Here is a 236489-nt window from a genome sequence, read left to right on the forward strand (position 1 = left end):
CCTTTTGCGTCCGATTCCCTTTTGCGTGCGATTCCCACTTGAGTGCGATTCCCATATGCGTGCGATCTCCCTTTGCGTCCGATTCTTTGTTGCGTGCGATTCCCACTTGCGTGCGATTCCTTTTTGCGTGCGATTCCCACTTGCGTGCGATTCCTATTTGCGAGCGATTCCCCGAGGTTTTTTAGTGGGTTCGAGTCCCACACTACCCTGATCCTTTCTCTGGGATATGGAAATCCCTCAGAAGGGATCAGGGTGTGCGCGGGCATTTTTCCTCGTAAAAAAAAAAAAAAAAAAAATTGCGCGTGTGTTAGTTTCTTGTAAAGGCTGTATAAGTATTTGTGTTGCATAAGCATATGTGCAATACTTGCAAGCATTTTTATGCACGATTGTGTTGGATGCAGTAGGTTTCATTTGGTCGTGCATTATTCGCTTGCGTGCATAAGTAGTACATATATGTACGCTCATGTTTATTTGCGCATTCGTTTTATTGTGTGCGTGAAAGAAGTATCTATTGTAAATGCAGTTTACTTAGGTTGTATAGGTCGGATATGTTACGTGACATATCAGTCACATATTTATGATGAGAAGTTTTGTCTGTTTGCTTTTTTCGTAGCGGTCGAGTTTTCAAATTTTGAAATATCGAGCATACAAAGTTAATAAAGTTCGTGGTTTAAAAGATAGTGATATATGTAATAAAGATACACACATTGGAAATGCAAGGTGAAGTAATATAAATGTTTTTGTACAATAAGACTTGATAACAGTTAGTCTCAAATTTTTTATTGAAAAGTTAAAAAGAAATAGGTAAGGTATTATGTTTGGTGTTTATAAAAATAAAATTTTTGAACATTATGGTATATCGATAAAAAATGATTTTACCTAACACATTAGTTAGTTTGTAAAAGTTACTTGTTCTCGATGTTTTAAATTCTATCAAGCGACAGGTTTGTTTATCCTGTGTGCGTCAAAATTGACGCTTGAATTGCGCCTGAGTTATATAAGAAACTATAATAGTTGTTCCACTTTGTAAGCCAGCGCTATATTCATGGGTGGTGCACAGTGGCAACCACGTAGCCATGTCACGAACGGTTTGTCGATGCGTACATTGTGTGCACGCACGTTTATAGTTCTATTCCGTGCTATGTCCACAGCGTGTGATTCTATTCCATGCTATGTGCACAAATCTCCAAGCAGAGAGAAGACTGAGAGCAGCCAGGCCCACAAGAGAATGTATACTCGTTTTTCCGCCCTTTAATCTCGTGTTGGTTTTCCTCTTCTCTTTGTCACGTGGTGTTTTACTTTAATCACGGTTTTAAAGACACGTGACTGAAAGTACATTTAGTCACATGTTGTTTTTCTACTATCTTAGATAAGAGTGACAACAATCAATATTGGAAGGATCGATTGTGATTATTTACTCACGGTTTTTCGGATAAGATATATAAATTTTAATAAAACAGAAAGTGCAGTTTTCAAAGAACGAAATTCTAAAAGTATGTGAAATATATATGTAAAATTATTATTAAGAAGACGCTTTAGAGGTAGTATTGTCAGAAAAACGATCAGATATATATATAAAAATGGAAAAAAGAAAATATTTTTCTATAGTGATAAAACAAATAAAATTAATCCTACTACACATTGTTTGCGTTATTCAAATCTGATTTTATTTTGTCGTATTATATATATTTGTGTCATACGTACATGAATTAAATATCCGATTAAATTTGTGTGTTTTATGTGCATGTGTGTTGTTTTGTGTAAAATTTAGTGTGTGTTGTATTATATTAAATTCTACTAACAATTTAAAAACGATTTCAAACCTTTATCACATTATCTGTTACATACATGGTGGTAAAGTTTTAACAATTTTAATTGTTTACTTACAATGAGAATACAGCTTTCTGAAAAATTCAGGCTAAGAAAAAATAGGATTTACACTTTTTCGAGAGAGAGAGAGAGAGAGAGAGAAAGAGAGAGAGAGAGAGAGAGAGAGAGAGAGAGAGAGAGAGAGAGCAGAGTGTATATGCAAGTAAACTCTGACAATAGGAAATCAAAAGTAATCATTAGTGAATATTTGTGATACACATGTTTCTTTCACATTGTTATTACAATACTCGTGTTTAAGTACAGTTTGTACTAATGTACCCGCGCGAGATATAAAGGAATATAGATTGTTAGATAAAACATTGAGAGAATCGCGTTTAACGCGCGCCATCTCTTCGAGACAATACAATCCTTGGTCGATTGGGAACAGGCGTTAAATTGCACGGAAAGATTGCACGCAAGAGATTACGATTACATACAGCAAACGACTGTACGTGTATATTAACACACATATAGATGTATTATATATTAAATCACACTAAAACGCTACTGATCATGTTTTGTTTTACTTAAACTTGTTTTACTCGCACTGTTGAGGATCTCTCTTAAACATAAGTAATAGTTGTTTTTTTAATAGCTCTTGTTAGGCACTATGTTTAACTACAAATGTTAAAAATAATTAAAAATAAAAACATCAATAACTATTTATGTTTTATTCTATGTTTTGAGAAAATGCTTGGAAAAAAATCTACAAGCAACAGACGAAGTCATGGATGGTCAAAAAGAGAAAAGGATAGGCGAAAAATTTTATTTACGTCTTAAAGTGAACTTTTGATGCTCTGCACGAAGTTAGAGCTAGCATTTGCGTACACTGAATTTGAAAAACGATTCGAGCTACAGATTTTTTTATCTTCCTGTCATTCTCACAAACCACGTGCGAGATTCAAAACAAACGATAGTTTGTACGTTATTGTGATAATATTTTTCACCAGCAAATTACTGTTTCATGCTTTAAAATTTCAAGATAAAATGTTTTTCTCAAGTTTGTTAGAATCGTGTATGTACGTCGTTACCAAATTTTGATATGCTATTTGGTGATCTGCGTTTACTCTAAAGAGTTGTCCTTTGGTAAAATATACATATTCGCCAGTTCATTTATAACAGCAACGTGAGCATTAATTGCCGGCCTTTAAAAATGTCCTCTCAGTCCTTTCTTTTTTTGATGAGGTATTATTGATGTATCACGTGTCTTCGTGTTAATAATAAGATCACGTAATAGTCGCGAGATCACAACTGTTCGGATTCGAAGGCCACGTTATCGATGCCGTTCATCATCGCGGCCTTCTGCGTGCCCTTCTGCGTGTCCACAATTCGTGTGCTCGACGTCTTGAAACCACCGTGATCTGTCGCGTCCTCGCTCTTGTGATTGATCATAGCTTCGGGTTCCTTTTGTTCCTTCATCATACGATCCTTACGGTGCTCCGTGTACAACCAGCTGAGCAAAAATGTAATTTTTAACATTATATATTCGCACAGTTTTAAGTCGATACCGTAGTATAGGTAAACTTCTCCGTAAACATGTTTGTCTGTTGTTACGAAGATCGACATGAGTTTGTTACGGATAATACTCACAGAAATGCAAATACTGCAGGCATCGTCATGCATCCCCCGGCGATGAAGAATGTTCCCGGGAACGTGTCCATAGTCGCCGCGTAAATGGCGCTGTACATCGGTCCATAAACAAGTGGCATCAGCGACTCGCACACGCCGAACAGCGAGTTGACTTTACCTGCGGAATTGCGTAACGCGTCTTAGTTTTCGGGAAGAGGCAATAAAAATTGCGTTCAAAATTTTCTCGGATCATATTAGTCCGGACAGGAAAGATCTTGTTAAACCTCGCTTGTGCTGAGGGAAAAATTAGCCACGTCGTCATTGCCACGTAAATGTAATTTGGTGTCTAAATTATGTGATTTGCACGAATCGCGAGATTAAATCGAAAACACTACTAAGTGGTACTGAAATATTAGTACAATAGTCGTAATTTTTTTTTTTTTTTTTTTGTTAAGCTCATTCTCTTTAAATAGACTGACTACGTCAGTCAATTTTACTTCTATTTATTCGTTTAGTTTTTAAACTGTTTAATATGTTTTTTATTTTGTATCTTGTTATATAATTATAATAGCAATATGTTCGACATTATAATATTTACATAATATTTTGAAATAGCGTTTTTTTACCGAGTTCTTCCGTAGGCACGAGCTTGGAAGCTATCGAACGCATGGCGATGAAAGAAGTACCGTTCACGATCTCCACAATGGCGGCTGAAACGCGCGTTAAAACGTTAGAGACACTCGGAATTGTGATTGTACGCGATTGTACATTTTAATATATGTAGTTGTTAGCCGTTTTTTTTAAAAAAGACTGACCTACGTAGACCATCCAGGCGGATGTGGCGAACGCGTAGACGAAACCTGCTAAAATTTTGCTTATGCAGCTCATGATACCCACGATGGCGTCGTCTATCTTGAGTATGTGGCTGAAGATACCGACGGAGATCGCGGTTCCTGCGCATTTGAAAGAAACACCTCCGAGTTGTGTTTTTTTTTTTTTTTTTTTTTGCAAAACAATCGTTAGAAATAACGATTTTAGTGAAAGGAAAGCGAACAAAAAAATGGCAATGTGAATTACAGTAATCCGCTAAGTTGAAAACAAACGTGAATAAATGGAAGAGAAACTGGATCTGTGCGCTGAATTTGCGAGTGAAACTGGATTTGCGATAAAAGTCGCGATTCATCGACAAGTAGAAAGTTTTTGGCAAATTGAAAGTTCATGGCAATCGTGCTGAACATCATAAATATTATCAAATCATTTCCATTCGATTATTGCAAAACAACTGCGCCGCGACAGATTTTTAATTCTTACGCGAGACAAAGTCTTATTTACTTTTATTTAGCTTCTCTTTTCTTTTATTTTATTTTTATGAAAATGTTTTTCTTATATTTTATAAATGTTTTTTTTTCTTATTTACTTAAGTGTTGTAAGCGATTGTAAAAGATTATTTCTCAAGGCAAATTCTTCCCTTCACAATCCGTCGAGATAAAGTCGATGATTCCGCGCTTAGCAACGATCGTTATTTATTTTCTTACGTAAGACGCATCATTCGTTTGCTTTCATCGATCCATGAACACAAAAAAGGCTTGAGGTAATAATAAACGTGATTATAAGAATAGATCTAACAGTTATCTACGGCAACTCGGTTGCAAGACGTGTAATCTTCTTCGAACGATTATTTACATATCTTCGCGCAAAGCTTGTGGCTTGTGTGACACGTATTCAAAATATCGGTAAACTTGATGAAAGGTAAACTTAATGAAAAATCAAAGGAGGTGATTTTTTCTTTAATGCTCTGACTTGCACAACCTACGTTTTTTTATTTGAGACAATCGTCTTACCGATCAGATTAGTTACCATGCCAAACGTGGAGAACATGCTGAACGTCACTTCGTTCCAGTTGTATCGGTACCTCATGTAAAGATAGAGAACCGCCATTTCGCCTGCAAAAAAAAAGACATATTACCTTGATATAACAACGTTTTTATTAAATGCATAATAATTCCTACATTTCTTGGTTGAGAATTATCACGTAATGGCCATATCATTTGATGCGTATTAATAAAAATCTATAATCGACTTACGTAAATTTCGCGCGATTAAGCAATTTAAATTCTAATGACGTTTATATTTAAGTATTCGTTATTGTGAATTAATTTTCTACTGACATACTTATCTAAAATTACTTCTTGGAATTCGGATTTTTCCCGGGTATGTAATCGCGCGCGCCCGTCATCTATCGCACACGTGTTTAATTCGTTTGATGCGAGTTGTGTTCATTTGTCAATTGAGTAACTGCGCACAATATTCTTCAAAAAGAAATTTAAGAGCTTGACATTAGAACTGATTATTTGAGAGCTAAAACATTAAATTTCCGTCTCTTGAAAATCTTAAAAATTAAATACAACACAAACAGTTTGACCTTTAAAAATTAAATTTAATTTGACATTTGCAATATAGATTTTATCGTTTAACGATAATATTTAAATAGTTGTCGGCAATAAAATATCGTAGAAGCCTGACTGTAGCAATATTTTACGAATTCACCCGAGCGCAACGGTTTTCTTTTCAATTACAAACGATTTTCAAACGATTACATCGGCAGCAATTAGACCAACAATTGCTTCCTGCAGTAATACCAAGTTAACTACGAAGGTCAAATGCAACGTGAGTATTATGTAAAACGATGATCTTTTGCAAAACTAAAAACATATTCGATCGAGATATGCACCTCGAGATATAGCGGTGATTATCTAAAATTTATACGTTTGAATGTCATTTCAAGAAACTCTTTTCGAGAAATAATTAAAAATTTATGTGTACACGGAAAAAACAGTTTTGCTATTAATATAAGCAAGAAAAATCTTTGAATCTACGGAAGTTTTTTGTTTCGTCAACAAAATATTTTGTTGGAAAAACAAAAATCTTATATAATAAACTTAGCAAATGGTTTTTGCTGACCATATGGCAACTAATTTTTTTGCTATTCTAGCAAATCTGTTTTTCTTCGTGTATGCATTCTTTTTTTTTTTCTTAAAGATTTCACTGAAACAGTGTTTGCACAATTTTAACGTAATTAGCGGGATTAGATTAACATCGCATGAATCCGCAGACTTTGTAATTCATCCCGTTAATATTCGTTGCGTGTTTCTCGCAATATGACGCGATATTGTCGACGCGGTGCCGCGTATACAAGATTTATAATGAAAACATACAACACACAGTCGTACTTTCACCGCGTGATTTTCAGACGAGTAGAGATCTGAAATTACATCGGCGGTATATAATCCGCCTAGCGTATAGTCCGCCGTTACAGAATCACATTAGCATATTATACTGGATGGATATTGTGTGCAACTTGACAATAAGTGCGCGATTTTGCGAGCGCGCTTGTTGTTGCGTTTGTGTTCGCGGATTTATATCTAACATGTAATCTCTCGGAAAATATTTCGCGAACATTGATGCTACATGAAGTAGCACGTCGTTAAACAATGTTACATGGACAAAATGATGAAGAATAAAAATAATTTATTTAACAAAATTTTTATACAGCCATTTAGCGCGCGATTATTTCAAAAAGTTTGTATTGAAACTAACGCTGAGACAAATGCACATTATGTACATTTACGTGCAATTTTTATCCCTTTGTTCTTCTGATAAGTCGCAAGTTTATTGCACTCGCGATCTATCTCATGTAGACGCTATCCGTTGTTTCTTCATTAATATATGTCGATAGTTTTATCGATTTCTATCTTGTCAATTTAGTATTTTATCCATGGTGTCGATATTTTTAGATATCTTTAGATATATATTTTTAGAAAGGAAAATTTTTAAGAGAATAACAATATCTTTCTCTCTTAGTTACATTAAAGAAAAACATAGTACACTAATTAAAACTTTTCTCATTTGACGTGTCTTTGAGTCTATCGTTGTGTTTGTTTCGAAACATTGAATCCTCTCAAGAGTGTTGTACCAATGACCGACAGTGATCTTATCTCCGATCTCAAAAATAGCTCACCCGGATAAGAGCGTTAATTACATTATTCTTTTGAGACATGGTCTCGGCGACGACGACGACGACGACGACAATGAGAGAGAAAAGCAACATCTTTTACAGTGTTGTACAGGTATATCCGCGTTAAGGCATTCGAAATCAGGAAGACGTCCATTACACGGAATTGTTATAAACGTGACGAGAGCCGCGTCACTTAGCAGCTGGGATATAATACGTACTAATACGAGTACCGAGACATTGTAACGACGGGGCTACCTATATAATTAAATTGTGACAAGGGCATTCGCGAAATGTGCTGAAATTGTGCTTCGTCGCCGTACGAACGCGCACGATCGCATTAAAGTCGCGAGATAGCCGAGCTGTAACAAATGCACGCTAATTGAAAAATTGAATGATTCGAGTGGTCGCGTGCTTCGACAAGAGCCTACCAGCTGTGGTACATCGAGATCGACTGTGCATTGTTGCCGGTACCGTTCGCATGTACTACAGTACGACAGTACTTGAATGCTTACGGATATTCTATCTTGTCAATACATTGATTTACAACTTTTTTATCTCTATCTCAGATTTTTGCCTCGGCATGTCCTTTCTAATGTACGTAAAAAGCCGTAAAACCAGCTTTTGCACGATTGCCCGGAGATCGGAAGCTAAAGACTTTACGAGAACCTTTATGTAAGGGGGCACAACGAATGTAATTATTTGTCACTTTTTTCTTTTCTCATTATTCTTGCGAGATTTGTGACAATTGTGCGCGGTATTGTTTATTTTTCTTTTCGAAATAATTTTATATTTTATATTTTTTTTTTGCGAAAATAATATTTGTGCGTATTCAGCGGCGTTTAAAAATACGCGAAGCATTTGCGAAGGAAGGTGCGCAAGGCAGCGCGCCGCTCGTACGTATAACGTATGTATCTCTAGCTTTGCATACACGTCTTCTCTTACTTTCCCCTCGCGTACGATATATTCACAGTGTCGGACGTAAGTAATTACCTATGGGAATGCGCACAGTTACTGCAACGCGAGTGGCGAGATTAACGAGAGTTGCGACGAGTTTTTACCGCGTCGCGGATGCACGCGGAAAATGATAGACGTGGGTATTTTATTTTCAACAAACGGCAACACATACCGTTTAATCGGTCTCTTTTTAACTCAATTGAAGAGAAGATATTTTTATTGCATCGTTTGCATTTTAGAATCTGAAATCGCTTTACATGTTTTTTTTTTGCGGACTTTAAACTGTGTAAAATGTTAAATAATTGCGGTATTAATTCAAAGCATTGATCACTCGATAAGCATCTCGCGAGAAGATTAGAATTCAAAATGACTCATTGGCATTTGTTTTTATTACGCTACGATGTTCTACAATGTTGTCGTTTACCTATGATTTAAGTGTTCCAATAACTTATAGATTCTTCGAAATAATTAAAGGAAGATAAAAAACAATTAATCCGAATGAAAATTATTCCAAATAAATATTAATGACAAAATGACGCAACTGAATTGGTTATTGTTAAGATACAACATATGGTAAAAAGTAGCACAAATTATTCATGGAAATAATCATAGATAAAAACGAACATTTGTAATGAAATATAGAGTATTCACATTTACTTTAAAGTTTTTGTGTATATAATACTTTTATTTTAAAATATCGTACATATAAATTGCTTTCTTTTTTTTTTTGCTTAAATAATTTTACATTTTCACGTTAAATGCAACAGACACAAAACATCGAAAATAACGAAAACGGTCTAAAAGAATTTATTCGTTCAAAAACAACTCACCGTAAAGAGGCCCGATGACCACCATGACAACGACCATGAGCACGATAACTCTTTTCCGACGATTGTTCGCCCCTTTCTTGAAAGCCACGCGAAACGTCTCTTCGATGTGCCTCAACGAGAAGAAGTCCAGAATGAAGGCGCACACCGACATTCGCTTGTCCTCGCTCGGGAGGGATTTTTTTCGCGCGCGTTCCGCGAACACCCTCGGCGGTTCCTTAATCACCACTAAGCCGTACACGAAGCTCATTACATAGCACACCATCGAGATACTGAAAACACCGTAAAAACCTAGTTTGGTGTACAATATCCCGGAGAGGGCCATGCCGATCGGCACGCCAAGAGATAGAAAGACATTGGCCGCGCCGATCCTGAGCGTCCTCGACTCCACGGACGTGATATCCGCGATGTAGCTAAAGATTCCCATAAACATCGTGAACCAACCGCCTGTCAACGCCGGCCACAACGCCTCCAGCACGACCGCTTCCATCGGCAGTTCGTAGAACCAGTAGGTACACGCGATCAGGGTGACGCTGCTGAAGAACTCGCCGATGATCGGCAGCAGCATGCACGGTTTCCTCAAGCCGGTGCGGTCGCTCCACGCGCCCATGAAAAGAATCAGGATGGTCGGCAGGGCGCTCTGCAGCGGCGTCTTCCAAGTTTGCATCCGCGCCACCAGTTGCTGCACCGCTGTCTCCTCGGCTTCCAATCCTGTTGTGTTTCTGGCGGACAGGGACGAGCACACGTCGTCCGAATATGCCAGGTTCACCCGGCACGCCTTCTCCAGAATGAGATTCTGCACGGCCAGCGACGAGAGCACGCTGGGGATCACGTAGCACGCGACCATCGGCTCAACGGTGATGTTGCTCGTGAGGAAGGACCATTTCTGCCGAATGCTCATGGACTTCCAGGTGACCGCACTGTCAGACTTGTCGCTCATGGAGTTCGGTTGCTTCTTCTCGGGATTCTCCTTGGCAAGCCCCGATCCGGGCGCGCCGATCGTCGTTGTGATCTCGGACATGTCTCTCGTGAAGAAAAGGGATCACAATAAGCACAAAACAGAGACTGGAGTCATGTGAAGTTTTCGGACTGTCCAAGCGTACGATCGACTCGGGATCATTAAGCAATCGTCGAAGAAGACCTCCACATAGGTGACTTCTGGCTTTTTGGTTTTCCGTTGGGCGCGCGCGAAAGAAATCGCACGGTGATCCCGCGGCTCCCGGCTAATGCACCATCGTGCATCACGACGCTGTCTGTCTCCTTCGTCCACCGGTCACCGGCCAGCAGCAGCGTGTACCACCTCTTCTCTCCCCGATCAAAAACTGCAGCTCGCTCTCGTACACGGTCCAGCCTTCGGCGCCGCTTCTGTGGCGCGCGCTAGCCGATCCGTCTTCGTGCACATCTACTTAGGCACTAAGCACCAGGCACGCGGTGCTCCGTGTCGGGCCAACTTTGTTCGTTAATCCACGACGATCTGTCGCGGCACACACGCGGCTGATGCCACCACCGCCGCCTGCGGAGTCACTTCCGATTCCGCCCCACAGCAGTTTTCGGGTCAAGGTCAGTCAGTCCGCGACGACGTCGGTGCTCGCGCTACTGTCCGAGGCTATCAGAAATCGGTCTGCCCGCCGCACCTTTTATTCCTCCTCAACGTTCGCCTGACGATTCGTCGTCATCCTCGTTGTTTTCTTTTTTTTCTGACGCGTGAGGAGCATTACGATTACAGTTGTGATTGCAATTATGATCTCGACATGCAGATGTCTTCCGCGATGACCAATCATCATCACGATCGTTCTTCGTGGCGTATCTTCACGGAAGTTTGCCTCCGATAAACGTCGCGCATTACATAAGGCCCAGCATCGGTGACATGTTGACAAACGGACGGCGAGTGATGATTATCATGTTCATCTTTCTGTCGAGAGAATACTTGTTCTTGCGTCGGCGAATGATGATCTTCTTCGGCTTCATGTTCACGATTCGACGGTACATTTTCGCCAACTTCACGCGCGCGTTAGGTCAAGGACTAGAAAGCGCGTTGTTGATCACAACACGATCTTCGAAGTTCAAAGGTATTTCTCGCGAACGAGGTGGGAATGTTTAGGATGCAATCAGCGCTGGCTCTCGCTAGGACCACTCGCTACGCAAACCGTACGATTACCTTGTGAAATCTGTTGCATAAGATTTCTTTCACTGAAAGATCCATCCAAGTTGATTGATCGCGCAGCCTTCGAATCGTCCTCGACACGTTCCGCTTGTTGCGAAGATTCTTCCTCTCACATCAGATAGCGCACGCAGGCTTGCTAATCCTCTGTTATCCGACCGTTTCCTCGGATAACTTCGGACAGTCGCGCGAAAATGATCATTTTTTTTCTTAAAGGCCACGTGCTTTTTTTTCAATGAGAGAGAGAGATAGATAGATAGATAAATAGATAGATAGATAGATAGATAGAAAGAGAGAGAGAGAGAGAGAGAGATTTGTTTCGAGAAAGCGCGAATCCGGTTGCAGCGACGAGACCGCTATGGTGTCCGATGTCGAACGGATGGCAACTGAGCGTAAACAGGGAGCGTCGTTGAATCGCTGCCGCGCGTAACTCGACGAGGCGCTGTTAAATGTGACAATTCGTTGATAAAGTAATCACTACGACGCACGGTCCCAACAGTCAGAGCCTATTTTAGACAGGGCCGTCCACCCAAGTGCCATATTATATCTACGGTGAATTCGAAGCTGTTCGCGCATCATCTCTCGTGACGCTCCCGGTTGCGACATGTAGCATATTTCTCGCTCGCGTCGAGACTCGCGCGTGACGTTGCTTCGCGATTTTTCTCGTCTCTTCGGCGTCCCGTTAAATCGTCGTCTCTCCCGTCGAGTCGTTTCTCGCGAAATTGTTTCTCCGCCTCAATTTGTCGGATCTGCCTGTTTTTCGCGATCGCGTTTTCCGTGATTGGAAAAATCGAACCGACGAGTTCTCGAGAGGACGCGAGGAAAACGGCGATATCGGCGAAAATCCGCAAGGTCGCGGTTTAGGGACGAAAGGCAGCCTAGAGGCGGCCCTGGCTCTTAAGTCTGACGTATAACGCTGTCAAGTGAGTAATGCTCGCAATTCCACAACGATACTTATAAAATATTCGATGCAGAGCTGTCACCGGCACTTCTGTCTTGATGTTCGAGCGGCGAGGGTGCGTCGCCGCTGATCGTCATTGTTGAAGAGCCATTCTCTTTCGCCTAGTCATGGTGGCCGCGGCGGCCCGCGAGAGATGTACGATTTTTTTTTTTTTCTGAGAATCATCCGCGTTATTCGCGTTTCGACGATCGACAGGCATCTACGGTAATGCATCGCGTAATAACCTGTCACTACTATACCACCAAAAGTATTTTATTCTCGCTCCGTTGAACCGGTACACGTGGATTTCCAACAATAACCATGAGGCTAGCTTACGATTCCGGATTCCGCGTTCGGCGCATAAGATAACTTTCGATTTTTTTTCCCGACTATCGAATTAAGTGGGCAGAAACGATTTCTCCTGTGCGCGCTTTTTTTTCGGCGCATTATTGATGCGTGATGTGGCTTTTAGGTCATTATGCTCGTTTTGTTTATTTCGCGCTCGCCTTGCGGACGAACTTTCACTAATCACTTATCAATGACAGTTGGACTGAGGTATATCTAGTCTAGTAATAATGTATGTTCTATATAGATAAGAATTCAAAACAAAATATTTATCTTACATGGTTCAATTACAATATATTTTTTGCTTCTTATATATCTATACGTATCTATATGTAGTATCTAAGAGAAATATTTTGTTTTATTTCGATTGAGAAAGAAGTAAAAGAGAAAGGAATATCAGAGTAATTTATGTATGCAACGATTGTAGCATATATAATAATTGTTTTATTTTGTTTTCGTTTCTTATATAATATTTTGAAAGATAAAAATTACTCGTATTCGCAGAAAAATTAATGTCACAGAATCGATTATAATAATTTATTTATGTGTACTGTTAAATATGATGATATTTATACGAATTTATTGAACATGGACTTGACGCAAATTGAGGTTTTGCTCAATCGACACAGTGATTATTCGTGTTTTCTCGATTTATTTCTCTGACTTCTTAAAAAAATAGAGCATAATTTTCCAGTTTTGCAGTTCTTTATGCTTCAGCAGCTTGTTTGGAGGTTGTTGTATGCTATTCAATTAGATTTGACCGTGAAATGCGTATGAAATTGCGTGTTACATCGTGCATCTTCAATCGAGTTAATGTATGACGAGCACTTCGTAATCCTTGAACGATAACTCTTCGCCATCAAACGGAATGTACAGACATCCGTGGCTTTGTTGTACCTAAAATTATTTTAAATATTCTATGTAGAGCTACAGCTTACTCTGTAAAGTTGCTTCCTGTACAAAAAAGAACGACGAGAAAATAGCGCGAAAATCAATTCCACGCACGCAAGATGCAGAAAAATACAAAAGAATTGTTAAAATCCAAAATTTAAAAGATGCGTGTTTTGTCGATAGCATTTTACACTTCAACGAGTTATTTGTACACCTGAACTATCCCTAAAACTAAGTAATTACCAAAAAGACCGACCTTGCCAATTGTTTGAGCTCCACTATGGAGGACACGGCCGACGTACAGAGGTTCTCCGTCTGTGGTTTGACCGCCGATTACCGCATCCGCTGGCACCTCACCGTTGCTGCAGAACTGCCATGCAACTTCGCTTTGACAGAGGATCTGCAATTATTGCAATATTAAAATTAGCAGGGCTTACTTACAAGAATAATTTCCGTATAATTTTCATAATTATACAGCTTAATTGCTTAAATGTATACACAAATGAATAATTGCTTATTCGTTATTTCTGATAAGACAAAAATTAATGTTAAATCAATTTAATGTTTGTTATCTTTCGGAAGTCTTTGAAGAATCGAAACCAATTTAAAGACCACCTTTGAAGAAAAAACTCATACCTCGAGATCTTTACTTCGATCTATTGATATGATTAATCTTAACAAAAGTTTTGCACTTTGAACATCTTCAACTTTTGGTGCGCATTATGTAACTTGAAATTTTTTTTGATCACTTGAAAAGATTAGAGAAAATTACTGATAACGCTTGAGCAGGTTCGAGTAAATTAGTCGGTAAAAACTTTACGTCGACGAATTGTCATGTAAAGTAACATATAACATTCCCAAGCGGGATAAATTAACGTTATTGTTATTTTTTGTAATGTCACGAAGAGTGACATAACGTTTCTGAGCGAGATAAATTGTTGTTACTTGTGTAACTCTGCACATTTTTATTACTTATTTTTGTATTCACCTCAAATTCGTCTTTCGGATGTTCCTCGCCGTTATGACAAACATAAGCGACGTTCTTGTCGGGAATCACTTTTGCCGGCAACATATCACCTTCGTGGTAAGCTCGGCCGACGTAAATTGTGCTTCCATCAGAATCGCGGCCGCCGACAACCGCATTTTGTGGCAGCGACTGACTACCGGTACGATTTACCCACCTATAACCTGTAACAATGAAAAACTCGTAGTGTAACAGTTAAAAACATTGACGTTAAGTAAATAAAGAAAAAATAATTAAACATCTATATCCAAATGTTTTATTAAATCAGATCGACTAACTGTACGTGTAAGAAGTTTAGAAGAAGTACGTGTTGAGAAGAAGTTAAGATAAGAAAACAAAAATGTGTCATTTTTATTTACATTATATAAATTAATATCGACAGAGCTTTTATATATATTTTTCTTTTACATTAAAGACTATTAAAATGTTAGCTTAGAATTAAAACTGACGCACGACTCTTATTTCACATAATATTATACATACTAAGAACATTTGGCGCACGAACAAGTGATGTATATTTAACAAACGTGCATTACGTAACGTTCAAAGATAACAAAACTGAGGTATGTTTCGTAGCAATCAATATGATAAGACTCTTCAGGTCTTCGTAATCGATGATTTCATCTTTTATACACGTCTATATTTGTCTTTATAGCTCGTACGACACGTATGCTCCAACCAAAGCAATTAGCATGATACATCGTTTAAACTAGAGCAAATGAAAATTGTTGAATTGAAATTGATGAAGAAAACAAGAATGAAAAACATTATTAGGTAATTATTTGATGTACGACACACCCACGCACGTCAGTCTGTACAGTACATAATGAAATTAGTGTAAGTATATCTTATGTAAGTATGTCACATAATTGTGTGCACAAAAGAGAACTTAAATATATAATAATAGCGTGTTAGAGAGAGAGAGAAACAGAGACGTGAAGAATTAAGAAAAAAACTTGAATTCTATAAACACATTTGTTTATTTATACTATTTATTAATTAAAAAGACATACACTTAAAATGTTTTAAGACTAAATGTATTAAATATGTTAAATACGCGATGTGACAGTTCAAAATCGTATTGTAACTGTAGATATTCGTATAATAGCAAATATCGACAGCATATTGTTTACCAAACAAATAAGAGAATAGAATATAAATTTTGCGAGAGTTCAATGTTCCTTATATCTAATCCTATATCCTATATCCTTATTCTAACACGCGCGCATATGCACTTTATAGAGAGAGGTAGAGATTTTCACTCACCTGGCATTATGGAGATCGATCCGACACGGCTGAAGCCTCAATACGAGATGATGCTTATCATATCTGAACGCTGAGTTAAAAACCTCGTGTAATCTTATCGCTCTAACGCAATCTTATTTGCCAAAAGTCTTGTTCCTCTTCTTTTTCTTTTTGTCTCTCTTTTTCCGCCAATGCGATGACATACTGTTTGCTTGAAACGTAGTTAATAATATGATTTATATACTGTATTTTTTCCATCGCTCCAGATATTAGATATCGATTTATAGAACTTATCTGTTTACGAATACAGTCACCACTTTATCGATTTCTACACATTTAATACAAAATTCTATGTAATTTTATTTTATATGTTAAAAAAATGAATAAAAAATAGATGAAATATGTACAAGTGATAAAAAATGTTTACAATAGAGATTTCCGGTTTTTTTTTATAACAAATCTAATATATTTCATCGTGTACTAGCTATTGACATGTAAGTTTATGGAGCAAGAAGAGGTAAGAAGAGGTAAGAGATTGAATTCTATTAAATTAGAATTAAATTTCATTAAATTAATTAAGAAAAGTGAAAGTGGATTAGTTGAATTAATTTTATAAATGTATATTCTCTGGTAATCTAGCACAAGCAGCTCAGCTACGTAAGACTATTCCGTCTTTTTCCTCATCTTGTCAATATCGCTTTTTCACTTTTTTTTTTTGCCACTTAGACGACGGAAATATTGTTAATCTTCATTACATCATAAAATACGGACTTGCGGTTCATTGGTTCATATAGTCAAAGGTTTTAGATAAGTGAAGAGTGGTGACATTGCCGATGTGCACGTTAACTTGAGGTTTCTCATGAATATCTTTCAGAGGTCGCAGATAGTAGACGCAAATAGTCTCACGTGGAGTGTAGTAGAGTATGGTGAAGGAAATAAACAGTTTATACGATCATATTTTGCGTATTTTATTAAAAAGACACACGTAATTTTAAAATGAAAGTTAAAATCTTAAGTAGAAATCCGGACACATATTTACGAGAAACTAAACGGGATATTCACAAACGTAAGTTAGATCACGAGGCTGTCCTTAGGTAACCTATGTGTGTGCGATAAATAATTGAAAAGCTTGGAAGAAGTGGACCTTGTGCTCGCAAAAATCGGTTTGACGGTTGATACGTTAAAAACAATTACATAAAAAAAAATTAAGTAATTAAAAACTTTTGTTATTTGCAGTTCCTAGAAATTATGATCCCATTCTACATCCCTTCCAAGCTGCGCGAGAGTACACGCAGGCATTGAACGCCGTTAAATTGGAGAGAGTCTTTGCAAAACCGTTTGTTAAAAGTTTAGATGGTCACAAGGATTCAATAAACTGCATGTGTAAACATCCTTCTGAGTTGTCTGCTCTTGTAAGTGGTTCCTATGATGGTGAAGTAAGAATATGGAATCTTACTACGGGAGCGTGCGAACGTACAATTCTAGCTCACGATGGCATTACTCGTGGCATTATTTATGTGCCAAATGGAGAACAGTTAATTACTATTGGAGATGACAAAACAATTAAGACATGGAATGCTGTTACTGCTAGTGAAAATGAAGAACCCATAAATACCATTGTCAGCAAAGTAAGCAATGTTTTGTTTTTGTTTTCTTTTTTTCTATAAGGTGTGATTTTGAGAATATTTACATACATATACAAAATCAATTTCTTTAAAACTAATTATTACTACATTGATTTACAGACCATGTTGACTGGTATAACACATCATCAGTTTAATCCAATATTTGTTACCTGTGGGGAAGTGTGTCATATGTGGGAAGAGACTCGTAATGAGCCAGTTCGTACATTTAAATGGGGTGTAGATAGTTTGTACGATGTAAAGTTCAATCCTGTACAATCAAATCTTCTAGGTATTATGTAATACGGATTACAATTTTGCTTTACGTTATTTAGGTATAAGAGTCTAGAGCAAGGTCTTATTAAAAACATTGATTTTTATTTTTAGCTTCTTGTGCGAGCGATCGCAGCATAATTTTGTACGATACCAGAGACACAGGTCCCTTGAAAAGAATAATTATGAAATTAAGGAGCAACAAACTCTCTTGGAACCCGATGGAAGCTGTGACTTTCACATGCGCTAATGAAGATTACAAGTGAGAGAAGATAAATTATAGTGATAATTGTTCATAGAAGTTTCGCAGAAATTTCACGAATTTCTGTGTTACGAATTTCAGTTTGTACACCTACGACATTCGAAAGTTGAAAACTCCAGTGAATGTACATGTGGATCATGTAGGGGCTGTAATAGATGTGGATTACGCTCCGACAGGAAAGGAATTTGTCTCGGGCAGTTATGACAAATCGATTCGTATCTTCGAGGTCAATAAAGGCCATTCGCGAGAAGTGTACCACACAAAACGCATGCAGAGACTCACCTGCATAGCCTGGTCGTTCGATAACAAATACATAATTAGCGGTAGTGACGAAATGAATCTTCGCGTGTGGAAGGCCAAAGCATCGGAAAAGCTGGGTATTGTAAGTAAAACATCACGGAACATACAAGAATATTAACTTTGTGTAAATAAAATAATAATATTTTTGTTTTGTTTTGTTTTTTTTTTTACAGTTGAGACCTAGGGAACGAAACGCTCGTCTTTACAATGAAGCGCTGAAACAAAAGTTTGCGGCCAATAAGGAAATTCGTCGAATTGCGCGCCACCGACAAGTGCCGAAACATATCTACAACGCGCGAAATGAATTACGATCGATCCGAGAGAAAGCGTTACGCAAGTACGTACCGAATTCACAAATATTCACGAATTTTATCAATCCTGTGAACAGGACTGCAATCTTAACAACAATATTGTTTTGTCTTTTCCAGGGAAGCCAATAGGCGTTATCATTCCAAGAAGGGGGCCGTGCCGTACGTGGCGGAAAGACAAAAGCACGTTGTGTCTCAGGAGTAAAAGAAGAAATTTCATATTATATATATATACATGTATATATATATATATTTATTGTAATAAATAATTTCTCTTGTGACATTATACAACGCATCACGAATAAATTCATAAAACATTACAAACCTCAAGCAGTGAATAATGTCATGCGTAAGCGTACCTTACAACAGTTAATATGCTGCGTTTCTCGCGCGATTACTTCAGCACGCATTAGTCGGTTTCGTAATACAAATATGTTTCTTCACTTTTTTCTCTGTCTTTGTCTCGGTAATATTTTAACTTCGTGTAAATCCGAAAGATCTATTAAAATTCTTGTGTACGATCTGATTGGTCGCAGGATTATTTAAGAAATATAAAACATTTCTTAAATTTTTAATATTTTCATACGGTGAAATTTTTTTCTCTTCGTGTAAGTTTTTGAAAATAATTCATACGTGTCATAGATTCAAAAAGCTTCAACAAAAAAATATTCTTTTATTATTATTATTATTATTATTATAATGACTTAGCAATTCGCGTTATTAAAGCGTTCGATGGAGACACATTGCAGAAAGTAGCAGAAAGTCGCAGAAGAAGAGATTCATATTCGCACAAATCTATTATACATATCATACATACGATTTTGATGCGCCATATGCATCTTTCTGAGCTTTCTCCCGATCCCAATGTGTCATTAGATATATTATAAATCTGAATACAAATCTCATCGTTCTTGATGGAGTTACATTTATCTGTCTCTCGTCTAGAGGGGATTGAAACTGTTATCACTTCAGAGAATGTAAAATCCGATGCTACGAATACGGAAAAAAAATATATCTCGCTGCCGCATTTATCTTTTTTTCGCATCTATAGCATTAAAATATACGATCGCTGTAGTTTTAATCTCTTTTCTTTTCTGTATATGAATCTTGAGCGGTTTTGAGCTTAATATACAATTAAAAATATTACATTGGCAGTTTTATTTATTTATTTATTTATTTATTTTTTCGAGTTCGATGTATTCAATAAACGCTTGTGCGTAACAAAGAAACCGATTATTCACTCGAAAAAGTATCTTCTCAGACGTATATAAAAAGTGCCGCGCGATTCTTTTGGTCGCCATAAATGGTATAAACAGTGATAAGTAGATGTTTGTTTGTTTGTTTGTTTTTTTAGTTTTTTTTTGTTTTTTTTTACGCGAAATCGTATGATCTGCATCATCGCACATAACTATATGCGCGAAATTTCTGTACAAGACTAGGTAGTTGAGAAACTAAATTATTTTTTCGCTTACATTATTCCGCATTTCGCCGAATCTAAGTTTCGAAGAAGTTGTATTTTCCTCTTGTTATATTTTTTCATGGATTTCATGCCCTTTACGAATCTTCTTTGACGCGTTTACTAATTAAATATATATATATATATATGTAGAAATATGGAGTACAAATAATTAATATATATATATTTATATATATATATACATATAAACACATGTGTATGTGTGTACATTAATACAATGATCTTCTTCAGGGACTAAAAATGAAAAACAATTTGCTCTCTTTACTGCCTGCTTACAAAACTTGCATATTTTTTATTTACGTTTATTTGTTTAAGAACAAGAGAGAATTTGATTTTAAATATCATAAAATTTTCTTAGAGATTATACAATTTTCTAACAATAAATTATATTTTATAATTTTTCTCGAATTTTGTTGAAATAATTGTGTATATAAATAATCTATTTCACTTTTAGTCCCGATTACGATGATACATCATCTGGATTGCAACTAAATGATGACAACGGAAGAAATCGGATACACAGTCTCGATAATGAATCAGTTGTCCTGATTTTGTTCCCAAGCTCGAACAGTTTTGTATGTACGGTTCGATTCTCGCGGTCAGGTTTTCGAGATACAGAAAATATGTAACGACCACGTAATACGTAACTCTAAACCTCGTTTGATTTCGCAGTCCAGAATTCAAATATGTAGGAAAGGCGATTAATTTTAGACGGTTTATCTTTCATGGTATTAAAATAATTCAGTTTTTCCGATTCAATAAAAAGATCGATATAAATTATCAAACAATTTCCAACGTTTTGTTTTTTACAAATGATTAAATTATCGCTTCAGTCGAATAAGAGAGTCAGAAGTTATTTATAAAATCGCTTTTGAATCGCAAACCTAAATAGTTGAAAAGATGGATGAAGAAACATATTTTTAAATGCGGTTTTCCAGTCTGAAAATAAAGTATCGATTGTTCTATTTGCAGGACACTTCCACATATAACATCTTTCCACCAAATTACGTGTTACAAGTTTCAAACGTTCTTGAACATCTTTCGAGATTATACGCGCGCGTGTTATATTATATTATATATATATATATATAATTTACTTATTTACGTGAAATTAGATCTTCAAGTTAAGAAGAAAATTATTTTCGCAATTAATTCTTTCATCCATCTTCTCAATTTTTCCAATTACTCAACACTCTTTTATTCATAACAAGAATATATATATATATATTATACGAATCGTTTGGTATCATTCAACTATCGAGAACGAGATCCAAACGATAACAAAAAAAAAACGTGGTTTTTACCTTTTAACACAGAGAAACTTGCAAAAAGATACACGATAAAAGTTCGACATTTACTCCGATCAAAAGTTCGACAAACTTTTTTATTTTTGTTTTTTTTTTTTTTTATTTTTTTAACACACGTTCTACTTAATTTGCTATAACAAGTTTACAACTAATTTCTCGTCAAGAAGCGTGCTGCAATATAAAAGATCCATCCGTCTTCCGCGCGCGACGTTCCTAATCCCATTCACGTTCATAACGCTATCAATTATTAAATTATCTCTCTACGCTACGTATCTTATCGTTATTAATGACTTACGAGTATATATCACTGGTGGCTGTGCGAGTCTTTCCGGAACATAGACTTGAATAACTAAGCGTCGCCCGAGTGTTGTGTACCTTTGTGCTGTGTGTGCCGATCATTTTGCTTCAGAGATATCTTTGCGCAAACGTTAAGGTTGTCTCTTCTCGCGATCAATGGCACAAAATCAACCCAGGTACAAATATACCGAACGAAATTGCTTCCTCTCGATCCATGCCACGTAAATCGACGAATTTCACGTTCTCGCGATGAGAAAAACAAAATGCACAAATCCTTCGAATTGTTACTATGTGTATCAGCGCGAGTTTATATTGTTCTAGACGTTCAGATCGGCCATCATTTTGCGAAAGTCCGCCAGAGTGTTGTAATCCGGATCCGAGTCGATGTCCGCGAAATCCTTGCTGGAGTCGGTCTTGACGAAGCTCGGATTATATCGGCTTAACGACAACGGGCACGGTAATAATTCCGGCATGACCGAGTGGTGTGTGATTAGCGCGGTGAGCGTCGTGAATTCTTTCGTGAAGCCCTGGAACACACAATGTTATCGATTTTTACGAAGCTTCGTGCCGCGGCTAATTTTAGTGCTTTCCGAAATCTACTTTGTCTCTTCTTCGCAGTAATTGTTGCGAGTACTCATAAAATCTTTTTATATTCTAGGTTTCATTTAATACGAAAAAATTAACCGTACAAAAACAAATTTTATATCATATAATTCTTGTGCTCTGTCGCGCACACAAATTTTTAATAACAAAAAGTGTATATTAATCGTTTATTTAAATATCATATTTTAAATAGACGGTGTTAAATATTTATTACGTTTGAAAATTTGCGTTCAACGCAAACATTACATTAAAACAAAATTTTCAAAAAAACATCTTCTAAAATTCTGTTTAATTTATGAGAGTTCAATTACAACGAGAGTTCATTGTTTTCATTGTTATGCGCCTACGTGGTATTATTACACATGTTACAAGCACGCATTGTATAATGGTGAAACCGCATTACCGCGCTAACTAATATTGTGAAATACAATATTAGTTAGCGCGAAGGTCTTTCCCCGCGTATATTTTCAAGCACCACGCGTGGCGAAACGGACCCGATAACGAGGCGGGTATTATAAACGTATCGCGCGCCCGTGTCCTGAGACTGAGGGTTCCGTGTATGTAGGTATCAGAATTATCACACACGGCATTCATTCGAATCTGGGCGCTCTGTGCTGGTTACACGGGGCGCACATATGCAATTCCGCGCGGCCCGGCACGCAGGGACGAGAGAGAAAGCGGAGTTTTGATTTCCCTACGGTATTCGCGGCACATCCAACAAAACTCATTTATACTGGTTTCGGAGATTATCAAAGTACGCGGGACTCATTTAATCTATCCTACACATGGGGAAGTTCGACCATTTAAATACGCGTATCCGAACTGCGCGTACGGCAGCTTTGCAGCGGGCTACTAAAAGCTCCGACCCTCCGCGCGCGCGCTTTTCCCTTACGTACATGTATTTCAACATTAACTCGCACGACAGGTGTTCGCGCTCTCTTTTGCGCGCGCGGATGTCTGTAAAAATATTTCCGAAAAATATCCGCAACACGTTTGATTCCGCGCGAAGACAACGTGTACGCGTGCACAAACAAAAACGCAATTAACTCACATCGCGTTTGTTAAGATAATCGACTTTTTGTCGGAAAAAAAAAAGAAGATAATTAACTTTGCGGTTAAAAGTTGCGGTTTACGTAAATTTCAGATCTCTCTTTATACACTTCACGGCCGATGATGTTTTCGCTGGCCGAAAAGAAATTCCCCCTCGTTGTGAGATGATTTCTTTGTTCTCCGAGTTCCGCGTCTGCAGCTGTGTATACTTTGACGATTTGATGCAATACAAAGAATGCCAAGTGAAGACTTACTTTAATTTTGTAACCTTTGTTTGTACGCATTATGAGATAATGAGCTATTCCGCTCGGCTGAAATTCACGGGGCACACGAAGGGAGAGGGCGTAGCATCCGGGTTTGCTGGTGCTCTCTCGCACCATGAACGCTCCTTCCGGCTCCTGGCTTAACACTTCGAGCGTTATCTCCCTGGAATCACAGTCGTATCGTTAATCACAAATGAGCGGAGTGTCGTTCTTCTGTTTTGTTTTTTTTCGGACAAAAACGGAGAATCGACAAAAATCAGGTTTATACTTCTTCGATATATAGATTATGCTATCGGAAACGCTGAGCTGTGTGTGAACCGGATCGCGCTTGACGAATATTTAAAATTAGCCAGAGGCGACGCGCGGCTAATTTTGGCGCACTTACACACGCGCGCATGAGATCGCGCGCGCACACGTTTCTCAGTCTGGTTCACAACTCCGACATGTGGTAATATGCCGTGTGGTACCAACCTGGGTATTCCAGCTTGAAACCAGGGCGCTTTGCGCAGTTCGGCCTCCTCGCTTCGATTATTCAGGCTGTCTGTCCTCTCGGGTAAAGGCGGCGGGGTTGGCGTGGAGCCATGAGTGCTACCGTCAGCGGGTACCGAGCTGCTCGACGTGCTAATTTGCGATCTTCTTTTCGACTTGAATTCCGCCTCCGTGCCCGAGCCCGGACAATTGTGTCCTATCCTGAAAATGAAAGAGCTGTCGTTTCACTATTCATACGATTCTTTCGCTGATGTTAGAGAAGTAAGAGAAGAATGAGAAGAAATAGGAAGGAGAAAGAGAGAGAGAGAGAGAGCGAGAGTGAAAGGGTGAGAGAGAGATAGGGTGGGATGATTGTAATCCGGCTGGCTCACCTGTTGTTCTCGATGTTGAAGTTCTTCGCGGTTATGGACGCGTTGATGGTGTTGTCGAGGCTCTCGGACGGCGGAATCTTGTTGTATGACGGCCTGGTACCCTCCGAGTCTATGATCGCCTCGTTTATGTAACCCCCGGAATGAGGTCTATTCGATGGACTGGTCGGTGTGCTGCTGCCGCTCACAAGCGGGCAGCTGTCATCCTCACCGTTCAATCCAAGAACGTCGCGTCCACCTGTCAAACCCATCGCCAGTCGCTTTATCAGCGGCGGCTTGTCCGTTAGCCTCTTGTACGAGTTCAACTCCGTCGGTGAGTTGCTCTCATCGCTGCTCGGCGTGCTCTGCTGCGATATGCTCTTCGGTTCGTCCTCGTTCGTTATAGGACCGAGAACGTTCGTGAACGACGGTCGCAAGCCGGGGATCGTGTTCGGCGCCTGAAAAATCCAAACTCGATTTTGTCAAATCCGAAACGACAAACGATCCGCAATAGAAAAAACTTGTTTTAGTTTCGTTTTAATCGGAACGTGTTTCAGAATTTAATTTGTGGTGCACGATTTTCGTGTGTTACGCGAAAGTGAATCAACTCTTTGCAATTCAACGTCGGCGTGTTCTAAAAAACGCGGAATTTTCGAAGAGTCGCGCGCGATATAACAATTTATATATTTTTGAGATTTTACGCAAAATTACAAGAAATATGAGAGAAAAAAATTAGAATAAGGTAAGTAATTCGTTGAAAGTAGTTTGAATCGTAAAAGAGATTAAGTAAGGCGTTACATAAAACTTGCAAGATAATTTTCTCTCTAAACTACTGTCCAGCGGAGTTGATTGATTTTCGCGCAACACCGTTCAGACGTGAGTCGCGCACTCGATATATGAATTCACCTTTACGCTTGCGAGTCGCAGCGTAGGCGAGCCGGCGCTGCCAAGCTGCACGTTCATGTCCGAACCCCTTCCAGTCCTGAAGGTGGGCGATGTTCGACTTTTCAGCCAAGAGTTCGACGACGGGCTCCTGCAAGCGCCCGCGGCGATCGTGTCGTCTCCGGATAACGATTTGTTCTGCAAAGCGAAACGTCGGTCATTGCTGATGTTACATCATCTATTTGACGACTATTTTCTTTCGATTACATCCTGTCGGACGCAACATTCTTTTCTGCGTATCAACGCGTCTTTAAACGGATCCGAAGACGTTCCATTCCAATGGGATCGTTAATTTACCGAGAGACCGTTAAACCGCGCGCGTACCGTACGAGTATACGTCCCTTTCTCTCTCTCTCTCTTTCTCTTTCTCGCTTGTAGGTTTCTCTCGAATAAATATTTGATCGACGGAGAATCTCACGGTTCCCAAAACGATTTTGCGGCAAAGAGACTACCGGGCGGATCGTGGCGCACTGACCGTTTTACTTGGATACGCGACGACGACGAGACGCGAGGCGGCAAGCGAGAGAGACTCGGGTCGAATTTATAATTAACACGGCCCGTAAACGGGACACCTACTGGAGTCGGTGGCCCTCGTGAGACCACGTCGAGAGGACATGCTCGTAGTCGTTGTCCCTTTCGTCTTGCGCGTTTGGATATTTAAGAAGCTCTTCCGCGCGTCGTTCCAGCCGCTTCTTCCTTCACGTTACATGGAAGTGTACGGTGTACAGAGGCTACTCTGATAGTCCGTGAAACACATCGTGTTGCAACCGAAGGAAAAATTCAGCAACTCGACTTGAATAAACAGTTCTAGTGATTTCGATGTATCGAGCAATGCCGTGTCGTCGGGAGAAAAATTTACGAAAATTGACGTCATCGCGTTTATAATACAACAAACAATGCGACCGTATTGTGACTTCTAAAAAAGATTGAAATGCGCGCGTCTTTTTCGAAATCTCTCAAATTCAATGTGTCTTTATTTCCTCGCTGCGAAATATATATACATATATATAATTCAACCGACGTAATACTTTGAGAAGGTCTGAGATCTTCGTCCCGCTAATTGTTGAAACTACTTAATTGCAATCTACGACGCAATCTATGCTTTTGTGAGATAACTACCAGATGGCAACAATATTTCCGGCTTGCGAAGTTGAGTCTCTAAAGTTTGACTTCGCTAACTTGTAACAGTACGAACGGTGACAAAAACAGATTGCTTCATTAGCACTTTGAACTGCAATGTTTTTTTTAGTAGTCACCTTTTTTTAGTGATATTACTTGCGCGCCATGATAAAAAAACTACTTTCTTGCGCTTTAAAATGTGGATTTTGTTTTTCAATTAGTTGCGGCGGTTGATTGACTATTACTTCGATCGTTTGTTTTAACGGGAACGTACCCACGACGTTCGATGCTCCTGCTTGTCTTTGCGATAAGATGGCGTCGTTCGCGGCGAGATTACATCCTGAAGGATTGGCTGGCGCTGAAGCTGCGCCACGTACGCCATGCGGAAAGCATTGCCAACGATGGTATTCAGCTCCTCCGCCTGCAATAGACGAAGAAATCTAAATTTTTTAATTGTATTTAATCCAAGAAAAAGAATTTCTTTCTCATTACTGTAATTTAACCCGTGACTGTGATTTTCTACCATAATTATTAATTTCAGTCGAGATCTCCTGAAATTCACGTTCCGCGCGGTAAGTCTACATAATTGATAAGTTTCGGAAAACTGTCTTGGGAGTGTTTCAAGATGTTTTAATTACTTAAGGTGCCTTATTTTAGTCCCTGTTTAAAATTAAAATATGTATTTTATGTATTTTATATTACAATTAAATTCACATCTAATTTAATATATTTGACAATTTTCACTCTAATCCTGTAAACGCGTTTTTTTTTTATTCAACATTCTATTAAAGAAATAACATTAGTTTTGATGTATTTTTTATTTGTTAGAAATTTTCTCTTAAATAGTTAATAAGATTTTCGAGAGAATCGCTCGGACATTAAATTTACAGAATTAAGCTTTACAGAATTAGGGTGAAAATTATAATTATGTTTTCAACTTCCGCAAAGAACATTTCTGCAGAAACGTAGATATACAATTACAATCTGTTAATTAACATAGCACAAAATGATGAAAAAACGCATACACGTTATTTAAGTGCGCAACATCGCCAGATGCGAAAAGATAAATAAATATTTTAAAACGCGCTGCATAAAAACAGTGTTTTTTCCATCGTGCCAATTAGATTTTTTCAGATTCTCCAGTGGCAAAGGAAAAAACCGACTGGTCCAACTGATGAGCAGACGGCGCTATGCAGCAGCAACGCAAACGCGGTGTCTGAATGTGTAATAAGCACTCGCGGGAAGCCGCAAGCCTTGGCTCGGCCTCGCTCATATGTGCGTTTCAGAAAGCTCCCGCCTGCTGCATACGTTTTCGCATTTGCGCTCGATCCAAATACACAGATGGATCGTGCGGACGCACGTGTGTGGTCCGCGCGCGGGCGCGCGCGCGCGCACACACACGTGACGAGCGGGATATACGGCCGGGAAATGGGAAAAAGGCCGGCGGTGCGGGGGGTGGTGCGGAAAGGCTCTTCCTCTTTCCCCAAAAGCTCCTGTGAAAGCCGCGACGCGGTGCGTATTAATGCACGCCGGTCGAGCGAGCGACGCCGAGGGGGGGCCAAAGGTCTAAGAGGAGAGCATTGTGCGGACGCAGAAACGGACGAGAGCAGCGATTAACGTCTCTCGTCCGCGTCTCTAACTTTTCCTTTCACGGCGCGTACATACGTGCATACATACATACGTACGTACATACGTACGTACGTTCGTACGTACTACAGCGCGTACTACGCGGCGCGCGGAGCTAGATGGATCCGTCAGGGGAGATATTCAATCGTCTCGCGTCGTCGAGTAGGTACGTGCGTCTCGAATTCTAGCTCGTATTCTTCGTCCGTATGGCACCGTACTCGTTCTGTATATCCAGCCCCGTGACATTGTTAGCGCATTGTTGCAAGCGGCGCGGAAATCTTTCTGGATCTCGCCTCGCGAGAGTCTTGAAGGAAATATACCTCGCAGAATCCGCTCGAGGTGAAAACGCAAACGAGAGATAGGATTGTGAAACCGATCCTCATAGCGATGTGTTTTCCAATAATGCCGCGCGTATCGGGAACTCGCCTCGCGAGTTTCTCTTGCGTGAAGAGATTCCTTCGTCGCGACGTCGCCCGTGCGACGAAGACATTGACATTTAAGCTGCTCGTCGTTTAACTGCGTTTCGAAAGAGGCGAAAGGTTCGCGCACGATCTAAAGGGATGTAATGCATTTTTAATGACGCGCGTTCGTGCAAGACAACGATCCCGGTTCCGAGCCTCTTATATTAAAACGCGCGGCCGCGCGCTTGCACGAATAATTTCATGGTTTGCGGTTTGAGGTCAGGTCGAATAATTCCACTAGGAACAAGATATTTCAATTACGTTTGCACGCGCAGCAAGGCAATGACTTGAGCTATAATTGCGGACGAGCCGCTCCGCGCAACTTGCTAAGTCCTATTCGAACAACCCTCCGCGCGTACAAATCGCCATTTACCCGCACCCGTGAGTTCTTTCTTCCCCGCTGCCGCTCACTCGGGTTTATAGTTTCAACGAGATTACAGCTGTGGGGTTGGATTTTAGTTTGGGAGCGAACAGAATAGAATATGTCAGAGCTTCAAAATATATTGGAGGACACTTTTAACTTTATTTATTTTTTTTGGGGGGGGGAATAGAGAGTTAAATTCTTTTTCGAGGAAGCAAATTGCAGTTTCTCTTGATACCATGTTTCTGCTTCCGCAAACTCGCTGTCTAAAGATTTAAATAGAATTTTTGTGTAATTATATAAAATTGTGCTACGTTTAAAAAATACACAGTAGGATTTATACGCTTTTTTTATTTTTTTCATTAACTTCTATTATATGTCACGAAACAACAGATATCGTCAATGAGGGCTACAGCGCAGTTCGAGAGAGCATTCTTTGGCGTGGGAAAATCAGGGAGACTAATTTATTGCAGGAGGGAGAACCATCGCGCGTTTCTCCCATCAACGCTATGTTTCACGAAAACGTGAAAGAGAACGTTCCGGGCGCGGAGGTAACTCGTTCACGGCGGGCAAAGGATCGTGTCATAGGGGAAAATTTATCGTCACTGTGGGCGGAACCCATGCGGGGTCGTGACTGGGTCCCTTAACTTCGACCCTCCTGGCCGACAATCGAAAATACGGCCCTGAGATTCCCGCCCCGAGGTGGAATTTAAGCGCGATGAAATCATCACCGGCGACTCTCTCTCTCTCTCTCTCTCTTTCTCTCTTCCTCTTCTTCTCTCTTCTGTCTCTTCCTCTCCCTCTTTGTGTCCTGTCCTGGACGTTGACTCGAGCAGGCACTGACCCTCTTCACTGCGTTTCGATTCAGGTCCGTGTGATCGATCGATCACTCCGCTGTGTTGCGTAAATCAAAGTGGCGCTAAATTTTCAAGTCTCGGGAATCGAAGTTTCTTGGTTCGACGCGAATCGAATTATTCACCACCGAGTCGATTTCGCATAAAAAATTCTTACAATGTATTCTGAGAACCTTCTTTTAAGTTCTTATTTTAAATCGTTGATACTTTTGGACAAAAATTCAATTAGAGGATACCAAAAAAAAAAATTTATCGAGTCAAAGAATCAAAATCTCGCGTAACGGAATGTTGGACGGACTTTGAAAAGGAATTGCGATGTCGGAAGAGCTATTTAGTTCGCCTTTAGTTCATCCCGATTCGTCATTCGGTGGCTTTGGCAAAAAGAGCAGGAGACACGAGAATCGAATGGGTAGAGGACCGAAAGGACGATGGATCGCGCCGTGGCTTTGCGCGCCGGTGCAGCGTGACGGGCTACATTCCAGACATTCCGCGCGGTCACGGCCATATCTCCAGCTCCTCTAGATTTCCCGTCCCCGTGCATCCGGGCTCCACCAACACCATCATCGCGTGGTAGTCGTGGTACTCGCAATGATGGCCTCTCCGATGAGAGTGGGGATGGCTCCTGTCACACTTCTGAATTTCCCGTCGCTTCGGTTTCTGGTTTACCTCGACGAGACTGGCTCGACGGCCCCGAATAAACGGCCGGAGGGGATAGGGAGGGAGGAAAAGTTCTCGAGGACATATTCTCGACGACCGTCATTATTGCAACGCGAATATATATATATAGTCGCCAATAATTACGATATCGTCGTCCTATTATATGCGACAAGAATTTTTCTGAAAGGTGCGCGCGAAGTAGACCGAGAAAGTATTGAATAGCAGTTCGCGGTCCGGCTGAGATAATCCAGACCGAGAGGAAGTGATTCGAAAAAAAGTCAAATCCAGTTACGTCGTTCACAAATGTTAACAGAAGCTTAACTGATTCTCCTGTCGGCTCGGAGCTCCGGGTGTGTGCGGAGAGAAAATGAAATCACGTATACTCAAGACCGTCAAGTCGGAACGATTGACGAATCGAGGCTAAAACGCACGAACAGGATCCGCCCTCGGCGTCACGGGCTTCTGCTCTTGACGGGCACGGGTAGTTCGAATGTCAAATATCCCCGATATCTCAAGCTGTACCGTTACGCGCCGTCATCATATCGGTACGATCTGATTCGTGCGTATGTCACCGCAGCAAAATAATTGTTACAACTTGTTCGCGACTACGTTATTCAATGTATGACGGAATTCATTCTTCCAAAGATTGAAGATCGATTCGCCGGAAAAAAAGAACGTCGTTTTCATTCCGAAAAGAATAAAATTCAAAGTTGCACAAACGGATATGCTATACTGTATCTTCTTTTAAAATTGCGTTCGTGAACGGTTAGAAGTGTGCGATCGCATAAAAAGGAAATTATCATTCGAATGGCGGGTTGTGAGAAGAGCGGAAAGCGATAATTAGCGTGGATAACGTCGGTCGTAAATAGCGCTCCGCGCTTTTTGGACACTCGGCGAGAAAGCCGGAAATGAGGAGGCCGCGCTGGCGAGTCCGGTTGGCGTGTAACGCCGGAATATCGTTTGACCGTGTAGCGAGTACTTTGTTCGGCGTAACGTGAAATCGGTCGAAGATTGGATCGACCATAGTTAGAGGGATGCATCGGTCAGAGAGCGCAGATGAAGCACAGCCGTTGCGCAATCTAGCTCTTTGATCAGCAATTAACGCCACGACTGGAACACGCCTTGCCGCTCCATATGTTTCATATCTATAACCGCTGCGACGCCAGAGTATATATATTATTACTAACATGGCTGCCCCTTTGGTCTTCGTTGTGCGAGGACCGAAAATACACTCGGTTATCTTTAGAAGCATTTAAGTTTGAAGGGCACGCAACTTGCTCTTTAAAAAATTAATCATGAGTTTTAATTCAGCGCTCAAGTAGAGTTTTGCGTTTTCTCTCGCGGTTTCTAAAAAGTGTCGTCAATTTTAGATCTAAAATTGCGCGAATTTTATTATTACGCGAATATTTCTCAATGATGAAAGATCAGATCGAGGATTAAAAAAATCTCACGAGCAATGCATTCACGTATCGCCGTCGCGGACAACTTGGCCTTATTAAATGATTATTAGCGTGGAACCTAACGTATCGAGCCGGCAGAAGCGGCTTGAATGAGCGACGCAGCTTTGATTGGCTTCACTCTCTCGCGGTCGGCTGGCGCGGCTTATCGCATGGGAGCCCCCGACAATGAGCGTCGGGCCTAAAGACGTAGTGGTGCGTGAATCGTGCATCACCGTAGGACAATACGCCCACTTTGTGGCCCGCACAGCTACTGTACCCTTGAGCCCCGTCATTAAACCTATTTCGGTGCCTCGAAAATGCACCCTCGAGAATGCGCGCGAAGAGACCACTTCGTTTCAAATTTCTCGCCGCTCGAATTTCCCCGTCTTATCAAGTCGCATGTGAGGCGTTCGCGATTCATCCGGATGTAAATGGTACGTGTTCTTAGAAGCATCGCCGCTTCTCAGTATCGAGAGTCATTAAATCATCAAATTGTTAAGCCTCAATCGAACGATTCATAAAATCGAATAGAACAGACAATAAAGTTTTATTCAAATAAAGAGAATAAAATAAATAAAATCCTGTTTTTAAATTGAGGATTTAAAAACTGAAGAACTTTTATTTAAAAATGTGCACACAGAGAATATAAAGAATAACATTGTCTATCTACATTTTTTTTCTCTCTCTCTCTCAAGTTTAATAATGAACGCGAAAAATATTTAATAAAGATGAAAAATATTTCGCGTTTACAAAAACGCGCTTTCTCTCTCCAAGTTTTTAAATTCTCGCAACCTTTACACGGATTTTCTGTCTGGTAATTATATCGGAGATTGTTGGTTGCACACAGCAGATAATATACTACTAATTTCATAACGGATTTGGTTCGAATCGATCGAGTCATTACATATCGCACTAATCTGCAATACGCAGACTACGGAGGTAATCTGTGTGTTCTTCGTTGCGTAAGTCGATCGGCTTCCATTATCCATTGAGAATGCTACACCGATGTAATATTGGCGTTCTATTGAACGCAGAGGCAACTTCAAGACGCGCTCGTTGATTTCGAGCCACTTATTGCACGCGAACAAAAGAAAAAATAGAACAATTTCTTATCGAGAAGAAGTGGATTCTCAATTGCGTTAATATTCTCTACAAGTTTTCATTCGTGTTCTTTTTGTTAACCTTTTGATTAGTGAAAATATTGTTTGCAACAACATAAATAAAATGTGAAATTGTCGGAATAATAATATTAAAATATACATCTGCACAAAAAAAAACATGATATATGATAGTGATATTAATAAAGAGATAAAAAAAAAACGCGAATAAAAATCCGAATATAAATGTGTGTGTGTGAATATCGTTCTCTATTGCGTTATAAATCAAACAAAAGATGCAAAGATAAACCAAGCGTTAAAGTCAGTTTTTTTATTCAACATATGTGTTGCAAAAAGAAACCCATACGGTTCTGAATTTCCGCGTGAATAACCACAACCGCTCTTGGCCGGCAGTAAAATAAAAGAAACCGGAAGTACAATCGAATAAAGGCGAGCGTACGGTACTAGTGGTAGTAATAGCAGTGGGTATATTCTACATATAGAGAAGAGAAGGAAAGAAGGAGAGATTATATCGACGTTCAAAGGTAGTTGACTTGCCTCCAACGCGAGGGGTTGACGCATTCGATGCGTTCGATTCGAAACACAGCGCATGGACGTTGTTGTCGCGCAACGTCATTCTTTGACGCAAGAAACGCGTTTGCGCGCGAACTTGGGTGCCTGCGGAATATTTCTCCTTGAAATTACCGCATAGAAAAAATTCAAATTGGCAATTCGTGCATGTCGAGGCGCGAAACAATCGATCACCATCATAGATTTTCCACGAGCGTTTCGCGCGCTGCAGCGATAATAATAAGCACGTTAACACAGAAGTGCGCATTCACACGAGAGATGTGGAACTCGAAAATATTTGTCACGCCAATCTGTCCGCGCGGGTTGTTCAAAGTCACGGCGTCAGTTGTTCAATTGAATTGACAGATCTCGTGAAAAAAAAAAAACAAACAAATCATCGTTTCTTTTATGTAAGAAAATGTCAATGACGCGAGCATCTGCTCGCGGGCTTGAGTGATGACAAATCCGGAAGAAGTTGAAGTCCTTCGAACGGTATAAAGAATCAATGACGAGACCATTACCGGAGTTTCTCGAGAGGGGAACCGACGTGTTATTGAGAAGCCAGGTATAACTTATGCTCGACGTCTCGCTTGAGAGTTCTGTCTAAGGTACAACCGGGTGCGTGTGGTGACAACAGGAGAACAATACTCACTTTTTCCGACAGAACCGGCACAACGGAACATAATGAGTAACGGGACACTTAATAATCACACGCTGATCACGCTTGTGTTTTTTAATTGTGAATAAAGTAACACTTTTTTATTACTACAAACTAAATATAGACCGAACATGTGTAACAAACATACAAATGAGTGATATACACGGCGGCCGGGGAGAGTCTCCGTTCCGGAACGCTGCCGAAGCGAGCACGAAATCTTCGTGCCAGCCGTTTTTTGCCTGTTTACAACAAATTTTTGTCAACCGATTGGCTGCCGTCAAAGCCAAATCGCAAATAATATCAGATAAACAAGAAAATAAATTTACTTTTTTTATCTCACAGTTCATACAGTATCAGGAGCCTGTACCGTCGAGATGCCTCGTAATGGACCACCTTTTGTACGTGATTCTCTATTGACGTCGGCCACAGCAGAGAAATTCCGTAACGTTTGCGCAATGTGGCGGAGAGCTCGTTTCCACTCTCTCTCCTCGGAATTTTTTCTCCGTTTGAAATGTCTTCGTCTCTCGGCCTCGCGCGTGTTCTTCTCTCGGCCGCGCCAGAGAGACGGAGATTCAGTGGAAATAATGAGTCTCGCATCTCGGATACATCTGGCTTCGCACGGTGAATAGTGAACTCGGCCGGGAGATCATTGGAAACTCATGAAATTCGGACGGCGCTTTGTCGATCTCACTGTGAAGGACTTCGGTCTTTGTCCGCGGGTCACGGCAGGTCGACACGAATTATGGTTTCCCATTGTGAAGTCAAGAGGAACTAACGTGGGGACGCGCGGCTGTGTGTCGTAAGCGAGTTTTTTTTTTTTTTTTTTTTGAAGCTTTTCGCTCACGTCGTCGGGTTTGGCGACAATGCGAGATAATCCCAGAAGCAGATGAATCAGACAGCTTGTCAGACGGTGTGTAGGCGCAGATGTGCGCAAGTCTCAATAATTGTCAAATTTGAATTCGTTTAATATTTTGACAACTTAGAGATGTTTAACGTGTGCAATTAAGAAATTTAATTCGAATCTATAAAAAAAATCTACAAATTTCTATCGAACCGCTTGAGTTTTATCATATTCTTATGATAAAACTCCCAAAAGTCGGCACTGTAGAACCAAGAGAAATCATTGCAACGAAATATCACCTTGGCCAGGAGTCAAATCTGTTCGCTTCCTAGTCGAAGCACTTTACTAATTCGGCTATAAAGAATCTAATTAAAAACGTAACTTCGGATCCCAAAAAAAAAAAAAAAGAGTATTAAGACTCTTACATCGGTCGGCGCGCCATTAATGCAAATTGCACCACGTTAGTTAACATATCGCTTTTCTTTTTCCTAATGTAACTTTTTATCGAGAGTGGTCTCTCGATTCTAAACGTTATGCGCTCGCGGTGCAGTTAAATACCGGGATAATGTGACGGGCTCGTATCTCGTTGCTAAAATGCCGTGTAGACACTCCATCGGTAAGGAGGCAACGAGCGAGAAGGAGGCAGCGAGGCATCTTGCGCGCTACAAGCAGCTATATGAAGCCGAGGAATGCGTTCGTCCGATCCCACGGCTTATCCCCCTTCACTCTCCCTTCCCTCGTTAGCTCTTTTTCTTTCTGGTACGATAGTAGTATTACCGGGCTTAGGCTCTCTCTTTCTCTCTTTCTCTCTCTCCCGTTTCTACAGACTCCAGTGTGCAATCTACCGACGCGATGGCTCGCTTTTAACAGATCGTGGAATGCGACTATCAAACGTAGACCTATTCATCCGATTTTCCTCAAACGCGCTGAAGAAACAAGATCGAATAACTTATGCATCGAAGAAATTAGACTTTGACAGACGCGACAATTAAAAGTAGCATCAAGAGTTGGACGACCGAGTGTTTTCAAAAACAAAATTCAAATTTAATTCCTACATATATTTGTTGAACGCACAAATGGATTACTGTGCGGAATTCAGCGTTGAAGAAATATCGAGTGATTTTTTAAATTACTAAGTAAAGGTGTCCAGTGTTAATGATCATATTTCATGCCGATGAAACAATAGAAGACCGTGTCCTTTTTTTTTAATCGCTGCACCGACCACGTCTCCCGGGGTCATGTTGCGGTATTCCGACCTAATCGCGATCCGTTAATATGTTGCGAGAACGAGTTGTTGAAGCCAATGCCGCGACACGAAGACGCGATATTTACCTCGCGTTTTATTTCCACGCGTATAATATCAAATCGCCTCGAACTGGTACCTGATATCTGATTCTCCATACGGAAGTAATGATTCACTTTGTACGTGCTGGTAACTCGTTTGAAAGAAATCAAGTGTCTCGAACGAGTTGAAATAATGTAAAAAAAAAATCAAAAAAAAAACAAGAAGAAGGTGGCTGAGAGAACTCGCGGTTCGCGAGACTTACTTTGAACTTCTGAGTGTGACCGCATCGGCAACAGCAGTACGACATGTAATCAGGTAGCGCGGGCATAAATTTCAACTGTTCCTGCTGCGAGGCGTACTCGTCCACGAGTTTGCGATAATGCACCCTGAAAATGGGCCTTGTTGCGCTCTGCGAGCCTTTACCAAGGCGTCCCATAATCGCAGAGAATGCGGCCAGGATGTTGCGCCTGCGTGCGAGCCTCCTCATGCCACAGCGACCGTTGTATTTGCTCGTCCTTCTGAATCGCGCCTTCTCTTCGCGCCGTATATACACGATATATCTCCGACTCTCTCACAAAAGAGAATACTTTCTCCCTGAACGCATAATGTTTGAGCACATATACACACGAGCACAACTTGGACCACAATACTGTGTATGTTGTGTGTGTGACCTTACAGTTGAATTCAATAAAACCAAACAAAACTCCGTTTATATACACATCACGCGCGCAATTAACAGGCCTTCGTAGCCTCACACGAGTTTTTTACGTCATATTCGCACCTCTAACATCTGATATTCCATACATTTCTGGAGTTACACCATGGCAGCGCACTTTCTAATGTATCGGACACCGGGGTGTCGGACGTGTCGGCACGCCAAAGTATTTTCTCGAAAAGAATCTCTCTCCGTCAGAATTTCCGTGACGACACCGGCGCTTGCTGCAGGCAGGGGGCCGCCTTTTGAAATTATCAAATTCCAGCCTACACCTCATAGCAGAACGCGTACCACCCTTTGTGTAGATACAGAATACGTTTCGGACACGTTTCAATGTCTAACGGAAACGCAGTGGGACATCCGGTCAACGGTAGGTACATTCATGACGAAAAGTTTCGCCGAGAGAAGTCTGTCAGCAGGCGAACGCGCTTCTCTCGCGGCGGTTTCTTGCAGCGGTCGTATTCGCCGCGACGCAAGAGTATATTATTAGCAGGTGATGATCGCGATGTCATGGATCCGGGACCAGTCCTACCGGGCAATGTGCGGCAGACACGCATGAGCGATCGAGAGTTCCACTTGATGGCGTGCGTAGTCCTCGCTACGTGTCGCTCTGCATGCCGATCCGCGGAAACCGGTTAACGAGTTGCTTCTCATTTCTTGCTCGTCGTCTGTCAACTGCGCGCGTGGTCGTTGTATTCTCCTCTACGCCGCATTTTCTCCTGAATCTTGCAGGACGGTCTCGATTATCGACATCAGGATCGTATCTCCAGGAATGTTACTCCGGAGTTGCGTTACCAAGAATTTTATTTGACCGTAAATGCCTTTTGAATTTATAAATATCCTTTTTTTTTTTTTTTAGGCAAGTCTTCTCTGATAATTTTATTTTTCCCCACGAGATACTTAACTATGCAAAAAACAACCGTATAATATTTTACATTCTAATAACACAGCCTCTCACCGTTTCGCTGACCGAGCAAGTCGCGTCTGTGCCGTCGCGGAAGCGGAAACTCCGAAGGCGGCGTGCCATTCGTTTAAGTTGGTTCAAAGAGCGCGAACTACTCGATTCGCGCGTGTCCTTTCTGCTGTCAACCGCCGAAGAAGAATCCACCAGATGTGAGCCGGAGTCGAGCCGCTCCGTCCGGTCCCTCTTGTTCCTGTCCGTTCCAACGTTGGCGGTCCAGGTACCGCCACCGCTGTCACCGCCGATTCTTTTCCGAGCGAGCGGTGGGAGCGAGCCGCGAGTCTCCGGGTACCAACCTCCGTGCTTAACCGGGCCGACGATGGCAATACCTCCCGGTACGTATAGAGAGAGACTGAGAGTCCATGAGGAACACGAAGCGAGAGCACCGCCGCTCTGGCCGGCCCACACGGTTTCCATCCCCACCGCGAGGTCTGCGAGGAGCCGAGAGCGGTGCGACCGACCGACCGACCGCTTTCTTGCTTCAACTGCGGCATTGAACACGTTCAACGGCAGCTGTTGAATACCACGTGTCCCCGTTCTCCCTCTCGTCCGTCGCTTGTCCCTCGTGTTCTCCTTCTCTTTCCTTCTGCTCGCCGGTCGGTCTCTCTCTTCGTCCCACTCGCTTTTCGCTCTCTCGCTCGATCCCGCGCGCGGTCTTTTACACGGCTTCGTGCTCTTTTTACATTGCCACGACCGGGAACGCCAGCTACGAGAGAGAGTCCAGCGCCGCGTGGAGCTCGTGAGTTTGCGATTCGCGTTCTTTGACCCGCCGTCAGCGCGACGCCGCCGCGCGATCGCGGACTCCGAGACTTCGCGGGCCCCCGTGCCGTAACTCTCGGTGACGTGAAGTCATCAAGGTGTAAATTTCTCTTTTGTTTATAGATCCGTTCTCCGGATAAGTTTCGGAACGTCTTATTGACTGCTTACCTGAGTTATGTTTCTCGCAGACGAGTAAATACAAATGTACCTGCAGCTCTGTTTGCAGGATACCTGTATGTACCCGCTACAGGTACATTTGTATCTACTCAAGGTACAAGACGCACTTCGAGGTGCGAACAAATAAATGGGAATTGTTAAATCGTCGCAAAAACATCACATTTGTTTCCACCGCGAGATGCACGGCAAAGTTTCGAAAGAGATTTTCGGCTTTGGAGATGAAGTGTTTTGAACACTTTTATCGAAGTGCAATCTTCAACGGAAAGTTTTCGTGACCGCGATCCGGTAAAACATGATGTCAATGGGTGCAGTTAAAGTATCGAGTTTGCATAATGTATAACGCACAGGTTTCATTGTGTCTGCGTTACATCCGCTGTCATTTCTATTTTTCATACCCATAGTGGTTCACAAATACGCGGTGCGTTTGTATTTGGAAAAAAAAAGTTTTACAGGTTTTTAGAATATTTAGTTTTATAGAATATTTATAGGTGGTTTTTATAAAATATCATGGGTGTGTGTTGCGCGCGCACACCGAGTTTATATTCGTGTTGCAATTTTAATAAAGATTAATGTATTTCGAATTTTTATATCCGATCGCGCTTTCTAGTTCGAATATTTTTTGACAAAAATCGTTTGAGGTCGAAAATTGCGTGGAAACGCAAATGTCCCATTTCGACTGTTCGATAAATATACAGAAATCTTTGAATATGTAACCAACTCCATGGGACTCTATAGGATCCTTCATTTTCTTGTCTTATCTCTCCGTTCTCTTCCGCGTTATCGGCATAGGCTTAGACGTGATCCGAGGCTTTCTCAAGAAAGATAACGTTCTTAATTCTCGACGGAGGATATTTAAAGTTTAATTCGAAGAGTGCGCGCCATTAGGGCTGACTAAATGTCAAGGCATTGGCAGAGAGTGCAAAGTTCCGAGTGCAAAGTCTACTATTCTCAACCCACCCGGAGCTTCGCCAACTTACGGTTCTATCCTTTCTGATATCGCCGACGGACCTCCGAAGCCTCGAGCGATGTTATCTTCCAGACAACAGGAAGAGGCTTTTAGATCCTGGGACTCGGTAGCCGTCAGCGTATCGGCGTACAACGAACGTTTTTCCGTCGCAACATAGAGAGACGCGTTTTGTGCCCTCGTACACTTTACGCCCGACTGTTACGATTTTCTCGATAAAAAAAAAAGAAGCATCGCGACGCGGTACTCACATGTGACAGCAAAGCTTTGTGACGTAGAGATGGCACGACGTTAAAGCGAAAGAAAATCAACAGCACGATTCAATGCAAATTCATAAATAATCTTGTTAAAATAAAGGAACGCGCGTAAATTGGTTTTTTATAAATGTGCATATTTTTCCGAATTTCATTGTTTGTCTGAGTTTGTCCAAGACTCGGCAAATGTGAAATGCTGCAGTTGTCAGTTGCGGTTGACATAGACTCTTGTAAGCTTGTAATTGTAGTGTTTCCTTGTTAACATGACCTAAACCCGGAGAAGATGTCGAGAGCAAAGGAAACGATCCATCGGCTTTAAACGTCGAGACAGAGTTTCCACTTGAGACACACGCGGTTGTCCACCGGCGAGGGACAAGCTGTCACGTACAGTGTCTTGGACTTAATCCCGGCTTACTTTTACGATTTATAGAAGCTAGAATACTTTTTTCAAACGTTAGTGAGAGAAGATTAAAAAAGTAAGAGATTTATATATTTTTATTTGTATTTTACATACACAATATTGATATATGTGTATATTTTGCCATCCCTGGAAATCTATTCTGATCGCTCGCTGTGCATGCTTCATTTCCTTCGTTGAGCTGAGAATCGATTTTACGTTTACGGGATCGCTTTATTGCGATATCTCCCGACGATATCATCCTTCGGATATCGCAATCTCCGCCGGAATCGCATTTCGCGTTACAAGACGCGAAATAAAGAAATCTCAAAGTCGCTTTTTTTTACTTACCTGGTCTGCAGACTCGGTGATGAAGGAGTGACAATACTGTAAACTGAAGTGGGCCCTGGGCTCCCGCGCTAGAAAGCTGAATTGGGCGTGCTGCGGCTCACAAGTCGCGTAAGAGATGCGTCTTAACGCGTGCGCCATTTGCACGCACTGCAACAAAAAAAGTAAAAATCTTTTTTTTTTTTTCAAGAATTTCTCTAGACGTATCTCGATAAGAGAACAATCTACTATTAACTGTTACATTGTAGGAAAATACTGACTTTGCAAGAAACATCTTCACTTAATTCGCAACGTTATATATATATTATACTTATTCTCTATTTTGGTGTTAGATTGCAATATTTGGTGCTTGGAGTTTGTAATTTCGCGCAACGGGAGAACGAAAGATTAATTTCAATAACTGTAACTGACAATTTCCGACGTACATACATTTTCAAACACGAGCTCTTGCTGTACGCACGCGAACAAATATGATTTACGAGTATTTTATTATTGCTCTCATCCTGCCGAGCGATTTAATCACTTGAATCAATTCCACCGCGAATGTGTTGCAAGTACGATCTGTGTCAAGACTTCTGTGCAAGAAAACTAGCATCCTCTCATTAAACAGAGTGTATCACCATAAATATCACTTGCGTGTATCACGTCTCGTTAGCAACATCAAATATCAACGTGAGCCGAAATTAAGGGTTGTAGGACGGGATAATTAAATGGTACGAATGAAGGTTGTAATATCAGTGCGAGAATTATTTGGCTTAAAATTACATCCATTAAGCGCGGATGCTGCCACTGTAACGTGATAATATAAAATAAAACACACACGAAATTTAATACTTCCTTCACCTGATTGATCGCTAATTGGTCGCTTCATTTTGTCCCGTTGAAAATATATGACCGTGTGTCAACTTGAATTTGACAGATTACAGTGAGAGTGTATTTGATGTGTACAATATTTATTCAATTTTCGAAAAGTCATAAATCGAAAAGCGTTGCAGTCATTATAATCACACGAGACACATCAATTCGAGAGTCTCGTGATACTGTTGCGTTCGCTGGAACGATGATTCGATCAATGCCAAAAGGAACAAATAAATAACCAATTATTGGCTGCTCGAAAAACTTGTGACATCTTTGGCTGTGAAGTTTCGTTCGGAAACTTTTAATGATTTACCGACGCAACAGGCTTCACTCGGGAAATCGTAATATAACTTGGCGAATGTGCTCTCTGTTCCAACTGCAATTATAATTTCAGAGAAACACTAAATTTAGAAAAGAACTTTTATATTTCACGTTTTACTTCTTTTTGGTTATAGAGTTTTGTGCGATAGAGTTTAATATAACTTTTTTTGTTCTTTTTTTTTTTTTAATATAAAGATACACATAAATTTTCCACGATGGAAAAATTAAAAGTTTCGCGTATATAAAACATCATATATTATCGTCACCGCAAAAAGTAGCCGACTTCGAGAGACGTTGCTCTCATTTCGGAACGTAAATTTTTAATACTGCCTATAAATTCGGTAGCGAGAACAAATAAAACGCGCGCTCAAAAGAAGCGAAATCTTTCCGTTCTCTCCCGTCTCCAAGAGAGATTTTCAAGAGATTTTTACCAATATTTCAGCCGAGAGTTTTATATCTACGAGAAGCGACACTTTGTTTGCCCTCAATATTTTATTACTCAGTCTCGTGAAATTACATCGGGCATGTTTACTGTTCTTCGCTCGCACGTTCTATTAATATTTATATGCGCATTGTTTCACGGCGCCATCGCGCTTATAAATGCATAATAGTAACAAATGCAAACGTTGTGATGTTTTCTTTAACTGATTACGATTTAAATGACTAGTACGGGCAAGCTCTTCTTGCTCCGGTTCGATTATTGATAACGTAAGAAAGACAATCGAGAGTAATAAATATGATAATACCTGTCACAAAAAAAATAAAGTTTCTTTTAAAAGTGTGTTTGAAAAATTCTTTATTCTTATGTAAAGTTTCTTATTTTTTAAAAAGCAACATTTTCAAGCTTACGATGTTAATGCGCGCAAATCTCCAATCTCAAAGAAAAACACGATTTCGTTCTCATGGCTTTCGAGATGATACTCGCTTAAATTCGTTTCTCGCGAAAAAAGTAATATGACAGAGCATGCGAGCGAGTTGAATGATGATTGAAAAGATGATCGTCCGTGGGAGCAAATTTTGTCGGCGAGGATATTCCGCGATTCTATCAAGCTTCGCGCTGAATTTTTCATGTCTGCATTTACCGAAGCAGAAAAGTTCTACGTGAGAAAGATATAAATGACCCGGCGTGATAAAAGGGCTACTTGCGCCTCTCCGGATGGACACACGGCTTAAACCTGCCATCCTATTGTTGGAATATATTAAAATCGCAGGAAAATTTTTAACATTATTTTACTCCCTTGTTTTTTTTCATCACATAACAATCGCGTCTGCGAGACTATTATCATGTGGAGGACAACTATTGTTGAGATAATGAGATTATTTTTATGCGAAGGATTTATGGAGAATAACTATTTTTTGTCATAAAAAATAACATTGTAGAGAGATTTTTACAATATGTTGAAAATTATTACAATCTGGCAGTACTATCTAGTAGTACTATAACAAAAATCTGAAATGCTGCGTTTACACACGCTTGATCTTCATCAGCTAATCAATTTATCGGGCGCGATTCAATGATTGTTGTATGACATTGTACTATATGTTATACCATTAATACATGTTATATTATTACATGTTACGTTATTATATGTTGTACTATTGTTCAAGTACACAAACCGCGCGCAGTTACTTAGTCGAGACTTAAGTTTGGGAAAGGTAAAACTCGATTCGTTAAAAATTCAATTGTAGTGCGTTACGTGAAGTTACTTTAACTGAGTACCGAGGTCCACTCGAGGCATAGTTGCGTAGCGAAGTTGTTACGGACGAGAGAGAGTCGCCCTGTACAATGCGGAAGTGGACCAACTATTTTGCGGCTAGTATGCGCGATACCAATCGCTCTTGGAGCAGCAAACGACATTCTCAGGAGAATTTCATCAAGTTTGTCATATTCCGCGAAGAGGATAAACGTCGTTATTCCCAATGTCGTCGTCGTCGTCGTCGTCGTCTTTCTTTCTGTTTCTTCCCTCTTGCTTCGTTTTCACCCGTCTTTGCGCGTCTTTGCAACAGGATACGTCGTCGCTCTGAAGCGTTCGCACTCGTCGGGTTATTTGAGCCTGCTGCACCCTGCGATCTATTGTCCCGCTTCGAGTATACTTGGAATCGGAGATTTTCAGCGAGTCGCGAAATCCGATTGCGAGCGTAAAAGTATCTTGTCGCATGGAGAGAATTATCCGTTGTAAGCTAAGATTTGTTCGTGAACAATATGAAAGCGCGTCGAGAAATTTTCTGTCTCCCTATCCGCGGCGATAGTAAAATTGTACGAAAATTGGTTCTTTGTTACTTTGCACGAGCAAACGAGTTTTGTTGAAATTACAACTTCGTCATGTATAAGTGACGAGGAACACGTGTCAAATTGTAAGAACATTCACCTGCGCGCCGAAGACTTCACATGCACACACTTGTAAATAATAACAGAGAGCACAGACGGCGTTAAATGTATTTTTCAAGTCGTGTATCTGTACCACCAGATGGGAAACTCTTTAATGTTTAAACAGCTCGATTTTGAGAAGAGTTCAGGCGGCAGTAAAAATTTTAAAACCCGGATTGAGTTAAAGTCTTCGGTTGCAGTAAAAAATTTTATGACCCGCAGTTCGCGCGGGTGTGTTCTCACTCTTCGACCCCTCTTCGCGTCTCTTCTCGATAGAAAATTTAAGATCGTTTAAGTAAACGCGCGATGTTAAAGATGGATTTTGATTTTTTTTTATACACAATCGTGTCTCTCTTTATCGGTCATTTTGCCGCGATCAAACGGAATATTTGCTCCCAACCAAATAGTAGCGAGCGATGCGTTGTCGGTTTTATGACGAATATCGAAGGGAAAGGTATTCTCTGAATACGCGATCGTTGATGGCGAGAGAGCGGGGGGGATGCAAACATGCAAAAGAGATACGCGCTCTGCAGCGTGAGTGCTGTTTCGTGTATTGCACGAGAAAATCCGCGGGTAAAGGATAAACATATTCCGCGATCGCATCGCGACTACAAAAATTACACGCATAGCGCGTCGTTGATCTTCCATAGCCACACGCGTGTGTTTCCGCAACCGATTCGATATTCTCTAGTTTACGTTAGTATTATAACAACAACAGCACAACGTCGAAGCGAACGGGACGAGGAGCAGAAGTTTACGTCGAGAGACAAATATGTGTAATATCGTGTGTAAAACGAATTTACTTGAAAGCTCTTGCACTCTTGAAAAACACTCACGCGCAAAAATTGTTCGATAACAACCGATACCGTTCAACTAAAATAAAACTACCTGTTTCATCGAAACCAGTTTTGTATTAAAACTTGCGTCGTGCAATCTGAGCGAGACAACGTTTACAACGCGAAGGCGCGGAGAAAAACAGGCAGCTCGCCCTGATGTACAAAGCGCGCGCGCGCGCGCGCGGAAAGGTTTTGTTACAGCGAAGAAAAGAACTTGCCGGGTCCGTTGAATTTTTTATTACACCGACAAAGCGTTTTGTTAGTGAGACCAAAAAATTCAGTAGTAGTCCCAGCAAGTTCTTTCTCCGCGTATAGTAGTTAATCTCCTTGCTATTTCAAGCAAAGCTTGTTTTTTTTTTTCCGTGCGCGATTGGAATGTTCAAAGCTGCCGGAACGTCGCGAAATCACGAAAGCGTGCAGCGTGTCGCGCGCGCGCGCGCAGCGAGTACGTTTGAGGGGATCATAGAAATTGCGTAACGCTCGGCGAGGCAAAGGGTTTAATGGGGCTAAAGGAACTGAGGATCGTTCGAGTTACAGAACCATCAGTCGAAATTTCTTGCTGGCGGAGAACGCACCGTGAACGCGCGGCCAGTCAGTATGTGTGTATATAAGTGTATGTATGTATGAGTGGGTGCGATATGCGGGAGAAATGCGTATCATCGCGGAGTGCTGTTCCATGTATGCACGAGTAAATCCACGGAATGGAGGGTAAACACACCCCTCGCGCGCTAAAGAGTGGCGTTCGCTCTCTTTCTCTTGCGCTCGCCAAGATGCGCGCCGGTTGTCATTGTGTGTTTATTCGGCAACTATGCTGAATCTCATTGACATCTCGTACCTTGTTTGTAATTCAATGATCAGCGAGATGTGTAACGTCTCTTCGCCACGGTGTTCCGTCAAAGGAAGACCTATATAGGATTTTCTCTCTCTTGGTTGGTTGCTTTTTTTTTTCTTTTTTTTTTCAGCGAATCATACGCACGATCGCGCGTCCGTCAACGAACTTTTAGCAGTAGTGCATGAGCGGTTTAGGATAATCGCGAGTTTGCGCAACGAGAGCTCGAGCGTAAAGAGATACGCGCACATGACGGAAAATAATAGAAAACACCGTTGACAATAACAGACATCTGTCATTTAACTACGTTAAATTAATTACACCGAAAATAACACAGCAGAGAGAGATTCAGAAGCGAATTTAAAACAGTTTAGATAAAACTTATCTTTCTTAACAATATTTATGAAAATCAGCATTATATTTCCCAGAAACAAAGTTTTAACGCGACTTATCTTTACACGAACTATTCGACGTCGTGCCTTAATTGAAACTCCTGATTTCTATTCTTAATCATCTCGCTCAGTCACGTGCATTTCGGCATGACCGCGGCCAAGTTTTCTCATATGTTACAAAGTCGGTAATAATTCGTCCGCCAAATGTGAAAGCCATTTCGAAGGCATACAAATGTCGTTTCATCATTATTATCCACGTGTTACGACGAAATTTATGTGAGGCGCGCGAACGTCGTTACGTATTTGAAATCGCATCTGACGATCTGCGTGACACATTTGTATCTTTCCAATATACGATCTCGTGATTTATTGCTCGATCGTGTTTTCGGCTTTTCGCGATTAATAATCCAATAAGATGACGATTTGAGATAAATTGTACAAGTGAAAATTTGTGAAAAAGAAAAAAGAAAAAAAATATTTCAACCGTAATGACAGCAAAAGCCGGAAATTCACTGCATAATGAGACGAACGTTCTGTTTCTCATCTGCCACCGTTCCGTGAGAGGTTTTTCAAGAGGCGCTTACCGAAGATCGGGCGTAGAAGGTAAGGATTTTTTCAGGTAGAAAATTAAAGCGAGAGCTTAGGAGCAGCTCTCGAAATAAAACACTAATTCGAAGGATCGATATGTTCTGTGCAGTTGGTGAACACGGGTCGGAGAGGCACACTGGGGAGAACTGGCTGGTGCACGGTCGAGCCAACTTCGAAATATTACTGGCAGGGATGCGATAAGGATTACGAGGCCCCCCAATTAAAGTACGGAAAATAATAAAAGACGAGCGGCGGCGAAATTACTCTCGTTCCGCGCCGCTCTCGCGACGCGACGTTTTACATCGTTGAAGTTGGACTTTCCCGAGAAGAATTCCAGATGTTTTCAAGTTAATCCTCGGATTATACGGCGAGTCGCCGATAAAATTGCGCTTTATAATAGTCCGACTCTATTTCTTATATATCTCATACGCCACGCGGATTAAAATTGATTAAAACGAATGATTCAGCCACGTGCCTCGTCTGTTCCAATTTAATTATTTAATTACCTTTCCCGATCGGTTTGCACAAGTCCGTATGAAAATTTTAAAAAGAGAGAGAGAGGGTGATTCACTCGAAAGGACATACGAGTTCGCTGACTCTAGCATTAAAAGATTGGCGCCCCAAGGTCGGAGCTTACTGAAAGGGAGGTCTTACAAAGTATCATGAGGATTATTAAACTCGGCGCTCAAGAACGCGGAAAATTAGGCTTCTCGCATTGCGGTTCAACTTCCGTTCCGTCGTTCCGTACATATAAGCCCGCTTCTCTCCCTATGCGTTACCTTTTCCTCGCTCGCTCTTTCAAGTCCTTTAACGAGGGACCCTCCTTCGGGGGGTCTTTCTTATGTTTCCAAACCGTTGTGACACGCGGCGCAAGCACATGCACGAGCAATTTTCCTTTCATCCTCCCAATTGTGAAATTATCTCGGCAACGGGTATTGTTGTTGTCGGTTTTAAAAAATTCTCCAAGTCATTAAAAAAAAAAAATTATTTGAAATTCACAAAGACAATAAAGACAATAAACCGAGCTTAAAAATCCGTTTTCAGTCTGGTGCCTCGAGAGATAACGCGACGCAATAGGATGCGGTCGTGCCTAGTGAAAAAAAAAAAAAAAAAAGAAAGAGGCAAAGTTTTCCGCACAGAGCTTCGGGGGATAAAGCTCCGTCTTGGAAGAGCACGCCGTAGGCGGCACCAAGCTGGTTTTCTAACAACGAGCCGCATACAAACGCCGAGACGTCCTTTTTCCGCGGGAGTAAACTATATGTGCATCTTCTAGTACTCACTTTTCCATCTGGACTGCATACTTTAATCCCCGCGAGCGAGACTATCAGGAGAACGGGTGTGAATCGATCGCTGTACTGAAACAAACAGATCAGAAAGGCGTGCGTGTAGCAGCTGAATCGAAAATTCGCATGCGAATACTGATATTCTATGTATAATATATGTATATATCGTACATACATGTATATAATGTTTTTTTCATTAAAATATCACTGCAATAGAATTACAAATATTCATATTTGTAATTCTGGCAAATTTGAAAACAAAAAATAAAAGTTGTAGTATGTATTCAAGCAAAACGTAGTTTTTTTTTCAAAATTTTAATGAATACATATATACAATTAAATATCGAATATTTTGGTCTCCTCTGTATATTTTTAACTTTAAATTTGCACAAACATTCTTTTAATTTTGATAAAATCAATTACACAAATCTCTCTTGTTTACGCGTTTAAAATATTTTTCATTTCCATTCTTCGGATTTTTCTCACGTGCGGCGTCTCACGGCGCTGAGTGCATCCTTCGGACCGAACGCTCCGTTTGAGCGGAAGTGCGCGACGGAGCGAACGTGCGATAATACGTTTGCAATTTAGTCCACGTACTTAGGAAAAGCTAGGGCCGACATCTCCTTCTATCGGAAAGATCGAGCCTACTGCAACTTTGAAGCGGTCGTCCAATTTCGAAATTGAAAAGTTGGCAAGCTGTGTGCGGTGTGAGTCGAAGAGACTACAACGCCCAAGAATGTTCCCTGTTTCTGGTCGGAGACACGGTTCATTGTCTTGAAAAGCCAAGGTTGACGTCGCTGTGCGGCCACCACAAAAGGGGATCCCCGGTATAATTACGGTAACGCACAGGGCGGTGTTCGATGAAGGGGATGCCGGCACAATCTCTTCCTCTCTTTCTCTCTTTGTACACGACGATCCGCAAATCGCGGTGGTCTTTTGCGAGATTTTTATAATTATACCGGTCTTTTTTATTTCACAAAAGCTATACATTCAGAAAAACGAGTTTGAAACTCGACTACGTTCAAACTCGCGCAGTTACAACAACAATTATAAATTGACAACGTGGACGCAATGTATCTCCTACAAAGACGTACAGAAATATACAAATGTTTATGACAATTTGATGAATGTAAAAAAGCATCCCAATGCGATTTCTTTAAGGATGCGAACGACGATAAGAGCATAATTTAATTTACTTTGCGTAGCTTCAAGCAGTTTCTGAGAGTCCTCGTTTCTCGAGGAGAACGACAAGTATGCCTTCTTATTATAAGGATGTTACAATAAGGAAAGCTCTTTCTCGTCGACTGTTTTCTTTTTTTTTTTTTTGGTGTAATTCTGATTACAGCTTCATTTTAATTGAGCTGCAGATATTCCGGATTTAATTCATCATTTCGTGCTATCGTCTTTTTTACGTACTTATTTAAACGCTGCGTATTTTACTGATATTTTAATATTTCTGGTTTCATAAAAAAGTTCTCCTTTTTGATATTCCCGTACAATTGACTAGAAAAAGATAGCTCTTACAATTTCAGTGTAACTTTGCAAAATTTATTTGACTTTTGTGTGTTTCATTTTTTTTTAATAGCTCTATAAATTTGTTGTATTTAAAAAAAAAAAACATCAGTCTGAATGGAGAGAACTTATCTAATATCGAAACTTGACAAATGGCGCGGTCTTCTGCGTCTTCGCGCGCAAAAAGCAGTCGATTCGTTCGAACGGCTGCTCGAACAACTTGCTTATGCGTTCGCCTTTCCATTCGATACCCATCAGGAGACTACAGATGTAGCATTCATGGTGCGAAAGTTTTTCTCTTTATTACACTTTTTCTTCTTTTTCTCTTGTCATCATCAAGGAATAACCGAAGCGGCATTACGCGACGAAGCGAATACGAAACGTCACAGTTTTCCGCATCGCCAAGGACATATCTCATTATTTTTTTTCTGCGTGACAAGAGATGTGCATTCTTTTAAAATGCCAAAGAATGAGAAAAGCACATATTTATATGAAAAATATACAATATAGTTATATAGTTTTGTACATAATATTTTGTGTTGAATTTAATTTTTCGCTAAATTAAATGTACAATATTTACTGTAAGTAAATTGCAACAAATATAAATAGCATAATTTATTGCAAAAAACGCCAACGACAAAAATCATAAAAATGTATTATCCTCCTGTATATAAATTTTATATTTGCATGTAACTCTTCTCTTGGATAGTTTATTTGATGTTTCTCATATCTATGCACATATGATCAACATTCGCGAAAGTTGACGTTGCCTCATTACTGCTGTTGCTCAGTCGGAAACGATACTCGCTGAAGTTTGAGTTCGCGCGCGCGAACTTACGGTTTGTTTAAGGAAACTGCTAGACGCGGTTACAAATACGCGGAAAAGGCGTGGTGGAGGAAGGCTTGCCGACCGACCTCCGTTAGTTCGCCAAGGTCCTCCCCGAATGCAACCCCCCGTCATGGGATCCGCCGTTACGTGCCGACACGGGGGGTGGTCGCGCTGAACGGCTCGTTTGAATGAACGACGACCGAGACACGTCGCTCGGTTCGCATGCGAAATTTATTCGCCGGAGAACAGCGCGCACAGTGAGGGTTGTACAAAGCTTGTAGAGAGACATGTTCTTTTTCAGACATTCTCGAAAATTGTAGCCATCCGGCAAGTATCCCTCGGACAAAGTCCTTTTAGACGTCTCTTCCGTGTTGCATTGTTCAAGCTCCCTTCGCTTTTAATTTGTTGGCAGATGATTAAAGACAACGATAATTGACGTGAACGAGCTTTTCCTAATTATGATATCCCCCAACAATCTCTCCGAGTTACTTTATTATCCATTAGAATTGCTTTCACTTCGCCTTTCGTGTCGCTTTTCTTTTTCTTTCCAAGTCCCCATCCGTTACACCCGTTTATCCCGAAAGCAATTGAATTACGGTCCGACGTAAGGATGTTATTCGATTACCGAGGTTTGCTTCCGGACGTGGAAAGTAATTTGCAGCCCGCTATTCGATTATCACGGCCCGGGCTATCGGCGTGATCTTTGCGATACTAATTACACTCTGTCGACGCATATAATAATAATAACGACAAGGAACAATGAAACAGTATCTGATCTCGCGGTTAGCGCCTTGTAGAGAAATACGAGGCGAGTAATAATAATATTAAAACTTGTAGAGAGAGAGAGAGAGAGAGAGAGAGAGAGAGAGAGAGAGAGAGAGAGAGAGAGAGAGAGAGAGAGAGAACGTGTTTGTGGAAAGACGAGAATTCCAAGGCCATTAAGGCCGGTAACGTTAGCAGACATTTATACTTTCAAGAGAGAAAGACAGAAAGAGAGAGTGGCTGCAACAAGATTGTAAACAGAATCCACCTAAACAAAGTAGATTGAGGCAAGAAATAACGAGGAAAAAGACACCGAGTGCGCGCGCGCCACGTCTTTCCGGCGTATTATTAAAGGAATCGTCTGAGTATTTCCGCGACACAAGACCCCTCTTCTTTTTCCTGCCGTCGCGTGCTTATCTCTCCGTCTCGTTCCGCGCGTTCCTGATTGTCCAGGAAAGACACGCTTCCCTCTACCTCCCCGCAATCTTCGATCTCGTCTGTGTGACGTATCCCTAAGGCAGTCCCGATGTACCGACTCACGGAAATAGCAGCCCTATTTTCTTCATTTGCTATGCTTGTCGTTGCAACGCAGCGACCACGTTTAGAAAAAATAAAAATAAATAAATAAATGAACAAAATCCAATCGTTACAGATAATTCTCTTTTATGATTTTAAAATAGTTTCTTTTTCTCTTAATCATATTAATAAAAACTGTGTTCTCAGCGCGCAGATGTTATTATAGTGATTTGAATATTTGTTGCACAACATGATTTTTTCTATATCTTTCTGATGTATTAAGTCGAATCCGAATCAAAAGAGCGCGGTTACGTTGAGTACCTGTTTGTCAGTGAATTTATGAGAAGCGTCTTGGCAAGAATTCTGAGTCATCAAAAGCCAATCGATCGTCCAAGCCAACCAAGTCGGGAGGAGATTCCGATATGACTTCAAAGTAATCGAGACGGACGCGATATGGAAGGGTGAGAGTGGCTCTTTACATAAGGTAGACGAGAGCTGTTTTTAGCGGATCATCCAAGTCCCAATCGGTCGTCACCGCAATCTGTCTGGGAGATGCTCCCCGGAACGCGGCTACTTCACTTTGTTTCTAAAAAAAACAAACGTGCATTCGCGAAGGTGGAATTTTGCGTCGGAGAATTGTGTTCGATCTATCCCGACAAAAAAAAAAAACGTCTCTCGGATCACTTTGGCGTCAGACATCAATCATCCGAGCTTGTCATTGAATATTGAATTTAGAGCGCCCGGTAATCCACCAAATTGGATGTGTTCTGTCAAATAAAATTTGCAAAAATATCTTGTGTCGGTCTTGATGAAATTTCATATATTGTTGCAGTCAACAACACAGGGTGAATTTATAATACATAGAAAGTCTAAGGGACAATTTTTTGAGTTTATTCGATTTCCTGAAAAAAATCAAAATTCTAATCGAAAAAAGAAAGGAAGAATATTTTACGAACTCTCTTGTGTACGTATGTCATATTACAAAAGAATTTTAAACACAGACGTACGCGACGTCTGTGTTTCGTGAGAAATCGAGAAAAGAAGAGTGGCCTCTCGGGACGGGAAGCTCTTCATCGAATGACGGGAGCAATTGACATAATGAATGCAATTTCATTCATGCAACACGAAGGACAATATGAAGAGCGTTGTTACCGTGAGCAAGCGAGCGAGCGAGCGACTAATAGTGAGAGTCGTCACGAGAGCCGAATAAGAGACAAGATACACAGCGAGATATACAACGAGAAACAGACGAAAAATAAAGAAAAGTAAAGGGAAGCGGCGAAACTCTCCTCGCGCGCCGTACGACGGTCGATTGCACTCGCATTATCGGGACGTCGTTGTTGATGTTATTATTTACGATGTCGTTAACTCACGACGCACAAAACTTGGCGTCGCGTGTGCACGCGCACGCGCATTAATTCCTCTCGCCATTAATCTTTATCCCGCGCGCACGATGGCGTCCTCATAAATATGGATTACGGAAATGCGTATTGCCGTGCATTCGTCCGTCGCACTCGTCCTCACTCGGAAAAGAAATAATTGGTTTCGCTTTCTCAGAAATACATTCTATTCGTTGGTGAGGGAGGAATCCCGACTCTGTCGCTTGATTTCGAGCAAAAACATTTTCACGTGAAAGTCTTTCTACGCGAACATCGCGTTTTCATCCCATGAGGGAATTCCGGACCGGTCCGGAGTCGAAGAGGAACCACCGGGAACCGGGTGGTAAGCGTGATATTCGGAGAAAGGCTTTGGTGATTCGAGGAGCTTTTCAAGGGCTGACCAGTACCCTTCAGCATCGAGAGAGAGAGAGATAGAGAGCACGACGAATTCTCCCCCATTTGCAATGAAGCCGCAGTCGAGAGCTGGTCTAATATGCTTTAACTCTCTGCCAACGAGGACGGCACGACCGTAGATGCGAGAAGCAGGAGAAAACGGACGGATAGGTTGACTGAGACGATGAAGTGAGAGAAGGAGGAGGAGGGGGCGTAGGGATGAGAAAAGAGAAAAGCACACGGCGAGGATGGAAGTCACAAATATTCATAATAGGAAGCCGAAGAAATAAGCTGACCCTGCAAACAGCCACTCGTTGCCATCCGCGCGCTCGTTAGAAAAGACAGGGAGACAGGCGGCAGACGGGGGAAGGTTTTACACTGAAGGGGATACGGTTTTTATCTCACCCCTTTATTCTCTCTCTCTCTCTCTCTCTCTCTCTCTCTCTCTCACTCTCCCTTTACTTTCTCTCCTTCCATTGAGCCCGGGTCAGACTGAGGATACATTGAGTTTCCCTTCACGGGCGAATTTCCGGGGAAACAATACCGAACGTTTATAGTCAATTAACGGGCGGAGGAGGTTCGCTCTTAATGCGCTTTACCCTTCACCGAGGCTTCGCGAATTCCGCGGGAGCGGATAAAAAGGATGAACTGACGTGTTTGAGAAGCCGATATTCCACGGCAACGGTGTCTGTTTAAAGATTTTCTTGAATATTTAATTTGAAATAAATCTGCTCGAGCGCGCGCGGTCGTATTGTTTTGGGAAACGACGCGAACGATTACGGCGGTATTTAAAAAGGAGATAAAACATTTTCCTTTTAGTGCCGCGAAGGTATACGCTCAGTAATTAAACGGGTTTATTAAGAACGCAGCTTTCCCACTGAAATCCTTTGATGAACGATGTGAAAAGTACGATGTAAAAAAAAAAAAGAAAGAAAATCCAAGCTAGGAAAATGATGAATACAAAAGAGGGCGAACATAGACATTTTCGAAAAATACAAACGCATAAATTTGATTTTAATTAGACCGAATCGTCGGTTGTTATTTTCTTCCGTTCTTAAATTACATCACTATCGTATAATTATTTTAGTAATTTTTTTATTACGTAGATATAATTTGCGTAGATATTTTAATTATCTCGCACATGTGATACAGTGTGGGAAAGCAACGCGCGTTTTAAAGAAACAAATTGTTAGTCACCCGAATGTCATTAATCTCTCCGAAAGCGCGCTGTTGCATCCAATATTTAGTCACGAATCCTTCCCCGGTGTAATGAGGCGGCTATTAAAACTTGATAAAGACTAGTTATGCCGCATTACGTACGTACGTACCAGAGAAACGGGGGAAACACCGAAAGGAATTCCCTCGGAAAGGGGTTGAACACGTTCTTTGATTTATGATCCGTTCGAGCCGAAGCACAATGATGAAAGATATGCTCTTTGCGACAATTTGTCAGTGAATACGAAATCCTGGTAAACTACAACATATTCTTTCGTATGTGATCCGCTTTCATATGCCCTCGCATATAAAGCATGCGTGCTCCTTCAGCTTGTTCCATCCGAGCGCGATTTGTCTTCCCGTGTTTGGCTCGCGTCTTGCCTCGAGTTGACGCGAGCGCGCGTTTTGGCAACGGTGCGCAAAAAAAGTCGATCTTTGTCGATTTACCGAGCGACTTACAAAGAGATCGAAACGAGCTATTGTGACAAGAATTAATTTTTTGTCAATATTCACAGTCACGCAATGAAAAAAAAAAAAACCAGAGTAATATCTCACTACGTCGATAAATATCTGACAAGCAAATTGCGACCTTGTCGATTAGGGCGTAGATAAATAGTGGCAATTACTTAAGAGGATGCTTTCTTAGCAATTAGTAATATCGCCACGAACATCTCTCCGCGCTCATTGGGGGTCGATTATCTTCGCGGAAACTTCGCCGTCGTCGTCGTCGTCGTCCGGCTGATGGCCGCACCCTCAGATTTATGATCCCTTTTGTCGAAGTACAATGATGGAAGATCCCGCTTTCAACGACGATTCACCGCACGATTCGAACTCCACGGAGGCCAGAAAATAACTCACCTCACCTACCCCCGCCGTCGATCCACCTATTCTCTCTCCCCGTCTCTCCCCCCAATTTTTTTCTCCTCTTCCGTGCTTGTTACAAGACACACCCTCGTTTTCAGAATGGACGACGGTCCGGCGGCGTAGCACGCGTTATTTGTCACTCCCGGCGACAATGTAAAAATCTCAGAAGCTCGCGCGTCTTTTTTCCAGATGGAATTTCGTCAACCGAGCCTGATTTATGAACTCGCGAGAGCCCACCAAGCGACCATAAAACACCCGATGCTCCAGTTAAATAGTAATGGCAGAGATTGCGAACGTGATAAACGACGACGATCGAAAACTACCATTAAAGCTTTTGTCCTCCGTCCGGAGAACTTGTACTGAGAAAATACTAATGTATGTGTCGGCATCAACACAAAGATAAATAGATGTTCTAAAAAATTATACATATATATATATATATATATATATATATATATATATNATATATATATATATATATATATATATATATATATATATATTTCTATATATACACATATATATGTATATTTCTCTCTCTCTCCCTCTGTCCAGAACTATTTTAATCAATTTTCACGTTAAGCTTTGTGCGTTACAATGTATTTTGCGCTATTTCACCCAACATTATTATATATGCTATGTCTATTCATGTTCAATGACTCGGAAGAAACAACAATTGTAGTTGCATAACGTTTATTAATTGGTCAAACTGCCAAACAAACAGCGAGTTTATTAACGCATCTACAAATTACAATCTAAATTAAAATTATCTTCCCTTGATTATTCCGTTGGGTAAATAGAACATTATATAAGACGCGTATATCTTCGATAATCTGCAGGATGTTCTCCATTTAGTCTACACGAGTGCTCCCACGGGCCACTCTATTTCGCGATCTTGTCCCACTGGAACTTTGTCCGGCAGTGCGAGACCATCCCGTGATTCATAGTTCATCGCTTCTCAAATACTTGAAAGAGATAATTGCGCTCTAAACTTTGTTTGCTCTAACTTTCGTTTCAATTTTTAATTGCGACTTCTCTTCCGATTTAATCGAAAAACTGTGAGAATCAAATGTTGATGTTCACATACATTTAACGGAACGATTAAGTAAACGGATTAGCGGGAACAGGATTAACTTTTGGGAAGATTTATCCGATTTCGTGTCGTGGATTACGACGTATCCCTCGATCTACACAAACCGCCGATTGCGTGTCCCGTAACGTTTTCTCCCGCACATAAAACCTTAGCCCGTGGGTGTTAATCAAGAACAGAAACTTTTTACGAGGATCACGTCGATGGACGGCGCGGCGATGGACAGGGGAATGAAACGGCAGCGGGTCCCGGCGCGATCTCCATGCATTGGAGGCAAAGTGACTGTGCCGGGATACGGCGAATGATAAAACGGCGAGAGGGATGATCGAGTGAGTGATCGACTCGAATGGAGGACAGAGGGTAGCCGGTATCTCCTTCCGTTGCCCGCGGCTAGATTAGATTGGCCAACCCTTCGTTGTCGTCGTTGTCGTCGTCGTCGTCGTCGTCGTCGTCGTCGTCATCGTCGCAGATAGCTTCCTCGGGATTCTCCTCCAGAAAATACGAAATGCTCCCTTTTTCTCGTCGTGCGTCAATGGAACCTTTTCGAAGATTACACCTGTGGCTCGTATAGTCGCGGCGCAGGATATCAAGCGGCGCGGAAAACGCGGCCCGAGATTTCTATGGGGTTCGATTTTAATTTATTCTTATCCTCTTCCTCCCTCTCTCTTTCTCTCTCTCTCTCTTACATACGTTGCAATCTCAATTTAAATCCGAAGCCTCGGAAAAAAAGTGTTTGTGATCGAGACTTTTATTTACGTTCTTTTTTGTAACCTTTGTTTAGCATGTATTTCCATGTATTCTCTTTGTGTTCGGTCTGATACGGATGTTCTCGCAGTCCGTTAATTCGCTTTAATGCTCTCCATCACTCAACGAGGCCGGTTTCATTAGCGCGTCGATCTCAGTGACGTTGTAGTCATCATTCGATATAGAGACGCGTCGATTGAAACGCGGGTAATTAGAACGTCCACATTTGCAACTGCGAGAACTTTTGGCGTTCTCACAATTTCCGTTTTCATACAATGACACCGAAATGAAAGACGAGAAATTACTAAAACGAGAAATTACTTTTTTTGTTTTCACTTTTTTCCAGATGAGAATAAAAATGAGATGATATAAGAATGACAATTTTCCCGACTGTGTTGGAAAATGTCAAATTTGATTTTTTCCAAAACACAAGGGCTGTGAGATATCTCGCACGACGCGTGTGTATACATTCGGTTGTGATTGACGAATGCGCGATTCGTTTGGAGTAATGAAATCATTTCGGATCCGGAGCGCGACGTATAATGAAATCGCTCTGATATAGCAAAGCGCGTCCGACTCGTGACACGAACCGACGCCTTTCGCTTCCTGATCCGTGCGCGCGTGGAACAGCGCGCACATATAGCGAACCTATATAAGCTGCGACTGTTTATCGAAACGTCACGTACAGACGACCTATCAAAACCAGAAACGCGTTGCTTAAGCTCGCGCTCCCTCTTCTTCCTGTGTTTTATGACTCTCTCTCTCTCTCTCTCTCTCTTTTGCGTCTCGGAAATACATATTAAAAAATAAAATACGCAATGTGTGATCCGTGATTTGCGGGTTTATTTTTGGCGATCGGCCGCAGAGTCGCCAAAAGCGATAAATTCTATTGAAATTAATTCGCGAAACTCGAATCGCGTACCGTTAAATTCTACAGTTAATGCGATGTGCATAGAAAATTACCAAAAATTTTGATATATCGAGCGCGCGATTTTATCTCTAATCTCTAATTATATTCTCTTATTTTTGTTTTCATCGCCTACGAAACCTTACGCGGAAGTTGATTTTTTTGAATCATGACAATTGTCTCCCGCGAGGATGCATTGTGGTTAGTTGTGATTGCAAAATTGAGTGCAATCGCTGTCGAAAGCCTGAAGTGCGTTGTTTGTCGTTTCGACAAAGCGGTCTTGTTTTTNTTTTTTTTTTTTTTTTTTTTTTTTTTTAACTATGATGCGATATATTTGTTTCACAGGCCGATGGTTACGAAACCAATCAGTGCAACCCGCTCGAATGGAAGGGCAAGTGCACAAAGGATCGTGTTCGGAAAAAAATTTGCAATTCTCGAAAAAGACGGCGCACAATTGGCAGCCGCAATCTCGCGTGCGCGCGCCAAAACACGGTTTTTATTTATTATATAATATTGCAGAAGCGCAATTTTAATTTTGCATTTTGTGTGTACGTGTAATCGATTGAAACAACAAACGCCGAAACAACCAACGCGAACGTTAAATAAACTTCAAATAAGCTAATCCGTGAGAATCATGCGGAAGTGACGAAACGAAATATGAAATATAAATATAGTCAGTGCTAATTAAACCGCGCGCGACTATTAAACTTACGTTTAATATCTAAATTGCTTTTTAGTAGCTTTCGTGTAACGTTTAAATTACATATAAATTTCTCTTGACGACGCTCGTTTTACGGATTAATTGAACGCGCGCTGCGCGTAGCTGCGCGAGAGATTTACGATCAAACAATTTTCCGTAGTATGATATAAGAAAGTGGTCTTTAAAGATGAAGTTCTCTTGCAAGAGACTCTCTTTTCCGCACGGACAACGTCCGTGCTTGCTAATTTCGGAAATGAACCACTCGAATATTATATTTTAAGCGATTCGACGCGAAGAGATAGTACGCGCGTGTACACGGCACAGACAGAATTAAAACTTTGCGCTGCGTTGAAACTTTATGAGCATCACACATATATCACAGATCTGGTTTTAATTACGTTAAAAATGTTAACACGGAACAGCTGTGTCCCGTCTCTTTTCGTTAGCCGCGAAAAGAGATGCAAAAGTTTATTTAAATATTCGCGCGCGCACGCGCGCGCGTTCGCATAAGCCAGGCCAATCCAATGTTTAATAGTTAATTTTGCTAATTGTTAAAAGGTTCATTAATTATGAGCGCCCCAACCGCGCGACTCCCTCGCTCGGCACGTTTCATATCGGCGAAATTAAATTAATACAACGAGATGATACAACCCCGGTGCCGCGTCGGCTGAAACGTCGCACGGCGGCCTGACTCTTCAAGTAACGAAGTATTTCCGCGCATAATGCCAATATCACGTGAATTTCATTAACCATAAAATTATATCCCTCCGCTGCTCCCGCATTCGAAAATAATTGCGGAAATAATCTCGTCACAAAGAAGGTCGTTTAATTACCTTTTATTGCGCGTGATGTAAAAGCTAGTCAATTGCAGCGGCGACGGCTATATTATATAAAAAATGAGTAAATATAAATGCGCGATGTTTCAGATATTCAATTGTAGAGACTCACACAGAATGTCGGAAACTTGGTATAAAGTTTTCAAAATTCAAAAGATCGATTTTCGCAAATTAATCGCCAACAGCTTGTTTGTTAAAACATATGTTAAACGTATTCAACTCGTTATTTCATTTGTGTTTCTCCGACGAGAGAAATATAGTAATTTATTCTTATACAATGCTATCTCTCATGTGTACGCGTACATTTACAATATGTATACAATTTATAATTAAATTTGTTCCATTTGATCAGCTCGATATTTTACACGTTAACAATCGCGCGCGTAACAATCGCGCACAAAAATCATTATTTTTCACACTTTTATTTCAATGGAATATTTGCAAAACATAAAATGAGTCTTTATTGATTAGCATTCCGCGTTCGTTTTTGTGAGTAAGTGTCGTACCAACGAATCGTAAAACTATCACGCGGTCGGCTGTTCGGCGGGCGTGTCTTTCATTTTTAATTGGGTTACTCAAACTAATTAATTCTCAGACCGAAGCGAGTTCTCATTAACGCGACACACACAGAAGGATTAACGATGAAAAAAAAAAGTTATTGGACGGAAAACGTCGTGTTACTCGTGTAAACGAGTGATGCGCACGAGATAGTTTTTTTCTCAATCTCTCTCTCTCTTTTTTCTCGCTTTATTCCACGACGGTTTTTTTATTTTTGAGTTTCGCTCGTGGATGCTGATTGATTAGTTTCGTTGTCGATTCTACACGTATACCACCGCGTACTAGTTTCGTTCAAACGCATGACTTCCCAATGGCAAATGCATCGCCCATTTTGTTAATACTAACTCTATATTGATGTACTATATGAGTTTTTCATCACACCGACATTAATATCTCGGTTTTTGGATCGGCGCGATGACAGCGGTCATATTTCACACCGCGAGTTACAGCAATTCTTCCTCTTCCAAAACTACGTTATATTAAAACCTCTTCTACATCGTATTTGGTTTTTTTTTTTTTTGCCCGAATATCTCTTTCTACTTCTTCAACGGTAAATCACAAAAACACAAAAATGATAAAGCGCCATTAATCAGACGGAAGCAATTACGATCATATTTCTACGTTTGTGATCTACTTTTACGTCAACTTTGCAATTACCGTTCTTTGTGCATCTCCCTCTTTCCTCACTTTCGAAATCTTGTGTCATCTTGGGAATTCTTTATATGCAGGATAAGAAGTACGTAAACACATGCAGCAAGAAGTTTCATCTTAATGCAAATTTATACGAAGGAGGCTATTATAAAGGAGCGTCACGGAGATATTAAAATTACGAATCTCGGGGTGACAAAGTTGCGCGACAAAAGGATGGCTATAATAAAAGCGACCGTATAAGCGATGATGCGACAAATAAATTCAGCGTTGCGAATTAATTGGAATAAAAGTTTGAAAAGTCGAGAAACAAAACGTAAATGATTTGCTTTTTATTTGCACGCATGCAGGGCTTCAATACACAAAATAAAAATATTTAAAATACATAGAAAGCACGTATATACGCACACACACAACTATATTATATTAATTGATTAATTACAAATCAATATAAACATGATCAAAATTGCTTCTAAATTTAAAACAATTTCCTTGATCAAACTTAAGCGAAACGCACGAACGCAGCAATTGCGAAATAGAAACTTCTCTTACTTGTTGAAATGTTCGAAGTGTTCTGACAACGGGTAAGTAACAATTAGAAAAAATCGACAGCTAAAAACAAAGAAAAACCACCGTCAAGGTTACTAACTGTGTACTTCTCGTCCTTGCCGATTGAAAAAGAGCGATCGCGAACCGCATGGGATCACATCACTATACGGAACGTGATACGCGTTTGGCTCGTCGGACGCGACTGACAGCACCGTGTTGCGCCACGTGGACCCCAACCACCCTATAGAGAGCTTCACGGGAGGAGAGGGCGTCGAGGATCATGCGCGATGCTCCGTCTGCTTCGAATCAATCTCTCTTCTGCTATATGCCGTTTCGCTCGCTTTATCTCGCTAACCGCATAATTAGCAGTGTTTCGTTCCTCTAATTATCGCGGCGAAATCAACAGCTAATACACGGTATTTTCTAAATTTCTACAATTTCGAAAAACAAAAAACAAAAAACATTCAAAACCGCATATTGAGAGAAGAACTTTTCACCCGCGTTTTGCGGTCGAAATAAAAGAGGGGACACGGGGCTCGCGAAAGGGTGACTTTCGCGCAAGTCTACTAATTACGAGGCTTGGCGGCGGAACCATTACAATATTCACGATGATCCCCCTCGATGTAACTCAGAATACAGCCTGGTAACGGGCTTCTTGTCCGATCGTTGGGAATGGACATAAACATAGCCATTATCCTAATTAGGACTTCGTAAACCCAAATGGCCAATAACTGTCTGCTGGCCAATAACTATACCCCTATTACGTTTACCCTATATACGAGCAGCCGAGAGTAATTCCGATATTCCGGAAGCTTGTTATTATTATAATATATTTTATTATATATATAATATTAAAATTTGCATTTTACGCTCGAAAACGTGAACAAACGCATTCGTGATATTAGCGTTATTTTGCATTGTTTACAAACAATTGTTTTGCGAGGAGAAAATATTTATTAACCGCACACGAGGGTAAGCGCGATTAATATTCAGATTCTATGTGTTCTGTCGTCTCGTAAAAGACGCTATCAGACCACTGACTTTAATCCGTGAAACGCGAAACAATAACGAGCAGATGTAGCTGAACTACGGCGCGGCGCGCGTTCCGCGAGATTAATCGTTCCGCCTGTCAGTCTCGACACGTCAAAACGTACGTCTCTCGCGGAAACGCGTGCGCGCATGTTACACGAATGTTCCCACTCGAGTCTTGGTCTCCGACAATCTCTTGTTCCCCTCCCTCCCTCCTCGGTTATCTCCTTCTCGGCCTTTTGGTCCCGACGTTTGTAACAGGCTTGAACCCGCAAACTCTCATCCCGTTCGTCTCTCCCTCATCTGACGAACGGCGGCGAGGTGGATGGCGGAGCGTGATGTTTACATTTCAATTATCCAGCGTTTCACTCCACGCCATTATTAGTATTTGCATCATTTAGCAGGCGCAGGAACGTGCCTCTGCACTGGCTCGACTGCTTCGTCTGGTTTTAGAGTCGTTAGGAAGAGGATGAGGAGGAGAAGGAGGAGAAAGAGAAGAAGGAACAGAGGTGGAGAAAGGGGATACGTGTGCGCGCTCGCGTGAGCGCACGTAGAGGATACGGAATTGGTTGGTTATTCAGTGATCCGCGCGAATGATTATTCAGCCGTGAAAGTGGAGCGTGCGCTAAATTTAAACCAATTATTTATAATCGGCACGATCGACTGCAAGTGAAACGGTAACTCGCAATGGGCTAGATCTCGCCTGATAAATTTTTCAATGACATTTTTTTTCTACTTTCTCTTTCTCTCTCTTTCTTCGATTTGTTGCCGTCAATCGGAGAATAGATGAATCTCGGATTCGTTTTTGGGCGATCATCAGAACCAATTTTCTACGAAGTTAGGAGACCGCCGATTGCCTATCGTGAGAGAGCGACAACATGAGAAAGTAAAACGCGGAATTGCCCAATATCCCGGCGGGGAACTTAAGACTTAAGTCCATGAACGACCGGAAGAATCTGTAATGGTAGAGAAAGAGAGATTGGTTACTCCGGGGAAACTCCGGGGAATATCAGGAGAGATAAAGGACACGTTGTTCCCTCCTCTTGTTCCAATCGGCGGAAATAGGGATCCTCGAAAACGATCGTTAGCTCGCGAACTTTACGACGACGTCAATGAGGTCACTATACCGATATTGAATGGCTCTTTATCTCCCGTCTCGATTGGCCCGCTCTCTCTCTCTCTCTTTTTGCCCGAAATAAAAATCTTGTTCAGCTCGTGCGTTAACGAGATCGCTCTAATTCTATAGCAAGATTAGATTAGTTGCCGCGATAGCATCTGTCTTATCAACTTGTCGAATGGCTTCGGGGGGGAGCGTTGTGTGTCGTTTACAATTTTCCTCGCTGAACGTACACCTACTTAATTCTCAAAGGCTATTATGGGTGAAATTTCGCTCCCCCGTGCGAATTTTGTTTTGCAATGTTATTAAAAAACGTAACCACTAGCAACACTGATTTTATTATTACTCACACGATCGAACTTTTTTGACAACTTGTTTGATTTCTAAAATAAATAAATATATACCTGAGTGAAATTTCACCCATGATAATATTTAATATTTGATTTTGTATAATAGCTTTTAAGGGTTAAACGCGCGTGTATCTGCGAATGTCCGGCGATAATAGAATCGAAGTAAGAAAAATACAATCTTTATGATTTTTTATTTCTATTTTTTTACATTGTTGTTTGCAAGAAGGTAAAAGAGTTTCTTCTCTTTCGTGCTCTGTTTTTTTTTTTTTTTTACACTCGACAGAATCAATTCGACTGAAACATTTGTTGTCGGGCTTTGTTGTCGTGATTCCTGGCGATACCATATAACGGAATGTGCACGAGTGGGATGCAACAGTGAATTAGTATCGTTGCCGTCTATGAAATTTGAACTGGCAAACTTGTATCCATGTCGCGGTTGCAGTTAGACGTCTTCCTTCTTGCAGTCCAGTCCCTACTCAAACTTCATGAACATATCTGATCATATCGGAGGAACGAATCGCCCTTGCTATTCGGTGACTACACTTTGCGCAGTCTAAAGATTCTGATAAGGCGACAGTGTCTGGACCAAAAGGAACATATGGAGAGGACATGTACGCGAACGCAATACAAGAACGAATTTTTCCGCTACTTCGTGATATGAACTGAAATTGCAACAGACGAGGTCGAGCTATACCGTTTCTTCTCCTTCAGCGTGCAGCTTCAAAATATTTTGTAGAACAAGAGGACACAAATTTGACAATTTCGTTTCGCTGACACACATATACAAACATTATTTGCAATAAGCGTTTGTAAACAATTGTTTTATAGCAAATACGCGTCACAGTGCGCATTATTCTTTCTTCTCCGTTGATTGTTACTACATAAAAAAATATAATTAAAACTACTACGTAAAATTTCAATTTCTAATATTTTTATGTTTTGAATAATATATGCGATTAATTTTATTTAAGTTAATCTAAACCTTGCTCTCTTATATTGTTAAATCTCTCAGTCTGCAGCCAAAGCATATGCTCGAAACCGCGGGGAGACCCGCATTACGCGAGAAATACCTTTTCAAGGACAATGGACTAGTCTGTTATCACCATTCATCGTGCGATATATATTGCAGCAGCGCTCTTTAAACCTTTTAAGTCGGCAACACGCTGTCGTACCGCCAACTGGAATGGAAAGGCTCTTAGCAGGTGCTTTAGGTGGGCGTGTTCAACCGCGATATAGTACCTTTTAACCGCGGAAACGGTAGAAAGCACAACTACGGCCTGTCGACCCCTTTCCTTCTATTTTTATCTCCCTCTACCTCACCTTTCTTTCATTATACATCGACCAACCCGGGGAACAAAACTTTTTTCCGACCCCCTTTAAACTAGATCTCGCCGCGCGTAACAAATAATAAAGTTTCTAAATGGCGTTTCGAAGCGACGATAATTACGACGGAATATATAACGTGTCTCCTTCATCTACACGTTGCTTGAGATTCAAAAGGATTCATTATACACGCGTATAAAAAAAAGAATTTATCACACGTAAATCTCGTAATATAAGAATTCACACGCAATTCCGTAACAGTCTGTAGATTATTCAATTAACGCGTTCACCCTCACCCTCGTACACAAGTTTCTTGACACGTCTTAGTCAACCGCTTTCTCTTGCCAAAGAAGATCGCTGAATAAAATTGTGATGTTTCCGTCGCTTCATCGAGTTTAAACAAACATTGTTTGATGCCAAACTCTCATTGCTTGATCTATTCTACGCGTGTTAATATCGCCAATCTATTCGCGTTGTTCGCCGTAGTAAAGCAGCATCGATCGCGCTTGTCTGAGAGCAGATTTATCACAAACTCACTGACAATAAATGCAATTCGCGATACACGCCCGTTCCTTTTGCGTACACGACACTAGCGATTGATTTATCACGCGCATGCTACGCGATAAAAATGCGAGCTGAAAACGCGCACGGAGTCTTCGTCATCTGCGTATATTTCGTGTATGCAACATACAAAACGATTCTGGTTGGTATACGTTGATATTCCCGTGATTCGCGCGGAGTTTCCTCACGCCACGTATTTAAAGTAGTCAGATAGCAATTGTACGAACAGGATGTGTAATTTCTCTCTCTCTCTCGCTCTCTCTCTTTCGTTTCCATCTAGCGGAGCGTAGGACGTTCAAATGTGACGATAAACAATCGGCGTTGTCAAGGTAAATCTTTTGATGAGAAACACCTCGCGCACTAAATTATATACCGTTACGAGGTTGATGCTTGTATATGTGTCTCTCAGGATTCTCCGTATTTGCCGGCGCTCTTATATCAAATCGAGGAATATTTCACCGGGAAGCTTATCAACGAAACTTTAACGCGCGGAGTAACATAATTGAGAATATATATCGGCGAACGTTAAAGAAATGCCAAGAGACCGCGATAATTACGTTTTTCGCTTACACAGTTTTTCTCTTCGCACGGCGAACTAAAAACAAAACAACAAAAAAAAAAAAAAAAAACGAAAAACTCACGCTGCACCACTTAGCCGGTAAACGTATAGGCGCTATGCATTTAACATTTGTAAAAAAGTTTTTTATCTGTCACCGCGCGCCCGCGTATGCATAAGAGCCCGGCATACATTCACTTCTTGAAAATGTGCCAGCTTAAAAGCCGGAAACATCTCGCGAAAAGTCCAAAAGCGAATCGGCGTCTGGCCGAAAGAAGTTCACGAAAAAGTCAGAGCTCTAAATATTACAACCCCTTTGCCCGACGACACACCAAGAGAGAGAGAGGGCCTCGTCACGTTGAGCCCCTTCTCGCGTGAGCGCAACGCGCGTTTCATCCGCGATGCGCCATACGCGCGGAAACCCCCGTGGCTCACCATAAAGAAAATCCGTGACGGGTCTAGCTTCCGGTCTTTCCTCTAGAAATGCGTCCTTTCCTTCTCTCTCTCTTTCTCTCTCTCGTTCCCAGCTCGTTCCCTTCTCTTTCTCCAAAAAGTATTGCTCTGGCAGCGACCCGCTGCCGTATCAACCCTCTTTGCATACCCAACGCATGTACATCATCCTTCTTCCGCACAGTGGGACGCGAGATATACGCCCTTCGATCAGTTCATCTTCTCTAGCTTTTAGAACGACGTTGAAAAGACTTATTCTAAAATTTCATATCGTATGTTATTCATGAAATTTTATGACCTTACTTTCTTTTTTATTGTATTCAACGTTGGAAAAAAGTCAAATTTGAAAAATATAAATTCAAGACAAGTTAATTTTAATGGTTGTAGCAAAATAAATAAATTGTTATCTTGCTTGAAAATATGTAGAAATGAATTTGTGTGCAGAAATGAAACGTAACAATAAAATATATTATTGTGACGCATTGTGTCGTGTGTACACGCATATATATGTATATATATATATTGATGTCCGCGCATCCAATCCAATTTTATTAATCCATTATTGAATCGAAATTCAATCAGTGATAAATCACCTGTTTCGAAAAAATATTCATTATCGACGATGTGAAATTAAATTATGGCCCGAATGGATATCTGTATCATATATCGCGCGCGTACACACATGTGATCCAGTTCTCCGATATCGGGAAACGGCATTTGCCGTTTTCCCCATTTTCCTTGCGTCGCCGCCGAGGCAGCGCCGTGCGCGAAGTTCCCTCCTCGCCGAGAGACTGCTCCGGTATGAGAAACAAGAAGAAAAGCGTGTGGCAGAACGGACACGAATGGAACTGCTCCAACGGCGGGAGAGTTTCACCGTAATATTCGAGATCATTTGAGATACTTTCAAAGAGTGGGCTTGTGTCCAGCAGAGACGAGAGAGAGAGAGAGAGAGAAAGAGACATAAAGACGAAGAAAAAAGGCAGACAAGAAGAAAAGAGAGTACACAGACATCGCGCGCGCGATCTCCATTTCGAGGAAAGACCTTCGGTCTTCTCTTGCGTGATAGGTCCACCTGTTTCCGTCTCTGTGTGTCTATGTATTTCTATCTTTTGTACGAGAGCGGAATATTTGCAAGTTTTCACGTCGATACTATATCCGATAGCAGCGAAAAATATCTGTTGAGTGGTTTTTACTAGTATCAAACTGTGTAACGTTTGGTAACGTCAAACAGCAAGCTATTGAGCGAGTTTTTTTTTTTTAAGTAGACATCTATTCTTATTTTCATGTTTCACGTATTTCAGCGCACAGTTTTCGCTATCGTGATTTTGCGTCACTTTGCAAACTCATTTAACAACAAACGTTAGCGATTTTTTTCCTCATAATGGTGTTTTTTATTTTAACGTTATCAACAGATTATTTATATTTTATAATATGTAAAATACGTATCACACACGTGTGTGTGTGTGTATAAAAATTTTGCCTCTCTTTTAAAAAGAGAGATTAAACTTCTCATTAATATGTTTTCTAAAACACACACTTTGCGCTGTGTTCGTTTATTTTATCCTCGCCTTACTCTTCAAGCTTCTAAACCACGAGCGCGCCTCCCCTGCTGTTTCTCTTTTCGCGTTTGTCAGAGGCAATGACAGGATATTAAAGTAGGAACAACGCGTAGACTGCAGACTGTAAATATCCGGTTGGTGCCCGGCTTGCCTGACGTTCACAATGAACAGGCGGATAAACCTGCGCGCGGCCAAAGGATTTCCAACGGGCCGGACATGGGGGCGGTCGCGGGAATCTCCGCTGTCCGTATGGAAATACATAGCAAAGTTTATTGCACGCCGGCTATGAAGCGCCGGTCGACATAATAGCGTTGATGAGGAAGATATAAATTACTTGGTGCTGCGCGTAAGTGACAAAAGCGATCGTTTCCCGTCTTTTGCGTTGGCGTGTATACGTACGAGTTGCGCGAGCTACTCGACCGATCGAATACAATTTTGTGTCGGAAAAGTACAATCGCATCGATCAATCAACGAAACGCTATATATATATATTTGCTTTATTTTCTAAAGTTAAGCAATAAATTAAAAATAGAAGATAAAAAAACATACGCGTCGTGTTCTGTGGCAAAAAATTTCCTACTTTTTCACGTATAATATTATGTTAATCAAAGTTTTTTGGTAATTCCGTATTCGCGGAGTAGACGCAAAGTCAAAGTAACTTCTTGAGAAGTTATACGGAGCAGGCTCTAATATAGAGAGAGAGTACGAGAGAATTTATGAATCTCAATGACGAGAGGCAATATCGCATGGCTATTCTTTATTGCAGCTAATAAAGAAGGCATTAGAATGGCCAAAGTTTACGCGGAAGTTGCCTTTTCTCCTGTACAAGATTAAATCATTTTTCTTTTCCCGAGGGATCGAGTTACATTCTAATTGCTGAAAGAGATCTGAATACAACTCTGTTATGAAATTACGTATAATTATACAAATGAGAGAGAAAGAGAGACTTAACGTTGCCGTAAAATAATATAAAAAGTTTATATAAAATAAATTTAATAATAAAATTCATAATAAAAAAAGCTTGTATAAAAAATAAGTAGCTTATGTAAAAAATAATTACGTAATATCTCGTGAAAATTTGAATTTAAAAATTAACAAAATTGTTCAATTCTCTGAAACATTTAATCTTGAAAAAAAAAACATGTTAAAAAATATAGAAAGATAATTAAAATGCTTCTTCTACTTTTAGAACCAAGTTATCCATCTTTTTGCTTCGTTTTTGTTCTTAATTAAAGAACAATTCGTAATTGCTCCGCTTATAATATTAAAGAAACTCATCGTCTCTCCAGAAAGATAAACGTATCCTGTTTTACAACGATGTTCGCCAGACGGGACGATTCTACGTCGTCGAGCAAACGCGATATGTTTGCCAGGAATAGTCAAGATCACATCGAGTGTAAAAATATTTGGAACTATCAGGCGCTCTTTGACTTTGACCCGAATCGAGCGGCATCTTTCGATCTTCTTCTCCACATCTAAGGAAAAAATCGTGCTCTTGCGACGGGAGAAAGGGGATGAGATGAATGGAATATGAGAGGACCGAGGAGAATAGAGAAAAACAGAAGTAGAACGAGGAAAAAAGAACAGAGAGAAAGAGAGAGAGAGAGAGAAAGAAAAAAAAAGAAAAATCCCGTAAGCGCTGTAGAGACTCTATCGGTAGTCTGGCTCCGATGGATCCTCTCGTAAAAGTGAGCCCGGGAGAGTAATAAAAAGAGCGACAGATAAGCCGCTTCGTATTGCCTTTCGATCGATGGCGTGTTGCATTGACGTATGTGCCGAGCGAGCGCACGAGCGCCGTATATAACTCGCTGATAATCCGCAAATTCCTTGCCAATATGTTTCTATAATCTCAAAGATCCCGGATTGCGAATACCGGTCCCGACGCGCCAGATCCAGTTAACTTCACGACGCATATATAATTTTTGTTTTCTCTTCATCTAAATAAAGAGAGAACACGGGAGGTAAGAGCTGACGAGAGGCTCTGCTTTTTAAAGTCTGAAATCTTTCTTAAAACTTTCCGGCTTACGAATTAACTTATTTGCGCATAAAACACCGTCATTTAAACAAACCGTTTAAAAAGACCTCCCAGAACAGAGTCGCGTCGCCTCGGCACTCTTTGCGCCGAAAGCCACTCACGCATCTGCATCCGCGTCACCGACACGGCGTTCACTCACGGTCTAAGAAGAAACGAAAAAGAGAAGGGAGAGAAGGGCGGTTCGCGCACACATACGAAGAAGGAGTTCAACGACCCGCGGGAATGTGCCGGTGCACCGGCGCAAGCTATCGTTTTAAACCGTGTTCGGCAATCTCGTAAGACCCGCGTCGCCGCTATACGTATAGAGAGGTGCGCGTACTTTTGATAACGGCGATCGCGCGCGGAAGGGATTACGAGATTGTGGCGGCGGCGAGCCGCAGCGGAAAGAAGAGACGACGGATGTGTGTAAAGAACGGGTAACCGAGACCCGTTAACTCTTTCGGCCGAGCTCGCTAAAGAAACGAAAATAAAAAACGAACAGCTTTTCAAGTGCGAGCAAGAGTCGTAATTAAATGTAAAAATATCGCATTCCCGTGTCTTAAACGTCAAAAAAAAAAAAAAAAAAATTTCAAGCTCGAACACTTATACCGGTTTTGTTCGTTGCTCCGCAGGTGTTTAACCGGTCAGTTCGCCACAATTACATACTTGACCCATATTATACGCGACACACACGGCGCCAACGTGTCGCTGTCAGCGATTGTCTGATAATCTAACTAACGTGTAGAGACCGAACAATTCGAGAGTATGGGAAAACGAAACGGTGTGCAAGTAGGTCAACTTTCCACGATTCCCCGACGATTTCAACATGTTAATTGTAATTTGGGACGAACCGGTCAAACGTGATTTTCGTTCTTTGTTTGTTGCGCGCGCGCGTACGAAGTTTCCGATCTGAGGTAGTTAAGCGCACGATTTCGATTGTTGTTGTTCTTCTTCTTCTTCTCGTGACCACACTAAATCAATGCCAATCGCGAGCAACGGTGATAAAAGATCCGTCTTATAGTCGCCCCGAGAAGATTAGGCTTTCGCGCGTCGTCTTTCTTTATTTGAACCTTCGTGATAAAAGAGCGTCACGAAATATCGAAGAGAGAGAAAGCCCAGTGAAAGAGGTCGACGGCTACGCATCCCCCAAAATCAATATGGATACCAACACGTGTGCGATACATCCCCGCGTATATGTTCGCACGTTACAGAAGACCTTTCGACGTGACTATAGGGTGGTCAACGTGTCAAGGGTGAGACGGCTGCCTTTCTTCATGACAAACTGCCCCCCATTCGTTGTGATCCATGAAACGAAAGCGTTGCTTTCCACATCGCTGGTTATCGTGACAAATTTGTGTTTATGTATACTCATCGTTCACACCCTCGGCCACACTAATGCCACGACGACAAAAAGCTACACCGTGCGCAAATATACAGTACATACAATATTTGTAGTAAAAACAAAATTTGTTTTACAAACATATATTGACTTTTTCAAATTAAAAACAAATACAATACTTGAAGAGTTTTTTTGAAATTTCGCTCGAAAGTTTTCAGAAACGACTTCCGATTGTGTGCGCCGTCACGCACCCTCGGATGCATACCTCAAGATCGTATTTCTTTGACACGATCTGCCTTTGTCATAGCTTTAATAACTTACCAAGCTGGAAACCCGAGAAAAAGAAACCGATGGTATGCCAATACATCATGCCGCTATAGAATGCGTTTATTGGATTTTTTTGCGATTAAATTACATTCCAGAAACGGCTCATCGATTTGATTTTGAATTTTTAAGAACGCCACCGTGATTTGTGTAATGTGTTAAACTTGTCAAAGCTTCTGCGTGATTAAATTAGTAATTTAAAAAATAAGAATATAAGAAAACATGTACACTATGCAAATTTAATATGTATAACATACAAATTTAATATGTAAATGAAATTTGATGTAGAAAAGAAGCCAAAAAAAAAAAAAACATTAACTATTCCTTGCATATTTTTGCTAGCGTGTAATATTACGCAATTCGTAGTAACACGCGTGTAATAAAAAACATGATAGATCACAACACTCGTGAATAACTGTCGAAGATTTCTTTCGAACGAAATAAAACGAATATTTCGGCGCGACGGTGCTTCCGTTAACTGTATTGGTACAACGTGTGCCGCCCGCAGCTGGACATCTCGCGAAAAAAATCGCACTATTGTGTGACGTCTCGTGAAAGCGTCTCATGTAATTGGCAATTAAAGCAGGTGGCTCTGACAGCCTATATATACCTGCAACACTTGAAATCCGTTTGCGCTCTACGTAGAGAGCGACGAAATTGTTCGCGGGAAATTTTTTTTTTCTCACTCTCACAATTTTGGGACAAACAAATTTCCACTTAATTCACTCATTCTCGCGCTGCTGTTTTTTCGTTCCGCTGGGATAAAAAAAATCCGCTCATCCGATGATTTCGTTTAAATTTGAACAAAGGCGCAAAAGAGCGCCTTCGAAACGTCCTTTGAAAGTTTCCGTGGTAAATTTTCGTTTTTTTTACCGCAAAACACAAAGCGTCCTTTGCGCGGACAGTGACGAACTATGACAAAACCCACGTGACAACTTGTGTAATAGCTGTTTTTTGCGTGAGAGCAGTTAATTGACTAACACTTTGCGCATATGCAATTTTTTCAAGCGTCGTGACACAAAGAGACAACTCGAAATAATCGCTCAAACGACAGTCTAGTGTTAAAATGTTCTCGTGTTAAATTTGAAAAAGAGATACCGGTACCCGCTTAACATTGGGCGATCAACGAGGCATCTCTTATATCCAACCGAGTGTGATTTTCGCCTCATTTACGGTATCTGTATAAATATAAATGTCGAAGGGACGGGACGAGAGATATCTCGCGTCTCGTATATATGCGCACATTTACGGCGTGTTACACTAAACGCTTCTTTAAAAGTCTGATCCTCTACGAATGGGGTACAACAAAGGGCGATTTGCGAAAGTGCATTGAGTGGGAACGATCTCCGTGAACACCGGGGAGGCAAGTGATTCGTCGAATTTACGACTCATTACATTGGAGATTGCTCATATCCTCTGATTTCGATCGTGAAACTAATTCGCAAGATTAGTTTTTACGTCATACAAAAAAAATAAAAAAATAAAAAATAGAATATTAAAAAAATAAAATAATAAAGTTGTAATTACAGCTCTCTTATTTTTGTAAAAGGTTTTGTTTCAGTAAATATTCTTCTCAAAATAAATGTACGAGTGAGTAAATGTGCAATTAATTAAATTCCTAATTAAAAGCACATAATGTTGTTATCAGAGAATAAAAGAGAAAGAGAGAGAGAGAGAGAGAAAGAGAAAGAAAGAATACTTTTGCGGAAATCTACTCAGATTCGCGATGAAATCGACCGAAATTTGTAATTAACAATTGTAATTGAAAACATGCTCACGCGACACGTGCATATATTTTATTGTCGTACATTATATCAATCCTTTCAATTTACTGGGCGCGCACATCATTCAAATTTGATCGTGTGACAAGATATCCGTATCATTGCGAATAATTGCATCACCGTTAGTTTGTACTTCACATTCACGTTGTTCACAAGCGATAAAATTGTGCGCGATACGTGAATACGTCAGTCATACAATTTTACCCGAAGTGGCATAAGTGGTCGTTCCGGGTAAAATTGTCGAAAAAAGAACGAGGCCAAAAGAGAATCCTAATGGAGTAGTATCACGGGAAAAGTGCTGCTGCGAGTAGCCTGCGCGTTCCCATGCGCGCTTTGCTCACGTACCCGCGCACACGCACGTCGGAGATTAAGTAGGAACTTCCTGGCGCGAGTTATTCCCGCTCGTAGGCAAATATTCAAACTCTGATGAAACTCGAAGCCAAAATTCTGCTGATCCTTTCAGGGTCGACAGTCATTACCAGGTTTACCAGTAATATAGCGGGCGAAGCTTCCAATAATAATCTCATCTAACATGGGAATCGTTTGATTCTCTTCTCTCATCCACGCATGCTTAACGACGCTAATTAAGCGCGAGACCTTTTCGTTAATTGCACTCGACGTCAAATGGCGTAATAAAAACTTACCCAACGGTACGCAAAATATATTGGTGCGCGTAATAATGACTGCCTCGATCATCATTAGGGGGTAATCATTATTATACGACGGTTTTTTCGCGCGACGCAATTGCAAATACACGACGAACGCGAAGGATAAATGGCTTCGAAACAGCGCGCTAAACTATCGAAAAAAAAAAAATGTTAAAGAAAATGTGTACGTTTTATCTTTGTGTTTGTGCTCGCGTTTGTATTCATATCTTCTTCGCGGTGTCGAGATCGCGGGACGATTTGAATATAAAACTAGTGAATTCATCATGCATGCAAAACGGGAAAACAAACAGGGCGAAAATGCGACCGCGGGTGTACGTAGTGCCATTATCCTAAGATCTTATTGCTTCTTATTATGCGAGAAGGCGTGCTAGAATAATTCGTCTTGCCGCGCATTACCGGAAGGAAAACAGTGTCACCTCAGTGGCGGTAATTTGTCATCCTCGTATAATGTTCTTGCCGAGAAAGAGAGAGAGAGAGAGAGAGAGAGAGAGAGGAAAATGCTGAGAATTGGAAATAGTCTTTAGCGCGTGCGGAAATATCGAAAAGAGAGAAAGTACTTACTCTAAGGATTTCCAGTTGGGAGCGCACAAATTCCGCGCGGCTGGCAATGTCGGGAATCGCCACAGGAAACGAACCCATGTACTGCGGCAGAAAGAAGTTCGTGTTAGAAACGATGAAGTAGAAACGATTTCTCGGGTTCATTTATTCTATGGCTCTCGCTTTCACATTTTTGAAATAACAATTTAGAAATCAGCGTGTGGTTGTCGGGGAACAGTTTCCATATGCGCGGAGCCGCTTGTGTGCTTGGAGTCGCGCGCTCGATTCCGTTCAGCGATATCGTTATATTTCACCTTCAACTGATTCGGCATATAGAAGATTTTTCCCGACAGCAGCAAATATCTATCAAAATATTTATATAAATATTTATGTAAATATTCATATAAATATTTATATAAATATGCGTAACAAATTTATATATTTGTTTTGTATAATAAAAAATATAAAATATAATATTTTTAAACCCAATTAAATATTTTATATAATAATTTATTGACACACACACACACACACACATGCGTTATTTATATGTTATTTTACCCTTTTTTTTCTTTTACATATATATCGTATCTGTTACGCTCTCGCTAAGAGAGAAATAATTATCGGCTCGTCGACGTAAACGTGTTACGAAGAGTTCGTTACCCACCCTATCCTTGCACCCCGGCTCAGCGGGTGACCTCTAGACGGTGATGCCACACAACACGAAAACTATAACGCCACACACACGTCGTTGGAAAACAATAAAGGCAGACCTGGCCTAGTCTACGACAAGAATTTAATTTCCTTTTTCCGTTTCAAGGACGTCCGTACACCGGAACGTGTTTCCTTCTTTTTTCCCCCTTCGTAGGCTCGCCATTTCCTTTCCACAGTCAATTTGGCTGGCGATCAGTTCTGCTCTAGCGCCGAGACAACATTTGGAAAATTTCGTTTCTACGTCCATGGAAAATTGCTTTCGCGTTTGACAAAAAATGATTAAAAATTGTTTATGTCCATAAGAAAATGTCTATAAAAATAATCTATGTTGTATAATTGTTTGTATACTCGAAACATCAAGATGATAAAAATACTTTTTATATTTATAAATCTTTGTATTTCCCGATCGTTTCTCTTGCCTGGTCAAACGTGTGTCGCGCGACGATTATATGGTCGATAAAAATAGCGACCCTCCAAACACAACGGCGATAAATAAGAACACCAGGAGGTAGATTCCAGAGATGTAATAAATAACAGCACCTAACGCAATTATGTGTTCATAAAACGTAGGAAGGATAATATATATTTTCCTTCTTGCTCGAGAATTATTCGAATTGAAATTCCAAAAATATTCGTCGAGTATCAAAAATGCGGTTAAACCACTGCGCGTTAACTTGTTTATTGAATTTTTGAGTACCGCGCACAACAGTCCGCGCGAGGATATTTCCGTAAAACATACCGTAGAAACTTCACTAGATGCACACATGAGTTTGCGGGACAATTAAAATTTAGCCCGCAATACGCAACGTTCACAAAAAACAACTGAACAACAGAGAAAAGCTTCGTAGACAAAGAAGTTGCGAACGTTTGAAAATTCTGGCGAATATACAAGTGCGCAAAAATTTTACGATTCCGTATCTCCGCGTTCACGAATCTTTCTCTAGCTGCCAGTATTTTGATCGGTAGAAATTCGTATCGCGATATAATCCTGCTTTTAATCCCAGCCGGATGATTCTCATTGTTGTGTTTCATCGAACTTGTCTCTCTCTCTCTCTCTCTCTCTCTGGGCGGTCTCTTCTCTCGGAATCGCTGAGATTTTCCTGAATTATTATGCCACTGCAGAAGAGAGAGGCCGAAATATGTCGAGAATTCCGCAGTAGAGACGGATGTTTTATAACAATATTTGGAGGCTAAAAATAGTTTGTTCTCTTTATTGTTGTGAGAATGTTGTAAACACAAAATAAATTTTCCTATCACAGATCGCTAAGACAAAATAATCTTACGATAGATACGCTCACCTTATCGGAAAATATTATACAAAAATATCATATAAATATTTTTACATATTTACATAAATTAATTAAGCAACGATCTCTTTCGCGCGCGCGCGCGCGCACGTCTGTGCGTGCACAGAATCCAAAACGATAAAAGTTGATTTCTCGCCGCACGGCACGGCTGCTGTTGTGAAATTACAGCATTTTCCGGCATCGCGAGCAATCGGCCGTACTAATATCTCGCGGGCATTAAAGCGAGCGTTAAAATGAATCGATTGAACGATCACGACAATCGAAGAATGTAAAAGCCCTCCCTTCCTTCCTTCGACGCTCGCCGCACATTTTGCCGCTGCTGCTGCCGCCGCTGGTGAGGAATCGTTACGATTATTACGGCACTATAAATCCCCACGATATATTTCACGGTGGCGAAACACACCGGTTACTTTATTCGATCGCTTATATCGCGTCAGAGCTACGCACCTCTTCTCCGAGAATGATGCAACACGACACCGCGCGACGTATCGTCTATTCGAGATATGTACTTGTATTTTACATACGCGTCCCGCCGCGGAGAGAGCCGGCTATTCCGCTCCTCGAGATGGGACTGCGTAATTGCAAAAGTGAAATTTGCATGTGCATATTAAACGGAAAGAAATAAATTTGAAATTTCTTCTTTATTTCCGAGCTTGGAATTTCTGTAGCAAGCCTTTCCTTTATGTCCTGTACACTCTAGCCCTCGGCTTATATTGCGCTCTTTCTCGCGAGAGAATCCCGGTTTTAATAATCCACGCTTTTGGCCGTTCTTTTAATGACATATTTCATTAATTGCTCGACGTCTCGCACACGCCAATGGCGGCAGGTCGGATGGAAGTAATCGTAACTCTTCCCACCTCTCTCTCTCTCACCCTCTCTTCCTCTCTCGTCGCGCGCGCCGACGAAATTGCAGCACACGCACGGCTAACGAGCTCGTTGACGGAATTTTCGTCACTATAGCACCACGTGAAGTACCTAATTTCGTTGGTACGGCCGGAACCGAGAACACTTGTTCCACTTTCGGCGAAGAGGACCACCGCGCGTCGAAAACCGACATAATGCATCTTTTTTTTTTTTTTTTTTTCCAAGCGAGTTTCGTGGATTTCGAGTGATAATCACCTGTTGCGATTTTTTTTTCAGTTTTAAATGTATAAAGATAAAAATTCAATTCCCTCCATTTGCGTCCGTTGACATTACGCCGGCTGAGTTTACTTTCACCGGTCGTTGAATTTTGCGGAATTATGCGAGACTCGCGGAGAGAGTCGATTAACCATCGCGTGCCACAGGCGAAACGTGTCAATATGGCTTCTGTAATCTCGAGTGCTTCCACGCTTCGGAGAGTTGTGTCGATTTGCAGACAGCACCGAAGGGAATCACACGACAGAGCTTTTCGAAACATCACATATCGGATTTAATTAATATTTTCTAATTAAACTCTCTCGGGGTTTTATATTTGTGCGCGCGTGTGTGTGTCTATATCGACGAGAGAAGTAACGTAATATTTATTCGATATCGAACTCGGTGCATCCTCGAATAAGAACCGTTGGTGCAAATCATCTCGTTGTATCGTAAACACATTCCTCGAATCGAGTGTCAGTTTCTTGCGATAATAAGATATTCCTCGCATTATCGCGAGTGAAATTGCATCCGCGCGCAAATCTGCATAAGTTCGCCGTGCTTACCAAGCGTGGTCACGTTGTAACTGTTGACATTTTCGCGCACTTCGTCATTGAAGTCGTGACGAAGAATAGCGACGCAGGATAGAAAGGACGTTGCGTAAAACGTGCGCGGCATTTAAATGATTCGGAATGCCATCGCGCGCGCGGAACAAGAGAATCGAATCATCGCTAGTGCGAGGGTGTCCCCCGACGGTATTCTATCGGAAATCGATGATTCCCGTCGATTGTAACCCACTTCGATAATTCAATTCGACCGGTTTGGAAAAACAATCTAAATATTGCTCTCGCAAAAACTAAACAAAACCTGTATATATACACGGTAACATAATGAATAAAATCAATTAGCGAAGGTTTTTTAATTACTTGTAAAAATCTTCCATTCGTCTTGTCGCAAAAAAATGTAATCCAAAAGTAAGTTTCTTGATATTCTCGAAAATCAAATCGCCGACGATATAATCGCTGATAACTGAACAAACCGTTACGTCGGTCAACGTCTCTGGATTGGCGCCAGAGAAATAAAAATCCACCTCGATTCGAAACTGGAGCAAAATGATCCGGATTTTAACAATAGTAAAACGCGCTCCGTAGACATACGTGCAGGGTAGGTGAATATTTGTTGTTCGACGAGTGGCTGAATGCGTCGCGAATTCGGCTTTTACCACGCGGCAGCGCGCTCGTTGAGGAGTTTTAAATTACGCCCGGTATTGTACGAGTACAATGTGCTGTCATTGTGTCGAGAGATGACAAGAATAATTCGTATCCGCGCGTATTTCGCGAAATCGACGATTTAAAGCGAAATCTGTGACAGCCGTCCGGCTACCGCGTGATTAGTAAATCCGTTAAATGCAAATTGATCTCGTATGTATGAATATCGAGCCGAAAATAGCGAACACTTAAGATGCCGATGGAACGAACGAACCGATGTGTGGATCGTTGCGCTTGAATTTTGCGACAAAACAATTTCAAGCTATTTCAAATATCATTTAAACGCGTTTTATCGAAATTGCTTTCCCGTGTACAATCGGATAAACAAAAGAGCGAGGAAATAAGAACGTTAAATCGAAATGAAAAACACGACGGGGCGTATCAATTTAATTGCGAGACGAAATTTTGTACGCACGATAGAGAATGTGGCAACGGTGATACTCCATTATTTATTCTGCTGAAAATATCAATCAAATAAAATTTCATGCTCTCGCTAAATTGAAGTGCCGTTACATTACAAATGGAGTTATTGCGCTGGCGCGCGCACGCACATACACACGCCCGTGTGTATGTACACGCACGGCACTTGCGCGAACGCGGGTGATTCATTAATAAATATCACATCCATCTCTCTCGATGTCATGAATACACAGCTTTGATATTTCGTTTTTCTTTTCTTTTAGCAAACACAGCACATTGTTATTCGTCTGTGAAAATCTATTCTTCTGGAATACAGTATTACTTCTGCTCGATGTAATACGTTCTCAAATACGGTTCTCAGTTAACTTCGCGCGCGGCGATTTTTGAAGCTCGAAGTGTTCGAGATCGCTTCAGGAGCAACACAGCGAGCAATGCCGGGGAGATTTATATCCGTTCGCTTCCTTCGAGAGATATAACTATACGAGGAGGAGGAAGCGCGCGAACGAAAGAATCCCCCGCAGCATTTGCGCACACGCTCACACCCGCGCTTCCTCCACAGAAAACCAGAAGAGACGGGACGAGACGGAAAGGAGCGGAACGGGTGCATACAATGCACACGCGCGAGATTCCATGCAAAATGCGCGAGCATGCGGCCGCGTGCGTGTCACGAGCGCGCCTATATCGCGAAAAAGAAGAAGAAGAAGAAGAAGAAGAAGAAGAAGAAGAGGAAGAAGAAGAAGAAGATGATGATGAGAAGGAGGAGGAAGAGAGTCGTACATGAAAATTACATACCCCGTCCGACTTGCGCTTAAAAGGCCTCGGACGAATAACTGTAGTCAGCTAAAAGCCTCTCATACGTCAATGCCACGTTTACGAGATTTCGTGGCCTACGCGATACTGGTAAATGCTTCGCCGCGACCTCCGGTGTATATTCCGCGTCTTTTGTTATCGCGAGGTCGTCGTGGGGACGACGATACAGGTAGATTACAGATATACGTGTGTTATGATAAATCGGTCGTTGTCTCCTCGTAAGATGTTACACCAAAGTGAAATAGATGTACACGTAAGTGAGAAAAAAAAGCGCAACTTTTGAGAAAATCTGTGACGGAGCGTTCGGAGCGTTCTTCGAATTGATAATTTCACGTTCCGAGCGAAGTTCTACTTTAAGATTAACGATTATTAGCGATGAGACCCACCTTAGCCGCAACGAATCTCTTCGAGAACGTTTCTGCCATAATAAGTATACATCACTTCCCATCTGATTCTCGGCACCGGTTATGTATTTTTTTTTTCTCAAGAACACATAGGAAGTATCTTCCACACAAAACTCGAAGAGAGTATGCAGATTCTCTTGTTGTTCGGTTCGCATACCGCGTGCATGCGATGCATTCTTACGGCACTCTCTCGTTCTACCTCACATTTTCCAAAACGAAAAGAAAAGAAAAAAAAAAAAAAAAGAAGAAAATCGTGCAGTCAGGAAAAATGCACTTCCGATAGGCAACGCTTCTCGAATTTAGACGCGCACAGTTTCAGTTTTATCGTCGACAAAAAATTCATCGAACGTCGATGTCAGCGGACGGAACTTTTAGCGCTAAATCGAGCGTTCGCGCATCGATTCTAACGTCGCGCGCAGGTGAATAATTATCGGATTAAGTCAATATGCAATCCGCTCGGACCGGACATTTGTCAGACGCATTTAAATGAGATATTTCGCGCCGGCTGTGAAGAAGAAATAAGGACTGGTCGACCTTTGCGCGCGCGCACGATAGCCGGGGATGACATTTGCAATTGGAATCTCAACTGGTTTGATTCGAATCGTTAGCCAGTTCCAGAGAGTCGAACATAAATTATACGCACACAAAACAACTGAAATAATAAATATACATTACATTGTGTTTTTGCATTAAATAAAACACTGAAAAAAATACACTAAGTACTAAATAATTGGAGAAATAGTTGATGCCGCAAAGATGATCAATTAAAACGGAGCATATATTTTTTTTTGTTTTTCTAAAAAAAAATTTAAAGCGACTTTGAATTTTTGAGCATCATGAAAACGGCTGCAAGTAGCACTTGATCGGAAAATCATGCCGCATTCTGCGTGTGCCATCGCGCGCGTGTCACGCACATTTTTCACCTCAATTGTCAAACGAGGTATATTCAAGAATTCACTTGTGATACACACACGGCGAACTGCGCGCGACACAATTTCCGCGCGCGATACAAAAATCATGCGACAGACACTATCATTCATTGGACAATCCAATATCCAAGGTCGAGAGGTCAATCCTTTCAAAATCACGACTCAATCCATAAAAATCGTCGGCAATTCTGAGCCAACTATCGATAAATCACCGTGGCGCGTATGCGCCTGAAATGTCATCGCTGTCGCGACGGCGACTGAATTGGCGAGCCGTTCGTTTGACAAATTCCATGACGAAGAATCCGAGCGCGTGGAGTTTCGATTGTTTCTGCGATCGCGACAGAAATCGCGTAGCGTGTAAAACGTTATTATTGGGAGTCCGGGACTGTGGCAACACAGGAGACGCGATGACAGGCGGCCGAGGTTTCACGTAGAACGCGAGCCACGTCGTCGTCTTATCACCACGTTATCACATCGGTCACGTGCTCACCCGTATAAGTCACCGTGGAAACACGCGTTCTCAATAAAATCACATGGTGAACCGGACGATCCGCGAACAGTCCCGTCGAGAGTCCGGAACGCGAGGAAGCCGGAGTTACCGGTGAACGCGCGACGAAAGACTGGCCCGCCGGGACCCGGTAAGAGGTCCCTTTACCGCGGCCGGGGCCCCGATGATACGCGGACAGACGGCGCGGTCGCTAATGGCCAATGGCGCACGGATAAGAGGAAAGGACGTCGAGTCCTAGGAAGGATCCAGCGATGTGGAAAAGGAGGAACTGACCGACTCGCCGTGACGAGCGTCGCAAGAAGGTGGAGGAGAATATAACGGAAGAGAAGAGAGAAAGGGAGAGAAAGAGAAAGAGAGAGAGAAAGAGAGAGAGAGAGAGAAAAAGAAAGAGAGAAAGAAAGAAGAGAAGAAGAAGAAGAAGAAGAAGCAGAAGAGAGAAAGGGAGAGAGGGGGTGGAAGGCGAGTTCGGCAGAGGCCGGTCGAGCACCTGGGCGACATTACCTTCTCGCGTGTCTTTCGACTGCATCAAGGGGACCACTTCGTACCCTCTTTCGTCGTCTTCTTTGCGTTACGCGGGCTACTTCATTGTTTGCGAGTCTAAAAAAGAATTGAAAAGTTTCTAACCGCGAGGTTCACAAATTCCCATAATTATATATATCGTAATGATCTCAATCGACGATTATAATTAATGTTATAATTATGAATCACTGCATTCCACTCTATCACGTTTAGTTAATTAAAATTAAATTTAATAACTTGCGAGTCTGCGTATATGTTTAATATACGTGGCTTTGAGTGCATATTCATACGGGGTATAATCTAAAACGGAAATAATAAATCACATTTCCTCCTCTGTAATTATATTGAAGTTATGCGATTATTTAAATTTCGATACTGCGGTTTAAAGCATTTAAAAAATTCGTGCGTAAAGATCAATCACGATTGAATTTAGTTCGGAGTTTATAATATCGCTCTTGTCAAAATATACATGTATATATGTATTTGTATAAAAATAAAAAAGAAGGATTGAGGTTGAATGAGAATGTTGTTTGCTATTGTAATGCCCATTATCAAGCCGAACAACAAAAAAACGTAAAATAGTATTCTAAAACTTCAAAGGGATTAAACGGGATATCGCAGCTCACTCGAAAGCTTTTTGTTCCATTTCAATAAATTGAAAAGTTTTAATAACACCTCGTTTCGTTTACATATATATATATATATATATATATAAATATAATTTTGGACATTTGGTGATTACAATCGATCTCCGCCCCCGTGCTGGTTGATTGTGCGGTTGATATTTACGCGCTATTTCAATTTTGATACGACGAGATAACGCGCCCTATTCTGTCACGGAAGATCGCGACTTCTCGTCACGTCTGTGATGATCGTTTAAACATAATGAATCGCATTTTACGACATTATCTTTTTGTGGATTCTCTTTGGCACGCGAACTTATTTGCATTATCATAATCACTCATCGGGATATCGACGAAAAGTTTTGTGAGAGTCGAATCTTATTGATTAAAAATATCGAGATAATTTGTAATCGTTGTTTAAAAAAAGAACAAAAATTTTATTTTGCAGTTTAACTATCGGAATGCGAGACATTAAACGAAATTTAAAATAAGACCTTATATATTTCTTGTTAGAAATGTTAAAATGTTGCGGCAGATAATGTGGCTTTCGGATTTTCTTCAATTATCCGTAAATAATTTTTAAAGATGTTATTAAACAGAAAATTGTAGCTAACACAAAGTGTTTAACTAATCGGATACAACTCGCTCATGCACTTATAGTGTTTTCTGTAATATCACGCGACACCTTAATATTATATTCCCCTCGCGTGAGAAAGCGTAACGTACGACCCTTGAAAAGATCGCGTTTTGTTTCTGCGCGCACGCGTTCTCTGCTAACTACTTATCTCCGATATACTCTCGAGCCTCTAATATCAGTCATTCACGATCATAAGTGTAGCGCAAAATATCGGTGTAGCAACCGTGACGTATGGCTCCTTTTAAGATCGCGGAACGAGTCAAAGAGAGTCGTTACGTAAGATTGTTAACGCAACGTATATTCATCGTAAAAGACATACACGTTATCTGCTGCACGTGTGTACATGTTTAAGTAGCTTCGCTGAGCTTTGTTCTGAAGAACAGATTTTGCGGATTTTGCGTCGCTGCTTTCTGACTTCTCTCTGATGGAAAGGATTAAACCGTGGGTTTTCGAAGCGATGCCGGAGACACATCTGAAAGAGATGACGTGGTCCTTTCTCTCTCTCTCTCTCTTTTTCTTTCTCTCTCTCATCGCAGGACGGGCGACAACGAATCCGTTCCTGTGGTGTGCGCCGCGCGAGATGCGGTTGTTAGTTGCACACACCGGCTCGAGATGCCCAGTCTCCAGTCTGGCTGCAGCTGCGAACCGGTTATATACTTTCATCTGGCAGTCTTAGCCACACGGACCCTAAAAGAGAATCCGATGACTATAGTCGCGGCGGCGGTGGCGCGCGAGACGCGCGAGGAAAAGAGAAAGGAGAGAGAACGACGACGGGGAAGGTTAATGCCTGTACCGAGGCACGCTTATGCATTGGAATAAAGGACGTTCAACGTGTCTCTCCCTCTCTCTTTGCTCTTCTCTTCCTTCATATTTCTTCACGTTTTTTTGGTTTTTGTTTGTTTGTTTTTTTTAATTTTTACTTCTACTACTTCTCTCTTCTGGTGCACATCGACAACACTCTCTTTCTCTCTTTCTCTTTCTCTCTCTCTCTGTCTCTTTCTCTCTCTCTCTCTCTCTCTCTTTCTTTCTCCTTGCATACTTAGCCGGAGCAAGACGACGGTCGTTCAAAAAACGCTGCGCTCGAGCCACCGAGGCGATCCGAAGGTAATATTTGATGAGATCGTATGACGGCCGCACGATGCCGGCCGCCGTCGTCGAAGAAATGCGCATCCTGTTTGCGCCGCCGGAATATATGCGACGCGCATCCACGCCGGCTAATTGACAGTAGACCAATAATTTAGGTTTACGAGCGTCGTAAAGCTGTATCAAAACTAAACATCGTGAAAAATTCAATATGTCTCTCAACCGGCTTTACTGCACACTGCGAAACTATGCATTTTTACATTGGAAACATAAAAATTTCTCTTTGACATTTACTTTGACAAGCGTGCGTATTAATAATTTTTATAAAATATAAACAGAAGTTTTACGGCACACTGTGCGTGCTTCAACTTTATCGTTTTCAACGTAATTTACTAATAAACGATAACAGTCAATCTATCTATCAGATCTTAAAAACATAAATTTTGCAAGCGTGACACGTCAATAACTGAAGTGCTCTTCCCCTCGGCTTCTTTACTTCGCAATTTCTCTTCTCGCGACTTGGAAATACTACGAGAAGCAGAAGTTGAGCCGCAAAGTGGCGTGCTAAGCTACTAGTTTATCTTTGTGCTTATCTTCCGCTGTCGCTTAAAGGAGCATCCGATAGGTGCAACGGCGAACATTCTCGAGAGAATGAGAGAAAAGGGGGAAAGAAGGATGAAATGAGAAAAGTTGACATGTACCCACTGCCAAAGCATAGTTATGTCTCTTTTACTTTGAACTAGTCTTTTGGTTGCCTCGCGCACATCCCTTTTGGCGATTCGAGAATATAAAGTTTGAATGACGATGAAAGGACAGAACCGCTATTTTAACGTTAACAAAGCGACGTGTTTTCTTTCTGGGAGATTGATAAAACTCCGAAGTGTAACTGAAATGTCTAATCCGGAATCGATTCGCTATTAAAAGAACAAAAGAAACGGGACGAGAAAATGTCACAAACAAAGAAAGAAAATAAAACAAACAGAAACGGCAATTTGTTAGTGCGCGTGCTCTTGTTTCTTTCTACAAATGACCGATAGACGAAAAATCTTTCTGAATAATCCGCGTTTACATTCACCGTTAATTTATTTCTGCATCATCCTACGCGATGACATTTTCTTTCATGATAGTTGTGTTAAATACACGTTGATGTTTCAATTTTTCTATAGAATTCTTTCGGCTCACCGAAGTGTAGGCGTGGCCAAGGCCTACCGGCTGATTTCTCATGTTTTGTGAAGATCACGTAACGACAAACTATTCTGTGACCAATTGAAATGAAAGGCCTTGAGCGCCGCGCGCATGACAAACGTATTTGAAAAAAAAAAAAAATGTAAATTTGATTGCACAAGAATCTCACCGCAAATCATTATGTAGCGGTGTGACTATTGATTTGAAAGATATAAGCTTTTCAAATCAATAGAGTCTATTTCTTCACAATTTGAAAAGATAATGAGATTGTGTGGCGCAAAGTCGTCTTTTAAATTTGTATTGTTATAAAATACATATACCGTGTTGGCACACGATGAAATATATTTCGTTAGCCACGAAAAAAGATCATTGTCTTTATTTCATAAATAAACCACCGTCTCAAGAATAATATAGATTATTGATAATATATGTATATTATTTATATCATCAATTATTTATAATAAAAAAATCGTAACTTCAGTATTTGAAAAGCAACGCGCGACATCTGAGGTTCAGTAACGAAAGTTACTAACCTGGTTGGTTGGTTGGTTAGTCAGGTTCAAAGAACTTTAACTCACAGTAGGTATATATGACAACCCAGACACTCTACCTCAATCCAATAGATCATAGAATTTTTCTAAGTTCTGCGCACATACACCTGCTGTAGTTTGTCGCTAGATGATGCGATGTATGCTACTTGTCGATAGCGAATTATCTCTTGCGGATAAAACAAGATTTTTTGCGCTCACATGAATTCAAAAACCAGTTTCTTCGATTTCTTTAATTTCATGGATAATTTTTATATTTGTATTTTATATTTTATATTTATACGTTTGATATCTCAAGTATAATGTAAGCCACGTGCAATTGGATTTTGAAGAGAGTATTGTATACGCAAATAAGTACCAAATATAAAAAACAAACTATGTAAAAAACTTATAAGATTCTTAGTTATCTTCTTCTTTGTTTTCTTTCTCACCGGAAGTTACAGCCTTCAAAAAAATTGATGTCTTCCGCTTAAAAAAAAACTTTAATTGAGAAACGCAATCTGAAGATGAATTCGTTGAGAGATGCGCGATATCTGACAAGTTTGTATAACCGCGCGTGTTCATAGGAAATTCCATACCATCACGCTAATAATCGCTACCGTTTCTTTCCCATCAACGATCGACGATACGCACAGACGGCGCCGTCTCACTATATTCCCCATGAAATATATATCCTCCCCAATACGGGCGGTGAGGTGGCACAGGTGACCGGAGGTTGTAACGGGGGGGAAAGCCCCCCCTTCGTGCACGCCTCGGGGAACACGATGGGCTGAATTTAACTTGGAACAACCGTACGTTTTGTGGTGTTCTGTGCACGGTCAGTGCTCACCGCCACAGAACGAATGCCAGGCAACGATCTGCTGCGCTCTCCCGACCACGCCGTCGGCTTTTGCTCGCGAACACTTCAGTTTACTATTGTAAGCTCACTCGGACAGGTGAGCGCCGCGCTCGCGGCCGATCACACAGGCGATGACACAGTTTTCGAATTGAAAATTTTGACAGACTTGACGCTGATCGATGATCACTTGAGAGAGATTCGATTTCACCTCACGCGCACTGCTTGCCTGCCTCAGAGACAAAAAACCTGATGTTACGTGTAGAAAAGTGATATCGTAATAAAAAGAGATTCATCTCACAAAAAAGGTTTCATTCATGAAAGTAGACCGCGTAAACGTCCGTTTCTAAACAATAAGTTCGAACGTGAATTATTAAAAAAAAAAAACAGTAGGTTTTCGGTTTTTATAATTAACGCGATGATGCAGACAAGTGATTTCAATTGTTACAAAGTGTGAGATATATGTATTTGTAAAAAAAAAAGTATTTGATAACTAAGTCATCTCGATGATTCATTGATGATTCAGTGTGAAGAAGTTGAACGATGATAACCCGGTTAATATGCGGGTTACTGACACAGCTGGACATGTGAATATATTTTGCGCGCTTAGCAATTACGCTGGCGCTGACAACGTGAGATAAAAGCCGGAGTTAAAACGAAACAATTGTGCGAATAAAAGATATTCGTTTTCATCACTGAAACGCATACTCGGCGAATCTGTTGACATCGTATATTGTAACACAAAACTTCCGGTGAGTAAAAACGCATATTTATACGACATGCAGTTTATAAAGATACAATAAAATTTTTATTCTAAGATGTTTTTGTCTTTGCTCTCATTGACTTTATATTTTAGAATTTTTTTACAACAATAAACGTGAAAAATATTTTTTGTGCGCACGCGACGATAGAAAAAAATGTGTATAAAGGAATGTAAAAAAAATAGGAAGAATATTTACTTTTATTCCTTACATATTTAAAAACTTATCACTTCTATCGGATTTGACTCAACAATCAACGATATCAGCAGCTTGCAATTTTTTAGAAAGTTTTTGCCGAACTTTTAAAACGTGACATTTGACAGACAGCGCGTCCATCAGAGTCGACATCCTGGTACGAATCCATACCAGTGAGGAATCTCACGAATCGGACGTGCAATTAATGCTTATCTGACATTACCGCTGAAAGTTTAATTCACGGAATCAACGGTATTGTTAGCCAAAGTCTCGATAACCGATGTAATTGTATCCGTACAGAGCACACGTTTTGCTTATATTTATCATTATACGCTTTCAAACAAATAAGAAGTGAAGACAAGCCAATTGTAAGATATCACGATTAAAACTTCCGTTGTAGAAAACATTCCACAAAAAAAGCCTTACCTTAATTTAATCTCTATTTTTAGTTTATTTTATTTTGTAATTTGTCAATACATAAATATTTAGGTTAAAAATAAATCTAGAGCCATTTTTTATATTTTGACACACACACACACGCAATAAATTAAAAAATAAAAGCCTAATTATCATGTAATTAAACGCGTACTATTTGATTTGCTTTTGCATACCGCAACTTCCCATCATTATGAAATCAAAATTAAACGTTTAACACGGTTAATCATCGGCTAGCATCGGCGCGATTGTCCAGTACTGACCCACATTTCCCTCTGTGACGACATTATTTATTAAATGAAAATGTTTATGATGCAAGAACGCAATCGCGCTTCACCTCAGCTATGCACTCTCTTGCGTTTTTATTGCAAAATCGTATCTCTCTTTCAATAATCGCACACAACGCCATTGTGTGTAACACATTGCAATTATTCCTACGAGAGACAAGGCATTGCTAATTTCGCTCCCACGAATAACGTCGTGCCAGTGCGAAAAGGAAATTCGTTTTAACTTGTGTGCCTCGCATAAGTCGTCGCATCTGTCTTCTGTTGTAACACCAGATGCAACCGCAAAGCAGGAATCGTATAGAAGCGGCGAAGTTTTAGCAGCCAGAATCATTTTCACGTATAAACTGTGTCTTTTCTCCGGAGAAAAATAGTTTATTGATTAAAAACTATATACTAAACCTAATAAGTTAAATAAAAAAATCAATATAAAAATTTCTTCTGATAAAATATACAATATCATTACAACATAAATTTAAAAAATTAAAAAAAAAATAGTTTACTCAAAAGCATTGCTTCTCTTTGTATTTTTCATAAACTATTTCAATTTACAAGCAAAAAAGTACGAATCAGCATCAAACTACTGGCATACTCAAATTCGTTGAAAAGATCTTTTTTTACATATGGTGTCTATGGTTTGGGGGAGCTCGTCACGCGAGGAAATTCTGTATGGGGTTGGCTGGGCAACAGACAGTATGGGCGTATGTCAATATCCTGGACGGTGTTATCATTCGGAAGCATGCATGACAGGTGTAGGAAGTGACGTCACGCACGCCTCGGGACAGCCCCCCAATGGAAATACGACCTTACTCCCCTTTTACTCGAGCCAGCGTGCACGTAGAGAAAGCTTCTTTTACGCAGATACAAGTTTCTCTGCTCAGTGAAGACTAATTGGAAAACTGCAGTCGTGTTGCAGGTTAAAAAAATTGACGATGTGTTGTCGAATAATAAAATTCTTCCGTTTCAAACGTTTTATCGATCAATCTTCCCGAAGAACTTCGCGAAGGTGAATGTACATAAGTTACAAGGAGTTTTCGAAATTCTCAGTCACGCGATCTTTAAATACATTCAAATATTGTACTTTTTAGTGGATAAAAGATTAGACGAGTAATTAAATATAATTAATTGAAAGTAACAACTCTCGATAATGAGCCGAATGTAAACAAATTTTTACATACGTAAAATAAAATCAGCAATTTAAAAAAAAAATTATTGATTATAATACACGATAATTATAGATGTATAAAAAAATTATTAATTATGACACGATAATTATATGTATGAAACTTTGAAATTGCAGCGTAAAATTCTGAAGAATTGTTGTATAAACTCATCACAAACCTTCATGGCCTCAAACAAAGGCTACGACGTGTGTTACATGACTTATAAAAGGCGCATGTTGCCCAATATACATAACTCTTATCGATATCTATCAGAATAATAAGAAATGCATTTCCTGTGTGGAGGTTACAACCTTCGTTCGCACACACCGAGAATCAGATAGCGCACGTGCACATTTGAATATACACGGGTGTTCGCACATCGAGAAGCAGCTTCGCACTAGCCTGTTATTTAGCAGAGTCTTAAAAGTCAAGAGCGTGGCCGACACACTCTGTTGGCAAGAGGAGCACCGTTTGGCGTGCTCACTCGGTGTTTTCCTTAAGTGTCAAACTATCCTGTAAGAGAATCCTTTAGACGAGCACGGGTCAGTGAGAACGTTCCTTCCGCATATCCGCCGTGTTTTGCCGATATTTTTAATCTGTTGAATATATATTTCTTAATTAGGTTCAGCTTTTAAGCCGGATTTTTGTCCTCAATTGAAACAGTATGTGATGTGTCCGATGTGTACAAATAAATCCAACAAGTTTATTTTTTTCTTGTTGAAATCAAGTTTTTCTAAAGATGAAATTACAAATTGATTGTGTTATATCTGTTTCGTGAAAAATACAAAAACTGTTAAATTTTTTTATCACAATCGAGCAATTTTACAAGATCGATTCGTCACAGCTAGCTTTCTCCAGAATATTGATGTATTTTAATTTGCACGCTCGTTTCTCACTCTTTCTGTATTATATCATTGTCTTTGACTGCATGTAAGATTCTAAGAAAAGAATCAAGTAATTAAATACGACTTGCGTAATGAGCAACAAAAGATCTAATTGGGGAAATCATTGTTTTAATACAGTCGTATATACGTCACAATTTAAGCGCCGTGAGAAAACGTCGCTTCTTCGTCTTCTTCTTCCGCTTAAGCTTTCACTCTGGTTTAATCTCCGTGGTCGTTCGCGACGAGATACTCTTGACATTGCATCAAGACGACGTTTTACCGAGGAGAAAGCAACCACTCAGCGTGAATACCGGTTTAGCAGTTTATCAAACTAGATGCAGCAAATAAATAAACTGCGCGCGCGGATCTGCCGAACTTCGCGAAAATTACACAGGAGATAAGCGATAAATATGCAAAATACATACGCAAGATCGTGCTACTCTGAATGTGATCCGAATCGATACACGTCACTTTCATTGCACGATTATTCACAGTCGCGTTTAAGTTTTACAAACGATTCAATTGTTCTTATTGTTGTGGACTGACTTCAAAAACAGTTTATTAGTTGTGACTGGGTTTGTGAAACCCACGCGAATTTAAAATCATCTCCGCAAAAAATCAATGTTTTTTCAATATATTTTTTTTTAATTGAAAGTTGTACGATTCTGCGTCGGCAAAAAAAAAACAAATTAAAAAAATTCTGTAATAGTTTTTAGAAGATATAAGCGTTAAAAAAATTGATTTTAACTAGACACCGGTTTGAAAGTTTTGGGTGGGTCTGGGAGACCTATGTCAGTCGACGAACGATTAAATCTTTAAATGCATATTTTATCTCATTGAAATCCCTAATAACCCACAAATTGCATGTGCAATTGCGTTTCTTTCAGATTACCGATCTAATCTCGAGAACATTTCGCGAAAGAGACCATGTCAATTACAAGCACCAATCCAAGACCAAGATGACGTCGGATAAACAAACGAGATCGTCTTCTTGGCTGCTGCGATCGTGCAAAAGAAGCCGATTTAAAATAGAATTTCTGTACCTTATGTTCGGATACTTGTTGACGCAATGCTCGGCTAGAAACAATCCTCCGAGATTCCTCATAGACGGCCAAACGGAAATTGTACTCAGATTGAAGGAGGGACCCGAAACTCCGATTGGTAAACGTTATCGTAACACTACTTATTTTTATAACACGGTTTCGTCGTTCTTACATACTTTGATTGTTTGATCGTTAAAAGTTTATCGTCTGTATTAAAACTCTTGCTTGTATAGAAATTTACATTCAACTTTGATACGCATCATGGACGAGCACGAGCGCGTTTTAAAGCATTTTCGCGTTGCGGCCGGCAACGGATCACAAAATTTATTACTAGTTTAATGTAACAACTTTCAAGCACCGTTACACGAACCGTTTACCTCGCTTCTAACGCGAATGAAATTTGCGATTAATGTAATTTCAAAATGCCGTTAGCGCCTTTCTTCCATTGCGTTTGTGTGCCTTGATTTTTTCATGTGTAAAAGTATTGTAAATAAAAAACTTTTTGCAGGTAGCTTAATTTACAGACTGAAAGGTATCGATCCGGATGGCGATGTCTTGAGTTTCGGGGTACGAGAGCAACCCGGCAGCGATGTGATTCGAGTCGAGAACTTCGGCAACTACGAAGCTAACATTTACTTGAATAAGTTGCTGGACAGAGAGGTAATCTCTAAAATCTACAGTTTATCTGTAATTATCGGCATATATCAACCGACTTGGAAAAGTTATGTTTCTTGCCATAATCGTAGACTTCATGTTTTCCTTCGGTCAATCAAAATATTCATCTTAGAGTTGTCATTTATAGGAGCGAGAATAAAATTGAATATTCTAACCATTACTCATTTCAATGACGACCGTGAATTACAGAGCTTGTCTTGAACAAGATGTTAGAGATAGCTATTCAATCACCATAACCGAGGAAGTGAGAATCAGACAGGAAGAGATACTGTACAGTAATTCTTATGCTGCCTCGCCGTCGTATACTTCTTCTTCTTTTGTTTCGCGCACGAACGATTTACGCATCTCAACTTCCTTTTCACAAGCGCGGTCACAACGTTGAAGTCATTAAAGAGAAATTTAAGTATCAACGAGAGACAGAGACAAACGCAATTTGCGTACGATATCGTTTTCGCGAGGATTCGCTTTGCAAAATTGTTATTGCGAAGCTATCATCGCGTTGCGCGCGTGAACTAACCGGTTTGAAGTCAGCTTTCTATCTCGTCGATAACAGTGTTCGAATCACGATAATCATCTTCGCACGCGCGCGCGAAGATTCAATTTTTAAAACTCACAACACACACATATCGATCGTGTTCGCTCGATTATTATTTGTGTAGATATTATTATAATTTTAGCCTCATCTTGTTTTCTCGAGCATTAGAAAGTTTATAAACGCTCTTGCAAAGTCCTCTTTTACGTTCTCTTTACATTTGTAATTCTCATTACATTTGTAATTTATATAATTTGTGCGTGAAATAATTTTGCAAAATACAGGGTACACAATCCCATCTAATTTTTGAGCATTCCAAATATCTCGCTTATTTTTTATGACAGGAGGATGTTGATAAGGATCATCATTCGGTTCGAGGAGACAAATGATGTAACAAACAAGAAATTTTTCTCAAGGTCATTTTTTTTAGGATTTCAAAGTCATTGTCATTTTTTAAATCTGAAAGTACATGTTTTTATCCTCGTGATATGATAGGCAAGATAAAGACGCGAATCCAAAAAGTTCTTATTACAGTATTTGTCTCCTCGAACTGATTAATGATCCTTTTCCTCCTATCATAAAAAATAAACAAGATATTTAGAATGCTCAAGTTAGGTGGGACACTCTGTATAATTCTCCGATGTAAAAATGTTTATTTTTTATTTATTAGACAAGAGACGAGTACGCGCTTGTGTTAACGCTGACGGACGGACGGCTGGGAGAAGGAAATTTCATCACGCAGAGCTTGCTGCTTCTGGTCGAAGATATCAACGACAACGTGCCAATTTTCCGTCCACATCCTACGTCATTGACACTCCGGGAGGATTCGCGCCCGGGTATTATAACAACGGTGGAAGCGACCGATGCTGATTTGGGCGCTTACGGTCAAGTGGTATATTACCTCCAGGAGCTGGACGGCGATAACAGCGTTTTCACCATATCGACCGTCAATGGTAAAGGCGTCATACGTTTAGTCGGTCCTCTGGATTACGAGCAAAAGTATCTATATCAACTGCGGATTCTGGCTGTGGACCGTGCAAAAAATGAAAAGGTACGTAAAAGTTGTATCGAACAATATTAAATTTGTGTATCGACAGGAGGGTATTTTTTTTTTCAAGTAAAAGACGTATTTATTTCTTTTCACAACGTATAATAATTTTTTAAATCAAATATGATATTACTTTTGATACCACACAAATATATTAAATATTTAGTAAAAAAATATATTAAATATATATTTTCTAGTTTAAATATTTAAATCATGATTCTCGATTCCGCCTACAAATTATTCAGTTAAAAGCGATTTGAAGAATATTTTAAAAGAGAGCTGTAAGGGTTTTATCTTTTACGCGCGGTTTCCATAGATAAAACCCGTATATGATCATCATGAATAGTTCATTGACTTTTTCCCGCAAAGTCGAGCGCAGTGAAGGGTGAACAATGCCAGGAGATGACCGTTCATTCAGGAGTCGTTACAGTCATTTATTATAACAATTTACCTGATGCGACTTCCTACAAGGTAGTTTGCTGACACCTAATCGTTTTGGGTAAATACTTAATTATTACAGGTAAATACAGGAACGACCGCGATTCTGGTCAAGGTACAAGATGTGGAGGATCAGCCGCCGGAGTTCATAACCATGACGCCTGTCGCAAGAATCAGCGAGAACGCCAGGATTGGCACATCTGTTCTGCAAGGTCAGGCATTTCATTTGATTGAGATCATAATTCATGAGGAAATAAAAAATAAAAAAAAAAACGAGCCGTAATTATTTTCTATCTGGAAAGGATATTTTGATTGGAAAAAAAAAAGTTTCTACAGTCAAACCTCGATAACTCGAATCTCAAGGGAAGAGCTAAAATCTTCGAGTTGTAGAGGTTTCGACTTATCGAAGTTCTTTTTTTCTTTCCGCGGAGCGGAAGGGAATGAACAAAATTTTCATCTTATAAAGGTTTTCGAGTTATAGAGGTTCGAGTTATCGAGGTTTGACTGTATTTATTTTCACTTTGTGTGTTCATACACGTATGTGTAAAATTATGCGACTCCGGATGGAGAGTCGATACACAACCATAAATCCCGTTGCAGTTCGTGCCGTGGATGGCGATAAGGGGATAAACAACAAGGTGACGTATAGCATCACGAAGGGACCGAGGTATCTGTTCGATATTGACGCGACTTCCGGTCTGGTGTTCACTCGAGCGCAATTGGACAGAGAGGCTGAGGAAAACAGCGACGGCACTTTCATTCTGGAAATTACGGTGAAGGAAGTGTCGAAGATTAATCCGTCGCCGTCCGTCAGAACCGAAGTGACTATTATTCTTACTGATGTAAACGACGAAACGCCGACGTTTAGAAGTACGTTGTATCATGCCGAAATAAACGAGAACGCGCCCCAAAACACGCCCGTCAGTTTTATCGGCGACGCCGTGCCGGAAGTGTTCGATCATGACTTGGTAAGTTAGAAATCGCGAGACTTTGTGTTGACATCTATAAAAAAAACCAATATTTCAATATTAAAAAAATAGTCGACACACTTTTCTCTCCGTTTGCAAAATAATTAATTGCATCGACTTATAAAGAAAAATGTTATTTGTAAATGTGCAATGCACTTCTCCACAGGGCACCAACGGCACGTTTACAATATCTATCGAGGGCGATAATGGAATTTTCGATGTGACCCCATTTCGCGGAATAAATGAGGCGCCATTTTTAATACGCGTTAAGAACTCAAGTAAACTCGATTTCGAGAAAATATCAGGTAAGAAAACGTAGTTCGAAAACTTGTTCTTCATTTGAGAGTGTGTGTGCGTAAATTAATTACAAGATTACACTGTTTGTACAATTGCACATATATTCAATTTTTTTGCAGTGGTAAATTTTACACTTGTCGCGAAAGAGATCACGTCGATTGCGCCAAAGTACAGCGCGGTTCCAGTTACGGTTTTTATAAAGGATCAAAACGACAATTACCCCGAATTTACGAAAAATATCTACGAGGTCTCGGTACCCGAAAATTGTCCGAAAGACACCACCGTGGCTTGGGTACAAGCTCTGGACGAGGACAGCGGGAACTTCGGAACTCATGGAATACGATACACAAATTTAGGCGGTAGCATTGCACATGCGTAAGATAATAAATAATTACAAGAGCAAATTGTGCCAACAAACCTGATAGAATTATTTACGTTTGTAATGATATTTGTTCTTAGACTGGCGATAGACCCTCTCACCGGTGTGATTACGGTTAACTATCCCGGATCGAGTTTCGATCGAGAACTAGTAGCTCGGCATTATCTCACGGTCGAGGCTCGAGATGATCTGGGAAAGGGAAATCGCAACACCGCGCAATTGATAGTCCATGTTGACGATGTTAACGATAATCCACCCAAATTTCTGCAAAATAAGTACGAAGCCGTACTGTTGGAAAACGAGAATCACTTCGAATCGATTCTAGTCGTTGAAGCGTCCGATAAAGACTTAAACGGTGATGAGACGCAATTTATTTTTTAGTAAAAAACAATGGAAGAATTAAAGTAACTTATGTTTCTCTCTCTTTCTCTCTCTCTCTTGAACTATATGATACATTTTACGATCTTACAGGGACACGAAACAGTGAAATAGTATACGCTTTGGTATCGAGTGAATTCTCCCGAAACTTTACGATCGATCCGAAACGAGGTGTTGTAACACCAGCTCGCCCTTTGGATTACGAAGCTCTTCCTATAAATCAGGGACACAAGGAAAACATGATACGTCCGTTGCACTTGACAGTGAGAGCTAGAGACAGAGGCGTACCAAGTTTATCCACCGACGTTCCCATGACCATTTATTTGAAAGACATTAACGATAACGCGCCAATGTTCGAAAGAACTTTGTACAAGAGAAACATACCCGAGGATTTGCCAGGCGGTACAAGTGTTTTGCAAGTACGTCGTTAAAGAATACTTACATATTACGCGTACGTTAAAAACACAATTAAATCTCTATAATTAAAGATCGTAAATTGAGTAGCAAATATAAAAAAATTATTCGTACAGGTAAAGGCTTGGGACAAGGATCTCTCGTCGCCCAATAACAAATTGGTTTATCGAATTCAAAGCGGAGCCGGCGATAAGTTCGTGATTAGTCCGGAAACCGGCGTGATTCGAGTGGCACCTGGCTCGAATTTAGATCCGGATCTGACGTCGCCGAAAACAACCAAGTACAACTTGAACGTTATTGCTATCGACAGCGGCACGGAGATCCAGCGCACAGCCGAAGTCCTCGTGAATATCACGATTCTAGACGTCAACAATAAACCGCCGATTTTCATCGATCCCGGAACCGTCACCATCAGAGAAAACACTCAGGTGATCATTATCGTGAAAAGAATTTTTTCAGAAACAAATACTGATCGTTGCAATGTTGTAATTTCAACAATTAAGAAATATCGTTACATTGATAAATGATTATCAGGTTGGTGCGTATGTTTATCGCGTGGTGGCGCAAGATCTAGATGTCAATCCGAATCTCCGTTACCGAATAGATCCTAATTCGTCGGAGGCGCGAAACGAGGACGGTACTCTGATCAAAATACAAGAATATGACTACTTGGCGACGTTAGAACTGAACGCACTGGACGGTTTGCTGCGCGTAGTGAAGCTGTTGGACAGAGAGAAAGTAGAAACCATAAGACTGGGACTTATAGTCGAGGATCTGGCCGCAGTAAGAGGCTTGCAAACTGCATCCGGTTAGTTTCGAAAATAATTTTGGTATCTAAAATTCTGTCAAAATTTTCTCAAAGATTTGCAGATACAAAAAAAAATTCCGTACTTACGTTGAAAAAAACAATATATAACAATAGAGAGTAGAACAATATTGTGAAAATATTTTTGCAGCCACACTGAACATAATTATTGAAGACGAGAACGACAACAATCCGAAATTCCGGAGACCATTTTACAGACGTTCGGTCACCGAGAACAGTAAGAACGGCGTTAATATCGCGAATATAGTTGCCGACGATGCTGATAAAAATCGCAGCATTACGTATTCCCTGAAAGGACCGAGAGACATCGTTGAACTTGTTCACTTGGACTCTGAAACCGGAGAAATGGTTGTTGCGAACAAAATCGATAGAGAAATGTATACGTGGCTTAATTTAACTGTTAAAGCCACGGACTCGGGATTTCCATCCCGGTGAGAATCACAAGCACTTTAATTCGCTTGTTAGCGCTGGTTTTGATTTTTTTTCTTTTACTAAATTTAGACTGATGCAAGTGTATATTAAATTTCGTAGATCGAGTTTGTCGGAAGTATACGTTCAAGTGTTAGACGAGAACGACAATAATCCGTACTTTATTTCGAACGTCAGTAACGTCACTGTTATGGAGAACTCGAAAATCGGCACGGAAATCACCGTTATACAGGCGACAGATCTCGATAGCGGAGATTACGGAAAAATAACTTATCTCTTAGACAGAATGTCATCTGAGGTAAAAAAAAAAAAAACGTATAAACAAATATTATACAATAATATAGAAAATTTTACTTATTGTAATCAAATGTATTCTAATTAAGGGAGTGTTTGCTATCCATCCGGAAACCGGATCGCTGACAGTGGCTGATTTTCTAGATTGGGAAACTAAACACAGTTACGTTTTAGTCATTGAAGCTTGGGACAATTATCAGTTTGGTTACACGGCGGGAGAGTCTCGAAACGCGTTTAAACAAATCCAGTATGTGTAAACAAACAAACTTTGTATCATAATTTTCAATTTTCAGAATTAATGTTTATTTTATTTTATTTTTTTTTTATTTTAAATGTATTAATTTAGGGTAACAGTCACTGATGTGAACGACAACGCTCCGAAAATGGATGTACCTCAGGATTGTATTTCGATATCGGAATTTCATGACATACGTGACTTGATTTATATCATTAAAGTAAAAGATGCCGACGATCCGACAACGCCGAACGGACGTGTCGTAATCAGAATCACTTCTGGCAATGAATTAGGTGCGTATACTTTTTAGTTTAAAACGTTAAAAGCAAAACCTATTATAAGATCAAAGTAACATTCAGCGAGGCAATTTTTTCAAGTAAATAAAATCGCACAATGTACACAACGCTGATATATAAATAAATGAATGTGAATATTGTGGTCGGCAGGTTTGTTCGTGCTGCAGCAAACCGATTACTGGACGGCAAAGATAAAAGCGGCAAAACCGCTGAGAGGAAAATTCGGAAATTACACGTTAAACGTAGAGGCGCGCGATCTGGGAACGCCGTCTAATAAGGATAATGGAATTTTGAAAATATGCGTCACGGATTACAACGATAATCCGCCTGTGTTCGTTAGTCCCGAGCACAACACCACCATACGTGTTCCGGAGGTTCGTGTTTCTGGCTAAATTTATTTTTTAAATAACTCCGCGTTATTGATGCGCACGGAACGATGCTAATGATGCGACGTAACGGAACGATTTCAGAACATAACAGTGGGGAGCCCGATTATTCGAATCGAGGCGAGAGATGCCGATACGGGATTAAATGGCGATGTACATTATCGCTTGAAGCAGGACCTCGCGGGTCACTGGCGGACCTTTCGTATCGACGAGAAAACCGGCGCGATATTCCTGAAATTACCGCTCGACAGAGAAACCCAAAAATCTTACGAGGTACGCAAAAAACATTGAAAATATAAAATCAGTTTAAAAACGTTACTCTCGATTAAATAAATAAAATAAATAAATCGTCTGATTTTTTATGACAAAATAAAAATCAAGATTATATTTTCAAATAGATACGAGTTGAAGCATACGATTTGGGAATGCCGACGCCTCTGAGTTCGGATCTCGATCTAATAATTTACGTGCGTAACATCAACGATTTTGAGCCGCAATTTCTAATGAAAGTTTTTAACGTCAACTTCACGGAGGAACAACCTCCTGGGTCGGAAAATGTGTTACTTCCAGAAACGATCGATAGAGACGAGGTTGATGACTTGGACGATCCTCCCACACAAGTTTGTTACTTTATAGTTGACGGGAACGCCGACGAACTGTTCGTTCTGGATGTCTACAAACACGAACTCACTGTAAGGGATCCTTAGAATATAAATAATACATTATTTCAAAAAGTTTATTTAACATTTTGTAACGGGAAGACACCTGTCACGTAGACTGCCAAGATGCTGGACAGAGAACAGCAAGAAGAACACGCACTGCTCATCAAAGCAACAGAAGACTGCGAGACTGTTCCGGACAACGAGACCACATTCGACGAGACGGATGACACTTTGTTACAGGTCGTCGTGAAGGTCAACGATATCAACGACAACGCACCGCAATTTGTTAACAAAATATTCACGGGTGGTGTCACCACCGAGGCTGACTTCGGCACGCAGTTTATGCACGTTAAGGTAGTTTTACATTTTTTTCTGGCAATTAGCAATTTATTATTGTGATTTGATTCGATCTTTTCGATCTTATTCATTTTCAATGCGCATAAGGCTATTGATTTGGACGCGGGTAACAACGCGGCGCTCGGTTATTATCAAGTGGGCAAAATTCACATGACGTTAACCGAAGGTTTCGAGAATATGCAGCTGCAGCCTTTTCTGGTAAATAAAGAAACCGGAGCGGTGAGCCTGAATTTCGATCCTCAGCGAGGAATGAAGGGCTACTTCGATTTTATGGTACGGTAACGTGAAATACGTTTCTCTTCGCTTTGTTTTCTTCAAGTATAACATGACACAAATGACAGGTACTCGTTAACGATACGCACGGCTTGCAAGACACCGCGCGAGTCTTCATTTACTTGTTGCGTGAGGATCAACGCGTTCGTTTCGTTCTCCGTCAACATCCGCCGGAAGTCAGAAGCCGAATTGAGACGTTTCGACAGTGAGCACAAAACAAAATACATTTAAAACTGTTCTAATTAATATTTATAAAATTAATATCGCGTGTGTGTGTGTGTGTGTAGAGTTTTGGGTAACGTCACGAGCGCCATCATCAACGTGGACGAGTACAAAGTGCACGAGAATCAAGACGGGTCCGTGGATCGAACGAAAACGGATCTGTATTTGCATCTGGTGAATCGCCGAGACAATTCGATTCTCGAAGTATCCGAGGTCCTCGAGCTGGTCGACAGAAACATCGAAAAACTCGACAATCTCTTCAAGGAGTTCAACGTTCTCGACACACAGCCGGCGAAGCCTCAGCCAATCGTTCAATACGAACAAGCGGGCACAACTTTCTGGTTACTCACACTGACCCTGTTCCTGGGTGCTTTGCTGATTCTATGTGTCGCTCTCTGTTTGTCCCAGAGAGCGTCTTTCCGAAGACAATTGAAAGCGGCGAACGCGTCACCGTTTGGTAAGTTAGTCCTTCCATCAATTCTACTTCTATTTTACTTGCTGTTGTCTCGACCGTTTGTACTCTGCTGTGAATTTTCTCAAACATTTTTCCACGTGCTTTAATTTATTTATTTAATACTACAATACAAATAATTCTTTTAATATTACGATATATCAAAAGTTAATAAAAATGTATTTCGACGTCTGATATTTCAAGGCGCGACGGATTCGGAATTTATTCGAAACCCCGGCCGTGTTCCGAATACAAACAAACACAGCATGGAAGGTTCGAATCCCATATGGATGCACGCTTATGAAAACGAATGGTTCAAGAGCGACGAGTCGTACAGCCATACATCCGAGAGGGATTCCCTCGACGAGAACGCGCTTAATAACGAGGAAATGATGAACGACGCTAACACAAACCAAAGATCCGAAGATAAGCCGTATTACATAGAGCCGAGAATCTCAACTATTTCTAGGTGTGTGTTAATTTAAAAAAATCTTAAATTATGTAAAAAAAAAAAAACATACGATTGTTTTACATGTTGTTTTTTATTTTACAGTAGCGAAAGTGTCGAAATCCAGAACGACTTTAGCAGAACTTCACCAATGTACACGGGACACAACACGGTCGCGAATCCTCTCGGGAAGAAGATCGAAACAACGGAACTGTAACTCACAAATCAATAAAGATCTCGCGATTAATTAATTAGTTATAGACTTAAGCTATTGAAAATATTCCTTAAATGTAAAGTGCAACGAAAAATAATCTTGTAAATACTTGTGTTGCGTAAACCAAAAAAAAAAAAAAAAATTACATTATTTTTTATCGATGTCTCTTATTGTTCTTCAGATATGTTATTTTCATAAATTATTTATTACATGTACGTGTAACATATGTTTTATCGCAATGAGTGCTAAGATTTACAAACAACTTAATTTATATTAACGTTAGTCAACAACGATTAAAAATCTGCACAACGACTTATTGTATAAAACGTTTTGTACACCTTTGTATTTTTTATAAACAAATACAAATTTTTTTCAATAAAAAATCCAGTGTTCTTACAATTTTTTTGCCTCTCATCTCCTTTCTTTCTCTTTTTCCAATTGGAAGAAAGAAGAAAACTTGTGCGAGATAATGGCGCGATCGATCGCACAAATCACTTTATAATTTCACGTACGTGAGAAAGTAACGTGGGGTAGAGCCGAAAATATACGCGATTTTCAACAGTGATCGGGATTGTGTTATACGCACCGTAGCAGGTCACGGGTTGAAAAGTTGGGTGACCGAGGAAACCTATTCTCTTATCGTCTTCCTGAACGTCAGGGTTGCGTGCAACCTCATGCTAATCCGGCTTCTATATAACCGACCGGTCAGCGGTCGACTTCACCGACGTACATATACAGAGTTACTTCAAGTTCTTCAGAACGTTATTGCGCGTCTCTCATTCTTTCCACATAGATCCGTAATTATGGCGTAGTATTTTATTCTAATGGGAAGGTATTATTACTCGACAATAATACTCATCCGACCGTAGGAATGGAGGAAGTTCTTGTAACGCATATGAGCGATCACAAAAAGAAAAGAATATCGTACTTGAGATAATAATCTTCTCAGTTTTGAATATATTTCAAGCGTGAATAATAATTTTCTAGCGGTTGAAGCAATAATGCAGAAATAGTAGCAATAAGTATACGTTTTTTTAGATACCTAAACATATATTGTGTATCGAAAAATTTCATCATTGTTATTTAAATACAACTTGATGAAATTTATACATGATAATAGGGTTCAAGACTGTTGCCCTGAGAAATTAAACTTGTGATGTTTATCAATATTCTTCTGCTACTAAGCACGCGAACCCGCGTGAAAAACTTCTTTCACATTAAGAACTCGTACTTAACTACTGTTATCTGGATTAGATTAGTGAATCATCAAAAAAAAAAAGCTATATATTATTTCTTTGTATCATATCAAAAAGTAAGTCTCTCTTGCGAATATAATCTCTAAGAGATTTTTGTAGCGCTCTTACCTCGTTTGTTTAAACACTTGAAAAATCTTATTTTCATTAAACGTTCAACAAAAATACTTAAAGACGTTAATAACGTTTATCAGATACATTCTGTGCACATTTGAAGTTAAAACAAACTCACTTAATTAGTTTATGTGTGATAATCAACGGTTTACATGTTATGTATTAACTTAATCTTCAGAAAAGAATCGTCTGCGAATGGCTATTTGTAACAATTTCGATTTAATTGGTAATTAAGATTGATTAAAAGGAAGCTTTCGAAAAGAATTATTGCTAGTTAGAGGTAACTATACGTATAGTTTTTAGCTATACATATATGTTGCCTATTATTGGAGGGGATGGTCACACCAATCGTGACGTACACGTGACTTGAAGAACGCGGGGGTTGAACAGTACAACCCCTTTCACACGCGCGGCATACGCGGTCGCGTAAAGTGTGCCTCCACACGTCCATCCTCAACAATGTCTCTGACTGACAATTGTTTATCGAGCTTTTTTGCAGTACTTAATTTCTTAGTAGGACAAAATAATAAAAATACATGGTAGCGCCAAGTTTTGCTCTTCGTGCAAACTTAAATTTCAAAACGGAAACACAGAGGGCAGTGACGGATACATAATGTTTCAAACGTTAATTAAACGATTAAATGTTTTCTCCCGAAAATCGTTTCTAGAAGAAAAACAAAAAATTGTGACAAGTTTTATCTCTGATAATGTGTGCATTACATTTCTGAAAGATTTATTCGATCTGTGATGAATGGGTATTCGTATGAACTGTATTATTATGACGATCTTGTGATTTTCTGTGTTCAGGTAAGTCCCCACATGCTGCTTTTAACATGTGTTTCATATTAAATTTTACATAATTCTGTAACAATATTGTGAATTGATACGCAACAAATGGAAAAATGTTACCAGCATTGCGCTATGCAACGCAATACAAGCTTGAACTTTTATTTTCTTTGAAAACATCAAGTCATGCGTGATATCATTTTTAGTTTTATTACAAATAAGATATTTTTACATCAATTTTCCACGTTCTATTATACTAAACATTTTAACACATTGTGTCACAATATAAAAGGTATTTTTCCTTTGATATTACTCGACACGTGTGTATAAATTAAAAAAATAATTTTTTTAAATATAATTTTATAAGAGAGATATCATTAAAGAAATTAAAGGGTTAATGACTCTCGTTCTCTATTCATTTGCAATGAGATATCGGTATTGCGTATTCATGACGAAATGTCGGTTACAATAGACAAGACGTATCACGTGCGCTAAAACTACGCGGCGCGGCAGACACAATACATGGCCATGCATTTATTTATTATATATTTATAAACTGTGTTCGGCGAAAGTTCACGTGCGGATTTTCAATCGCGGATATCGATCTTCAGCAAAGTATCCGGCAATGCCGACACAGCCTGTGTGTGTGCAGTGAGAAAAAGGAAAAGCTTATCGATCGCTCGGACGGGGTGGACACTGACCGGTAAAAAATATATAGCGCGTTAAAACCCATCCCATTCGTAGGCAAACATCAGGACTTTTGTTATAGACTTATCCGAGAAGTGGGGGAAAGTTGATGCTAAATATTCCATCGAACGTGTCTTACGTCTGCTTGGCGAAATATTTATGCAATGTCAAGGCGCGAGACATTGATGGAAACTGTCTGTCGCAAACAGAAAACGAAATCGTACGGAGCAAACGCTTATACTTGGAAAAAATTCTGAAGAAACTTTATACAAATAAACAAAAACATAATTAATAACGTAATAGATCACATGTTTTTTGTTTTTATTTGCGAAAAAAGTAGCGCTTTCTTTGTTATTTAACATGTGACCTGTTGAAAGAAACAGAGAGATTTTGAATTGTCAAGCGATTGTATAAGATTTATTATAAAGATTTTTTTATAAAATTGTTTAAGACTGTACAAGATTTTGTATAAAGACGCGAATTTGTGCGAAATTAAAAAGTTAAAAAAGAAACACACAGTCGGCGATCGATCAGCGACGATCGAAGACTTTGACCCGCTTATCTGTACTTTGAGTGCTCATTCAGTAGTCACGCATTTGCGATGTCCAGACACGTTGTTAGTGTCTTTTACACTCCTATTCCATCAACTTCTCTTTCTTTCTCTCTTTCTCTCTGTTTCTCTAGATAATATTTATTTAAGCTGCATTATAAAAAAAGATTGTGCAAAAGACTGAAAAAATATCAAAATTTTAGCCAAAATTCAAAATTTTAGTTAAAATTTTTTAGGAACAATCGTAGTTCAAATTGCTCGAAAGATACGCATGCAAATTTCACATCACTACTTTGCATAGAGAGAACGTTGTATTTCTTTCTGTTAATGCATATTTCACCTCCTTGGAAGTCGAAGAAAAGAAAAGAAAGATCTGATAACAGGCTGTGTGTAAAATATTTCGTCATAAACTTTATCCGTCCGTCGAAACGAATTGTACTGGACACAATATGTTGCTTCTGTCGTACAGAAGTGGTCGATGGCCCACATTTCCACCTTCATCCTTTGCGAACAATTACGTGCGTGCGCTATATCGTAAAAAACAACGCGCCCGATTAAACGTCATCCACGTGACACTAACAAGTATAGTACAGATAATACGCGACGTGTGTGTTATGGTGTTCTGTACAGAATTGATTGAAACCACATGCTTAAAAAACATATATTACATTATTATACGTTAAATATATAGTAAACTTTTGTTTCAAAAATTTACTCAGAAATCCTTATTTTATGTTTGCTTGTCGTAGACCACGTTAACATATTAATTTATAGAAACAAACAATTCTGACATATTAAATTGCTTAAAATAATTTATACACACACACACACACACGCATGCACGCGCGCTCCTTGCAATGCGAATAAACCTCTTGGAGTGACGTTGAACAATTGTTGCTTTGAGATGTGATAATAAATATCTACGACCTCATTTCATGATCATAAAATCGATAAGCAGAATCATATCGTATTCGTCATCTTTTTGCTATTAACGTTGATTACGTGAAAAACATAGCGATACGGTATATTATCGATTTGGCCTACTATTACTCCTCGCACACACATATTTGAAACGCGAGTTTGAGTTTTACAAATTATATTAATTACACGGTCAATGCTCCCCCGAGAGTTCGAAGTACCCTTTACGTACATATACCTTAATGTTCTCTCAAAGGTGTATCCTTCATTTGTCTATTATTTTTAGAATGCCCCTCGTAGGAGCATGGTTTCAAGTATGGCTCTACTTGGGGCTTGTTTGCGGTTGGGCCGAGAGCGCTCGGCCGCTCTTTGATTCGTCCACTGATATGGGATTGGTGTTAATTCCGGCCGACGCTGAGGTTGAGTCTGTGATTTACCGATTACGCGCGATCGATCAGGACGCGGACTTTCCTCTCGTCTTCGAAGTGACCGGTAATTAAAAAGAGAAAGCACAGAATGGGGCGTTCAAGTTTTAAATGTTCAAAAACTTGAATTGAAAACAATGTTTTCAATTTCTCTGTATTTTTTTTGTTCAGCGACAATCACGCCCGTCGTGAGAATTGAAAATCTACCGTGCACGTTGTACAACAAAATCTGCCAGGCTAATGTGATTTTAACGAAGCGTTTGATACCGGGACGCTTTTACGATTTCGCCGTCCGAGTGCGGGATACCAAAGGTGACTTCAACACAATGCAGGCTACAATTTCCGCGACGAACGCCACGACCTCGCGTGATAAAATATTCCCCCACATTCCGTCGTTGATAATGGTGCCTGAGGTAATTATTGATGGTTCCGCTTAACGGTGTTAATTAACGCCGCGCTGTAATTACTTCGACACACATAAAGAGTGAAAAGTGTTTGTTTCAAACGCTAGTCACAGTCCTGCGAAGTTCCTTCGTTTGTTGCACCTCACATTGATAAAAGAAAAATTAGAAAAATCATTTCGGAAATTAATCAAATCAATTCTAAAAGTCTAAATTCGCATGTGTAATTGTGTAGTTACCACGCACGTAATAACACAATTAAAAAAACAATAAAAACGTGTTAAAAGGACACCAAACCGGGCACGGAACTTGACTATCTGCTCGTACGAGCGAATTCTCGAAGCGGCAGAACGGTTTACATCGAGTTATGGGTGCGTAGACGACAATTGCTTCGTTGTCATATGATTGTATAATTAATAAAACAAGTAACGTCATTTTTTTTAGCAACCGAAAGAGCTTTTTACCATCCGACAGCGACACACGTCAACGCAGACACGAGGAGCAATTATATTACTCGGCGAATTGGATTTCGAGACGCAATCGATGTACACTCTCACCATTTATGCGATAGTACGCATTATTATTATTTTTTTTTTTTATAATAAATAAAACCTGCCAATCGCGGCGCGTCACAATAACTTTTACTTACTAGGATCCTTACACGGAAATCGGAAAAGACACTAGGAACATCGCGGGTTTGAATATCGTCGTCATTGTTCAAGACGTGCAGGATGTACCGCCGATTTTTACTTTGGCGCCCCCGCTAACCAGGCTTAACAATTCCGTGCAAGTGGTGAATATTAAATTACTTCGCACGCTGATTAATATTAAAAATGACACAAACATGTGTCTTCGTCCAAAAAGCTTTTTATTGCTCATTTTGTGGATAATAATTGTTCAAGATCATTTGTGTATATTATTTTTAGGGAGATGTAATTCTACGGGTTCACGCGGAAGACGGAGACAAGGGCGTGCCGCGTGAAATCACGTACGGTTTGGTATCCGAGGGCAACCCTTTCGTAACATTTTTTAACATTTCCGAAACAACAGGTAAGAAACTTTGCAGGTGACATCACGCTTTGTGAAAATAGATGTTGAAAGAAAAAAAAATTAACATTTTCTCTTCAATTCAAATTATAATCGCGTACAGTCCAGCGAAATCGGCTCGATTAAGGGTTGAAAAACTTCTTCTCGCTTTCCCCACGTAAGAGCAAACTAGAAATGTGTGTAATTTACCCGACAAGTTGAGTCATCGTCAATCTTCTAATCACACGTCATGTCGCTTTTATATCTGCCAGTTTCTTTGTTAGAAAAAAAAAGTAACGACAGCGTTGATTCATACTCCACTTTGACGTACAAGGCTAACCTCATTTCGCGAAAAACGTCGGACAATGATTAAGAGGAAAAATTTGTTCGCGCCATGCCGCGCCGATGATTTCAATCTTTCCATTTCTTGATAGCGAAGCGATTTATTCGTGCGTGTAAAATTCGCGGAAGAAATCATCTATAAGATTGACGCACACGCGATTCACATTTGTTATTTCTCTCTCTTAAAATTATTCAACGACTGAAAATTATTAGTGCGTAGATTTAAATGCACTTGTAAATTTTTAATAAAAATTATTTGAAATAAATTGCGCGGAATCTTTCTCTCGACGTTCACTCGAGTTGCGAACAAAACGAAAGTACGTTAAACGAAAACTTCTTGTCACTTTGTACGCGAATATCAGATTTCCTCGCGAAACTCAAGGAGTTAGAGACAAACGCGAAAAATTGACGAGAAACACAGAAGGAGTCTTAAAGTGGTCGGAATAAGTCTGGACAGTCTACGGCCGAGTATCGATCGTTCTCCAAGGGTCAGTCTCTGCTTTTCAACCTGCGATGCTTATCATTCTGTGGCAAGGAGCATGCGATACGTACCTACGAGAGTCCTTGCGTGTGCAAGTTCCACCTACATCCGATCTATCCGTTGTTACGAACGCTTTCTTGCGTCGATTCGAGCCGTTGTATTATGTAAAATTATTATTGGTCAACGTGCGTGTACTGGAAATCGACAAGACAAGGATAAGGGAATTCACATAATCCGTGAAATGTTTTATTCATCGAAAAATCCAACTTGGAAAAAGAGAGATAGCGATCTTGTCTTTACAAGTGATTTTTCGAAAATACTTGTCACTTCGTTACACGAACGACCACCGTTGTACAAATACGAAAGGCGTCCTAGAAGATGCAAACAAATGTATAAAATATGACGAGTTACTATTTCAGATATTATTATACCTCGTCTTTCTTCAAACAAATATTGTTTAAAATAATATCTGTAAAATCAGTTTGCGTTTGTTATTAATTATTTTTTGCACAAGAGGCAGTCATTAAAATAATTGCTTGGTTGTTGCAACACAAACGTTATAAATTGTTCTTAACATTTAGGTGAGATCGTTCTCGCCAAGCCTTTAGAGGAACTCACGCAAATTACTCACGTCGGTGCTCCAGTCGTGCTCACTGTGGTCGCTGAGGAAATACGAAGATCCAGAGAGGAACCGCCTGCTATGGCAACGGTGGTCGAGGTCGGCTTTCTTCTCGGAGAACCGGGCAACAGTCCGCCGTATTTTGAGAACGATAAGTTGGTACCTAGTAATTTAAAATTGATGTCTTCTGAAATTTAAATTTAAATAAAATACGAGATAAATTATATTTATTAAAAAATACTTACATTTAACACTCGACTTACAGCTATATTACATCAATACCGGAAAATTTGGAACCAGGCTCAGTGATAATGTTCCCCGAGCAATATTCAACCAGAGTGCGCGATGAAGATATCGGCAAGGCTGGAGTGTTCGCGCTGAAGCTACAGAATAACAACGGCACTTTTGAAATAAATCCGACAGTTGCCGAAAGAACAGCGGATTTTACTATTATCGTACGAGACAACACGCTCATCGACTACGAAATGTACAAAAGTTTATCGTTTAAGGTATGTCTTTTACGCTAAAGTGGAAATAACACATAGAAACAAGAAAAAGAAAATTTACAAGTTACGTAAATTCTAATTGAATAAACAAACTTTATCAAAATTTGTGTGTGTGTGATGCAGATTATCGCTCAAGAAGTTGGTCCAGCGACAAATCTGTCAGCATCCGCATCGGTTCTAATTTTCATAGAAGATGTTAACGATAATTCGCCAGTGTTTGACGAAGGATCTTACGAAGTTACGCTCTCCGAGAATGTTACCGTCGGAACACGAGTTATTCAAGTAACAATTATTTACTAGTTTCTTAATAGTTTTAATAAATTATTGGAATATATTTGGATATCAAGTATTTTTTTTGTATTATCAAGTTTTCATTTTTTTCTGCGTGTGGCCGAGAATATTTTTATTTATTTTGTTTCTTACTCGAAATCACGACTTTTTTATATTGACAGGTGCACGCAACTGACAAAGACACTGGACTCTTCGGCAGTATTAAATACACAGGTATAACAGGACAAGGAAGCGAGGCGTTTGCAATCGACCCCGATACAGGTTTAATCACGGTTGCGATGGGATCGTCTCTGGACCGTGAAATGGCGGCTCAACTACAATTAACTATAAACGCGCGTGATGAGAACGGCAAAGGTAACACGGGCGTTGCACTTTTGATAGTGAACCTGCTCGATGTGAACGATAACGCGCCGATTTTCGAGAAAGACGCCTACGAATTCACATTAAACTCGGACTTGACGAATTTCACGTCGCCAGCCTTCATAAAAGTGAGAGTGTCTTTTACGCTTATTCGAATTAATTCCAAGTCGTAATCGTAATGTATTATTTCTTGCAGGCCACCGACGCGGACGCCGAACCGCCGAACAACGAGATTCGTTACGAGATAATTCACGGAAATTATGAAAATAAATTTTATCTGAACGAAATTACCGGAGAACTGATACTACGCTCACCTATCACAAAATTCAGACGGAAGAAACAAAGCGTCTACGAAAATCTATCGAAAAAATTACACAATAATTTCCATCAGTCGGAACATGGAATTCGAGAGGTGCCGAGAACGTCTGCGTCGCCGGATGTGATGATAAATTCGACGGAAAGTTCTCGGAACGAAACCGAAGTTAAACGTCACATTGACGAGATAAAGAAGGATCGAAGAAAACGAGCGGAAAGCGAAGTTCTGTACACTTTAACTGCCAGAGCATATGATCTCGGTAAAAACAAAATATATTAAAATAAATCTGAACACCGGAATCTTCCTGTTTCTTGTTAACGTAATGTTTCAGGCGTGCCTCATCTCGCGAGCGAGACGGAAATTTCCATCGTAAGAGGCACTTCCATGGAAGCTCGCATAATGATGTTTGTCGTGCCAGGAGAACATCCAAATTTAACAAAGACTGCTGAGACATTAGCTACTATCACAGGGGGACGTGTAACTGTGTTGGACACACGCCCCTACACGTCAGATGTTAAATCCGGGGTTACGAACAGCACTGTAGGAAGAGAGAAAAAGTTAATAAGAAACTACTACGCTATAGTAATTTTTGCCTTATTTGTCGATATACTTAATAAAAATTATTTCTCCTGCGTTAAAAAATAGAAATTACTTTTGAGTTAATTATTATAATTTAATTATATTATTTAATCGCAAATTTTTCTTATACTATTGTATCTTTTTATACACAGAACAATCGTGATAGCCCGTGTCGAGCAAACTGAGGTCGGTACACCCTTGGTGGACGTAGAAAAAATACGCAATACACTGGCTGCAAATGGGGTGGGAATCATCGGCGGTACGGGAGCTGCTGACGTGTCTATGACGTATAATGGCGAGACTATCACGAAACTTCCAATCGATGGTATAATTCACGACGGGGGAAATAACGCGGGAACCTTCGTAAACAAGACAATCACCAACGTTCACGAGGAAGTAGTGAGTAAACGTTGATTATCGAAGGGAAAGAAAATCGGGGCGAAAGAAAAAGAATTGAAACGCATGTGAACTCGATAAAGAGGGAGCGCTCTACTTGCACACAAAAGACGTGCGATGCTTAAATTGAGACAATGTCAAGATAAAGTAGAGAGGAGTTTGCAACAGTTTCTCAATCACTTGGTTCTAGTTTTTTTATTTCAGAGATCAAAATCCTTTTTTTGTTTTTTCAGACCGTGTATAAAGCGGAGAACAAACTACTTTTTTGGTTACTGATTATTCTGGGACTGCTGATGTTAGCGGCAATTGCGATACTTATCATTTGCTGTATCTGTCCGAACTGTCCATTTTACATGGCACCCAGGAAGCGCAGAATTTATTCGTCGGAAACGCTTATCGCTCGACCCGACGGTCGACCAAAACGGCATCTTCATCGGAAACCGATGGCTACAATCGAGAGTAATTATCCAATTACTTCGCTACTACAAACATATATAGACTATTTTTTTTAAACTAAACTTTAATTTGTAGAACTAATTGTATTAAAAAAAAAAACATTTTACATTTATTAACAAGAAATACGTGAATATATAGTTACGTCAAACGGAAAGAAGCAAGCGTGGAGCGCAGACCCGACTCAAAGAAATTGGCAATTTAATCGTCGTAACACAAAGAACGGCGGCTTAGCGTCGCTTCCTGGTGACGTCGTGTATATATCCGAGCGCCATCCGATCGACCAAGCAAATGTGGAGTCGCTGCGGCTACGTGACGGTCCGTCCTACGATCCTTCTAGAAGAAGGAGAGTCGAGGAACAGGAGAGAATGTATATGGAGGATGTCGACGAGAGGAAGGTTAGGGATTATGACGCCCTGGAAGCGGATTCCTTGCAACGACACGAAGTCGAACGTGATTCGGGCATTCATCGTCAATCTTTCAGGCAAAGGTGGATAGAACGTGCGACGGCAAAATGTTCTTTGTAGCAATGCGGCGATGGTTGTCAATAAAACGTTTTTGAACGATACAATTTTTGCTTTAGAAAAGGATTTTTTTTAATGCGATAATTCTATTTCTTTACTCGCACAGATTTTTGTATTTTTTAAGATTTTAATTTAACGCCAATTTGGAAAAATACATTTTTCTCTAGTGGTGCGACGTGGCAATTCGATTAATACTTCGCTTGCTCTATTTTGTTTTGCGTTAGATACGTCGATCCTGAATCGAACATTGAGCCGATGACGGTAAGGGAGCAACATTTTTATCGCGATGGAAACGCGGAGGTGTTACAGTTAGTAACACGAGGACAAGTGGAGGATACGAGTCAGCAGCATCATTATCCAACAACTTATATAGTAGACGGCAAGGATGTGCTTCTGCAGCGATTTATGCAAGATCAGAAGAGCAGGCACGAGTTGCAGGAGCCCGCAACAGCTCGCACCGTCGAATCTCATCAACGCCCGAAGAATCTGTATCAGTACCAGCAGGAGGTTCTCCTGTTACCGGAAGAACTGGAAATTAGACATCGACGCGCGGAGGAAATGGATTCCAACGCGCAAAAACTGGGAGCGATGGACGAAAGATACGCCGCGCAGAAGATGGATTCGGAATTGCAAGCGCGTGACGTTCATCGTCAAGAAGTGTCGATAAATGTGCCCGAAATGTTATCAACGGACAGACCGTCGATGCCAAAGGATCAGACGCAAACCGCGACGATGCAGTCGTACACGTTTCACGACCTGGAACTGGCGCGACAGAACGTACTGCTGACGCGATTGCTTCTGGAAAGAGAAACCAGACACGCTGGCGGCGGCGTGATGATGGACGCCGCGAGTTACTTAGAGACCCAAAGTCTTCCAGGACAGGTGGCCATCGCGACTCAGACCGACAGAGTCGCGGCAACGCAGACGGAACGACACTTGCGAAGCAGAAGCGACAACGACGATTCCGACGAGGACACGCGGAATCGAAAGAAGATGAAGACGAAGAAACGATACGGCGAGAGCGAACTGATGAGAACCCGAGCTTTGTGGATGAAATCGCCCATTGAGGAAGAGGAAAGTTCGACGAACTTTGACAAACGATTGAGCAATTTGAGAAAGAAGGTGAAAGACGTGAAAGAAGGACGAAAAGTGTCGCTGGAGCCTGAAGTTTTGCGGGAAATCTCGGATTCCCTCGAAGAGAACGGAAGCAGTTGTGTTCATGAAAAGGAAATGAAATCAACGAAAGTCTCTCAACCTTCGCAAGCGGAGGAGAGTAACATCGGATACAAAGTACTGGGCGAGGAGAAAAATGGCTCCTCTTTGTCGACTGAGGTGGACAAGCAACAGGACGAGAGAACGTCTGATGAGAAAAGAATGGAGAGCTTGTCGTCGCCGGAAATAAAAGTCGATAACAGAAAATACGTTCGCGAAACGATGGAAAAGAAAAGTACGAGGAAAGAGAGCAAGATGAAGAAACAGAAGAAGGTGGAATCCGTGATAAAACCTAGTTTTCGAGGTTTAGAGAGAGAGATCACGATGTTGACGAAGAAGCTGAGCAAATTCGCCGACAAGAAGGTGCAACAGATGGGAAGTGAAAGTACTAGCCGGGAGAAGTCAAAGACATCGACGGATTTCAAGAAAGACTCGGATGGGAGTACGATGAAGAGAACGGAGGACTCGAAGAAGCACAAACGATCCGAAACTTCTCCGAGCACGTCGAAAGAAACGAGGAGAGACAAATTCAAGTACCAGCAGCCGCGAATGATGAGCCCCTACAGTTCCGAGTACGAGGAGGTGTTTGAAAAACCGAAGAAATCGAAAGCAGAATTTCGTCAAGAAGCGGCGAAGCAAAAACAATCGAGCAGCCACGCGAAGACGAAAAAGCAGATCGAGCGCAAGGAACGCAAGAAGCAAACAGTCGAACACGACCGAGAGTTTGAGAAACACAAAGATGTTGCGAGTAAGGAAAACGGCAAGTCGACGATTGAGAAAGCCGCAAAATTATTGTCGCGCACGCACAAGTTGGCGGCCATTGGCCGTAGAAAGCGCGTCTCGGAGGAACTGAGCACGAGCACAAGTTCCGATCGGATAAACGGCACAAAAGATCCCTTCACCGCTCGAGATTCAGACAAAAGAAGCTCGGAATCTTCAGAGGTTCCGTCACATCACGCGGATAAGCAAAAATCGAGGCGTAAATTGGATCACGTGAGCGAGAGATTCTCCGACGATTTCGTGACGGAGCCGCAGGTAAAAGATATCGAGCAGCAAAGTGCGTCTCGTTCGATGACGGATACAAGCGCGTTCGAAGAAAATGTTGAGAATGGTAAAAGAGACGTTGAAATACCGCAACAATTTACGGATGATTTTGTATTGGAAACACAGACGAAGGATTTGAAGCGTCCGACGCAAGCTGTTGCTGAAAAAGAGCAAAGGCAAAGTGCAACTTATAAAATTGATGAAGAACATTCAAGTCTAAAAGAAGCTGTTGCGACTAAAGTCGAACCAAGTGTATCACGCGATTCTGACAAAGACCACGTGACGTTAAGGGAAGTTGCCGAAGACATCTCGGTTCTTCAAGATTTAAAAAGTACACAACTCACTAGTGAGACGGTATTAGAAACCGCAACGACACGGAAAACCGAACCGTTTGAAGATTCTACTATGGAACAATTTAAAGAGAGCAGTAAAAAAGAACTTTCTTTGAAATCCGAATCTCCGGAAAAGACAAAAGAAGCAGAAAAATCTCCACCGCGCAGTGATAAAAGTGTTGTCGGAGAAACTACAGCTCACACGTCCGAAAAAAGTGAGAAAGAAAAACCTCCTCACAAAATAAAAAAGAAGATGTTAGAAAAGCAAAGAGCTATATCAGAAACAGATGAATTAAAAATATCAGGAGATATTTTAGAACCTGCGAGAAAAGAGGAAGATGTACTAAAGGAAAGTCTAAAAGTAATGAGTAAAGAAATGAGACAGCAAACAGAAGAAAAACACACATACGGACACGAGTTAAATGTCGGCACGTCGATAAAGATCGCGGAAGAAGATTCAACAGATGTCAAAGATACCACGCCTCCGTTACATTTAGAAATAGACAAAACCGCGGAGTTAGATAAAGCTGAAATCGAACAGAAAGAACAATCAAGTGTTGAGATAAAAGAACATGATGAAGAAAAAATATCTTCGGCAAAAAGTGAAAAAGATAGCGAACAAGAACTGACGGAAAAATTAGTGCAAAAAGAGGCTGAAGATGAATCGTTGCGTAAAGATAAAAGTGACACGGTAGAGAGGATGAAGGTTACAGCGGCAAGCGCAAACGGATATCGCGACACTGAAAGAACAGAAGAAATGAAAAAAGAACATACATTTCAGCAAGCGGACTCTGAAAAAGCAGAAAGAGATGTAAAATTGACAACCGAAGTACTTGAAGAACCGTTCGATATTAGTCGATCTCTTAAAGATGACAAAGATACAGATGGCGTTCATCGCGCGTTTTCAATTGATGATCAAACATTGAAGTACATCGATGACAGCAGTCAGGAAGAATCAAAAGACGATTCTGAGCCCGGCAAAGTAACAGATATCAAGCAAGAAGATACAGACACAAACAAATTAGAACGCACGGCAGACGATATTCCTGCGAAAATAAAAATTCAAACTCGGAAGATTGTGGAAGAATCTTCTGTATCGCCTGAAGAAACATCAAGCGTACAAGAAACGAAATCGGAAGAAGCAGTTAAGGATAAGTTTCGTTTATCACCAGAAGCAATTTTAGATAAAGTACAAGATAAACAAACAAAGACAACACAAGAATCATTGTCTGAGAAACAGAAAGATAAAACAGAGGAAATATCGAAAGCAAAAGACAAGTCTGATGAAGAGAAAGAAGAGAAAAGAGAAAGACAAGATCCGCCTGTCGAGAAAAAAGAACGTGCCGAAGAAGTGAAAGAAACAATTGACAAAGAGCATTCAGAACACTTGTCGCAAGATCCGAATCTAGAAAAGGCAGCTGCCAGTGAGCCATATAAAGACGAAACTGAGACAATCGCAGCGGGCACTGACATCGCAGAGCATCGAGAAAAAGGAGAGCAGCAAGCAGACGTAAGCGTTCCTATTTTTAGCAGCTTTATTGATGATACATTTGATGTTTCCGACGAGAGCAGCGACTCATCCAGTGATATTTCCAGGAAAACAACGTTGACCGCGAGACCATATGACACTCCGCGTCACCGACAAAAGTGGCAGCAACAAGAAAGTCTTGAAATAGCGAGAATGTCCGAAACAACTTTCAAGGACGGCGAAGACACGAAAATGAAAATCGAACCAGACGAAGACACGGACAGTACCTTGTCGCTTGAGGAGAGTGAAAATGTCGAAGAGTCGATTACAATCGAGGAAATCAGCGCAGAAACGCAAGAAGATGGAGAAACTGCTGTTGCATCGCAAATGATTTCTTCTGAAGATGACAAAGTTGTGTCCGATTCGGATAAAATAAGCGGTGAGGATAAAAAAGACGAAAGTTTCAAGTCAAAAGTCGAAATTATTGCAAAACCAGAAGAAGAACATGTAAAATCCGATATATTGACACCAATTCAAGATTCAGTTGTTGCAACTTTAAGCGTCAAAGAACCAAACGGCGTATCAAAAGAAACTGTTAAAGACGAAAATATTCCGGCGATCAAAGAGAAACGTGATGAGAGCGAAATTATACCTCGTGCAAATATCGAAGAAGTTTCCGAAACTGTGAAAAAAGATGATAAGGATGAAACTAAACTATCTTCAAGCCAAATTAAACAAATAGATCGTAAAGTAAATAAAACAATATCTGGAGACACTGTGGTAGATAAGATAAAAACTAAAGATTCCGAAGCAGATAAAACAAAAAGCAAAGGCAGCGAAGATGGCACGTTATCGACATCGGAAAAACATGACGTCGCGAAAACTGAACCACCTGAAAGTTCTACGAAAAAGAAAAAGAAACCCGAGCAACCGAGGACGTTTTTATCTGACAAGAAAAAGCAACTCCTCGACAAAGAAATAAAAGAAAAACCAACTTCGAATCACTCTCGTCGTCGTCCCATCGGTAAATCTCTCGACTCGGAAAAGCAACCAGAAGGCGGTGGTTCGCAGCCATCACAAAAAGAAGAGGAACTTCGAAAGATAACGTCGAAAACAAAAATCAAGACGGACAAAAAGCGCACAATTTCACCGAAGACTGAGATCGACGTGAGTAAAACGCAGTCAAAATATATGGAGTGGTACAACAAAAAGCGCGAAGAAGCGGAAAAGAAGAGGATCGAGAAGAAAACGGCGGAAGACGAGGAGCAGTTGCCGCGTTGGGCGAGCAGAAGTCTGAAGCAAACCACGAAGAGACAAGATACGGATCACAAATCTCCGGAAGTGACGCCGCGCACCAGACGCAAGATCAAACCGTTAGTGAACGTCGAATCCGAACAGTTGAAGGCGATCGTGCGTCAGGGTCGGCGATTGAGAAAAGCCGAGGGAAGCGTGAAGAAAGATCCACCGATCGAGATATTCGCCAGAACCCCGCCCGTTTCGGACACGCAACATCGTCTGCAACAACACTCGGAATACAAGTACGAGAAAATACCGGCGCCATTTTACCTACATCCGCCGCCACCGCCGCCGCATCCGTCGCCGCAGCTGTCACCGGAAAGATCCTTCGAAGCGCAACAACCGTCCACGTCGCGGTACGAGCAACCTGAAGAAGAGATGCGTTTGGAAAATGTCGCGCCGATCCAAGGCGGCGCTCGTCTGCGACATCAGCAGCTTCTCGAAAAGAAGAGCGTCTTCGATATCGCGTATAATGAAGCTGCGCCGTCGCAACTTCGATCGGACAGTGCGACCCCGCCATCTTAACTCGTTGGTGTTATCGACATCTAGGAAAAAAATGCTATATCCTTTAATTGTACGTTTTCGTACTATTTCTTGAGTATGGCATTAAGTTTTTTTCAACTACTCTTACTCTAGCGAACTCGAAAGCAAAGTAATCGACGACACTCACCTCGAGTATTTAGTTTATCTTAAAAACTGATAGTCATCATCTCTATAGTTGTGTTTTTCAATAATGAAAATACGCTTAAAAAGAAAATACAATATACTTCCTGTCAGATGAGACATTTGTACAACTGTTTGTAACATGAATACTGTTTAAGTTATTTCCGATAAAAAATAAACAACGAAACATTTATCTCTAAGGAAATGCAGCGAACGGTGCAGAAAATTGGCGACCAGTTTTATATATACATACACATATGTTATACTATTATTAATTTTTGTACATTAATACGAACTTGTAAATACACACGCATATAATAAAGCTTTCGAAACTATTTATTGAATACTTTAATAATGACAAGTTACGATTGTTTTAAATGTTATATATTATACAAAAAAACGGAGTGGCTTGTCTGTGTCTATTAATAATTATCTATTAATAATTGTAAATAAAATCACACGCGTATGTGCTCGGTGTCGCAACAATCGTCGCGATATCGCAATAATCGTACGTATATGTACAATGAAACCAGAGCGCAGCTAGCTTCTGCCACTTCTGCTTTGCTGCTACAAAAATATCCTCTAAACGTCGACTTTACCTACTCGCTATCTTTTATAAACCAACCAATTTATATCTGCACTCGATTGCTTGTATCGAGTAAATCTTGCTCCGCAGGCTGATGTGATACAGTCGGCGCAAGAACGTTCTTCATTATCTACCTGCAATATAAAATATGTTGAACATTTATACTGTTTTATCAAATTTACCATTTATTTATGTGTGGAAGAGCATTCGGAGTTTTATTTACGAATTTCGTGAAAACCGAAGAGAACAGACCTTTTCGAAACCACCATCCGTACAATAGCGCCAATGTTGATTACTTTCTCTGGATGAAAAAAAAAAAAAAAATAGTGTTTGGCGATATTTTTGTGACAACACACGAGTTGCCAAACATTCTCCTCTAGATTTTTATTTTTAGAACACGTGCGAATCGAAAAAACATTGTTAATTGTTATCTAGTGCGAGCGATGTCTGACTTATTTCCGTCCTTCTCTCTCCGCATCGTTTGTTTACCAAAGCTCTGTCTTACTCTTATAAAAGTGGGGGATATCTAACAGTCCATATAGCTACATATAGTCAAAGGTTACCGTTACGCGGCACAATACGTGGCTCTGCCGCCGGTTTGACGTATATCATCCGGCGTCGGTGTGTTGCTGACGACAGAGATGACGTTACCGATGCAACTAACCTACCGTAATCTCGAAAACATAATGGTGCATCAAACATAACCGACGACTGGTAAATCTTTGGATTGGGAGCGCACGATGAGCAAGCAAGTCGAACCGTTCGAACGCAACTCGTCGCCGGCTCGCCCGAGATAACGCGTGCCTTAAATCTTGCTGTCGTATATGCTTGCCTGGTACCAGGTGACTTATTCGGAGGCGGACGTGCGCCTCGTCACTAGATGCTTGTCCACCTGTTACAGGCTGAGGGATAAGCTGAAGGCTCTTCGGCTGAAGAAATACTGTTCCTATCGCAATAATTGATCAATTACACACTAAACGTATAATATTGCATTTTCGAATACTACATCAGAAGCGTTTCTTGTTCGTAAAACTATGCTAATAAAACCGATGTTGCTAAAAACGTGCTATCAAACGTATATAAAACAAAAAATTTTAATTTGAAACGCTTTTTTTCTTGTTGGCAATCAAGCTATTATTAATATTGATAACAAGTTTTTTGTAAATTGTAAAGTTCAGAATATAATATATGTATATACATATAGAGCTAAGAAAAATATGCGCGATATGTAAATGTCAATTACATTATGTTTCGCAGTAATTTCTCGCGCGCAACGCGATTTGCTGTTCGATCGGCTCCGTTTCTCATTCGCGCAACGCGTTATGAGAATATATGCAAACCTGCAAAAGAATATATGCAAACCCGCTGTAACTGCTGGGAACGTTTCTGCTCTGTACGAAGAACCGTTATTTTACAACACTCTTCGCAATTTACCACTAATGTTGCAAAATTTACAAGATCGCGGCTGATTTTCTCGGCTCCGCCGAAGCTCAACCTCGGTATGGCCGAGCCGTCGGATCCGGTCGGATGATATTATTTCAGCTAAGCCGGCCGAGTCGTCACATCGTTGATAAGAGATATTCCCGCACGAGAACAATAGACAAAATGTTAATTGTTGTTAATAAAGAGTCACGTATGTTGCTGTTGCAACGGCGAGCAGAGCCGCGGAAGAGGCTGCACCTGTACCAGCCGTGCGCAAACACACCTGAAACCTTTGACCTTTTCATCGACGCTCGCCTCTCCTGCTCGCCGACCATCGATCTCTCCACCCCTTCGCAGCCCTTCGTCAACTGCAATTTCATCAAGCAGTCCTGAATTCGACGATGTTTCTGAAAGCAAAGTCACGATCGATTGCGATTCGACGTAATTACACCGAAAGGGATACATTCGCGTCGATATCACGTTGCGATTCGGCTTTTATAGCCACATGGCTATATACAACACATGAGTGAAGGAGCACTCTCGAGATGCGGTTTGATATTGTTGAAACCCGAGTAAGTACATTGCCGCAAGATACACAATGATGTAATATGATTTGCGACACAGTTTTGCTCCAAACTTGTTGTATAAAAATATTACGCGTCTTTCTTTAGTTGCTGTCTGATTCCGAAAAATTGAATTCGATGACTTTTTATCGAAGCTCTATCTCTCTTATCCGCGGGCAGATTTGTTCTCGATTAAATATAAAATTTAACAGCCTCGATATGCAAAAATATATAATACATTTTAATAAACATTTTTGTGTACAACTGTTTTGTTTTTGAAATATTTTTCTCGCGGGTTCTAACGCGACGTTGGTCCAGCCCTGGTGTTTCGCATAAACGCGCTTATTTTCGCTTTAATTACGAACCGCAAACACAATGTGACGCCTTGTAAAAGTCGGACGTCGCGTTACGAGCGGCGCGGGTTTGGCCCGGTCCTTAATAGCCATCAATCATTGCCGAAATTCGGCAACGCGTTGGACAACACGGGCGGCAGGATACCATCACCAAAGTAGAGTTCGCCGGGACTAACCGGGCTCGGAGAGCACGGAGACAGGGGGAAGGAACGAGAGTGAGACATGGAACCCGTTCGATACTTCCGAAAACTCGGTCCCGACCATTCTACGCTCCGCTCGCATTCACATGAGTTCCGTCGCGTCACCAACACTAACTCCAGTCCGACCATCGAATGAATAAAGTGGTCGGAAAGAAGAGCGAAACGATGATTACTTATAGATATAAGCATCCCAAGTAAGATTTTACACACATACATACGTTCATTGAAAAATGCGATTTGAAATTATATGACAGAAAAATTACTTATCTCATTTGATTCAAGTTTTGCTCGAAAAGAATCTTCGTTTTCAGAATGGCTGAAGATCGAAGACTTGATCGAGCGCGAACCAAACTGCGAGAGATCTGAAAAATTTTTGTTTTTCCATTACAGAAGATGAGAAATTTCAAACCAGTTCTTTTTACTTACATTTTTCGAAAGCATATTTTTCCAATTTCTTACGAATCTTTATTGTAGAATCAATCTATGTGCCGAAGGAAATAACAACTTGAGATCTCGATATTTCCTGAGCGATCGTTCGGCTCGCGACGTCTACAGGTTTCGAGAGCGCGTCGGAAACTGTGAAAAGTACGTCCGAGTGGATTTCAATTAAAAGACGAAGAGTGAAACGTGATTACGCCGTTCCGTCTTCATCGTTCGATGCAACGAGCGGTGCAGTTGAAACGATACTGTCGGCGAAGCGGAAACGTTCCAAGTTGGGGTCAGAAGATTAACCGGAGGATCAGAGGGCGGGAAAGAGAGAGAGAGAGAGAGAGAGAAAGAGAAGCCGGCTTTGCTTCCGTTAGTCGGCTCGGGAGAGCGTGTAATTAGATATCGAGTTTCGCGTTCAGTTTCTACGACGAATCTATATCCGGCTTCAAAGCAACGTCCGCGAAACTTGCTGCCGGCCCGCTCGCCCGTGTCACCGGAAAAGTTTGCGTCAACACTTAATTGGAGGGTGTATCGGATACGCACTGCAAATGCTATTTGCATTTCAAACGAACCGTCGTCTAATGACACGCCGGCGACATTCATTTGCCTGCATAAATCATGTCCGGATCCGGAACGGGAGACGCGCGCAACCTCGCAATCGCCGAGAACGTCCTGCGTTTCCGGCCAACTTCGTCGTAAGTTGTTCCTAAGAGGGGAGACCACTGCCGTGTGTGTACCGTGCAAAAAATTACCCTCTCGCGCACACGCGCGAACTGCGCAAACTGCAACGCTTCGGTCGCGCGCGTGTGAACAGAGGATATTGTCGCAAGTACATACATACGTACACATATACATACGTATATAAATTTATATATATATATTTGTTTTCATTTTATTTATACATATGTATAAATAAAAGCAATCATAGTTTTTACGCGAGAAATATGTGCCATGAGATCGTATTCAGCCGCCTCGTAATATACAACAAGAGACAAATGAGCGCGAGAAACAGCACAATTAGCTCACCTCACTCTAAATAAAGAGAACGGGCAGACAAGGAGAGATATAGATACGTCTGTCTTACTCTCTCTGACAAGACGACTAAAAGACGCGTAACCCTTTCCGGCCAGAGTAACAGCTGCGAGCGGAATTTGGATCTCGCTACCCTCTTAAGTGCTGTGTAAAACTCTTTAGTCTGCTGTAAAAAATATATTCTGATTAATATAACGATTTATACGTACGTTGACACACATTTGCCAATATGTGTACGACTTATTTCGCAAGCGTCGTAAAAATTATTTTTTTTTTTTTCAACCGTAAAACCACGAAAATCAAAAAGCGTAACGTGCGAATTGGAACATCGTAAATTCGAGCAGAAATCACAAATCTAGTAATCGCCGAAACGTGACGAGAAATTCGAAATGCAGGCGTTATCGTGTAGCGTGTGACGAATTCACCGCTGTATAAACTTCTCAGCGATCCCGAGTGTTTATCTTGTGTTTTTGTTTTCTGTCTGCCAACGGTGATAAGGCGCCGGCATCGTCAGATCTCACGGCCGAACCGTATACACGTACTTACGCAATTTTCAAGTCGTGTGACGTAACGTACGTAATTGTTCGGTGTACATGTATCCGGCGAATATGCGAAACAAGAGTCGAAACATGTTGCGCGTTTACTCGCGCGTAACCGCCTTTTTTTGCGCACAGCCTTACACGAGGGTTTTTTTTTTTTGCTCCGATTTTTCAGGTTGCGCTTTTCCTCCTTTCAAGCATGAATTGCAAGAGCGGCGATGACGAGACGTGTAAGCGAAGGAACGCGACGTCCTTGAGTTATTACATCGCGAGCTTGCTCGTAACGTTGGAATATGCTCGAATTTGGCCCGACGGCGAGTCGTTCCCGTCGTGTAAAATATTGCTTTCATCAGGAGCGACAATTATCTTTATTTGCGCGAACTTTCTGCTCTTGCTCTCGGAAATTGCGGTGCTCACAATGAGATGCAATTTGGAACTGTTCGCTAATATCATTGGCGTAATTGGTATGCACGCCGTGGGTTTAGTAAAATGGTGCTATTGTATAAAAACAAATGGTATAATTGTTGATATGGTAATGACGTTAGAAAAATGCCACGTGCTCTGCCAGCGGATTGACAATAGCGAGGATGGTATGTCGATTTATATCTATTGTACAGTATCTCAAGCAGACTTTTAAATTTTAAATTTAAACAAAAATTAAGAGAGAAGAAACAAACATCAGATGACAAGAGTAACTTACTATTGATTGTGAAACAATTATTTTGAGTTTTTGATGTATAAAAAAACTAATTACATTTATTTATTTATAATATATATTAATATATTAATATATATTATTTTATTATGTACTATTATTTATATACTAATTATATATTGTTATAATAATACTCGCTTATATAATTGTAATATTACTCTCTTTTTGTTAGGATATCAAATATACAGAAGTCAAATGGAACGCGCTCGTCAATATTCTACCTACTTTATACGGGGATGGATGATTACTTGCATTTACGGCATTCTACACTGGTGTGCCAATCCATTATTCATCACATCATGGACAGAAATGGATTTTACGTCGAATCACACGTCGACAAAAAGAAACTTACCGTACATAACGTGGTATCCGCTGGACGTTGATAATATTTACAATTACATATGTTTGTATTCCATGCAGGTAATCGGCGGGCTATCTTCCGCGATTGGAATCGTTTGTTACGACAGTCTCTACGTTACCATACTGATGATTATTTGCGCACAATTCCAATATATCAACACGATACTAACGAAGACTAATTTTGATAAGTAATATATTGAATAACAATTGAATATCGATTGCTTTTAAAAATAAAAAATTTTCAATTGCAAACGTAAAAAATATTGAATTTGCAGTGTGTCAACACTCGAGAAAAAATTGAAAAACTGCGCGGACTGTCACGCAGAGATTATAAAGTAATATTCTTTCGTTACTAGTAGCTCTTTAAATCGTTATAATGTAAAATACTATAATGTAAAATTATAATTTCAATTGTGCAATTGTGTTTTTTTCACTCGAGTTCTTACTTACTTACGAACTTTTCTAAGAAACGTGTGTGCACTTCTAGATTTCTAAAGATGTTACAATCTTTCACCGGTCCGACAATGTTCGTGCAATGCATCGAAACGTTAATTGGCATTTGTTTAGTCTCATTTCAAACATCGGCAATTGTCGTGGTACAAATTATTCTACAAGATGTTCGATGATGTACAATGCACATGTGTTAGCACGTTTACAATGTGCACCGCACGTTTACTTTACATTCTTCTACCACATTCGAATAATAATTGAACTGTAAAATTCATCCCAATAGATAAACAAAGAAACTATTTTAATATTATGGTCATTGTTCGAGTACTTTATATGTCTCAATATTCAATTGTATTTCTTCTGCTTCTATGCCACTCGGCTCGAACATCTGGTTAGTCAAATTATGTAAAGTATATTATGTACAGCTTACAAAAAGCGAAGAATTCAAAAGTTAACATAATAGACTTAAAAGTGTTGAAAATAATATAAAAGTATCTAATAAGAAAAAAAATCAAGACGTATATGGAAATTGTAATTATTAAAACAATCGAAATTCTATATACGCAGGGCACGCAAATTTCGCATTCGGTATATTCTTGTGGATGGGAGCTTGTAAATGTTGAAAAAAAAAGAGAATCGAATTTCAAGACACAGTCGCAAAATCATAGTATATATTCTTTAGTGCAAACGATAATTTTACGAGCGCAGAGACCAATTGTTTTAACCGGCGGTCCATTTTACGCGCTCTCGTTGGAAACTTTTAGAGCCGTAAGTAAAATATTGCAGCAAGTTCTAAACATTTTGTTTTTATGCATGACATTCTAAACAATTCTAGGCATTTGCTTGTTAAAAAAAAAATATCTTTTATTCACGTTATAGATCTCCACGATGGCAGTATCAAATTCTGTATTTTTGCACACAGTCTCCAGTGCGAATGAATGAGCTAAGTTTAAAATAATTGTTTGTGTATTCTTATGTTTTTACAATATAAAAAATCACTTGTACATATAGAAAAAAAACCATTATTAATAATGATTTAATATTATTGATTATTATTAATGATTGAATGGTAGTTAATTATATTATTAATGATTGATTGTGGTAGTATCGAAACACCCGTGATAATCGATTAAAAAAACATGATATAAAATACTCTAATTCTTATCAAGAAAACCGTTTTTATGTATAGAAAATAGAACAATTGATAAATAAGCGTAAGTTGTTTCTTTTTTTGTTTTTTTTTTTTAATTTAGTTTTAATTTAGCCTGCGAGTTTTTTTTTCTTCAACGTTGTACGCACGAGTCTAGTAAGAACACGACAGTCGAATATGGTGGGAGAGAGAGTAATATGCGAGTGAAAGTACCGGCGAGAAGTGAGGACACGAGAGTGAACCAACCATCCACCGACCAATGAGAAGAAGCCCGCGCTTCTATCCGAGAAGCATGAGACGCGTGGAGCTCGCGCTTTACTAACTACGCCGCATGCTATCTTATCACGAGGGAATAAGTCTGTACGTAACAGAACAGGCGGACACGGCCGTCCTTGACACTTGGGGAAATCCCACGAGTGGACTCGTCGCGACGACGTGTCGGCCTCCTGCGCTCTCGTGCGAGCCTGGCATCCGAAAGTTGAGATTAGAATGCACGTGGTCATGGAAATGCCGCGTGCTTGCCGACGATAAAGTCGTCCGTCAAAGAGAGAGAGAGAGAGAAAGAGAGAGGGGATAAACGCGAGAAAAGGATAGAGAGTGAGCGATAATTGACACTAGTAGTCACACGCGTCGTCGAAGATGTGTCACTCGTAGGAAGATACACACACATACACGCGCGCGCGCACGGAACTTCCCGAGATCAATCGTTGCATCTTTACTCGCCGTCCAAGCAGCGTTGCTGCTTCCGTAAAAAAAAAATTTTAGTTTCCAACTGTGATTTATATATTATTGCTTAAATTTTAAATAATACATTTTTTTATCAGAAATATAAAGACCAACGAGAATTCAATATCTTTTATTATAGTATAAGCGAGTGATTCGTTATTTTATTCGTTGTTATCTTTCATATGTAAAAAAAAAACCATCTACGTATATACGTAGTATGTAAATTCGCTCAGGTTTTCGTCGACATACGTACATATATTCGCGTAGCTAGGTTCGCGGCTAGGTAGCCCTCGCGATTCTTGGCCCGACATAATTTCCTGATCGCATAACCGAACACTCCGAACACGTATTACGCGTCAAGGTCGCGTTACGCGTCGTTCCACGGTCGATGGTGTCGTCGTTAGCCGTCGAAGGTGGTATCGAAAAAGGTGAGGGCTGGCCTTTCGTCGTACGATCACGTCTCGATGCACACGTACGTATCGTTAACACTCGCCAAGACTCCTCACCTGCCCATCAAAAGAGTTAAGCCATCCACAACGGCCAACCATCGAGCAGGCGAGCATGCGATCGAGGAGGATAGTCGCCGGCTACGACGCCGCGGCTACGGATCTTGAGCTACGGGGAAAAGCGAGCGGCGGTAATAACTCCGGCTTTGCGTGCACGCGGCGCCGAAGTTACGATACGCGCGTTTACCAGCCGACGTTACCAACAACGCTCGCATGTTCTCTCCGTCGTTACTTGGCGAAACGTGGACGCCTTTCGGGAACTGTTTTTCTATGTACCTTGAAGTGTAATCTTGGGCGCGACCGCGATTGGCGTTCCTTCCGTATCGCGACGGAGAAGGTCGTGAGACCTTGACGAATTATGGTTTTGTTTAGAATTCGTAGCATACGTACCTTGCCAACTCGAGAACGTTTGCGGATAAAGCCGATACCTGTAAAAATGTTCGTTGAACATTTGTCTTCCCAACTGAAGCTAACGAAACTGCTGTAGAAACAATGCCTGTTTTCAGATTAACGCACACTTATATACACACAAATGTATATAAAATTTTATTTATATTTTAAAATAAAAGTTACATTTCGTATCCATTTTATATGATTGTTTAAACAAAACTTGCGTATTTGACTGAAATCAAGATGCATGAACTTTTAGTTGATATCTTTAAAATAAGAGAGAACAAACGTTTTCTTAATCGTCTTCGTCGCTACTTATTACGCGAGATGATTTAAACCGATGATTAAACTGCGCATTGGACCCTGATTCATCGTCATCGCTGATGATTACGCGATCGATATTTGCTTTAGTATTTTCATTCTTTGATGATTCTTTCTCGTCGTCGCTATCCAGCAGCCGACGTTTCTTACTGGACGGTTTATCCGTATCGGAAGAATCAGATCTATTTCTTTTGACATCGTCTAGAAAATAAAATTATAAAATAAAATTGTGCTGTGTCTAAATTGATTTGACGTAGTAAAACAAACGATAGATTTTAATTTTACTCGCACACGTTACTAACCGTTTGCATCATCGATGTCTCTTTCAACTTCCATTTCCGATTCGGAGGAATCATCGAGTATCTGTGCTCGGTTTCTCACTTTGCTTTTTTTAGTTTCTAAAATTTCAAATTATTTAGCAAACCCACGCATTGTACGTTTGAAATATTTATAATAATATTCTTACGGTTCTTAAAAATTGAAAGAGTTTTATTTAAAAATATTCTCGCGCGATAAATGATACAAATTCGTTCGTCGGTAAATTCAGGAGTAAAACAGCAGTCTGCTGACGCGGAGTACAGAGGGCGAGTACATGCTATCTTCTTCCCCTCGTTCAAAACCATAATTAGATCATAATATTATATCAACATATATATCCATATACCTTTGTTCGTTTCCTCCAAAACTTTTGCTGTATCACGTTTTTCCATATTTTTCGTTCCATCGCTGGTTTCTTTTTCGTTAATGTTTTCCGTAACTTTTGTTTCGGAACTTTCTTCGTTCGATTCTGAAAACTTTTCAGATTTCTGCGACAATAAAATCTCGGCACGCGATTCCGATTGCTTAGAAGTTGACGGTTTCGGTTCTAAAATTGATTCTACAAATATTTATACATATATGTATGCATATTTTACATCCGTGTAAAAACTTATATATTTTAATATATGTTGTGTATATAGATTTTAATTTAAAGACATTAAAATATTTATGAACATTTTAACATGTATGTATATTTATATATATTAATGATATGTTATAAACTGTGATTGCTTATTTATATTCAAAGACAGAAAGCGAGCGCTCTCTCTCTCTCTCTCTCTCTCTGCAATCATTTTAAAATTATTCTTGATATTATATTATGAAAAGAACTGTTAAATAATATAATAAAACTGTAAAAAATATAATACATATAATATAAAATAATATAATAAATAAAATAAAATATAATATAATAAAATTGTATGCTAACCTTTCGCCACAAAGAATTTTTTAACATTCTCAAACACGTCAGTGTCATCCTCACTGTCGTCTGCCTTTTCATCAGTGTCAGAATAATCCGTATGCGGTTCCAGTAGCGTTTCTAACAAAACATCTCAATAAATAACGTTCATTCAAAAGTTTCACTCGCTCTAATTAACTTACCACCGACTACAAACGTGCCCGCTAAAACATCGTCAATGAGCTTGCAACGTTTCTGAATAGTGTTCGTAAGCATATTCGACGGAATACGCCAATAAGATTCCTGGGCGTCAGCCGGTGGTACAAATCCTAAGGCGCGGAGGAGCTTTTGAAAACTCGGTGAATCCATCGCGGTCGCCGAGTAATCTGTCAGCGGCACCAAGGGTACGCCTTCGGTGCTTTCCTCGTCACGATCGTCCAGAACGTCTTGCAGGGATTCCCTGATCCATTCCAACGCCTCTCTCATGTCTGATTTATTGCGCGATTTTTTTCAACAGATTTTCTCACATTAATTTTTCTTTCGTATTTTTTTTCCTTTTTTTTTTTTACGATTAATAATTCAATTTTGCTCGCTAATGGAGTTGCTTACGTGTTATTTGTTGGTCTTTCGCGTTCTCTCCGACGATATTTATATTTACCGAGATAATATTTCGAGAGACAATTTCAGAGTGTAAAATGTATTTTTGCAACACACTGTCGGACGCATTATAAATATTATAAATTGCTGTGGATCCATTACTCGCGGATTAAAGGACGCGGGTGGATTTCGCATGGCTGGATTAAATTGATAAATTGCACAAAAACCGACTGCCGTTTCATTTTTTTTTTTTTTTTTTTTTTTTTTTGAGGGATTCGCGAAACCCACAACGTGACGTACTCGCACAGTGACCTGAGCGGAGAGAAGCCCTTTTTCTGACAAGTCATTATTTCTTTTTTTTTGCGTAATGGCTTCTGCAAATCATCGCCATCGTCCCTTTTCTCGGATGGACGCGAACATTTATCCTGCGTGGGGAAAACCGAGACGTTGCACGCGCCCCGTTTTCCAGAAGCGACAAGTGCGCTTTCATTAATCAAAAAAAACGCGGATGCACGTCGACAGCCGCGGGATGAAAGCCGTGAGAGGACAGCGGTACTCACCCTTGTCGATGACGTCCTTTAGGAGGCCGGATAATTGTGCATCCGTGTAAACGATCGCCCGTAGCTTCCGTCGCTTGTTACGCTGCTTCTTTTTCGTCGGCTCCTCGCTCCGGCGAGACGCGCCGCCGCCGCCGCCACCGCGCTTCGAGGATTTTCGAGTTTCTTCGCCGTCCTCGTCGCTGGCTGAACTTTCGGTCCCGTCAGAATTACTGGCAGCTTGCGTTTCCCACGACGATTTACCTTTGCGCACAATGCATGGAAACGATGTGAACCTTTCTCGGGAGCGGAGCGTTCATCAGCGTGTTTAAAGCGCACCGACCACACGCTGTGTCACGCGCGCACGTGTGTGCGTGTGTAGATGTGTACAAAGCATTTCACGTAACATTAAATAAATCTTAAGCGTAATACGTACATAAACATGTGCTCAGTTCGAAATGTGTATAAAAAATCTATAAATCCCGGGAGTTTCGTAAAGCTTTTCTTTGAGTTTTTGCACGACAAAGCACAGGAGAATCTGAAATTTAATTCTAATCCACAAAACCGAAAAAATATAAATTTATTTCCATTTCTGAGAAATATTATTTTTTAATAAACAGGAAATGAAAACTCTCCGAGTTTAATCTTCTCTTCATATTAATTCTCAAAAACAAAAAAAGAAAACAAAATTATTATACATATTATAATACAAATGTGTGTGTACGCTCGTATGAGGAGAAGAATATTTTTTGACAGATTAATTGCACATATACATATATACGTTATTCGTAACAAAAACACAATCGCATTTTCGCAGAGATAGTCCCATATGGCTAGCAAAATTGCATCAAAACACGACACGTTGAGGGAAAATGTTATTTCAAAGACACACATACGGCAAACTAAAACTTCTCGGCAATGCTTCATCTCACAGCTGTATATCTACGATATGAGCTATCTCAATGCATTGAATACAAATAAGGGATGAGAGAGAGAGAGGAAAACAATATCCATGATAAATATGAAATTCCTTCCGGCACCGTAATGGGAAGCTAAGGCGAGTGGTATTGGTACAAGAGAGCGGCGAAAGTGCGGCTGGAATTCGCAGTAGCCGATATTAAATAACGAGATTGATATTCCATGACGATATCATTATTGACTTTTATAACAGGCAGGCAAAATCAAAAGAGGGAAAACGCGAATCTTACTTTCTAGAAGATAATCTGAAACGGAAAAAGTAGATAACGCACACACACACACACAAGTTTGCTCCTTTAAAAGAGAATTTAAAATAATATTACACGCGGAAAAAGAAAAGGGAATAAAACAATGTTTTACGAATTCTTTACACATTTTGCACCTCGAACAGAGCTAAAGGATATGTTGCGTAATTAAAAAAAAAAAAGATGTTTAATAAAATATCTTCAGATATTTGAGAACTGTGTGTAAAAAATATAACGTCATTTAACTCTATATCAAATAAACTCATTCAAGTGTTCCCAAAGAACTCTGTACAGTATTTTTCCCATTGTTACTAGATACCACAAATATACGTGTGTATGTTCAGTAATTCGATATAGTTAAACCGCCGAAATAGTATCCGGTTCACAGCGCATTCCGATTCTAAATAATTTCTGCCACGCAAATTATCGCATAACTCGCGTGCAAACACAGAGATTTGCAACACTTAAATAATTGAATAAAAACACATACAACGAATGTTTATGTATATGACTATTTTTATACGCAATATCGATATCAACGTTTTCGAATACACACACACACGCACACGTATCTAAATTAATGTGTGTCTTTTGTTTCATCAATGTTGATTTTATCTTTGAAATTAATATCGCGAAAGAAAAACAAATTTTATAAATATCCACGCGATTTTTTATTTCAGCGATAACAAAAGTTTTCTTTCTGCAAAATGGAAATCAAAGAGCGACGAATAATTCGCGCACGAGCGAAACGAAAAATTCTCTTCGCGCTCGCTCCGGGTAATGCTTCTTGCGAGTAATGCGCAGCAGGAAAACAGAAACAATCTTACGAACACACGAGCAAACTTGTGTGTCTCCGTTGGTAATATCGACGAAAGGTCTTTTTTTCCTCCGTTTCTATACGTAAGAAATCGAGATGGAGAGAGAAAGTGAAAGAGAGAAAGAGACAGCGAGAAGAATCCCCTGTACAAATTGATCTTTGTTCCTTCTCACTTCCTACCTCTCGCTCCCTCCCGCTCCACCCCCGTGCCCGCTTTCTCTCACCGTTCCTCCCGTTGAAAACGAGTCGCTCTATGCAGTCGCCGGCAATCGCGTTACTAGAAGACTGATCGAATGGGAATAGTCGCGGAATTGGAGGATAGTAAGAAAGACAGATGCGAATGGAATGGGATAGGATTGGTCGGAACAAGGGATGCTTCAGACCGTGATCGTGATGAGGGCGGTAGAAACGAATAGGTGTACTCACCCCGGTTACTTTTTCTCGCTCGCTTTTTGCGCAGCTCCTTGCGATCCTGCGCCAATCCTAATTCCAAAAGCTTCTCCTTGATCTTCGGCTTGGGCCGCTTTATTCTAAGACCGGTGAAAATCAAATCCACGGGATCTGTCGGGGACACAGCGCAGTTACGATTTTTATGACGTCGTCAAGAAGCAACGTAGCGTCGGATGAAGGACAGATGGATGAAAGTGTTTTGTTTCCACGAGGGAGGATCGCGCGCACAAAGGAAGATCGAAACGATTGTCAGAGAGATTTCAAAAGAGGATTTAAACTTGAAATCAATTAAAGTTGACGAAGAGACAGGAAGCTCTTTCGTCTTTATTTTGCACGCGAGTGTATAAAATATTTACGCGTCACCGGATATTCCACTCTTGATATCATCTTGCTTACAATATTTGATTTTCTTTTTTGAAAATTACTTTTCACTTATAAAAGCGAGTTTAATCGTAAACCGTTTTAGATAATCAGTTCAAGTTGTGACATAAATTTAATTTGGCGAGAGAATTGTCTCTCTTGGGACTTGAAAGTTTTTGCGGGGGTTTTGTCTTCCCATTGAGAGCTCCAAGGGTTAATTGCGGAGTGAAAATAAAACAGGGGGGGAGAGAGGGAAAATAAAACACTTTGCGGAGATTTTTCGAAAGAAAGACGAAGAAAAATGCCCTTGACATTTCGCGGACATCTGAGAATTACACTTGGCGTGGAAGCAACTTCGAAGATTAAAAGTTATGGAGAGGAGACCCGGCGAATTCGTATGAAAATGAAACAAGTTTTACAAGACTTCCCTGAAAATGTCTCTGTCAGGAAGGATATTATTCTTCGTTCGTTCCAGCGGATTCGAAATTATTACTACAAGCAGCCAAGCGTGTCCGATGTTCGGAGCTTAATTAAATCCTAGGAATCGTTCCGGTGTTAACGAATTCTCGCACGAATTTCGCATTCGCGAAATATTTCAACAGTTTCGGAACGCGAGTAACCGTCTGGAATTAACGTTGGAAATTTACGACGAATTTCTATCGAGAAAATTTATATCGAAAATTGGGTTAAGGCCGTCGCCAGCGTGTATGATTTGGCGGGATAAATTACGAATTACGAAATACGTCAGTTACTACAATATGACGTACTTGGGTCTTGCGTAAATTTATATTACTGCCATCAAGCTGTAAACTTTGCTCTTTATGCCCGTTTACGTGTAATTAATACTTTTGCGTTTAATGTTGATAATAATTTAACGACAGCAGAAAAATTAATGGTCGGAAACGCGCACGGGAAGTAAATAAACAAAAAAAAATCTGAAAGTTGATCGTCTCCGACCTAATTTATATTAAAAAAAAAAAAAACTTAAGACAAAAAGCAATTAAAACTAAAATTATAAACGTTATAACAAAGAAAAATTGAGGAAAAAAGGGGCTGCTAATATAAGAAAAGAACTTTATAAGAAAATATTCTTCAAAGTTACCATCATCGTCTTTCAGCTGTGTCCAAAGTTCCGTAAGCTGGGCGATTTCTTCCTCGGACCATTCTTTAGGTAACCTCTTTTGTATCTCAGCTCGCACGCCCTAATTAATCACAAGATTTAAGAGAACGAGGTAAGTGCGTTGTTCGTGATGAAGATTGAGCTCTACTTTAAATTTCGCGCAAAAACACTCGCATCGCAATAACAAACACCACGATGTAATCATTAATTCTCACAAACGATAATCGCTTATGCAAATTAGTTTTAATGTGAAATAAAGTTATAGTCTTGATAACCATGTTTACAAAATCATTACGAAGTTTGAATGTAATATTGATATCTTCACGCACACATACACACAAATTAACACCTAACTATTCAATCTCCATAATCCTCAGAAAAGTACTCGGCGTACGTTTAATCTCCGCGCTTGATGAGACAAAGCGTCTCGCGTATTATCTTCGGAGGAGCAGCGGGTCCCAAGTCAGTAGGCGTATTTAAAAAAAGAAAAGTTCCCTCGTTTTCCAGTGATTACGTTCCACCCTCGACAGAGCTGAGGCTCCCTATGACCGTCCCTAAATGGCCGTCGGAGCAATATCGCGCGACTTCCACGGACTAAATGAATGTCAAATGAACACTCAGCTGTAGTCTCTGGTTCACTCATTCTCTTTCTCACTTTTCCTTCTACCTTTCTGTCTCTTTTTTTTCTCTTTTTTTTTTTCGACCACTCGTAGAGACGAAACGTACTCACGCATGAAATTATTCAAATGAAACGTTTCCGCGGCGCGCGTGGCTCTAAGCCTTTTCGCCGACGAAGATTTTGCAAAAGAATTGATAATATATCGAAGGAGAAACGTTTCCCTTGACGTGAGGGCCTACCCTCTTCGCCGGTGACTGCGCACTCTATGATTAATAGCAAATCAAGATCAAGGAGAAGGGAGAGAGAAAGAGAGAGAAAGAGAAAGAGATAAATAGATTTTTTCCCCTACCGGGTACCGTGGCTGGTTAACAGCGAGAGCCATTATCAAAGAATTAATCATGTTCCGAGTTTATATTTTAAGCAAAATAATTACTTGCGTCAGACGTAGAAGAAAATGAAATTTTAGCAACGACCTGCGTGAGAAGGATTGTGTACTTTGAACGCGGATCGTAAACAATCTCGATTAGCGTTTCGTTACAAAATAATTATTCAAGACTGTCGGATTTCGTCAGAAACGCGAACGTTTTTCACGCCGAACGAGAGAACGTTTTTTCGTTGAGTTCTTTTGCCACGTCTCGTCTTATTGCGCTTTGCAAAAAAAAGCAAAGCGCAATAACATCCGATAATGTGTATTGCATCGCTTATCTTCCGCTGCGTTCTCTCTTTTTTTTCTTGTTAGAGAAGCTTCCTTTTCAAACTCAATTAATTTCAAGTTTTAAATAAGCCGGCAACTAGTTAGTAACTCCACTGCCGCAATAAGAAGCTTGATTAACGCATTCCCATGGTTTATCACCGTATTGCAGCGTGTATTTTCCGAAGAAAAGAGCTATAACGGAAGAAAACAGAAACGCTATTCCGAGTTTAGTAAGATTAATATATCTCCCCCCTCTTTTTCTGTCTTCCTTGACCGTTCTTTAGCGGATGTTAATAATTTAAAAAAAAAAAAAGAAAAAAAAAGATAAACGTAGTTCCAGCTCCAGAGTTACGTATAATTTTTTAAATTACAAATTATACAACACACATTTGATATTTTTATTTTTTGTTTTTACTTCGCACACTATTCCCCGTAAGACAAAAGTTACACAATATCTGGAAACATTTACCACGCGCGTTTACAGTTTGACAAACATAACGGAACGGTCCCGAGTCACATTCTCCTCGTGTTTCCCGTATCCCAGAGCGATGCAAATGTTTATACGTATGTCGTAAGGCAGAAGGCAAACAAAACGATAGCTTTTCCCGAGCAGGCGCCGGTTTTAGGACCGCGCGAGTTGACGAGGAAGGATGCACACAGAGACATTTCCATGCTCGGAGAAAGGAAAGTGCTGGGCTGGGCGAGAAAGAAACACGCGGCTCACGTCGTCGGTGCGGCGTGGAGTCTCGCGCGGAAACCATAGGCGAAAGAGAAACGCGGAAACGGAGGAGTGGAAAATTCCACCCCCGTAAGGTATTGTCTCCGGAGAATTTACAGTTCCTGCAGCAATTCCCGGCTCCATTTTTTGCATATGTTTGCCCCGTCAGCGAAGGCAGTCTGGAGAAACTTATTTTCTAGGACGGGGCAAGAACGGTCCTCTCTTCCCCCCGTCTTCCTTCGAGGTCCTCGTAAATCATTGATCTTGGCAGGCGAAGCGCGGGGATTGCCGTGGGATCATACGGATGGACCGATTTTTTTTCTTTTTTTTTTTTGACACAATGGAGTAAAATCTTCGCGACATTTTTTTGCGACTGTTTTTGTTTCACACGAAAAAACGTTAGAAGTAATAATTCCAGGTTGTTTAAAAGAAAAATACAACTTACTTTAGAATTGACTATCAAATGTAGTTCCTTGAGTTTCTTGATGACGGTACGGCGCGTTCTGTTCTCGTTGATCAAATGGTCCAATAACCAATCAATCAGATCTAGAAATTTAAATAACATACGAGTGTTTCGATGGCCATTCATGAATGTTTACCTTGCGCTTTTAATATCAGTAAAAAGCACATTTATTATAAATAAAACGATATGTTGATTCATACATGTTTTCATATACGAAAACTGAACGAGTAATATAAAGAGTTTACCTTGGGGATATTTGTTAGTCTGATGCTCCATGAAGAGGGTACGCAGCTCGTCTTCTTCCGCTTCCGTCCAGAGTGCTCTCGAAACTTTCTTGTTAGTCGTTTCCGCGCTGTACCCGTCCATGATTTCTGTCGCGTCGCGGGTGGTCTTCCAGAAGAGCAGCTCCATGTACGATTTCCGGTTCTTCTGGGCGACTTCGGCGAAACGGTGGATTATGAAGACCGCGAACTTTTGGAGCTCCTGAGAAACATGGGAATATCGATTTTTCACCCGCTCGACGAGTCCACTTCCGTGGGTCATTACGCCCGATACAACGACGCAATAAAAGCTAGCTTGGCGGAATTTATCGCCAGCCGTATAAGAAAGAGGGAACTGGATTTTTATCGTTCGAGGAACGGCCGAAAAGTCTTATCTTGTATTCTTGTTATATGCGCGGGATAACCGATGAAAAAAGAGTGCGTCATGTTGAAGAGATATCGAAAAGAATATTGGATTAGGCAGTGTCAGATGTTACCCTCGCACGTAGAGAGACTAATGGTAGTTTTGTTACTTTCGCAAAATAAATAAAAACAAATGTGTCTAAACAACATATATATCTCGTTACTTTGTGATCGGAGTTTTTCGACTCGAGCACTTTTTGAAAGGTACGGAATATGGATGCCTGGAACAACATGGCTGGCATTTTGCAGTCCCAAGCGATTCGATGAAGCATTTTCAATACGTAATGATTTATCTCAGTCGTATTCTTCTCGAATTGCTGCAGCAACACAGCCAGAGCTTTGACGACTTTCACGTTGGCGAATCTTTAATAAACAAAATATTTATTTAGAAATGAAAGAAGCAACTAGTATTGTAATCACATCAGTCACATAGTGTAGCACCTGAGAAAAAATTCGTTCAAATTAAAGTCAGCCTCCTGGATAATGGTTTCTCTTTCTTCTTCTTCTTCTTCTTCGTCATCTTCGTTGTCTTCTTCCTCGTCTATTAAAACAATTATTTTAATACGTTTTGTAACGAGCAAACTGACATAAACAAGCTAGTCGATGTTTACCTGCTTCGTGACTTGCGGAATTTTCGATTCCATCTCCGTTCGTGCTTGTCGTGTTTTGCGTTCCGGTCTCCTCCACTAAAATTAAAACGCGAACCAAATAGATAAAAATATTGCCGCAGTTAAAAAAATAATAATTTTTTGATATTCTTTTTTGAACAACAGTTAAAAGCGCACATTTTTATTTTCAAAGTAATGTAATTCTATTTCCTTCTCGAGTGGAATTTCTGTATTTTTACTGCGTATTAATTCTGCGAAGAGAGTTGATAGTGATTTCGATATATATTCGTAGGTAGGAATGCATAAGTACCCCTTAAAATTACACCAACGGAGCGTTTTACATTATCACGAGAAGTTTTCGCCGAGCGAGTTGTTGCTCCAACTAAAGAAAGCTTTCCGTCGTCCGAAGAATTCAGTTTGTCCAAGTGACGGTGACGGTGCTATTTCAGCTTCAAGTTTTAATTGTCTCTTCTCCGCGGTCTGCTCAACTCGAAACAGTAATTCGAGATAAAATAAAACGCTCGTCCCCTGTGTTTTTATCTCGGATTTTTAAATGCCTCATCCTCGTTGATGTATTAAAAGTGTTAAAGGAAACTTTTACACTCCCCCATCCCTCCCCTAGTGTGGAATATCTAGTTCACCACGCGCCAAGTCTTTCAATAAATTCCTTAAAGAACTTTTCTTTCTTTCGTAGAGAATTTTTTCCGCTTCTGAATGGCTGTACAGAATAATTCGCAATGAGATGAAAATTCTCATGAAGAACGTTAAAGGAGAATTATATTTCGCTTTCAACGTTTCTCGCGACCTTATTATTAAAAAAAAGAAATCTCTTTTTTTTATTTTTATATTTCCTTTCTTCGTGAAAATATTTCGTGAATATTCCAAGGACTGCACGTTGCGCAATAAAAAAAAACAACTCGTACACTTTCGGCGTCGCTTTGTGTAACGAAGAGAAAATAATCTCGACATTTCTCAAACGTAGCTTAGCGAAAGAAAAAACACGACTCATGGGTCGACAGGATATAAAAATAATACATTCAAACAATTGCGCGGATTTAATCCAAGAAATTGTCGATTCGAACGTCAGCCGAGACGCGGAGAAGTCGCGTCAATAACTTGCAACAGCTCGTTGCGTTCGACTATCGATCGTTCCGACAATTTCTCGGCGAAGCGTCCACACGCACAATGTATTCCGCGACAGAGTGCGTATGCATGTGCGCGCGCGCATTTAGATGCACGTACAAAGGAGATCGAGACGTGGCAGCATCACGTGATACGGTCACACGATCTCATTAAGCGGTTGATACTCACGTTTCAACATTCTCCGAGCACGCAAATTGCATATTTTTTAAATTAATTAATCACACACATACACACATACATATTCATTGCTCGAAAAATAAAAAAATGCATTTCAATTTTGTTTTAAATTACAGAAGAATTCGAAGTAACGTCCTTAAATTTTATGCCTAATTTAAAGTCGTTTTTTCCTTTACCGTTAAAAGTCAGTTCTTTTTTAACGTTTTTCAGTTTTTGTAATAAAAAATAGTTAAATGTTGAAACTCTCCGCGAACTATTCTACATTCGCGCGCAAAGTTTCGGACGTTTTCCTTTGTTTTTGTATTTACGCGCTGCCGAACTTTTTCCTCGTTAGTTTCTCGTTTAGTCACTCTCTTTCTCTCTCTCTCCTCTCTGTCATCATGGCTCATTTCGTCGACCGATAGTACATTTACATGCGAAACAAGTGAACTATAAAAGAAAAATACACTTATTTCTCAAGTGAATTTCTCTCTCATCCTGAGAGAATTAAGCGCGAAAACTTGGGTCGACTCGGCGCGACGCAAGTCTCTTTGAACGATTACTCGAAGTGCGATATAACCTGTCGCATAAATTCCATTAACTCTCGAAGGGTAAGACAAGGTCGGACAGGCGATATCGATTTAATCATAATTGTATATTAATTTGATCGACGGCGCGTAACATCCGGATAACAATCTCTCGTTAGACTGGAGATTGCGATGCTTCTCCTTGCCATTAAATTAGGCATTATCATGGGCGCGAAAGACGAGGGGACGCATTATGCGATTGTATTACCTGGGTAATAAGTGTTGTCTAACGTACATAGAGTAGCTGGGTAAATGGGTTCGCAGGTGGTATATCAGAAGTTGGGGCGGTTGAAAATAACAGAGACGCGAAGACGAGAAGGGTGAGGGAAAATGGGGGAAAGGAGGGGTTAGAAGTGGATGGGTTTATCACGGCTGAGACCGTGAGCCCTGCTACGCTACCTCGATGTAATTTGTGAAGAGATAATAACCGTCGTCCACGAGAGCACCGTCGCGATGCTGAAGAATGGTTTTTGGTTTTTTATTATTTGCATTACGTATTGCATTTAAAAAAGGCGGTTTCCGGATGGAATTAAGGTCCGCGTCCATCAGCGAGTTTTGCCGACGTCGTCGCGGATTCGACGCCTGTAAGCGCCTTAACGCTAGAACGCTCAAAAATTGAATGCTATGGAAAAGAGATCTTTTCTATTTTAATAGCGTTTTGTATGACGACGACGACAACGACGACGACGACGACGACGACGACGACAATGCATTGCATTAAAAAAAGCGATTTCCAACGAAATCCGCGCTATAAATGATTTCCGTCAACATTGCGACGCTAATACAAGGAGCTAAAATGTTGATGAAAAAAAAAAAAAAAAAGATTTTATTGTCCAACGTATATTCCATGTGACAAAAACTAAAATGATGTTTTTTCCTCCAATCTTTAGTTTTGTTTCTCGCCAGAAGTTTCGATAAAGAAAGTACGGAGAAGTTTGTTTCCCATAAGCATCCATGTTTACGAAGCGAATAATTTTTCTCGTGAAGGATAGAGAGAGGCTAACATAGTAGACTAGACTAGAAAATGGAAGATTAAAAGATAAAATTTCCAACGAGGGGTGTAACTTTCCCGATAGAAAGAAAGTTTTAAATTTAAAAGGAAGCGCAAAAAGCAGCCGCCCCTGTAAAGCGTGCTTACTTGCAGTTTGATAAGACTTGTATAACCCACTGAGCGAATCAAGCGCGTGTAACCTGATCCCGAAATCGAACGAGACATGTTTTACCGCAATTTCAACGACGGATTCATTATTGCAAAGAGATTTCGTGTGCTTCGGGGATTTACGATAGCGTGGAAATCGCGGAAATTGCAACCCTTGATAACCCACGTCTCGTACGGAAATTCACTGATATCTTCGTGAACGAGAAAAATGCCCACGGACAACGTTCATTTTTCTGTAATTTCGAGAAAAAGAGAGAAAAACAACATAAGGGAGAAAGATGCTGACTTTTTCCCCGATCTTATCCTACATCGCGTTCGCTTGTTTCCTGCTCGTCTTGCTTAGATCGGCGAAGCGAAAAAAAATTGAGGCCGCCGCTGGAAAAAAAAACAAAAAAACTTTGTTTCGCGAGAGAAATGCACTTACACTTGCAAGTATTTTTTTAATTCACTCTTTGTGAAAAAAATATTTCAACAATTTTCTAACGTTAAATCAATAAAATACGTTTCTCAAATTTTGTTTAAGAAAAACGCACGTATAGCGCGTGTCAAAAATCTGTCATTAAATATTTCGGGTCAAGGAAAACCGAATATCACACAAGAATCATATTCAATACATTTCCTCGAGCGAAATGTCTTTTTTAACAAATAAAATCCAGTTGTAAGTTCTATACAGTTGGTAGCTTTTGTACATGTACCGAGTTGCATCTGCGATATATACATTTCTAGAGATATCTCGTCGTACGTGTAACGGACAGGATGAGAAATGACGAGCGAGAAGGGAGACGGCGACCGATCAAAGGGAGAAGAACACGCATTATCCGACGGGCATGCACGAGATAACAGGAATCTGTAGGGACGAGCAAGGTGTTTATGGCGGTTTGATGTCCTAAACTAGGTTCGCAAGCTGTGTCGGTCCCTCTGTGACGGAACCCTCGCGCAGAATTCGCCCCTTCTTTAACCAATCTACTCCTCGGCGTTTGTACGTTTCAGCTTGGCAGAAATTTCGGAATTCAACGGTCGTCACAGTCCGGCACTACTATTAGGCCGGTAACTACTTATTCAAACCGGATCGCTCGAAACGCCCACCTTTCTCGGCGGTTGTTGTTAACGCGATCACGTCCTTCCCAGCCCCGGGTACCCCTCGACCCCAATCTTCTCGCTGCTACCCCATTCTGACCCGACCTTTTTCTGTAACGATGCAGCTCGAGGAATCTCTCTTCTCTTCCAACTATGCCTTTCGCTCTTTTTCTTCTATCCGGCCTTCCTCCCCACATCTCTTCCCACCTCCGTTGTTCACGTTGTTTAGGTGCAGTTTTATTGTACCCCCAGGGTTCGTTGCCGCACTCCCGGAAGCGGCATGACGTACGCCGAGCAATTCCGGAGGAATGGCGGACGAGATCGCAAACATGGCCCCGTACCGCCGTATCTCTTGCGCATTTCGAAAGACTGATTTGTTTTCACACAGCGGGGAAACAAGAAAGAAAGGCGAAAAACATGAGAATGAACAAGAACACAATTTTCCCGTAATGTGCGTACAATTATATTGACAGCGTTTTTTAATTGTCAATGAGTAATTACCAATAAATAATTACCAAGTAAAATATTAATATCCAAAAAAAATAATGACCGAAATTAAAAAGCAAAAGTAAAGTATTTCGGACAAAAATTTTAGCTAAACGACGAGGATATTTGATCTACGATAAATATCAAAATCAGAAGTAATAATATTCGGACGGGCGCGCGGTATCAATTTATCTATTATTTCCGAACAATCTGATCATTGTCGCGCTCGTTTAAGCTTTCATCTCGTCGAATCGTAAGCCCGGGAAATTGGGATGGCTAGAAGGCACGCGGGCACGCATAGGAACGGAGCAGCCTATTAATTATTTATAGTAATGTGATATTGATCCGTCTGGCTACCTTCCACCGAACTGACCGCCGCTAAACCCCCGTTTCTACAGAGCTTAACATCTCCACGAATTACATATACATAATAGCACTATTACATATATCACTTCCAACAATGCGTACGGTCGTTCATCATTAAACCGACTTAACTGTTGTTCCGAATACTCGTTTCATCAATCAACCTATAATAAAGTCGATCGGCATAATAAAGTTTATAAAGTTAGAATATGTATTTTCGCTTTAAATTACTTTAATTCAATAAATCAAGTATAGAAAAGTGTGTTAACTATTTTTATCTCAATTCGTATGTGAGTATTAAAACAGTATCGAATTTATTTCCATTTATTTGCGCGATCAATGCTCCGTTTTAATAAAATACCACATTATTTTTTTAGAAAAAGTTATTTTATCTCCCGCGCAGTTGACGTTTCATTCTTTGAAATCATCATCACTGAAATCATTTTTTTGCTCAATACCGAGCAAACAGAATCCAGGCCCAATTTATAATCATATAAAGAGAGAGAAAAGAAACGAGCCAATTATCGCTGAACTTTGCAGTTACATTTCTTGACTAATTCGAAACCGATTTTCCGACACGGTACTTCCGCGCGCTTTTCGCACACTTTGAATCGTGACTTTCATTTCTGTTGTTGCAGGTGCGCTTTATCGTCAAATGTTTTTACATGAAAAGCGTTAGTAAAAGCGGCCGGGATTACAGCAGCAAGTGATTTTAACGAGGACGTTTTCGCCACTATACGTACGCCGCTAAGTAATCACGCGTTGTTGCGAAACCTCCCCTTTTTGCTTTTAGCTCAAATTAAAACTTCGCTTTGGAGACGTCCCAAATTGATAGACGTCACTTGTCTGGCAACGTGGCGACTCTAATATTTTTTCGCACATCTCTTTTCAAATACAAGCTGAATGTACAGCGAAAATACATGGTTTTATATAAAAGCCAAGTATTAACTTGCGACGAAAGCCGAAAGCAAGCAGTCTGAGATTACGCAGAAATCTCTAAAATGTAAAACTAAAGTGTTAAAAATAGATACATTTTTGCGCAACGGATTAAGATTTTATGGCTTACAAGGCAGTTTTCAGCTAGTAACGAAGTACATTAGCGACTTGATGCAAATATGGAAACAAGCTCGAAAGAGAGAGAGAGAGAAAAAGTGTACTCGGAAAACACTCGAGTACTTTACTCTCGCACTAGTCTCGTCTTCGTGATAATGACCGGAGCGTGTCGTACCGCGTTAGCTGTAGAAATTTCTGAAAAGCTTCTTTATGACTGCCGGTATGTTTGTTGGTATATTAATAGCGCAGTCGTTGAGCAACAGAAGATTAACTTTCCGCAACGCGTCATTTTTCTCTATTAAGAGAAGATACGCGTTCAAGTTCTTTAACGCGCGCGTCAATAAAATACCCGTACGCTTCTCTTTGCGTTAGCGTACACATCGCAAAAAAAGACAAATTTCTCGATGACGTTACGTACAATATGTCACGTTGCTCCGCTACAAGAGTTGAGGAAACAACAACGAGGATCTTGCGTCGTAGTCGTACAAATGGAAATGTGCATTTGACTTGCAAAAATATAAAAACACGCGCGCACAAGCTCATTGTTACTCTTTTTTTTTAAACATTACTATGTAAGCGTTGACGATCGTAAATTGTTTTTCTTTTGCTGCTGAAATTTTACTTATTTATTGTGCGGCTCTAGTTAAAAAATTAAATATAATTAACGACATTACGTTGTTTCGAGTATAGCAGAGCTGCGTGTAGGTATTAAAAAAAAAAAAAAACACGGGAGAAAAAAAATTCATTACCAACATATTACTTCGTAAATTCGAGCATAACTCTTTTGTAGCCTATTACGAGGCGGAGAGCACAATGAGATCGCTAATGAAACATGCAATTCCGCGTTAATTAAAAACTTCTCGGTATCTCTGAATAACCGCCTCAACGTTGCATTGTTCAAAGTGATCTCTTTTGTTACAGAAAAGTCGACCTCGAAATATCGTTATTTAACTCCTTTTTCGCGTTTCTTATTTTTTCGTACAACATTCAACAGGATCTCTCGCCGCATCTCTCGCGGCTTGCTTTTTTTTTCTTTCTATCTTCTTCTTTCGTCTTCTTTGTTGTAGACAACTGTAGGAAATAATATTTCCACGATATATATCCGGCGAGCAAACACGGCGACACACAGCAATCAAGAATAGTGCAAATTTTAGTGCGCTGCGCGAAGAGGTTTCCGCATAACTTCTTGCGGCGTATGCATCTCCTTTGCGAACGAATGAATATGCATGTAGGTAGGTGTCCGTGATAAATCGACATCGCGCGCGTCCAACAACGTGAGGACGGAAAGAACAAACGGACGAAAAGCGGGAATTGATTACCTCTTTCCACAAACAACGGAGTTTTTTTTTCCATCCCGACGTAAAGTAATTTCTGACATGGGCGACACTCGTTTCTGACTGGTTTTGGAATCGATCCAACGAACGACGTCTGATATCATTTTAGTTATCGCGAAGTAGCTGCCACTATAGAGTGAGTGTGCGAGAATAAACTTGGAGGTGCCAAATCCGGGTGGTGTAAAAGAGCGCGCGAAGATTTTTTTGACGTTTACGACGCGGACGCCAGACGTGCCTCTAAAATAAACACACAATTTTCCACTGCGTTGCGCTATTGTTTATTTAAATTATTACTACCGCGTTTGCGCATCCCATTTGTGTGGATATCTTGTTACTTTAACAATTAAATAAAGCCCTTCTCTGTGGTAATTACAGTTACAGTTAATGCAACACGCGGCACGTTTATTTTCAAGCGTTGAACACGTTCGCGTCCCGCTGCAAAAGCACACACAATATATATCTTCCTTAATTTTTCCCGATTTCGCGGATTCGCAAGCACGAGCAAACAAAGGCGAGCTCCGGTCTGTTACGGCGGCACGCGGGAAAGCAGTTTCCTTTCGAAAACCACCGGAACGCAGGACGAACGGACGAGCAGCATAATCCCCAAATCCTGATACTGTATGCCGAACGTAAAAGGGGTCTCTGCGGTGTCGCGGTTCCGGGGCACGAGTAAAGGGGTGAAATTGACCGCCGTCGTTGCCACTTGAGGATCGGGCCGGCAATTACAAGCTATCCCTACGGCCCATTGCTATTGCTGGCCGTAGGTAGGTTGGCATCGCCAACAGTAGGTTGGTTGCTCGGTTGTCTGCCTCATGGATATACATACCTCAGCATTGTTCCTGCAGTGCACCATCCACCCCTGCACTACGCTTTCTGTCTCTCCGCCGTGCCTCTTTCTCTCCTCGCTCTGTCTCTCCATCTTGCTCTCTTTCGTCCGTGATCCTCTCATCCCCTTTTCTCGCCATCTCCGACGTGTCCTACGTCCAACGTTCTAAATCACGGCTATCTCGTGGCTTAACTAACAATGCGCTCAGCGACACCGCCGCCCACGCCCCGCTCGTTCGCCCTGCTTATTATCTTCGGACCTGCTTTATCTGCGCTCGCATAAATGGAAAATTTTCATTGCGCCGCGAATCCCCGTTTCCTCTCCCCTTCCCCCCCGGAATTGTTAGCCACGGTGCGAACCTGTGCACACGAGGGAACACATGGTGTGCTATCCGGCACGGCAGCGCGGCACGGTCGCCGTCATCACCGGAAGCGCGCTTTTATCGTTCGGGCCATTTCACGGAGAAAGAGCGGCGAGAGAGTTAGGTACGCGCGCGTGATTCAATCTACAAATTGTTTCGTTCTCAAGACAGACGCAGGTTCTCGTAAAATTTTACAGCGCGCAACAATTTCGACTTAGAAAAATCTCAACATCTCATCGATTCTCGGATTATATTGTCGAGCACAATATTGTATTTTCGCGCACACGGGTTGTTTTTTTTCCCCTTTGACAAAGCGATGCGTCTAAAAGTACGTTCTATATTAGAAATCAAATAACAATAAAATATATTTTTTATATGTACAACACTCCGTCCCATAGAAAACAAATATTTATCTACCACCCTAATGTTTCCCCTGCTGTCCCCGGAGACCGAAGAAAGAGGGATGTGATAATGCTTCGATGTGGCAATGACTTAATAATAAGACTACGATATATCGTAAACGATATCGTTTTTTTTCTTTTATATAAAACAACGTAATATAGCAGATGGCAGCGGAAACCTGGCTTTGTAGGGGAGTCCCCGGCGATATGTACGAAACCCCCACGGTGGAACAAAGAACACACTCGTATACAAGACGTACTACAACGAGATTACCTGCTTATCCGTATCCAGTTCTCAGGTAGCGACTAACCAACGCGATATAGATCTTCGCGAGCACCCTCGGCATATTCATATATATATATATATATATACATGTAGTTGCGCACAAGTCAAGTTTATCCCCTGAACAGCATGCGCGAGATACTAAATCGGGACGTTGCGTATTATTACCCTCAGATTCGCGGCGCTGGAATAAAACGTGGAAATGAAAATATCTCCGCGCAACGGAGCGTAATCGCGGAATTATCGAAATTCGCTTGGCCGACGCGAACTTTTTTTTCACGTACGTAATATGCGAATTCCATTTTATACATCGGACCGCGATTTATCGGCCTCAAAAGACCGCGTTTTATCGGCCGACGCATTCGTAACAATCACAATCGTAATTGTCACTTGTACGTTATCAATATCTCGTTTTATTCTGCTCATTAGTTTAAATAATAGCGGCGATTCTACGAGCGAACGACGACGCGCGAAACATTCGCGGCACTGGGCGCGCGCGATATTGTTGTTAATTACGCCGCTTTAATAACAATCGTTATCTACGTTTAAATAATTTGCACCGGCCGGTGAGCGATTTCACAAAATGTTGAAAAGTTACGATTATCAATTACTCGATTATCAATAACGATATGCGATTAATCAATACACAAAGCGCTTTTAATGTTTCCAATTAATTGCGCGATTAACGTATGCGTAAATGCAAAAACGAACGAAACGGCGAATAAACGATGGTTTATTGGCGGTTTACGTGAGAGAAGATTGTTCTACATTCGCGCAGAGAGACAAAGGGCGAGGTCCGAATCCTGAGCGACGTTTTAGGTTTTCGTCGAGTTTCCCCCGACAAGAACAAATAACGTCGATCCCATCGCGGCGAATCCAAGTCGAACAGGGTTTACCATGCCGGTAAATGGCTGATGGATAAGACTACTCAGCCGCCCCGTCGTAGATCAAGAAGACGCTTCTCGGAGCGGAAGAAGGTTTGGATAAAAGCGTTTCTAACGCTGGGCCTTTAGGACACGCTTACTGTATAAAAGAAAACGCGAAAGGCGGGAGGGGAATATCCTTCGAAAAGCCATTTCTACTTCCATCTCTTCTTGAGGCACTAAACCTTCGTCACTCTCGCGTCCATACATCTTTTATGAAATCCTTTTCCGCGCGCGCGCGCTTTGCATGTTCGTAACTCCTGTAATCACATTACCGCCAGCTACGTCTTACACACGTTACGCGAACGTGTACTTACTTACGTGTACAAACGGCGGTTCCAGCGGAGGAGAAAAGATCAATTCGAGATTACACGGTTGCGATATACTTTCGTCGAAAATTGTGTTACACATCGGCATAATTCTGCAATCGCACGTCTCTCTCACGTGTCGAACGTAATTTCGAAAATACACGCAGAAGATTTCGGCTAGAAGAGATTCGGCTGAAAATTCTCACTTATTACACGTACGCAAGCCGAATTTTCGATCATATATTTGTGTCGCGCGCCAAATAATTACACACAGTGTGATTCGGTAATGGGCCGATGAAACGATTTATCATTTCATTTAAATTAACAAACCGTTGTCGGGCGCACAATACCACCTTCGTGCCCGGCAATTGTGCCGTTTCGCACGCGATGCTTCACGCGAACGTATACATTTAATTATTGACGCTTTTAGCGAACACGCGCGCTATATGACTAATGAAACGATAAGTGCGCCCCGCGAATTCAACCGGCCGTAACTTCCAGCCGCGTCGGTTTGAGTTTTATCTTCGTCGGCCGCCCGTCGCGAAACGAATCGTTATTAATTGTTGCGATTGATCGGCGAAATACCGCAACAACCGGCGCGTCATGCGCTCCCTCCCCTCCCCCCGGTAACAAAATATCGATTCTACACTAATGAACAGCGGGAGAGTTTCGGGTTACGTTATTTTTCATGGTTTGCGGTTGCATTTTGATATGAGAATATCGCGAGACTGATTAGGCCGGATGCGAGCATTTGCAAAAGTATCTCTATCTGTGCACACGCCGAAATATAAAATATCACATTCAACCGAGAACTACACGTAGAATACGTATACTGTTTCGCATTTTCTTTCTCTTCTGTAATAAACTCGAAAATGTGAAACTATATAACAGCGAGTCAATTTGTCATTCGCGCTTGCACGTACAACACATGTATATACGTACGCGCGTTAAAATTATTTTGCAGTTTGTGTACCGTGTTATTCGTTCCGAATAATCTACGAATGCGTCACGTGGAAAAAACGTGCCGATAAATTTTTATTGCCATTTCACAATGATAACACGGAACGGATCTTGACGAACCGATCTGTTTTATAGTGTAATGGCATTATAAATCACATTTTGCGATAACCAGACAGTATCCGCCACCCTCCTCCGGTGTAATTGGCAATATCACGCTGATGGATTTTTGTCCACGATGTGGCGCGCCATTGCCCCGCGCGTTTCGATTTTATTTTATGTTATATTTAAATAGAGAGATTTCGCAGAGCGCATTTTACAAAGCGGACAAAACAACAGTCTTCGCCGTTGCATGGAGAATGCAATTGGAACTTTCGAGAGCGAGGCACATTTTGATTGAGCTTAAAAAGTCAAATCGGTCGTTTCTCAGAAAGAATCATAATTCTCGTCTTTTCTGTGTGCGGGTATTTTTTTTCCTTACTTTAAAAAATAATTTTTGTCGTAGGAACTGTGCCATTGGACCAAACTCATTATAATTCACACAGAAAGATTTTAAGTTGAGAGTAAAACAAGATTCTCTTGTGTAGCTTCGAAGTTCTCGGTCTTCGCGGAAAACGACAATGACTCATGCTCGATCTCGCAAAGAGCAGAAACGGAAGGAAACAAGATCATTAAAAGAGAACGACGACGGAGGAAGTTTCTTTTACGGAAAAGTTTTAATTAAACCATAAAATGTACACCACGCGCATTTTTACCTTGTCCGGGACGTTGAATGTAACAAGAACAAGAATATCTAATTATGTAAATATGAATACAATTAATTGCACGTTATCTTCAACAATGCGCGATGTGAAAATTGAGACGGATTGCAACGAGATTGTTTGTATTTTTATTACGCGCGCGCGACGACGCATCTTCGGGTCATAGATCATTTCCAATTCGATGCCGCCGCTGTGTGCAAGTGTAGTACAATGACGCAGCGGCGTTGTCCAAACGCGCGCGCGTTTTGCGTGATGAAGTTAAATCCGTCTCGCTTGAAGAGCGAATTTTATTTTTTCGAAACCATCCCATATGTAGCAATTTACCTCTCCGCCGCGTGATATCGCCATTTTGAACTAGCTACTTCGACGTTTGTAATCACGAGCGGTAAAGCGTGCGCTCGGCCCGATCGTTTTAAAATACACTTTATTTACGACATCGCCTTTGATTACTGCGACAGACCGAGTTTTTTTTTTTTGCGATTGTGCGGAATTTTATTTATCGGGAAAATGCCGCCATATTACGTGCGCTCGCCTTTTTTTACGCAGCGCGTAGTTCATTTTTTTTACTGATTCTCGTTAAATCGGATTACGGCTATCATTGCCGGACGTTGAATTTAATCCGCCGCAGGTTTACACAGCTGCGCTTAATCAGTTTTTCTTTTTTTTTTTTCTCCCTCCCCTCGACGCGAATACATTCGCGTTTAAGCAGCGTAAGTGAATCGCGGCCGCTCGTTGATATTAACAAGAGCTCTGTACAGTATAGCGCGCTACTAGATTGCGCGCGATCATATGTGCAAAAGTCGCTTTATTTGTTGGGGTTCTCATTTCGAATCGATTTGTGATGTTTGCAACACGACACTGAGGCTCATTTTCTTTATGCAAATCCGTATACAGTGTCATCGCATTGCTGCGAAAAATAATGTTATTTTCTTCACCGCTGACAATTCTTTACTAATTAATTAACGATTCTACTGAAAGAGCCAATCTGTAGATTTGAGACCGAAATAAATATTCTCTAAACCTTTTCTACATAAATTCTTCTGAATTATTATACACATTCATCATATCATTATTTTTGCCCCTTTCTATATATTATAACATACAGAATTAATATATATATTTTTCGAGATGCGCATGTTTAAACGACACGTATTTCCGTATACTGTTGATATAATTAGAATAAATAATTAATTATTACACCTCTTTGCATATGCAAAAATAATGTAAATAACTATAACGATAAACTCAATTTACTTTGCAGTTGCATCGTAATAAAGCTATTTACCATTCAGCTAATTAAAGTCATCCATTTAAGGCTAAATAAGCAATAATTTTATATACTTAAAATTATCTGGTGATATATAAATCCTATATTAAAAAAGACATTTGGACCGAGAAGTGCGCGTTTGGAGTCGAATTTATCGCATCTGTCGCATTGTTGTCTCTTTTACGCGTTGCCGATTGGTTGGTTGGTTGATCGAGTCGAATCGAATCGGTAAGATCGAGAGAGTAAATAATGAAAAGCAATTTTGAGACAGTTCGTCGTATATGTAGAGAAAATTAAAAACGTAACTAAAGTCACCTGACAGGAAAGAGTAGAAAAACAATACGTGAAAATAACGTGACTGTGTAATTTATATTATATATAACATTAAATAATACATATTATACATATAATTTATTATATATTTATAATATTATACTTTATATTGTATTATATGTATTATATACATACTGCAGTAATGTCACTGACCTCGGCCGCGCGGCCTTGGCGGGATCACCGACCTCGGCCGCGCGGCCTTGGCGGGGCACTGACTTCGGCCGCGCGGCCTTGGTGGAGGCGGGGTCACTGACCGCGTGCGCGCGGCTTTGGTGGGGGCGGGGTCACTGACCGCGTGCGCGCGGCCTTGGCGGGGGGATCATGACTTCGGTCGCGCGACCGCGGCGGGGTCAGTGACCTCGGTCGCGCGACTGCGGTGAAGTCACTGACCTCGGCCGCGCGACCGCGGCGGTGTTACTGACTTCGGTCACGTGATTACGGTATATATATATATATATATATATATATATATATATATATATACATATATGCGTATGTGTGTGTATTATATATAGATATAGAATATTACATATAATATATATAATATTCTCTTTTTTATCTTTTTTCCTGTCACATGAATTTAGTCACGTGTTGTTTTTCCACTTCTCTCTCTCACTATTTTTTGAGTTTGATTTTCATGCGTTATTTCTGACATTTCTCATATGTGTATTATATGGTTTATAAGACGTATATACTATCTGTCATCGCGGTGACAGGTTGTGTTCACTGACAACACGTTAAATAAAAATAACAATAGCGTGCGCGTAGCGCACGCCTGTGTTGTGCTAGTAACAAGAAATTATTTTCTACACTTTATATTATTAAAATAAGACGAGATATAAACTAAAAAAGAAAAAACTTGCCTGAAGGCGAATCGTCTCGAGCAATCGTTCTTATTGAACGTAATCTTGTCAAAAATTTCTCGGTGCGCTATTGCATTTGCCACGTCGCGAAATATTAACGGAATCAGTGTCGGAGGTCAGAAATCGGGTAATCGTCGATCCGACGACAGGCGGCCATCAACGGGGAGCTATTTGCGTTGAGAATTACGTAGCCTTTGCCCGGGATATTGTGATGCAAAGTGTCCGGTGCGAAGTCGAGGGTGATCCTAGGTATGTACAATGTCCCTATCGCAGCCGTCCCCGTGCGAGAGTGTGCGATTAATATGCGTGGAGTGGTACACGGATTCTGCTCAGTATGCGGGACATCATCGTCTCTATGATAGTATGATTGTCGGGCCACTCGTGGCTCAATCTAACGTTCTCGTGTTCCACTGCATTCTCTCTCTCTCTCCCCTCTCTCTCTCTCGTTCCCGCCATCTCGTCGAGCGTCTCCACTATCTTTGTCCTTCCGCCTCTCCATTCCTCGTATCCGTCTACGTCCTTCCTCTTTTCTCTCGAACGAGAACGGCAGTCAAACCCATCTGGCTAATCCCGGGAGAATTCCCCGCTCCGCCGTCCCTTATCAGTATTCAATGCCCCTAAACTGCTTTTTGACACAGCCAGGACCTCGAGAATTCTATTTTATAACTCGATTCTGACCTTGCCGCGCTGTAAACGTGCTGGGTAAACCGCGTGACCGTGACACGCGGGAAGCAAAAGAGAGCGAAAATAAAGTAAGTCGTGCCTCATCTCCTTTCTTATGGATTAGATATGAGATAAATGGAAAAACTTTTGAAAATCAAATGGATATTCAAGTGTCGATGTGAAAGAACGCGATCGTGAGGTACTCTCGGAATATATATATAAAACTGATATATAAAATAACTGCAATAATATTAATGGAGTAATATGATATTGAAAAACATATTCCGCATAACACAGTTTTTATCAACCATTTTATTTACCACGCGTATCAAAACTAATTGGAAAATAATAATTGCTATCAGACAGAGAACAGACCTTTAGAAACTAAATTTCACATATATCCACTTATATATGTGCGGTGCAGATATTCTCTCTCTCTCTCTCTCTTTGCCAATGTTTTTCATAACCCAAACGAATATACAAAATATAAAACCATGATAACTATTGATAACTTTTTGCATTTACACAGTTTGTTAAATAATTTAATTCAACGACACATTTGGATTTTTGCACAACGCATCAGTCGCAACGTGTGTCAATAAATAAACAAGGTAACGTCGGCGCGCGTCGAAATTCGAAAAAGGTTAACGAGCTAATATTAATTTGCAAATGAAAAGCATTGCGGGGGCGACGTCGAATTTTATAAAATCAAGTCGCAAGCCAAACAACATCGACTCCGCGAGATCGCCTCGGTTTAATTCATTTAAATGCTTTATCGGTGCCCCGACTAGGCAAAACAGAATGGCGGCTGGTGAATCGGACCATTTATTCCGCAGACCACGATGAACCATTCTGTCCCATCCCATGCTTCAGCTGCTCGCAAACAGCTACCATACAAACCGCCCGTCCACCCACTCTCACGTCCCTCGCGCGCCTCTCTTGGCTCACGCGCATGTGAGCTGCTTCCTGATGCTGCAATGACAATTTGTAACGAGAACACATGTGTGAGAATCAAGTGAAAATTTAAACGCGAGCGAGTGCAGGCGCACACACAGAAGAACCGGCGCAGCATTATCGTAATTAATAAATTCGATGTGATAATCGTTTATTTTGGAACATCATTGGAATATTGATAGCTAATGTGACTTGTTTATTAATATCATTTGACATTACCAGTGTAGTTAATGCGTTAACGGGAAAGTGATTTCGCCGCGAAACTGTGAACTTTAATATTACATACTTGGCCGCGTTTCACACACACACGTTGATGTAGTATTTGTTCTCGGATCGAACAGTAGTTCGTAATGAAGAAATTTGCGAAGAATAAAAACAGCGTAAATATCGAGAAAGTTTCTAAACACTCCGCAGAAAACAAATGCAATTGTTCGAAACGATTATTCAAAATCATATCCAATAAACCGTATTTAGTTATTAAATTTTCTTGTTTTTATTTTTTAAGTTAAAGTCATCCTTGATATTTTTCTCAAATCAGCTTTCTCAACTGACTAGCAGAATTTAAGAAATTACTGGCAAAGAGCGAACGCGATTTGATTTGCGATTAAGGAAACTGCCGCTCGGGAACGTGAGCTGTTCATTGGTATCCGAGAAAAACCAACGGGATACAAGACTCTGGTCGAGACACGGGAATGCACCTTCCATGTGTTCCTTCGACCGGAAGATTCGTGATCGTTTAAACGGGCGGAGCGTGCGGCACGTGATCAACCAAAAAACCTTCCTTTTCACTAAAAATACATACATGTAATGTGTACAAAATTTATTTTTTTTATCAATGTAACCTGTTATAAAAGCTTGTAAAAAGCTAACAAAAGCAATACGTGCAATATATATATATATATATAATCGCGTGTGGTCGTAGAAATTCGATCAACAAATAGTGAACAATAAAACGTTAAAAGGCGGTAGAATTATTCTGGAAAACTTTTGTTTCTTTCTTTTCGCATGCGACAGTCTGAAAAAGTCGCGAATGAAAACGAGAACAGTCACGTATATGTACATACGCGTTCGCAAACAGCGAACGTCGATTTATTCTGACGGTCGTGTGCGTGGTAAATCGATCTGCCAATCTATAATAAAGATACGCACTCCGCCGTATCGCACGGTATAATACCGCGCACTATGTACTGTATAATACATAGTTTGCGGGTGCTTTCCATGCGCGTTTTCTCGCGCGTACATGCATACCTACGGTGTTCGATGATACAGCAGCACACGCCTTTCCGTGTCGCGTGTGCGAACACGTTCTCCTCCTCTTTACGCGGTGTCCCGGTAAATAAATAATTGCCTATCCAGGCAGTTTCCAGGTGTGGATGTTCTTGGCGCGATGGCGCCGAGAACCGCGTACCACGCTTCTGAATATTTCAGGATACAACTGCCACGACCTCCGCATGAATTCTTACGGACCAGTCAGCGAAGAACGTTCTCCCACGGAAAGGGGTTTGGGGAAAAATACGAGCGCAAACCGCAGAGCACACACTCGAGCGATCGCGATTTGAGGAATCGCGCGCGATGTGCAACTCACGCCGTCGAGTGTGTGTTGCGCGCGTCGCGAGAGAAACACGAGGCAAACACACGTCGAGAAAGCGATAAATTCTGCTTTTTCAATTGTGTTACGCACAGCTGTTTGTCGTATCAAAATTCGAAAAAAAAAAAAAAACAAAATTAAAAAGAGACGAGACATTTGAATTCCGAAAAGCTGTGCTGAATTTCATATAGAAACGATCTAATATGATTCTTCTCGCGTCGTTTCGTACGTAACATCAACGAAAGGAACGTGTTGGCAATTATTATCAGAACGATAGCGACAGCTGAAAGAATTTATAGAATTCTCGCCGAGTTAGAGACACCATCCCGGTTTTAATAAAAGCTCAAGGCGAAAGAGTGCATTCCTTCATCGCCGTCGAACGTTCGAAATAGTTCACGCACTCGGCCGCAATAATGAGCTTTTAATGAGAGCGCGGTGATCGGTTATGATGATGGCGAAAAGTTGCCGTAATTACTTGTGCGTACACCTGAATAGAGAGTTTAATGAAAAGCAATATCGCGAAAATTCGATAGACTTCTGAGGGGATGATGCGCGCGACGATCCCGCGCGCGGTAAGAAACGCGAGATGAGAGAAATATTGATGAGAAGGCTTTGGCCATCGCGACGAGGGACGAGCGGCGGGGGGTAGTTTCCGAGTTCGTAAATATAGTTTTTAATGAATCCCAAGAGTTTCGCGCGCCCGTAAATAATGTGAGAGAGACACATTAATATATCTCGCGTCCAATTTTGGGGGAGCGCGAGAAAAAAAATATATATATTATTCAGTCAATGATTTGTATCTCCAAGAAAAATGAACGATATACACACGTCGGTATTTTCAGATCTCGCTTTAATTGGCTTTTACATAAAGTAGAAAGAGAGAAATCGACTTTATTATTAGTCCTCTCAGTTGCGATACTGATAATTTGAATTAACGAGATAATCATAAAGGATCGCAGCTAAAAATAAGTAATTGCCAATCGACGATATTTAAATAAACGATCTCTTGGACGATTTCTTCGTCTCGTAAAAATGTGAAAAAGCATCGAGTTGGCGCAGACAGAGAGAGAGAAAGAATACCGCGTCTTATAAATTACATAACGCTTTAAGAGGCATCACTTCTCCTATCGAAGGTATTAAAACACAGTGCAGCCAATTACACGCTTTATGGCAAATTCCAAAGGTATCGCATCTCAAAGAGTAGAATCTTAAAAAGCTTTGTTGCCCGGGCAAACGTTTCCCGTGCAACGGCCTTTCATATAATTTCGCCCTTCAATTATTTTCGAGTTCTCCCGAAGCTTGAAGACCCGTTCGACGGGTTCCTCTCACTGAGCTGATTAAAAGTTTCAGTTTTTGCACAGCACTCAGCAGTCCGCGGCGAAAAAAAGCGGCGGACGATTGTCACGGGACTTTTTGCGACAAAAAAATCTGCACGCGCAGTTTCAGTGAGAAACAAATTTATTCTCGTTTGAGAAGCAGTCTGGTCGTAATATGGCTTTTTTGCAAAGTGAAAAATATTACTATCGTTCGACCCACGTTAATATCTATGTTAAACGGCTGGCTTTACTCTAAAATTGCCGTGCCCATCGATACGAGAAAAGAAACACGACCGCGTTAACTTTCCCGGCACGCATACTATAATTCAAAAAAATTTCGAGCGACATTCTTCGCAACAAATTCCTCAAAATAAAATAAAATAAAAAAAATAAAAAAGATTGCGCACGTGTCGCTTCAAACAAAAATTAATAAGATTCTACATCCGTGATAGATTTAAACGCGCACATGTAATAGATTTTTCCAACTTTGTAATAAATTCCGGTGAGTGAAGAATGTGAGTTCTACTTCTCGCACTCCGTCTATTTTTCTTACTACTTCGAATCTTTTGAACTTTCTGCGGAAAAAAGTTGCAACTTTTCGCGAAAGGATCTCTTCTTTTTCCGCGAGGGTCACGCGGACCATGCGCAAAGATAACATTAAGCGTAAAAAGTATTCATGCGGCAAGATATGCGAGCAGAATGTGTATTTTAGCGGCATATATATCCCCCACCTCTTCTCTTCCCTCCCGAATAATCGATGCACTGATGCGTTCCATGTTTAAAGGCATCTCTCCCGCGTATTATAAAGAGAGAGCCTCCCTCTCGCTGCCTTCGCCTACATCCTTTCTTTCTACCCTTGCAGAGTAATCTGCTTTCTAGGTTGAGACTCTCCGTTCTCCCCTCGCCCTCCCACGATTGCTCCTTAAGCTTCGCGTACATGGAAGCATCTTAATCGCTTTATCGCCCGCGCGGAATATAATCGCTCGGTTAAGAAAAGCACCTTCCGTGCTTCCTCGACGCGTATCCGTCCGGCTTGTCGAGCACTTCCGTCTTTACGAGAAAATCGACGCGACGGAAATCGTCCTACACGAGAAGGGTCTGTCGGGAATATATTTGAAAGATATTCGAGATATATATTTTCGCGAGATCGCGCTGTCGTTAATTTTGCGCTGCGCTCTGAGAAGAAGAACGTCGCACAATGGTCCAGACCAGTTATGCGAGACAGTTTGTGGTCGATAAATTGAAAAGAGCTTGCCGAGAAGTAATACGTTTTCTGTTTTCATTTCGCTGTGTTATAATTAATTAATATCGCATGCCGCAAGGGAATTTTCATCGCGAATAAAATTTTCTCTGCGACTCTTTCTCTCTCTCTCTCTCTCTTTTTAATCGCGCGATTTAATTTCGTGATTTTCTCTCCCCTTTCCCTCGAAAAACCGTTGCGATGTACTCGCAGATGTTCTCGCCGAGATTTTAGGATGAGTAATACGAATTCTCAATCTTGACAGAGATAAGTGCATGATCCGCGCAATACAGAGTAACCATATTTTTTTCTGTACGTTTTAGCCGACGTGGAAATATAAGCTCTCTACCAGTGCAATATAACTTAACGAAAAATAGTGCCTTCTTCGCGAATGGTAAAGTAGCAATGGAAAATTGCCCGTGCTTATCTATCGAGAATATATACGCGGTATGTTCGAGTGCGTTTGTATATATCGAACGGGTTGCGTATTATTGTTTGCATCTCGAAAAAGGTCGCTCGTGCATTTCTGCATATTTCCAATAAACGAAATATAGAATCTTACTTTTTACATGGAAAAATGCTATTTACTTTTTCCCGGGAGAGAAAAATAAAAGGTTTCTCAAAAGTTTTCATTTCGAAAGTTGAATCAAAGATATAATTTTTTATTATATAAGTCGAAGTGAGTCTAAAAATAAAACCGCAACAACGCAGAAGAACAAGATAGAGCGAGCATCGACGCGAGCAAGAGAGAGTTGCTTAAACGTCTTTCTTTTATTTTGAGCCGCATCTTTGCAGATCCGTGAATTACGAACTACGATTCTTAGCGATCTCGCGTCGCGACTTCAGGTCGCTAAACTTTTGCAGAATGTCAAACGTAAAGGCGGATAACATCTCGAACTTAAAGCGAGATCTCAGTAAAGCAATGAATAATTAAGGAGGGGGAGGGGGAGAGGAGGGGAGGCAGTTGAAACGGCAGCAGTCACATCTTGTCCCGGAATATGGCAAGAATTCGCAGCGCGCTATATATATATATATATATATATACTCTTCCGACGGAGACGCGCTCCTTTACCTCGGCGAGATTCGCTGAATAGTCGAGGAAATAGGTCACTGCATTCGCATACATGGCGAGCCACTCGTGCCACGCAGTATGGATGCGCAATTAATTATACAAAGAAAATAAATATAGAATCCCTGAAAGAAATTTATACCTTACCCCGCGCGCGTCGGGCGCGGAAGAAATCGCGAAACGCTTTCAAAGAAACTCGGCATCCTCACAAAGAGAACTACGGAGTCTCGGGAAAATATACATATATGTTCTTTAAGCTTAACGTTACTTCAGCAACTTTAGATGGAACAACGTAGCAAAAAAAAAAAAAAAAAACTTTCTAAACACGCGCAAAAATGGCGCTGAAGTTGAGGTCAGATAAAAAGATATGTTTGTGATTACACAGACTTTTGAATATAAATCTTCTCATCCCCGACGAAGATTCCTTCGCGAAACAAACGCGAAATGCATTTAGATATACTAGCTTCTCGGTACAGAGAGCCCTGACGTCTGATTTCGAGCTAAAGAGGACACTTTCCTGGCAGCAATTGGGAGCTTAAACTGCTACGACTGCTGAATGAAAGACAAGCATTCGCGGAGACTGAAAGACGGCATGGTAAACAATGGCAATCGTAGAGCAGTCGAATAACACAAATGCATAGCTTCGTGTACGAGCGCAATTCGTGTACACGAGAACACAATGGCACGCGTATATATACCGCTCATCGTTAATAGTATTTACAATTAAACTAAAATTACGTCGTGCGCAAAGTACTTCTTGAATTAACGGCAAGTTATAAGTGGGTTATATCGTTGAGACATTTGGGTTGGAATTTCATTTCTTTTGTATGTAGGAATACACTTGCGGAAAACAGACAGACACGGATACACACAAAACCCGAGCTCTGCACAAGAACGCAACAATTTATACAATATCCGAAATATCACAACATTTATTTAATAAAACGTAAAATTTACTTGAAAAATCTCTCAACTTGCAAAATGTCAAATGGGAGAAGTATCGTTTTTCGGGGGAAGGGGCTTATACAGGTTATATTATTACACTCCACACTCGCTCGATATCAATGGATAGCACGAGTGCATGCACGAGTGAGCTATTAGTTGCAGAATGTTCTCCGCTAGGGTGACCCCGTCGTACGGTAACGTGGGGGATTGTACTATAACCACGTGCCACCGGGGCAAAATTTCTCTTCTCTCTCTCCGTTTCGGGAGCGGATTGATGGTTTTCATTGTTCACCAGGATAGGCGGATTTCAGTGCGGTGCGAGTACGAGTAACGCCGGCAAACGCGCTCTCTCCGCGCGTCGCACAGAAACCCTTTGACCATCCTTTGCATTCGGGATTCCGGGATGAAGGAAATAGAGCGCCGGCCGCACACCACCACGATAGCGCCACCCGGGTTATAGGACGGACACGAGGGCCTTTACCGCAAAATAGTACGCGCGCATGCACACGGCCGAAGAATTTCAGAACAGAACGCTCCCAGTTTAAATTTATGGCGCGGCGATAATAGATGCAATCACCGTCGTCGCGATGTACAAAGCTGAATAGAACATCGTTTGAAAGTTTCTGATCTCGGATTTCTGATCCTCCCTCTCCGGAATTTTCTGCATCGTTTTCGAGTCTCAGCCGAGAGAGAGAGCGTTTCGACAAGGAGAAATCCGCGCAATTATTTTCAGAGAGAATTCTACTTGGACTCTCTCTGCGCGTTATCGTTAGCAACTGCTAACACAACGTTCATTACGCATGTAATTACTGAAATTATTATTCGCTGTTCGCAGAAAGAAAATTAGAGAATCTTTTGCGTTTCTCGAAAAAAAAAAAAAAAAAAAAATACAATTTTTAACGCTTTTTACTCGACCCAGTGTCTCTGTACGAAGAAAGATACGCATTTACACGTGCACCTACGTAACGTCACACATTTTCGTGTAATATATCCGCGCGGCACTTTGTGAAACCGACGGCTAATATATTATATATCCGAAGAAGAGAAAAACAACCCGCTAACGTTATTAGATTTTCTTTCATCTCTGAGCACGAAGCAGAATATACGCGGTAGGAGAGAGGAATAAATAGAAATGCAAGAGGGGCGTATGTGTGTGTGTGTGTGTATGTGTGTGTGTGTTGATAGAGCAGACTCTGTCCGCGCTCCTCGATTCTGGCAAAACAGGGACATTTATCAGGATCTGTCTGATAAAATAAATAGACAGGAGGAAGAGTGACGTTTTAATTATAAGGACGGTCGACGATGCATGTTCGCTAAGTTACTGTCAGTGCCGTGACAGGGAGGGTGGCATTGTTGCTTAAATACCGTCGCAGTAATCTCTGCGCACTTTCGCTTTACAATATCTACTTCTGATCTTTTTTGCAAAAAAAAAAAAAATTAAATAATATACGAACAATTGCCGCGCGAACACAAAAGCGTTAAAAGTATGTAAAATATTTTTTACGTTTTATTTTGTAGTCTGGAAGGTAAAATGCAATTACTTTTTCATTTACATTTTAAACACTTTTGGTTTTAATTGTCAAAAGATGCGCGCTACGTTAGAATTTCATTTCGAGTTATTAAAATAATTCATAAACGTCAAGTTATTTCGAAATTATCGAAATAACATTTCGACATTTTTTGACACAGACAAAACGGTTATGCAGATTATATGTAATTGCGTTCTACCGACAACTTTAGAAAATCAGTAGAGTTGAAATTCGAATTGTCTTGAATTTTTATTCACTTGTAAATCGGTCCGGAAAAAAAAACACACACCATCATAAACTGCAAATGCAATAGTTACGCCGAGAGTTGCGACGCGATGATTATCGTGCCAGCGCGGGTTTCCTTGGTTTATCGATCCTCAGAATGTTATCTGTACATTCCCCGAGCTTAACAGCTAATCCGCGTGATATGTGACGGACATTTGTCTCTCTTCCGCACACGAGCATAACAGTCGCGCAGCGTCTTTACGACGTGCAATAAATACTTGACGGAATTGTTGGATGAGATGTGCGACGAGATGTTGAGACGAGCGTCGCGCGCGGAACAAAGCGACCGAGGAAGAGAAAAATCGTCTTGTTTCACAGCAGAAAATGTGTAAGATCAACTGGAAACTTGTGGCAAAAAAAAAAAAAAGAAAGAGAAATCTCATCGTCATTTACTTCAGGTTTGCGCAGTCTTTGCGCATCTCTCATGCATGCGCAAATTGCGTAACGATAAAACAATCTTCAGACGCGCGCAACCTGCAGCACATTTTCTATTTTCGCAAATTTATTTTATCATCGTGTCGCGTTATTGATCATTCAGCGAACTTATGCGGGTTCGAAAATAGAGCAAAAGTCGATAGAGCTCGGATAGTTTAGAGACGCTCTCTATATTTATTTGATAACCGGCTTGAAATGTGTCTCTTTTCTCGTGAGAGAATATCAAGCGCGCGGCTTTATTTTAAAATAATGTTCGCGATCGCGCATTTTCCAGATTAAGTTTATTGTTGTTTCGCATTATCGACGAACGAACCGGAAACATTTCGATACCCGGTTGGCATCCGTGAAACTGCATTGACCGCGAGAAACTCGATTTGAATTAATAACAAAAACTCCACCAATATACAATGTGACACTGCGAACTAGTTCTCCCCGTGACACGAAAATGACAAGATCGTTTTCACGCGGTTTATATCTCAGAGAGACAAGCTTGAGGCGCGCTTTGAGAGATTTTGAAGCTCATTCTGCGCCGGCAGCGCTTCTGAAATTGATCTAGAGAATGTTATAGTTCGGTGTACTCTTGTGTCGCATATATACATATATACACACACAAACATGTACACTCGCGCGCGTTCGGGTGCGCTAAGAAGCACCCGCTAGAAATAGAGCGGGAAATTTCATCATACCACTTTTAATGGAGCCGAACGAAAACAAGCGCCATTAACCGTTATCAAATTTCCTTCGACCGTTTTCCCGCTAGTTTACTATCCAACTTTTCCATTATCCCGCTCGCGCGCGACGCCAGAAGCGGAGAAGAACGAGAGTGAAGAGAGAGAAAAAAAGAGAGAGAAAGAGAGAGAGAGACGAGGCGGAAGGGGGGCGGAGGGGGGAAGAAGAGATATTTTACTCGTGAAGTCAAGTCGAACTACAATCCGTACTTTAAGTCTATGACTTCCCCGGCAAGCAGCAGCAGCAGCAGACGCGGGCTCGAGAGGAGAAAACGAGAAGCGACAACGCGCGGTCCGAAGTTTTCCCAGGCAATGAGAGCCGCTCGAGAACCGCCCCGTAAATCGGACGATAAATCTGAAAGTTCTAGGCTCTCTCTCTTTCTCTCTCTTTCTCTCTCTCGTAAAACCGCCTCCGAAAAACCGTCGCGATCGGCTGTTTCTGAGAGAACGTCCATCGGAGCGTCGGTGAGAGATGCCGCCACGACAAGATACGGTCACAAGAGAAGGAGAAGAAGAGAGGAATCAATATTAAAGTCAGCAACCCCCCGCACTAACCAGGTATTTACGGCGGGTAAATACTAAAGGGGGCAACCCACGCTCGTTCTTCTTTTGTCCCCTCTCCGAAAGTCGATGGCTCGAAAGGGTGCTGTCGCTTTCAAATGCAAATTCATCCAGGCACCCGTCTCGTTCCCGCAGAACATACATATCGGGTGATACGCAATACTATCGTATTAGATTTCGTGTATGAATATCGAATTACAAAATCCGATCTGCACGAAAAAATATAGCAAAATATAAGTAGCTTTATAAAATTATAATTAATCACTCAGTGCCAGATATGGGTCTCCGAGATCCAAAAATTTTTAACCAGTGTCTCTACTAGGTATTAATTTAGCGCGACATCTGAAAGCCATGACAAAAAACTTTAGGGCCTTACACAATAGTAGAAATCGTTGACAGAGTCCTTCGTTTAATAGCTTTGTGAGATTTAAATTTTAAAGTGCGGAAAGGATCTGAGAAAGACCTAAGTCTGGACAAAACGTTGGCATTTCGAGAAGCAAGTAAATTTTTTTTCAGTTTGTGCACTTCTAATTAAATAAAAAAAATTGGTGTTTTTTTTTTTCATTTTCATTTTCACTTTTATCAAAATATATGTACATTTATAGCGATTTATTGCGTCGGCGCGCAGAAACGTTTCTTTGAAACTACTAGAGATTTTTTTCAATTTGCTGTTTTGATCGACGCAGAATCGTTCAACTTTTCGATTTAAAAAAAAGAAGAAAAAAAAATATATATTATATAGTTTTTTGCAGAGATAATCAAGCTTAAAGTAGCGTGGATCTCGCAGACTCAGTCTTGACAACTCGTAGATCATTTTTTTAATGTCTGACGCCGAGGAGTTAAAACAAATGTACGTACGGAAATGAAAAACAAAAAATATATTCGCGAAATACGGTATACAGATATACGTAAACTCTCTCGAATGTAAAAATATAGTTTATTTTAAATAATTTTATATATACGTGAAAGTTGTCACATATATTTAATTACCAAGAGACATCCAATACGAAGATAATCTTTTCTCACGAGTGTAATCGCGAATCACCCTGTACGTGCGCATCGATTCGCTGAGTATCGCCTTATTTGGCCGATTCGAAGATCGAAGGATTCGTGCGTAGAATCAAAAAAATGACTCACGTGTATCGCGAATTTGATGAAAGTCAGGTTAAGTGTGCGCTCTCTCCTGACGGTCGGACGTTAATTCTATTATGCCAGTTACTCTTCCATATCGCGCGAGTGCCTCGATAAATTTAAATACCCATACAGAGGCGGGATAAATCTATATGGATTGGACTCGGCTTATCGATTTTTCATGCAGCTTCTCTGGAGGCTTCTCGATTTTCAATGTCGGGACGTGATAAAACTTTCTATTAATGTTTCAATGTCGATGTTTGTAAACACATACTTTTATTTCACGTGTATTTTTTGTGGTTTTTAATATTATATGGAATAAAAATATAGTTTTCAATTGATAAAACACAAATTTGCACTCGCATCCAAAATTTCATTTTTGCGCATCATATCCGATACAGTCGCTACCGTATTTGTATTTTTTTTTTTGTTTTTTTTTACACGCATCTTTTTGCGTTTGAATAAAATCTCTCTTGTTCGTTTTAATATACGAGACGTAATATATGTGTACACCAGAAACGTTATTCCATTTCCTCGTATCGTGATATCTTTATGCACCTGTCACCATTACAATTGCGATACCATAACGTTTCACCGATATCACAAAATAAGTAGAATAATTCGAAAAGAAAGAAGCAACAAAAGATAAAATATAAGTAAGAGAAAAAATTTAAAAACACTACAGGATTTTAAATATTTCTTTCCCTGGTAATTGGATACAAAAAAAAAAAAGAAAAAAAACATAACAGACTAAATTCGACTGAGCAAAACGTATTAAATTGTTTACGCTATCAATTTTCTTCATTGTAGACGAAAACTCGAATGGCCGAAAAGAGCTCGATTTATCACACATGAACTCATAACTGCGCGTCGACACACGAGCCGAAACAATTTTCAACTTGAGATATTCGTCAACAGCAACGCGATTGTTCCACGCCAAGAGAGAAAAAGATAGAGAAAGAGAGAGAAAGCGAGAGAGAATGAGACGATAATTTTTCTGTTGTCGCGAATTTATATCGTCGCGGAAACTCGTTTGCCGAGCGGTTGCGCGCACAGGTGGAAAAGAGAAAAAGACTTTCAATAATTAACAGTCCTTCCACACGCCGTGGCGAAGCCGGGGAAGGATTCAAAGCGCATCAATTTCGTTTCGTACGTGCGAAATTGCCGGGGTTGAACCGAGGCGTCGCGCTAGTCAGCGCCGGCTGTCACAATGAATCCAACGGCTGACAGTTTTCACCGCATTTACTCACCCGCATTTCATCCACGCCGTCGTCGCTTATATAGCGTCGTCGTCGAGACGAAGCCGCGGCCATCGCCGCGTAGTTAGATACGTGCGGAAATAGTTTTCACTATCCCATCAAGCTCTCAATTGTGACCGGCAGTCAATCCCAACTATCGCGTCAGTATAAAAAAAAACAAAAAAAACAAAAAAAAAATCATGTCACGAACGCACTTTTCTCTCTGAAAATTCTATTCGACTCCGGATGTTCGCGACATTTTTTATTTTTTCGAACACGTATATTCTCAAGTACTTTATTGAAGTAAATTAATTCTCTTCTTATAATACGTGCAGTTTTGATATATATAAATCGATGCAAAAGGAGCAAGAATATTGTTTCTCTTTAAACCGGCGTAATTTCATTGGGATCTTTCTCTTTTCCTTCTGTTCGCGTCACCCACCTTCGTCGTCGTCGTCGTCGTCGTCGTCGTCGTCGTCGTTGTCGTCGTCGTCGTCCTCGGCATCCACCCGTTTCTCAAATGAGTTTGCTATCCGGCGTATTTTCAGCCGAGGCTATCGGCTGGATTTGAATAATCCGTTTCTCTGGGCTTTAAGTGTTTTTCATGATTAGGCGGGCACCGCTTTATAAGCAGCTTCAAGAGTCGAGAAGTAATTTATCTTCGTCTGAATGCCTCGAGTGTTGAGATGACTAAAGAGGACCAACGAACACACTCGACGAATAGAAAACTGTTTTACTTCTGTTGAATATATTCGAAGCATCGTATTGTTTAAAATCGGCATTAAATTTTAGATCATAAAACAATACTTATCAGAAGTTTTTGTCTAATATTACAATATTAATTTACTTTTTAAATGAACAACTTGTTTTTGCGCACTATTGTTTTACAACATCGTTTTATCGAACGATTCGACCTAAGTTCTGAAGACCTTGAGCCGCGAGAGCGTGTAGAATATATAAAGGGAGATCTCGACGGAGATTTTGCCTCTAAACAGAAGGCTTTGCTTTCCCATCAAGAGCAACCCCCGAGACAATGTTCAGACATCTTCTGCGATTTTCTCTCGCTCCCCATCGTGTTATTTATCAGCTGGAATAGAGCCGTCCATTTCCTCATTGCTAGACGCTCGATATCGACGCCCCGTAAAGCGAACTGACTCTCTGGCTAGTCTGTCTTCGTAAATCAACGATATCTTCCTCCCGTCTCGACAACTAGGATAACACATGACTTTTGTGGCAAATATAAATATCTCTCATTCGGGAGTAAATTAATGTCATAAAAACTCCAGATAATAATTTCTGAAGTTGTTATCGGTTACGTACATACATTATCAGTTCATTTTTCTCTCACATCTGTCATATCATAGTTGGCGATAATTTACGCAATGGCAACAGATAAGAAAATTTCGTTTGATTTATAGGAAACGCAATGTGTTTCCATTTTCCTGCAAAAACGTACGCTTTCTCTCTCGCTCTGATATTTTTCGATCAAAAAGGTTGATGCAGAACGCGAGATGGCGCAGCCCGAAGGCTACCAAGGGTTATAATTCAATCGGAACGTCATGGATACGGAGTGGATTACGTGTCATCGTGAGATGACGTCGATGGGAATAGTTACCGTCCAAGTTCGATCGCGCTTCTCTTCTGGATCGAACTTTAAGCACCGGCACCACATGTATTATACGGGAGGAATCGCGATTGTCTGCCCGCACCGAATGGCCACGGTCGCCATTTCTGGCGTGCCACATTGTCGGCAATTTATATCCCCTCGCGGGACCAACCGAAAGGTTGTAACTTCTTGAACGGAAATTGTAAGAAACGCTCGAACCAAGAAGATCGCTGTAGATTAAAACAAAGAAAATTCTCTTTCTTTTATCTCGTAAATTTCGAACTTGTTCTACAACGTACAATGTAGCAATTAAATTAACAGCGATAAAAGTAAATAAAATACTTTTGTATCAATTATGAAATATTTGACAAAAAGTATTAAAATCATTTTACGCAATTTTCACACGTTGCGCGCAAAGATATTAGACTTCTCGGAACGAAGATCTTGTGAGTGAAGCGAATAAAAAAGAAGCCGACAACACATATGCGTGAGAGATGTTCACGCGATTGCGAGTTTCCGCTTTGAAATCAGAATTTTCTCCTTCGAGTTCGAATCTTGAAGCGCGAGTCGACGTTTCGCCGGAAAAGACTCTCGCTCTCTAACCAATTTCCGTATCAGCGACCACAGTTTTATCTACACGGACAATACGGCGCCGCTCGGGAATCTTATCAAAACCTGTCACGCGCAGAAAACGGCGGATGCTGTAAAACGCGCGCGTACCGTCTCGCGCGAATCGTCCGCACTTCACGGAAGACGCGAGTTTGGTGAAGTCCTGTCTGTTTACGAGTGTCAATAGTCGAGAGAACTCTCGACGCGGGAATCTCTCGCGTTATCGATGAAACGTGTCGATCCGCGGCAAATCGCCGACTGGCAGCAAATCACTTGCCGTGAGCGCTCGGATTAGTCGATGCGCGAATACAGAACACGGGCGATTTGCTTGTCGGTCGCTGTAGATTAGAAATTTTAATTGCGCGATTGATATACGCTTCTTGTATCGTTAAATTTACAAACTCGTCTTCCGTGTCCGAAACACGGAGAGAGAGTTCGTAATTAAATCTACAATAATTATCGCCCCGATCGAGAGTCCGATAATAAATCGTCGTGGTTTTGTTGATGCATACATATTTATAAGACTTTAAGATGTCCCGACGTTTTAATTGAAAAACCAGACCTCATCGTGAAAATTGGTAATGTACGTCTGACCCTCTCTCTCTCTCTCTCTCTTGATTAGACCGACTTGTTTTCCCTTTAACACTTTTTCGTCGGGCAAGAAAGAAAACGTGCAAGGACACACACGTTTCTGAGAATGAAAAGGAGAAATTTAACGATTTTTAAGCACCGCGGAAAATCCGGAACGTAAACGACAGGTTTTTACGTATCAGCGACTACGGGCAATCTCGCGTCTCTCTGCGAAATGTATGAGGTTTTAATAACTGAGATTGGAGAGACGCGCGAGAAAACAAACTGATGTAGAAGAAGCGAAGGAAGATATATTTCGCATATATATTTCGTCACCGAACAATATAAGTACTTTTTGTAATATCTCATGAACGCGAGCTCACAGCGCGTATTGTTTGCGCTGTGTGATGCAAACAAACTACTCGCATTTGCATTCACGGTATGCTGAAAAATAAAACAGCTTTCGGATCGCCGAGAGATACAGTCGTGGATTTCGAGGCGCGACGAGAGCAAATCGACTGATCTCGGTGATGGAATAGCAGAGCGAGCAAGTTTAAAAAGAAAGCGCCACGGGATCATAAATCGAGAAGCTCTTATACCCCCCACGCAATAAAAGAGCGGCGAAGGTCCCGTATTTCAGGAATGGATTGCAGATCCGTCCATTGTTACAAAGATGCGTTTCAATACCCAGGTGAACTTCTTGATCCCCATAATAACGTCGGCGTCCCCGCGCGCCGATTGTACAAACACGCTGCTCGTAGAATGGGAGCGTGTATCCATAGAGTCGGCTGCTTCTCACGAGAACTATAGGAGGTACTGCCCGTGTGTTTTCCTTCCTTCGTCCTTCGTCCTTACGCGTGATCCCGCCGCTCGTCGGTACTTTCACATTGCGTCCCCACACACAGAGAGCGCGTTCTCGAGTTATCTTTCGTTTATGAGTTGGTGTAGTTTATTGCAGGGACGTGTTTTCCTCGTAAATTCCAAACTCGCCTCGCCTCGCCCTCGTCTACTCACCCGCTTTTCGGCAAACTTGCGCCGGTTAAATGCGTCCCTGCAATCCTTCTTGCGTTTATATATATATATATTGCGCATGTACATTACAAGAGCGAGAAGTTTACCCAAACGCGGAACAGATTTTAATCTCCCGATGAAGAGATCGGCACGCCGAAACGCGCGAAATTTGGTTCCGCGCTTGTTCAACATGACTGTTATGGAAAATACAACGCGGGTATGAGCAGGTTATGCTTCCGGCGAAACATCTGCTCTTAATAAAAGGTTACGCGGAATATGCAAAACAGTTGGGATCATACGAGAGAGAGAGAGAGAGAAAGAGAGAGAGAGAGAGAGCGGACTTATTGATTTATTGTATAATGTATGCAATCGGTATCAAGCGTTATATAACATCAAAGTCATGACTTGCAGAAAAGATCGAAGTCCCCCCCCTTTGCCTCTCTTTCTCTCTTTCTCTTTTCAGTCGAGTTTTCAAAAGAATCTCAATTTTGTTCGTATATAAAATTTAATCCCATTAATCTCTCCCGATGTTGCTTGCTTTCTATGTAAATGCCGCGAACGGTAGTTGATTTTTCCTTTGCACTGACAGTGATGAAGTAGTCATTACTGCGAGATAAGTTCCATGACATCACGTAAAAATAGATTTTTACTTTTTCCACTTCGATCATTTACAGCTGAAATTACGGCACATAGACTATTTAGAGACTCGCTATCGGATAAAAACTTTCTTAATTTTTATCACGAAGCCATAATAAGGGGAAACCTTATTACGGTTTTTAACAAAGGAAACAGTAGAAGAGTAGGAGAGATTTCGAAGACTTTCTCTCCCGCGTTTCTTATAAAACTTGCAGAGAATAGTTTCGTGAAAAACTTAAAAATATTCCCGCATATATTTCCGCTAATTTTTACAAGACAATTGCGATTGTCAGCTACAACAAAAGTATTTTGTATTTAACGATACGTTAAGAAGAAGTTTCCTTGATATAAAAAAAAAAAAAAAATAATGCAGAAGCCCATGCAAACGTCATATGGTAAATGTACATTTAAACACACACGTGGTATTATTATTTTGTAATGTGTAATTTATCTAAAAGGCGGCAACTTTATTTTCTATTTTCAAATGTGCAATAAAAATGTGCGTTTTTCAATGACGCGGCGCCCGCATAACGAACTTGCAGAGGCTCCACCAATTTCACGATATATGACAAGTGTTTCGCGTAACTTTTATGGGACAGTTACGCGATACTTTTCAGCGACATCGTAAAGTTGCGAAGGTAATGCGCTTTTCCACGGGCCTTGCCAGGTAACACGCCGTAACTGCGTTGAATAATATTTTCGCTTCTTATTTTGCAAGAACACATAAACGGCAGGAAACACGCGGCCGCGCGCGAATGTTATCGCGATGATACCAATAATATTCTCGCCGTTAGAGCGCGGTACGACACTAAATTATTTCGCGCCATCGACTTTACGCGCTCTCTTTTTTTTTTCTTTTTTTTTTACCGCCAGTAGAAAAAGATATATACGTCGCTAAACACATATTTGAATCTCTATATAAAAAAATCCATTTGGACCGCAAAGTGCGCGTTTTCATATCGAATATATCGCATCTATTGTTGCCTCTTTTTCGCGTTGCCGATTGGTTGATCGAGTCGAGTCGAATCGAATCGGTATGATTGAGAGAGTAAATATTGTATTATTGATAGAGAAGCGATTTTGACAGTTTGTCGTATACGTGGAGAAAATAAAAACCGTGACTAAAGTAAAGTTACGTGACAGGAAAGAGTAGAAAAACAACACGTGACTAAAGTAACGTGACTGTAATTTGTTATATATAACATTAAATACTATATATTATACATATAATTTATTATATATTTATAATATTATACTTTACATTACATTATATGTATTATATACATACAACAGTAAAGTCACTGACCTCGGCCGCGCGGCCTTGGTGGGAAGGGGGTCACTGACCGCGGGCGCGCGGGCACGCGACCGCGGCGGGGTCAATGACCTCGGTCGCGTGACTGCGGTGGAGTCACTGACCTCGGTCGCGCGACCGCGGCGATGTTACTGACTTCGGTCACGTGATTACGGTATATATATATATATATATGCGTATGTGTGAGTATTATATATAGATATAGAATATTACATATAATATATATAATATTCTCTTTTTTACCCTTTTCCCTAAAAGCAGTGACTTTAGTCACGTGTTATTTTTCCACTTCTCTCTCACTATTTTTCGAGTTTGATTTTCACGCGTTATTTCTGACATCTCTCATATGTATATTATGTTTTATAAGACGTATATACTAGCTGTCATCGCGGTAACAGATTGTGTTAACTTACACGTTAAAATAAAAATGACAATAGCGAGCGCGTAGCGCGCGCCTGTGTTGTGCTAGTAAATTCAAAAAGCAATAAGTCGCGCGTATATAAGATTTGAATATGAGAAATAATTCTGTCCCACCTTTATCGATTTCGAACGCCATCCAAAAATACATCGGCCAAATATCTTCCTTTTCGACTAGTTTATTCTGATAGAGTGTCAATGAAATGGAAACGAAGTGATGTCAAGTCCACCCCTCTGAAGGCCAAGTGTGTGTTCGAGTATATACGTGTACTGATACTACTCTTCCTCCCTACCGTTCCGTTGTAGACGACTCACTCTCTCTCTCTCTCTGGGTTTATCCAAGCGTTTTAGTAATACCTTGTATAGTCGGCCATAGGTAACGCGCTCCGCGTCGCGAGAAAAGCGATACGCGTTTCGCGCGATATTCCTCGCTCTCTCAGCCCTGTCATTCAATTATCCCGCATGGATGCCGCCTCAGTGTGGTGTGCTCGCCCAGGGGTGTCAACAGCGAGCGGAGCCGCCGCCGCCGCCACCGCCGCCGTCGCCGCCGCGCGCGGCAACGTGAACACAATTTATCATACATTATTAAAATGACGCATACGAATATTCACGGCTCTTGATTTAAATATAACACATTATTTGACGTTGCGTTCACACACACACACACGCGTGGTCGGCACGCAGAAATGATCCGCGATAAGAAAAAAATTGCGATGCTGCAATTGTTCTTTTTCACGTTATCGGATGTTTGTAACTTCAAAATCCGCGGTGAACCGCAACTTCTCAGAGAACATTCCCTGCGGCAGATACAATCGAGATAATTAAAAAGAAAAAAAAACAAGCAGAAATAATTTCCCATTCAGATGGTGTTTGCGTTTTCGAATTCTTCGCGCAGAAATTTCTCTGCGCCCCGACGAAAAGACCCGTTTCTCGGACCCGGGCCGTAAAATCGAGCCAGACTATTTCGCCGTATTCGAAAGAAATAGCGCAGCCGAAATACAAAAAGGTGGCGTGAGCTTTTCACTTAAAAAGTTTCGCTTAAAGAGGGTCTGGGGACGTGGAAATCGGGCAGGCGCGGTGCGAGAAGGCGGCACCGTCAGAATTAGATTTTAGACGGGGCCACCGTTCTCTCCTCCCCGACGAAAAAGAGAGCGAGAGGAGAGACGCGGAGAGACGAGAGCGAAGAGACTTCCACGAGAATGAAATAGCGTTATCGAAGGTGAGGGCGCAGGAAGTATTTTGGAGGATACGTGGCTGTACAAATAACGACGCTTGCTCGGACGTAGTTACGGAACGTCGGATAATCGAGAGCTCGCGCATATACACGGTGTGCCCCGTCGAACTTCGTGAGCGTATTCTTAAGCCAATTCCGACTTTTTTTTCTCAGCGAAAGTTCGATTGGACGTCAACTCTCCTCGCAATTTCCTCACCTCTCGGCGCATTAAACGCATCGATAGCTCTCCAAGTAGAGAGCAAACAAAACTTCTATTAAAAAATTCACTTAAAATTGCCTAAAGTATAAATGCGTTTCTGTCTCCGAATTCTCTTTCGTTCTTTTGTCACTAAAGTCGAAAACTAGCGATATAGTCTTCAGAAAACCTTTCAGAAAAAGTGAACATTCAGATAACGCTCTCCCTAAGTTGAAACGACTTATTTTAAAAGCCACCCAGTATGAACAACCGCGTATACGCTAAAGTACACGTGCATACGTAGCGAAATGTATTGGTAAACCACTAGTGAAAACCTCGAGGAAGCTGTTAAGCTCCTGATCTCCTTCTCGCCCGACTAAGTGGATACACCTGGCCGAATGGGCTCGTTTCGGATACAGTGGACCTTTTAAGTTAAGCTCTACCTACAGTCTCATTGTGCTGGGAAAAGGCCGGGGAGAGAGAGAAAGAGAGAGAGAGAGAAAGGAGAGATGAGGCGACGAAAAAGAGGCGAAGAAGAAGAGAGAGCGCGGGCAGGGATGACGCTTGGGCGTAAAAGGGGAAAATGGAAGATGTCGGGGGACACGGTACACGAAAATCTACTATACCAACAAAAAGCGCGCGTGACTCTTTCTCAAGTTACGGCGTTTTAAAACGCCGACTCGGGAGAACCGGTAAAAAATTCTCAAGGAAGGAAACCCGCTCTCGGGAAACGTCACGATGTCGCGTAAAACACTGGAAACCTCGTTTTCGCCGACTCCGACTACTTAACTTTAGCCGCTGTCGCGCGCGGACAAACTCAAGTTTATAGTCTTATCGAGAGTCCGTGTGTACTAGAGTCGCAAAACCCAAATGCAATTGCTCGCGGAGTGGGAGTAAAGTTGTCACGCGACTTATAAAACTAATTTCCGTGAAACAAACAACACAGTAGCACAGTAGCACTGTTATTACACGTCAATAGATATTGCACGATGAAATATGTTTAACTTGCCACGAGAGGAAAATCCATCCCCCTCTCCTCCCCGGAACATCACCATTTATTAAAACAAAAATATAACCCACTATCTCGCAACGGGCATGACGATATTACACGATGAAATATGTCAATCATTTCACGTGTTTCGAGCACAAAATTTGTGATTACGACCAGCATCATTTTAGCAAAGACATTTAAAAGCACGCGCGTTTAATCCGACATCGTTCGAAGACCTGCGTAGATCGATTCGTCGATTCCAATGAGTCCGTGTACAGATGTGACCCCATAGATGAAACCCCACGGACAGATTTGCTCGACGGGGAGAGATGGCAAGGTGCGTTCTGTCCACCTGCGACCGCGTGCGTAAACTCAACTCGACCCGGAGATGGCCATAATGAAATTCCCGGACTCGTTAATTAAAGCGCACCGCAAAACGGTAATGCGACGCGCGAAGTGCGCGCCCCGAAGGGCGGGACATCGATGGCTTTCATTTGACAGAAGATTTAATTGTAGCCCCTCTGCCAGGGGCAGGTCTCGTATGCAGATCAGGTCGATCAGCATGACGTAGCGAACGACTGCGTGTAAACTGTTGTAAACTCGGTATCGCGCGCAGTTTGTCTGCTGTCGTTATACGAGAGAGGAAAAAAAAATACACGCCCAACTCGCGCGGTGGTGGACAGTCGGTCTGTTTTACATTCCCTATCCGATCTTGTTGCGCGAATAACAATCGACATCAACATGCCAGACAGAATTGTCGGCAGTGAAAACGGCCGGATGTACAGGCTGTTCATAAAACATGCGATCGAAATTTCTGCGATCGCACATTGAAGCGGTCGTAGCGGGGGAGTAAGCGAGCGAAAAAACTTTCCGCGAACACACATGTCGGAAAATTCGAGGTAAAGTTATTGTCGTGTTACGAAAGTTTCCGAGGCTACAATTCGTAGACTCTCTTCCCGCGGAAAAGTTGCGCATTTTGTTATACCGGATACAACAATAAAAATAATATCCCCCGTGATATTACGTAAGCCCGTGCGATATTACGTATACCCGTCCGTTAAGTCTCTTACCTTTGGTAGAGAGAATTAGACTCGTAGTTCTCGCAAGATTTCTCTTTGCGCGTCACGGATCTCGGAAAGTATAAATTAAATTTTACAAAGAAGACCAAGGAACTAAACGCTCTCGTACCTTTTCACGGAAATAGAAACTCGAGGAGAGTAGAGATGGAGAAAAAGAAGCAATGACTCGCCGGTTCTGTCTTGACGTACACCTGATTTTCTGCAAAAATCGACGCTTTTGATTCGCAAAATAATCAACATTTTCACAAATTCGCGCAGCAAACGTTAAACTTTAACACAAATTAAAAAACAATTCGCTTTCTAACGCGATACATCGCCGCAATTATCGATAAGCTATTAAAATTCTCTCTCTCTTTCTCTCTCTTTCAACAATAAAATATCAAAATGTTTGAAATATAAATTTGGTGTGTAAATAGTAATAATAACAGCGCGCAATTGTTGTTGCTTTCAAAAACACTCGAAATATCACTGATGTAATTTCAAGAAGCGCAGCCTTGATTCTCGAAATAATAACACAGTCCGGTAATAATAAATGTATGTTATAACACAGCGTAAAAACACCGCGCTGTATGCGAGAGAGGCGCGCGCGAAATTCTTTGAGATGCAAATCAAGAGAAAGCACAACTTCGTAATAGTATCCCGCAGAGTACCGGCACCTCGTTAACAATTGACGTGTTTTCCTGAAGAACCAATTGGCGGTTCTGCGGCATACTCGGACGAACTTCGACGCGACCGCAATCAAGCCTAGGACATGTATATGTCCTAGATACGAAAGCAGCAAAACGAATGTGTAAACTTATTGGTTTCCGTGCTCCCGTGAAGCCAAGCGTCCCTGTTTCGTTCAACATTTCGCAGCGCAAAAATAAGCGTCAATCGATTTCGAAGTGACAGTCGAAAAAAGCAATCCAAGTTTTTGCAAAAACATTTTTGGCGCAACACTCGCTACGTTCGCGCAACGAGTATTTTTGTTCGGACAAGATGTATGGATATTTAATCGTGTCTGTAAATAATATGAAACTTGGTTCTGTGGTCCTATGGTCCATTAGCATGCTATTACGAGAATCGATAGTACATACATAACCGAAACAATTAAAGTAGGGCAGCAGCAGCGCGCGCGCGCGTTTGGACTAGGACTAGCACCGCATGCTGTGTGCTCGTGAGAGACGATAACGCAACAAATATGGATAGCACGACGAAAATGAGACCTATCGTCTGTACATAAAGCCGTAACTAGGGCGCAGAATGAATTAATTTCAACTTTACGTGCCTTGCCCGGCGAAGAGCCCGGGACGGAAGTCGATGTCACCCGCTGCATACCGCGCGCGTGAGAACTTACACATCTCTAAAGCACATTTATTATTTATGCATATTACCGTGTCGAGTGCCGGATACTCCTTACGGTCATTTACGTGGACGGTTGCATCTCCATCTTAAACTCGCGTCAGAAATCGCGGAGAGTTATTTATGTGGAAAACTTTGTCCCCACGTAACTTTATCTGGGTAGATTATTTTCTATCTCTACGAAAAAGTTCGCGTTTATCAAATAACCATTAAGTAAGTTTACGATTATAAACTTATCAATAATTAAATAACGACGTTATTAAAATTTAACATTTTTATTAACTATAATAATTAATTATTAGCAAAGGCAAGAGAACGAATTAAGATGCAAGAACACGCGCTGTGTTCAGGATAAATAATAAATAAAAAAAAAAAAAAAACACGCAGTGACGCAAACGTACGTTTATTGTCTTACGTAAATTTTCTGAATTTGCACTCCCGGATAGAGTTATGTTATAAATGGCTACGCTGAGAAACGGGAAATTGCTATAGCGTTGCAACGAAATCCTATTGCGAGGGCGCGCGTCTTTGCTTTAAGCTGAGTCCTGAGGTTTGGCGGTGGGATTTGCATAAGGGCAAGGGTGGATGTAGCGCCGTACAATTTTCGTTTCATCGTGGGTGTTTACGTATTCTATAACTTTGCCTGGAAACTTCCTCCGTGTGAAATTATGATCAGCTGCAGACTTGGACTCACTAGCAGCATATACTGTATAAATATTCACATAGAACGTTAACATATTTGATTCTGCGGACGAGGAGAGGGCAGACGGAAAGAGAGAGATTTTTCACTTCTTCAACTACTTAACTCCCCCAGCACGTTCGCGTTCGCTAGACTTAATATCTTCGCGTTTAAATTCCGAGAGAATTTCAAAAAAAAAAACAAACAAACAAAAAAATATTTACAATTTCGTGTAAATTATCTAAGAAGAGTATCGCGTTACATATTGAGGTTTCAGTCAATTCGGCAAAATGACGTCAAATGCTAAGCAATTTAACGTTCTGTTAAATTCATCAAATTTACATGCCTCGTGCACGTCAACATTGACTTGCCCGTCAACATCGGGAACCGTAATATTCTCGGCATATACGTATATATCGAATTATTTTAGAAAGCGCGTTTGTACATGCCGCGGTACTGACTGGCATTCTACTAACGAACGTACAAGTATCCAATTCCATTACGCTCAGGATTTCCAATACCTGCCGGCATATCGGATACATATGTTGATCGAGTAAGTTTGAATATACTTACTGAAAGCACTGTGGAAACTAGGTTGGCATTCGGGCCGGGGTAATAAACGGCCGTCTACCCGCGCAAACTGCACCCGGGCCCCGCCTACTATCTGACCATATGAAATTGTTATTATTGTCGGGGGAAAATGCTTGTTAGAACTTAGACAATGCGGCAACAATATGGCCGAAAACCATCGGCATGCCTCCGCGTTAAACGCGCACTTCGTTGCGCGATTGATGTGAATCACGAGTTTTCTACGTGGGGTGAAAGATACGAACGTGTTTACACGTGTTCATTAATATTTCGTAACTTCGTTACTGTAACTGATGAATATCAGAAAATATAACAACCGTCGAAATCTTTTTGAGTAAACAAGTAACATTGGAATTTATCATTTATTTTTTTCAAAACGTAATTGCATATACGTTTGAATTAGTTACACGGTAAACATTTCTATTGTAATTCAAGACAAACACACACGCGGCAATCTTGTAGAAAAATACTTAGCTTTTCCGATAAAAAAAATCTCGTTAGGTTAAACAAATGTTTCACAAATCTTTACGTCTACGGTTTTACGTCTATCACAACTACACACAGCCGAAATTTTCATATTCTACAAATTTTTGTTTGATACCACGTGTTACTTAATATTCGTACAATTAATCGTGTTCAAGTTTTTCGGAGCATGGCGTGAAAAATATCAGGATCGCGCGTTTAACGCGCTTTAATTTAAACTCGCCAATGTTCTTTCAACGATCGAGCAGATAATTAAAAAAGCTTAACGTTTCTTTCCTCTCCCTCGTGCACGAGCAATCTACTCTAGCGGTACGTTATATTTAAAAAAAATTTTTAATTAAAAATCCGACCAGCTCAGATGTGGATTATAGATGAACAAAACATCTTCGTCAATTAATTAGCGGCACCGACAAACTGACGTAACAGAAAAAAGAAAGAAAGAAAGAAAAACTTACGCATCAGATAGTTCGTCAGACTATCCCCCGCCTTCCAAAAAAAAAAAAAAAAAGAAAAAAAACAAAGATAATATATCGCAAAGATGACTGCACAAACTGACAAGAAGGACGCAGAACTAAGTACGTTAAAATTAATGATCGGCGGAACTTCATCCTCCGGTTCGTCGGAAAATATGCGTAACAAAACTGTGCGCGCGCACAGCTGCATCCTGTTCACACCGTCACGTAAAGCTACGCTATACATTAATAGCGTGTAATTTATTAAATTATAACTCGAAAAATATATTCCATCTCACATGTGTGTGTGCATGCACGCGCGCGCGATGTCTGTGAGTGATAATATCAAGAGACGTACATACATATGTATCTACGACCGCGAGAGCGTTTGAGAGCAAACGTGTGTTGTTGTCGCAAAATAAAACAAGGCGTAACCTCGAAGCGTCGACAATCGTGTCCCAATTCGATTTCGTTGTTATTCTGTCGGTCCCCGTTTAAAAACATCGACTGCTTTCCCCGGAAATTCGATTTATGCATAGAAAATACCGCATGGTATAACGCCGTCAGATATATTTCCTTCCTGAAAAATATTGCAACTGAAATATATTGGTTCTTCCCTTCGAATAGAAATATTTTTAAATCGGATAAGTTATTCCGCAGTTGTATTATTTATTCGATTGATCATATTCGGGTATGTGTGTATATATATATATATACATAATAAATCCAATGAATGGGTTTCACACACAAAAAGATCTCGACAAAGTTGATAAATATAAACTAGAATTTTCAGAATTCTGAAAAATAACGTTTTTCACGAAAAAACTTTGCAGAATAATAATAACAAATAATACGAAAGAAAAGTCAATGTTTTCTTTTGCTAACTGATTCACACGTCAATCCTTTCCCGCGTTTATTAGTTTCTCTCGTCTTTCTTATAAACACTCGAGCCATTTAGGAACAACGATTTATCTGACGTAGGTGCAATTTCAGCGCGTTTCGTGTGTTCACCTATTCGAGAACTAACAATGCTGAGACGTTACTATTGCCAAGCGAATTGCGTGGGGAGTAACAACATCTATTTACAGCAATCTCGATGTAAACCGGTTTCACTATCTTAGCGTATTTCCTAGCAACTATGTACCGATAATGTACATCCTGAGAATGTATTAGAGATGCACCAGACGCTATTTTGTACATTACACGGTGCATGTTTCACTTGCATCCCGTTGTGTTTGAATAGAATTTTTCAGTCGGTGTGTATCTCGATAAAATAAATTTTCACGGAAACTCACTTAGGAAAAAACACGTGTACTGTAGAAAAAAAAACTATTATTACTATAAAAAATCACGAAAAACTTGTCGTCATTGTCTTTTGTCGTTCGTGAATACGTGACACGCAAGCAATTAACGCAAAAACTAAACGCGTAGTTTCCTTCCGTGTAAAAAAAAAGTGAAGTTTTTTTTTCACGAATGTAAACGATCAACGTTACGAGGGCGCGCGTTCATTAATAATTTGTTTCCCCCGCCTTCAATTAGTGGCCGCAACTACGAAATACAAGGCAATGCAAATAGCGCAATCTATGTAAATGCGTGAGAACAACGTTACGCATATTTCCATTTGCTGTACACTATTTGCGTACTGCCAGGTAGCCACCAATGACGCTTTCTCCAAATTGTTCTCGACGTAGCAATTACGCAGCGCCAAACATCGCGTTTATGTTGCAATTTCTCGCGTGCCTGTACACGCAGCGGCGCGGTTTGCAAATTGTGCGGGAACGTACACTTTTCATTTTGTTTATGATAAACAATTAATTTTTTTTTGCACGCGCGAGCTAAACAGATCCAGCAATATTTAACAATTTTGACAAATTGTTAAAAATACGAGTGTGGATTAAAAAAATAAAAAAATACTCGTACACGTCAAAATACGTTTGTTTGACTTTAATTTGCGAAAAAAATGTAATGAAAATAAAACCAAAGATTCTCGCAAACATATCGAGCGTTTTTCCACGCGGAAAAAACGTTTAAAGTAATCAGACTGGAAATTGAGTTTTTTTTGTGTTTCAAATTGTTCTTATAAAATTTTCACCATCATAGAGAAAGAACATAAAAATTACGATATTGCAGCACACGGTACGTATCTTACATAAGTTAGGAACAAAGTGAGATTGGTGTGCCACGTACAAGGCTTAAACCGCCAGGAACGTGTCCCAAAAGATCCATCAAGTACTCGACGGCCACAAAATAGCTCTCGACCAATCTACCGCTGAAATCAGGAAATGCTTGAACGAAGAAACAAGCGAGCAGCCATTCATAAAACTTTCTTTTTTGTCTCTTCACAAATACCTGATAGTGTTCTTGCAGAACAAACGACATTCATGTAATAAACGATAATATACGATAATATGTAATAAAAAGTTTTATTTATCCTTTACTGCAATAAAACACATAACGTAATTTTATTCATTTTAAAAGAGAATTTCAATTTCGTTTCTCGGTCGCGTTATAACGATTTCGTTTTTTTTTCTAGATTTCGACGTCATAAATATTTTTTATCATGCTTCATATAAAAATTTTTTAACAAAGATGTTTTTTTGAAAGATTGTAAAAATAATAACAAAATGCGATATCTCGTAACAGTAGAGAAAGGATTTGTGAGAACAACAAAAACGCTGACTGGATCTTTTTTGTTACAAAAATATCGAGCTGTGCGCTGCGATATCTTCACAAAAAAGATCTTACGCATCGCCTCGTGGCGCAAAAAAAAAATTCTGTCTCTCTGAAGTGTAACGGTATAAAGCGATTTTCTTGTTGATATTTTTTGGCTGTTGGTATCAGGTTTTTATTTCTCTTCTCTTATATAATCCTCTTTAGGCTTTGTCAGATAATTGATCACGCTATTATAGAAGAACTATTACGACACTAAATCCCAAAAAATGTCGATCGAATAAGCGAACGTCGCGGTGAATAAAAAGAAATCGTGCCAAAAGTATCAAAAAACATGGGACAGAATATAAGAACGCATTTTATACATGGTCAGAAAAATAGCGCCATTAAAGTCTGTTCAAGAGTTTTACTGAACGTAATATTCGTTCGTACAAAGAGCCAAAAGAACATGCCTCGGCGCAGCAAATGGCTACGGCAATACGAAACGGGAATAATACCTCGTCGTGAGAATTCGATGCCAGCGGCAGCGCTGCATTCAATAGCATGATTCACCCGGTGCTCTCAATTCTACAGATTCTGCCGGCGGTTGTGCAGCCCGCAAAAATGTAAACCGGAAGCAACGAACATTCGCGAATAAACGGAAAGAGAAGCCACGGGGCTCGACAGAAACATCAGGGATGTGCCAAAAGCGGCTGTCATTCAAAATATTGTTCTAATAAAAAGTCAGTTGAAATTTAACGCACTCACGGAAGAAATAAAATTTGAAAAAGAAAAACGAATATACACGTCAAATTATTATACAAAGTTCAAAAGAGAGTACAAAGAAGACACACGTATAGAAAAGATAACAAAACATAATATTATAAAGTCTAAAAAAATTTAAAAAGTCTTTATAACGTTAACTAAATTTCTACTTGCGACGTAAAAAGATTTACGTTTCCGAATACATAAAAAATAAATATTTTTTGGACTTTCCACAGCCGGATGCTGCAATTTTCTTGCACCCTCGCTTGACGCGTCCCTGAAGAGCCAGAAGAAGATTCAACTCGTACGTACGCGCGTACACGTTTAGCAGAAAGAACAGCCCTACACCTCCTGACACACATCTCTCTACTACGCGACCCGCAGTTTTCCTTTGCCTTTATCTCCCGACCGTTCCGCCGGCTCCTATTTTATCTAGAGATATCAAATAACCCCCCAGACACCTTTGTTCTCTCTTACTCATCTCCGACCACATTTGTATCTGTCTTGCGCGTGCTGCGCGCAAGCGCACCGACTGCTCCAGAGATCGCCGATATTAAACGTGCTAAAATCCGCGCTCGAGTCTGATGTTTGCCCGGGCGCGTAACATTGTTACATTTATTAACGCCGCGCGTTAAGTCTAGTTAGCGCAGCAGCGTCTGGATTGAGATGTCGCGCAACGTGCCGATTAGAAATTCAATATTTCATAAACCTGACGCACGACTTTCGACGCTTCGCCCTCAATTAGTTTTCTGATCAATTTTGCCGCTCGAGACCATTGCCGTTAATTTTTTACTAAATAAATTCGGCGATAATAAAAGCGCGAAATTTTACTCGCTTCGGAGAGCAAGAAAATTTTCTATCCGCACGACGTAAAAGACGTCGTTAACGGTTCCGGGCAATTCGATACCGATTCGACGAAATTTTATACATATTACACCGAACAACGACCGGCCATTTCGCTAATACCGTTACACACGTTTACGACTTTGCGAGTCCAGCTTACACCGAGAAACTGCAACCTTGCTATTCGTCGGTTAGCGCTTTTGTAACGTTTTTGTACTCTATAAAGCCGCTTCTCGTTGCTTGACTCTCCGTTAACATCAAGGGTAGCGTAGAAGTGCTCCGAAGAACTCACGCATTAAAACATCATCGTGGGTTACGACGGAGGAAGATCCGTCGCGTATCTCGCTCGAACAAAACCGTGGTAAAAGTATACAGGAATGTATCTTGTCTTAAACAATGCGGCGGGAGACGCGGGTCCTGCGCAGTCATTCGTCTCCGCCGCCTCAACAATCGTCGTCGACGGTGCAATTCGTTTAGAAACGAGAAAACCAGAAATTGCACGAGCGAGGAACTATACGAACGAGCTGATATAAAGAATGCGAAACAGTGAACGTTACGTTTACGAGAGTCCACCCGTTATCACCGGTAGACTCGTGACTTCCTCCGCCCTACGCCCTAAAACCGCAGTCTCTTCCTCCTCCCAAAAAAAAGAGACGTACCAGCCACCACGTTCCCTTCGTTTCCCCGTCCGACCGCGTCCTACTTTGAGATCAGGAATTTTCTATTTCCTTGGGTATCGCAAGATCAACGCGAATTCTTGGAATTGATGCTGGAAAAGGGTGACCTCACCTTCTAAATTGTCTTTATCAATCTTTCGTGGTAGGCGAGGCGTGCGAGAAATTGACATCCAAATAACGATCGATGGCAAGTGCTGCGAAAAAAACGTGCGCCGCATTTACGTGTGTTACAGTTCACGAGCGCATCCGAGAATCACCGCACCGATTTTCGACTCGTTAACTTTTTTGCACGTATATATACTACTACGCGGAACAATTAGGTGCTTGCAGTACAAGTGCTTGTTTGAAGTAATGGTGGATTAAGTGCTTGAGCAACACAGAAGGAAAGACTTTCTCTCCCCGGGTAATGAATCGTACGTAAATATCCCGGAGGCAGCTCGGGAAACTTTTTTCCCTTTAAACGCTCTGTCGGGCGCTTTAAATATTTATAGGAAAGTAACTTGCACAGTGCTCGCTCTTTATTGACTGATACTTCGGTTAAGAATCTATCGGGTGAGCGCAAAGCTCAACTATTTGCGATTTCACAGAGAAAATAAGAAAAATACGCGGTTTATCTCGTATAACGAGAAACGCAAACGAAATTTCGCAAACCTGTTAATAAAATAATTGTGTGTATAAAAATATATATGTATATTTATAAAAAAAAGTAACACGTTTTGTATTTCTCCAACGAAATAAGTGTGACAAAATTGATACATAAATAAAACTTGACAGTTTTGTGTTGTAACTTCGCCGAGGCGCAAAGAGAAAAAGTTTAGCGACCCGTACAAATAACATTGTTGTAAAAACAACGCAGCGTATCTGTAAACTAAACATTTTAACGTTACAAATACATTGGCAAATAAAAAAAAAAATTTCGCGGCAATCAAGCTTAACGAAGAGTACGTGATACAAACTGAAATAAATATTTAGAAAGAAAAAAACGTAATACGTAATTTTGCTAGTAAAAACAATTATAAAAAAAAAAGAACGTACGTAAAAAGAAAATAGATTTCACGTTCAACACATTTGTCAGTGCTTTCTCATGTTCTAAATAAAAACAATCACGAGCTTTAATCCTATCGCACATTTATTTTACGAACGGACTAATTAATCGCCGAGTTTTTGTGACGTTTAAAGGTTAAAAAAAAAAGAATGTCACGACGACGCTACCGCATCACGCAATCAATGGGAAAAGAAACTAGCACGCAAAATCAGCGACCAGGAAAACGATGAGACTCCACGTGTCTCTCCGGCGTTCTCAGTGTCTCTTCGAATACTCTTTCCCGCATCTCTCGTTTCCTTTTCTCTCCTTTCTCTATTTCTCTTCTCACAAGAAGAGACATTTGGTGCAGACCATTACCTCAGTCCCGGGTGCCATCGGCCATCAGCAGCGCGTTAAAGCCGCTGCAATTACAAACTCCGACAGTCTCATCCCCTTTATTCCGTCCCCGCATACACTTTCGTCCTTCCCCTTCATTCTCATCGTTCCTCTCCTCAAACCGCCTTTCCGCGTTCCTTCTCTTCACTCTTTCTCTCATTTTCTCTTTTCGGCTCCCTCCTCTTTCCCCACGTTCTCTCGCTTTTCTCGCTCGTCGCGCTACGTCGCCCGTTCACCAGCCCCATTTACATTTGCCCACTACTCTCGTAAAAGTAACTTTGTAACCCGTGCCAGTAGTATCCTAGCCTGGATTCCGTCCTCTATTCCGGGAAAATTACATGTCGGTCGGCACCGCAGGCTCGAAAGAAGATTTCCCTTATCAAGCGTCGTTTCCTTCTACACACCCTATTTTCTAGCGCCCCGGCCAGTCGGCCCTTCGCCGCATACTGGATGTCCACTTACACCCAGCAATCAACTCCTTCCGTGCAGAATGCCACACACACACACACACACATATGAGAAACACAGGGTGAAACCCCAGATATGTTTCGGAGGACGAATTGTTAATTCTACGTCTCACGTGACAGGGGTGTCTCTCACGAACAATGAAAGTGTTACGAACCGGGGTGAAAAATGTGTGCGGTTGGCACAAACGATTCGAGTGACGCCGGAGTGAAGCAAAAGGTTCACACTATGTTGTTCATAGTGAAACAATCTTCTGTCTTCTTTTAAACATTGTTATCTTTTTAGTATTGTCGAAAACAAAACTTGATATAGAAATAATTTTCTCACTTTTTATTACACAATTTTAACTGTTAACAATTGTTAATAATTGATTTAAAAATGTGTAATATCTAATGAGAATATAATAAACTGAAAAATTACTTTTGACAAAGTCCATGTTCCGCTGTTTGACATTGATACTTCGCGAAATCTTCTCTGAAATCTTTGAGCGGACAATAAGCACATCGGTTTCCGATACATGTTTGATACGTTGTGCGTGCACGTTAGGAGACATTTCGAAATATCGAAAACACTTGTATAAGAGAAATATTTGTAAAGATCCGCGATAATACTTAAATGAGCGAAGAAGTTCGAAAAATGAGGTGAACGGTGCATCAGAATAGAATAGAACGCTTCGCAAAATCGTTCGCGAAAAGTATCGGAACTGCTGCATGATCGCAATATTTACTCGTGCCACTCGAATGTGGCGTATAGTCAACCACTCTCGGAAAGTCGGAAATTTCCGGTATTTGGCGAAATTGTCGCGTATCGCGAATAGTCGTGCCATCGATATTCTACCATGGCTTAGAGCGATTAAATCATCGCGTGCAACTGTCGGCACGCGAAATGACGTAGACTTTTCAGGTCAATTTACAGAGCACTTGGGGGAGTGAGCATGCGTAGAACAATGTTGACGCGCGTATAATTAACTGTTTACTCCGAATGGAACAAGAGCGCATTTTTAATAAGCTTTCTATTTGTAAACAATTTTTATGCAAAAATGCACACTCTTAAAAACAGATGTAATCGATTACCTAATCCTAAAAAAATAGTGTCTAAAAAAAATCTATAAAAATTCTTAACTTTAACTTAACAAATCGCTGCTCGACGCGTGTAAGCTTCTCATTTACTTCAATCTTCATAAATTCTAATGCTACAATACAGCACACATAAATCTCTTGTGAAGAACCTAGTTAAAAACATTGAAGTCAAATAATTTGTCTTTTACGCGTCCATTCGCGAAATGCAATATTTATATCCTTGACAAGAAATGTCACATCGAAATCTGTACGCGTTATTTTCGTACGCCGCACACGTCCATTCCCGAATCCACATTCATAAAACGAACCTCAATATTTTTCCCGCGACAGGTGATGATTGTTATTCCGTCCCAAAAAAGATCTCCTTTAATCGATGATTTATCTGCGGGTTTCCGCGAGGTCAAGCAGATAACTGCCTCCTCGTGCTTTTGTGCCTCTTTTGCGCCAATATCTCTCACGATAGTCACGACGTCGTTTCATCGAGCGGCTATGTGGAAATCTCTCTTTAAGTCCGGTGGCTCAAGCATTTAACCCCGCGGTAATGGCAACGGCGTCAGTGATCGGCGTTTCGATATAGTACGTATATCGAAAACGCCCGAGCTATATCCGAGATCATTGCGGTTCGATTGCTCGGTTACGTCCGGCAAGTAATACGGCGATGCCGCAGGGATTACAGGCGCAGAGCCACGAATTTATGGAACGGAGGAAACATTCGTGTACTCGCGATAGAACCTAGACTCTCGGATGGTTGCATATACGCGCGTTACACGTACGTAGGATGTACACGTAAAAATGCACGGACTCCTGTTAGCGTTGAGCACAACCAGGTCGTTTTGGCCACGTCAATACCCGAAGAAAATGTTGAAAGTGGAAATGTTGAAAGTGGAATATTCGTGAAAAATACGTCGGTATTAAAGTAGGTCTTGCCTGCTTTTGCGCGCGTAAAAAAAAAAAAAAAAAAGAAGCGAACGACCGCCGTTACACGTGTGTTACGACGTAACGGCGGTGATGCATTTCCTGCAGCGGATGCTCGACAAAAAATAAAAATAAAAAAAAAGAAAAAACGTGGATTGTTACGCCGTGGAATACCGACAGAATGATCTAACGCGGACGGAAACTCCAGCTCTAGGAGAGAAGAAAAACAGCGGATAAAGATCGCGTTATAATAACGTAACGCTGACATACGCGGGATACGTGCGAGGAAGACGTTTGACTTTTAGCTCTATTTCGTGAGAAGCGCATCTTTGCGCGCCCACGTAACCTCGGCACGCGAATCGAATCTAAGAAAGCCCACCGCCAGCAGGAGCGAGAGCCTGAAACTCGTGAAACTGCCGAGCAAGTTTTAGTTGGATTAGTAACTTAGTGCGTGCTTATTGTCTTAACGAGTATCTATAATATTTCTGGAAACGTGATCTTCGCGATTTCTCCGAGGATGAGGGCAAACCGTGTGCGCTGCCCACTTGGCTAATTGAGTTCCACTAAATATCCGGACGAAAACAGAACGGACATATATTGCCGCGATAAATTCGTTATAGCGCTCCGATGTACCACTTTGCTTCGAGCGGTAAAATAAACAAAGGTATAAAGGTATATCAGAAAACGAATAGAACACCTTTTTCTTTTATACTCAAAGAAATTATAGAGAGAAATGTACACATTCTCTTTTGTGACAATGACATTTTAACGTAACTGTCCGACTTTGATTAAAACTGTCAAAAGCAGCGAACCTGCACGGTCTTGCTTGAGGAGCAGAGTAATATGTGGAAATGAGACCGAACGAAACGAAGTAGAATTAAGAAAAGCGAGAAGAGTCCGCTGCTAGGCAGCAGATAGTGGATCGGCCAGTAGCAAGGGTAGTTGGTGAAATCGCAGAATACCGGCTCTACGCGTCAGTACGCTGTCAGAGGACGCAAGCGCGCCCCTTATCGAGTTCGAGAGCAAAAGCGACGGCTGCCGGTAGTGGTGGCGATGGCGATCTTGGTTGTAGTAGTGGTGCCGTATATCTATATATACATGGATGGTGTGTATATATATACAGAGGGGAAGATACGGCAGAAGGGTGGAATAGTTGTAGGTGGCGGCACACAGCCGAGTCGGTAGATAGAGGGGTGAATCGGAGAGATGAAGGGGATGAGAGAGAGAGGAAGAGAGAAGCCGGCAGAAGGGTAGGAAGACGAAACGGCGGGGTAGCGGCGCGAAGGGGTAGCAACGGAGGGTGGCGGGTGCAGCTACGAGTCGGGCGCCGCAGTGTTTGTCAGTCCTTCGTATGGACATCACGTTCGACGAGACTGATAGTACCCGCCGGTATTGGCATCCGTGTATAAGCCATATAACGCTTTTGGCGGCATCCATCATCGTCGATAGCCACCAGCGTCGATCGCGCGTCAATTCCGCTCCGTAGATGAACTCGCGGCACGCGACCTCGCGATTCCAGATATCGTCACCGTTGTCATCATCGTCGTCGTCTCGTCACTCTGTCCACGAGTGGACGAGCGACGTCGGGCGATTCCTCTGGACGGCGGACGAGATGTGAAAACGTCGTCTTGGAAGCGATGTGGCTTCCGTTGGTGCTGCTCGCCTTGATGGCGAGCGGTTCCGCCTGTCCGGACTTCTGCGAGTGTCATCAGACGACCGACATCATTAAGGACTACGCGCCGTTGGCTTTGTTGGATGTGACGTGTCGCGAACGCGTACCCGGCTTATCGGAAATACCCGCGGGAGTGATAAGTTTATCGCTGGACAGCGCCGAGGGACCGGACGTTGCCGTACTTTTAGACGAGTTGGAGGCCGCTGATTTGGTGAACAGCTTCGGGATGATCGGTATACCGGACATCATCAAGACGAACGACACGTCGGAGACGAACGATACATCATCCGACGAACCGACGAATCCGACGGAGATACTGCCGTATCTGGTAGACCTCGCGGTGACGAATTGCTCGTTAACGTCGTTGAACACGTCGTGGCACGGTTTCGAACGTTTGAGATCGTTGAACCTGTCGTGCAACAGCCTACCGCGAATACGGGACGTGATGGTGATCCGCGCGATGAATCTCACATGGCTGTCGTTGCTCGATCTATCGGACAATTCGCTTACGTGCATCGGTATCGAATCTTTCAGAACGCTCGTCGCTCTTGTGATACTGAATTTACGCAGAAACGCGATCGCCACGGTGGACGAGAACGCGTTCCGCGGCCTCGACCGGTTGGAATTTCTAGATCTGTCGGACAACAGGTTGGCGGACTTGCCAGACAGCGCGCTCACGCCTCTCTACTCCCTGCAGAAACTCGATCTCAGCGGCAACCAGCTGCAAGTTCTGGGCGCCAGGTGGTTCGAAAGTCTCGACAGATTGAGGGAACTCGACGTTTCGCGTAATGGATTGGCCAGAGCGGCCTCGGGCACGTTGCAACCATTACCGGGACTGTCTGTTCTACGACTGGCGGAAAATCCGTTAAAAGAAAGGGACGTTTCCCTATTATTGGGTACTGGAAGAAGATTGGAGACCGTGGACGCATCCCGCACCGGATTAGCGAGAGTACCGGCCGCTTTAACGAGATCGGTCAGAGCTCTCAGACTCGCTGGCAACAGACTTGCCACTATTCGCAGCGGCGATCTGGACAGCTATCCTCTGTTGCGTATGTTGGATATCGCCGATAACCGTCTGACGGACATCGAGAATGACGCGCTGGGACGGCTCGAGGTTTTGGAAGAGCTTGATTTGTCGGGAAATCGTTTGTCGAAGGTGCCGGGCAGCTTGCCGAGCAGTCTAACGGTGCTTAAGCTCCAGCGAAACGTGATAACCGCGCTGCAACTCGATGATCTAAACGGACTCTATAACCTGCGATCGTTAATGTTGAACGATAATAACATCAACGAGATCGAAGTGGGCGCGCTCAGTCAACTGCCCCGGCTCACCGAGCTGGATCTATCCGATAATCCGATCAAAGCGTTATCAACTAATACCCTAAGTGGACCGGGTAATCTGGCTAGGCTCCGTATGTCGGGGCTGACGTCGCTTCAACGACACCAGGAAGAACAAAGCGACATGGCGTTCCCGGTACCGACCCCAGAGAGGCTAATCATGTTAGACGTGTCGCGCAGTCCGGTGCTCGCGGAACAATTACTGGCGGATGACGCAGCACTGTCCGCCTGCAAGAGTCTGATAGAGTTGGATCTCTCGTCGACCGACATCAGCACCGTCAGATCCGATCTCGCGTACATGTTGCCGCAGCTGCGCGTTCTGCGGCTCGGCGGGAATAATTGGAACTGCACAGAGGATCTCTACTGGTTGGGCGAGTGGATCAGGCAGCACCGCGAGTTGAATCGACAATATCGGTCGGCGCGATGTTCCAGCCCGCAAAGACTGGCGGGATTACTTTTGTATGAGCTGCCGACGCCGCCGAATTCAACTCCCACGACCGCGACAAGCGTCATCTCGACGGGCGTCATTTCGGTTAGTCGATCTGTCGTCTTTACGTCCCAGCGTACGACGCATATTGATCAGCCGAACATCCCAGTGTCTTCCAATATCGGAGGTGCGAATTTCGTTCGCGACATCACGGCGGCTCCTCCCACGACGACGCTATCCCCCGCGTCGAAGACCGAATCGAAGGCGAGGAATATAAATGACGTTCCGCCGCCATCCACCACCTCCGCAGCTCCGCGGAAAAAACCGCCGCCGCGAATATACGAGGCGCCGACGTCATTCCGTAACGTAACGTCGTCAATCACGACGCGCGCGAGCAAGGAACCGGATCGGAAGAGTGACAAAACAAATCGTCCATCGATGGATCAGAATTTAATCAAGCACATAGTCGCATCACCGGTCTCTCGTGCGTCAAACGATTCCAAGCTATCCATTACGGGAATGGACGACACGGAGCCGCAAACTTCCGATAACCAAACTGTGAGAAGAACCGACGACAAACTTGGCGTATCAAGCGGAATCCTCTCGTCGGCGACGACTTCGACGAGCGGGGAAAAGAAAACGACTGACAAGTACGCGGGCAGAATAAACGATACCACAACCACGACCACGACCACGACCACAACCACGACGACGACGACGACGGCAAAAGAAAACGCGTTCGACGATCGCGGCTCCAAAACGATAGCTGAGGAGCTCAACAGTCGAGCGACCGATTCCGGCGCTAGAGTGTCCGAGGCTCTATCCGCCGGCGCTCATCCCGGGATGTTGGTGCTGGTCGGAGCTGCTCTAAGCGCCGTCGCCGCGCTGACCGTCGTTCTTTCGCGAAGAGCAACGGTACATCGGACGGATAGGTATCATCGTCACGAGAACATCGAAGTGCACACTCTTACGCCCACCACAGAGCTTTGGTGACCGGACACGGATTACGTTCGTCTGTTCGAGCGGGACAGACGGCTGAATGCGGAAAATCGCGACCGAGAATCGTCGACGCTGACCGAGCGATCGTCGAAGTCGCGGCTGATTGATGGGTGTTTCGGACGAATCTCTTTTAAGTAACTTGTAATATCGGTAATCAAAGGCGCGCGCCTTGTTAATTGTGACGAGATCCAAGTGAATTTGCCTAGCACGATAACCGAGGTGTTAATCAGAGAGTTGGCGGAATCCTCCTGACGGCGGAAACCACGGTGAAGAGACGAGCGACTAAATACGTCGAAGTTGGAAACGAGATACTCCGCGAGCTACTCCCCGTATCGGCTTCGGAAACTGCCAATACACAGATTATGAAGCAAATTCTCCAAAAATAACAAACGGTTCGAGAATGACTTGAAACTTCGGTGAATAATTTACAGAGAGAATAAACAGCTCTCTCTCTTTTTTTCTCTGAAATTATCGGAGATAATTCCGCGGTGCATAATGAGAAATTGATGTTTCGCTGTGAATGTTTCAACGGATACAATCGGGGGCGTGTTGTCACTTAACAAAGTCAGTCTCCGCGATCAATCGTGTCTGGTTTATCGAGTTTTCTTCAAAAATCACGCGTGAAGAATAAACAAGAATAAAAAATAAAAAATAAAAAAAAATAAAAAAAAATCATCCGGATGTCGATAGCGATACGAGAAGCCACACGATGAAAATTATATACGCTGATATACGTGAAAAACGTCGTTTCAAACATCATCAACGGCGTGGATACAATACGTCAAGTGTTGTAACCAAGATGTTAAAAGCACGAGCGAGGATCACCACGCCATTTCGTGTAAATTCTGACGTATACAAACACAACAGCAATGGTTGGAAAGCACGTGTCGTCCGCCGGGAAATACCGGACGCACGCTGCGAGCTAAAAGCCCGAGGAAAACATTGCGTGCGAAAAATTCGACGCAATATCCACATACATCGAATTGCACAAACGCGCAGCAAACTCCATCTCTTTCATAATAAATGCCAATATCACCAACAAGAAGGAAACGAATGGGAATATAACCCTCTATACGTACGGAGAGAACTCCATAAGTCCATGAAATCCTTGTCTCGGACTGTCGGATTTCGGTATCGCGCATACGCAGTCATCGCGCAAACGTGTTGCAATTGAGTGGCGGTAATAATCACGGAGAAGCGGAGAGCGGGCTTTACCGATTTAGTTAATTGGCTGGGGTCAGACCGATAAATTGGACACAGTGACAATAATAATAAATGGTTATACACGCCGCGCTTCGGAGATCCTTGACTCTTCGCGGTACGCTCAATTCCTGAGGAGGACTATATTGTGAAACTGAAAATGAAGTGCGAGTGTAATAAAAGTAGGAGAAACGTAAGTCTGTAGAGCGAGAGGTAGAAAAAAAAAAAAAAAAATCGTGAACGTGGTAGACAAGCAGATAGGACAGCGGCGAAATAAACGCAGAACGTAGGGGGCGAGAAAGTCGCGGTGGCAAATAGCATGCTTGAATGATAAAACTAGACGGGAAGCGAGAGCAACTGCTAGACGGAACAACTTTTATCGAATGGCGTATGTGTGTATAAAAGATTGGGAGAGAGAGAGAGAGAGAGAGAGAATGTGTGCGTGTATGTATGTGTGAGAGATATATAAATGTAAAAGAAAGAAAAAGAATAAAGTGAAATTTGAGAAACCATGTTTCTCGAATGCAGCAAAACGGAATGTGTTGTGTGTGTACAGAAATATTGCTTCCATACTTAATTCTCTACTAAGCTTGGTGAGCTGACTTCTTAACAAAAATGAGACAGAAAATATGTATGCGAGAAAAAAAAAGAGAAATAAAAGAAAAAAATGTATGAGAGAGAGAGAGAGAGAGAGAGAGAAAGAGAGAAAGGGAAAGAGAGAGAGATAGAGAGAAAGGAAATAGACAAATATAGCGAAGAGGCTAAATATTATCTTTCTTAAACTAACCAGTGTCAAAGTAATGCTATAATAATAAACTGATGTACAAAGATGCATGTTAATTGTTTTTTCTTTGCCTTCATCAAATTTACTTTATCCACATACACTTTTACACATATTAAATTACTTTTGGAGATACGCAGTACTCTTTGTAGCGAATAATATAAAAGCTTATATATTTATATAAATACATATTTTGTCTGTAAAGAAATTATTATGGGAAGATACATTTAATTTTTATTATTAGTTTATACAATCTTTATATATATATAATATATATATATTGTAAATATAAATATTGAGGTTTCTTCTTATTCTAAATAGAAAAAATATAATGACAAGACAAGGTAAGTAAATTAGTTATTTTACATATGTTATATGTATGTTACTTTTAAATAAAATTACTTTCACTACAAACATTTTAATGTCAGAAATATTATCGAGTCTGACATTTATATTTTGTATTATTCAGATTAAAAATTTGTTTGAAAAGTAACAAATACTTTTACCAAATTAATAACGTCCAAGACTCAACTAATAAAAAAAAAACTCATTCAGTTTTAATAAAAAATATTAGCGCAAAATATTTTTTGCTTTGTCACAAGAGTAAATTTAATTATTAACAAAACCTGCAGGCGAAAGAATAAAAAAAAAATGCATACAAATATCTTGCATAAAAAATTGTTTATATACTTTTTTATGAAAACAAACAAACCCGTTCGCAAACATCGCGCTTCCGTTTGTTTTTCGATTTTAATCAGATATCTATCAGCATCGCTAAATGTGCCGAACATTTCTTCACTGAAACACGAAGCGAAAGACAAACATTCATCGCATTCATTACAATCTTATTAACTTTGTCACAATCACAAAAATTTTCTTCGCTCATCAGAGACATCCTTTAAAATCTATTGATGTCTAAATCAACACGCACAGAATATGAAATTATTGAAGTGAAGTGAATCTTAAAATAATAAGTAATAATCCTTCGCCGTCTGCGAAGATGTATAATTACTCACGCTTTGCAAGGTACACAAGCACGCGTACAAAAGTGACAGTCACTTCGGAATATTAATAAACTCCTGCTGCGGGATTATCTAAGGACACTGCAGACTCGTCGCGAAATCTCGGGAGCTCGAATTGCCGCAAATGCAATTTTACGGATTATCCGAAGCGTTGCCGCTTTAGTAGCCTGCGGGAGAATTTCTGAACAACGATAATAATAACGAGTCGAGAGGGGCGGCAATAAGGAAAAACGATACCGACCCAAGTATATTGAATACAGCGATTCCGTAAAAGACGAGCAACCTTGAGCCCCAGTTTAAATTTCCTATAAAATAACCCTTGTCGTGGGAGAGAGAGTGCAACTAGGAAATTTAATCACCTCGTATATAGCGGCTCTCTCGGTACACCCCACGGCTACGGAACTGGCAAATTCAGTAACATCTTGCAGAAGTTCGTTATCCTTGCTCGCCCCCTCTCCCCTTTCCGCGGATCCCTCCTCTGTGCCGAGCGCGTCGGCTTATCCAGACGCCCGTACTATTTCGTAATATTGACTTCATCGATGAAAAACAGAATCCAGTTTGGAACTCATCTGCATACCGATCCCAGCGCAATTACTCTCTTCACGCGCGCGGGATATTGTACGGCGCGCGCGTTATTGCAACAGCGTGGCCAATGGTCGACCAAAAAAATCGTTCAAAATAAAAAGCGACATCAATCGCTGAGGAATTTTTAATATATCACATATATGAACAGCGCTAATAACAAGCGCACTTCTTTGCAAAAAGTATTTTACAGATTGAATTTGTACGCGGTAGAGTAAAAACAAGAACGAGAGTTCGCATAAAACACCAATATAAGGAACAAGCTAGAAGTGACACGCGTGATAGCGACATCGATAAAAATAATTTACAAAATTATTTCGCGATAATAATAATTGCATAATTTGATTAGAGAATGTAGGATATTTAATATATACCATGTCGGGGAATTTGCCAGACGAGCGAACCGATATGAAATTTTTGTGCCATTTCATATTTTAAATCTTAAACTTGGTCGAAGTTCCAATTATACGAGTACCGCACCAATTCGTATTGACACGTGCAATAAAAGCATATTGCAATTTCGAACTCAATTGCACATCGATCCCAACACAATTACTCTTTTTCCCGACGGGAGATTGCAAGCTCTGCATTGTTACAATATGCTAGCAATCATTAAAGTACTTCTACTGTGTGCTTAGAAAAACTTGTATTTATTTTTCTGCAAAAAAATATCGCAGAAACATGAAATGTGTATCGTAAAAGAACGTGCGTATAAAATCACCTTACGTTTATGTACGACAAAACAAAACAAAAAAGATTATTTTAAATCTTTATTCATTATTTTTTAATTCCGTGAAAACCTTTCGCAGAAAATTGCAACGTCGTTCAACCTATTGTTTCGTTGCGTTAAACTATAAAATACGTTTATCCGCGTTAAGAAAATCGCTTACTAGAGCGAACAAATTGTCTTTGAATGTTAATTATTGTCGAGACAGATGCTTACTCCCTATGTAGAAAATGTTTTGTACATGAAACAACATATGCAGCCGCGCTTTACATACAAGTGCCCCTTGATTAAACGTACACAGTTATATATTCGTGGCAAACATGCAACAAACGGGAGAGAGACATTTTGTTACGCAAATTGGCCTACGGATTCACTTATATAGAATTGTTTCGCAAACGGTAAATTTTGTCAACCTACTTTGCCGTTCTGTGTGTGACTTACATCCTTATCCCGATTTATTATTCATCAAGCCGGCAACTTCCTAAATTCACATTTCTCCGCAAGCTTTGCGTCTCCCGAACATCTGTGTCTCCCTATACCAGTTATACTTCCGTCAGACAGACAATTGCGGATCTTATCAGGTATTTCATTAACTGACATATGGTTATTAAATAAAACAAACTAACTTTAACAAAACTTTTACAACATTGAATTCTGCAAATGTGAAACTTGGCAAACACAGTATTCAGGGAGTGTTCCATTTCTCGCGCGACCTTAATTTTGATAACAGACCGAAATTACATATCCGGCTTGTAAAAGTTAAGTTCAGACAAGAAATTATAAAGCGAAATAATTGAAGTATTACATCTTGCCAATTCGCATATTTTTAACAGAATAAGAAAAATCGGAATAAAAAAGAAAAAAGTGAAATAAAACTTGCTTAAAATATTATTTTTTCTTTTTCCCGTCGTAGATTGATTTCAGGTCTTACAGAGCCTTTTTTACTCTGTAATTTTTTTCTATTGAAACCCAACCTTCGAAAAAGTTGTTTCGCGTCAAGTTGAAGTCCGAAGTTTTACAACAACACGAATGCAACAAAAAATGTCCAACTCGAGCCAATTAACCGTTATTAGAGATAGAGTTGGTCGTACTAATCCCTACGGCCGGCGCGGAAGCACGAATGTTTGCTGTTTCAGCTAGATAGTAAGAGAAACGTAACTCCGAACACAGTAGCATTGATCGAGAGTCGCGCGTCCCTCTATGACACTTTCTGCACAAAGGAGAGAGTACCGTACGGCGCCAAGGTAAACTAGGTCTTCATGGTAGGAGAAGCAGAGATCCTCTTCATCACATCACCGATCGCCGCAAACCGCCCTCCTCGTTGCGCTCTTTCCGATCGCACGCTCCGCAAGCGTTTGCGGTCTTTTTATTTGTCCCTCTCCTCCCGTCTTTCCTTTCGTGTTACCTATCGTGAAATTCTAGCGGCGATCAAACACGAACACCAGCTAACAACACATCTAAGCAATTAGCGCATCGAAAATATTTCTACTCACGTTAAAACGAAACATCTTCAAAAATCGTTTCGTTTTTTCGAACGTCTGTGCGATTTTATTTTTAAACACTTTCTACTTTATATAAAAGAATGGAAGAATCTTTATACAAAAGAATTGAGAATGAATTCTCTCTTTTTGTAAACATTTGTGCGAAATTCTGCGTCAAATAAACGCAATCGAAAAGATAAAACGCCACGTATGCAGTTTCTCTTTCGCGAGTAGATTAGAAAAAATAATCTTTGCATGGAAAAAAAAACAGACTGAATGTGCTTTATATTACAATACTTGCGCGAGTGTATCTCATTCGGAAGACTTATAGATGTGTGTGCTTGAGATAAAGTGAGAGTGAGACAATCTCGTAAGGCAAGAAAAAGAGCGCGGATTTTCCGCCGACCGTGCAAGAAATTCCTACCGCGGTACACCGAAACTTTATGCCAGTTTTACTAGTTCCGCGAACGTAAAGTCTTTTTACGGCGTCTCGCCAGTAGTTACTTTATAAAATATTATAAAAATTTGTGCAGGCGTGGTCGCAAACCAATGGGTGCGCCTTAGGGAATTATTCAAATAACTTTTCCCTCCCCTTCCGACTTGCCGTGCAAAAAACAAACAAAAACCATCCCCCACGCGACCAAACAGTCACGCTGCTAAATTTAAAAACGAAAATATTCGCGGCTATGCGTCTTTGGTAATGCGAAAAAAATGTTAAAGAGTCTAATGGATAAAATAACGAATAAATTATAACAAGAGCGCGACGTTGTATCGCGACAGAATTATCCGCGAAAGCCGAAAACCCGGATTTATGATTTTGCGCCACATATCGGATTTTCGCATGTGGCGTGTTAAAGTTATATTGCGCAAAATTCTATTAATTAAATAAATTCATTTGTGTAATAATCAATAGCTTTTTGTATGCATATTTTAATTGTATGTGATAGATACACACACACACACTTTCTCGCGCGCTCTCCCTCTCTCTCTCGCGTATGACAGATAAATGTAAATTCCTTCTTCCTGAATATGCAATGTTTCGAAAGTCTGCGCATAAACGTTATTTTCCACCACACTTTTTTGGGAATGATTGACGAGCTTAAGCGCCGAGATCCCAAAAAATAATTAGCTGTACTAATTGTCTCCATTATTCACGTAGAAATGACCCTCGCCATTACAGAATAAAATTTTGAATTTCAATGTTGATATAAAAATGAGAATAACGTATAAACATACATGCAAACGTTCGCGCACATTTACGCTAGTGATTATACTAAGGTCGATTGCCGTGTGAAATTGATCTTTATAAAAATATCTCTCTTCCTATATTCTTCCGTTTTTTCCGTAGCCTCTTTTCAATCGATATAACCGAGAATTGTATACACAGATGTGCGCGTAAAAACGACAAATATACATTGTCTGTTCTGGTATAATTTTTAAAAAGTTTATCGTTCTGTTTAATAACCGTAATTTTACGTTACAATGCCGGATATGTTTACCGGGAAATTTTGCGATCTCCTTTATTCGTATGTGCGTGTCTCTGTGTGTGTATGTGATAATATTGTGTATTATTATATCATTTAATATACAAATTGCATCAATATGTTCGTACAAATAATGGAAAATTATATTGATACAATTGTAAAAATGTTAATAAATAAAACATAACAACTAACTTCCTCAATAAAAAAACAAAAAAAACAAGCCAACTAGTTGCAAACAAAATAATGCGTATTTTTCTGGCGAAGTACATTTGTTGCGTTCGGACAAGTAGCTCGATTTTCCGGCAGTCTATTAACGGCTTACCATTACCGTCACTATAAAAAAAAGAGAGAACGCTAAAGTAACGACTGCTTCAACAATTCCACACATGCCTGTAATTCAAATGGCGACCACGTTTACAACGGTGATTCCGCTAACCACAGATTTACTGTCACGTACACGGTTTTATTGGATAGAGTATTCGATACACTTTAACGCTTTTGACGTTTGCCGTAATATGTACACCGGGAAACCTATGCTGCCTTTCAACAGTCTTTTCAAACTATACGCGGCACGTTGTACAATAAATTGTTTTGAACATAATTTTGGAATTGTGTGTGATATATTGATACACGCAAATGTAACAAATCAATTTCAAAGAAGATAATCACAATATATTTTTGTTTTCGAAACAAATTATTGGGAAAAAAAAACCTCTCCAAATCTTTTCTAATAGATACATAAATAAACGTTGACAGTAGCGGAAGAATAATTTAACGTTTTCGAGCTTGAGATTTGATTCGGCGTTTTTTCTGCAGTAAATGCAACCGCTGCCGTCTGTTAAATTGCGGCGAGCCACGAAAAATACGCACGGTCAATCGATTTATTCCCTCATATATTTTAGGATTACGAAAGTCCGAGGTCGGAATCTCCAGGAATATTTACGACCTGACCTGCCCAACGATACATCAAGTGATAAAACCGGGCGAATCGACTTTTTTTTTAATATCGAGCACCGAAGAGTAACGCAAATAAAGATTGCGCCAAATCCCAAAATGATGCACATGACGTATGTACTTTCATGCCGTTTAAAGTAAATCTCAGACACGCGAGTGTGTGTATAAAATAAAAAAAATGCAGGTTTTATATTTATGTTTAAAAGATACGCAGCTACGCGCAAACTCGCATCGCAAATTTCATGTAAACACATTTGCCATCGATTGCTACTTTAAACATTACTATCAAATATAAAAATAAAAATTTATCTTTCCTTTTGCACAATTTATAAACGTATATGATAATTGCAAAATTAAACTCACGTGTTTTTACCTAAACTGAGAATGTAAATAATATGATGATTACCAAATTTTCGTTCGTGCTTGTTATATTTGCGGGGGAAACTTTGCGATTATTGCCTTAATACTGAAATTCTCGAAATGAGTATGCTCGTAATACGTCCAAAGTACTTTCCGGATTTAAGTGTCCAGGATTATGTGAATGGTTTTACTACGGTTATAACCCTACATTTCAGACTATGCGCATGAAGAAGAAAGGAAGCTCTAAATCGCGGAAGAAAAGCGCAATCGTGCTGAAGATCAAAACTTTTACAGAGCTAATGTTTTCGTACTTTTACCCAGTTAGGAAACGTAATTGCATTGAGCACAATCAAAACAGACATCAAATTGAATTTGTCCATTCAGCCAATTATCGTTCCTTTAAGAATTTATTGTTCTCTAATAAGATTAAAAAAAAAAAAAAAAACTATATAAAATATACGTAAATAATAATTTGGTTTAGCTCGACAGATGTTTTTTTACTGCAGTACTTCCGCCGGACATGAGCAGAAATTCGGAACTAGAGCGTATCTTATAAGATCGGAGAATTTATCATTTTGCAATAAAACTTATATTATATTTATATAATCCACTAAATCTCATGAGATGAGAGTTAATGAATTTCTGGGTACACGCACACACACACACAAAATATAAAATTCATATAAAACACATTTATTTAAGCTGCGCTTCACGAGATATATAATTTATTTGCAGGATGCAGAACTCATTTACATTCATGAGAAAATGTGTCATGTGTCACGTTACGAGCTGCTATTATATGGCGTTTTGACTGACATTAAAGCATAGATCTGAGAATATACATTACAAGAACATTGTTAATTACTAGAATTCCAAAATAGTAAAGAATTAAGACTTTTTATCCGTTCTTTCTTGGAAATAGTTTCTCAAGAGTTAAAGCTCTTATCATCTAGAGAAAGCTTAACTCTGTGTGTTTGTGTGTGTGAGAAAAAGAGAAAAAGAATAAGCGAACTAAAAAGTTTATTCTGACTCATCGATCACACGTCTTGTGTGATTTTTACGGGTCAATCGTTTTTAGCGTCAATTTAATGGACGTTGGCCTTGCCACGAGAAGAGAGATTGAAGCTGATTATTAATTACTTCACCGCATCATTTGCAGAAAAGCAAAAAAGAAACATAAAAATGACCGAAGCCAGTGAGCAATATTAATTTTCACCAGTAAACGATTTCTCTTCGCAAGAAAGCGAGTTGAAATTAATTAACGATATATCGAAAACCAAAATTTTGAAAACAAACATAAAATATATTCAATCGATCTTTTATAATGTAATATATTAAAATACGTAAACTCGAAAATTTATATTGTATGTAATATATCGAGTATTTATATATACTACATGTAATATATTATACGTAATATGTTATAATAAAATATTGATCAATTTATTATCAAAATGCTTACAAAGACACTAAAGTTTGCAAAGTGTTTAGTGTCAGATAATTAAACAAATAAGAGAAAGAGAGAGGAAGAGAGAGAGAGAGAAGTATTGAAGGGATGAAAACGCTCGCTCTTCTTTGACGAAGGGCCGTGCGCTGTGAAGATGAGAAACACGATATTAAATCTTCTCATCTGATCATTCTTTGACGTGAAAGGATTTGCGTTCGCGACTGGAGAAGTCAGAAACATTATTTGTTACTGGAATGTGTATTGCGCGGAGATATTATTCGTCCGCGCAGATCTCTCGCGACAAAAACGATTCTGCCGAGGATGGAGTATAAATTCGACGGCAGACACCGCGAGAACGGGACACGAAGTAAGCAAAATATTCGTATATACGTTATAAATACGACATCCACGGTACATTAGATGTAAGCTCGGGGGGTTATTTCGGGGGATACCGTATTCCCTACTAGATTTAAAGCATCGCAGAAAAATAAAAACGCAGAAAGCGTCGAACGCGATGAGACGTTTTCTCCCTCCCCACTAAGGCCTAAACTCTCAAAGTCGTCCGCGCACACGTGCGATTCTTTTGTGATTCCTCTCGTATATACGAGAAAATTGGATATAATTTTAATGAAAACATCATTCGCGTGAAACGTCAAATCTACGAAGAGAAAACAGTGTTTGTATACGCTGAAGATTTTCTTTTGCAGAAATAAACATTACATGTTGCACATATTACATGTGAAATATCAAGATATATTATAACATTCGCGTGTTGCGATAAAATATGTATTTTTAATTCAGAATGGTGTGCGTAAAGAGAAAAAAAACAGTGCAAAAATGTTGTAATTTGCACCTATTAGCAGTGTAATGTGCAGCAAGAGAATGTAGCGATTCTTTATTATTTTTATTTGGCACATCAAAATGAAAGACTGGTGTTTTAAATATAATAATAATTATTATTTTTTTTTTTAAATACTCCAACGAGAGACGTTTTACATTATCTTTGCGTGTAATAATTACATCTGAACGCACTTTATGTGCAGACCACATGTGCCATTAAAGTTTATAGTTTCCGAGCACAACGAAGAATAGCCGCGGCAATGAAGAAATACGAGATGGAATCATGTCAGAAAGAATTTCCCGTAACAGTCGCTAACGGAAAGCCGCGAGTCTTCATCCAAGACTTCGTAACTCTCTCACGTCTCTGTTTTAAGCCATCTTCACGACGGACAGTCTTTACGATTTCCCGAACCGCGGATCAGATTAAAGTAAAGCTCTGTACAGTTTTGCAGCTTCTCTTTCTTTCCCTCCCTCTCTCGTCCGCCCCGCTCTCTGTCCCCCGTATAGTGTATGATCTTTCCTTCGAACGCTTTTGAAAGAACTGTTCCGTATATACGAAGAATGAGAGACATAAATCCCAAGATTACGTCAGTATCGAAATTCCATTAACTTTAGCACCGTCAATTTTCGACGTTTAAAATCGCCAAGCAAGCCGCGATCGCACTCTTTGTGGGCAAAGATTAGGATTAGGATTAAGTTAGGTTAGGTTAGGGTTAGTTAGGATTAGATTACAGACGCGGCCGATAGATGATACGGAAAACGATAGATGACACGGCGGAAAAAAAGATTTAATTAATATTGCGCCCAGATATGTATGTACACGAGGGCGCTGGGCAGAGCGACAAATTTCAATTTGAAAGCGGCTCTCTTTGTTACTGCATTCGATTACGAAAAACCTTTAGAGAGAGAGAGAGAAAGAGAGAGAGACGAAGCCAGCATACGCAGACACAAATAGCTATTGAAGAAAATGGCGGATGAATGGCATATACTCGCAGAATTTCCAGAAAGATCCTTTGTCAAGGAGAGACCCCGGCGCTGTTTGGCGCAAACATTCACAAAAGGTGAGCGACATCAAAGGCAACACAGATAATTGGTTCGAGCTGTGCCAAAGCGGCGCGGCGCGCGACAGGTGAAGATTGCGGGATTACGTAGGTGCAGCCCACAAACGCAATCACGAAGGAGAAATTTCGTTCTCGGAAACTGCCGGTGTCGCGTGTGTTTATTTATAGGATGTTGCTCTTAACCCGGCGCCGAGCCGTTCTGATCCAGCCAGGATTTCGGGGATGGCTGCGCGGACTATGGTTACAAAGGATAAATGACGGGCGCGCCCGTACAAAAATCAATCCCATCGACCACTCGGGCATTACCATATTAATTACCGCGTCTTTTGAGCGGATAAATCGAGGAAACCGATAACGGAAGTTTTCCCAGCAACTTTATTCCTAAGTTACGTCACCAATTAAACTTTTTGAGCGTTGCAGCTTTAGAAACTCGAAGTAGTGAGTACGATCTCTTCGACAAAAATAAAATGTTCGAAAAAATTATATTTGATAATCCGGTTGAAATATTTAAAATCGCGTGCGTGACGTGTAATCGATATAAATTCAATTTGTAAATCCTACAATAAATTTTCCGCAACAAATCAAGTTAAATTCATCGAGGCTCAAATTACGAGAGGACAAAATTAGTCTTTTTGCGTATCACCGCTGTTCCTCTCCATTCACGAAAGCAATCCACCAGCGTTGCCTGAAGGTGGATTATCTAAGCAAATCTAAGCGAAACGAGTTTCTTTTTCTCCTTTTCGCTCCCCTCGTCACTGCCGTCCGCCATTCCCGCGCGCAGCCGGGTGACTTCTAACAGAACTCCCTAAGTCGCTCGTTCAATCTTGGAGAGATCCGTCGCCAATCCGGTCTGCCTGTCGTCCAAAAACCGCAATAACATTTTTTACGTCCCTCCTTTACTTCCTATCCTCGTCCCTTCTTTTAATTTACATACAATTTCGCAGTGGACTTGCCGTTTCTTTGAACAACCTATTTCAGACTCCCCCCGGACGTAATCAAGACTCCCGATAAGTAACGCCGAAAGAAGAGTGTTTGGCTTTAACATTCTTCAAAATGATTTTCTCTCGTGAAAGCAGAAAGAGAGAGAGAAGAAGAAGAACATAATGAAGAATTTTGACACGTTTTTTCTCTTTATTGTATTTAGGTAATATTTGCACGCGTTAATTGTTTTTTCTTTCTTCGAGCGTTGCTTAAATAAATAACCTGTCAGACTGCAAGCAGAAATTGTTGCCTCGGGTACGAATTTGTCTGCAGCATGCAAAAAGAGAGGAATATCAACATCTACTATGACTTGTCAGATGCAGAGTCGGAAACTTCCAAAGGGAAGTGACATTTTCGAGTATTTATAAGCCATAAACATTTAATGGAAAAAGATGTATTTATCGTAAGAGCGAAAAAACACTTTGAATGATACGCCGATACGCTTGCTATGCAAATAATAATATTTTCGATGCAGCAAAACGCAATATCAGGATACTTGACGTCGCAAGCGGAACGCGGGATGAAATTTTAGAAGAGACAACTGCGCGACTGTGCCAGATTTTATCAGATTCTCTTTCTCTTTCTCTTTATATTCTACTAAAAGGAAGAGAGGGAACCACGCTTTATTCGACCCGCCGCACGAAGATTATGGGGATAGAAGCGGAAAGCAGACGTCTGCTTATTGACAGGTCGTCATTGATTTTCTGCCAAATCGGACGAATCACCGTTCGTCGGCTTAACGAGCTGCCCCGGTGACTTTCGCTGACATCTCTTCATGGTTCACAAAAGCGTCACACCCTTCTTCCTTCGGTGCCGTTTGCGAAAATCGTCATTATTTTTAACCCTTTAACGCAGCGTAAAAAATCGAAAGTGATTCAAGAAACTGAATTAACGCAAAATTACAACACCGTGAGGCGCGCAAATTAAACATTTTTTTCTCAAAATAATTTCTTACAACAATTTTTTGTACAATTCTGATATAGTCTTTATAATATAATTTTTTTATTCTATGCGGGCTCTAGTACTTATTCCAATTCCATATAAGATTTTAATTATCGCTGCGCGGAAATAAGAAAAAAGGAAGAAAAAAACGCCCGAGCGTCGCCGACTTAACTAAAATTTTTTCCAGCGTAATAAAATTATTCCCGTGAGAAATGAGGAAGAAAGAAGAACACGTAAAGAAAGTGAAATTACCGTGCCAGAGATGCGCCTATTGGAGAATTTTTTTTTTTTTTTTACTTTATGGATCAGATCGCGTACTTCCCGGGAATTTATTCCGCGCAGTAAAACCGCCCTCCGCTAAGGTCGTCGCGCGCGCGATGGCACCCATCCAAGATCGAAAAGTCGTTATTCAGACCATAAATTAACATCCGCGGTCACTTACATGCGATGCATCGTGCTTCTCGAAGAATGGGAATTCCCGGCGGATAAGGCAATGATACTGCCGCCTCGCTTATGAAAATATACGATCGCGTTATCCGATAGTTAATGATGACCGCTTTCCGACGCGCGATCCGAGTTTCCTCTACATCGAGTTTACACATCTAATGCACCGCATAAATTGATATTAAGTTACAACATACACATATATTATATATACGCACGTTAAATGCGTTCGAAAAATCTTGAAATAAATAAAATATTATCATACACGTTAGAGTTTAAATTATAATGTGTTTAATACAAAATTTTAATGGGTGCGCTTTATTTTCCTAATTGCATATTAAACTATCTCTCTCTATTAATTATATTTAATAAATTCACATTAACAAAAGTTATATTTAATTAAATGTGTTAATTATTTTTATTTTAATTTATTTCATTTATAAAAACTGTTTATTTGCAGAAGAGCTCATTATATTTTTGAATACCACATTGTGTAATTAATTTAATATTCAGTGTATACTGTGTATTAAAACACAAATTCTTCACGAGGAAATATCGCGCCGAGGCTCAATAAAAAGAGCAACTCCGAGGATCGGCTGAAATGATATTCCTCCGGGATGTCATTAACTGCGCAAATGTCTTTCGAAAGTGATATTAGTGACACCCACGCTCGAAAGCAGTGCATTATCTCTCTGCAATGTAATTTCGTTTCAATATAGATCATCGAGAGGAGAAAGAGAGAGCGCTCACACCGCACCGTTTACCTATCTACCCTTTGCTTTTATTACGAGACGACGGATCGTGATAAAAAAAGCACGAAGGTGTTTCATTCTCGTATCAGAACTTCAACCCTCTCGCTTTCACCCGAAGTGGCACATCGCAACCGAGCAGATACGCATTTAAATTTATCTCACGTCGTTTCACGAAAACGAGAACGTAATTGTGTCGTCGAGAAGTCATTAGACGCGTTTGTCGCAACGCGGTTTTTTTTACAGTGAGAAAGCTAATGATAGACACGAGGTTTAAATAATATCACACGGGTTTTTAACGGCTTAAAATTAACTCCTTAATGCCCACTGACGATTCACGTTGCCACTAACATCACAAACCAGTTGGAGGCAGTGATTAAAATTCACACATTTCAAATAACTAGCCGCAAGATTCTAGTATACAGAAGATACAACATTTTTAATTACTTTTTATATTTCACACGTTAATAAATATATTTTAAAAATATATTTAAAAAAACGTAGAAAATTTTTAACAAGTTTTGGAACTTTAAATGTGGGCCAAAAGTATAATGCAATCAACGAACAGTTTTCTAATTAATGTCACAATACTGTAACCGCATTCTTGAATGGTTTCACTCCGGTAATTTCAGAATTATTACATTAATTTCAGAAGCTGAAAAAAATGTAGAGGTGTTCGTATGATTTTGTAACGTGAAAAAACGCATTAAAAAAAATGTAAAATATATTATGTAAAAATTGTTGAATATAATTTATACCGAAAAATGATCCTTTCGAAATAGCTTCATAGTTTTCCGCGTAAAAACTTTTCGCTGTCCAATTCATCTGACTTGACAAAAATTGTTCCGCGTTCTGAAAATAAACCGAAATAATTTCGATACTTCGAAACGCATCACACCGAGCAGCGCCGATAACGAAAAATCGTCACCAAATTCCCAAGCGTAGTTTACGATTTGCCAATTCAAAGAAGGATTAAGTTCTGCGCCAATTTGCATACATATATAGTCGATCGCTTAGAGTGACCGCGATAAAACGTGGTTTCGGTTGCAAATCGGGAACAAAAAAAAAAAAAAAAAAAATTATAAAACGGTAATTGGTTATTGAGCTCATTGATTTTTCGAGAACCGAATCGCTCGTCTACTCTAACCCACCCTCTTTCTCTCGTCTCGACATTCCCGTGCATGCGCCTCATCATGAAATAAATAAATCCGACGCGCATTCAGCACACAGCGTCGATCCGAATTCAATTTTCTGGCGGGGTCTCGCCGAGAGAGAAGAGGAGGAGGAGGAGGAGAAAGAGGAGGAGGAGGAGGAGGAGGAGGAGTGTGCTATCCATGGGGGTGCTGCGCAAAATGCCAAGAGAAATGGCTTTGGTGGCGACGATAGTTCTATCGTATCGTCACGAGCGAGCACATAGATACTCGCAGAAAAATTTTCTGTGGGAAAGATATACAGCGCGAAGTTTATACATGCAAATTTTATATCCTTTTTTAAATTAAGCGTCTTTTCCGCAAACACTATTTCTAAAATGAGACAAACTTTCAAGATAAGAAAGAACAACAATGACGCGTATGAAGCACGCGGGTGAATAATAAATACCAATTAAGATAACAAAATTTTTGCGGCGTTCATAAGCTATAATCAAAAGTAAATAAATATCTTTGCAAATATACATTTTCCGCGATGTTTTTCACATGGAAATGAACGAACACATAATTTCCAATTTCTTCAATTGTGAACTATATGTTTTTTGAGAACCGCGTGGAAACTCACAGCGAAACTGTGGTAGTTTAAGTGGCATTCATTTGTGGACAAAACATATGTAGGAGAAGATCGACGATGAAAACCACCGTGGCCTGGCACGGTCTCTCGAATTTCAGTGGCAATCGAATAACCCACCGCGAAATCCGTTAAGCAGTTATTAAAGCCTCGGAGAACTTGCTCGTCTCGCGGTGGCTTCGGCGCAGAAATTTCAGTTATTTCTAGTAGAATACAAATCCGATTTAGATATTCCGACCGGGGATGAAACAACCGGTCGCGTATATAGAATTGGCCGCGCGGCGCTTCGGAATCGCGTGCCCGCGCGCGCAAGTTAAAAGCGGTGAGCATTTCGCCGGTGTCCCATTCGTCGTAGAGTTACGCGTAGACCGCGGTAACTCTGTTTCGCGGAACATTACGTTCGCATTAACCCGAAGGAAACATATTCAGTCCTGCGGTGGCTCTGCGGCGTGCCGATTCACGAGCCTAAACGGAGCACGAGAATTGCCGGATACGTGTAATTTATAGGTATCGTATAACCGAGCGCGCGCGGATATTCAATCATATATTATTGCAATACTCTAGACAAATACAAAACGTATAAAAGAAGAGTTTTCTTTACACACAGCACCAAATATTTCTTTCCGAGAAAATACCCTTATAAAAATTTCACGAAGCGTACCATTTCGTCGATCTCGAATATCACTTCTATTTTTTACAAGCGCTTAGATATGCTCAAACGGAGAAGGGAAGAGAAAAGACACGGTGATAGAAAATAAGAAATCTGAAGTTCCGGTGATAAAAGGTACGTGGAGCGCACAGACAACGCGGGAACAGAGAGAGAGAGAGAGAGAGAGAGAGAGAAAGCGCGTGTAAAGCGCGCGTCTCTCTGGGGCGCTCGGTGGAAAAGCCGGATAAAAGGATTCGCGCAAACAATAAAACAGAGAATCATGGAAAATACTTAACGAGCGCATAAAACGGGACGGTTGCCGCCGCGCACGTTGTCGTAGACGAGCATGAAAGGCAAACAGCGACGTAGGGAAGAAAGGTAAAGTGGAGGAGACCCGTAAGAATGGGGAGGTACAGGTGAAAGCCGATAAATGGAATACGAAAAGAAGAAACCCGGCGCGCGGAGAGAAAGTGAGACGCACCTGAGGCGCGCGCGGAGAGATTCAGAGCGCGGCGGAGTTACAATATAAATGATCCCCGTCTGCGGCCCCACCCCAGCTGCCTGTGAGCTCAACCCCCGGGCCCGACCTCCAACTCGCGCCATTTACATATCTGTATTATTCAAGCACGACTGTTATTCAATTTCTACGCAACTCGTAAATGCATTATTATTTAATCGAGTCGCACGCCGCCGGGCAGGGGTTTGTCGTGCGACGCGCCCGCGTTAAGCGCACAAAAGGTGCGCGCAGCGGGAGAACAACGAGACGCAGAAACGTAACGTCAGTCGAGGCGAACGACGTAATTTTTCGTTTCTTATTAATTATTAACGCGATTTAAGATCCTTTTCGTGTAACATATATAAATTACAGCCAGACCGTATATAAGAGCGCGCAACAAAAAGAAATTCGAAAACGTGTTCGAATAATATTCAAACGACGTGGTAATCTCGTTTGTAAAATTTTTTTACAAAAAAATTCTTTTCGTTTGTTTTATTTCGCACGAAATTTCTATTTAATCAGTCCAATTAATTCCGTGTTTTTTCCTTCGGCTTTAGGCAGTATTTTCGCATTTATGAGAATTTTGACGTTTACAATCGATCTGTTACGCGCGCTTTTATATTTGTCCTGACGGTGTTTGGATCCCGCTGCTGTAGTGTGCTGTAACAAATATTCAAATATTGTCCGAGCCCTTACAACTCAATGTATACATATCCCCCATTGCTGAAACGACGATACCGGTGAGGTATCGAGGATCCATGAAAATCTCGACTATTTCACGACAACACTTACTACATTGTGTCAAAGACGTTCCGCGCCGAATTTTTCACATTGATTCGTATTCATGGCGTGAAGCACAAGCGAGGCAATTTCATGGAATTTAACCTTCAATCATAACTTCATTAACTGCCGCCAAGGGAGAGCCATCGTGGTAGTTTAGCTACGGTGGGGTCTAAAGTGGCCTCTCGATGTACCCCTCTCTTGCATGTCATTTGTATATAGCTATATAACAGCTTCAGATAGCGGCGCCGGGAAGTAACATTCGCCCTCTCGGTTATCTTTCTTTCTTTTTTAACTGCTCGACTCTCCCTTCCCGACTCGCCTTCGACTTTAAAGCCGGAAGAAAGAAAAGCCGGCGGGATATATTTCACATGAATATCTCCCAAGGTATGCCCCGAACAAGAATGGTAAAAGGTAAAATATCTACCGCCGATGAAGAAAGGGAAAGGGAGAGAACGAGCGACATGGGAGGGTATGATGAAATGAATGAACTCGTTGAGCGCCGCTTTTGCATATTAATGATTGTACGTCGTTACGGAAGGGGAGCTATCATATCGTCGCGGCACGACAGAAAACGACGAAAGAAAAAAAGGAAACATTAACGCTCCGCGGTTGTCTCCTCGATACTCGAACACCGTCAAATGTCGAGTTCGAGCACCCTCCACTCGATACTTGGATGCTGTTCGAGCAGAAACAGTAGAAAGCTGCGTCTCCCCGGATAGAAAATCGTTGGAGAAATTCTTACATTCGTGCGAAGTGTGTTTTAGCATTCATGCTCGAGAGAAAAAGTAAATAAACAAATATAGTTGTAAATAATTCGATGTAACAAGCGATAATTAATCGCAGTGTAAATATGATTAAGTAACAAAAAAGCGAATATATAAAACAATACAAGTTTTTTAGTTTAAGTTAAACTTATCTCGAGAAAATGTAAATTTCATATCAAATATTTTTCTTTGCAAACACGAGATTTTCTCTCTTCTATATTTAAATTTCATTTTCTAAAATAAACATAAATTATATCGATATTATACAAAATACTAGAAAAAAATAAAATCTCACGCGAAAGACACAACAAAGTGAGCGACAGATGCTAGATTGGCTTGTTTGGAATCGCGAGAGGTAACACGGCGCATAGCAATTTAATGGGAGGAAAACGGACGTGGCGTGCAGATTCTAGCCGAATTACCTCAAGAACCGATGTCCGGGAGCGGAGAAAGGACGTTGCGAGAATGCAAACATATGGTAGCGATCGCTCGAGCGAGCAGAGGATGTAAATTTCAAATCCTCGGCTTCGCTTTGAATTCCACGGAACGTCGACTCGATCTGATTATTGTTCATCCGCGTTGCTCATAGTAAAGTTAAAAAAAAAAAAAAAAAAAAAAAAAGAATGACACAGCGCAATTCGAAAGCCCCGGTCCCCCCTTCCAAAAAAAAATGTAACACTCAATCAAGCTTAGCGCCCTATGAAAATTTCAGAGCTGCAAGGATTTGCATCATCGAACGCCTATAATCCCGCTATTGTACGTTAACATCAATTCTGACAATCGATACAGGCCACGCGAAAGTGCACAGGCTGATTTTGCGAGTGATGCATATTTACCGACAACATTTTCGTTCTCGGAGAATGAGAAGAGTCACTCGACTCGCGAAGAATCGTTTCAAAAGTTACGCGAAAAAACCAGAGAGAGAGAGAACAAAACTCACAAATGTTCGGTAGTACATCTGTTGTTTACTCTGCGTCTTGCACTAAATAATTCCCGTTCGTTCGTACGACTTCATGCCGCTTGGGAAGGAAAGACGAAGTTTCCGCCCCGATAAAAGTTCTTTCATACCTCTCGAAGCCACTTCTCCACTTCCTCCCGACATACAAGGCGGGGATCCGGGGTGCGGCGTCCAATCTACGTATTTTAGGTACGCGGCACTCTTCCAGAAAACGTCAGAGATGACTTCCCCGCGCATTACGGTAAATAAGGAAAGTTATTATGGCGGTACACACCGTATGATGAGAGAAGACGAGAAAATTTGTGCGGGATCTTCCGCGGAAACTTGAGGAACGTGAGCCACGCGCGCATTTTCAGAAAGATTTCGCAAGACTATATTGTTTTTGTCAAAATTTATAGTCAAATTGTAACTCTTTAATCATCGCGTCGTCACCATCGCAAGAATCGCGTAAAAAAAAAAAAAAAAAAAAACACAAGCACAACGTCAGTGCCAGATATGGGTCTTCGAGACTCAAAAGTTTTAAACCAGTGTCTCTACTAGGTATTAATTTAGCGTGACATCTGAAAAAAAACGTTCAATTAAAAAAAAAGAAATTGAAAAAATATTGCTTTTTGCGAAGATATTCAAACTTAAAGTCGCGTGGATCTCACAGACCCAGTCTAAACAACTCGTAGGTCATTTTTTATGTCTGGCACTGAAGGGTTGAGAAAGATCCGAGGAAGATCGCGTGAAGAAACGCGCGCGTTAGTTAACAACGAACGCGTACAAATTGAGCAGACGCGAAAGAAAAAAGATCGCTCGTACGAGCGAGGCATGCAAATTTCGTCACTCCGCGCCTCGAGACTTTTCAATTCGACCTTCATTCATCACACGTTCGACTTGAGGAAGAACACATGGGCTGACTTCTCGCAAGCATCCATCACCCATTCGGTCTAACAAGTTGGAATCGAGAAAGAGGAAGAGAAAAATCGCGTCGAAAACTACAGCGCATCTTCCTTGTCGACTGGTGCGCGTCTCTCTCTCTCATATTTCGGACCGGGAGGACGAGAGTCGATGAAACATGAACTTTACACATAGCAACCTAGTACCCGTTCTACTCGCAGACAGACGTGAATAAGTAAAGGACTTCCGGTATATGCTGCGAAACCTCCTCGATATCAAACCCGATTATTTATAAACGCTGTTGATGAAGTATCCCCGTCACGAATGACAAATACTCGTTTGCTCCTCTCTCGACTCGATCTCTTTTCCACGAAAACTCCATCTTTCGAAATCATTAATGAGTTCCGTTTGTCCGAGTGTCTGAATCCGACACCGATCGTGGATGTCTAAACAAATAGTATCGCGCGGAGAAAAAAGTAATTGTATCTCGTTTGCGAAGAGAAATCAGATGGCTCGTATATCTCGTCAACTTGATTGGGAAATCACGCAAAACTGCACAATACAATAATGATAGGAGCGTACGGATAATGCACGTATTAAACACGTTTCGTATTTTTCGACGTATGTAGAACGCGCACGATAAAATAAGGCAAAATAAACTTGTCACACGAAGCGACCGCCAATTTCCGTGGTGTGGTTTATCAACGCGAAACAGATACTCCATTATGTACCGCGTGTGCAGTACCATCGGGATGCGGCCGGGAGTTGCAAAGTATGTGTAGTCATTCGGACGCATAAAGTGTATGCGAAAGCAGTTGAAGCGGAAAAACAACGTCAATCGGCGAAGCCAATGCGCGAAATCTACTACTGATTTCGCTTTTCCCTATCACAAATCCGCACATGTTTGCTTCTGTTTTTATAGATAACTTTTTGACGCCATATCATGTTATCAAATTGTCTTTTGTTTTAGTTTTTTTGTTTTTTTTTTTTGTAACACTCTCTTCGTACCGCGACGAGTTCCGAGAGATGTTTTGCAACCTTTGCGACATTAAATGCTCGCGTTAAATAATTCCCAAATGACAAATCCGTTGGAAGTGTAGTTAAAACAACGAATAAAACGCAACCCGCGATCCCACTCTTCTTAAAACCCTCACTTCAACGCAAACAAAAACAAAAACAAAAAAAAAATAATCATTTAACGCGCGAAGATTGTGCGCGAGATTCTGACGCGCGTGGTAAAGATAATGGAGGAGTGTTTCAGACTGCTCACGTCGTAAAATAAAACCAGTCTGGATGTCGGCGCGCTGATGTTTTATATAAAACAGCCCCTCCGGGGCTGAATACTGTGCGACTACGGCACATTTGCAAGATATAAAAGAGAGATTAACATTTAACGACTTTGTCAGTCTACTGTTATCTGCACAATATGCCGGGACGAACACATGATAGCGTTGTCACGTCTTAAGTTGTGCGGTAATTCATTGTAACATGCGTACACACACACACACACACACACAATGCGTGAGAAGACCAAACTAAGAAAAAATAATTGAATTTTGCAACAGTTATTTTATTAGCGAGCACGGTTTTAGTTTTTTCATTAATGTGTAAAATAACTAATGTGTGTAAAGACGTTGCTAAAATATTACTTGACATTTAATGCAGTTATTAATAATTCAGGCTTAAAAAAAGTGTCTTTTATTATTTGTAGAATTTTAATATCGTGTATACATTTTGTATTTTGCGCATTGACGTGAAAAATAAAATTTCACGGTTATATTCGTGTATATTTGTAAACTACATTTTTACGGTTTGTAATTCGCGTATATATCTGTAAAGGTTCTTTATAGAATTGACGTCCGTGGTCAACAACAAACATACGACGGTGCGTTGTAAAGTGTCAAAATGTGTTCAAAGTAAAAAAAAAAAAAAAAAACAATCGCGGAGTTAAATTCACTTTTAAACACTTTCAAGCACAATTTAATTTTACACACACACACACACACACACTCTCTCTCTCTCTCTCTCTCTCTCTCTCTCTCTCTTTCTTGATTTATTTTTCTCTAATGTGTTTAACAGATCAATCTGTGTAGCTCAACCTGTGTAATAAACGTTACACTGGTTGCTTTTGCAAAATGAAATAATCTGTATTCTAGAACGCAGACAAAAGAGAAATTTTATCGCAAAAAACAAAAATGCAACAACAGGATTCTTTTATTTTTAAAATAAATTGCTGGATGTTTGTACACAATCGTACAACATCAAAAGCGAAAGATTTAAAACGTCGACAGGTAGCTATTATTGTGCTGGTAATGAACAGAGATAAATACGTGGCGGGCATGGATCGTCGCGAAATCTCGGCACTGAATAGCATAGTTATTCACACATAAATTAGGCGCGTGAAATGAATACCAACGGCGCGTTTAATTAAATTTGTGTCGTGATATATGCGCCAGTTATTACAAATCGTCTCCGCGAGAGAAACGCATCTCAAATGAAATCATATATACATACATATACATATACATATATATATATCGTTTTCTCCCCCTTTGGACGATAACTTCCCTTACGGGGTACACGTTATTATATCTCGTATAAGTCCGCGTTTTTCTTTCCGAAACATCCGAGTAAACTTTGTAATTTAATAAATCAGCAGTCGTAACGAACTCCTGTCCGTGGAATGAAGGAAAACAGCTCATTACTTTCATGCTTTAACCTAATAACCGGACTTTGCTCTTTATAATTAGGCGGACGCAAAGCTACTCTTTTCTCGCGGAGTTATATATGCAAGCGAGAATATAAGTTTCCCCCGTTAGACTCGCAGAACTCTATGTATGTTATATACCGGCAATTCTCGAGAGAGCAAAAGTACTATCTAAACTGTAAAAAAATACCAAGTTTTAATTCCGTTTCGGAGACGCTACAGGAAGTTGCCGATAATTTAGTTTCTCATCTATTTAGTTCATTCGCCCGCTGAATGTTGTTTAAAAGCACAAACGATCGCAAGAATTATTAATATTTGTGCGGAATTAAACCGCAACATTTGGAAAATGACTTACCGCCCAGGTCTGCGAAGAAGATTTCGTGAAGAGCCTGAAATTCTTCGTCAAGAGGCATGTCCGCTCTACCGAAGCAGTCATTCTCAGGCCAGATTTCTCTGTAACATAATTTTATGCGAACGTTTTAAACTTCTCAAGTATAATAACATTAATACTAAAGTAGAAAGCCTGACAACAACGTAATAAAGATGATAACAAGATGTTAAGCAAGCAGATTGTGCTCTCGTTTTAATGCGCAGCATTATAACGTTTTCGTTATATAATAACTCGTATATAATAAAAAAAGCTTTGTATTTTATCAAGTTATCGAATTCAACACATGTTCTATTATTTATTTATTTTGGTTATCTTATTTAATTAAAAAAAAAAAAAAATTGATTTATGACAATCGGAAGCGCAAAAAATCACGTTCCGTATCTCTCGGCAAAGTCCTACACGAGTTGTAAAAATACTTATCCCGAAAAGACATTAACAAGTTTCTGTTCATCATGCAATTAGGCGATAATAAGATCGAGATAATTAAATAGAGCGAATCATTATCTCGAGTCACACGACCGGGAAACATTCGATCAAGTTGAGTGTAGTGGAGAAGCACGATGAGAAGTCCGAAGTGGCAAACTCAATAGGTCTCATAGAAGGTCTTCCCTTTGAGCACGGGAGCCTCACCACGATCTACACTAACATTGAACTTCTTGCGTCAAGTACTCACACCCGACCCTCATTCTTCGTCTACCCTACGCCGCGCGAGTATGAACTGACACACATGCATTTCCTTAAAGCATCCATGTATCTTACGGAGATACGGAAGAGGAGGTGTCTAGTGTCATCGCTGTACAAAGAAATAGAAGAGAGACAATGTAAAGAAGATTCTCAGACATAAAACATCCACTGTACAGAGTTACTCTGTTACTGTACCAGAGTTTACCGTCTCTCCGATCTGCTTGAATCATGTCAAATTTACTACTAAAAATTATGCTCACTTATCTCGATACTAACAATTGTTTGCAAAATCAAGTTTTGAATTTAATACAAGAGACAAATCGAGCGTAATTTTATTAATTCGCTAGAATCGAAATTTTTGACAAATTTTAGCTTTCTTATAAATTATCATTGATTTACTCAATGTGCGTGTAGTCTAAATTAGCTGGGGTTTAACCATTCTTTTTGAGGAAAATCGCATTTTCTGCGACACATAAAAGTCGGCTTAGTAGGTAAATCTGAGATACCTTATGTACTTTATAAGAATTTTCCGAAAAAAGAAAACAGACGGTCGTGTGCGAACGTGACTAGAGGACAAAGGTAAAGTCACGTCTTCAGAAACGCTCCCGAAAAAGGGTGTGGAGCTAATGGCAGAACACTTTTAACCTTATATTACATAAGGGAAATAGCTTCCAAACATCCTTTTCTCCTTGAATTTTCACTAAAAATCCGTTACAGTTTTCTTAATTATATTTTCTCACAGACCAAAGCAGCGCGCTTCAAAGAAAAAATTCTTACGGGACGAACAAAGCTTACACAACATATCAAACAAAGTCGGACAAACATAATTGCAAAATAAAGATAATAATGTGATATGTACACAAAACAAAATGCAACATATCTTTTCAAAGAAATACTAAAATTAAATATTTCAGAGTTTTTTCACACGACAAAATCTCTTTTCTTTTGAAGCTACAAAATCTTACAATTTGTAACTCTATGATTTTACGAACGATCGATTACAGTATTCGTAACAGAAAAGAAAACAGAAAAGGAAGAATGAATATCGCGAAAAGCATAAAAGACATAATAAAAATTTTAAAATTATTTCACAGACTCCTTTCCATTGATACTTTTACGATATCATCACACAGGTTTTCAGTCATAAAAAACAACTATGACGATGAAAAAAAAATCGTTTTCTCTTCGCTCTATTGTCGCGGCACCGCACGATTGATAATGAAAATCGCGCTCCTACTTTACTTGATCCTAATAGCGACCGAATCGCATTAAAATCCGAGAATTGGATTTGGTCACTTGACACGAAATCGCACTTAGTTGCAATTCTCCCATATAAAAGCGAGACGTATAGACGGCGTTCTCCCAGCGCGGACACGTATGCACTATCCAATGTGTTTCGTTTTATGCGTACACACGTGACACATATGTATATCCCGTGCGTTTTACAATATACGACTCGCCGCTCGGAATCGAGTTCGAACATGATCCGTCCTCGTTTACACGTGAACAGAGACGTAATCCATATAGTATACATACAATGAATCGCAACTAGCGCGCAAAACATCGAGGAAAATTCTCTCTCTCTCTCCGACTCAAATCTAGAATGACAATCGTTATCGAGAGAAAAAAATTTGAGGAACAAACTCATAGAAACTTTATCACAATTCTCTCAGATAACATTTTCTCTTTTTATCGAGATTTGTACGTCACAAAACTTACTGTACGAAAACTTTCTATTCTCTTACATATAATCGTTTCCGACTTTGTGTAAGTGAAAAATTCGAAGTTTTGCGCGCTAGTTGTACAAGGAACAACTCTCGCTAAATAGCGCGAATTTCGAAGAATTGTGAGTTAAAAGAGTCCGGTCCACTTTCGAAGACTTTCCGAAATTCACTCTGCCGGAGATGAATCCAATAAGCAGACGGTGCGAGGGAGAGAACGCGAAAGTAGAGGAAAAGGGTGCTGTCCCCGGAGCGGAAGAAGTGGCTCGTACGGCGCTGCTGCCACTGCTGCTGGTTGGCTGAATAGAAATTCAGCAGCATACAATCCCCATTATCCCTCGATTTGAAGTTCCGCGACAATGGAATCTCTCAGACGCGCCGTGCCCGCCGTCGCCGCCGCCGCCGCCTCCGTCGGCGCGGCGTCCCCGACTCGACGTTCCGACATACAAGCCGATACCGCTTTGCCAGATATGAAATGGATAATTTCGTCCATTTTCGTGCCCGGCAAAGGAGACTCAAAGTAATGAGTCGACCTTCGAATCTGGATATTAAACCGTCACGAGAAAAAATTTCTGATACATATATATACGTTGTAGTGAGTTTTGCTACATTTTGGAATTTTGTAAACATGTCTATTTTTCTCCTACGATTTTTTTCTTTACACACACAAAAGAAAAAACACAAGTCATTTCACAAATAATCCGTATACTTCCAACTGCTCGCGAATAAAATTGAATTTCGCTTCTACACATTATATATATACGTACATCGCAAACCAATATTTCAAAATAAACAGAAAAGTAAGAGCAGATTTTCGTGGTTTTCTCTTTGCAAAGAATAAAATCGTTACACCGCGTGCTTACGCGTGCGTGTGTTTATATATACATATATGTATTATTCGTATATGTATGACAATAAGACAAAAGAAAATTTATGACAAACCGACGCATTTTTTTTTTTTTTCCTGATAATTATTCTACTCCCCTGATAACGCGTAATCCGTGAGGTTAAAATCACTGCGCGCGCGGATGGAGAAGAGAGACGACAGAATGCGAGGGAGTTAAAATCGGTAGCCAGACACTAAACCGAGTATTTGCTAGGCAAACGAAACACGGTTATCTGAAGCGCACTAAGAGTAACCGGGAAACGAAGACGTGCACCCGAAGAGAATGGCGGTATTACATTGTTTATCTTACGTACCTGCGTATTACCGTAAATGTCTTATTAATAATATTGTCTGCGCCCGAGCTTAGCTCTACGTACGGGGGCATAGTCAACAGTCTGCTACTTTTATTCCCCCGTTGTGTGCACAAGGTCGGCATAGACCCGCAAGACTTCCATTGTGTGTACCCCCGGCTATAGTAAACATTACCTCCTCCTTTCCTCCTCCCACTCTATAAAATGGACGGTGGGAATATTACGTACAATCTCCCAAAGTAGTTCGCGGCGATGATACCCGGACTGCGTAAAGAAAAATCACGTCAGGGACTATAATTTCATGGCTTTATCATAGAAGGAGAGACAGCGGCGATAAAACGGACTTTTATCCCTCACGGTTATATCTCTTACGGCACTCCAATCTGACAGAACTAATAAAGTTAAAGATTAACGGCGCAACGTTACGCGCGTGTGTTTCCAGTTGAAATTACGTTACAACCCGATATATATATATATACTTCTCGAATGTCAGCGTGAGATGATCTCGCAAGATCATTTCCAATTACAAGCAGATTACAAACGTATCCTCCTCTACAAATGTATATGAATTAATTCCGCGCCGAGATAGAAAGACGAACTTAAAAAGTTCGTTCACAAGATCGCGATCTATCAGCGCGCGTCCTACCTTTAAACGCGAAAAAGCTTTGAGACGAGTGTATATAAAGAGGAATCTATTTACACGTCGACGAGTTTATCAGTCGAGGGTATATCGAATCTCGCGAAAGCATCGAGGCGGCGATTAAACCTTAGAGCGAGAAGAGTTGGCGAGGTGGAACGCAGAAACAAGTTGACGGAGGGACATGACTCATAGGCACATTTAGAGGTAGAACACTTCAAAGAGTTGGTCGGGGTAGCCGTTCACCTCGGTGAACTGGTGTATACCGACGCGTTACAAGAGAGCGCGGCAGATCCCTTTCAGATTTAATGTAATGTAAATATCTGCGGCAGTGCAAACGCCTGGCTTCTCACCAGCTAATTGGTCATATAACTTGGCCGTTGCGCAAAATTAAAAAAAAAAAAAAAAACTTAAACAATTCGATAAATATATAATTAGCGCGCTAATATAATTAGCGCGCTTTTATATTTTGGCATTTAATCGAATAACGTCTCTGTAATAAATCATCTCTAATAAAACTGATGTGATGTGAATTTTATTAGTAAACTAGAAGTTGCGAGTAATAAAATTTATACTTTGTGATAATGTGCGTATAAAAAAAAAAAAAAACCTATTGTCGAGCTGCAATTTCGTTTTATGTTTCGAGAGAAACTTGGCTAATAGCTCGTAAATTTATGTGTCTTATATACTTCGTGCGGATATGTGTGTCTGACAATGAGTCTAAAAGATAAAAAATTCATCGACTTCACGAGAATAATTACTGTCTCTTCTTACCCGACTTCTAACCCTAATATAATGTGAACGCCTTTGTTCGCTCAAACAAAGACCGTATAACCCTCGTAATTAACGTCCGACTTACTTCTTCGGAGATTATGTCTTGTCATCGAAAAGCATTGTGTATAAGAATAAATTATAGTAAACTCTATAAAAAGATATAAACGAAGGAGTATATTGTTTTATTAAAAACAACAGCGTAAAGTTAAAAATTAAACACTTTCGCGAAGTGTTGAAAAAATATGAAAGATAAATACGGAATAATTGACTTGCTTCGCAATACAAAAACCGATTTTTATAAAAAAAAAAAAATGCGTATATTCATTGACACGTAATAAGACAGTTAATTTTGAAACAAGAGGAAACCGCAATGGTTCTTCGCACGCATTGTTGCAATGATGGTTTTTTTTTTTAAAAGAAACATCCGCAAGACATCCGGCGACATTCCGGATCTTCTCTCGTGAAAAAGTAAACATGCCGATTCCGCGCACAATGTAAATTAGAAACAAGAAATTTATACGTAACTTTTTACGTATCACACTCTTAAGCGTCTGGAGTTTTCTCGCGTTTTCTTTTATTTAAACAAAGTAGCACAGGGCTTAGAATCCCTTGCTTGTTGTGCGTAACGACGGTTTAAGTGCAAGACTGATTCTCAAAATAAACAACAATGGACGACGCTCGCTTTGAGGCGAGGAGTTTCATGACAACAAATTACAATGCTTTTCCAGGAATCGCTTCTCAAAATAAACAAGTTTTCTTACCTTGCTGAACGCAGAAGACCAACCGCCTGCTCCAAGTTCCTCTGTCGCATTAATTTCTGGATTCTCTTCATGGCGTCTGTTCTGCGAGAATCAAAACAAAAGTACAAAATTTATAGACGACGTGTTTTACAGCTGTTTTATAAAGCATCAACGGAAACAACAAATATTATTTCAGTTGATCTGTGCCGCGTTAGCAACAATACGTACTTCTGATCGTCAATAGGCGTTTCCAAGGTCGCATCGAACGGTGTCACTTCCGGTATGACAGCTTCTCGCATCACAGCAGACAATTCGGGACCGACAATATCCCAACGTTCTTCCAATGTAGGAGCGGAAGTTACGTTGGTTTGAGCAGATTCTGTTTAAAAAATAAAAAAAAAAAGAAAAAAAAAAGAAAAAAAAAAGAAAAAAAAACAATTTGATGCGTCGAAGAAATTTAATTTTAAATGTAATTTGCAAATTTAATACTTTTTCAACTTTCTGAGTAAACAAATCTTACTTTTTTGCTTCTTAGTCTTTTGCCTTTTGCGTTTGACTTTCTGAACCACAAGATGACGTTGACCTTTCTTGCAAAAGTGCTCGAGCATTTTGAGAAATATATGAACGGTAGTTACAAGATCGGCCAAGTACAGCCTGCAAAGCAAATATGTACAGCTAACGTTGTTTTGTTGCTGTATGATGATCAGAGAGAAGGGTAAACTTGAACTCGCCTTACTTCTCCGTGCAACAAGAAATTAATTCAATCCCGTTACTCGCGCATTAATTTGTCAATTTAGTTTCCAGTAACGCTGCCAGCGCGAAAGCCAAAGTTTGACAGAGTCGCGCCGTCCTGTTTTCGTCAGCGTCGTCGTAACGTCATAGTAGCAACGGCGGCATTGCGGTACGTCGTGCCCGCCCTTACATTTCCGTCGTGGAAATCCGCGCAAAACCCGTCAAACTCGTAGCAAGTTGAACGCCCACCGCCTTTTCCCATTTCGCCGGCCGGAAGGTCGATAAAAGTTGTTTATTCCGCCGAGGAGCTGTAGAAGGGAGGAAGAAGAAGAAAACCCCGGGCGGGTGGTGTGCGAGCCGGCGAGACCAGCCGCCGAAGGAAGAGAAATAGTCGAAAAGGAACGGGCGTCGGAAGGGAGCCAGGAGTGGCTTCCTGGCTGGTCGAACCGATTGATCCGAAAGTGAATCAATCTGTCTGCGGTAGATAAAACTTTTCGGTAAAGAGTTCTTCTTCCTCTCTCTCTCTCTCTCTCTCTCTCTCTCTCTCTCTTCTCGCGAGCCGCGCGGATTCGCATAGACGCGCGATTGTTTGGTATGACTCGTCGCGCAACTTTTCGCGATATCTACATCACGTCACTACAACCTGCTGAAAATTCACGATTATTCGATTCATGTTTATTCACGGGATATTCACAGTTTTTATTCCGTGGTATTAAAAAGAAAAACGATTGGTCGTATATCGAAAAACTGAAAATTGGACTGGCACAATTGTTCAAATTCTCCCTTTCTCTGATGATTTTTATAATTCGATGTACATTTGATTCGTGACGAAATTCTATTGACTTACCGTGACATTTTAGTCTCGTCGAAACATATAAATTGCGAGAGTATCGTCTCCCGATATTCCGGTACGTAAAATATATTGCTTTTGATTATTTTGCTGGACTCTCTAACACCCTGATCCGTACTTTTGTCCATCGCCATTAGAGTCTTAAGAAGCTCCTATAAAATATATCCCGAAAAATATTTTCTCTCTTCGCGCGCGAGCAACGTTAATTATCACATAAATTTCCCACCTGATACGCTTTTAATGCCAAATGCAATTTACGAGACCAAAGAGGTATCTTTTTCTTATCGGTTATCATCATCTCGTAGTATTGTTCCATTTGTCTTTGGACCAAATGAAACACTTCCGTGGATATGGTCTCGCTACGGAAACGCAATATGAATAACGAAATAAAATACGCGACATTGACGTGACATTGTTATTAAATAACGCAAACAATTAAAATTCACATTTATGCAAAAGAATGTGTACGAAAAACTAAAACAAAATTTTTTTGTGCAACAGAATATGATAAAAAGAAAATAAAAAAAAAAATAAAAAAATAAAAAAACGAAACGAAATCAGTCAAACAAACTGTCACTAAAATTTGATCTGATAAAAGCGGTACATCGTACGCATCGGTGCGTGATACTCTATAGATAACGAGTAGTAAATAAAATTTGAACCATGTGGTATATTTGTTTAAATGAAAAAAAAACATACAAGGACAGGATAAATCATCGAATTTTATGATCTGGGAAAACACGCTTCCAGATTTTAGTACACACGAAAATAGTTTAATATTTATCGTCGTCAAATATAACGCTGCAAATAAATAATAATAATAATAATAATAACACGACATCGTCTAATTTTTGGTTTTAAGAGAATTGCAAAAAAAAAAAATTTGTTCGCGTCGCAAAGTTAGATGGCAGTTCACCCCCGTGCGAATTCGCGAGCTGAAGAATTTTCTCTCGAGATAAGATCTAAAAGAAAGCGACGATGCGTAAAACGAGTTCGGAAACTGTCTCGCTTTCTGCCTCTTTAACCGGGCTATGCGCCAATGTGGATCTCGCTATGAGAAACTTGAAGTGCCTGAGATTTACCTCACATATTTCACTTCAGACTTGTAATGGCGATTGAACTCCATGAAGAAGCGCAAGGCCCATAGATAGGAAACCGTTTCGGACGTCTCGCCGTACACAGCATTCATAATGCAGGATCTGGCGAATTTCATCACGGGGTTGTAAGCTCCGCTCAGAAATTCGACACAGAATTCCTTCAGAAATAGTCGCACGCTAAGAGGAGACATGCGCTCCTCCTTCGCATCTTGTGGGCTTACTTTATCCTTACGTCGCTTTACTCTTTGCTGTTGAAAAAGACGGATTTTCTAATGATTTATATTCTCTTAACTAGAGAGATCTATAACTGTATGTCGACTTGAATGTTTTTAGAAACAAAGAAGATGCGAAAAATGTTATGAATGTGCATCTTGTAGTTAATGATCGATTAATTAGAGCATACCTTACCTTTTCTTCACCAAATGCCAGATCTTCGAATTTTTGATACGGTTTGTGACACATGACTTGATTTTCTTTTCCGCCTATCATAATTCGCGCGACGTAAGCCCCGTCGAATCCCCGAGGTCTAAGCAATTAAAAGACAAATTTTTTTTTTTTTTTTTGATGATGAAAAAAACTGCAGCCAATAGTGTTGATTTTTTTTTTTTTTTTAAGTCTGCCAAACGATATTTGGTGCTTTGACAAAAATTGACTTTCTTGTTATGAGATTTTGCATCTCTTTCTCTCTCGCAGCTTTTACATACGCGTTTTTATATAAATTGAGAAGCGAGAATAACGCGCTCTCTCGCTACTGAAAAAAAGAAACCTGATCATTCAAATCCAATTTCACCCATGACTCGCGACGACGCAATCAATGGAATAGTACGCAGCTGTCACCGGCAGATAGTTTCCCCAAATGACGAAGACGCGAATCTCGGTTCACTTTCTCTTACTTTTCGCGCAAAATTTTTTTTTCTATATTTTCTTGCAAATATTTTTAAACAGAACGGTTAACTTTCTTTTCGAACTATATATCAACGCGTATCGGCACCGCGAAGAAAAGTTAGATTAAAAAAGCCATTTTTCCGCCGAGGTAATAATATCTCGCGAGTAAAAAATACTTTTTATTAACAATTCCGATAGAAACGCGAAAAGAATTCGACGTAATAATGAAATTGAAGAGAATCTACTAAAACAGATGTAAAAAAGATTTGAGAACGTGAAATCATGATGTTACATCACGTTTGGAATGAATCGCGCGACTATCCGATTTTGTTACTATGTTTACTGTCGCTATCAAAAAGAGATCTGCGTTTGTGACACAAGCTAAGCGCGCGCTGCTGTTGCTTTATCGTTTTCCGATCGAATTATCTTTTCATCGATCGATAGGAGAAACACGCGACAGAGAGATATCTTTTCGGCGCGCATCCAGTGTTCCCTTCCAAGTGGTAAAAAGCCTTTTGCAAAAGACGTCGGAAATACGCGTTTCCACGATATTCTGGGGCGCGCTCGTTACAAGAGTACGGCTCGCTTCTCTCCAACAAGTGGATAAAAGCTTCCATTCATGCTCCGGGCGGTACTGCCTTAAAAACTGGGTCATATTCATTATACGCATTGCGCGGAACACGCTGTGAAAACCACCCCCAAAGATATCCGTCAAGTAGCAATCGGCGCCTTTTAGCGCATTCCTTTACTTTAACGATCACGGGCTTTTAGCTGCGCAGCCGTTCATTAAAGTCGGAATTACACGGTGACCAACTCGCCAAAGAGAATGTATTTTTTTGTGTGTGTTTCTCTATAAAAACTAGTTTAGAAAATACGACTAAAACGTATAAACAAAATTATATGAAGCGTTTCGCGTATTAAATGTCAAACAAGTCTATCAATTAGATATCAAAATGATTTTATTAGAGAGCTAAGAGTTCAAACGAGTCTTTTCGCGAATAAAGTAAAACGATATTATTTATTTTAATGATCCTATTATTTTTGCAAACATCGCTTTATAAATATTGTTTTAAGCTTCTTAAAAATTCAATTTCAACATAATTTATGCAGTGACTTTTCTTCACACACACGTACACACAGTTTACGTAGTTGTTGCATAACTTATATATATATATAGTCTTCTTACTAACTCCATTTTCTTATGTATTAAAAATTAATAATTCGACTTACCTAGATCCGGCATACTTTTTTATTTTTTCCATCTTCTCTCGCAGTTCCTTCTGACGTAAAGCTACAAGTGTAGCTTCGTCGTTTTCCTTTTCAGCTGTGCTACGCTGCAGCCCAGATGCAGCCAATTGGCTTGCATTTTGCTCACGTAGCATCAAAGATATAATCTAGTCAAATGTGAAAATAATACTATTTCAAAATAAACCTTTATTTCAAGCAGTATGATTTTCATACTTCACGTATGTATACAAATATCAGAGATGAAAAATAAAGGTCACACATGTACCTCCAAGATCTGCATGTGATATTGCTGCTCTTTACTGTTATTGACAATGAACAACAATATATCGACTATACCTGATGCATGAAATGCAAACAATATCTACAAGAAAGAAAATTGGTTGCTTGAAATTGTTTAATACATATTATGTATTTTTTTTAATAAACGTTAATTAAAATTTTTATTTTTTGTGATATTAGTAAGGCAAATTACTTGATCATGGACAGTAGCGTCGTTATCGACTCTTATATCGTTATCATTAGGTGGTATTTGCAATACATTTCTAATGAAAATAAGTATTCTTTCAATTGTTAATTCATTTTCTTCCTCCCTTTCTGAACTATCCTATAAAATAAAACCTTCTGTCAATAGTGCTGACATATTATGCTTATTGAAATACAATATAATTCTGTCACTCACAACACTGAGTAGGTTTCCCAAACGACTAACCACTGCTGTCCATATATTGACATCAGCTAATGCTGTCTTATATTCTTGCAAATATGTAATAATTTGTTGATACAAGCTGTACATTGTTTTGTCAGTTGGTACACGTTCATTGAAAAGAACAAGTGCAGGACTTGTTAAGTTAATAACCAGTCTGTTACAAAAGCAAACTTTAGTTATATCTATCAAACCTCGCACATTCTTCTGCATATTGCAGCTGTACATACCGCACTAAGACATCCCAAAGTTCTGTTTTGTCAACATGATGTGTAAGAATTTTGACAAGATCTGTCTGAAGTAATTTTGTTTTACCAAGAAAACATCTTATAGTGTGTGTGTCATCGTCTCTTCTAAGATATCTGATAAGATCTTTTATAACCTCTGTTAACAAGATATTACTGTCAAGTATTACTTATTTTTCAATTGCTCCAAATTGTAAAACACATCATATGCAATTTTACCTAAACAGTTTTTATCCAGATAATATTTAGAGCCATCATAATATCCAAGCACAGCGCAAGTGGCTGTGAGTTCAGCAGAAAGATAATCTGTCATATTCAAGAAGCTTCTACAGCTTTGATATGACAATTATTGCAATAATACTGACACTGTGTATTAAACATATAAAACATATGCTGTATTAATCATAAAATACAACAACTATTTCAATAAAGCTTGTACTTTATTTTTTTACATATACATATGCTTCATAGAAGTGTGAAAAAAAGATATATACAATCTCATTGAATTATTTTCAAAAACTACAGCTACTTTAAGTAAATATTGACATTTGACAGAGAATCATATAACAAACATGTTTATATTGTGAGATCCTTTTTGGCAATTGTTCATATTAATCTTCTGAGCCTCCGTCTTGATAAAATTATATTTAGTTGACACGGTTTTGCGCTGATGAAAATGAAAAAATCTAATAGAAAAACTTGCATATAAAACTTGCCTAACCTTGAATGCTTTAGTAGCTACAGTAAACGATTACCTGTTTGTTTATTCGGAAAATTTCAACAATTAAAATATTTCCAAGAAATTACTTTGATTATAACAATGTTACACTTATCATTATAATATTAATTCAAAAATCTCTGTTCTATAACTTACCGTATGAGATTCCACAGCTGGAGGTTATGTTGCACAGTACAACGTCGAGAAAAATCACTTTGCACTTTTAACACAGAAACACTCTCACCTGATTGATTTTCGCGAGTAATACGCAACAAATTACGTTACAAGATAAGAAAAACAAGTTTACATCTGTTCGAACAAAACAAAACATTCGTACGTGTGCACACTGTCATGTGCGCAACAGGTGAAGAAGGCGCGTGCTTGGCGGTTCCACCGTCGATCGTGATTGGTCGGACGTTCGGCCACGTTCGGTTCCTTTCGCCATAGTTCGGTCGCGACCAGAGTCTCGCGCCTATTCTGTTTTGCAGAACGACGCTAGATAAACGTTACAGTGTTTTACTTGTTTTTTTACCTTTGTTTACGCTTTCTTCCGCGTTTTATGCGTTCAATAATCTATTACTTCAATCACATCGATGTAGGTAAGTTGGTTCCTTGCTAAGAAAACAAAATAATTACCGAAATATAACACGTATTAAAATTATGTTTCTGAACAAAACCATGGCGTTTGACTTTCGATATAAGCGGGTTTTTCCGGATTGCCATAAGATTGTCGCAAGCAAAAATCATATTCATAGACCATCTCTTTGCTAATTGATTCTCTTTGCTAATTGATTGTAACTCATGACTAATATAGACGCTCAAATTGAACGATTCTTGCGCTTTGTGATAATGTATAGAACATATGATTTGAGCATTGCGATCAATGTCAAATGATCTTTTTCTCCAATAAATAAAATAAAACAAAGCATAAAGTATCACGTACGTGTGTGTGTGTTTTAAGATTACATCGCACTTACGACACGAAAGAGACTCCGGGACTCCATTATTTCGCCGTTATACGGAGCAGGGCTTTCGACGAGCAATCTGCTGATAGACGTCCGCAAAGGAGGAAAATAAAGCCATAAATCCAATTTCGTCGCAACGGGGAAACGGTAAGGGACGTCGCACAGTGGAGAAGCAAGCGGCAACAACGGTCGGGTAAGTACAAGGGACACAAGATCGAATAATACAAACATCAGAGAGGACAAACGAGAGGTCGGGTGACCGCCGCTCGGTGAAAACGTCGAAAGGGGGCGTTGGGTGGCCGGGAGGGAGGATATAGAGGAGACAAGATGCGAGGTGCCGACGCATTTGACGTTGCGGCTGCACTGACATTCGATTGCTAATCAATATCACCCGAAAGGTATCTGGGTCATCGGGTTGTTGGCCAATCGTCCGCACCTGTCCGCTTATTTCGTCAATGCCATTCTATGACGGCGCGCTTCTATACATTTTATGCTTTGTGTGCATGACATGACAGCGGTTTTTGCGCCCGTGCACGCCCGGAAAATTGCCCGAATTGCAGTTGGTTGCTCTTTTCGAATTGATCCCGCGAGCACACCCACCCGATTCGACACACGGAGCGATTCGAGTCCTCTCGATTTTTTTTTCTTTTTTTTTTTTTTATTTATTTTCTTTATGCGCGGCGGTCACGTTCGAGATAAAATAAAAATGTCAGGAGAAATATTTAATTCGAAACTACGTCTGCATAGAATACACGAAAGTGCTGAAATATGAAAATTGCACGCGTATACATAAATTGTACAAAAAGTTTCGCCGTTAACGTTCCGTCTGTGCTGAGAATAAAAAAACGAAACAAAAAAAAAAATAAATAAAATCGCTACGATTGCTTTGGTCAAACATTTATGTGTATCGTTAGGTTAGAATTTTGTGTGCACGTGGTGTTAATTTTTTATACGCGCGATCACCACTGTTGTTTATGCTGAAAAATCTCGGAAATTGAGAGCTGACTGAGAGAAAATTGAGAGAATTCCTTTACAACAGGTTTTTGTTTTCACACAAGTCTGACCTTGCATCTAAATTACGAACCAAGTTTTGATAAACAAGATACAAAATAAAAACACATCGCAACATGCTGAATGAAATGAAAAAATATCTAGACGCGTGAGACCCGTGTACGCTTTCAGAATTAATGCGCATGAGTAGCACGCTGACCGCGTCCCGAATTCAATTAGAATGTAACGACAGAAAGTGGGATTAATATTAAATTAATCAGACATTCCCTCCTGCTCTTTAGATGGACATAACAGGATGTAACTTTGCCTCCAATTTATGGCAAATTCCACGGGTTACTTCCTATCCTGATACGGAAAACTGTAAGTCTGTCTGGCTCGCGAAGTTGGTAGCTAAATGTCGTGTGCATAATCTACTTGTTAACTAGTTAATTCAGTTAAGTTTTGTAAGTTCCGCCGCGCGTAAACATAACTGTCTAGTCGGAGACGAAGCGAGTTGGAAGCGGCAAATTTAGTCAAGCCGAAATAAAGCGATTGCGTTCCGCGCTATAAATCACGATCTCAGATATACTCTCCTCGCGATCTCTCTAGAACGCGATTTCTCTAAAACGCGAACTCGAGAGAGTTTGTTACATCGGGAGTCGTCTTTGAAACAACTCTCTTTGTTAGTGAGATGAGCGACTCCGTGGGGATCTGTCGAAAACGCATCTTTATCAGTGAAATGTTTCAAAGTAAAGCAAAGTGTATTAATTATCTATTGATAAATCGTGATATAAAAATTTTTTAGTTTCAGAACGTTTTTTCACACAACTGTTAGATATACTTTTTATTACAATTAAAAATAACGTTTAACAGAAAAATTATGTGATTAAAAACTAATATAAATAAACGTGTCTATCTACCGCACATTTATTAAATAATTTGAAACTTGGTGAGAAAAAAAATTAATTTGTCCGCCTATCGATTTGACGTTATTCGATACTTAGGTGTACCGGATTTTCAATTAACGTTTTTAATTACTAATGAGACTTTTAATTAAAGGGATTTATTCTCGCAAAATCGGCTTAAAAGCTACCGCATGTCCGGATCAAATCGTAGCCGGCGAAAGGATTAAGCGATAGAAATTAAACTGTCGATTATTCGATTTTTCTACTTTATGCAAGGCGGAAGAACTGTCCATCAATAATCATTTTCGCTCGTTAAAGAAAGAACAACTTTTTATTTTTTAGAAAAACGTGCGCGTCTTTTTCGTTTGAAATTGGCAGAGAATATAATGCGATAAAAACAATACTTGCGTTTTATATAACTAGCACATCACAGACGCGCGCTACGCGCACGCAATTATTTTTATTTTAACATATTCCGTCAGTAGACACAACATGTCACCGCGATGACAGCTAGTACACGTACGACAGTGGCTGTTTTTCTTTTAAGAAACAAAGTCGACACAAGTCGACACAAAAGTCATTCTGTCTTCGTTAAGTATTCAGTGAGAAACAAAGACAGAATAATTCTTGTGTCGACTTGTGTCGACTGTGTCTCCTAAAAGGAAAGCAGCCAGTATGACATGAATCAAGAAACACATTATCCGAGAAATGTCCAATCAACATCGCGGAAAAGAGGCAACAATCAAGATCGATCGAATCGATTCTGATTATTTGCGCATGCTTTTTCTGGTAGGACTAGCACAACACAGGCGCGCGCTACGCGCACGCTATTGTTATTTTTATTTAACGTGTTGTCAGTGAACACAACCTGTCACCGCGATGACAGATAGTATATACGTCTTATAAACCATATAATACACATATGAGAAATGTCAGAAATAACGCATGAAAATCAAACTCAAAAAGTAGTGAGAGAGAGAAGTGGAAAAACAACACGTGACTAAAGTCATTGCTTTTAGGGAAAAGGGTAAAAAAGAGAATATTATATATATTATATGTAATATTCTATATCTATATATGATACACACACATACGCATATATGTGTATATATATATATATACCGTAATCACGTGTCCGAAGTCAGTAACACCGCCGCGGTCGCGCGGCCGAGGTCAGTGACTCCACCGCAATCGCGCGACCGAGGTCATTGACCCCGCCGCGGTCGCGTGCCCGCGGTCAGTGCCCCGCCAAGACCGCGCGGCCGAGGTTAGTGACCCCGCCAAAGTCGCGCGGCGGAGGTCAGTGACATTACTCTGTAGTATGTATATAATACATATAATACAATATAAAGTATAATATTATAAATATATAATAAATTATATGTATAATATGTATTATTTAAAATGTTATATATAATATAAATTACAGTCACATTATTTTCACGTGTTGTTTTTCTACTCTTTCCTGTCAGGCGACTTTAGTTACGTTTTTAATTTTCTCTACATATACGACGAACTGTCTCAAAATCGCTTTTCATTATTTACTCTCTCGATCTTACCGATTCGATTCGACTCGATCAACCAATCAATCAATCGGCAACGCGGAAAAGAGGCAACAATAGGTACGATATATTCGACTCCAAACGCGCACTTCTCGGTCCAAATGCCTTTTTTAATATAGGACTAGCAGACAGCGCGCGCTACGCGCGCGCTTTCATTTTCTTCGGATTCAATTCAAAACATTTATTATTCCAGTTATCATTTTTTTNGTTTATTTATAAATAAAAAAAAACATTTTTATACTGTTTATTCTCTTAATGTTATACCTATATTTCTTCTTTCTTCTTTTCTTATCTTTTATTCTAACTCATCAATTTTCTTCTAAAATAG

At 40.5% G+C, this 236489-nt stretch overlaps 7 protein-coding genes across 18 annotated transcripts; 3 read left to right on the forward strand and 4 right to left on the reverse strand.

The window, feature by feature from the left end:
• Nucleotides 1-1652: 1652 nt before the first annotated feature.
• Nucleotides 1653-12971, reverse strand: LOC109858991 (solute carrier family 46 member 3). Of its 2 annotated transcripts, XM_020436786.1 has the most exons (6): nucleotides 9238-12971; nucleotides 5280-5381; nucleotides 4254-4391; nucleotides 4065-4148; nucleotides 3460-3616; nucleotides 1653-3322 (listed from the first exon to the last, which is right to left on the reverse strand). In XM_020436786.1, exons 1-6 carry the CDS (start codon nucleotides 10253-10255, stop codon nucleotides 3115-3117), a joined length of 1707 nt encoding a protein of 568 aa, XP_020292375.1. In that variant the 5' UTR covers nucleotides 10256-12971; the 3' UTR covers nucleotides 1653-3114. The 2 variants fall into 2 exon arrangements, with proteins under 2 accessions (XP_020292375.1, XP_020292376.1); XM_020436787.1 differs by lacking the exons at nucleotides 4065-4148; nucleotides 4254-4391.
• Nucleotides 12972-13195: 224 nt separating this feature from the next.
• LOC109858992 (natterin-3-like) lies at nucleotides 13196-15966 on the reverse strand. The gene is made up of 4 exons (XM_020436788.1): nucleotides 15862-15966; nucleotides 14560-14759; nucleotides 13828-13971; nucleotides 13196-13577 (listed from the first exon to the last, which is right to left on the reverse strand). Exons 1-4 carry the CDS (start codon nucleotides 15866-15868, stop codon nucleotides 13491-13493), a joined length of 438 nt encoding a protein of 145 aa, XP_020292377.1. The 5' UTR covers nucleotides 15869-15966; the 3' UTR covers nucleotides 13196-13490.
• Nucleotides 15967-16725: 759 nt separating this feature from the next.
• LOC109858990 (DDB1- and CUL4-associated factor 13) lies at nucleotides 16726-20438 on the forward strand. The gene is made up of 7 exons (XM_020436785.1): nucleotides 16726-16906; nucleotides 17077-17468; nucleotides 17586-17754; nucleotides 17850-17997; nucleotides 18079-18379; nucleotides 18471-18634; nucleotides 18726-20438. The coding sequence occupies exons 1-7, from the start codon at nucleotides 16837-16839 to the stop codon at nucleotides 18808-18810; spliced, it is 1329 nt and encodes a 442-aa protein (XP_020292374.1). The 5' UTR covers nucleotides 16726-16836; the 3' UTR covers nucleotides 18811-20438.
• Nucleotides 20439-20446: 8 nt separating this feature from the next.
• On the reverse strand, nucleotides 20447-83089 carry LOC109858989 (tensin-1-like). Of its 10 annotated transcripts, none has more exons than XM_020436775.1 (11): nucleotides 82471-83089; nucleotides 81530-82199; nucleotides 75533-75613; nucleotides 48396-48470; nucleotides 40927-41073; nucleotides 26774-26920; nucleotides 25345-25518; nucleotides 24463-24896; nucleotides 24074-24307; nucleotides 23594-23765; nucleotides 20447-22213 (listed from the first exon to the last, which is right to left on the reverse strand). In XM_020436775.1, the coding sequence occupies exons 2-11, from the start codon at nucleotides 81566-81568 to the stop codon at nucleotides 22004-22006; spliced, it is 1713 nt and encodes a 570-aa protein (XP_020292364.1). In that variant the 5' UTR covers nucleotides 81569-82199; nucleotides 82471-83089; the 3' UTR covers nucleotides 20447-22003. The 10 variants fall into 10 exon arrangements, with proteins under 10 accessions (XP_020292364.1, XP_020292365.1, XP_020292362.1 ...); XM_020436776.1 differs by having other exon boundaries at nucleotides 82462-83089; XM_020436773.1 differs by having other exon boundaries at nucleotides 82366-83089.
• Nucleotides 83090-88417: 5328 nt separating this feature from the next.
• LOC109858993 (cadherin-23) lies at nucleotides 88418-103765 on the forward strand. The gene is made up of 25 exons (XM_020436789.1): nucleotides 88418-89166; nucleotides 93024-93297; nucleotides 93688-93839; nucleotides 95057-95437; nucleotides 95955-96084; nucleotides 96473-96840; nucleotides 97007-97145; nucleotides 97257-97512; nucleotides 97597-97871; nucleotides 97988-98313; nucleotides 98425-98736; nucleotides 98843-99116; nucleotides 99265-99565; nucleotides 99666-99861; nucleotides 99947-100104; nucleotides 100204-100385; nucleotides 100539-100762; nucleotides 100859-101047; nucleotides 101173-101466; nucleotides 101551-101790; nucleotides 101881-102066; nucleotides 102135-102271; nucleotides 102354-102745; nucleotides 102944-103208; nucleotides 103293-103765. Exons 2-25 carry the CDS (start codon nucleotides 93096-93098, stop codon nucleotides 103402-103404), a joined length of 5691 nt encoding a protein of 1896 aa, XP_020292378.1. The 5' UTR covers nucleotides 88418-89166; nucleotides 93024-93095; the 3' UTR covers nucleotides 103405-103765.
• A 22001-nt stretch (nucleotides 103766-125766) lies between these two features.
• Nucleotides 125767-128034, forward strand: LOC109858987 (odorant receptor 13a-like). The gene is made up of 7 exons (XM_020436770.1): nucleotides 125767-126157; nucleotides 126455-126830; nucleotides 126918-126977; nucleotides 127130-127238; nucleotides 127376-127483; nucleotides 127660-127860; nucleotides 127972-128034. Exons 1-7 carry the CDS (start codon nucleotides 125767-125769, stop codon nucleotides 128032-128034), a joined length of 1308 nt encoding a protein of 435 aa, XP_020292359.1.
• Nucleotides 128035-130056: 2022 nt separating this feature from the next.
• Nucleotides 130057-232136, reverse strand: LOC109858988 (protein timeless homolog). 2 transcript variants are annotated; one of them, XM_020436772.1, is made up of 28 exons: nucleotides 231896-232136; nucleotides 231241-231387; nucleotides 231007-231160; nucleotides 230753-230933; nucleotides 230546-230677; nucleotides 230339-230434; nucleotides 230056-230219; nucleotides 228349-228466; nucleotides 227926-228188; nucleotides 227070-227202; nucleotides 226841-226995; nucleotides 225782-225915; nucleotides 225490-225640; nucleotides 225283-225363; nucleotides 219473-219570; nucleotides 140296-140370; nucleotides 140126-140225; nucleotides 139849-140047; nucleotides 139247-139484; nucleotides 138984-139084; nucleotides 136490-136589; nucleotides 135004-135138; nucleotides 132562-132801; nucleotides 131608-131892; nucleotides 131435-131545; nucleotides 130850-131050; nucleotides 130488-130583; nucleotides 130057-130386 (listed from the first exon to the last, which is right to left on the reverse strand). In XM_020436772.1, exons 2-28 carry the CDS (start codon nucleotides 231332-231334, stop codon nucleotides 130160-130162), a joined length of 4062 nt encoding a protein of 1353 aa, XP_020292361.1. In that variant the 5' UTR covers nucleotides 231335-231387; nucleotides 231896-232136; the 3' UTR covers nucleotides 130057-130159. The 2 variants fall into 2 exon arrangements, with proteins under 2 accessions (XP_020292361.1, XP_020292360.1); XM_020436771.1 differs by having other exon boundaries at nucleotides 130850-131062; nucleotides 231896-232135.
• Nucleotides 232137-236489: the final 4353 nt, after the last annotated feature.

The sequence above is a fragment of the Pseudomyrmex gracilis genome, unplaced genomic scaffold (genome assembly GCF_002006095.1).
Source record: "Pseudomyrmex gracilis isolate BER0280 unplaced genomic scaffold, ASM200609v1 scaffold_232, whole genome shotgun sequence".
NCBI lineage: Eukaryota > Metazoa > Arthropoda > Insecta > Hymenoptera > Formicidae > Pseudomyrmex > Pseudomyrmex gracilis.

What these genes read in the sequence shown, in the direction of transcription:
- LOC109858993 (XM_020436789.1), top strand. Translation starts at nt 93,096, where the DNA reads ATGACGTCGGATAAACAAACGAGATCGTCTTCTTGGCTGCTGCGATCG. An exon ending in CGATTTCGAGAAAATATCAG is followed by an intron (nt 97,146 to 97,256) that starts GTAAGAAAACGT and finishes ATTTTTTTGCAG; the next exon opens with TGGTAAATTTTACACTTGTC. An exon ending in CGCAGTTTATGCACGTTAAG is followed by an intron (nt 101,791 to 101,880) that starts GTAGTTTTACAT and finishes AATGCGCATAAG; the next exon opens with GCTATTGATTTGGACGCGGG.
- LOC109858991 (XM_020436786.1), bottom strand. Translation starts at nt 10,255, where the DNA reads ATGTCCGAGATCACAACGACGATCGGCGCGCCCGGATCGGGGCTTGCC. An exon ending in CGTGCCTACGGAAGAACTCG is followed by an intron (nt 3,617 to 4,064) that starts GTAAAAAAACGC and finishes GCAATTCCGCAG; the next exon opens with GTAAAGTCAACTCGCTGTTC. An exon ending in CCTGCAGTATTTGCATTTCT is followed by an intron (nt 3,323 to 3,459) that starts GTGAGTATTATC and finishes ATTTTTGCTCAG; the next exon opens with CTGGTTGTACACGGAGCACC.
- LOC109858992 (XM_020436788.1), bottom strand. An exon ending in ATCCGAAAGACGAATTTGAG is followed by an intron (nt 13,972 to 14,559) that starts GTGAATACAAAA and finishes CAATAATTGCAG; the next exon opens with ATCCTCTGTCAAAGCGAAGT. An exon ending in GAGCTCAAACAATTGGCAAG is followed by an intron (nt 13,578 to 13,827) that starts GTCGGTCTTTTT and finishes AAATAATTTTAG; the next exon opens with GTACAACAAAGCCACGGATG.
- LOC109858990 (XM_020436785.1), top strand. Translation starts at nt 16,837, where the DNA reads ATGAAAGTTAAAATCTTAAGTAGAAATCCGGACACATATTTACGAGAA. An exon ending in TGTACAATCAAATCTTCTAG is followed by an intron (nt 17,755 to 17,849) that starts GTATTATGTAAT and finishes TTTTATTTTTAG; the next exon opens with CTTCTTGTGCGAGCGATCGC. An exon ending in CGAGAGAAAGCGTTACGCAA is followed by an intron (nt 18,635 to 18,725) that starts GTACGTACCGAA and finishes TGTCTTTTCCAG; the next exon opens with GGAAGCCAATAGGCGTTATC.
- LOC109858988 (XM_020436771.1), bottom strand. Translation starts at nt 231,334, where the DNA reads ATGACAGATTATCTTTCTGCTGAACTCACAGCCACTTGCGCTGTGCTT. An exon ending in ACGCCTATTGACGATCAGAA is followed by an intron (nt 225,364 to 225,489) that starts GTACGTATTGTT and finishes TGATTCTCGCAG; the next exon opens with AACAGACGCCATGAAGAGAA. An exon ending in ACAGCTGAAAGACGATGATG is followed by an intron (nt 135,139 to 136,489) that starts GTAACTTTGAAG and finishes TGTCCCCGACAG; the next exon opens with ATCCCGTGGATTTGATTTTC.
- LOC109858989 (XM_020436775.1), bottom strand. Translation starts at nt 81,568, where the DNA reads ATGGCAGAAACGTTCTCGAAGAGATTCGTTGCGGCTAAG. An exon ending in AGAGATTCGTTGCGGCTAAG is followed by an intron (nt 75,614 to 81,529) that starts GTGGGTCTCATC and finishes TTTCTGCCGCAG; the next exon opens with TACATGGGTTCGTTTCCTGT. An exon ending in ACAAAGGTTACAAAATTAAA is followed by an intron (nt 22,214 to 23,593) that starts GTAAGTCTTCAC and finishes TGTGTGTTCCAG; the next exon opens with GGCTTCACGAAAGAATTCAC.
- LOC109858987 (XM_020436770.1), top strand. Translation starts at nt 125,767, where the DNA reads ATGAATTGCAAGAGCGGCGATGACGAGACGTGTAAGCGAAGGAACGCG. An exon ending in GATTGACAATAGCGAGGATG is followed by an intron (nt 126,158 to 126,454) that starts GTATGTCGATTT and finishes TCTTTTTGTTAG; the next exon opens with GATATCAAATATACAGAAGT. An exon ending in CCACTCGGCTCGAACATCTG is followed by an intron (nt 127,484 to 127,659) that starts GTTAGTCAAATT and finishes CTATATACGCAG; the next exon opens with GGCACGCAAATTTCGCATTC.